Source organism: Prionailurus viverrinus, chromosome C1 (genome assembly GCF_022837055.1).
Source record: "Prionailurus viverrinus isolate Anna chromosome C1, UM_Priviv_1.0, whole genome shotgun sequence".
Taxonomy (NCBI): Eukaryota; Metazoa; Chordata; class Mammalia; order Carnivora; family Felidae; genus Prionailurus; species Prionailurus viverrinus.
The window spans coordinates 138093356-138381713 of NC_062568.1; the positions used below are offsets into that span (position 1 = coordinate 138093356).

The window sequence follows — 288358 nt, forward strand, 5'->3', positions numbered from 1 at the left end:
AAGATTCTGAGGTAATAAAAAGATTACTCAGACCACTTTATGGCATAAAAACAGTCTGAATTCAGAAATCAGAATGTCCAGTCCTTAAAAGTACCAAGCTGGTTTAATGGTAAGTCGGTAAATCGTCTCTGGGAGAGGGTTGCTGAAGACTGACAGTGTTTATAGAAAGACAGGCCTCATCCTCTGCCTCTTCCCAGACCATGTGCCTCCCAGTGCTCAGGATTCCTCCTCCCCCAGCTGTAATCACTAGGTTTCTCACCCTGCCAGAGGCGGTATGGAGGAGAGGTAAAGAGGGACCAGGAAGTTCTTGTTTTGACGGATTCTCTTTGGGGCCAGTTTCTTGCATTTGGAAAATTCTTTGCTTTGGGTGTTTAAAGATGATGCTTTCTAACAATTTCCTGAATTGTTCAAAGCCTCCTCTGCAAAAGACTTTTTTTAGTAATATTTGACTACATTTCTTCCTTTGTCAAAGGTAATGCATTTTACTCCGGCTGGCCACCTTCTTTGTCTCCAGCTGTCCTGGAGGGGAGCCTTCAGGTAGCAATCATGGGGAGGACTGAAAATGACCCGGCTGGTTCAGTCTCTCACATGATTCACCCAGACTCTGGGGGGACCTCCTTGTTCCCAGGATCAGAGCAGCCGTCTGACCTGTCTTTGCCTTTTGCCATTTCCAGGCAAGACTCAAAAAGGACTCGTGTTTCCCTCACTGCCAGAGACACACTATCTCCATGTAGTCCCTGTGAGCCCCTTCCTTGGCTCAAGCTGAAGGTAGAAGCACCCTCCCTGCCCCTCCTGGTAGGAGTGGGGGACTCCCAGCACAACTCTTTCAAAAGAAATTCTCCTCATCAAACCTTTACTGGTCTCTACTCTCTTGATCCTTCAATGTCCACAATGTAAGTGTTTTTGGTGGTGGTGGTTTTTGTTCGTTTTTTTCGGAATCAGGAAACTCATGGAAATGTCCATCTTTGGATGATATCTCAGATATTTTGTACTTATTGCATCTTGGCGCCTCTATCAAAACTTCCAATTTAAAATTCTGTTACATTATTTTTTGTTATTGTCATCAAAATATAAAGCAACTATCATACAGTAGGGTAATTGCTATAATACAAATAGAAACAAAGTGCCACAGGAAAATAGAGGACAGATAAACAAATCTTATCTAGGATTGGGAGAAGTCAGACATAGAAGGCTTCACGGAGGCAATGACATAGAAGTCCAGCCTTCGGGGACCCACTTCTTCACTTAACAAATTATTTATTGAGTTCCTATTATATTCTAAACAGTATTCTGGGTGCTGGGGATCTGTAAGTGACCAACAAAGATCCCTGCTCTCACAGAGTTTATATGCTACCTAGCAGGATAGGAGAACAGACAACAAACATAATAGATAAACTACCTAACTTGATAAAAAGAAATGAATTCTATGAGGGGAAAAAGAAAAAGTAGGGCAGGAAAAAGAAGCTGATGAAACAGAAAAGAGGAAGGACACGCCAAGGGGGAAAACAGTATGAACAAGGGCCTGGAGGTTTCAGGGGCACACGCAGTCAAAGAACTGAAGACAGTGTGACGTGACCCAGGTATGGAACCACATTGAAAGCATGAATGCCCGCCAGTCCCTGCTGGAGGCTCATCCCCGAACAGCCACTTGGCACTGAGCTGCACGCTGTCCCTATCTTACCCCGGGATCCCATAAACCTTTTGTACTTATTCCCATGGACAATGTCCGAAATCTGGAAAGAGAAGTACAAGTTTAAAAACTGGGGATAACAACCCTGTTTTTTAAGAGAAATTTTATTAAAAATCCCATTATGACATTGAAGTGAAAGGTTGTGGTGCCTATTCAACAAAATGATCAGGTACCTCTTCCGTAGCCCACCTGTGCCAGACACAGCAATATACAGGTAGATGTGGTCCTTGTGTGTGTAACAAAGCAGACCACAGAGAAGCAAGCCTGGGAGCACAGCCCCGGGGCCCCGAGTGACCTGCACGCTGCAGGTCGGCAGTAGGCCCCACTGTTCTGTGACCAGCGATGACATCACCTGCTGGAAGACAGCAGAGCAGAGCCCTAGGAACAGAAATGAGAAGCTTCTGTGCCCCTGCTTCGCAGTCTAGACAGTAGGTGGAGGCTGGGAGGTAAAATGACAGAGATTGGAAAGCACCAGGAGGGACGGCAGTGGGAAGATAGGTCAAAAGGCAAAGAAGTACGAGTTACCCTTGTAAATGTGGCTTCATTTCCCACCCTTATCCCAAGTCAACCTGACTTGAGGAAACCCAGACAATAGCAGCAACAAGGACTGTGGACTGTACTCACCATGACTATAACTGTAATAGTAAAGGTATCTCAAGAATGCGGCTCTGGCGGGCCTAATTTCTTTTCTTTAAATACCAAGCTAAAAATCCGCAATTCCAGTCCAACGCCAAGCCTTCTACTGAAATAGCATCAGGCCATCACCAGTAAATAAGTTCTTAACTCCTTTTCTTTAAAAGAAGTTGATACATTCAGCTTGGAGGCACGCTTGCCCAAAGTTAGCCTTCAGATCCGAATGCTGTACCCAAAGACAGAGATTTTGGAATCAAATTATGTTCTCCAACTTTTAAAAAGGGGATATGGTATCGTTAACAAAAAAAGATACAAGTTGCGGGAGGGGGTGGGGAGCAACGTTTCTTCTGAAGTTGTGGCCGGAATCGCCTTTGAAAAGTGGGACTCTGCTGCCCCCTGCCTTCCACTATAAAAACTGCAGAAGATAAAACAGGAAATCACTAACTCATTGAAGGACAGTATCTTTTTGTCACACACACACACACACACACACACACGTGCATATACCCCCTAAAAACTTAAGGGCTCCAAAAGCATCCTCTGTGATCTCAACCCAATTATTATCTAAACACTGGTCCCCTAGACACAGTGACAAACACATTGAGACCCCGCATGAATCTGCCCGTCTGTGCTCTTCCTGGAATAATCCTCTGACTTCAGCCATCATGTCCATGCTAAAGGGGAATCGCCAACTCTTACCACCCAAGCTTTACTCATACCTGGATATCCAACAATGCCTTCCAACTCCAAATGACCAAAACCAAACGGCATTTTCCCTCACAAACAAGCCGCTACGAGGACTTCCTTCAGTGAGCTTCATTTCTTTTAACGGCACTATTCGCTAGTCACTCAAGTCAAAAACTAGTATTCCTTCTTTGACTCCCCTCTCACTGGCCCCCTACTGAATCAAATGAATTGCAGGTACTCCACCCCACCCCACCCCCCACCCCCTCCCCCGCCACCACATTAACAGCTTCCAAACCCACTGCCTCCACTCCATTGTCAGCCTGGGTTAGGTGCTCATTGGGTCCCGGCTATTCCTGTCTGGAGTGTTACACTACCCTTCCAACTGCAATCCCCAGCTCACGCCAGCCTTTCCTCACTCCAGTACATCTTAAAATTGCTGGCAGATTTATCTCCCCGAAGTCCTGCTCTGCTCGTGTCACTCTACCGTCTCCCTCTTGCCTCAGAATAAAACCCATAACCCTTTACCCTGGCAGTCAAGACTTTCCACGATCCGTACCATCTGCCGCCAACCGCTGCTACCATGTCCACGCGCCTTACGCTGCAGCCCAATGGACGCACACGCTGCTCCCTGGAGACAGCGGGTGGCTTTCTTCTGCCTTGCTCCTGATACTTCTTCCTTGCCTCCTTTTCCTCCACCACCTCCACTATCCGTAGTTCTTTCCATCCAAATCATTTGCATCTTTCAAGCCCTAGGTCGAACGCCACTTTTTCCACAAAGCTTTCCCTAATTCCTTCAACCGGAGCAAATCTTTGTCTAAAGTCCAATCATATTCCATCTGTTCCTTTCTTCGTTTCAAATGAGCAAATATGTATAGAGTTCCTCTCGTATAGGAATATACTAGGCCTTTGCACATTGGGGCAAACAAAAAGACACGACCACACCCCCTTGTGTCTTACAGTCTAGTATTTACCACTTGCCAACTTGTGTTCTCTTTCTGAGAACATGAACACATGAGTAAGGCATCAGTGTTTCAGTGTTCCATCTTTTATGCCTCTCTCACACATAGTCTCTAGCAGAGTACATTGTGTTTGTTATTCAGTATTTGAATAAGTTAATAAAAGTATTAAATGGTCCTAGATGGCTGAATTTGAGTCATTAGTCACTTCCCAAGTTCTAGTAATTGATTAACCCTAAGTTTGAGAGTCTAACAACTTTTATGGATTCCCTGATTTAAAAATTATTCATCGTGTAGGGGTGCCTGGGTGGCTCGGTTGGTTAAGTGCCGACTTCAGCTCAGGTCATTATCTCACGGTTTGTGAGTTCGAGCCCCGCATCAGGCTCTGTGCTGACAGCTCAGAGCCTGGAGCCTGCTTTGGATTCTGTGTCTCCTTCTCTCTCTGCCCCTCCCCCACTTGTGCTCTGTCTCTATCAAAAATAAATAAATGTAAAAAAAAATGTTTTAAATAAAATAAAAATTATTCATCATGTATACCGTACTCATAACAGATTGAAGTCACAAGCTTTGGAATCAGAGGGAACTAGACATGAACTACAGATCTGCTCTGTCCCTGTTTAGCTGAGTGAACTGGGGTGTGATGGGCCCAGGGGCATTACTTAACCGCTCTGAGCTTCAGCATCCTTATCTGTGGTTGGGTGAGGATTAAGTACTAGAATAAATGCAAGGCAACTAGCACAATCTCTGATGTGTCCATGGCTGACAAATTGAGGTTATTATTACTGTTATTTACCACTACTGCTTTCCTCTAAATCAAAGCATAGCAAAACTGTTCCCCAGAGCTTGTTGGAAAACTGACTCAACCATCTTTGCCAACACTTTTCTTCCTTGCCATCTCCCACTACAGACAGCTAGGGATGGCTGTGACCCAGTTCTGGCCAAAGAGAGATAAGCAGAAGCCTGATGGAGAACTTCCAGGAAAATACTGGCTTTCCCAATAACACAGACAGATGTGCTTGGGGACTGCCTGCCCCTCCACCCCTTCTTCCTGCCTTAAATGCAGATATATTACTTGGGGCTGTAGCAGCATCTTGAGATGATGAGGGAAGGCCAGAAGAAGCAAGATGCTGACTCAGATGACACTGAGCAGCTGTACCAACATCAGCAGTTAGATCTGACCCCAAAATCCATGGTAGGTAGTGGATTTCCCTGCCCTTTGACTTTGGTCTTGGCCACATGTCTTGCTTTAATCAATGACATGTTTGAGAACATAACAAAAGCAGAAGTTTGAAATATGCTAGCATGATTGGGCTTGCCTTTTTGCACATCTGCTTTTCATCATGAACATGATTCAGGCAGTCACTGATCTAAAGAAAGTGAGAATTTGGAACAGACCTGATCAAATCTGCAGTTTGATCTCAAACCTTGCCAAGCCCAACTAAAATCATCAGCCCAATCCCAGCAAAACTGCAGGTGCACAATTGAGAAAAAACAAACAAATATACATATATAGCTATATGCCACTGAGATTATGCAGCATTAATATAAAAATGGCCAAAACTGTATCTCCAAAACTCTGTAAGAAACAGGTGCACAAGTTTCCCTGCTTTGGATCTCTCTAAAAAGTGGTTTCCAACTGGAAGTGATTTTGCCCTTAGGCAAACATGTCTAGAGACATTTCTGGTTGTCTTAAATTGGGGAGGGGAATTACTGGCATCTAGTGGGCAGAGGCCAGGGATGCTGCTAAACATCCTGCAGTTCACAGAACCGACCCCAACAACAATGAGTTATCCTGTCCAAAATGACAATGATGTCAAAGTTGAGAAATTTTGTCCTAATACAATATGATATAAATAGGAGTATCTGGGTGGCTATCAGTTGAACGGCTGACTTCAGCTCAGGTTCTGATCTCATGGTTTGAGTTCAAGCCCCACATTGGGCTCACTGCTGTCAGTGCAAAGCCTGCTTCGGATCCTCTATCCCCCACCCCTCCCCCCTCATGCTCTCTCTCAACAAATAAACATTAAAAATGAAAAATGTTTTTTAAAAATATTAGATAAATAAGGATATTTTTCCCCTTTTGCCACATACCTCTGCTCAGCCATTTATCACATCGATTGATTGATTAATTAGGTCAGTAAGTATTTACTGAGTGCCCACCACCACTCCATGCACCAAGGATCCAGTGCTGAATTAAAAGAAAATATTCCTGTTCTCACAGGGCTTCTATTCTAGTAAAGGAGACCAGTGATAAACAGATAAATACAATGATTTTAGATGGGGTGGGTAGTAAAAGAGTAATACAGCATAGAGAATGACTACGTGGGAAGTCATGTCTGAGAAAGTTGCACTTTAATGTAGCTGAATGATGGAAGAGACCCAGCCACACAGCAGTTTGGGAAAAGAACATTCTGGGCACACAGACAGAAGCAAGTATAATGTACGAGAGGAGCAGAAAGAAGGCCGTTCTACCTGTGGCATAACGAGTAAAGGAGGAGATAAGGTCAAAAGATATTTGCAGGATCACATATGGTAATCTTGGTATGGTACCAACTGTAGACTCAAGTGAAGTTTTTAGAGATGTCACGCAGGAGGGGACGTCAGCGTCTGGCAGAGACCACATGCAGTGCGAGCAAATATTCATGAACACATGTGAGACACTCCTTAGTGCATGTGGGAAGCTGGAGTGGGGAGGGTGGGAAACTACAGGAAAACTAAGAATAAGTTAGTGAGCAGATTTGAACTATTTTTGTTACTATGTCCCATCAGCACCTACAGAGACAGCTGACTGATCCTAATCAAATGTAGGGATACATTTGTAACTAGAGGAGAAAGAAAGCTATTCAACACTTTTTTTTCCCCCACTCAAAATCTTGTGCTTTCTTGGAATGTTGCCTCTCTAGGCACCTGGCAGGAGACCAGGAAAAGGTTTGTTAGGAAGACACCCGTTGAAAACCAGCATTGCCTCATTACTTCCTAATGATAATCCCACCACAGTTGACCCCAAATTTCCCCCTCTGGTGTTCTAGAACATGGGAAAAGCTATAAAGCAGAATTTAGGCTCTCTGAATCAGAAGGGGGAGCCCGGCAGCCTACAGGCCATGATCCCACTGTGCCATGTATCTACAGGAGGTTTCCAGGCCCCACATAATTTTGACCTGAATGAGCAAGTCATTCCTGGATCATAACTGTCCCTTAACCATCTGTAAGACTCCAAAGGGCAAGGATCCTGTCTGTTTTGTTCATAACTGTATCCTCAGCTCCTAGTGTCTGGCACATAGTAAGCCCTCAATAAATATTAGGTGAATAAATAATGATTCATGAAAATAAAGTCTCACAGGCTTGGAACAATCAAAGAGATAACACAAAGCAAAACAAAATAGCTAGACACATCTATTTTTTTCTTAAAGGTCTGTCATTTTATAGATATATACTTCCAAGAGAAAAATAACTATAACATCCATTCATCCACTCAGTTCATTTTTTGGGCATCTAACATGTGCCATCCACTGTGCTAGAAGCTGGAGGTAGGAAAAAAAGAGGAAGATACAGACCTTTCTGGAAGCAAAGGCCTATGGCATAAAGTGGAGAAAGAAACACCTACAGCACATTTTACTGGTGAAGAGAGGGGAAAAAAGTCAAGAAAGCCCAGAAATACTTCCTAAAACAGTCGAATTGAAGGCAGCTTTTTTTTTTTTTTTAATCCTAATATTATCAAGCAGATCATTTAGAGTTCAAATTCCACACCCAACTGCTTTTAATATATGTAGACTAGTGGTTTTCAACTGAGGGAGATTTTGCCTCTCAGGGACATTTGCCAATGTCTAGAAACATTCTAGAAGAATTAGGAAGAGCCATGCAAATAAATACACGAGTACAGCTGACCCTTGAACAACACAGGGATTAGTTAGGACTGCCAATCCCAGGGCACCTGGGTGGCTCAGTCAGTTGAGCGTCCGACTTCGGCTCAGGTCACGATCTCGCAGTCCGTGAGTTTGAGCCCCGCGTTGGGCTCTGGGCTGATGGCTCAGAGCCTGGAGCCTGCTTCAGATTCTGTGTCTCCCTCTCTCTCTGCCCCTCCCCTGTTCATGCTCTGTCTCTCTCTGTCTCAAAAATAAATAAATGTTTAAAAAAAAAAAAAAAAAGGACTGCCAATCCCCCATGCAGTTGAAACTCTGCATAACTTTTGATGCCCCCCCCCAATTAACTATGATAGTCTATGGCTGACCAGTCAATTAACACAAATTGACACAGTCAACTAACATGTATGTTGTATGTTATATTATATACCGTATTCTTATAGTAAAGTAAGCTACAGAAAAAAAAAAATGTTGACAAAGTAATAGGGAAAATACATTCACAATACCGTAAAAAGTCTGTAAGTGGACCCGCACAATTCAAACCCGTGTTGTTCAAGTTCAGCTGTGTACCATTTAGGCAAGTTTTTTCTAATGCAATTAAAATCATAAGAATCATTTAATTGCTGCCTCAACGGTAGGTCAACAAAGTACAAATAGTAATACAATCAATTTTTGTGATGACTATGAATAAAAACCTTAACTCTGATGCACAAAGGTGTATATTAATCAGTCATATTCTTAGCATTACAGATCAGATGCAGGGTCTCAGCAACACACTGCCTCATTAGAATTCCAAATTGAAGAATGGCGTACTTACATAGGAATTTGGTTTCTTTTATAGTTTTTAGCTCTAGGATAGAAAAGGCTTAGCCCATTCCCTTTCAGTTTAAAATTACAGTCATATGTTCAGCATCCTTTAGCTGGATACGTTTGTTCCCTATAGGAAGTTTATAACTTGTAAAAGGAGTTTTATGCAGAATACAAATTGGGAGTATTACATGACGACCTCTTGAGGACACTGAGTTGTGCAAACAACATCACTTTATCTGACGTAGCAGCTTGGGATTGGTCTATCTGCCCACCCTTGGGCTGTCTGGAATTATAGATCAGGGACATCACTGTCATACCCCAGCTGCTGCAGAAAGCTACTGGAAGAAAGGAGATTTATGAGTATTTTGGTTGTACTGAACCAAGGATACAGGAGCTATACAACAGGGAGCCTGGTGGCTCTAAATTGTAGGCATTACGCAAAAAGAAAATGCAGACTTTGGTGTCAAGGGAGTCCTCCAGGAGCAATAGGACATCTTTGTAAAATCTCTAAAGAATAAATTTAACAGTTATTAAAGAACACCACCCTGTTGTTGCAGACACTGAACTTTATATGACAAGAAGAGATATGAGGGATTTTCAGGAAAACATCTGTCATTTAACAGTGATAGTGACCTCGGCACTGACAAGCAATTCAAATCCCAGTTGAGGAGAGTTATTTACCTCTTTACAATGGCTGAGTTCGGAGCTCTTATATTAGCAGGTTATTTAATATCCTGGTCAGTTAAGCACCTCTGATGCTGAAGGAGAAAGTTGTTTGGGATAACCATGACTATTAGTTCTGTATATGAGACACTCATGAATTACTTCCCTTCAATTATATTAAATTATCAAGTGATTTTGTTAATTTTGACCAAAGGCCTGTACAAACCTATGGAGAAGCATAGATGTAATCTTCAAAACACATCATGAAAGATCAAAACTATGTTAAAATGAATGTGGAAAAAAAAAACCCAAAATTTCTGTATTAATTTTGCCATGGACTTACCCAGCCAGTACTTCCACTTCTCTTTTATCTCTACTTAAAAATAAATAAGTGTGCAGTGATATTTAGGTAACAATAAGAAAAATAAAACTTCAATGCTGAGAGCTAACTAAGCGCTCCAGACAATGTAGGTGTTTTACTTATATTCATTCGATTTTTACAACAGTCATGAAGGTAACAAACATTACCTTCATTTTATAGATGAGAAAACAGAAGCTTTTTTTCATTTAAATGTTTTTCCCTGAAATGGACAAATGGACTGAACTAGAAAAATGATACAGTGGGGGTAAGGGGAGGGCAACAGCAGGAGAGGAAGATCTATTGAATTCCAGGGCTAAAAAGCTGTGTTACACTATGCTGCCACAAGAAATGACATTTTTATTTGTGTCAGACACATGAATATTAAAACCCATCACTTGAAACAGAAAGCATTAATACTCTAAGTTGATCATTGAGCTCCCCTGGCCCCCATACCCATATATCCAGTTGCTTGCTTGATATCACCGTATCAGTGCCCTACAGGCAATGCCAACTAAACATGCCCCCACACTGACTTACCTAAAACCTGACATTCCTGTTTCTCTTACCTCAAGGAACAGTGTCAACAACTACGGAGTTGCAACGAAAAATGGAATAGAAAGAAATACACAAAAACTGCTAATGGTACTATTACTTGGATGGTCGTATTCTAGGTGTTTTTTATTTTATTCTTTATACTTCCCTGGGTTTTCCAGATTCTTCTTAAACATTTACATTATAAACGTGACACACAATTACATCCTTGTTTAAAAATCAAAGGAAGAAAACAGAAATAAGCAGTTAAAAAAACACATCACATTCCCAGTGCAACTTCCCTCCTCACATGTAAACACTATGTATCATTTCCCACTTTTCTTCTATGTAAATATATTAGTTTTATTTTTATGCATTTCTCTACAAATATATAGTTTGGGACTTATATAGTTCCTCCAAGTAAAATTCTAATGCATATATTATAACTCTTTTTTTCTTTTGAGCAATATATCTTGATGTCAAAACATACAGATCTCTCTTACTGTTTCCAATGGCCAGAGTATTCGATTGTCGTAACAATCAACCTTTACCACGTTTTATTCATTCCCTTATTGCTGAATATTTAGGTTCCCAATCTCTCATCATTACAAATAATGCTGCAAAGACCATTCTTTTAGATACACTGTTTCAGCATTTCTTAGACACACTCTCCCCACCCCCCACCCCCATTTTATCATCTCTCAGGCTAGAATGCATCTTACAGTCGATGGCATCTTACCATTGCTATCAGCCAGGTGGTATTTGTTGTGTTAAAAACCCTTCCTGACACCTTCTGGTAAAAGCAAAAAAGTTATTAGCCTCAATACATTTTAGATAAGGTGAAATGTTATCTTGGAACTCAAGCACATTTCAGGCATTTGTGATTTCAGGCAAATGAAGAGCTATTTATAGGTTGGATGGCTGGATCAAATAGTATGTGCATTTTAAATTTTGCTAGTTACTTCCCAATTGCCCTCCAAATAAGATGAAACAGTTTATGCAGCCATCAATCATATGAAAAAGGGACTTTTTTTTTTTCACCAATAGTGGCTATTGTTAGGTCTCTGAATGTCTATTAACATGATTGATAAATTGGATCTCTTTATTGATTGACCTAATCTTTGGTCTCTTGTACATATTGCAAACATTTTCTCCCCTTCAACCACTCTTCTTTCAACTTGAGTGTCTTTCACCCTATGGTAGTTTATGTACCATATTTGTCAATATTTCCCCTATGTCTGCTGGAAGTTGTAACTTACTGAGAAAAAATTGTGTCCAAAATTACAAATAAGTTTCTTAGATTTTAATACATGTGGAGGGGGTTTTACCTTTATCTCTTTAATCCACTTGAAATTTACTTTTGTGCATAGTGTGACTTAGGTAGGTCTTTTCCCAGTGTAACTATTCTGTCTCCAAATCATTCATAGGCTACTTTATCTTTTACCCATGATTCAAAATTATACCTTTATCTGTACTATATCTACATAATGTTCACGGTTTCTTCAATGTTTTACTTATCTACTCATATTTGATATATTGTTTTGTTACGCATTTCTAGTAAGAAACATAAGCTAAATTTTCGTTGTTTTTTAAATATTTTTCTTATTTGCATATGAACTTCTCAATCAGTTTAAATGGCATATACTGCTAGTAGCACCCTAATATCCATTATCCCCTTTCCCCAAATAGAACCCCTGCTTTTTAGCTGGAAAGATGGCCACATAGAATAAATACAATTCCCTGCCTTCTTGGCAGGTACGTTCCCACGACTGTTGTAAGCAATGGAAATAATGTAGAAACGTAAGGGCCATCTTCTGGTACCTCTTCCTAATGAGAAGTTGTGTCACTTTCTTCTCTTCTTCCTCTCCACTGACTGAAATATAGACAGGAAGACTGGAGATGAGGTGTTTTGAAGATGGTGGACTATACAGGGAGGCTCAGTTTCTGATACCTGGAAGGGTACCACCAACCCTGCATTACTTACCTGAACTTTTATATGAAAGACTTCAATCCTAAGTGGCTGTTATTATTTTTTAATTTTTTTTTAAATTTTTTATTTTTGAGAGGCAGAGAGAGACAGAGCATGAGCAGGGATGGGAGAGAGAGAGAGGGAGATACAGTATCCAAAGCAGGCTCCAGGCTCTGAGCTGTCAAGCCCAATGCGGGGCTTGAAACCATGAACGAACTGAAGTTGGCTGCTTAAGTGACTGAGCCACCCAGGCACCCCAATTGCTGTTATTTTTAACTTTCTCTTACAGGCGACATTAATTCTAAGTAACACAATCCTATTGGAATTTTAATTAATTTGATGAATTTGTTTGAGGATAATTAACATCTGGACAATGTTAAGTTTTTACAAACAGGAATATAGAATGCTTACTATTTATTCAGGCATTTTATGCCCTTTATTAAAATGTGTAGTTTTCCTCATATAGATCTTATACTTTTCCCACTAAGGTTTATACCTAGATAATAGTTCAGATTTTTATTGCAAATAAGGGGTTTTTTTTTAACATCTTATTTTATTTTTTGAGAAACAGAAAGAGACAGATCGCAAGCAGGGGAGGGGCAGAGAGAGGAGACACAGAATTTGAAGCAGGCTCCAGACTCTGAGCTGTCAGCACAGAGCCCAACACGGGGCTCAAACGCACAAACGCAAGATCATGAGCTGAGCCGCAGTTGGCAGCTCAACCCACTAAGCCACCCAGGCACCCCACAAATAAGGTTTTTCAAAATTACATTTCAAATTGGCCATACTAGTCTATAGAAAGCTACAGGTTTTTATATGTTGACTATTAAAGTACATTATTTGTAAGTTTTTCAATTAATCCTCTTCAATTAATCCACTATCTCCACATCACATTGCCTGAAATAATGACTGTGTTCTCTCTCCCTGGTATTTCTATTTCTTGTCAGTAAGTGATTGTACAGCCAGTAGGCTTGATCCTGTCTCAAATGTGGATATTTGATGAAGGCTTCTGTTGATGTCCTCAGCCAAGTTAAAAAGTTTTCTATTCCTAGCCTGACAAGATTTAAATCTGGATTGAGCGTTAAATTTCAGGAAATGTTTTTCCAGCATCTGTTGAGATTATGTGACTTCTTCTCGTTTCATCTGCCTTTTTTTTTTTTTTAAAGTTACAATAATAGACTTCCTAATGTATTGAGTTACATTAATAGATGATGCTCTATGCTTTGGATAAACCCTACTTTGCCATGACACATTTTCTTGGATTTAATTTGCTAATGTTTTTTCAATGATTCTATTTTCTCCTAAGTGAGATTGGTCTATAGTTATCTTTGCTGGACATTATGGAATAAGCGTTCTGCCAGTCTCAGAGACCAAATCGAGAGGTATTTCAGATTTCTGTATAATCTGGAAAGGCGTAAAGAAATTCTTCCTTAAAGTTTTGTATGGTTTTGTTTCATTTTAAATGCAAGCATTTGGAGGACCATGTGTTCTGACTAGATTTTATTAATTGACTGCTATCCATAATTTCTAGCTTATTGCACTGTGATAGCAGGACAGAGCCTGTACATAATTTCTTGTGGCCTGCTTCATGGTCATTTCTCACAGTATTTGAAAAGAAGTTCTCTGTAACTATTGAGGTTTCCGAATTATATAGTTCAAAACCTGTGTCCTCAATTTTAAACTCTTCAGTCAGTAATTTCTAAAAGAGTTGTGTTCAAATACCTCGTTCTAATTGCAAATTTGTCAGTTTCTCATCAACAGTTTTTCATTATAATTTGAAATCATGTTGTTGTGCATAGTTTTATGAGTTAATTTCTGAATCCTTCCATGTTCTTGATTTTTTTTAAATGTCTTTATTGTGCCCTCTCTCTTAAAATGACAGTTTAGCTCAAGATAGAATTCTAAATTCAAAGTAATTTTCCCACACAACTTTAATGTTTATTTTTGAGAGGGGGGAGGAGCAGAGAAAGAGGGAGACACAGAATCTGAAGCAGGCTCCAGGCTCTGTACTGTCAGCACAGAGCCCAATGCAGGGCCTGAACTCACAAACTGCAAAATCATGACCTGAACCAAAGTCGGATGCTTAACCAATTGAGCCACCCAGGACCCCATTCCCACACAATTTTAAAAATTAACAGTTGTCTTCTAGCACGCCAACATACAGATGACAAATCTGAGACCAATGTGATCCTTTCCCTTTATAGGTATATTGTTTCTCTTTAGAAATTTTGAGATTGTTCTCATAATCCTAGGATTACACAAATTTAGTCGGAATATGTTTTAAGTGTTCATCTCCTTTTTAATTATTTTTCCTCAGTACTTAGAACTTTTAATATATGGCCAGTCTTTTATCAGAAAAACATTTTTTTCCTATTATTTCTTTTCTTTACTTTTTCTGTTATCGACTTCTGAAACTCCTATACATATACATCTATTCAATCATTCAAAAGTATTTACTGAGCATTTCATGCACCTGGTACTGTGATAACATGCAGGATTTTCAATGCTAAACTTCCTACACATATGGCTCCAGACCTCATGAAGTTTCATTTTATCTTTTTTAAACATTTATTTATTTTGAGAGAGACAGCACACATGCAAGTGGAGGAGGGGCAGAGAGAGGGAGAGAGAATCCCAAGCAGGCTCCTTGCTGTCAGCACAAAGCCCAGTGTAGAACTTGACCCCAGGAACTGTGACACCATGGCCTGAGCCAAAATCAAGAGTCAGACACTCAACCGTGTGAGACCCACAGGTGCCCCCGTGAAATTTCATTTTAAATGGATGGTGTTTATCTGAATCTTCTACATCTCAACTTTTCTCATAATTTCCACCTATTTGACCTATTCTTATATGAGTCTGGAAGTATCCCTCAGCTTAAAATTCTAGCTCAGTAATTTGATTTTCAGCCATGTTTATTCAACTACTTGGCCTAAAATAGATTTTTATTTCAGCAGTTATTTTTTATTTCCAAGATATTTCTTTCTCATAGCAGTTTGCATTTTTTTAAACTAGTGCAATAACCTCTAAAATTTCTTTGGAGAGTATAATGATATGTAACACTGTATCTAAGAATTATATAGAAAACTTATACTTATTGCTATTTTTACATATAATACTAAATTTGCTTTAGTATGTACTAAAATATTTTAAAGTTTTGTTTTCCCTGAATTGTATCCTCAGGATTATTTCTGCTTATTAAGTATACTACCTATTTTTCATGTTGCTTTCTTCCTTAAACGTCTGTTGCTTCTGTGTTGTCTATTATTGATAAATGAGAAACAAGGGGTCAGCAAACTTTTCTGTAAAGGGCCAGTTAATAGTATTTTAGGCTTTTAAGGCCGTATTAGATGTCTGTCACATATTGTTTCCACAACCCTTTAAAAATGTAAAATCCACACAACAACGGGCGGTAGGAGGCTTACAGATGGTAGTCTGTGAAACTACTAGATTTTTCAGTTTTAATACCTGGAGTTTATTCTCTCAATTCGAGTGAAATACCCTGGCAGATTTTGATTACAAGTAACCTGGCATTTTAATTGTATGAGAGAGGAGGGAGGGGCAGTCAGTAAGAAAATGGGAAATGGACAGCCACCAAGTTTTTCTGTTTGCCTGTTTTCTAAGTATGAGGAACCAGAGCTCTTTGTGGGATCCACAAAACACCTAGGGCACTACCACACTTTGATGGCTGCTGTATATATGCTCTGGGAGTCTACTACATCAGAAGTTACACTCTGATGGGCAAACAGCAAGCTGTGCTATGACTTTATCTTGGAAGAATATCATAGACTAAGACTTCTGAGCCAGGGACTAGCATAACTATTCAAGTCCTTTAATAACATGGCTTACCATGTTACAGCCAGCCACTCTCACAGCTACCTCTAAAACATGGAGGCACTTCCTTAACTTTCATCTCAATGTGACTGTGCCTCTCTGTTTCACCAAGATCTGGTTCCTTCTTTTATATCTTGTAGAAATGCTTCGCAGCAACCTTGTCTTTCCATTGTGGTTATGAATTTACTGTTATTACTTGCATTTTTAATCATTGTCTGTTCTGTGATTTTAATAGAACTTCAGAAGATAATGACTTGATTCCAGTATGCCATTTTAATCTGGACCTCTCCCCAAATTCATAAATTATATTCCTCTAATAACTAAGCAGCTTATAGTTGTTCCCTTACACACTCTTAGTCACCAAGAAAGCCATCTCTTATCACCATCAGCTCTGCCTCACCCCTACCTCTAACACAGTCTTTTAAAAAAATTTTTTCTAAGGCAATCCCTATCAAAATAATGCCAGCATTCTTCACAGAGCTAGAACAAACAATCCTAAATTTGTATGGAGTCAAAAAAAAAGAAAAAGAAAAAAAACCCGAATAGCCAAAGCAGTCTTAAAAAAGAAAACCAAAGCAGGAGGCATCACAATCCCAGACTTCAAGCTATACTACAAAGCTGTAATCATCAAGACAGTATGGTACTGGCACAAGAACAGACACTCAGATCAATGGCACAGAATAGAGAACCCAGAAATGGACCCCCAAGTGTATGGCCAACTAATCTTTGACAAAGCAGGAAACAATATCCAATGGAATAAAGACCGTCTCTTCAGCAAATGGTGCTGGGAAAACTGGACAGCGACATGCAGAAAGATGAACCTGGACCATACACAGGTTCTTATACCATACACAAAAATAAACTCAAAATGGATGAAAGACCTAAATGTAAGACAGGAAGCCATCAAAATCCTAAAGGAGAAAGCAGGCAAAAACCTCTTTCACTGCAGCTGCAACAACTTCTTACTCAACACATCTCCGGAGGCAAGGGAAACAAAAGCAAAATTGAACTATTGGGACCTCATCAAAATAAAAAGTCTGCATAGCAAATGAAACAATCGGAAAAACTAAAAGGCAGCCAACGGAATGGGAAAAGATATTTGCAAATGACAGATAAAGGGTTAGTATCTAAAATTTATAAAGAACTTACCAAACTCAAGACCCAAAAAATCCAGTGAAGAAATGGGCAAAAGACATGAAGACACTTCTTCAAAGAAGACATCCAGATGGCCAACCAACACATGAAAAAATGCTCAACATCTCTCATCATCAGGAAAATACAAATCAAAACCACAATGAGATACCACCTCACACCTGTCAGAATGGCTAACATTAACAACTCAGGAAACAACAGATGCCGAGGATGTGGAGAGAAAGAGGAACCCTCACGCACTGCCAGTGGGAATGCAAACTGATGCAGCCACGCTGGAAAACAGCATGGAGGTTCCTCAAAAAATTAAAAATAGAGGGGCAACTGGGTGGCTCAGTCGGTTGAGCATCTGACTTCAGCTCAGGTCATGATCTCACGGTGTGTGAGTTTGAGCCCCGCGTTGAGCTCTGTGCTGACAGCTCAGAGCCTGGAGCCTGCTTCGGACTCTGTGTCCCCCTCTCTCCATCCCACCCCTGCTTATGCTCTCTTTCAAAAATGAATAAACATAAAAAAAAATTAAAAATAGAACTACCCTACAATCCAGCAACTGCACTACAAGGTATTTATCCAAAGGATACAGGTGAGCTGTTTGGAAGGGGCACTTGCAGCCCAATGTTTATAGCAGCGCTATTGACAATAGTCAAAGTATGGAAAGAACCCAAATGTCCATCAATGGATGAATGGATAAAGAAGATGTGGTATATATATGTATGTGGTGTATATATATATATATACAATGGAGTATTTCTCGGCCAATCAAAAGGAATGAAATCTTGCCATGTGCAACAATGTGGATAGAACCAGAGTGTATTATGCTAAGCAAAATTAGTAAGAGAAAGACAAATATCATATGACTCACTCATATAAGGAATTTAAGATACAAAACAGATGAACATAAGGGAAGGAAAGCAAAAATAATATAAAAACAGGGAGGGGGCAAAACATAAGAGACTCTTAAATACGGAGAACAAACAGGATTGCTGGAGGGGTTGTGGGAGGGGGAATGAGCTAAATGGGTAGGGGGCATTAAGGAATCTACTCCTGAAATCATTGTTGCACTGTATGCTAATTTGGATGTAAATTAAAAAATAAATTTAAAAAATAAATAATAAACATTTGAAAATAATAATTAAAAAAATTTTTTTAATTTAAGAAAAATTAGGAAAATCAGATGGGGAAAGGAAGGCAGAAAGAGACTACCATAACTGCTTCTGAGGAGGTCCAAATTGATGGCAGCAGGGACTGAATTAACCACACCCAAGGGTCTGCCCTCCAGCCTTGCAGTCCCCCTTGATTTTATTTGCGTATCAAATAGAGAAGTTATCAGGGTAAGGACTATCTACCAAATAAAGTCACATTGTTAATTTATAATATGAACTATTAACTGTCTCATGAGCTAAAATACTTCTGGTCGGCATGACTACTCCATTTTCTGTCCATCAGCAGAACTACAAGGGATTCCAAATGTCAATCAAAAGTTTGTTGGGGGACCTGGGTAGCTCAGTGGGTTAGGCATCTAGCTCTTGATTGCATGGGATCAAGCCCCGAGTTGGGCTCTGTGCTTACCGTGTGGAGACTGCTTAGGATTCTCTCCCACTCTTTCTTACCCCTCCCCACTTGTGCGCTCACCCATGCTCTCTCAAAATACACGTTTCTTTTAAAAAGTTTGTCAATGGGGTGCCTGGGTGGCTCAGTCGGTTAAGTGTCTGACTTCGACTCAGATCATGATCTCCTGGTCTGTGAGTTCGAGTCCCGCCTGGAGCTCTGTGCTGACAGCTCAGAGCCTGGAGCCTGATTCCAATTCTGTCTCCTTCTCTGCCTCTCCTCCACTAACACTCAGTCTCTCTCTCAAAAATAATTAAACATTAATAAATATTTTTTTTAAATAGTTTGTCATTAAAGCCTCTGAAATGTACACTCAAAAATGGTTGAAAGTGATAAGTTTTAAGTTTTGTGCATTTTAAATACATGTAAAGTTTGTATTCACAGTAAGGACAATTTGGTAGGCAAAGTAAATGTCAAATAATATAAGCCTGATAATAAGATAACCTGATACTATGTATCTCTAAATAAGAACAACCTTGCCAATAAAAAGTGAATTCTCAGATACTTTTTAACATGCATAACCAACATTTGCCTTTGTAGTTCTTTTTTCTGTATGTCCATGATTTTTGGTACACAAATTTCTGCAGATATTTTATTTTCACCTCATTCTTCGGATTAATGCTTTTTTTTAAGATATATTACATAATATACTATTATAAAATATAATACATATATTTGAAAATATAAGTATATTTTATAATAAGCTATAGTATTACAAAATATAAATATAACATCTAGATGTTATAACACAGATTGTAGTTAAATCTTGGCAATTCTAGGATCCACTGCCTCCTGATGCAGGATCATAAATTCAAATGTTTACAGGCACAGGCAGTTAATATAAGTAAATTAAGACTGACATACAAGGTTGGAAAAGCAGGCAAGGTACAAAACATATAGAACCACAGACATCACACTAAAAGGATCTCTGGATGTTACACTGACATGTATAAAAAGCCACTGAAGGATTTCAAGTAGGGGAATGATGCAACAGAGAGCTGCTTGTTATATGGAAAAACTGTTAGTCCTACTATTAGAATTTTTTTTTTCCTCCTATTAGAATTTCATGGGGGCACCTGGGTGGCTCAATTGGTTAAGCATCTGACTTTGGCTTCGTTGGTTCGTGAGTTTGAGCCCCGCATCGGGCTGTCTGCTGTCAGCACAAAGCCCGCTTAGGATCTTGTGTCTCCCTCTGCCTTTCCCTTGCTCACTCATTTTCTCTCTCTCTCTCTCTCAAAAATAAACAAACATTAAAAAAAAAAAAAAAAACAAAACAAAAAAAAAAAACAACCTTCACATACTTGTAAGAATTACATAATCCAATGGGAGAAAAAAACAAAAACAAGAACAAGACCCAGTTTTCTCACTCCTAGAGATTGAATCAGGCCATTCTAATGCTTTTGTAAAATATTATAGAGAGAGGTGCCTGCGTGGCTCAATCCATTAAGTGCTGGACTCTTGGTTTTGGTTCAGGTCATTATCTCATGGTTCGTGGGGTCAAGCCCCACATTCAGCTCCACCTGACAGCACTGAGCCTGCTTGGGATTCTCTCTCTCCCCCTCCCTGTGCCCCTCTCCCACTTATGCTCTCTTGTTCAAAATAAATTTTTAAAAATGAATTTTTTTAAACAGAAGACAACCGTGGCTGGAGAGAAGAATAGCATGATATAAAGCAGGAATGCTAGGCCAGGCCTGATTGCTATAAGGAGTTTAAATTGTACAGATACAAAAAGAAGGAGGAGACTAGTATTACCTGAATTCTATTTTTAGAAAATTACACTTGTGTGTGGAAAACTGAATCTAGCAGGGCAAGAGTAGAAATGAGATTAGTTAATAAACTATTTTAATAATCCAGGTAAGAGATGACGGGGACTTGAACTGGGAATGGTAGTAGCAGATGTGGAAGCAGACAGATAAAATTTGGAAGTAGAAAACTCAGACTTTCCAGTAGCCTGGAGGTAGGAGGTGATAAAAAGGGAAGAATATAGGCCGATCCCTAGGCATCTGGCTTAACCAACTGTGTAAATCATATATAAATTTCTTTGGCTACTGTAATTACATGCTTTCTTTTTCTTTAATGTTTATTTATTTTCAGAGAGAGCATGTGCATTCACATGAGTGGGGGAGGTCTCATGACCTGAGCTAAAATCAAGAGTCCAACACTTAAACAACTGAGCCACCCAGGCGCCCCATGTTTTGTTTTTTAATAAACACACAAGTAACACTTGGATAACAGAAGTTGAAAGTTAAAAGATATCATACAAATCCTTATCAGAAAAGTATTGAAAATATAAACTTTAAGGATCACAAAAATTAATCTGCCAGCAAATTAAATTGCCTAACTACAGGGGTGCCTGAGTGGCTCAGTCGGTTAAGGTCCCACTTCAGCTCAGGTCATGATCTTGCGATCCAGGAGTTCGAGCCCCACATTGGGCTCTGTGCTAATAGCTCAGAGCCTGGAGCCTGCTTCAGATTCTGTGTCCCCCCTTCTCTCTGCCCTTCTCCCACTCACACTCTGTCTCTGTCTCAAAAATAAACATTAAAAACATTTAAAAAATGAAACAAATTGCCTAACTACAAATTACCTAACAGGATATACATAAATTTGAATTTCTAAATTAAGTACAATTAAGAAAATATACTTTATTAATAATACTTTGCAAATAAGCTAGTCTGAATGAAGGTTTTTGTATGTTTCCCACAAGTATTGCTACCCACATGTTCTTTCTCTCTTACTCTACAACATTTATAGGTGACTTGGCTGGCTCAGTAGGTGGAGCAGGCTACTCTTGACCTCAGGGATCGAGCCCTACACTGGGTGTAGAGATTACTTTAAAATCTTTAAAAAACAAATAAAACTGGGGCACCTGGGTAGCTCAGTTGGTTAAGTGTCTAACTGTTGATTTTGGCACAGGTCCTGATGTCATGGTTTGTGGGATTGAGCCCCGAGTAGGATTCTTCACTGACAGTATGGTATATGCTTGAGATTCTCTCTCCCTTTATGCCCTTCCTGCACACACATGCACACTCTCTAAATAAATAAACATTTTTAAGAATTAATAAAATTAAACTTAAATTAAAATAAAATAAAACATTTACTTAGAAGTTGTTATACAGATTCTTGTTATTCAGGATTCTTTCCAAATGTTTAAAACCTCAAATTGCTAGGGACATTCTTTTTTTAAAAAAACACCCACTTAGTGCCAAGAGAACCCACTAATTATACCTCAAAGGGATCTGTTCTCTTTTTACCTTACCCTTCCACAGTATTTTTAAATAAAGTAGAAACTAAATAAATGAGAAACAGAAGGTCGATCAAGTCCTATTATCCTTAAAATTTTAACTCCTGAGCGCAAAAGCTTTCTTAAGCCTATTTAGGTAAATACAGACTCTTAGATAGGATCCCAATTTTCTCCAGTCGTATTTGGCTCTAAATCCCTGTAAATGGATACAAATGACTTAAAGCTTAAAGATAAGCAAATCTAGCCCACAACACAGCCTCCAAAAATGTAATTTTAAAAGTTTTGTTGTATGCAAAAAAGTGAAATTCTACAAATGCCTATATATTCACACACTCAATGCCTTAAGATTACTTAATATTCCTATATATTCATCCATTCAATGCCTCAGTATTTTGAGAAGCTATTTTATTTCATTGAGTCCCCCTCCAGAGTAAAGATTCAAAGAAATAAGAGCACTATTTTTCAGTGACATAGATGGTCATTTGAAAATAGGCCATCTGGGTGGCTCAGTCGGTTGAGCTTCCAACTTCGGCTCAGGTTATGAGTTCGAGCCCCACGTGGGCTCTGTGCTGACAGCTCAGAGCCTGGAACCTGATTCAGATTCTGTGTCTCCCTCTCTCTCTGCTCCTCCCCTGCCCTCACTCTGTCTCTCAAAATAAATAAACATTAAAAAAAAAAAAAAGTTAAAGAAAATAGACCATCTGTCAGTCTCATCTCTTTTTCAGTATGTAAGCTCAAAGAAGTTTTTTTAAACTATAAAAAGTTTTTTTTAAAAAGGAGAGAAATATTCAGGAAAGAAATACTTGTTTTTTAGAAAAGTGATTACTTTTGCTTCTTGGTTCTTCAGCTACAAACAGACATGACAAAAGAACTAACACAACTATAAAAAATTACTTGTATTCAAATGTATTTTCAAGATTTCAAGATCTGACATAGGCACAAAGAAAAGAAAGGAATTAAAACAAGTATAAACAAGTCAGTTATGGACTGACCTCAACTTGAAATATGTGAAAAAATATTTTAGTAGTACTTTTAAAATGATGGAAGTAAATTTCTTCAACTCTTCTCAATCATCTCGAAATATCCGTGAGCTAAACTCCTACATTAAGGCAAAATCTCATTTTAAATACTAATTTAATTGATGAATCATTTCATTTAAAATTGCTAATCCAGGGAAAGAGTTTTTGTAAAAAACGTTTTATTGCTACAAAGGGAAACATGGTCACAAAAAGCCTTTAAGCGTATCTTAACGCAAATTACTATTCAATGTCCAATGCAGTAAAAAAATACACAGTCAGAGCACAAAATACTTGCCCAATTTATCTCTTCTAGGGTAAGTATTGAAAACATTAATGCACACTTGAATATATACTCCCAACAGCAGCATTTAAGTTCAAATGATTAGAATAGATATACTAACAATACACATCTGTTATCCTTAACACCAATTAAAGTAATAAAAATTAAGCTTAAAAATTATACAAACAATTTATCTAATCTAAGTTGGTAACTATAAAAACTAAACTAAAATAGTCTTACCCTCATTTTATTAAACAAATGCCAAACATTTAGAAATTATATAAAACAAATCTGAATGTGTGGAATGCATGCAACATGGGTGTTAACTCTCATATTTTAAACTATTAAAATTCTTACCCTTTTCCACATTACGAGAGAAATTTAAAGCTTCTTTTAAATCTGACTAATACCCTCTATTTAATTTTCTTCAGGTTGGTCAACAGGGAAGTCAACAGGCTTTTCCTTTGCTGCTGCTTCCTCTACTTCCTCTCCTTCCCCCATTCCTCCCTCCCCCACTGCTTCTCCCTCCACGGCTGCCTCTCCTTCCCCCACTGCCTCCTGGTCCCCTGCTTCCTCTGTGTCTCCCACTCCCTCCACTCCTCCTCCTTCTCCCACTTCCTCTGCTTCCTCCACTTCTTCTACTTCCTCTACTTCCCCCACTTCCTCCACTTCCTCCTCCTCCTCCTCCTCTTCTTCAATAGGTTCATCAATCTTTTCTTCCTCCTCCTCATCTCCTTCTATTTGTTGATCTTGAGAATGATCTTGAATTTCAAAAGGATTCTCACCCTAAAAACATGAGGAAAAACAGCTTTTAAAATCAGCATATTCATTTTTGTTACCAGTGCAATTTTTATTTGCTGTAACATCAAAAATAAATACAATCTGAAGCTTTTTAATTTACGACAAATCATGACATCTTTGTTCAGTACCTATTTCATACCAAAGTGGATAAATTACTGAAGTCATTTCTTTATATTCCATAAAATGGAACGCTTAAAGGCCACATTTTCGTAACCTAATTTCTAAAATCATATGCATATGACAAAAGCAAATATGTGGGTTCTGGTAGAAACAGATAGAGATTTATGTCCTACTTAATTACACCAGGATTCAATGTACTTCTGTGGTAGGATCTCTGAAAACAGGTTAAGAGTGGAAAAGCTTTGGGGCGTCTGGGTGGCTCAGTCACTTAAGTGTCTGACTTCGGCTCAGGTCATGATCTCACAGTTCATGGGTTCGAGCCCCCACGTCAGGCTCTGTGCTGACAGCTCAGAGCCTGGAGCCTGCTTCGGATTCTGTGTCTCCCTCTCTCTCTGCCCCTGCCCTGCTCATGCTCTCTCTCTCTCTGTATCAAAAATAAGTAAACATTCAAAAAAATTTTTAAAGAAAAAAAGTGGAAAAGCTTTGAAACAGTCACTGTAGGAAGCACATTACATCGGTTGGTAATGCGCAAAATTACTGTGAACTGCAGCGAAAATCTGGCAAACACAGCAATGGTACAATTCCATGATACTTGCAGTGAGACAGTCTAACCACAGAGGGCATAGTGCTGGGAATTGGTAAATGGTGGAAGAATGAGTGAGGACTTTTGGAATGGCAGCACTGCATTGTTGGAAGGACTGACCATGAGTATCCAGGCAAGGGGGTGAAGGTAGAAACAGTTGAAGAAATGTGATAAATTGATGAACTGATTATATCTTCATAGGACAAAGATTTAAAAAGATATTCTGTCAGACTGAGAGCACTTAAAAGTTGAAACAGTTTTTAAGACATGACCAGAGCTGACCATGGGCAGAGGATGTTCTGGGGAATAACATCAGGGAACACAGCAGACAGGAAAGCTGAACAAAGGGATACCATTGAGTAACGCGACACCAGTGCTTCTTGAATTTTAATATGTTTCTGAATCAATTGGGATCTTGCTCAAATGCAACTCTCCATTTCTAATGAACTCCCAGGAAATACCAATATTGCTGGTCCATGGATCACATTCATAGTAAAAAATTCTAGAAGAGTTCTCCTTAGTTTAGGTACTTTCTACATAATATGCACATGTGGTAAGCTAAGGAAGCCTACTGCTGTCTAGCTGAACCAGTTAACAGAAGCTGGGGAGATAAAAGTTTATCTAATTTGGAAGTGAAATACAGGGTGCACCTGGGTGACTGAGTCAGTTAAGCGTCTGATTCTTGGTTTCGGCTCAGGTCATGATCTCACAGTTAGTGGATTTGAGCCCCATTCATTATCAGGCTCCACAGCTGGCAACTCGGAGCCTTCTTGGGATGCTCTCTCTCTCCCTCTCCGCCCCTCCCCCACTCACACCAGCTCTCTCTCTCTCTCAAGATAAAATAAACTTAAGGTCCACAGTAACTACACATGTTAAGACATATCCCTCAAGTCCTCCTTTGTTTAAAAATCAAGAATAAAGCTAACATTATGATCTGCTATGAGACTGCTGAATCTCTCTCAAATGATCCACGGTGAGAAAGAAATGAGAGAGGAATGACTTATTGTTCCCTCTCCCAACAAATCCCAACAATTAGGAAAAACAATGTTTTTACCTATATGCAAGATATTAAGTAAAAGTCTTCCTAATGTTGCACTATATTTAAATATCAGTTACTATGTCACCATTTGATTATAAAGATACTACAATGTAACCTAAAAAGGTTTTGCCCTAAAGTCTTACCTTAACAAAACGTTCATATCGCGCCTTCACTATTGGATTATTTAAAATGCTTGTAGCAGTCAAGACACTCTCTCTTTTTATTTGTTCTTTATAAGCCTATGAAAAATAGAACACAGTGAGGTACCTGAAAACCATGCCATGAAAATATTTCTATAATTAAAACAACATTGTATGCTCAAATTGCTACATTTAAATTATTTCTCTACTGGCAAATTAAGCTATAAAGCAACAACTACTGTGACCACAACCTAAACCATCCATGATTAACATAATGAAGATTCAATAAGCCAATCAGACTCATTCACTCAGTTACTACACATGACACATCTAGGTCTACTAAACAGTTGCTCTCCTTTCTACTATACGTGCACTTTCCCCCACCCTAACTATTCTAACTACTAATTTTCATGCTATCAAAAGAGAAAGAACAATTTTTCATACTGCTAGAATAGTCTTCCTGTGGGCTGTAGTTAGTCTAAGACTGTATTATACAAAGGAGGACAGGTTAATATGAAATGTCTAGTTGCCAGGGCGCCTGGGTGGCTCACTCAGTTAAGCATCCGACTTCAGCTCAGGTCATGATCTTGTGTTCCATGAGTTCAAGCCCCACGTCAGGCTCTGTGCTGACAGCTCAGAGCCTGGAGCCTGTTTTAGATTCTGTGTCTCCCTCTCTCTGACCCTCCCCTGTTCATGCTCTGTCTCTCCCTGTCTCAAAAATAAATAAAACGTTAAAAAAAAAAATGTCTAGTTGCCAAAAAAGTGTCAAAGGAATGCCAAAAGAGAAGAGAAAGGACGAAGATTTTTAAAAGATTATATGTGCTCAAAGTGACTAACCAAGTCTAAGTTAAATGAAAATCACATCAATACAAAATATGAATTTAAGACTCAGGTGTGCTCTATTTAAAACTTAAGCCTTTAATATTTGAATTTTTAAGTTTGCTTCTCAAACAAGCTAGTTTCTCACAATATAAACATTTATTTGAAATAAACTGGACTAAATAAAACCAACCAATTTAGAAGCAGAAATATGCCAATCAAAAAGAAAACAGTACATTTTTCCTAGAATATTTTAGTAAATTCTACTCCAAAATGTAACAATAGATAGTAACTGGTAATGCTAGTTTTTTTTTATTTTTCCCAGCCATCAGAAAAATGTAGGTTATGATTAAATCTTTCCGTTTTGTTCTAAAACACACACACACTCTCATAAAACTGTTTTGAACCAACTTAAAAAAGTGTTAATGAAAAAAACAGTTCAATAGCTATGATTTCCTGAATGCTTACACTATGTGTCAGGCACTATTTTAAGTGTCTTTTCTATTGTAACTAACTTAATCTTTAAACAGTCATGCAAGAGTAGAATGATTATCTATCCTCATTTTACAAGTAAGGAAACTTGGACAAAGAAAAGCTAATTTACTTGCTTAACACATCATGTACTGGACCAGGATTCAACCCAGGACTTCTTGCTCCAGAGCCCAATCTTAACCACCATGCTTAACTTAACTACTAGGCTACACTGCCTCTCTAGTTATCTTTACAGTTTTTCACACATAAGATTAATAGGACTGTATGTAAGCAGGTAGGTGTGAAACAACAGCCTTAAAGGACAATAAAGGATTAATGAACACTTCAATGACTTCATCAAGACAGGTCAAAACTTACCTGCTTCCCTTTGATATGATCAGGAGATTTTAAGTGCTGCTGCACTGAACTATGCAAAGCAGGGATATACACACTGCATGCACTGCAGTGAACAGTCTCCACTTTCATCATGTGATCATCTGCAGTAACACCTACAAAAGAAAGCCAGTTATTAATAAGTAATGATTCATATATTCTTATTTTTGACAAAATGAGTTTTTATTTCGTTTCTATGGTTATTCATACCCCCTTCTTCCAAAAAGAAGATCAAGATATGTAGGTTATGTTGAATTTTTTCTACTATGTTTCATAAATCTGCATATATAGATTAAAACTATGGATAACAGATTAAAATTATAAAGCAGAATTACATTATATTTCCTTGCATATTCTACAATCCTGCTCTGAGTCCCAGGGGTCTGTCCCCCAAATATATAATATAAAAGAAGACAAATGTTGATTTTTGTACTAAAAAAAAGAATTTCCATAATAATGAATATGGGTAGGCAAGGATAGGGAAAAAGAGGTCAAAATTGGGATTCACAAAAAAACAAAATATATGTTGGACCTTGAAAACTGTGATCAAGATTTATTACAAGTGAAGTTATAATGTATGCAAGGGAAAGGTGAGCGAAAATGGCACTTTGTGGGAGTTCCAAGTAATTCAATATAGCTGGGGCACTGAGAATAAAGAAGGGACAAAAGAGACAAAAAGAGCAGGGCCTATATCATGGAGAACTTTGCATGCCAGGCATAGGAATTTGAAGTTTATCCTATAGAGGATGGAGACCCAGTTAAACTTCTTGAAGTACTACAATCATGTAGTAGACTTAAGAGATAAGACTGAAAGTAAGGGCACTAGTTAGGAAAATAATATAACTGCCAAGAGAACGATAAAGACTTGAACAGATGCAATATTTAAAGAGGTAAAGAAGCAGACTTGGAAGATATTTAAAAGACAGAACCAATAAGATACAATGTTATAGATATAATAAAGTAAAATTACTTAGGACTAACTTTATACTTGTGGCTTAGATGGTGGGGCTACCTTCCAAGGAAAATGAAAGACCAGTCTTCTGAGTTTTTGTTTCCTTAATGGGGTGGAATTAAGCCCAAAGAGCACACAAAATTTTTTTTGATACATTCCTTTTGTAAGACTGCTGAAGAGAAAGGCCAATAAGCATCTCGATGTTCAAGAGAAGAGTTCAGAAGATAGATCTGTGTTAGAGACAGAAGTATGTAAGTAATCAACACAGAGGAGATAGTTTAAGCTCTGAGATTAGATGAATCATAAGGAAGGAATATAAAAAGAGAAGATCATGGAACTGAAAACAGAATACTGGGAAATATCAACTTCTAAAAGCTTCACAGAGAGGGGCACCTGGGTGCCTCAGTTGGTTGAGCATCTGATTTTTTATTTCAGCTCAGTTCATGATCTCAGTTCAAGCCAAGTCAGACTCGGTGTGGAAAGCACAGAGCCTGCTGGGGATTCTCTCTTCGCCCCTCCCCTGCTTGCTCTCTCTCTCTCTCTCAAAAATAAATAAATTCTTAAAAAAATAATAAAAATAAAATAAAATAAAATAAAATAAAATAAAATAAAATAAAATAAAATAAAAAATAAAATAAAATAAAATAAAAACACAATAAGAAAAAGAATAAAGAACCTCAGGACAGTGAGATACCACAGAAACCAGGGGTGGAAACAGATTCACAAAAAATAGTGGAAAATGTAAGAGAAGCAAAATAATGATTCAGAAGAACCTACTGAATCACCCTACTGGTATCGGGAATCTCTGTCAGAGCAGTTTTGGTAGACCACTGGTAACATAAAGTGGTCTACTGTGGCGAAGTAGTAATGGGTAGTGAAGACACAGATCAGTATGGACTATGTTTTAAAGAATGGTTGTTTAATAGGAAAGCAAGTTTTAGGGGAACTAGTATCTGTTTTTCTTTTCTTTTTTAAAGATGGAGATTTTTGGGGGCACCTGGGTGGCTCAGTCAGTTGAGCGTCTGACTTCAGCTCAGATCATGATCTTGCAGTTGATGAGTTTGAGCCTTGTGTCTGGCTCAGTGCTGACAGCTGGGAACCTGATGCCTGGAGCCTGCTTCGGACTCTGTGTGTGTGTCTCTCTCTCTACCCCACCCCCGCTCGTGCCCTGTCTGTCTCTGTCTCTGTCTCTGTCTCTGTCTAAAATAAAATAAAATAAAATAAAATAAAATAAAATAAAATAAAATAAAATAAAATAAAATAAAATAAAAATAAATAAAATAAAATAAAATAAAATAAAATAAAATAAAATAAAATAAAATAAAATAAAATAAAATAAATTTTTTTAAAAGATGTAGTTTTTTTTTTCTTTTTTAAAGATGAAAGCATAGGCTTCAGGGACAGAATCAAGAGAAATAAAAAGACAGAAAAACAGAAGAGTTCACTATTTGAGCAAAAGTCCTTAAAGAGATGAGAAGTGAGAAGACAGAATGTAAGAATTCACTTCCACCTAGAGGAAAAGCTGATTTTTCTTGTAAAACTGAAGTGAGAAACATAATGGTAGGTAGTGATAAATTTGTAAACATGAGAAGAGGAAAAGGAGGTCACCTCTGATGACCTACTCACGGCTACCACATATGACTCGATCACACTAGTGGGCAGCATCTACACTGAAATAGATTATGGTAAGTAAAATATATGTGTTAATTTCTAATACACTTTGTTTAAATACTTACCTTCCATAACATCTTTTTCAATTATTTTAACTACTTCTGTTTGATTATTTGTCTGCTGTTTACGAATAGATGTTTTCTTGAATTTATTCACCATACATTCCTATAAAACAAAATAGGAAGAAACACAAAAAGTTTTCACTGAGCTTAGCATCAAACTCAGCCTATGGAAGATAACATCTGTTATATAAGAACTAATATCTGTCCTCAAGGAGTTTACAGTTTAGTTGAAAAAGACTATCATTAAATACAAATACAAATAAATTACTGGGATACTTACAAAAAATATTCACTTTCAAAGTGTATTTTAGGCATAAAGAACAAGAGAAATCAAACAGAGCTGGAAGAGTTAAGAGGTCTTCTCAGGGCAGGTGGTACATTAAAGTCCTAAATGACAGGAACCAGTTAAGGAATGAAATGAACAGAAAGAAATTTCTGTAAAGGTACACAATTCTGCATGGATGGGGAAGAATGAATGATCACTGTATTTCTAACCTCCTAACAATTCCATGTCTTTTGCCCAAAGTCACTATATGTACAATCAGCAGTCCAGCTCTAGCCTCTTCCTTAAACATCCCTGGCCCCAACTATCCTCACCTTTTCCAAACCCCCCTGCCTACACCCTCACTCCTGGCCCTCCGATTTAACTGTGTCATCTGTGTATAAATGAGTGTGTTCTTTCCAATTACTGTGAGTTCACTAAGGGTGGTATCTGTGTCTTCAGTCCTTGCATAACACCTTTTGTTAAATAGTCAAGAAAAACTGTTGAACTAGTGACCACACACTGATAATAGAAAGGACACTAAACAGACATCAGCTCTCTAGCTCTGAATTCAGACTGCCAGTTAACTAGAAGAGTCACTACACTGCTCTGAGCATGATCTTTCATGATAAAAAAGAACTGCGATGACGCTCAAATGAAATAATGAATGAAAGTACCCAGCACAACACTAGGTACACAGCAGACTCTCAACTTATGATAGCTGATTCTGCATCAATAATCAGGTGTTAAAGGAATTCTTTTTCCTGACATCTCTGCCATAAACTACTGTAAAAACATAAAATAGTCTCTCAAATTACAAATCTAAAATCTTTACAGAGGAATTCACATCTAGTTTTTAAAAAAAAAAAAACTCTCTAAGTGACTCTTAAAAACTGAGAACTGAGGGTTGACGGGGGTGGGAAGGAGGGTAGGGTAGGGTAGGTGATGGGCATTGAAGAGGGCATCTTTTGGGATGAGCACTGGGTGTTGTTTGGAAACCAATTTGACAATAAATTTCATATATTAAAAAAAACTCTCTAAGTAAGTAGTCAATTAAATTTTTAGAAACTTGGAAGAGAGGTGGGAAACTGAAAAACTAAGAAATTAAAATACAAATAAAGTGCCTCTTGATTTAAAAACAGCTACTTACATGCAAAAACTCCATAACTACTTTATCAAATTTGGTTTGTTTCTGAATATGATCCAATGTTTCCTGGTGTGAAGAACTTTCCAGATGTAGCTCAATATCTTTTTCTTCAAACGTTCGGAATTTACAAAATGAACATGTGAATGCCATTCTATAAAGAAAAAAAAGTTTTCCTTAAATATTGCCTTATTTACTGAGAGTTCATAAGACCATGCCAATAAAACTAATTTTACCAAAATAAATGATTTCCTTTATACCATCTTATGGTTGATCTAAATTTAGCTGAAGTCAGAAAAAACAGTATTTCTTTAAATATTTGGCCAACACTGCTAGTATATACCACTTTGCAAATAATGGAATCAGTGGATCTATTTAATCTAGTCCTAAGCTATCCACTTCAAATTTAGAATTATAAAGCCAAAGCAAACTTCCAAAAATACCAAGTTCTGAAGTTCCACTACTTATTTTTATACTCTGTTCCACTCTCAAGCTTGCAGTCCACCGAGGTAATAACCAACAAAGCCAGGTGAACATCAGACAACCATAATTCACTCCTTTGGAGCTGTTGGGTGACCAAAAACCCTACCTTCTAAGGACCACTTCAGGATGACTGACAAGCCTAGATAAATTTAGAAGCTCAGAAGCCACTCCAATATGAATTTCCCTCTTTTCTCCTATAAAGTGTTCCTACCTTATGTATTCTTTTTATTTCCTTTTCATTGAATTATAACAATAGTTTCTTCATTGGTTTGTCTCTAGTCTCCATTTTCCAATTAATTCTTTTTTTTCTTAATGTTTGTTTATTTTTGAGAGAGAGCGAGTGCACACAAAAGCCAGGGAGGGGCAGACAGACGGAGACACAGAATCTGAAGCAAGCTCCAGGCTCTGAACTGTCAGCACAGAGCCCAATGCGGGGCTCAAACTCACCAACCGCGAGATCATGACCTGAGCTGAAGTCAGATGCTTAACCAACTGAGCCACCCAGGTGCCCCTCTAATTAATTCCTTATATCGCTATTATATTAATTTTCCTAGTTAAAACTTTGGGATCTGGAGCCTACTGCTGGGTTTATATCAGAGCCCCCTTTTGAGACACTGGGCAAATTACTTGACTTCTCTGGATCACAGTTTTCTTATCTTAATGCAATGAGAACCCTTATAGAAGTATCATTGAGGATGGAAAAAAAAAAGTATATAAAGCCCTTAGAACAGTTCCCGCCACACAGTAATAATTCAATTAATTAGTCACTTCCTAAAAGAGACAACAGCACTTTACTGGCTTCACTGACTTAAGCATCATAAAACAAAGTCAAAACACTTTTAGCTGCCCTTAAAAAAAGTTTTTAATCTCTCCTATATCTTGTTGGCTTTACCCACTAAATACTTTTATTTTTTTTTAAGTTATTTATTTTGAGAGAGAGAGAGAACACAAGCGAGCACAAGAAAGGAAGGGCAGAGAGAGAGGGAAGGAAAATCCCAAGCAGGCTCCACACTGTCAACACAGAGCCTAAAGTGGGACTCGATCTCACAAACCGTGAGATCATGACCTGAGCCAAAATCAAGAGTCAGACATTTAACCAACTGAGCCACCCAGGTGCCCCCTACTAAATATTTATAAAGAAAATTTTTTTAAGGTTTATTTACCTTTGAGAGAGATGAAGAGACAGAGGGGCAGAGAAAGAGGGACACACAGAATCCGAAGCAGGCTCCAGGCTCTGAGCTGCCAGCACAGAGACCGATGCGGGGCTCCAACTCACAAACCAAGAGATCACAACCTAAGCCGAGGTTGGACACTCAACCAACTGGGCCACCCAGGCGCCCCATCCCCCTACTGAATGCTTTTAACAGTATCTGGCACACCGTATGTCTTCATTAAATGTTCAAATTAAATCACACTTGCCAACCCCCACTAGAGCCCTGTTCAATCTACACAGCTTTCCATATCCAGAATATGAATGAAAGGTCCCGGTTTCCTTGCTGTAACCTCAAGCCACGCCCTCTACCAGGGCTGCCTAACAGCTCCTACCATTTATTTTATTTATCCTACCATTCCCAAGTCAGTTCAAATACTGCCTCCATCCATTTCCCTGATTTTCCTGCACTTCTACTGAGAAGTCACCTCCTGTAAGATCACTTTGTACTTCTCTTCTGGCACTCTTCCCTTTATACTATTGTTTGTTTATAGCTCTCACACCCCTGTCCCCTCCCCCCGGCTCCCTCTACTCTTATTATACTGAAAGCATTCAAATATCCAAAAAGAATGTATCGCAAGAATAGTTATTTATTGTCAGTCTCTTACCTTCCTAACTCAAAGCAAAACTGCTCTGATAAATTATAATAATTTTAGACTATTGTAAAGGATTCTTATTCTAAAATGACAACTTAATTAAATTGACACACTTTACCTTATATGAGATTTATATTTACAGCTAAATGAAAGTTCAGTTCTTTCATTTTCTCCAATTCACACATGTATATTAACACAGATATATCATATCCAAAGCTTTAGTTTTTTTAAACTTTTTTTAATGTTTATTTTTAAAAAAAAATTTTTTTTTTCAACGTTTATTTATTTTGGGGACAGAGAGAGAGACAGAGCATGAACAGGCGAGGGGCAGAGAGAGAGGGAGACACAGAATCGGAAACAGGCTCCAGGCTCTGAGCCATCAGCCCAGAGCCCGACGCGGGGCTCGAACTCCCGGACCGCGAGATCGTGACCTGGCTGAAGTCGGACGCTTAACCGACTGCGCCACCCAGACGCCCCTTAATGTTTATTTTTGACAGAGAGAGAGGGAGCACATGCGCGTGTGCGCGTGTGCGCGTGTGCAGCGGAGGGTCAGAAAGAAGGGAAACAGAGGATCTGAGGCGGGCTGTGCACTGACAGCACCGAAGCCTAATTAACGTGGGGCTCAAACCCACAGCGAGATCAAGACCTGAGCCAAAGTCAGACATTTAACCAACTGAGGCACCCAGGAGCCCCCAAAGCTATAATTTTTAAAGGGGAAAGTATTCAGGGGTAAATAGCAAAATTAATCTCATAATGTAAAATCAGCTTCAGATTCCTATACACTTGAAACAAAGAGTTCATTTCACTGTTTTCACTAATCCCGTCACCCGTCAAAAGAAGGAATTCTATCCACAGTGGCAGGGATACTGTCAAAGAACAAAACTACCTGCCTCTTAACACTAGAACTTCTTTTCATGGGTTAATTCTTAAGAAGCTTAATCCTATTGTTTCTCAGGTGGCAACAAATTAGGAGTAACATATCAGAAAGAGCACAGGAAAAGGTTATTAAAGCTGGACAGAGATTACAGAAATACAGCTTAAACAAAAGGGGTTTGAACTGCACAAGTGCCTTATACACAGATTTTTTATAGTATAGTTCTGTAAATGTATTTTCTCTTCATTAGGAAAACCAAGTGGCTCGGTTGGTTAGGCGTCTTGACTCTTGATTCTGGCTCAGGTCATGATCTCACAGTTCTTGAGCTCCAGCCCCAGGTCTGGCTCTACAATGACAGCACAGAGACTGCTTGGGATTCTCTCTCTCTCTCTCTCTCTCTCTCTCTCTCTCTCTCTGCCCCTTCCCCGTTCACGTGTGCTCTCTCTCTCTCAAAATAAACTTTAAAACATATATATTTTTTCTTTTCCCTAGCTTACTTTATTATAAGAATACAGTATATAATACAAATAACATACAGAATATGTTTATCAACTGTTTAAGTTCTCAGTAAGGCTTCCAGTCATCGGGTGGCTATAAGAAGTGTTGGAGGGGGCGCCTGGGTTGCGCAGTCGGTTAAGCGTCCTACTTCAGCCAGGTCACGATCTCGCGGTCTGTGAGTTTGAGCCCCGCGTCAGGCTCTGGGCTGATGGCTCAGAGCCTGGAGCCTGTTTCCGATTCTGTGTCTCCCTCTCTCTCTGCCCCTCCCCTGTTCATGCTCTGTCTCTCTCTGTCCCAAAAATAAATACAAAAAGTTGAAAAAAAAAAAAAAAAAAAAAAAGAAGTGTTGGAGGAATCCAAAGTTACAGATTTGTAACTCTGGAGAATTAGCACCCTGAACCCCCCATGTGGTTTATGGGCCAAATGCAATACCTATCTCACTAAAATCAAAGGCAGTCTAAGCAAACAAAAAAATCTGGGGATTCAGATAAAACTGAATTTTCTTTTACCACATTTTACATAAATAAAATCAATGTATATGTTAAAACCAAATAGTAACAAAGAATATCCTGTTTAATATGAAAAAAAACGGACAACGTAAACATATCTCCATGGAAAGGTCTGCAGATGCTGCTCTCAAAATATTATTTTCTGAACTAAGATAAAGTTTTAGACATATAGAAAATTCACTTACATGTAATATTTCATTCCCCTCATGCTACACAAATTAACTTTTCAAGAGCAAAACTATGTTCTAAGCAAAACATACACTGAATTTACTTTTTAAATTTTATAATCTTTATTTTCCTAGCATAAGCAGCAATTTCAGAGAAAGATGATGAAAGAAGTATCAAATACTGTCCTTTTGAGAAATTTTCTTAGACGTTTTCATGCACAACTTTACACGTTATATATATTTTTTTTTTCTATTTTGCCTGCATTTTCTCCATGTTACTACAGGCTTTATAGACTTCATTTTCAACAATGGCCTAAGACCCCATAGAGGGATGTGTCAAAATTTACACATATTTGACTACTCTCTTTCACTGATATTTGTTTCATGTCTGGAGCTATTATAAATAATGCTGTGAAGGGCAGCTTTTTAGATTAAACTCTTCTACTTTTACATTATCTTCCTGGAGAGATCATGGACTATAAAAAAAATTCAAGACATTTTTAAGGACTGTTAAACTGCTTCCCAGTAGTTAAAACCATATTATTTGGTTACCAGCAATTATAAGTGTATGCTTTGATTGTATCCATGTTAGTAAATCAATGTTTCTTTTCTCCTAATAAAATGCCATGCTATTATTTAAATTCCCAGTTTATCTTACAATGAGTTTCAGCGTTTCCCCTAAAACTATGAACTAGCTATTATTCCTTCACCCAATCATATATTAGGCATCTTGTTTTTACTTTTTAAAAAATACTGGTTGGGTGATATTTACCTTAGATATTAATCATTCTTGTGTTTATAATATTTTCCAAGTCTGTCTGTTTTCAAGGTGTAAAGTTTTATTGAAACTAATGTGGTCATTATTTCCTTTGTAATTTAATCTACCACTTTTAAATTTTTTTTTTTTTCAACGTTTTATTTATTTTTGGGACAGAGAGAGACAGAGCATGAACGGGGGAGGGGCAGAGAGAGAGAGAAACACAGAATCAGAAACAGGCTCCAGGCTCTGAGCCATCAGCCCAGAGCCCGACGCGGGGCTCGAACTCACGGACCGCGAGATCGTGACCTGGCTGAAGTCGGACGCTTAACCGACTGTGCCACCCAGGCGCCCCGAATCTACCACTTTTAAGCCTAGAAAAAAGACTTCTGCAGCAATTAAAATATTCTATTTTATTTTCCTGTTATTTTCCATTTTGTAGGTTCTTTAATCCAATGGATTCATCTTCACTGGTGTAAGAAGAGGATCTCAACTATTTTTCTTATTGTTCAGTTGTTCAAGCAACCCCCCCCACTTTTAAGCAATTCTCCTTTTGTTTGCAACATTTGTATTATATATTACATTCTTACATATAACACATGTATTTAGAAGTTAATAATCCTATTATACTAATAGCCTTTTTTTAGTGCCACATATTTTTAACTATTACAGCTTTCAACTGTTTCGATTATCTAGAAAAGCTAGTACCTACTCATCTACTCTTCTTTTACAGAATCTTCTTTGGAATCAAGATTGACGACATTTGTTACATTTCTACTATTTAGTTTTTCTATCCAAGAATATCACTATGTCTCCATGTAGTCAAATCTCAAGACTTTGTGGTTTTCTTCATGTCATGACATGTATTTCTTTTTTAAGAATACTGTATTTCTAGGTATTTTTTATTTTTAAATTACCATTAGGGATGGAACTCTTTTTTCTTATTTTTCTCAGTGTGACTGCACATAAATACCAAGAATCAAAAATATTCCTATATATCTTTGATCAAGCCTTTTCATTTGACCCCATGAATTTTCTCACATTCCAACTGATGTATTTGCATTTCCTAGGAAACTGTTTTTTAATAAGACCAATTTTCAGACTCTACTAAGCACAAACCTGTATCCATCTCCATATTTCTCACTGTTTTTTTCTCTTCTGCGCCTTTGTTTTTCTCGCCGAGCCTCAATACGTCGCTTTTCTTCTTCTTCATTTTTAGGATCAGTTTTTGCTAGGATATCAACAAGAGTCAAAATTAAATATCATTTTTCCATCCTCCCTTTTCAGTTCCCACTTCATAAAGCATTAAACATTGCAAGGTATATTTGGTGATCACAATCTAAATTGAACTCACCAGAAAAATCAGTTTGAGATTAACCAGTATTTCTTAAACTTCATTCATTTGATTATCATTACCATGGCTTCAGTGTTTTGTTTTTTTTTTTTAATTTTTTTAATGTTTGTTTATTTTTGAGCGAGAGAGAGAGAGAGAGACAGAGCCCAAGCTGGGGAGGGGCAGAGAGAGAAAGATGAAGACACAGAATCTGAAGCAGGTTCCAGGCTCCGAGCTGTCAGCACAGAGGCCGACGTGGGTTCAAGAGCCATTAGACCATGACCTGAGCCGAAGTCGGACGCTTAACCGACTGAGCCACCCAGGCACCCCTATGGCTTCAGTGCTTTTAAATAAGTTTCTCATGTTCATGACAAACTGCATAGTAATTACAACTGTAGAAATTAGATCCTTTGAATCACCTAGTGTAGTCACTAATCACTCATAAACATCAAAATTACCCAGAGACACTTTTTAAAAATGCACATGCCCTGGTCTACCCCTCTTCCCTAAATCCTTATTTAGGATGGAGTCAGATCATCCGTATGTTTTAAATGGCTTCTCACATGATTTTGATTCAAAGTTTTGCTTTGCATATTACATTTATTTTTGGAAGGTACTGTTGAGGATGTAGTATTATCATATTACACAGAATCCCCTTTATGAGGACAAAGGGAAGAAATTTTTCATGATTTTTGGTACCAGGAAAAGGTGTATTTCTTCTGGAAATTTAATTTGCTTTTAATCTGGTGGACTGACGATTAGAGACAGTCACATTTTCCATCTGTACATTGTTAAAAAATTGAGAGGCAAACTGAAAATGAAATTAAGAAAACCATTTCATTCATATTAGCATCAACAAAACTAAACAGGAATAAATTTAACAAAGGAAATGTAAAACTTACACAGTACTTAAAAACTACAAAACAGGGGTCCCCAGCTGACTCAGTTGGAAGAACATGAGACTCTTGATCTCAGAGTTGTGAGTTTGAGCCCATGTTGTGTGTAGAGATTATATAAATAAGAAGATAGGTAGGTAGACATATAGGATGAACTTACAAAAAAAAAAAAAAAAAAAAAAAAACCACCACAAAACATTGTTGAAAAGAGGTTAAAGAAGATGGAAATAAATGGTTCAGAGATTAGAAGACTTAATGTTAAGATGGTTGTACTCCCCAAACTGATCTACAGATTTAATGCAATCCCTATCAGAATTCTAACTGATTTCATTACAAACATTGACAAGTTGATTCTAAAGCTCATAAGGAAGGGATCTAAAGTAGTGACAACAATCCTAAAAAGAAAAACAAAATAAAAAGACTCACCCTTCATGATTTCCAAACTTACTACAAAGCTACGATAATCAAGATACTGTGTTACTGGCACAAGGACAGACCTATAGATTAGCAGAACAGAATTGGGAGTCCAGAAATAAACTCATAAAACTTTGGTCAACTGGTTTTTAGCAAGGATGCCAAAATTATTCTGTTGGGAGAGAACAGTCTTTGCAACAAATGGTGCTGGGCAACTGGACAGCCACATGCAAATGCTAAAATACAAGACCTAAATGCAAGTACTATAGCTAGAAAACTCTTCCAAGAAAACATAGGAGTATATCTTTATGACTTTGGAATTTGGCAAGGAATTCTTAGATATACACCCAAAAGAACTGGGCAGCCAAAGAAAAATAGATAAATTAGACTTTATCAAAATTAAAAGCTTTTGTGCTTCCACACCCCTCCTCCCCCAACCTTTCTTTTAATGGAGGAAAGACGAAGAATATGGCAGATCTTACTCTAGACTCTCAATGTCTTCTATAACTTACCTGGACCTAATATTCAGCAAAATAGTGACTGTTGAGAATGAATTTGGGAAAATACAAAGACAGAATTAGATGGTCAGAGTTTAGATTGTCTAAGCAGAATTAGGGACTTAGAAACTATTTCTGGTCTTCCAGAGAACACACATTCCTAGTTATTCAGTATTTTTATCTTAAGGACATGTCTATGTCTAGTTCTTTTTCTCTTAAGTAAGTAATGCACTGCACCATCAGCGCAGAGCCTGACGCAGGGCTTGAACTCACAAACCATGAGATCATGACCTGAACCGAAATTAAGAGATGCTTAACCAACTGAGCCACACAGGTGCCCCACATAATATTTATTATTTGAATTTGCTTTTGTTGTCACATGTACAATAAAACAAGGTGTTATTCTGTCATTGAAACTTTTTGAAATTAAATTGTATACTATTTTACCTTGTAAATTTTTACTTTTGATTGTCATGTCTGTGATTTATATTGTTTATATCTGTCACTGAAGTTGGCATTTCCTGATTTTAAACTTTTATAGAAATATTTTGAAGTAGCTTTGGCAGTTCGACCTCTTGTTTCTAAAGTGCTTTCAGGGGCGACTGGGTGGCTCAGTCAGTTAAGCGTCCGACTTCAGCTCAGGTCACGATCACACGGTCTGTGAGTTCGAGCCCCACGTCAGTCTCTGGGCTGATGGCTCAGAGCCTGGAGCCTGTTTCCGTTTCTGTGTCTCCCTCTCTCTCTGCCCCTCCCCTGTTCATGCTCTGTCTCTCTCTGTCTCAAAAATAAATAAACGTTAAAAAAAAAAATTAAAGGGGCGCCTGGGTGGCGCAGTCGGTTAAGCGTCCGACTTCAGCCAGGTCACGATCTCGCGGTCTGTGAGTTCGAGCCCCGCGTCGGGCTCTGGGCTGATGGCTCAGAGCCTGGAGCCTGTTTCCGATTCTGTCTCCCTCTCTCTCTGCCCCTCCCCCGTTCATGCTCTGTCTCTCTCTGTCCCAAAAATAAATGTTGAAAAAAAAAATTAAAAAAAAAAAAAATTTTACTTAAAAAAAAAAAAAATAAAAAAAAAAATAATAAAGTGCTTTCAAAGAGATCATTTTTAATAAATACTAGTTAAGGGGCAGCTGGGTGGCTCAGTCAAATGAGCATCTGACCCTTGGTTTTGGCCCAGGGCATGGTCCCAGGGTCGTGGGATCAAGCCACACATCAGGCTCTGAGCCGAGCATGGAGCCTGCTTGGGGTATTCATTCTTTCTTTCCTTTCTTTTTCCTTCCTTCTTCCTATCGATATTTTTTCCCTCTCTCTCTCTCTGCCTCGCACTCCCTCTCCCATTGCCCCTCTCCCCCACACACATGCTCTCTCTCACAAGAAAACAACAAAAACTAGGTGAGTAAATGAGCTAAATCCTTTTTTCAACATTGCATATGTTATAATTTTCTTAAAGCAAAAGTTTATTAAAATTCATCATCAATGATCAAAACAAACAGAATTAAATCAGAGTACCTGACAATAGCCTGACAGTATTTAATTTTATCCTTTTTGTTCTTATTGTCTAAGTTTTAAATTTTTGTTTCATGTAAAGGTTGACTGGGTTTTTTTGTTTTGTTTTTTTTTGAAATATGAAATTTATTGTCAAATTGGTTTGCAAGCAACACCCAGTGATCATCCCAACAGGTGCCCTCCTCAATGCCCATCACCCACTTTCCCCTCTCTCCCACTGCCCCATCAATAAAGGTTGAATGTTTAAGTCTGTGTTTTTATCTCTATAAGTAAGATAGAGATGGCTAGAATATATAAAGAATATTTTCAACTCAATAAAAAGACAAATAGCCCAACTAATAAGTGAGCAAAACATCTAAACGTGCATTTTTCCAAGAAAGGTATATGAAGAGCCAATAAGCACAAGAAAAAATGCCCACTCATTAGTTATTAGGGAAATGTAAATCAAGACCACAATGAGATACCATTGCATACTATCTGGATGGTTTGAATCAAATAGATAACAAGCCATAGCAAGGATATAGAAAAATCAGAACTCTCATCTACTGCTAGTGGGAATGTAAAATGGTACAGATGCTTTGGAAAACAGGTGGTTCCTGAAATGATTATACTATATGATCCAGCACTTCTCCTAGATATATATCTAAGAGAAATGAAAACATATGCTCACACAAAAACTTATACACAGATGTTTACAGCACTATTCATAGTCCCCAAAAGGTAGATACAACCCAAATACCCATCAGTGAATGAATAAAGAAAATTTGATTTGTTCATACAGTGGAATATTTCCAGCCATAAAATGGAATGAAGTACTAATACCTGCTGTAACTTGAATGAACCCTGAAAAGATTATGCTAAGTGAAAGGAGCCCATTACAGAAGTCCACATTTTATACAATTTTTTTTTTCATATGTAAGTTTAGAATACAGGTATCTATAAAGATAGAAAGTAAGTTAGTAGTTGCTCTGGTCTGTGGGGTTTGTTGGGGGTAATGCCTAAAGGCTACCAGGTCTCTGAGAGGAGATGAAAATGTTCTCAAATAGATTAGTGATATTTGCACGTATCTGTGAATATACTAAAAACCAATGATTGGAACACTTTAAATGGATGAATTATAAGGTGTGTGAATTATATCTCAATAAAGCTTTTTCATTAAAAAAAAAAGTTCAGAGCCAAATTACTGTTACTTATCTATGCTGTTTTATTTTATTTTTTAACTTTGTAACATATCTCTACACGAAATCAAGTACACTTGACTAAACTAGATGACAGTCAAGGATGTACCTAAATAAAAGCTAACAAAAGGTCTTCTTCAGACTTCTTTGTGAAAACACATAACAGCAAAATAATATACACCAAATATTTTGTCTATTTTTACATGTACACTGAATTACTTTTTGTTTTTTTATATTTATTTTTGCCTTGATGACTGAGAAGTGTTGAGTCTTTCTAAGTAAGGTGAAGTGTAAGTCTTTCTATTTTGTTTCACTTTTTTAGGACTGTTTTCACTATTTTAGATCCCTTGCAACTCCTTATGAGCTTTAGAATCAACTTGTCAATTTTTGCAAAGAAGTCAGGTGGAATTCTAACAGGGACTGTGCTAATAAATCTGTAGATCAGTTTGGGGAATATAACCATCTTAACATTAAATCTCATGATCTTTGAACCATTTATTTAGTTTTTCCATTTATTTAGATCTTCTTAAACTTCTTTCAACAATGTTTTGTAGGTTTTGAATACTGTTTTAAGTTTTATACTACTTTTGCTAAATTTACCTGAGTATTTAGTCTTCTTGATGCTAATATGAATGAAATGGTTTTCTTCATTTCATTTTCAGATTGGCTCTCAATTTTTTAACAATGTACAGATGGAAAATGTGACTGTCTCGAAGAGTCGTCAGTCCACAAAATTAAAAGCAAATTAAATTTCCAGAAGAAACACACCTTTTCCTGGTACCAAGAACCATGAAAAATTTCTTCCCTTTGTCCTCATAAAGGGGATTCTGTATAATGTGAGAATAATACATCCTCAGCAGTACCTTCCAACAACAAATATAACACCCAAGACAAAACTTTGAATCAAAATCATGTGAGAAGCCTTTTAACACATATAGATGGTCTGACTCCATCCTAAATAAGGACTCAGGGAAGAGGGGTGGACCAGGGCATGTGCATTTTTAAAAAGTGTCTCTGGGTAATTTTGATGTGTATGAGTGATTAGTGACTACACTAGGTGATTCAATGGATCTAATTTCTACAGTTGAAACTACTATGCAGTTTGTCATATGAACATGAAAAAATTATCTAAAGCATTAAATTTTTTAAAAACTAGAAGTACCATAAGCCATAGCAATTATGTTTTCTCACTTACTGGGTGATTTGCTGAGGCTCATCTTCTCCACAGGCTTTGCTAGCTTGGGTTTCTTGATAAAGGTTCCACCAGGCTTATTAAATGGTTGCATCATTTTTCTCTTTATTCCTCTTGCAGCAGCAACTGTCACATTGGTGGGTTTGTTTTGATAGTCAACAACAATTCCAGGTCTATGAATGCTTCCAAAATCACTCATATGCTGCAAATTTGTGAAATCAAGAAATATTAGCATAATATCTAAAGATAAAGTATGAATTCACACAAATTTTACCTGTTATCTATCTAATAATTTTCACCTGAAAATTACCCAGAACTGAACTAAATTTTACATGTCCGCTCTGAATAAACACATGGAAAACCTTTGTAAATTATTACATGAACTCAAATCCAGTGAATTAGTATTTTTATTTCCAGTAAAACAAATATGGATATTTCCTACCTATTTTTTTTAATTTTTACAATTCAAAATTGAGATCATAAACAGCAAATGTGCCTGTCAGAATATTACCACTTGTACAACTCTCTGACAACTCCTCTTCAGAGTTCCTAATTGATGTTTTCCCATGAAAAGACCTAAAAAGACATCTTTATTTCACTAAAACCTGGCTTAAAACTAAGATGCATAAAGAAGACCATATATGAAGTTTGAAGTAAAAAAGATCCAGAAATCATTTAGGATTTCTCCCTGTTGAAAAAGGGAATGAGAAGGCGAGATGGAACATTAGTATGAAATAGGAGAGTTAAAGCATAACCATGCATCAACTTCCAGGACACACTTCAGATAAAGAATTACATCTGACGTTCCATTCACATTCTTACCTAGAGAAACATATTCTGACCCAGAAGCCCAAGAAGCAAAAGTTTACAGACGAAGAGTCATGCAACCAAACGACTCTTGTGTCCCTTTCTCTTCTCTTATAACAAAATCCACTACACCAAGAGGCTACATGTCCATAGAAATTTATTCTGCTAACCTTACTTTTAGAAGATAAAGACTGAGGAGTAATCTGAAGAGAAGGATCCAATGGGAATTGTACAAGTGAAGATTAAAAAAGAAAAGTCCTGTTGATTCATCTACTTCATTAACAGGAGGAAAGAAAGAAAAGTCCATTCAGACTAGAATGGTGAACACAAAGAACAGGAATACCTGTTTTTCTATTGTGAAAACAAAATTGATATTTGAAGTCTCATTAAGAAAAAAATCATTTGCCTAAAGTAATATACAGCATGAAAAATGTTAAGTGTTTTCCAAATTTTCAAACTGGAATCGATTTTCAATTTCAAAACCCAAAGCCTACTAACCCCAACAATTTTCAATTAACCTATAGTCATTAATTATGGTGGAAGAGCAACGTATCAGTTGCTTACATTTATATATATGCTTAGGAATCCCTATCTACCCTAGTAAACTTGAATAGTTTAGTGTTTCCAGGTAACTTATAGAGTCACATTAGAAATATCTTCATTAATTATCCATTAAAGGTGCAATGCATTTTACATCAGTAAAGGGTAACTGTTATCAATGCAAAATTTCTACACAAAAAGGACAAACTGCACTGATGTACCAAAAGCCAATGAAGAGACAAAAACATGTGCCCTACTACATTTTTTATCAGAAGTACTTTCCTCTGCAAAGAGAATATTAAGAGTAACTGACTTAATTAAACCATTTCTTACATTAAGGCAAAAATACAATATCTTTCATATGACCAAACTATATAACTCCACAATCTACATACACTTACTAGTAAAATTTCATGTCAGTCAAGTTACCTAAGAACATTAGTCATTCTCTTTATACTATGTCCTGAAATAAAACACTTGAAGACTGGTATATTTACTCATGTAAGCAATAATTTACAAAAGATTACTTCCTAGGAAGGAGCCAGAGACATGTCTGTACAAGTAGGAGCTTATTTCTCAATAGTAAAAACTAGTGACACAAGGGAAAACGAAACACCCAGCAACAGGACATATTGCAAGAGAGTAAGTTAGTAATTATATTGACCACAAATCATTCTACAACCTATTAGACATATCAACTTCTTCACCATGTAAACATAGCTAAGCTACCCTCATCTATTATTACCGACTTTTAGTCCCTTGTGTTATATGTGAAATATGGAGCTCTGAAGAAATTCTATGTGCTAGAGTTAGCAGCAAAGTATAAACATTTTATCATACATTGCACCTTTAACCTACTCAAAAACTCCAAAGGGTTGGTTACCTTTTACAATAATCCAAGAACTGTCCCACCAGCAAAACTGCTAGTGTTTTACAAGGAAAAATGCAACTCCTTTTAACCCCTTTTAGACCAAAACCTAATATCCTCACCTTTTTAATAAAGGGAGATTTGGCAAAACTATGAACAATCATCTCACACTGCCACTTGTTTTCTGAAGTGCTGGAAAAACTTTTACAGGCAACCTAAAAATTAGCTTATGATTCAGCTTTGCTTCAAAATACACTGGGATGAACAGTGTTTACTCTAGTTGAAAACCGTGGTCTTGAAAGGGTTTAAAAGAGTGACTAGTGAAAAGAATCTGAAAAGATTCTGTTGTACTTACTCCTCGGCCTCGGCCTCTGCCTGTTGATGGTCCTCCAAAAGCATCATAGTTTCTGCTTCCAAACGTACTTTCAGGATAAGCAGGCGTTCCTCTCCCCCGAGAGCCTACAGGTGCAGGCTTCATATGGGGTGAAGAAAAACTGCTGTAGGAAGAGTAATTCTCTCTTCCTCTGTCCTCCATAAACCCAGGCCTCAATTTTGAACGGGAGTAAGGTGCTTCCCAGCTAGACCCGCCCTGGTTTCTACCTCCGAAAGAGTCAAGGCTATTCCGGTAGGAGCTCTCAAATCGACCACCATAACTACCTCCGAAGCGGCTTTGTTCGGGTTCATTAAAACCATAGCCAGATCTGTACAGATCTCGCCCACCCAGAGAAGACCTGGAGTCGTAAGACTCATAAGGTCCAAACCTGGAAAAGTTGCACAGTGAGGGAAAAAACAAAAGTAAGCTTACTAATGTTAGACAATTCAAAAGACAAATTATCAGATGACATTTATCAACTAAAATTCATTTATACCATACTGGTTTGCACAGTTCTACTTTTATTCACACCCTGATTAGGGCTGGGCAGTTCAACATGAGACCAGATAGAAAGCTATCTGAGTCAGTTTTTAAATATGAATTGAGTTAAGTAAACCTTAGCTTAAAAATCTGCTTTGTGGCAGCTTTTCTATTTTATTAAAAAGATTTGTCTGTCAGTATTTAAGCCCAGCCCTAGTCTTGGAAAAAGTCATTTGCTAAAGTTCACAAACTACTCAAACTTTCTTTGAATCCATCCCTAGTACTGGAAAATACCAAATATTTACAATATTTTGGCTTTCAATAGGGACATAAATTGAAGACTATACCAATATAGGCTATTTGTGACACAGAAGAGATCCTCTTTGCACCCCTAATAATCTATGTAACAAAACTGCTTGTGTCTGTAGCAGTCAAAATTTGGAGAATTATCTCTGCTTACAAAATTTGATATCCTGCCCAACTTTGGGTAAGGTCAATAATCAATCCTCAGTCACTTTCTACTTGTAGACTAGCAAATCTAACAAATCTAGAAGAATAAGCACATAAAATAGAACATAAAAGTAAAAGACCACGAACATATATCCTCTGCATATGAATTTTCAAGGCAGATGAGAAAGAGTACATTTTATATCTTCAATTATTTAAAAAATTATTTCCTGGTAGGAAATTATCACATAAAACTACTCTAAAAAAGGGAGCACACCGTCTCCTCAAGGTTTTAATAGAATCAACAGAAGAAACAAATCATCTTACTTCTCACAAATCCAAAGCATGGATTACAAAAGTTGCTTCATAGCTTACAACATAGTTTTATAAAGGCCCACAATTACACATGAGATAAACGATAACATCTACATAGTTTATCCACATCACATTTACAATGCAATAGGGCAGTAACGGATATATTAAAACAGTTAAATGTGTTACATTACTTCAATTATTTACAGATCACTAAATAGAATGTACTATTTATTTCTGAATCCTGGTAACCGTATAAAAATTATTCCTCTTTCCAGCTCTTTTTAAAACATCTATCACATAAGCAAAATTGTTGTATCTGTTCATTTTCTTGATTTTCCTCTACTATTAAACCATAGTGGCACACTTGAAGCAGAAAGAAGGAAAGTAAAGCATCATTCAGTCCATCCTTAAGGAATCCGGATCCTTCATTTTATGAAGAAGGAGGATAGTTTCAAATGTTACCTAACTAGTTATACTTAGTAGAAATATCTGTGCCTTAAAAGGTATACACTCTTTGCCTGAAATGTGGTCAACCCTACGGCCTGAGTAGTTCAACTAGTGTTAAGCTTTACACAGTATCAACAGTAAAATATAAAAACAATCTAAACTCTAGTGCATTAAAATAAGCAAAGGTATAGTATTCATGGCTTTAATACAATGCTCCTAGCTTAGAGCACAAGTGTTTTTGGTCTAAGTAGTATCTGCCAATAAATAACCTAGATATGGACTTAAAGAACATTTTATTATTACAATTTGCTCCTACAACTTACTCTAAAATTAAAAGAATAACTACCTTAAATGTTTCTCAGAAAACTGAATGTTGCTAGACTGGTTCAGTTAAACCCATTCCAGCCAAAGACTGCTTTGCTGCTTTATAGAACACCCCACATCAGAAAAGACACTTTTAAAAATCATAAAGAAAAAGGTTCACAGATAATATTTCCAATAACATTTTTATATCATTTGTTCAGAACATTCTGACTGATGAGGAGTTAAAAGTAAAGGAAGTTAAAAAAAAAAAAAAAGAGTTCACTACTAAAAGACAGAAAAGCCTACTCTATTATAGTGAAATGAAAATAGCTACTTGAAGTTTTCCTAAAATAATGTCTGCCAGTAATCCTGAGGTAATTTTTATAACCATTAATTAACACCTCTAAACATTTAAAGTGATTATTCAATACCAAATAGTGAAATTCAAGCATCATAACATGCCTAAGGAATACTTAAATTAAAATATCCAGAATCTTATAGTCATCTAATCATTTGGCCAAGTGATTAAGCAATTTACCTGCTACCCCCACCACCACCACTGTGATTGTCCATGCCATATGACTGGTTTAGGTAGGAGTCCATGGATCTTTGACCCCCATAGGATCCATGGCCATAGTCACGGTCCATCCCTATAAAGAGTTTAAAAAGAAAAAAATTAAATGATGCTCACCTTTACTGGCACTCAAAAGAAGAATTTTTAGATAAATATCCTTGAATGTCAGACCTCCATAAGATCCGGGGCCATAATCACGATCCATTCCTAAAACAGAGTCAGTAAAAAAGGTCAGTAAGATATACCATCCTCTTCAGGAATCTTTGCATAAAACACAAGATATTCCTATCAATGATCTGAGATAATAATTCATCATTAACATTTAAGCTAAACTCACAGTAGACATGGAAGGAAAAAACCTCACAAATGATAATCTACTGAATAATCAGATTTGCTAATAAAACCTATTTTTCAAAAAAACATTATCAACTAAGAAAGTTCTATATTAGAATTATTTTTAATTTAATCAACATCTATTTGACTAGGGTGCTACTTTAAGGTTCTGTATTAGCTTATTCCATAGTACATAATTAATAATAATTCCTACTCTCAAAAAAAATCATTTATTAATGTCAAGAAGAAAAACTTTGTTCTAAGTATACTTTTTTGCATCTAGCTGCTCTCAAAAGATCTAAAAACTCAGAAGCAGCCACATTTTCAATTAGCCTAATTTAAATTTGTTCATATACTAACCGAAATAGACATTTTTAAAAAGTAAAAATCATGGAGTAGGGGACCAACCTGTGGTATTACACCTATAAATAACAACTCAACAAATATTTAAATCCTCAAATACTCTGAATAGGGAATGAATGTGAACTCTAGCAATACAAAACACACACAAAACAAATTCTAATACATTAAGGGTACTAAGTATGTCTTATTACACTGCAATTCCATCTATATCCCAACCTCTGATGTAAAAAATACAACGAAAGAGGTAATAAAATAAATTTACTATGATTATAAAAATGGTATTTTTAAATCATTTAGAATGTGTCTTATAAAGTCCTTTAAATCCTTTATTGTCACCCTCCTCAAATTTTATACACTAATAAATACAACAATATACAAAGAGCAAATACCTTAATTTACATTTTTTAAAACACTAAATTTTAATTACAACCACTTAAATATTTCTGGTCCTAATAACAATGACAACAGCAACAACTTCACAAAAATATCACTCAGAATTTTGTGACTTTAAAGCTGGAAGCAACCTAAATGATAAAATTCAATCTTCTTGCTTTACAGATTAGGGAACTACAGTCCAAAGAGATGACATTATTTTCTCTTTTTTTTTTTTTTTAAACTTTTTTTTTTTTTTAACGTTTATTTTTATTTTTGGGACAGAGAGAGACAGAGCATGAACGGGGGAGGGGCAGAGAGAGAGGGAGACACAGAATCGGAAACAGGTTCCAGGCTCTGAGCCATCAGCCCAGAGCCCGACGCGGGGCTCGAACTCGCAGACCTCGAACTCGCAGACCGTGAGATCGTGACCTGGCTGAAGTCGGACGCTTAACCGACTGCGCCACCCAGGCGCCCCGACATTATTTTCTCAAAGTCCAATATGTATCCACCCTTCTAGCTTTATGCTGTTGCTTCTATGTGAAACACTCCCAGCTAACACCCCAAATATCTGCTTCTTAAAATATTCTCACTTTTAAGGGTGCCTGGGTGGCTCAGTCAGTTAAGTGACCGACTTCGGCTCAGGTTATGATCTCACGGTTTGTGGGTTCGAGCCCAGTGTCGAGCTCTGTGCTAAACACTTGCTCTGAGCCTGGGACCTGCTTCAGATTCTGTGTCTCCTTCTCTCTCTGCCCCTCCCCCGCTTGTGCTCTGTCTCACTCTGTCTCTCAAATATAAATAAATATAATAAAAAACGATTTTTTTTAAATCTTCTCATCTTTTAAAAGTCCATTTCAAATACTAACCCTTTTAAGATCAAATTTAATGATACCATCTCAGTTGATTATCGTCTCTTTCTTCTAAATACCTAAAAGTCTATAGCTCTTATACGGTGCTTAGGATACTCTGCCTTATGTTCTGCTATTTGTGGCCTCATCCTAAATGTACACTCATCTTGTGGGCAGGGTCTGATTTCTACTAATTTTGTATATGCCCCAGAACCATGGTTCTCAAAGAATAGTCTCCTCACCACTGCGAGTTGCTAGGACCTTTTCAGGGATCCACAAGATCAAACTATTTTCATAAATAACACTGCAACATTATTTGCCTTTTTCACAGTGCTGACATTTGCACTGAAGATGCAAAAGCACTGGTGGGTAAAACTGCAGGTCCCTCACCACAAATCAAGGCAATGGCACCAAAGGATATTAGCAGTCATTGTAGTCCTTAATACTGCACACTTGCAGTAAAAAAATAATAAAAAGAGCCATCTCTACTTAAAAATGTCCTTGATGAAACAGTTAAGAATTATCAATTTTATTAAACCATGACTTTTCAGTACAATTTCTTTCTGGTAGTGTCTGTAGCACAAAAAGCAATTTTGCTGCATACCAAAGTATCACGGTTTTTGCCAGGAAAAGCCATTGTGCAAGTGCTTGGTTGTGAAATGAAATTAGCCACTTTTACAAACAATACTATTTTTACTAGACAGACAGACTGAGCATTTGGCATTTTCTCAAAAATGAACAAAGTAAAACTGTCACTTAAAGGAAAACAACTAACAGCATTTGCTGCCAATGATAAAACTTGAGCTTTTCAGTGAAATTTAGAATTATATAAAACTTGTAAGTACCAATAAGCATAACAAACACAGTAAGTTTATTAATACATTTTTCATACTAAGACTTCAAATGGGGTGCATTATTTACATTTATAGCTCATCTAAAATCCAACTGTCCACATTCAAGTGTGCAGTCACATGCAGCTCATGGCTACCATATTAGACAACACAATTCTAGATTAATAAAATAGTCATTTATCGTTTTTTTGTTTTTTTGTTTTTTTTGAGAGAGAGAGAGAGCACAAGTGGGGGAGAAGGGTATTGGGGTGGGGGGAGAATTTTAAGTGGGCTCCATGCTCAGCAGAGAGCCCGATGTCAATTATCTGTCTTTAGAGTTGGTAATTTATTCTTATATTATCTCAGATAGAGGGCAATTTTGAAATTAAAATAAAAATTTCAAAATAAAAAGCCTTCCTCTAAACCTCATGTTAAAAAATACTCTTAGAGCTAAGTTCAGTTAGATAAACAAAGCAAAAAGTTTCATATTGTTATTTCTGCAAGTTTCAATTTTGAGCTCGCAGAGGCTGCCTTCAGATACTAAATCTTTTAGTTTTTTATTCTGTGTTTTTATTTCACTATGGAGTCATAAATTACTACTATTTATTGAACACCCACCTTATGCCAGGCACTGTAGAGTACACAAAAATTAAGAAAACTACATAGCAATGATTTTGGCTTATTATTCATAGTATGGTTACTATTCAGTTAATTAAAAAGGAAAAAAGGAAAAGTCTTTATACTGTATGTAATCAGTATGATTATAGGGATATAAATTCTATAAGATGACTGCTTCTGTATAAACAACATTCTTCCAGGTTACCAAATGAACTTAGAAATCACTTTAAAAATAAAACTGGAACAAGGCGCCTGGGTGGTTCAGTCGGTTGAGCCTCCGACTTCAGCTCAGGTCATGATCTCGCGGTCCATGAATTCGAGCCCCACGTCAGGCTCTGGGCTGACAGCTCAAAGCCTGGAGTCTGCTTCAGATTCTACGTCTCCCTCTCTCTCTGCACCTCCCCTGCTCGCACTCTGTCTCTCTCTCTCTCTCTCAAAAATAAACATCAAAATATTTTTTAAATAAATAAATAAAACTAGAAGAATATAACATGTCTTTATTATTATTATAAAATGAAAGTAATTCACTCAAAAACCGACCTCATGTTTTAAATCAAATCTATTCTATTGCTTTGATCACTCTATAAGTTCAACAAATGTTAAAACTCAGTTACAATTAAATCATAAGGAGCTGAGGAGTAACAGGAAAAAACAAATGACTTATCAAAATAATTAACAAGCTGTGTCACACCAACTCTTGAAATAGGACCTCTGTTCACCACCTCCACACTACTAGCATTTTGATACAGGCCACCAGCATCTCAAATGTACGTTACTACAACAGCCTCCTAACTAGTTTTCCTGCTTTCACTTTTGCTTCCTTTCTGTTTATTCTGAAGAAAACAGCCAGAATAAATCTGTTAAAATGTGAATTTAAATCATGTTCAGGGTACTTGGCTGGCTCAGCTGGAAGAGCATGCCAACTTTTGATCTCGGGGTCGTGAGTTCAAGCCCCACACTGGCTGTGGAGATTACTTAAATAAATAAACTTAAATAAATAAAGTTCAATGCTCAGTAACTTCCAATGGCTTCCCGTTTTGCCTGAAGTAAAAGCCAAACCCTTAAATAATCCGTAAGGCCCTATACCAGTGGCTTTGAACCAAGGACAATTTTGCCTTCCAGAGGACATCTGACAATCTCTGAAAGCACTTTTGGTTTTCACAACCAAAGGGCAGGTGCTGTTCACATCTAGTGCACAGAGGCCAAAGATGTCACTGAACAGTCTACAATGCACAAGATATCCCCCCACAAAGAATTATCTAGTCCAAAATGTCAATACTTGTAGGGCACCTGGGTGGCTCACTTGGTTCAGTGTCCGACTCTTGATTTTGGCTCAGGTCATGATCTCACGGTTTGTGGGATTGAGCTCCACATCAGGCTCTGTGCTGACAGCGTGGAGCCTGCTTGGGATTCTCTCCCTCTTTCTCTGCCCCTTTCCCAGCTCATGCTCGCTCACTCACTTGCTCTCAAAATAAATAAATAAACATTAAAAAAGAAGGCAACTGCTATATCTGACAAATTCTACCCTGTATGATTTACCTATCACTTCTTAACTTCATCATCTACCATTCCTCCCGTTATCGCTCCACTCTAGGTATACTAGACCCTCAGCTGTTCCTAGAACACAGTATGCACACACCCATTTTTGCACCTGCTGCTCCCTCTGCCTGGAATGTTCTTTCTCTGTATCTGCACTGCTCAATCCCTCCACTCTTTCAGGTCTTTATTTTCTATTGTCTCTTAGATATAAACAAGTTATCTTTGATTTTCAATGCCTCTGGCTACACCTCGCCACTCTAACTCTGTCTTAAGACTCCTTAGCAAAAATCATCAGCTCTAGTCAAAACGTTCTTAAGTCTCTCTGAAGCACAATGTACTCAGCTGTACCTTTATTCCTGCTTTCCTCTATCTCGAATGCTCTCCTTTTTTTCTCTGCTGTTTATATAAAAAGAGTTATTGTGAGGCAGGAAGGAAACATGGAATCATTGAAAATACAACTTCCTTCCAAGAAATGGTGTGGAGGAAATTTGGTACTTGACATATTTTCCAGTACCTTCTACTTCATTTCAGTCGCTGGAAAAGACAATGCTAACAATGAATTGTATTGTTGGCTTCATTTGGCTTTGTATTTGCTAAAGCCTACAGCATTCTCCCTTTAGATAGCCATGGCTTGCATCCGTACCTTCTCAAATCTGTGCTCAAAGGTCACCTTATCAAGTCCTTCCCCAACAGACAGACACACACACACACACACACACCACCACCACCACCACCACCACCACCGCCAACATCCTCTGTGGCCTTTTTCTTCTAAGCAATTGTTACCATCTAATATACAATATGTGTTACTTCTTTATCTTGCGTATTCTCCAATTCATCCCACTAGATTGTACTCCCTACAAGGGCAAGAATATTTTCCATTTTGCTCATTGCTATATTGCCAGTTCCTAGAATAGTATCTAATACACAGCAGTCACTCAAGAAATATTTTGTTAAATGAATAAAGTCAAATTACATCTCTGAAATTAAGTTCCTCATTTATGAAGTGTAGATAACCTAGACCTCAAAGTGTTGTCAAATAATGATCTTTAACCAGCAATGCATTCCAAAGTCATTCACAGCACTTTTTCATCACATGCACAACCAGGGATCCCTTATTTAAAACTAAGATTCAAGAGGACTAGAGTATGACCTAAACAGATAAACTTTGGAAAAGCTCCCAGGGGAATCTAACAATCACTATCAGATGAAAACCACTGTTGGAACTAAAATTAAGAGAAAAAATAAAGTTCACAACATTGGTAAAACATTAATCCAAAAGGATATATGCACCCCATGTTCGCTGCAGCTTTATTTATATAATAGGAGAGGTACAGAAACAACTTAAGTGTCCACTAAAGGATGAACGGATAAAAAAGATGGGGTACACATATACGAGGAACAGGACTCAGCCATAAAAAGGAATGAAATCTTGCCATTTGCAACAACATGGATGGACCCTGAGGGCATTATGCTAAGTGAAATAAGTTACAAAGCAAGACAAATACTATTACGTGGAATCTAAACAAAACAAAACAAAACAAAAAAGCCAAGCTCAGAGATACAGAGAACAGGTTAGTGGTTTCTAGAGGGGAGAGAGTGCAGGTGGGCAAAGGGAATCAAAAGGTACAAAAGTCCAGTTAAAAAAAAATAAGTCATGAGGGGAAAAAATAAGTCACAGGATATAATGTATAGCATGATGACTTAACTGTTAAGAGATTAAATCTTAAAAGTTCTCATTATAAGAAAAAAAATTTCATTATATATGGTGATGGATGGTAACTAGAATTATTGCAGTAATCATTTTCCCAATGTCTACAGTGAATCATCATGCTGTACCCCTGAAATTAATGTAATGTTGTATGTCAATTATACTTCAATAAAAAATAAAGTGCATCTCTTAAACAAAAAGTCATCACTGTGATAGAAATTGCTAAAGTTCTTTTTGCATCACTGTACATTAAGAAAATAAACTTCTGGCCTGGTATGACTCTACATGTCAAAGTCCTACATTTAGACATTAAATCCAAATCTCTGGTAAACACTACTAGAAATTGAAGCCTTTTATCATTCCAAATGTCTCTCTTTGGTGAATGTGTTAGTCCTACTCACTCCAGTTTAAAATCTTGGACTCGTTTTTATTCATCCTTCTCAATTTTCTACTCATTACTAGTCAGTCAGCCTGCAAGTTCTGTTAATTTTCTCTAGAAACATCTTACTATTTTCAAAATTACTACTGTCTTCTCCCAAGTTCAGGATCTTTAAATCCTAACACCTAAATTTATTAAATGGCTTTTTAGCTTATTTTCCAGTTTTTTCTTTTCTTTTCCTCTTTTAAGATTTTATTTTTAAGAAATCTCTACATCCAGCATGGGGCTTGAACTTACAACCCCAAGAGCAAGAGTCACATACTCTTCCAACTGAGCCAGCCAGGCACTCCTAAGTTTCCAGTTTTCAATCTACCTAAATGTGGATACAAATTAAAGTTCCTCTGGTAGTTTTATTATGACATTCTCCTGTTCAAAACTGTGTTCTTCAAGGGCAACTAGCTGGATCAGTTAGTACAGCATGCAACTCTTGATCTTGGGGTTGTAAGTTTGAGCCCCAGGTTGGGTATAGTGATTACTCAAAAATACATTAAGAAAACAACAACAACAATCACAACAACAACCAGAGGCACGTGGATAGCTCAGTCAGTGAAGCATCCAACTCTTGATTTCAGCTCAGGTCACAATCTCAGTTTGTGAGATCAAGCCCTGCATCCAGCTCTGGGCTGACAATTCAGAGCCTGCTTGGGATTCTCTCTCTCCCTCTCTCTCTGCCCTTCTGCTCATGCTCTCTCTCTCAAAATAAATAAACTTTAAAAAAAGGTATTCTTCAGCACTCAATATATACTACTTCCTACACATTGAGCTTTTTTAGCCCACATCAAATACAAAGTTTCTCTAAATTCTTAAAGATGATACACAGAAATTAATTGGACAGCAATTATTCTCATAAAATGGCACATAGTTTTATTTAGTACACCTGCTTCAGTTTTATTTTGTGAATATATTATATTCTGTACACAGCTGAATTTTCCTTTTCTCTGGCAATCAATATGTGTACTTCCACTCTATGGGGGTCCTTTTTTACCTCACTGAATTCTTCCATGTTCTTTTTTGTGTTATCATCCTGTCTGGCAGAACTTTAATCTATCAAAATAACATCCAACTGTACTCTGCCTACCTCTTATGATTTTATCTAGCTCTATAGTCACAACTCTAACGTCATGCTTAAGTCAATGAACAATCAGGCTTAGGGACTCCTGGGTGGCTCAGTCGGTTGGGTGTCCAACTTCAGCTCAGGTCAAGATATCACAGTTCATGGGTTTGAGTCCCACAATGGGCTCTGTGCTGACAGCTCGGAGCCTGGAGCCTGCTTCATATTCCGTGTCTCCCTCTCTCTGCCCCTCCCCTGCTCATGCTCTGTCTCCCTCTCTCAAAAAGTAAACATTAAAAAAAATATTTAAAAAAATAAAATAAACAATCAGGCTTCTTCATGTGCTCCTCTAGACAGCTCTTTATATACAAACACATTTAGACACTAAAGCAAATGACCTCAAAAACAAGGTCAAAATGTATTACAATAAAAGCGATATAAAACCAAGACAATAATCCACTTAATCTACATTATTCAATACCAAAGCTTCTCAGTCAGCAAAAAGAACTCGACTAGTTTCTTGTAACTCATCACTCAGAATGTAGTCAAGGCCTTTTGGAATAAATTAAGGGAATCATAATTCAAACAAAACAAAAGAGTCAAACTATACTGAATAGCCCTGACTTTTTCTGATTCCCAAATTCCTTAATTAAAAAACTATACATAGTGTGACAACATTAACACTGAGCAGTGATACATTAAGAGACAAAACAACGACTGAAACAAGGTAGAACTGGCTTTTTACATTGTTACTTTATGTGCACGTAGAGAAAAACTGAAACGCATTCCTTTAACATTATTTAAGAAAAAACAAAAGAGGATACTCACCATTAAAGCCCTGATAAGTATTTCTGCAAGCAGAGTGTGTATAATCTATGAAGACACATTTAACAGAAAGAAATTAGTGCAATATTAGCAAAAATCTGAAATTACATACTCATCTATTCAAATCAAACCAAATTTCTTAAAATGCCATTAACTCTATTATCTACAAAAATGGAGTGTAAATAATTACAAACATTAAATATGGAAAAACATGTATCTCTCTTCATTATCTCCCCAAGAGGCAAATCATCCAAATTACTAAAATGTAAAAACTCGCTTTAACACCTGATATACAATAATTGCCAAAAAAGGGAATCCACTACTGATTTATACAGGGAAACAAAAGGAAGGCAGATAGATTAAATTATGTATCAAAAATTGCAAAAAGGGCCATGTGAGAACTGATTGTATGTAATATGTAATTGTTTCAAAGTTAATATATTTCTTTTACCTACTCGCTCTCTAAAGTTTTCAAGATCTTATTTGAGAATGCATATACACAAACATGTATGTTTGCCTTCACTGTATCTATCCAGGATGTGACATCACCAAAAACCATATTGGCAATTTCCGTTAAAACGGATTTGGCAATTGTTAAGTCCTTTAATTAATTTTACTAATAAATACTAAAAGAAAGAAAGCTGATACAGTGATCCCTTGAATGCCACAGAATCCAGCTACACTGCATAGGATTAGATTCAGATGTATTGTTAGTCAAATTCCACTCCCAAATATAGCAGTAAAGGAGAAAAGGAAGCAAGAGAGAGGAGGAGTGTTTACTCACTGACACTGTTTATAATTTTATTACTAACGCTGGAATTGTAGGCACATGGTGACAATAAAAAGTAAGCAAACTAAGTTTTATTGTTTTTCAACTCTCTACAGAAAATGGATTCCCTTGGGGGGGGTGGGGGGGGTGGAACCACTCCCATTGTTCCCTCCCCCCACCTGGGTAGCTTCTGCTGTACCCTGAGTGTTGGTACTATCATCAAACTTCGGTATGAAAACATAGCAATATATTTTTAACTTTCATTCCCAGCTTCGCTACTTCACATAAACATAGTTTTAAGGTATCTGTATCAAAATGAGTCAAAGTCCAACCAAAATAAACAAAAACACCAGAGTGTGCTACTCGTAACAGCTGGACTTCCTATTTCAAACTAATTGAAAAGGCTCCACCAAAGCGTTATCCCAGGGGCGCCTGGGTGGCTTAGCTGGTTAAGAGCCCTACTCTTGATTTCCGCTCAGGTCACGAGGTCAGGCTTCGTGAGATCAAGCCCCACATCTGGCGCTGCACCGACAGCTTGGGATTTTCTCTCTCTCTCTCTCTCTCTCTCTCTCTCAAAATAAATAAATAAACTTTTTTTAAACATGGGTTCTTTCAGCCCCCTTTCATATACTTAGATTTGGCAGCTTTAATTCTTTTTGGCATGAAATCAAATCAAAGATCAAAAGATCGTTTAGTCAGACTCACGCTGAGATCACAGTACGTTCAATGTTTCATATAATTGTTTCGGTTGGGTGAGGGGCTTACAACTGGTTAGCGAGCCGGTTTTAATTAGACACGTCTGGTTACTCAGGATTAAGACCGCTTTAACCACTGAAACCCTTTTCCACGTCTCCCTAACCGACTCATTTTATCTTGACACCCATTCCTATAAAAGTTGGGCAAGATTTGAAGACAAGGTGAAAACCAAATTAATTTTACTCTGGGAGCCTGTGAAAATGGTTTCAAGAACTAGCCGTGAGAGACAGCTGAAAGGTATTGCTGGAATACGGTTTACTTAAACGTTAAGTCCGACGCAGGCGGCTGGGCACGGAGCTGAATTTGAAGGGCATGTGATGCCGTGCCAGAATTCTAACTTAAGTCCCATCCATACACAATCCAGAGGAAAAAAATGCTTAGGTTCACGCAGCTATTTGAAATTAGGGATTAACGACCGGGTTAATCTTGGTGGATAAACAGCCCAGTTTGCTAACCAGTAATAGCTTAGGTTTCCATTCGGCACAGAGATCTACCTATACTTGTCACTTACGGACGCCCTTTAAACTCGTCTTCAAACTAAGACGAGAAACATCACCGTGAACAAGCCTCTGGAAATTGTATCTGTTAAGAAGCAACCTGGTTGGGGATCTACTACACTGACGAGCTGGGTCGCCGCCCTGTGAGGCGAACGCGACGCGAGGCCGGGGAGGCCCCACCCGCCCCTCTGCCCGAGACCGGGGAGTTGGGAGGCGTCGGGGCAATTTCCACGCACCGGGGCCGGGGCGAGTCCGGAGCGCGAGTCCGGGGCCCGAGACCGGAGGCCGTGGCGCTCTGGGCGCGCCCTTCCCCTCACCGAGGCCGGCACGGAACTCCCAGGTCCCCGGCGGCAGCGGGCGCCGGGCGGGCGCGACACGGCGCGCGGGTTCCCACACAGGCCGATTCCGGGCACTGGGCCCGCGGCGGGCGGGCGGCCTCCGGGCCCGCAGAACAAAGCCCACACGGCCATCTTGAGACCGTAAACAGACCCCCGGGGCGGCCACCCCGCCTCCCGCCCGCCGTGGCGACCAGCCAGAGGCGCCGCTTACCGTCTTCGAAGTCCATGGCGGAGGCTCGGGGCTCACAGCCTCGGCGACGCTGGGCTGAGCTGTGGCAGGCGGCGAGCGCCCGCGACCCGCGGTTCCACACCACCCGTCCTCGCGACCGACAGCGGCGCTACCGGCCCGGGAGCCGCAGGCCACAGCGAGGCTGAGGGGCGGGGCCGGCCGGCGCTGCCAGCCGCCGCAGCGCGGCCTGCGATTGGCTGGCGCGGGCTGGTGGGCGGGCCCTCGAGTGGGGGCGGGAAGGAGGCCCGCTGTCGCGCTCCCGAGTGCTGACCCTCTGGGAGCGGCTGAGGAGGAAGGAAGGTGGAAAGAGGAGCGTCGAAGACTGACTAGGGTCACGGGAAAGCGAACTGGGTGTTCGGGAAATTCTGGCTGCGGCCCGCCATGTTTGATCCTGGCAAGAGCGAAAGGATCTAGTTGGAATACCTCCCTCCTGCCCAAACTAATAAACCACGTGCCGACCTTTTGCTTTTTATTGGCTGGGGATGACTGTACCGAAAATGTTAACATGTTTCTGGACTTTTTGCTGTGGAGACGCTGAAGTCCCAGACGATTTTCACTCTGTGAGCAGAGAACAGATTGCAAAATAGGAAATAATTGTGGAAATGATCCAAAACAAGCTATTACCAATTTCTGAATGTTAAGGTCCAAAATGAAAGTGCTGTAAAAGTTCAAAACCAGGGATGATTTGTGGCAGAAGTCCTCCAGAACCTGACGAATGACCATGCACAAATATCCACACACCTTGGCGTTGTATTATCACTACTTTGGAAGTAGTGTTGGGGAAGTGGGCAAAATTATTCATCCCACAGGTCAATATGGAAAAAGACAACTATTCATTCTGACCTGGAGGAGCTTGAGCTCCAGGTTTAATTTTTTTTTTTTTTTTCCTGTTAGTAGAGGAAATAGTGTCAACAACGAGTTGATCGCAGGATAGGAAACCATGAATCAAAACCATTTGCTCTTCTTTGAGGTCCAACCAGTTTCTGGAACCAGTTCCAAGAAGGCAGCTTGTGGAAATAGGGCTGGGGGAAAAACTCACAGATATACTATGTGTATTACCATAGCCCCAAACCTGGACAGGGCATTGTTTCTCCTTCATCACTTTCCTTCTCCACCCTGATTGATTCACCCATTCTCCACCCTTGTTTTCTTTTTTTCCCCCATCCTATACATGTTTCCTAGTCACCTGAGCTGAACATGTTGAAAACTGAACTCATAATTTCCCTCCTCAAACCTGCTCATCCTCCTTTATTCTTTCATCTCTGTTAGTGGTGTCGTCAGCAACCACCCACTAATCCTAGCCGGAAGCCTGCCCCATTCATCTAGTCAAGGCACAGCCCTCTCCCACTCTCTCACGCCAGTTCATACTGAAGTCTTTCATCTGCTTATTACCTCTTAAAGTTTCTTAAACTTGTTCCCTTCTCTCCATTCCCACCGCACTACCTGCAGTACCTAACTACTCTCATTCTCTCTCTCCCAAACTGTTGCTGTATCTTCCTAAATAATTTCTCTGCCCTTTGGCCTTGATTTCTCAGGCTTCTCAGGGCTGCGGTGTTCTAAACACTAATCCAAACATCTCATCATGCGTCTCTATCATGGATTAGATCAAGGCAAAGCTACGTAACCTAGAGCACGTGCGTCCGGATCTGGCCACTGCCTGACCTGCCATCTTCCTACATTTCTCCCTCCCCCTCTCTCCTACACTCTCTCCCTTTTGTGGATCAATTTTAAGCCGCTTCCCAAATCATCCCTATGCTTCTTCGTGCCACTAAGCTTTTACTTATGCTTTTGTCTCTGCTTGTGATACCACCCAGTTAACCCTACCCATTCTCAAAACATAGCTCAGGATTTACTTCCTCTAAGAAACACACCCACATCCCATCCCGGCACCCTAGGCCAGTACTTCTCAAATATTAATGTATATATGATTCGCCTAGCAATCTCATTAAAACTCACATGCACACTCAGTCAGACTGGGTTGGAGCCAGAGTCTGCATTCCTCACAGGTTTCCAGAAGATGCTGCTGCTGCTGCTGCTGCTGCTGCTGCTGCTGCTGAAACCATACTTGGAGTAGCAAGGCCCTGAGCTAACCTGTTACCACACTATCTCCCCTGCAGTAAATACTCTGTTTGGCTTTATGTCTACCCACATTCGAAGCCCTTTGAGATTAGAATCAAGACTTCTTTGTATCCTAAGTGCTGAGCACATATATTTGCTAAGTAAAACTGAACTCTCTTTTTTTTTTTTTTTAAGGATAGACTTAATATTTTATTGCCACTTATATAATCAGATGGCAATTGGGTATACAGTCTTCATACTTGATCTTTCCTTTTGGTAAATAAAAAAATTTACAAGTTTTCAACAGCCAATGGCTGGTTATGTTTTCAAAAAACATAATTAGATTAATTCATTAATGGTAGCTTCAAGTTTTTCCTTACTAGCTCCAGAAAGTTCACCCACCTTTTGTCCTTTTTTAAAAAACTGGAAGGTTGGCATGCATTTTGACTTCACGCTCTGAAGCAACATCCCAACAGTCATCCACATCTGCTTCAAGGAACGCCATGTTGGAATACTTGTCAGAGAAGGAATGAAAGAAAGGTTTAATCGTTTTGCAAGGCCCACACCACATGGCTGAAAAGTCAACTACTACAAGTTTTTCCCCTGCACTGTTCAAGGCTTCCTGAAAAGCATACTTGCTCTCAATCTGCTTCACCATTTTGGCGGTTAGGGTCTGACAAGCGGCTGTGAGGACCATGTAAGTGGATCCTAAGTGCTGGACAGAGCTCTCTCTTGACATTTTTAACTTTTTATTTTTCTTGGTATCATGGCAAAGGAATGGTTTGTAACCCGTGGTACTCAGGCATGAGTGTAAGGAAATACGTATTGGGTCACACACACACACACACACACGCCCTTCTTTCTCTCCTAAAAGAGAAAATTACCAATCATGGAACTCCTAACTCAAGAAGAAAACTGGCCTCAGCACAAATGCCTGGAGAGCCAGAATACATAGATATCTTCTCCCTTTCCTTCCTCTTTCCCAAGGCAGAAGCAGGTGGCCATACCTAGATACCCCACAATACCTGAGAGGCCTTGCAATACCTGAGAGTCCCTCAAGCCATCCCTTAATTCCTTTACCAAACAAATATTGATTGAGCACCAACTATGTGCCAAACATGGTTTTCTTCCTTCACTGTCATCTCTTTCCAGTCCCCCAGAAACTGGCCAGGCAACCGGGCCTGTTCCCACTTGTTTAGGCTTAGATTTTTACCCTGAGGGGCCAAGGTTTTGTACAAAGTCTTAGACTATTTCATTCTCCATTTATTTTGCAGTAGGTGGCAGGTTAGTAAATGCCAGAACAGCTAAGCCTATTGGAAAACAGAAGAGAATATGTTTTATTAAGTGCAGAAGTTAAAAGGATGATGTGCTGATGCCAAGAGAAGTCTGCAGGGAGAAGGAGGAAATGGGGAGCTACATCTAAGACCTGATCCTGAGGGAGCCGTCAAAGAAGCCCTACCATTGCCCTCCCCAGAACCTGAGAAGAGCGAGGTGCATGGGCTCCCTGAGGACCCAGGGACCTCTGTTCCTCATCTCCTGACCCTCCACATACATACCTTCTGCTCCAACAACACAGGACCATCTGCTGTTCCCCAAACAAGCTGTGTATTTTCACAAGCTTTTGCTCACCCTGTTCTCTCTGCTTCTATTGTGTTTCCTTTCCTCCTCTGCCATTCTTCAAGGTTCAATATTCATGTTGCCTCTTTTTTTTTTTTTTTTTCAACGTTTATTTATTTTGGGGACAGAGAGACAGAGCATGAACAGGGGAGGGGCAGAGAGGGAGGGAGACACAGAATCTGAAACAGGCTCCAGGCTCTGAGCCATCAGCCCAGAGCCCGACGCGGGGCTCGAACTCACAGACCGCGAGATCATGACCTGGCTGAAGTCGGACGCTCAACCGACTGCGCCACCCAGGCGCCCCATCATGTCGCCTCTTTTTAAACCTCTCCCTAAGCTCTTAGTCAGAATCCCCTTCCCTCTGTGTCACCTTAATAGTGGTTAGCACAGTTGGATTCTTGTTGTAGTAAGTTATTTAGTTGTATTCCTTGTCTAGCTCTTTGTTCATACTCTTTGGGAATGGAGACCCTTCTCTGTACCCCTTTTATATGGCCTATAGGTAGCACAGTGGCGCTGTATGTTAAGGAGGAAAAGCAAAATCACCACTGAAGAAAAGACTGCATCTGACTGAAAGTGAGTGCCCAGAGCTTCCTCTGCACAAAACCACAGCATCCGACAATTATTTTGGAGAATAAGTGACAGTAGGGTTACGAAGGGGAGTTCTGATTTCACAATGCCTTCCCAATTGGCTCCAAATAATTCTTCTTCTCCATGTTCTTTAGGGAGTTCATAAATACTTAGAGAGGGAGGTCAAGTACTAAAAATGACTGTCTTAAGGCAGAGCAGCCAAACTTAACATAAGCAAAGTAATTCCTACTGAGGGTTCTGAGGACTTATCAAAGGAGAGCTGGTTACAGAACCACAGCAATAGAAATCGGCTGAAAACAGCTGGTGTTAACAGCACTGAATGGATGTATTTTATACATATGAGAAGATGTCTCTCTCCAATTTTAATTTACAACTTGAAAAAGACACAGGTGTCTCTAAAAGCTAAAAGAAATAGCAATTAAAATAATAATTAGCTTTTATTAAGCCCTATATATTAATAAATGTTCCAAAGAACTTTACATGTATTAACTCCTTTTATCTGCTTAAGAGTCCTATGATGTAGGGGCACCTGGGTGGCTCAGTTGGTTGAGCATCCGACTTTGGTTCAGGTCATGATCTTGAGGCTCGTGGATTTAAGCCCTACATCAGACTCTATGCTGACACCTTGGAGCCTGGAGCCTGCTTCAGATTCTGTGTCTCCCTCTCTCTCTGCTCCTCCCCACTTGCACACACATGTTCTCTCTCTCTCCCTCTCTCTCTCTCTCGAAAATAAATAAACATTTTTTAAATTAAAAAAAAAAAATCCTATGATGTAGGTAGTACTATTGCCCCTACTTTACTGCTAAGGAAACTGAGACCCATAAAGGTAAAGTTACTTGCCCAAGGGCACACTGTTAAAAAAAAATAAAATAAAAAAAATAAAAAAAAAATAAAGAATAGAGCCAAGATTCAAACCCAAGCAGCCTGGCTACAGAGCCCATATGTGCATCTCTATCATTCTGAAGTGCCTACTGTGCTCTACCGAGCAGCTCTTGCCTGCCAAGGATTTTGATGGACTCTATATGCCTTACTTGTATCCTCACAATAAGATAGGTTATATCCTTTCTGCATGAGGTAAATTAAAGAGAAAGTTAGGTTACTTGTCCAAGACTGCACAATGAGAAATTACTGGTTCCATATACATGACAAATATTATATAATCATGGTCTATTGCTGTTTGGAGCCAACCTTGGAGACTCAATATCATCACCAAAGTTCTCAGGTTAAAAAAAAAAAAAAAAAAAAAAAAAAAAAAAAAAGGAGAGGGGCGCCTGGGTAGCTCAGTCGGTTGAGCATCCAACTTCGGCTGAGGTCATGATCTCGAGGTCTGTGAGCTCAAGCCCCGCGTCAGGCTCTGTGCTGACAGCTCAAAGCCTCGAGCCTGCTTTGAATTCTGTGTCTCCCTGTCTCTCTGCCCCTCCCCCACTCATGCTCTGTCTGTCTCTCTCTCTCTGTCAAAAATAAACATTAAAAAAAAGGAGAGAGATTTTGCCAATCTCCCAATCTTGCATAATTGTACTAATGCAGTCAAAGAGAGTTATGTAGGAAAAGAAGTGATCATGAATGCTTTGGAGATTCCCCACCTCATCCTGTGCTTTTAGGCCTTCCTCAGATTAGAAAAACTCAATTAGTTTCATGTGCATTCCCTTCCCCAAAAAGCAAGGTGAAATTCCAAACGCAGAAGTGCTTTCCTTAGGTATAAATTATATAAAGTATACATTTCTAGAAAATGAGGTTTATTCCCTATTAGGGTCTCAGTTAAACCTCTGAATTATCGCCTCTCATTTCATCTTCTTAATGTGTTTAGTCCATCATAAATTTTAATCTTCTAAGTAAATTGAGAGCAAGCTGTCTGTGACATCTGTCAACCCCACTGATTGCCAGAATTGATTTGGTAGATCTGCCCTGCTGGAAAGGTGTCCCCTTTCTTCCTGGCTCTGCCACATGTGTCTCTCCCAAAGTTGCACGCTTCATTGAAGAGGATGGTTTTCCTAGAGAGGGGAGGACAAGGATCCACAAGGAGTCAAGTTCTCCTGTGGGACTATCCAGGCCTTGGATAGTAGGGTCTCTGCCACTAGACAATGAGCCACTTGAAGGTGGAGATCTCATCTTTGTGTCTCCAGCCTGCTAGAACCATGCCTGGCACATGGTAGACTCTAAAGTGTCTGTTGAATGAATAAGAAGGAAACAGACCCATAGTCAGCTTCTGTATCTAAATAGCTTCAATTCTACGTTAGGGAAACAAATGTAAATAAAAATACAAACATACAAAATTCAAACATGCACACATACAATCTAACCCCCATCTTGAGAGTCAACCCAACACATAGAGTTTACAAACAGAAAAAGGGCACAGTCCTAGGAGACCCAGTAGAGGGCACCACACACCAAATATAGTCAAGGTTTGGCTACAGAAATGGAGCACGTGTCTATCTAGTTCCTGCTGGCCTAAGGTGTTGTGAAAGGACATGGAGCAGAAAATATTCCTATGGGCCTGTGCTCTAAATGTACCTGAATTTCTATTTTGGTTCAATTGTGGGTATAAATTTCCCTGTTTGCCTCATTTCAGTAGATTTTGTTTTTAGAGATGATCTTTTAAAGCACGGAACAATGGAAAACACTGTAGTGGTAAATTTGAAAAACAAGATACAACATTGTATGTGAAATCTGATAATAGCAATACCAATAATTTTTTTAAAAGACAAAGCATAAAGATAAGATGGAAAGAAAAATTGTAAAACATGAACTGTGATTCTTTTTCATGATGACTTTTTATGTACTCACAGGCATCCATACTTAGTCTTCTATATTCTCCAAATTTCTTTCGTACTTTTATAATGTAATACATATATGTGTGTGTGTATATATATATATATATATATACAATATATATGTAATATATATATATATATATATTTGATACAAAACAAAATGTAACATGTATTAACAATTAGTTCTCCTTAGCCAAATGTTGTATTTCATTCTCTTTGTAGATATTGTTGGGAACAGAGGAAGGAGCCTCTCTCTATTGGTCATTTAAGTCAGTGGTTCTCAAGTCTGGCTCTACTCTAGAATCATTCAGGCACTTTTAATAAATGCCAGTATTTAGGCTTCACTTTGGAGATTCTTATTTAATGATAAACCTAAAACTGTTACCAGTGCTGATTTTCGAGACACTTGCAAGACAAGGTATTGGAATAAGTTCTCTTCTGTTTCAGTAACTTGTACTTATTGAGAAAATGTCAAGTCTAAAAAAGGAACTTTAGAGATTGAATAACCACACATTAACCAATCGATCCATGTGTGGGAAATGGTGTAACAACTACACTCTGAATTGGGGCTAGTATAGACACTTGTACATCTTACAGCTCTAAAAGCTGGCTTGGTTCCAGTATTCGCCGTAACTACCCTGCAGCCCTTGGGAGGTAATTAACTAATGACAGTAAAGGGCTTTTAAACTGAAACATGCTGTATAAATGCTAAACACAGGAAACACACAGAGGATTTCCACTGACTGCCAATACTTTTGAACCAGAGAGTTGATGCATCTTTCAGCCAATTTCCCCTTTGCAACTAAAATCTTCCTAATCCTAAATAAATAAATAAATAAATAAATAAATAAAATCTCCCTAATCCTTATTTCAAGGGAAACAAAAGGAGTTTTTTTCTTAAATGTCTTTCCCACCAATCAAAGACCTAAGATTACCCCTTTACTTTCTCAGAAGTAAGTTTCTGCCTCAACAAAACGTTGCATGGTAGTGTGGTTTGTGAGAATGGCTGGTTGGATTGGATCACTGAAGGTAGGTTCTACACAAAAGGAGTCATATTAAGTGGTCTAATATGAGTCCTGGCACCACCCTTCACATCATCTTTGTTTTTAAAGCAAAAGATTTGTGCAAATGGTAATAAATGAAATACTATAAAAGGACTTCCGGTGAAAAGCAACAGTATTTCCTCTTCTCCTTGTTTAACTCTGTTCCCCTCTAGAGATGAAAACTCTGGTTTCATCTTGTGGTAGGTTCCCCTCCCTAAGGAGAGAGAAAAAAAAAGGGAGAGAAAACTTCAAGGTAACCTGGCTATGCACCTACATGATACCATCCCTCATGACCTTGTAAACTGAGACTGCTTAATCAAACTACATGTTTGTGTGTGTTACCATATATGGGAGACAAAGAAATAGAAAATAGATTTTAAAAACTATGCCATGTGACGTTCAGTGCTCAATTCTTCAAGTACAAACCCAACTGAGCAGTACCGGGAGGAATAAAGTTGCTTCCTGGAAATTAAAAAGCCTCAGTGTCATGACTGTGTAAGAATCCTGCTACAATCTGAGGTGAGATCATTTGGTGTTTCCTTTCACTGCACTCTGTATCTCTCTTCTTAGATTACCAACGTCAGTCAATATCAATTGATTCCACAGTATGAAAATGAGCATGTATCTCATAGTACCCTTCTCTTCCTAATATTTAATGGCAATGACAGTTTTTTATTTCCTCTATTAGAACTAATCACTTATGTTTCTAAATAAAGACTCAAATGCTATTTCTTTTTAATAGAGTATCTGTGCATTTCTTCCTCTATAAAATGAAGGCATTGGCCCCTTCCCATTGCTCTACTTCTCTTCTCCCTTTCATTTTCATCAGCAGCCCTGTACCACCAACAGAATTCTTACTGTTTACATTCTTCGCTGCAACCATAAAAAAGTCTTTTCTACTTTGCCTATAGGTTGACTTTAGAAGTTAAAAAGACTATATACTTTTTTCCAAAGAGTACAGTGTGAGTGAGAGAGCAGGTAACCTGGCCAACGCAACCTCAGCCAGGTTATCAAGTTCAACAAGAGTGTTAATTTGATATGTCATGTTGATAGCATGTGCCCTTGGTTTGATGTGACAAAATGGCACTTGACCTTTGTGGTCTTCCCTGAAAAACCCATAACCCCAATCTAATCATAAGAAAAACATTAGACAAATATCAAATGATGGACATTCTAGACCTGTGCTCCTCAAACCTATCAAGGTCTTCAAAAACAAGGAAAGTATGAGAAACTATTACAGCCAAGAGAAGCCAAACGAGACAGGATGACTAAATGTAATGGAAATAGAAGACATTAGGGAAAAACTAAAGAAATCTGATAAAGTATGAACTTTAGTTAATGACAATGTATCAATATTCATTCATTCATTATAGCGAATGGCTAATACTTGCATAAGATGTTAATAATAGTTGATCTGTCTACTGTATTTACATTTTTCTATAAATCAAAAACTTGTTAAAAATAAAGCTTATTAAAATACAAAATAATGGAAACAAGTCAATATGCCACATATACTTTATTATTGATATAGACATTATTCAATATCAATATGCTAGGATGACATTTTCCATGAACCCAGTGTTATAACCCCTGGGTCTCTCAAATGAGGCTATTTCTAACATCAAGGTCAAATTGATTGCCTTTTCTCTGCACTCTTTTCACTGCTTATATTCATGCCCGAATGTAGTTTGCTTCATGTGTGGTCTGTGACTCTGTTGTTCAGAATTTGCTTTTTCTCAAATTTCTAATTGTCATTTTATCTTGTATATTCTAGCCTGTGACACTTTCTCCTTAATTCAACCATTAATCCTTCCCTTTCACTTTTTATCTTTCAGACATTTTTTGAAATCTCCACTCCATTGGCTTCCACCCTTTCCCCTCACACACTTTTTCCCCCATGTTTGTTTACTTTTATTCCAGTGGAGTCTTAGCAAGGAGGTTAAGTGCACATAGGCTCATGCTCCTGTCTTGAAAAAGAAGCTTACTTTGCCTTTCATAAGGCAAAGTACGGTTTCATACTCAGTCCTGACACAGAGTGAGCCAGCTAAGATCCGGCTCAAAGAAAGGAAAGTACTTTCTTCTCTGAGAAAATACCCAATGGCAGATGTTGCCCGTGCTGTGGAAGGGTCCAGGAGGGCCCTGGGGCCCTGGCTGCAGTGGCTTCCACAGAGGCTTGGGCAGCTGCAGCTGTCACCTTGGTCAAGGCCAGGCCAAAGACAGAGAGTAGAATCTGGTCACCAAGATGGGGTCACCTGATCAAGGACATGAAGATCAAATCCCTGGAAGAGTTCTGTCCCTCTCCTTGCCCATCAAGGAAACTGAGATCATTGACTTTTTCCTCGGGACATCCCTCAAGGATAAGGTTTTGAAGATTATGCCTGTGCAAAAGCAGATCCATGCTGGCCAGGGGATCAGGTTCAAGGCATTTGTTGCCAACAGAGTTTACAATAGAGATGTTGGTCTGGATGTTAAGTGCTCCAAGGAGGTAGCCTCTACCATCCATGGAGTCATCATCCTGGCCAAGCTTTCCATCATTTCCATGTAGCAAGGCTACTGGGGGAAACACTCAGCAAGCCCCACAGTGTCCCATGCAAGCTGGCCAGACGCTGTGGCTCTGTGCCGATGTGCCTTATCCCTGCCCCCAGAGGCACTAGCATTGTCTCAGCCAAGAAACTACCGATGATGGCCAGTACTGACGACTGCTACACTTTGGCTGCACTGGACAACTTCGCCAAGGCCCCTTTTGATGCCATTTCCAAGACCTACAGCTAACTCACCACTGACCTCCAGAAAGAGACCGTGTTCACCAAGTCTCCCTATCAGGATTCACTGACTATCTATAAAGGCCCACACCAGAGTTTCATGGAGAGGACCCAGGCTCCAGCTCTGGCCACCACATGGTTTTATACAAGAAAAATGAAGTGAATTAAAGGCTGCGAAAGAAAGAAAGAAAGAAAGAAAGAAAGAAAGAAAGAAAGAAAAGAAAGAAAGGGAGAGGAAGGAAGGAAGGAAGGAAGGAAAGAAAGAGAAAGAAAGAAAGAAAAGAAGGAAAGAAAGAAAGAAAGAAAGGGAAAGAGAGGAAGGAAGGAAGGAAGGAAGAGAAAGAGAAAGAAAGAAAGAAAGAAAGAGAGGAAGGAAGAAAGAAAGAGAGGAAGGAAGGAAGGAAGAGAAAGAAAAAGAAAGAAAAAGTATATGGAGTAGTACTCTGACCAATATGTAGTCCTTAAGGGGAAACAAGTAGTGCATTTGATCAATCAGTGGCCTTCCTATTACCAGATACTTCTGGAAGCACATTCTAACCAATCAGTCCTCATACTTGTTTTCAAAGAAACACATGAGTATAGGAAAATGAGTTGTTTACTTTTTATTTTTTTAATGTTTATTTATTTTTGAGAGAGAGAGAGAGAGAGAGTACAAGGAGGGAAGGGGCAGAGAGAGAGAGGGGGACAGAGGATCTGAAGCAGTGTCCGTGCGGACAGCACAGAGCCCAATATGGGGCTCGAATATGCAAACCGCATGATTGTGATCTGAGCCGAAGTCCATCATTTAACCAACTGAGCTACCCAAGTGTCCCAGAAAATGAGACGTTTTAAAAAAGAAGGTGACTGGGCACACCTGGGAGGTACAGACAGCTGAATGTCCACCTCCAGCTCAGGTCATGATCTCACAGTTTGTGGGTTCAAGCCCCGCATTGGGCTCTCTGCTGTCAGCGTGGAGCCCGCTTCAGATTCTCTGTCTCCCTCTCTCTCTGCCCCTCCCCTGTGAGCTCTCTCTCCCTCAAAAATAAACTTTTTTGTTTTCTAAAGGCAGGTGCCTGGATCTTTTTACACAGACCCCTACAAAAAGCACATGCTGTTTCGCCTTGTCTTGGATGAAGCAAGTGTAAACAGTACCAAAGAATTACAGAAGAGAGTCCTAGCGGTCAAGTCTTAAAAGGCATTTGAAGATCATCTAGCTCTAATCCAAATGTTTGACTTTTCAGATGAGGTCAAGGGGGTACTTCTCCAAGGTCACTTAACTAACAGGTGGAACCAATAAGACTAGAAAATGAGTAAGGTTAACCCAAGGAGCTTTCTGACACACACCTCATGCTGAGTCTTGAAGAGCTGTTTTCCACTTGCTTCTCTACAATTTCCTCCCCTCCAACCACATCCTTTCAGGAACTCTAAAAAGAGGTCTGGAGAGAAGGGCAGGATGGAGTAGGAGGATAAGAGGGCTATAGCTGAGAAGGGGTCTGTCTCATTTTTTTTTTCCAGGGATCTATTTGCCCTGGCTGGGATCGGGGACAAAATTAGTAACTCTGGGGATTCACCCTTCTTCCTTCTCTCCTTCTCTTACTCCAAACCTGCCTGGGAGAGGTAGAACGCAGATGGCATGGTTTGGCTCTACCTGTTTGACAAAATAAGTGTTCTGGCCCTAGAAATTGATGATGCTCTTACAGAAGGTAGCAATGTCCTATGTACATAGGACACCATTCTCCCAAAAGTTGTTTTACGACCTAAATAGTCCCACTGACACAAATCATTAAAGGAAGAAAGGTCATAATTTTATGACGTTGAGTTCAGTAATTAATACAAGCAAGACAAAGGCATTTTTCCCCCATACCATTTAATTTCTTTATTGTTTTTTGCTTCAGGAAACTGAAGAAGAGGGAAAAAAATGTTCACAGTACACTTTACTTAATTTCTAAAGCTCAGAGTAACAAGGAAGAGGTCCTACCACATGTCCTACAATTGTCCTCTGTAACCCTACTCAGACATTTCCCCCCAGGACAACCATTAGAATACCTGTGGAGGATATAACTACAGAATCTAATAACAAAGCCACATTCAATCACCAAAAATCATGATGCTAATGTGCCAATGTGCGATACCATGTTGAAAACGTAGCACCCCTTCCTAGATGTCAGCTCTGTGATGCACGGAGATCTCACCTCTGCATGCCTCCACTAATTCTCATTAATTTTTCTGGAAATGAAGAAGGATAGTTGTGACTCAGCAACTTTTCTTATTTATGAGGGACAACCTTCGTCTCCCTTAGCAGCTTCTCTCTAGCCTTCCAGATTCATGTCTTTTGAGCTGTACCTTGCCAGAGAGTGAGAAGGTTCGATACTAGAATTTTCTAATTTTTTACTTAAGAATATTGGCAAGTGTGGGTTCAGTTTTGTTCATGTTTATCTACTTTTGAGAGAAAGAGAGAGCGTGAGTAAGGGAGGGGCAGAGAGACAGGGAGACACAGAATCTGAAGCAGGCTCCAGGCTCTGAGCTGTCAGCACAGAGCCCAATACGGGGCTTGAACCCACGAACCGCGAGATCATGACCTGAGCTGAAAGAAGTTGGACGCTCAACGATCCGACTTCAGCCAGGTCACGATCTCGCGGTCCGGGAGTTCGAGCCCCGCATCAGGCTCTGGGCTGATGGCTCAGAGCCTGGAGCCTGTTTCCAATTCTGTGTCTCCCTCTCTCTCTGCCCCTCCCCCATTCATGCTCTGTCTCTCTCTGTCCCAAAAATAAATAAACGTTGAAAAAAAAATTAAAAAAAAAAAAAATGAAGTGTCTACATTGAAAAAATGTATTGTGAGGCTGAAATTAAATATTCAAAAATCTCAAAAAGATCCACCCTCAAACCCAACAAATGCCTATTTAAGGATGATAAGACAGCCATATAAAAGCTATTTGAAAACAAAAATATATGGTTGAGATATAATAGCTGGTTATTATAGGTATATTAATGGTATAAAACATGCTATTTAATATGGGTTAAATATTGGTGTTGAGAAATATGGGGAGGTATGTTGGGAAATCAGAGTACAGATTGGATGGTAAATAATCTTAGGGTGCAACAATTTAGTTACATTGCTAAGTTAACTGTATGATTGACATATAATACATATCTTTTAATGCACCAAAGAAAACTCACAGAATGAGTAAAGTGTGGCTGGCAGTTGAAGCATATAGGCACTTTTATAGCTGGGGTTTGATCCTAGCTCTGCTTTCAGTTCAGTGAACTTGAAAAGTTTCTTTATCTATAAAGCAGAAATAACAATGGCAACCAATTTGTAGAGTCATTATTGTAAGGATTAAGTGAAAGAATCCATTTAGCACAGTGCCTGACACATAGTAAGCACTCGATATTTGCTTTTATTATTACTCTTGGCAGACTTTTACAGATTACTCATTTAGGGAAAAAGTATTCTGGTATAAATGATCAGCAGAGATCTGATGTATTCCTTTTTCTCTACATTGCCCAATTAAGTTACTTTAAAAGGGAAAAGAAGCTTAAGATGACATATAAATTTCAGAGTCACTGCATGAGGGTACATATAGATAGCAAATTCTGTTATCCAAGACAATAAGAAAAAGGGGTGTTTTGATTAATCCAATATTCTAATTAACACACAGTTGACAATTTCCAAGGAATTGAAATATTGTATGCACTCAGAGCAAAAACTACTCTAACCACTATTTAATCTCTCTCTCTCTCTCTCTCTCTCTCTCTCTCAATCTCTCTTTGATGTTGCAAAAGAATAAATCATGGACTTTATTAAAATTTAAATATTTTGCTCTTTGGAAAACACCATTAGAAAAGAAAAAGGCAAGCCACCGATTGGGAAAAAAATACTTGCAATGCCCACATCTGACAAAGGAGTTGTATCTAGAATAAATAAGAAGTAATAAGCAATAAGAAAATAACCTAATTTTTGCAAATGGGCAACATATTTCAACAGGTGCCTCATAAAGATATACAAATGGCCAAAAGCTTATGAAAAGATGCTCAACACTATTTGTCACCAGGAAAATACAAATTAAAGTGATGAAGATGATGTGCTATTGTGCATCGAATACAATGGCTCTAATTAGAAAGACTAAGTCAAATATTGAAAAAATACAGAGTAGCTGGAACTTTGCCACACTGCCGGTAGGAATGTAAACAACTCCTTTGGAAAACAGTTTGGCAGTTTCTTATAAAGTTCATACGCAATAGAAACAAAAACATATGTCTACATAATGACTTCTGCACAGATTTTCATAGCAACTTTATTCATAATAGCTACAAATTGGAAACAGTCCACATTTTCGTCAGCAATTGAATGGATACAGTGTGGCATACCCATACAATGGAATAGTACTTGGCAATACAAAGAAAGGACCTACTGACGCAGTCGATTATGTGGATGAATTTCAAAAACATTATGTCAAGTAGAAGAAGCCAGACTCAAAAGCGCACATACTATATAATTCCAGTTATGTGAAATTATAGAAAATGTAAACTAATCTATAGTGATAGAAAAGAAAACAACAGTTACTTGGGGCCAGGAGGGGGTGGCTGTTAATGAGCACGAGGAAATTGTCGAGGTGAGGGAACTGTAGACCTTAAGTGTGGTATCGGTTACATGGGTGTGTACTTTTGTCAGAACTCATGGAACTATATACACTTTTAATGGGTTCAGTTTATTTGTTTAAACAATATTTCAATTAAGTTAATTTTTTAAAAGGAATAATACAGTTAATCTTTTTTAATAATACAGTCTAGCTTTAAAAAATAGTCAGAGAACTGCTAAAATGTCATTGCAGAAGTAGTTTCAATAGCAAAGAAAAGGAACCAATCTAAGTATTCACTAATAGATACACAGTAATCAGTTATGATGAGTCTATATTACTAAATACGGTGCAACCATTAAAAAGACTGAAGTAGTTCTATATGTTTGATATAGATGTTTATGACCTATAAAGTGGAAAGCTAGGATACACAACACTATGTATAGTATGATAAATACTCATTTGCAAAAATATATTCTATGTACGTGTGTATATTTATATACATGAAAACTTCCAAAGGATCTATACTAGTTTTACAGACTTTATTTACCTTGAGGGCTAATCATGGGATGAGACATTTACAAAAGGATTTTTCACTTTCCCATTTTTCAACATTGAATCTTTACAGGAAGCCAATTTTACATGTATAATCGGCAGAAACAGTAGTGATATTTCCAAACGGGAAAAACGAAAGGCAGTTGGAACCTTCCAGGAACCTTCCAGGTATCATTATGAACACCAATCTTTTTGTCCTCTCCAAGTGGGGAAATGTTGAATAACAGAGATTTCTAATTAACTAGATACCAATAAGGATGGATTTACCGTATGTTGCGAAGGAAAACATTCCGCTCCATTCTTCCACCAATAGGCTGAAGAGTCATTGAATTCGTGGAAGGGAAAATATGAGATCAAACCTGGCAAGGTGGGAGTTTTCCATCCTAATCACTTGACCTATCTCTCCAAGAGAATCAGTCAATGTCTTCTAGTCTGGGCAACAAACTGAGAGCACCTGCCTATACCACACCTTATGATGACACTCTCTGAGGGTAAAACTGATAAAGGTCAGAGTACTACAAGCACAGCTTTTTCTGCAGATCCTTGGAATCTTCCTGAGAAAATGAAAATTTTGATAACCCTAAATGCTCAGACAGAACATTCAAGAGTCCCCTTTTAAAAAAAAAATTCTTTTTAATCTTTATTTATTTTTGAGAGAGAGGGAGAGACAGAGCTCAAGCAGGGGAGGGGCAGAGAAAGAGGGAGACACAGAATCTGAAGCAGGCTCCAGGCTCTGAGCTGTCAGCACAGAGGTCAACGCAAGGCTCGAATTCATGAACCGCAAGATCATGACCTGAGCTGAAGTCGGACATTTAACCCACTGAGCCACCCAGGCGCCCCCAAGAGTCTCCTTATGTAACCGGCAATGTCAGGGCAATCCCAAGAAATACAGATCAGAGCAGCATTGTTCTCAGAAGAGACTTTCAAAATACTGTCGTCTACATGTGTCTTCTCAACTCTGCAATTAAATATTCACTTACTGCTTCCCATAGTTCCCCAAGTCTAGACACTATAATTATCATGACAATTTCTCCAATGTCCTAATTAACAGAGAACGAAAAGCCTGGGAGAAGAAAACAAGGACCCCAGGACTTCGATTCAGCAGTCAGATCTGCCAATGCCAATGAGGGAATTAGCCAAATATAGAGGAGAATGATTCATCTCTTTCTTCACTTCCCTATCTCCTCTTGTTTGCCCTTCCTGTATGCTTCTCAAAGGAACATATCAAAACTTTGCTTCTACTTTTCCTGGTCCCCTAGTTAATCTTCCTGGCCCATGAGGCCCTGCGCAGGCCCATCTCAGTCAGCAGAATTCAGTAGGTAGTCTGCTGGACCAAGACATTAGAGCTTGCAGTGTGTTTGGAGAGCTTTGTTTCTATGAATACATTTTGAATGTTGCCTATACACTTCAGTATATTTTTGCATGACAATTCGAATGTGAGCAACCTGAGCCTCCTCAAGCAGGGCCCAGGGTTCCCATCCAGGAGACCTGCTGAGAAGGACCTCAGTAGGCTGTTCTCCCTACCTTTTCTCCTGTGTTTTAAGGAGGGTCCCAGTGAGTTCAGCCGCAAGGCCACTGCACTTATCAGTACCACACCCTCATTCAGCTACCTCAGCAGTGAGTCAAGGAGTTCCAGGGGTGCCCAGATGCTGCTCTGCCCAAGGTCAGGGCCACTTTTCATACAATGGGCTTGATACTTACTGGCATCTACAGGATGTTTAGTTATGAGCCAGAATTCCCCCACAGTTTAGTTCTGTGGGCTGAACCTCCCAGCCCTTCTGGGGAACTCACACTCGGTATCATGTGACTTCTGCCTATTCACTGTCACCTCTCTCTTTTCAACTCTGAAATTTTAATTTCCTGTTTGCTTTTCTGCTGGTCTTTAAAGAAATTTGGAGAGGTTAATGGCAAAAAGGGAAGCATTGAGGGGGGCCTGGCTAGCTCAGTTGGTGGAGCGTGTGACTCTTGATTTTGGAATTGGGAGCTTGAGCCCCACATTGGGTGTAGAGATTACTTAAAAATAAAACATCTTGGGGCACCTGGGTGGCTCAGTCGGTTGAGTGTCCGACTTCGGCTCAGGTTGCCATCTCTTGGTTAGTGAGTTTGAGCCACACATCAGCTCGCTGCTGTCAGCATGGAGCCTGCTTCGGATCCTCTGTCCCCCTCCCTCTCTACCCCTCCCCTGCTCATGCTCTCTGTCTCAAAATTAAATTAAATTAAAATATTTTTTAAAAGAGAGGGGGAACTTCAGTAAAGGGGAAGAGAGGCTCTGAAGATATAGAAGAAGGTTCTCTGTTCTCTGCCAATCGTTTTGCAGATACACACACACACACACACACACACACACACACCTACTCACAAGCACACGTATACCAAGCACCCAGAGCCTTGTGAGACCCTGAGGACCAGGACTGTGGCTAGCTAACCCTGGACACCCCTTAACTCACAGTGGCAGAGGATTTCTGCCCACCTGCTCCCAGCAGTCCCCACTCCTTATTTCCTGTCAACTGTTCTCTTTCTACAAGAACCATTAACCTTTCTGAGAAGCCAAAATGGCTCACAATGTCTTCAGGTTATCTCTTTCTGGTAACAATGCCATGAGTATGATATTTAACAATTTACAAAGCCCTTTCACCTATATACACTATCCTGTTTAAGTTTCACCACAATCCTGTGAAATAGGTTAAATTATTACCCCCTATTTACAGAAAAGGAAATCTGAGTCTCAATCTGGTCCAGCAAAGCAGGCATATGACGGCACTGGGTCTTGGTCTAAATGTAAGTCCCAGAAACTGTGTTATCTGACACCTGCTTCTAGCGTAAACTGCCCCGTCCGCAGCCCCCTGGATCAGGAAAGTCAGATCAGGCTGATGTCTGTGCATCAGTGATCACTGAGTGGACTAGAGGTGGACACCTGGCCTGAGGCAGCCTGTCCATCAGCTGGCTAATGGCTCATGAGGATGCCTGGGGCAAAGAGCTCTACCCCAAAGGAACAATGTGATTAAGCCCAGCCATTTGGACTAGCTCTTTTTGGCATTTAGATTGAAGAATTGGCCCATTAATAAGTAGAGGAAAATAGGGCATACATATCTTAGAAGAAAGGCAGAGAGATCACAAGAGGGAGAAGGCACATACCATGGGAGAGACAAAGGGGGAAGCCAGTCCCTCATGCTGCCTTGACCCCTGATCAGCTTTCTGGTTCCAGTTTTATTACTGTGATAAATCTTTCCTAGGCGGGCTCAATGTTTCTCTGCTCCTTGAAACCAAGGGAGACTTTCCACTTTCCACCTTGCAGCGTTCTTTGCTGACTTAGCCCAAAGCACTAGCCCCTGTCAGGTACCTGAAAGGAAAAGTGGGGCAAATGGGTCTCTCAAACCTCGGTAGGAGAGGTGGATGGTCTTATTTCTAGATTTTCTGCTACTCTCCTTTGCCTCTGCCCACAAGGCAACCAGCTAGTCGGGTCAATAAACACAGTTCATTGCAGTCTCCCCAGTTCAACTGGTGAGACCAACAACACACAGAATACACCCCTGAGTCCAGGTGGCTAGTCTGGTTCTTTGAAGACCAACTTCACAAAGATCAAAACTTCTGAATCAGAGAAAGTCAACTACGATAAGGTAAACATGTAGTTTTGATTTACAACTCTGAGGCTGTGTTCCAAGGGGAAAGATTCTTTTTTTTTTTTTTAATTTTTTTTTTTTTTTTTTTTTTTTTTTACGTTTATTTTTGAGACAGAGAGAGACAGAGCATGAACGCGGGAGGGGCAGACAGAGAGGGAGACACAGAATCGGAAGCAGGCTCCAGGCTCTGAGCCATCAGCCCAGAGCCTGACGCGGGGCTCGAACTCACCGTCTGTGAGATCATGACCTGAGCTGAAGTCGGATGCCCAACCGACCGAGCCACCCAGGCGCCCCGGAAAGATTCTTATAAACAAAAGGGCAGGGGGTTTTTTTCATTAAGAAAAATGCTTTTGAAATTATACTGCAGAGCAGTGTGATTGCTTTAGAAAATCTGTTCTGTAAATACTTCCCTATAACTAAAAGATGTAGCATTTGGAGGAAGGGAGGTGTCCGGAGGAATTTTCTACCCCAAGGAAAGACTTTCTTTGGGATAATATATTTCCACTCATCTAGATCTCACAAAAGGGAAGATAATCTGATCTACTACCCAACACTAGTCTTTATACTCTTGCCTTTTTTTTTCCTCTCTCTTCAATTTTTCCTTTTCTATTTTTCCTTCAGCTATAACTTTTTGCGCAGTTAATGTGCATCATTTTTATTGTGTTCAGACTTTGGAGAGGAGCCACTCCCTAAATACTTCTTACCTGTTTTAACACGAAGCACGAGAATACAAGTGCCCAGGTGTTTAAAATCAGTGAATTTCAGAAGGCAGCTGGCTCTGCCATCCAGAATCCAGGTGTCAAAACACCATGTGATCAGCTTGAATTTCTGGCAGTACCTAGAACTTCCCAACCAGGTATATCCTGACATGAAGCAGAAGGTAGAAAATATCTACAAGCCTTCAAAGCTAAGGTAGAAACATCCAAGCCCCTATTTTTTGTTACCAGGGAGAAAGGGCAGTGGGTAAATCAGTTAGGGATGTGTTTATGCAGCAAATAAGAACAACAGTGGGGGAAACCACCTAAAACACTGAAGAAGGGAAGATTCAGTAGCCTCTCAAACAGTGAAGTCAGGGCATAAATAGGGCCTTTCTTTACAATTCAACATCCTTAGCAAGTGTCTTTCCTGCTCTGATCACAAGGTGGCTATTGCACTTCTAGTTCAGGTGAATCTGTCCCTTTAAAAAAGTTCTTCCCTGGGGTGCCTGGGTGGCTCAGTCAGTTAAGCCTCTGACTTGGCTCAGGATCTGATCTTATGGGGGCTCCTGGGAGTTCCTGGGTTTGAGCCCCACATCCGGCTCTGTGCTGGCAGCTCAGAGCCTGGAATCTGCTTCAGATTCTGTGTCTCTGTCTCTCTCAGCCCCTCCCCCCCCCTCTCTCTCTCTCTCTCTCAAAAATAAATAAATAAACATTAAAAAAAAAATTTCTTCCCTTAGGGCACCTGACTAGATCATGTGACTCTTGATCTTGGGGTTGTAAATTTGAGCCCATGTTGGGGAGATTACTTAAAAGTAAAGATTACTTAAACATAAAATCTTTAAAAGAAAGAAAGAAAGAAAGAAAGAAAAGAAAAGAAAAAGGAATTAAAAAGTTCTTCCTAAAAGCTTACCCAGTAATTTCTGCTTATTGGCTAGAACTGGCCCACATAACCAAACATTCCAGCAAGGGAGTCTGGGTAAATAAATATATTCATTTTCTGGCTTGTATAGCAGAGGGCAACAGGCAAAAGGCTTTCAGTAAGCCAACCACCAGTGTCTGCCACAGAAGGAATAGTAGAGGAAAGGAAGTGCCCTAAAGTTACCCACTGAGATGGGAAGTTCTTAGAGTTACTCCCACAGGTGAATGTCCCTTTCTAGACAAGACTGTGTAAATAGCTCTTGGTTACTGCCCAATGTTCTATGTGAACAACTTGTATATGATCAGGCAGAGAAAAGATGCCTTCTGAGAAAGTCTATGGGGAGAAAAGTACTATCTGAACTGGAGATGGTCCGACTGGAAAAAGTTTTGCATGCCTCTGCTTGGCTAACTGCTACCTGATTCTTCGTTCCAGTAAGTATAGCAATTCCTCCAGAAGCCCACCTTGATTTCTTATACTGAATGATATGCTTTCGCTATGCCCCCAGGTAACCTTGAAGTCATCTCTCATAACATCTCTCTCTCTCTCTCTCTCATTTGTAAGGCTGATTTAATGTCTTCTTTTCCCACTAGACGTGGAAGTTCTAAGAGGATAGAATCCATATCTGTCATTTTCACTGATACTCCCCAAGCACTTAGCACAACATCTGGCATATGATAGATGCTCAGTAAATTTTTATTAAATGGAATTAAACTGATCTGGCTCTCCTACTGTGTTGTGCTCCTTTGTAAGTTGTCGCATTTATAATGACATAGTTATTTGTGTGATTATCTTTTGAAGTAAACTCTATCTCCAACTCATAACTGAGGGCTCGAACTCATAACCCTGAGATCAATGCTCTACCAACTGAGCCAGCCAGCCCCCCACCCCATGTGATTATTCGTTTAAAATCTGTTTTCCCACTAACCTATTAGCCCTTTGAGAACAAGGAGTAAGTCAATTTGATTCACTGATGTATCTCCAGCCTCTTTCATATTGCCTGGTATATAGGTAGGGGTATATATATGTTCCATGAATACCTGTTGAATGAATGAATGAATGAATGATTACTTTAGTAAAGATGTGCACCCTCTCTGACCCTCAGTTTCCTAATCTGTAATAACAACTTGCAAGTTATCATGATTAAGTACCTGGCATGTGTAGAACTCAAAAATATTAATTCCTTTCCTCCCCATTGTGACCACAGACTGAATCTCCAGGGTTTGCCATAAGGATGAAAGAAAAGAGAACAGGGAATTCAAGGAATTTATCTGGGATTTGGAACAAGGAACTTTAATCTGTGAAAGGAGGAAGGGGGTGTGACAGTCTGCTAGGGCTGTCTACCATGGACTGGGTTGGCTTAAAGACAGAAATTTAGGGGCGCCTGGGTGGCGCAGTCGGTTGGGCGTCCGACTTCAGCCAGGTCACGATCTCGCGGTCCGGGAGTTCGAGCCCCGCATCAGGCTCTGGGCTGATGGCTCAGAGCCTGGAGCCTGTTTCCAATTCTGTGTCTCCCTCTCTCTCTGCCCCTCCCCCGTTCATGCTCTGTCTCTTTCTGTCCCAAAAATAAATAAACGTTGAAAAAAAAATTAAAAAAAAAAAAAGACAGAAATTTATTCCCTTACAGTTCTAGAGGCTAGAAGTCTAAGATCAAGGTGTCAGCAGCACTGATTTCGTTTGAGGCTTCTCTCCTTGGCTTGGAGATGGCTAAAAGTCTTCTCCCTGTGTCTTCACATGGTCTTCTCTCTGTGCACGTCTGTGTCCTAACCCCCCCTTCTTATAAGGACACCAGTCACATGGGATTAAGGTCCATCCCTGTGACCTCATTTAACCCAAATTACCACTTCAAAGACCCTACCTACACAGAACAGTCCCATTCAGAGGTCCTAGGGTTGGGGCTTCAACATGTGAATTTGGGGAGGACACAATTCAGCCCATAACAGGGAGCACTGGAAAATCTGTTGCTACTTTCTCTCATTTCTAAAAATAGCTCATACACAATCCTCCAGTGGTGGTAAATAAGCTTTAAAATGCAGGCAACCTTCACCTTAATATGAATCGCTTCATCAAGTGGAATGCTCTCCAACTAACCGTGTGCAATCAGTGACACAGGTGGGAGACGAGGTGCAAGAATGAGAAATAAGTAAATTGGCTCACAGGTTGCTACTGGGAAGGGCAGAGGTAGGTAGCCCAAGGGATAATAATAAACAGAACTTATTAGACATTTTCTATGTGTCATGCTAAGAATGAATGACATTAGTCCTCCTATTTATTCCTAACATTAACTCGATGCAGCAGATATATTACCATCATCCTCATTTTACAGTGGAGGAAGCTGAAACACAGAGTGATCGGGTCAGAGCAGAGATCTAAATCAAAGTTTGTCTGAGGCCAGAGCCCACGGTGCTGCTGTCTGGGGACAGTTTTCAACATGAGGACATAGACAGCACAAGAACAGGAGTGTCAAAAAGAGGTACGAGGGCCGGAAAAAACAAACTTCTGCTCTACGATTTTCCAAAAATAAAAATTATAATTGTGTGCATTAATTTCGACATGCATGCTGGAGGCTGCCGTGCAAGGAATAGAGCTGCCAAATGCCCTGGGATGTACCACCCCACCCCAACACACTAGCCCCGCTGTGGGGGTGCAACTCTTATCTAGGCAGGAAGGGCTGGACTCAGCCCTGGGTGTTCCCCATTCTGGACAGCCTGTGGAAACAGATCCTGTCCTTAAACTCCGCCATGACTCAGGGCTTTCTCTAGGGCATGGTTCTCCACCCCGCCAGACCTAATACTCCTTTCTTACAACAGATATTTTGTAACACTTCCTTTGCCATCATGGAATTAAATCCTTAGATAATAGAACCTACCCACACATAATTTCAGGGAAAAAAAATAACACTACCTAGGGTGACCAACAGTCCTGGTTTACCTGGGACTGGAGAACTTCCAGGGACAGTGGATTTTCAGCACTAATTCTTTATTATAATATATGGAAGAAATAAAGTAATTTAAAATGACATGTATTAGAAGCCTTTGCTTGGGGCACATTACATTAGAATAGCCACTGAGGTAGTCAGTTGACTTATCATGAATAAGTTAAGAAATAAGAATGCATTTTATGCCTCTCTGCTAACAAAAAAGTTGGATTTTAAGTCTTAGAAAGGTTTAATTTTAACTTAATTGCAAGAAGCATCAGGTCTTCTGTGTTACATATTTGCACATGACAGTTACAAATGCAGGCTGATACAGTTGTGTCATTCTGGTGACTCAAATGCCATGACCAGCACTGCAGCAGGTAGTGTGATTTTCTGCAATGGTGAACATTTCTTGATAAAGTTCCGAATAAAATAAGTATGATCTTCCCTTCATTCAGTTGGTGACTGAATTCCTAAACACTTGTCTGACGCCAATCAGTTCTCCAAATGACACCTGGTTATCCTGCAATTCTGACACTGACTGAAGTTAGCACAGACCTCACAGGTTAAGGGCTCAGTCCCACAACACCCACCCCACCCCACCCCACCCCCGCCACCCTGAGATGCCAGTCACAAGCTGTAGGTCCCCAGGTTACCTGTACTTCTGTCTGAGTTGACGGCAAATCAGAGGTGCACCAGGAACCCCTCCTTGGATTAGATCATTTTCCAGAACAGCTCACAGAACTCAGAGAAACACTTACTTATGTTTACTAGTTTATTATGTAATTAAGGACATGATAAAGCATATCAATGAATAGCCAGTTGAAGAGATACACAAGGTAATGTATGTGGGAAGGGGTGTGGAGTTTCAGTGTCTTCTCATAGCACACCACTCCACATGGCGCCTCCATGGGTTCACCTGGAAGCTCCCCAAACCTTGTACTTCTGGAATTTTTATGGAGGCATCATCACATAGGCATGATCAATCATTAACTGAATCTCTAGGCCCTCTTCCTTTACCAGAAGACAAGGAATGTAGCTGAAAGTTCCAAGCTCCTAGTCATGTGTGATCAGCCCCCATCCTAAAGCTATCCAGGAACCCACCAAGAGTCACCTCATTAGAACAAAAGACACTCCTATCACCTAAGAAATCCCACGGAATTTGGGAGTTCTGTGTGAGAAACCAAGGTCAAAGACCAAATATTAGAACAAAAGATGTTCCTAGTGCTTTTCCCAGTTAAGAGATTGCCTTGATCTGTTGGTATATTTGAGAATCAGGTGTAAAGAGGGACAATTCTTTGTTGTGTGAGACGTCTTACTTATTGAAACAGGTGTCTTCCTCCCCGGTCACCGCCTACTAAATGCTAGCTAAATTCAAGAGCCCAGTCTTGAATTTTCAAATAGCCCCAATTGAGATCCACTTCTCTAGGGTGCCATCATGGAGGTGAGGAAACCCCTGGTGCCAACAGAACTAAGGATTCACCTAGACTGGAGATAACAGCTACCTTGTGGGGTATTGTGATGAATTAAAATGAGATACTATGGAAATGCATAGCACAGTGCCTGCGGCCATAGTAACCACTCAATGAATGGTAATCATCCCAGCTTTACTCTATTTCTTAAACATCCCAAACTTACTCCAGTCTGAGAGCCTTAGAATTTTTACTCCCTCTACTTGAAGTATTCTTTCCCAGTCCGGCTCCTAATCATTTACATCTTAGCTCAGAAGGTCATGTATCAGAGAACTTTTCATAGCCATCTATCTAAAGTAACAAACTTAAAAAGTAAATAAATAAATAAAGTAACAAACTTTATCCCTTCATATACCTGATCACATTACCTTGTTTATTTCATTCACAGCAATGGTCACAATCTGAAATTACCAGGTTCACTTGTCTACTTGTTTATTGTCTCTTTCTTCCCAGGCACCTTGTCTGTCTCACTCACTGGTCGTCACCAGCCTCTAGAGGAGAACCAGGCACTGAGTAAGGTCCTCAGTAAACACTGACTCAACGAGTGACTAGTGTGATTGTTAAACCAACGCATATGTGGCTTCAACTTAAAACTGATCTAGTTTATATGGACCTTAGAACTAGAAGGTCAACCATGAGATATTCCAGTCCAGCCTCTGGCATCTCCCCTTGCTACAGCTAAGGCAGGGAAAGGAGAACCTTTCATAGCATGGACAAGTTAAGACCAGCTCAGTCGGTTAAGCGTCTGACTTCAGCTTAGGTCATGATCTCATGGTTTATGAGTTCAAGCCCTGCATCAGGCTCTGTGCTTGTAGCACAGAGCCCGCTTCAGATCTTCTGTCACCCTCTCTCTTTGCCCCTCCCCCTGTGCAAGTACATGCTCTTTCAAAAATAAATAAACATTAAAAAAAAAAAAAGATGTGGGGGTAAATAACTCCTCACATACTTAGCCTCGAATACCAGGAACCTATGTCTTTTCATTCCCCAGAGGGACCTGAACAATTAATTTTTGAAGCAGTGAAACAGGAGGAGAGCTGGAGCCAAAGGCCAAGAAGTTGGTTACCTAGTCCGTGGCAGTCCAAAGAAGTGTTATTAAAAATGTTAAAAAGGAAAATGCAGAGGCCAAAAATGCCCATCTGGAGGACCAGCCAAGTACCCATGCCTGCCTTGAAGCTAGAAGCTATGGAGGCTGTGTTTGTCTACCACGGGCATTGAGAAGCCCCTAGAGAATTCAAGTTTATAAATAAATAGACACTGGGCACTTTCTACATGCAAATCAAAGAATGGAAATTAAATGACCATTTCCAGGGGTGCCTGGTTGGCTTACTCAGATAAGCGTCCGACTTTGGCTCATGTCATGGTCTCTTGGTTCATGAGTTCAAGCCCCGCATCGGGCTCTGTGCTGACAGCTCAGAGCCTGGAGCCTGCTTCCGATTCTGTGTCTCCCTCTCTCTCTGCCCCTCCCCCACTTACACTGTGTGTGCCTCTCTCAAGAATAAATAAACATTAAAAAAATTTTGAGAAATGCCCATTTCCAGCTGCTCTTGTTCCTGAACTTTTCTCCAAGGAGATCGGAGGGTCCTGTTTTCTCATGATGATTGGATCTCTGGATCTTTGTAGACTCTGGGCGACCAAAGGCCTAATTCTTGAGAGAAAAGCCCAAAGAGGCTGCAGGGTGTCTTAATCCAACTTTGTTTTTATCTTTCCCCCATAAGGATTTAGATGCAGGGAATAGCATTGTGGGAACAGACACTGGAAACAGCAAGAGGTTTGGAGTCAGGTGGACACAGGCTTGAAATCCACCCACCAATGATTATTAACTAAGACCTTAGATGATTTACATAACTTGCCTGTGCTTCAGTTTCCTGTTTTTAAAATAAAGTCAATAATACTTTTGCTACAGGGTTCCTATATGGACAAAGTAAAATTGCAATATGCACAAAATGTTTGGTATACCTTTGGGGGGCTGCATGCCGAGTATTTATTTCCTCACCACTAAGGGGGAGGGGGACAATGACCTCAAACTGGGGGAGCATGATGAGGATTTGTGTAGAAAATAGAAAAGCAGAGACAAGAAGGAGGAAGCAAAAGTGACTAATGCAGGAAGAGGTCATAGCTGAGTTATCATGTAGGCTAAAATTACTTTAGTTCATAATCAGTAATAGGAGGCCCCAGTACACTTCAGTGATTCTGCTTAGGTTTTAGCTTCAGAAAACCTGGCTTCTTGTCCCAGCTCTGCTGCTTGCCAGGGAGCTGGGGCAAGCCATGTCACTTCTCAGGCTCCTTACAGGTAAAATGGGGTTATTAAGACCTGGCTTATTGTGAAAATATACTGAGACACAGGATGGAAGGCACCTGACTCCCAGCAAGACTCATACTCTTAGTGGCTCTCCTTAACCAGTGAAGAGCTGCTGAGCCAGCACCTGACGGTACAAGAACAATGAACGTGAGCTTCACTTACTTATTAGCATTTCAGCGGGCATAGTCTAGATTATGCTGTGGTTACAAGTAACCCTAAAATTTCAGTGACTTAACTATGAAGATTTCTTTTTTTTTTTCCTTTAGTTTTTAAGTAGGCTCCCAACATGGGGCTTGAACTCATGACCCTGAGATCAAGAGTCACATGCTCTACAGACTGAGCCAGCAGACACCCTGAAGATCTGTTTCTGATTCACCCTGCTTTCTGGCATGGTCAGCCGGGGGCTCTATGCCACACCACTGTCATCCTCACTCCAGGCCCCAGGTTGACAGAGCAGCCACTAGCAGGAACAGTGCTGGTTGCCATGACAAGGAAAAGATAAGATGGTGAAGCATCCTGACTTTCAAAGCTTCCACTCACATTTCACTGGCCAAAGCAAGGCACATACCTTCGAGTGGGTGAGAAAGTACAGCCCACCATATGTCAGGAAAGAAAGAGAATGAGAATATTTGTGAGCAGCCTTAATGACTACTGTAGTTAGGGAGCAGAGACTTCAGAGCGATTTAATTATCTCTTTTCCCAAAGAAAGACTTGCCATGGATTAGCTTGTTGAGAACTGGCACGTTACCAAGGATATGTTTCTCTTTTCTTGATGAAAATAAATTATTAGCAAATAATCTTGCTGAGCTGTTGCACTTTTTGCAATATTTTTGTGTTGCTATGCCCACCGCTGGGTTTCAGTACACTAAATTAATTTCTGTAGGCTTCTTTATTGTAGTCGAGAAGATCTTCCTTTCTCCCGTGTCGTAAATGTGGACCTCCTTTATATGCTGCCTAATCACATTTTGAAACCCCAATTTCTGATGGCATCAGATGCATTGAACATTCTATCAAAAACCATGGATTTGAAATGGCCTGTGTTTGTATGTGTGTTTCCTACTAGAAGTTGGTTCTCTTGACCAGAATGCTTCCTTCTCACTTCGTAAAATGCACGTGTTTTCCAGATCCTTCTTTTGTAGGAAGACTTCCTAAAACTCAGGAGGTGTATTGGTTATCTACTGCTGCATAACAAATTAGCCCAATACTTAGTGGGGTAAAAGAACAATAAACATTCGTATTTCCCACAATTTCTGTGGGTCATAAATTCCAGCAGAGCTGGAAGTTTTGAGTCAAAGCCTGCTGTGAAGTTGCAGTTAAGATACCAGCCAGGGCTGCAGTCACCTGAAGACTTCTCAGAGGCTAAAGGTCTGCTTCCGAGACACAGCCAAAGAGCCACTTCCAAGTGACCTTCCAAGAATCACTCACATGGCTGAGAAGTAAGTGTTCGCTGTTGACAGGAGGTCTCATTCCTCCCTACATGTGGCCTCTCCACAGAACTGTTTGGGGTCCTTTCCCCTGTGCAAGTGAGCTGAGAGAGGCAAAGACAGAGGCTGCAATGTTTTTCATGACTGAAACTCAGAGTCACACACTGTCACTTCCACAGCGTTCTAGCACACATTCAGCATAGGATACCACAGGAGGGCATTATACATGGTGTGAATATCAGGAGGCAAGGATTATTGGAGGCTGGCTTTCACAGGAAGTAATGCAAGAATTCTTTCAACTGACTTGAAGTCCACTCCAAATATAAAAAATAAAAACTACAAGATAAATTCTGTGAAGGCAAAGACTTTTCTCTTCTGTTTGTGGTGCTTACCTTTGGACATGACCTAACATAATCGATTCTCAATAAATATTGGTGTAATGAATAGGTAAGATGAAAAATCAGGAAAGCTTTTTTTGAAAAGCTCTCAATAAAACATTCTAAGTACTATATATTTTTAAGTTCCAAGTAGATACCAAATAAACATTGAGAATATAAGACAAAGTCCACTCCAAGTTGGTCCAAACTCATCAACTTTTAGTAGTAGCAGGATTTCATCAGGAAGGCAATGTAGCACAGTTTGTAGATTCTGGGTTAAAATCAGGAGAACTCAGCGATGCCTGGATGGCTCCGTCGGTCAAGCCTCCGACTTCAGCTCAGGTCATGATCTCACGATTCGTGGGTTTGAGCCCCACGTTGGGCTCTGTGTTGACAGCTCAGAGCCTGGAGCCTGCTTCAGATTCTGTGTCTCCCTCTCTCTCTGCCCCTCCCCTGTTCATGCTCTGTCTCTCTCTCTCTCAAAAACAAATAAATGTTAAAAATAAAAATTTAAAGAAATCAGGAGAACTCAGATGAGAACAAGCCATTTAACGTCTCTGGGCCTCAATCCCCCTACCTACAACAGTAGAGGTTTGGACTACATGATATCAAAGGTACTTCCAGCAAGAACATTCTAACATTATTTGAATGTCACCATACATTTGAAACTAAGCTTATGAGAAAATATTTCTGATCAACTTTATTGATTAGACAGTTCTTCCATATGTGCTAGGTTTGAGGCTAATATGTGTACATAGGTCTGGGTTTGTTTAAGGTTTGCAGGGTGGATTATTAAGTCTATTTGAATAAAAATTCTAGAATTTCTTTCTGGGAAAGAATTTACTTTAATGGAAGTGAGAGGTTCGTTCAAAAACAATTTCTTAAAAATTATATGTATGGGGCATGTGGGTGGCTCAGTCGGTTAAGTGTCCAACTCTTGCTTTCAGCTCAGGTCATGATCTCACAGCTTGTGGGTTTGAGCCCAGCATCGGGTTCTGTGCTGATAGAGCAGAGTCTGCTTGGGATTCTTTCTGTCTCCCTCTCTCTCTGTTCCTCCCCCACTTGCGCTCTCTCTCTCTCTCTCAAAATAAAAAAAAATAGACTTAAAAAAAATTGGGACAGGTGATTTTAGAAACAGCCCATGTCTACCTATCGAATTATCTAATTTCATAGCACCCATTTGCTCATGTCTGCTACCCAAGAGATGGGCTGAAAATAAAATGGGTGCATTAAAATTTGGGGCACCTGGGTGGCTCAGTCAGTTAGGTGCCCGACTCTTGATTTCAGCTCTAGTTAAGATCTCGTAGTTCGTGAGTCCACACTGACAGTGCAGAGTCTGATTGGGATTCTCTCTCTCTCTCCCTCTCTCTCTCTAAGTAAATAAATAAACTTGAAACAATTTAAAAAACAACAACAAAAAAACAATGGATGCTTTAAACGCTGCAGCAGTTTCTTCACACGTCACCTAGAGCTGAACACAGTACTTCCAAGTGTGCTCTGACCAGAAAGGAAGAGAATGCAAACATTCCCTTATCTGGGGCTTCAGAATGTTAGAATTTTATTCAGGGGGTGTGCAGTTCTGAACTCTTTTGATTCACAGTGAGTTGGCAATAATGAAAACTTCACCTGGACTTTTATTAAACCACATCTTCACCTGGACTTTGTATTAAACAGTCTCTTGTTGGAACCACCCCGTTGTTCTTAGTCTAGGTGTCCTCGGATCCTGCTTTATGCCACATATGCATCGGTGGTGTTTTGGTTAACATCCCCAAATTCCTCCTTCCCCTCCCTTCCATTCCATCTCCTGCTGGATCAACCATGAGCCACAGGAGCCCACTGGCCTAGTTCACACAAATCAGCCTCCACGGAGAGCTGGGTGGACCGTGGAGACTGGATCTGGAGGAACAAGGGCAAGATATTCAGCACAGGTGGTCTTTTCTGGGTCATTAATGAAAATGTGGGACATTCAGGACCATGAATGGAAATCTTCTGCATAGCCGCTAGAAATTTTTCATTTGATAGTCATCTATTACACACAGACTCTCTGGTATAATAGAACAAGGAATATTCTTTTTTGTATATGTTAAAATTTTCATTTTAAGTAGACTCCACACCCAACGTGGGGCTTGAACTCACGACCCAGAGATCAAGAGTCACATGCTCCACCCACTGTGCCAGCCAGGCGCCCCTGACAAGGAAAATTCTTAACATCCTAATACCTCCTTCTAGTACTGTTCTTTTTTTTCTTTAGTTTTATTAAGATATAATTCACATCATACAATTCACCCATTTAGTGTATAAATCGATGGATTTTGGTATATTCACAGAGTTACACAACCATCACAACAATCGATTTTAGAACATTTTCATCTCCTCAAAAGAAACTCCATATCCATTCTCGTTCACCCTTCATTCCTCCTCAAACACCCCGAGTCCCTGGCAACCACTAATCTACTTTCTGTCTCTACAGATTTTGCCTATTCTGGAGATTTCACATAAATAGAATTATATGAAATATGATCTTTTTGTGTTTGGCTTCCTTCACTAAGCATAATGTTCTCAAGGCTCATGCACATTACAGTGTATACCAGTGCTTCATTTATTTTTATTTTAATATTTATTTATTTTTGAGAGAGAGAGTACAAGTGAGCAGGGGCAGAGAGAGAGGGGGGAGAAGGGGACGGAGGATCCAAAGCGGGCTCTGCTCTGACAGCAGAGAGCCCGCTTCAGGGCTCAAACTCACGAACCGTGAGATCATGACCTGAGCTGAAGTTGGACACTTAACCAACTGAGCCACCCAGGTGCCCCCATTTCATTTTATTGCCAAGTGATACTTCACTGTATAGATAGACCACATTTCCTTTACCCACTCACCAGTTGATGGACATTTGGGTTGTTTGGGGCTTTTTGGCTGTGCTGTATAATACAGCTACGAATGTCCGTGTGCAAGTTTTTGTGTGCACACAATTTTCATTTTTCTCGGGTATATGCTCAGAAGAAGAATTGCTCTACTCACACAGGCCATATGGTAACTCTATGTTTAACCTTGTCAGGAACTGCCAGACTGTTTTCCAAGGGGGCCACACCATTTTACATTTCTACAAGCAGTGGGCGGTGTTTCCATTTCTCCACTCCCTTGCCAACACTTGGTACTTGTCATTTTCGTGACAGCCATAGGGTAAGTGAAGTAGTGTCTCCTTGTACTTGTGGTTTGCATTTCTCTGATTGGTAAAGATGCCAAGCATTTCCATGTGCTCATGTGCCACGGGCATGTCCTCTTTAAAGAAATGTCCATTCAGGTCTGCTGCCCGTTTTGGAAAATTAAGTTGTGTGGTTTTTATTATTGAATTGTAGGGGTTCTTTATATATTTTAGATATGTCTCTTATTATATATACAGTTTGCAAAACTTATCTCCCATGGTGTGTGGGGGGTGTCATTTTACTTTGTTGATGATGTCCTTTGAAGCACAAAGCTTTTGGGGCGCCTGGGTGGCTCAGTCGGTTAGGCATCCAACTTCAGCCCAGGTCACGATCTCGCGGTCCGGGAGTTCGAGCCCCGCGTCGGGCTCTGGGCTGATGGCTCAGAACCTGGAGCCTGCTTCTGATTCTGTGTCTCCCTCTCTCTCTGCCCCTCCCCCGTTCATGCTCTGTCTCAAAAATAAATAAATGTTAAAAAAAAAAAAAAGATTTATGAAGCACAAAGCTTTTAATTTTGGTGACGTCCAATTTATCTATTTTTTCTTTTGTTGCGTGTGCTTTTGGAGTTATATTCTAGTGCTGTTTTGAGAGCTACTTTTTCTTAGCTTCCTGTTCAGGTTTAGAAAAATAGTTCTGATTTCCCTTTCCTGCGCCAAATGACTTAGAATAGTAGAAGCTAATATTTACTAAGCACTTACTATGTGCCAGGTTTTTAGCTAAGAGTTGAGACAGCTTGGGTAAACCAGCCCAGGGCCCCAGGGTTAGGGGGATTAATCCAATCCGATTCTGGAGCCCATACTTCACTGTCCTACTGAACGTGTATCTTCCTCATCTTGACATTTGTTTCATTTTTGCAGGAGGAAAACAGTGTATCTGCTGTTAGTGTTGGACAAGTTACTCTGTCCATGTTCTTTGTTTCCTTCCCTTCCCTGAGGTGAGTCCTCTGCCCCACCCTTTCTAGAACTGCCAGAATCTACACAGTCTCCAACACACACACACACTTGTCCAAAAGGGCAAAACAACAGCCTCGTTCATGACACAGAATAAATACCAAGTCCCTGATGCCACAACTGAAGCTGCCCTATCCCAGAGGTGCTGAGTCTTTGATCATGACAGTCTAGGGACTGACAGGCAGGAGCAGCTCTGACACCCCTCGAAAGGGAATTCCGAGCTGGGGTTGCCCTGGAACTCACACCGAAAGCCCCAAATTTAAAACACTTTGCCTGTCAATTCAGTCAAGTCGAATCATGTGGGGCGATAAATGACAGAAGCTGGTCAGAGGAGCTTCTCAGTTCTTCCTTTGACTTGGACAATATTGACGTTTAAATTTCAACTTTAGTTTCTCTAAGTACACGAGGTCAGAATTATGTAACAGGAGCCCACAAGCTCCTTCCCCCCACCCTCTGCCCCCTTTCCCACTGTGTCCAGCTGCCTAACGCAGCCATTTGGAATTCCTTCAGAATGTCTCTCAGACTCAGTTTCCCTCTCTAGTTCATCCTTCTTGCCGCTGCACCTGCTCAGGTCCTTCTCATCTCTTGGGTGAACCAACTGGACTTATTTCATAGTCTCCTCTTCAATCCAATTGAGTTGAAACAAATGATCCCATCATGGTTATCTTCCTCAATCGATTATGAGATCTTTAAGGTCAGAGACCAAAAAGAATTAATTTCCCCAGAACTAAGCTTGGATTCTGCCATCTCTAGGCATTTAATTAGCATTTGTGGAAGGATTGCTCAGTGCCAGAATGTGCCCACCACCTGCAATAACAATTAAATGTCACGTGAACCGGGTGTTCCAGGAACCCCTCTCCTGTCCTGCTGTCGTGTGCATGGACTTGGCTAGCATTCGAAGGGGGAGGTCAAGGCAAAGTAGGTATCTTGTCTCATACAACTTGGGAGGGGGGAGGTCATCTGCTGGCCTGTAAATTCCTCTTTATCTTAGTGATGGGAAAGAGTCTGGCCTGTGTCCCTCCTAGACCCATGTCTACCCAGGCCCACCAAGTGACCAGGAAGCTTGTTGTATTTCCTAGATACAACCACACCTAATTTCCTGAGCCTAAACACCCTTGAACACCGACGAAGGAGTAACCCCAAAAGTTAGGTAAGCATTGAAAATCATTCCTAGTAGCACAGATAGTGATATCCTGTCTTAGTAACCTGCTCCCTGTGACCTTGTGGGGAAAGGTGGAGGTGAGCAGACAGGACAAGGGATCAATCACATCGAGCTTTCAGGAGCTACACCAAATGGATGTTCCAGTTGCTCTCTACTTCTCTCTCCCCAGGCCTCTGTCACCCTACTCACATCCTGTCTCTAAGTTTCCTAGGTAGCATCCCCATCCCTTAGCCACAGAAAGCTGCCCCATTCCTCACAAGAGGAAGCCGTCCTAAGTTGTCGCTGTCTCTTCTTAAGTGCAAAAATTAATGCCTTGGACTTCAGCTGGATGTTAATGGAAGATTTCCTCTGCCCAGCCTGCTGCTTGCTCTCAAGTAGGAGGAACGTGGGCTGGTCCTGTAGTGGAACACAGTGTGCACGTTCAGTGCCTTTCCCTCTCAGGCCGTGAGGGTGGCCAGCAGAGGCCAGTTTCCTCCTGAATTACCTAAGGACAGATGTCCACCCCCACCCCCACCCCGCGGTCAGTATTACTCATCTGCCAAAGAGAATGCAGGCCAGTAACACAGAGGCAAAGTACTTTTCAGCCATTAGCGTGTTTTTCACCTAGCCCTATGATGAAAACTTTGGCATTATTGTGGTAAAGTCGTTTTTGTTTCCTTCCTGGATCCATGTCATTACAAAGGTCCCTGTAAGTTGAGAATGTTTGTTTACTTCCTATGATAGAATTTGTTGATCCCCACATCTCTCCCCAGATGGAGCGGGGGTGGGAAGGATCTTTGCTTATCCTACCACAGCAGTAAAGAAAAAACTTAGAAGTTTGCCTGTAGAAAGAATTAGCAAGATAATTGCAAAGGGGATGTTTATGGATTCAGGGCCTTGATCTATAAAGTGTCCTTAAGAAACTGGCATCTTCAATTTCAAAGGAAATGGTGAGATTCCTAACCCACATGTGTCCTTTTGCCCAGGGGCCAGACTCTCAACTTGTCCTCCTTGGCTTCCTGCTCACTATCTGTAAGATGAAAGGAACTGATCTAAGATTTCTAGCAGATTCTTAGAATTCAATGTAATTCAATTAACATCTACTGAGTATCTGCTATGTGCGGTTTTGGGTGGTGAAAATGCAACTTTGTATCATTCAGGTAGAAATTCCCAGGAATCCTATAACCTGCTTTGAGAAATTGTTCTAGAACAAAGGTCGACACAAACAGTATTATTTCTTTTGCCTCGTCAACCTAACAGCAAAGGAAGAAAACATTTTCCCAAAATGATTTACCCTAAAAACCCTGAGATCTACTGGGGATTCTTGAGATAGGTCACTGGGGTTTATGGTTTTCCAAATTCCTTCTGCTTTTTCCTTCAGGAGTGACTTCACTTAACCTTGACAGTGACAAAGAAACTTCTTCAAGGAAAAATAACTTTGAAAGGAAAAAAAAATGGATTTGAATAATCATTCAGATCTTAACCATTCTTCCAACAGGAAATATGAGCATATTAATGGTACCAGAAAAATGTGTCAAAAGAGGCTCAACTGGAAAAAGGTAACTTTTTCTTAAACTCTTTCCAGTAATGGAAATTATTCATGGGAATCCAACAGGGAGAAATCTCTGAGGGTAAAACACTGCTATTTTACTGGTGGGTCTTTAGAAATACCCTAACTTTCCATCCATCCCCATTCTAAGAAATCAACTTCCATTGGAAAATTCCAGCCTCAGGCAAAAAAAAGTCTACTTAATTTACATTATAATGTAAAACTCTGTTTGTCAGACAACTTCCATCACTCATCAGGGTAGCACTGTTTCTCTCTCTTTTTTGTAATGATACGTTACCGAATGATTCTAAACTCGCAGACGCAAGACTATACTTTCACGCATCATTTTTATAGTTTGTTTACTAGAGAAGTTTCTATGAACATGTAGAGCACTGGAAACCATGAGGGAGAGAGGCAGTGTTGTCTCCTGGAGTGAAACTGGCCCTAAGTTTGCTTCTGCAAAGGCCATTTGTCACTGATGATCTATCTTTCTTCTCTTTCTTTGTGACCGGGAGAGGGAGGGTGGATTTGTGAGAAAGAGCCCCCTGAATGGCTTTCTAATCAATTAATTAATCAAGGAATTCTCAGATGCATTTGCCTTCCTACCTTGATTCTAATGTCAGATTCTAAATGAAATTTGCAGCAGCACACATACAAACAGAGGCTTTAGTTGTAAGAGTCACTCTGGATGATATTCCCTTCCCACTTACCAAAAAAGGTAAGTTTTTTGTTTTTGGTTTTTGTTTTATTTATTTATTTACTTACTTATTTACTTTTGGTTTTTGCTTTGGTTTTACATCTCAGGACACGGTGTCACCTGCTATTTGCTGATCAAAACGTAAATCCAGTTGACATCCTTAATGTCTCTTTCCTATCTCCTCTATATCTCATCCATGCACTTGTCCTGCTGGTTCTGCTCCCAGCTCACCATCCAAGCCTTCCGCTGCTCTCGCTCTCCCCTGCTGCCATCCGGGTCCGAGCCGCCGACATCTCACATAAGGAGTGCCACTCTGGTTTCCTAAACTCTCTTCTCCTCCTACTCTTGCTCCCCTAAAATTCATTTTATCGCTTGGTTTTCAGGTTGATCTTCAAGAGCTTCAATCTGACCGTGTTCCTCTTTGTCCCCTTGACATCTTCCAATGTCTTCCACTACCCTGAAATAAAAGGAAACCTTCTGGCCTTGAAGGCTCTGTGTGATTTGGCCCACTTTGAACTTGCTGCGTAGTCCTCATCTCCTACTCACCACTCCTAGCTTCTCTCTACAAAACGGTATTTCTCGAACCCAAACATCAACCTCCTTCTCACCTCAGCATCCATGCAATTGCTGTTTTCTCTCTCTGGAGTTCTCTTTAGATTCTTCTCACTGGACTTTCTTCCCCACAAGTGCTCCACGAACAAACACCATAGTGATCACATGGGACCTTGTAAGAAATGCAGAAACTGGCACACAACCCCTCACCTACTAAATCATAACAGGCCTTATACAAGATCACCACGTGATTCATATGCAAATTGTAGGTTGAGAAGGTCTAGCTTAGGTCTCAGTGCAGTTGTTACCTCCTCTGACAGGCTTAACTGACCCTCAATCCAAATTAGCTTCCCAAATCAAAAAACCATGTATTTGATTTTTTTCCGATGGCCGTTAACTTTAGATGAAAGTACCTTATTTGTTAACTAATATATTTATTTTTTTCCCCACTAGAGTGTAAGCTCTATGAAAGCAGGAGGCATGTTTACATTGCCCACTACTGTTTTACCACCTAGCCTATGTCATCAATACATATTTGACAGATAAATGAATAATCACATATGACTTTAATCTTAATGATCAGAGAGACGGTGAAATAGAATAAGTTTTTGACCTGTATTTATCTGGCTTTATCTGACCTAATAACCAACTGGAAAAAAATATGAATCGAATCAATTGTTTTGGCATAAATCACCTGCTGTACTCCAGTGGAATTTAAGGAAGGAAGGAAGGAAGGAAGGAAGGAAGGAAGGAAGGAAGGAAGTGGGGAGGGAGTGGGTAGAGAAAGATGGTTGGCCTTGGAAGATGTCAGGGTAATAAATGAAATGACATTGCAAAGGATTCACAGGATAGGACTACAGAGATAAGTAAGAGATTATGGCAGGCTCCCCAACATGGTGTAAATTATGCTATTATTGGTATTTCTCACCTAGAGCTTGTAAAACATTGAAGACTGAAGCTTTATATTTTGTATTGTATTCCCAGGAACATGTCACTAACTAGTAGCCCTTAAGAAGGAGAAAGTATGTTAGCAATATGTGTGGGGTGAAAACCCTCAGTACTGTGTTTCTCCTTTATTCTCACAGAACTACCACACTCATAACACGTCTGACACCAGATGTGCAAAAATTTTTTTTCCCACATCAAGCAATTCTGTGACACCAGCTTGGCGTCCTGCAAATGAACTCAATTCTGACATCTACCTGGAGATGGGATCAGATCAGGTTAAGGGCTCAGTCCCAAGAGACCGTCTCCCATTTCAGATGCCAATTTTAAGTAGTAGGTCTCCAGGTAACCCACAACTTCTGTTCAACTTGGGTAAAATCAGAGGTTCTCGGGGCGCCTGGCTGGCTTAGTCAGTGAAGCATGTGACTCTTGATCTCAGGTTGTGAGTTCAAGCCCCACACTGGATGTAGATATTACTTAAAAAAAAAAAAAAGTCTTTTTAAAAAAAAATCAGAGGTTCCCATGACCTCCTCTCCTGTGGATTTGATTATTTGCTAGAACAGCTTATAGAACTCAAGGAAATACAGAGAGTTACCAGTTTATGAAAACATGATAAAGGATACCCATGAACAGCCAGATGAAGGTCTACATAGGATAAGGTTGGGAGGGTTCCAAAGGCTTCATCCTCCCAATACGCAGTGTTCACCAACATGGAAAACTTTCCAAACCCCATACTGTTGAGATTTTATGGACACTTCCTCATGATCAATTGTTAACTCCATTTCTATTGAGATCAAATTGGATAATTAAACATCAGGAGTTTGTGCTTTGCAAACAGGAGGGAATCAATACCTATGTGCTGAATGAATTAAGAAAAGAATGGCTCCCTTTCCTGATCTTTCGGGATGGGTAACTCCATAAACAAATATTAACCCTCTCCTCACCAAAGGTGGAGATTGTATGGTAAGAACAACAGCACAGTCGGAAGGGTGTGTGTTACAGCTCCTCGAGCAGACCGTCCTTCCCCATGGTGTACACAGAGCAAGGAGCGAGGCCTGCTTTAAGAGCGTAAGAGATGAGGGGCCTGGCTGGGTCAGTCGGTAGAGCGTATGCCTCTTGGTCTTAGGGTTGTAAGTCTGAGCCCCATGTTGAGTGTAGGGATCGCTTAAAAATAAAGTCTTTAAAAAACAAAAAGAATGCAAGAGCCGTATACTCACACCACACCTGTTTGAACGCTCTATTGCCGAGATTTTTAATAATTTTATCTTTGTATTGGATTTTTACACTACATTGATGGGAGCATGTGTGCAAGTAAAGACAGGTATAATATGAGTATCTACTCTTCCTTGTTGTTCCATTTGCATGTGACATTCTTGATGTCCCATGAGTGCAGAATTACTATGGATCCCCATGATGTCGGGGAGTTCAGTGTTACTCAAGGCAGACACAAAGTAAGTGAGTTCCATCTATAACAGAGGGCGGCAGGCACACAGAGCCCTGAGAGGACTTGCTTTCTGCTTGACCCAGAACTTGATTTGAATGCAGAAAGAAAGTAATGGTGCTCTAAATATAAATAATGTTGGGGCGCCTGGGTGGCTCAGTTGGTGAAGCATCTGACTTCAGTTCAGGTCACACGATCTCACAGTTCGTGAGTTCCAGCCCCGCGTGGGGCTCTGTGCTGACAGCTCGGAGCCTGGAGCCTGCTTTGGATTCTGTGTCTCCCTCTCTCTGCCCCTCCCCAGCTTGCGCTCTATTTCTGTCTCTCTCAAAAATAAATAAACATTAAAAAAATTTTTTAATATAAATAATGTTAGTTATTTAACAAATGACGAAAGAATCCCATCATATCCTTATTCATGTACTTCCCTGAATTAGCCAACCATGTTTGCAAAATATGATAACATACAAAGAAAGGGAAAGATGGAAACTCAAAGTTCCTCCTCTTTTCAAGTTTTTACTTATTCCTCAGTAAACCAGAGGTAGAGTGTTGGTAGAATGTCATCATGTGGTGAAATAAAAACAGTTGAATTGGTTTTGTCTGGCACTTCCACTGTCCTGGTAGGAACCAAATCCACATGCATGTGTGAGAAACAAAATATAGATTGTGTAACTTTACTATTCTGCACATAAGTTTAATAGTACTCTTATACTGGCATTTAAAACACACGTTGAGGGGCGCCTGGGTGGCTCAGTCGGTTGAGCGTCCGACTTCGGCTCAGGTCATGATCTCACGGTCCATGAGTTTGAGCCCCGCGTCGGGCTCTGTACTGACAGCTCAGAGCCTGGAGCCTGCTTCCGATTTTGTGTCTCCCTCTTTCTCTGGCCCTCCCCCGTTCATGCTCTGTCTGTCTCCGTCTCAAAAATAAATAAACGTTAAAAAAAAAACACACACACGTTGAAGGGGTGGGGGGTAGGCAAAATGGGTGAAGGGGAGTGGGAGACATAGGTTGCCAGTTATGGAATGGATAAGTCACAGCACAGGGAAGAGAGTCGGTGGTAGTGTAACAGCATTGCAAGGTGACAGATGGTAGCTACACTCGTGGTGAGCACAGCATAATGTATGGAGGAGCTGAATCACTGTGTTTTACACCTGAAACTAAGGTAACGTGTGTCGACTACACTTCAATTTTAAAAAGTGGAAAAAAGGACATTACATAATATAAAGATGAATGCTAAATGTTATACCAATCTAAAATTTTAATTTTTACTTAGAATGACATTAAGTCGCAAATGAAAAATACCATCACAAATCAACAGAATGAGGCAGAAAAGAGCAAACTTTCTACATTACTTATTTATTAAATATTTATTTTTGAGAGAGAGAGAGCACAAGAGCAGGGTAGGGGCAGACTGAGAAGGAGACAGAGGATCCAAAGTGGGCTCTGTGGGGCTTGAACTCACAAACTGTGAGATCATAATCTGAGCTGAAGTCTACGGCTTAACTGACTGAGACACCCAGGTGCCCCTATCTAGCTAGCTAGCTATGTTTTAAGTAGGCTTTACTCCTAGCACAGAGCCCAACCCAGGGCTTGAAGTCACAACCTCGAAATCAAGACATTGAGATCAAGACCTGAGCTGACATCAAGAGTTAGATGCTTAACCAACTGAGCCAGGTGCCCCGAAAACTTTCTTTCTTTCTTTTTTTAAAAATTTAACATTTATTTTTGAGAGACAGAGACTGAGTGTGAGCAGGGGTGGGGTAGAGAGAGGGGAAGACACAGAATCCAAAGCAGGCTCCAGGCTCCGAGCTGTCAGCACAGAGCCCCATGTGGGACTTGAATTCACTAATGGTGAGATCATGACCTGAGCTGAAGTCAGACGCTTAATCGACTGAGCCACCCAGACACCCCGTCAAAAACTTTCTATTTTAAAAATGACTGCTTTTAGAGTGCCTGGGTGGTTCGGTTGGTTGAGCAAGTGGCTCTTGATTTTGGCCCAGGCCACAAGCTCGCAGTGGTGAGATTGGCCTCACGTCCGGCTCCACACTGAGCTGAGTGCAGAGCCTGTTTGAGATCCTCTCTCTATTTTTGCCCCTCTCCCCTGCTCACTCACCATCTCTCTCTCTAAAATAAAATAAGCATGAAAATGACTGCTTTTACAATAACCTCAAACTTGCTTCTAGCTAACAATCTGCAAGCTATCTCTCAAGGGGCTTTTCTTAAAGGAGACAAACCTTCCTCTCCACCCCCTAAAAGCACCACAAAACATTTCAAAATGTACCGACTTGAGTACTTTCTCCATCTGGTGCCATTTCCCTTTGATATGAACATACACTCATTCACTAGACATTCTCTGAGTGGAATAGCAGCTCAAAGCTTGAGAGGAACGTGGGTTCTGTTCCCTCTGGGCTAAAGCAAGGCTCATCCAGACCAGAATGACCTGGCAACCACCGGTTATACACGCGGATTTAAGGTTTAACTTTACACCAACAGTGCAGTGCAGTCCAGGGCAAGGTCCACAGAGATAGATCCTGACACCCTTACCTTTTAGTGTCTTCATGTCTCTGGGTCATTGAGACCTTTAGGTTTTGGCCTCCACAGGAAGACTTCAAAGAGATAATGCTGCTTCTGGCCTGTAGACCCCATGGCCTGTAGCCAGTTGGAAAACTGAAACTATTTACCCAACAGAGCTTCTCAAGCCCAAAGCCCTGGGAAGGGAAATACAGGAGGCAGAGGGTGCATTTCTGAATGCCCCCAGGAAGGTTGCACCATAGCTGGTAGAAAGCCTGGCCTGCCAAGTCAGAAGCTCTCTTCTTATCAGCCATGTGACCTCAGGCAAGCAACTCTCCATTGTCTAGGCCTCTCTCTCCTCATCTATAAAGTGGGAGCAATGAGGGGCACCTGGGTGGCTCAGTTGGTTGAGCGTCCGACTTCGGCTCAGGTCATGATCTCACGGTTTGTGGTTTGAGCCCCATGTTGGGCTCGGTGCTGACAGCTCAGAGCCTGGAGCCTGCTTCGGATTCTCTGTCTCTCTCTCTCTGCCCCTCCCCAACTCATACTCTCTCTCTCTCTCAAAAATAAATAAACACTAAAAAAAAATTATAAAGTGGGAGCAATGATACTTTCACTGTCTGCTTCAGGAGGTTGTTGTGAAAAGTCAAATGGGATACTTTTATGGGAAAGTTCATTTTCAAATTAATGTTTTCAAATTAATATTTATTAAGCATTCACCATTGGTCAGGTTCTATTCTGGGTGATAGAGATATATCCGTGAACAAAACCAGGGAAATACCGTGTAAAGTTTGTCATTTGTTCACCAGGGATAACAACTATAAAAAAGGTACAAGTAGGTGCATCTGGGTGGCTCAGTCGGTTAAGCATCCGACTTTGGCTCAGGTCATGATCTCAAGGCTAGTGAGTTCAAGCCCTGAGTCGGGCTCTGTGCCGACAGCTTGGAGCCTGGAGCCTGCTTCAGATTCTGTGTCTCCCTCTCTCTGCTCCTCCCTTGCTTGCACTCTGTCTCTCAAAAAAAAGGAAAAAGAAAAAAGAAAAGAAGAAAGAAAAAAGTATGAGCGGAGTAGCAACTTAAAGTAGGATCACGTGGCAGATCGTTATAGGCATGGCACCTGACAAGTCATACTGTTGAGTGTCCACATCCCTTTGTGATGGACTCTGCTATTCCTGACTTGTTCATCAGGAACCCAGGCCCTTAGGAGCCCTGAAGCCTCCATTCTTGACTTTTTGAAGCATTCATGCTGGACTAGACTGTAAAAGAATGAGATTTCTCTGAAGAGATAGACTCTTTAACAGCAGCACTGAGGTCCAGGCAGGTGGGTAAGGCAACCCCACACCCTTTGGTCTCAGTCAGATGACTGCAGCTCTTGGATGACCCCAGTGACCCCAGCTGACCCATGGAATTGTGAAAAATAATCAATCTGTGTGTTGTTTTTTCTAAATATTTATCTATCTATCTATCTATCTATCTATCTATCTATCTATCTAGAGATAGAGAACATATGAGTGAGGGAAGAGTGGAGAGAAAGAATCCCAAGCAGGCTCTGCACTGCCAGCACAGAGCCCGTCGTGGGGCTCCATCCCACGAACCGTGAGATCGGGACCCCAGCTGAAATCTAGGGTTGGACACTTAACCAACTGAGCCACCCAGGTGCCCCTAAATCTGTTTTCTTAAGAGCAGGCCACAGAAGGCCTCTGATAAGGTGATGTGTAAACAGGAATGGAAGAAGGAAGTTGTTACGGATTGAATGTTTGTGTCTTCCCAAAATTCATGTGGGGAAGCCCTCTCCCCCACTGTGGCTATGTTTGAAGATGGGACTTCTAAGGAAGTAGCTAAAGTTAAATGAGGTTGTGAGCATGTGCCAAGGAAAGGCCAGGTAAGGACATAGCGAGCCAGGAAGACAATTCTCACTAGAAACCATATTGGCTGCAACCTTGATCTTGTACTTAAATCCTCCAGAACTGTGAGAAAATCCATTTCTGTTGTTGAAGCCACCCAGTCTGTGGTATTTTGTTATGGCAGCGCAAGCTGATAAGACAGAGCCATGTAGGTATGTTGGGGAGAGCACTGCAGCAAAAGGAGGGGCTGGTGCAAAGGTCCTGGAGTGCAGGCAAGCTGAATGCGGTAATGCTGGAGCACAGTAAAGAGGGCCAGATGAAGGATAAAGGGTCAGAGAGGGGAAGACGCATGCAAATCAGAGGGCTATTGAAAGACTTTGACTATTACTTGAAGTTTAAAGGAAAGTCTGCAGTTTGGAGGGACGGAGTGATATGTTTTCAGAGGACATGCATTTCTGTCATATTTGACTTTTATGTAACAATGAACATGTGCTAACTTTTGTAGTCAGAAAAAAAGACTTCAGGACATTTAGAAGACTACATAAGAAAGAGCTAACAAGTACAAGCTGCGTCCTTTAATGCCAACATGTGGGTACAGGGGAAAGCAGGGAGGGGCAGCAAGAAATGAAAGGGTGGGGGAGACTGCAGCTGATGAGAAGGCCTTGGCTTCTTTGAGGACTTGTCCTGTTCTTTGGGAGCTGCACCTCTGTGGGACGGTGCAGGGCAAACATGGGGGCAGACGGTGGGGCAAGAACAGAGAATAAAGTGTGGGCTGAATTCTTTTTTTTAATTTATTAGTTTTTTAAATGCTTATTTATTTTTGAGAGAGATCGAGCGTGAGAGGGAGAGGGGCACAGAGGGAGACAGAGGATCTGAAGTGGCCTCTGTGCCAACAGCAGAGAGCCTAACGTGACACTCGGACTCAAACTGTGAGCCCATGGCCTGAGCGAAAGTCAGACACTAAACTGACTGAGCCACCCAGGCGGCCTTTTTTTTTTTTTTATGTTTATTTTTGAAAGAGAGAGAGAGAGAGGAGGGGCAGAGAGAAGCAGCGGACAAAGGATCCAAAGTGAGCTCTGTGCTGACAGTATTGGTCCTGAGCCCACTTCAGGGCTCGAACAGGGCTCAAACGGGGCTCAAACTCAGGAACCATAAGATCATGACCTGAGCTGAAGTCAGGTGCTCAACCAACTGAGCCACTCAGGTGCCCCTGAATTCTTTATTGATAGGGATCAACTACATCTGATTTGCCCCAGAACTTAAGCCCAGCTTCTATAGGGCAAGAGCTGGATTATTTCTTACAGAAACAGATGACCTGGCCTAAGCAGTTATTGTGTACCCCACCCCCCATTCTCACCCCTATTCTTTGTTAGTATAGCCGAAGTTTAAAGGGGATCTTTAAATCCCTTTAGTGTAGTAGAGGGCAGATCTTTGGCATAATGAAAGGGTTAAAAGTCCACTGGATTAAGCCCTGCATACCTTGTGATTGGTTTCTAGTCTTTCAAATGTAAGAAATTGGGGCACCTGGGTGGCTCAGTGGTTGAGCTTCTGACTCTTGGTTTTGGCTCAGGCCATGATCTCTTGGTTCATGAGTTCAAGCCTGTGATGGGCTCTGCACTGACAGCCTGGAGCATTCTCTCTCTCTGCCCCTCCCCATGCTCTCTCTCAAAAATAAATAAATGTAACAAATTGAGCTGAATCTTCAAGTAAGGCTGAGATCTCACAGGTTCTCAGATAACACTTCACACCTCATCATCATGGGCTGGGACTAGCAGAGTTAAAAAAGCAACGGAAACACTGCCTTTTGTGTTTTCTTGTAAAACCTCCATTCACTTTGTTTTATTCTTTAGTTGGCAGAGGAGTAGATGAATAGACAAAGATGCTCAATGCAAGCCTGGACAGAGAGTACTTTTTAAATGAGCATTCTGTTTAAAGTGCAAATGTGCTTTGCTATCAGCAACAGATGCATTTTCTAAACATTACATATAACCCATTTCTTTTTCTGAGTTCCAGAGGCGCTAACTCTGATGAACAGAAGGAAAGATTCTTTGTGTTTTGTGAATGATCACCCCCTTAGTCATCTGTTCTGTAAATCTGGCATTTCATGGATCAGGTATTTTAAAAATCCTTTGAAGGAAGCATCGGCCAACTATTTCTGATGATAATTTTTTTAAATGTTTATTTATTTTTGAGAGAGATAGAGAGAGAGAGAGGGAAAGAGAGAGAGAGTGTATGAATGGGGGAGGAGCAGACAGAGAGGGAGACAGAGAACTCAAAGTGGGCTCCAGGCTCTACGCTCTCAGCACAGAGCCTGACATAGGGCTTGAACCCACAAACTATGAGATATTGACCTGAGCCAAAGTTGGACGCATAACCAACTGAGCCACCCAGGAACCCCTGTGATCATAATTTTTTATCTTCTTGAATAGATTATAAAAATTTGAACATGTTTAGCCCCAATGACCAGTCTTAATGAAAGTTTCAAGTTAATGAAAAAGAAATACAGAATGATGATCAGCACAGTGAAGGGTACTAGAATATGCCATCCTCAAATATGCCACTTTGGCATAAGGATAATTTTGAGCTGAAGGCAACTGAGAAGAAAAAGATACAAAAAAAGCTCTCTGCCCACCCCTATTTGCCTAAAAGTAGGATGTAAATTTGCAAAGGTGTCCCGTCTCTTTTCTCTACCAGGAGGACAGAAGTTCACCACTGGAGATGACCCTAGACCTTATCAGCTCAGAGACAGCACCAGAGAAATCTACAAAACAATTTTTGCTAAAACTAGCCTTTATCTACCATTAATTTCCCCATATATTTGCCTTCCTACAATTTGTCACTCCTAGAAACTCGAAGCCCTTTTTTTTTCTTAAGATTTCACTAAACATGTATTGTTCTTTTGCTAAAATGCTATGCAACTAACAAAACAAAGACAACCTACTGAATGGGAGATGATATTTGCAAATGACAGACATATCCAATAAGGGGTTAATATTCCAAAATATATAAAGAGCTCATACAACACACACCAAAGAAACCCAAATAATATAATTTAAAAATGAGCAGAAGACATGAGCATACATTTCTCTAAAGAAGACACACAGATGGCCAATAGACACATGAAAAGATGCTCTATATCACTCATTATCAGGGAAATGCAAATCAAGACCACAGTGAGATATCACCTCATACCTGTCAGAATGGCTAAAATAAAAAACTCAAGAAATGATAAGTATTGGAGAGGATGTGGAAAAAAAGGAACACTTGTGCACTCTTGGTGGGAGCCAATTGTGGAAAACAATATGGAAGTTTCTCAAAAAATTAAAAATTATTGTATGATCCAGTAATTCCACTACTGGGTATTTACCCAAAGAATACAAAAACACTAATTTGAAAAGATATATGCACTCCTATGTTTATTGCAGCATTATTTACAACAGCCAAACTATGGAAGCAACCCACGTGTACATCAATAGATGAATGGATAAAGAAGTTGTGCCGTGTGTGTGTGTGTGTGTGTGTGTGTGTGTGTGTGTGTGTGTGTATGTATGGAATATTACTCAGCCATAAAAAAAGAATGAAATCTTACCATTTACAACAATGTGGATAGACCTAGAGGATATAATGCTAAGTGAAATAAGTCAGAGAGAAATAAGTACCATGTGATTTCAGTCATATGTGGAATTTAAGAAACAAAACAAATGAACAAAAGAGACACAGTGGGGCAGTTGATTGAGTGTCCAACTCTTGATCTCAACTAGGGTCTTGATCTTAGGGTTGTGGGTTCAAGCCCTGCGTTGGGTGCCATGCTGGGCATGGGGCCTACTTAAAAAAATAATAAAAAAACAAGGCTTTATATATAAAAGGAAAAAGAGAGACAAAGGGGCAGCTGGCTGGCTCAGTTGGTAGAACATGCAACTCTTGATCATGAGTCATGAGTTCAAACCCCACATTGGGTATATAGCTTACGTTAAAACAACAACAACAACAACAACAACAACAACAACAACCCCACAAAAGATTCTAAAGTATAGAGAACTGATGGTTACCAGATGGGAGGGGAGTGGGGGGATGGGTGAAATAGGTGATGGGGATTAAGAGTATGCATATCATGATGAGTACCGAGCAACATATGGAATTGCTGAATCACTATATTGTACACCTGAAACTAACCTAACATTGTAGGTAGAATTGTAAAAAATGCTATACCACGCGTTTGAATGACTCCTCTCTGGGTGCTCCCTTGTATATGCATCATGCACTTGTTAATAAACTTCTGTTTGATTTCCTCTTGCTAATGTCTTTTGTCAGTCTAATTTACAGGGCTGGGTCTGTGAACCTAAGATGGGTAGAGGAAAAACAATTTTTTTTCCTCCCTTATATCAGCAACCAATTCCTTATCCTTATGTAACTAAAATAGTCAGCATTCCTTATTGAGGACCCAAAAAACTAGCTCAAGACACAGTCCTTTATTGCCGTTCTTCAGAAATTTGTCTTCCGGCCTTTGGTCAGATGGGTCACAGGGTCTGACCCAAGTTTAGAGAACTACTTAGAAACATTCATAACCAACCAAAGAGGGTTCCTAATGATACAGAGTCTGGTTACTCTGATTTGCTGAGCAAAATAAACAAGTGAATAAATGTATGAAAAGCTGCTTGTAAGACATTAAGTACCCTGTGACTTGTCTTTGCTGGCTTTTGAAAGGAGAGAAAGACACAATTCGTTCGTAATTGGTCAGTGTCCATTTTCCTAGCTCTACTATAATATTACATTATAGCTTTATTTTCCAGAGGTTTTTTTTTGTTTTTTTTTTTTTGGCTTATGGATATATCCTCCAAATGTTTTAGAAACTTTATTAATGAAAAGCATTAAAATGTATGAAGCCCTCAACATGCTTAGTCCTGTTCTAGGTGCTTCATACGTGTTAACTTACTGAATCCACACAATGCCACGAAGGAAATACTATCATTAACCCCATTTCACAGATGAGAAAGCAAAAGCACACCCATGTTAAGTGACTTGTCTGTTAGGTTGCAGGCTGGAACCCTGGCCACCACACTGCATTCCCTCAGTTCCAGTGACAAAGAGCAAGTGGCTGAACTATTGGCAGAAGGCTCTATTTACAAACAGGGACTTACGTCTGAGGCCACGAATTAATTTAATTTCATACAACCAGGAAAGCAACTAAGTTCTAGCAACTAAGAACTCAGTACGAGTAGTTAACTTACTACCTCTTGCAATCTTCCCCAAAGCGACTACACGGGGCCTGATTCATGGCAACCGAGCACACGTGTTATTTACCCCGTCTTCAGCTCCGTCTGGTGGAAGAACTGAGGCCATACTTAGAATGTGTCATTGGGCTAATTTTATTCTGTAAATAATAGAATAACTGTTGACAATATTTTAAAACATCCCCACCTATTTCCGCCTCCTCTGACCTCCTTCTTATTGCTCCATCTGCATACTTTCTTGGTCACTCCCGACCAAGAAAATTTTAGTCTAATTGAGATTAATTTTAGTCGTGGTGAATGACAAGATTTTTCTGCTTATATTGTCTGTGTATTACTTGTGTTATATTGTAAAAGTTCTACTCACTTTTACAAGGAGTCAGAGATACACGACACACATAAGTGTTTTTCAAATGACAATTCACATTTTGGTTAAAATTAACTCCGGGGGCACCTGGGTGGCTCAGTAGGTTAAGCGTCCCACTTAGGCTCAGGTCACGATCTCATGGTTGGTGAGTTCGAGCCTGCATGGGGCTCTGTGTTGACAGCACAGAGCCTGCTTGGGATTCTCTCTCTCTCTCTCTCTCTCTCTCTCTCTCAATCTCTCTCTGCCCCTACCCTGCTTATTTTGTCTCTCTCAAAATACCTAAGTCAACTTAAAAAAAAAAATTTACTCCCAGGAAACTGGGCTCACCTTAGGTAAGATATTAGAACAAATTACAATGGATAAGGAACAATCACAAAGGATAAGAAATGCCAAAAACAAAACCCAAAAAAACCAAAAAAAACCCAAATCAAAACATTCTGGAGGCTTTGAAATGTAAATCTGAAGCGGGGTGGGTTACAAAGGTACCAGCAGGGGTGGGAATGTTAGTTTCCTCAACTTTATACATTCTTTCTTTCTTCTAAACAGTTTCTTCCAGTAAAACTGGTTCTTTCTCCCCAGGGACCACAAATATCTGATTCTTGTCCTAGCCCAGATGGTGGAGTGCAGGGACCGTCAACAGAAGAAGAAAGAGATCCAGTAAAAATAAAGGTCAGGACAACGCAGGCGCCGGTGCCGCCCGGGTTGGTAACAGCTTGAGAATCTGTCTCAAATGCCATGCTGGAAAGAAAAGTCACATCTGCCTGGAGGGCCCAGCAAATGTTACAGTGTTTTCCTGCACCCACCTGTCTGGACCTGTTGAATGTCACTCTTCACCACATTTACTCTGCATCAAATAGTCCAGACAGAGCTTTCTCATTTCGGAGTAAACGACCATGAGTAAAGACGGCCATGCCTTGAACATTTAGTGAGGGGAAAATAATTACATTACCTTGGGTGGATTGCCTTTTCATGACTGTCAGACAGCCTACCAGAGGAAACAAGTCGTAACGCTAAGGACAGATGCTGAGACACATCAAAAACTCCTATTACTAAAGAATGAAGAAAAGCCTTGGCTTGGGGCAGATTTATACAACCAGTTGTCAACACAGCTTTCACAACCTCTTTCTGAATTGCTGACAGAGCACCAGACATCTGCCATGTCGTTTGGTGGGAGAGCATGACTCTGGTTGTAGACACACTTGAGTCTGCGGCTAGTGTCTGCTACCTACAATGTGGAACCAGAGACAGGTTAGCTTGCCTGAATCTGTTTTCTCATCACTGGGGACAATGCTTTTCTCTTCCTGGTCTGGTGAGGATTGAACGAGATAAGCTAGGCGCATCCTCTGATTTAACAGTGCCCTGGTCTCCTGTTGGCTAGGTGGCCTCAGGCAGATCGTCTAACTCACAGTTCCCTCATCTGTCACACCACCCAGGTTTGCTGGAACAAGTCAGTCAGTCAAGTGCCCATCTAGTATACAGTCTGAGCTGCTATTGCTACTTATATTGCTCAATCCACGTTCAAAGGTGTTCTTTCACCTTCAGAAATGGAAACCTGAAACACATAATCCCCTAGATAATAGCAGTTACATAGAACTGATAAGTGGAAGGCGTCATCTTGAATATGCATCAGCTACTTCTTGGGCAGGAATGAAAAAATGGACTTGGGCTAAATTGTTTGCCTAGTGTGATGATAAATTAATAGCAGGCTGTGTTTGCTCACCGTTTATCTCCAGGGAGCTCTGAGCACCATGCTGACATAATCTTCAAAACATCCTGGCGAAAAGGAGCTGATGAGTGATTGAATCACCATCTTCAAGACGATGAAGGATTGTCGTCTGGATGGTGACCAGCTGTTCCCACCACAACCAAAGCAGATAAAGAGCCGGCAGGCCTAAGTCATAGGAAAGATTAGGGTTAAACCCTGGGAGATACATCTTGAAGAGGTTTCCATCCAGGCAGTATTTCATTTCAAAGTACTGAATTATGTGGCTACTATTGAATTATAGCTTCCCACTGGCAAATTGAAAACACAGATTTCTCTACCGTATACACACAACTTGGCTTAACACCTGGGTGATTCCTTTGGGCGGGTCTTCCCCTGAAATGACTCCAGCCAATTTGCATGCCAGGCTATTTGGCAGTTTCCCAGGGACATTCTGGAAAGGCTCAAATGAGCAGGTTATCCCACGGTTGAGTGAGCTTTAAGCAGCTAACCCAGACGCAGTCTGAAGGTGAAACAATGGAATGGGGTTGTTTAGCCACCTGGGCTTGTGAAGAGTGTCCATGGCCTGAACATGGACACATAGGTCATTAGAGCAGTTATAGGACCTTCAAAACTTCAGACTCCTCCACCATCTCTTCAAGCAGTCAACAACAGTAGGACTACACACTGCCTTCCTATGGTTGCCATAGTGATAGGAATGGTATGGTTGCCAGCAGGAGCAAAGGGGAAGCATGGAAGTTGGCATCAGCCACAAGTAGCAGCCCAACTCTGGTTTCCTCCCCAGTGAGAGCCCAGCGATGGGCTGAAGGGAGAGGCAGAGCCCAATGGTGGAAAAAACACTAGTCACCGGCACCAACCTCTTCCCAGCTCCTGGTGATGGCCAGCCAACTTGTTTTTGATAGGTGTGCTACTTCGGACAATGCTTCTCAAGTTTTGACATGCCTATAAATCACCTGGATATTACTTTGTTAAAATACAGATTTTGATTCCATTGGTCTGGGTAAGGATCTGAGATTCAGCATTTCTGAGAAGCTCCCTGCACAGCAGCTTGAGCAGCAAAGGCTCTGGGACTTGCATGTATGAGAGCCCCCTAATGCACAGAGGCCTCCACAAGACAGAATTTACTCCTCCTTTATGTAATCCTGCTCTCTGAATTTGTCAGGCCCACCCAGTCTTCTGTTGCAGGCCCATGCCTGCTTTGTTTCCCTGGGTCTGCAGTCTACACTGGACTCCCTTCTAAAATCTGCAGTTTAACCAGAAGCAATGGGGAAAGGGATGGCAGGCCCTTCCCTTAAAGGGCTCAATCCAGAAAGTGCACATTCCCTTTCCACTCCCACTCTTTTGGCTAGAATTTAGTCACACGGCCACAGCCAGCCCCAAGTAAGGTTGGGAAATATTTTATTTTGTACATATTTTATGCTGTGTTCCCGGTGTCCACTGAAAATTCCATACCAAGGAAGGGAAGGAGAGAATGCGTATTAGGGGACACTAACAGTCTTTTGTGACGGTTGGGGATAAAAATAATGGTAATGATGCAGTTTTGGGGGTGACGGCGGGGTTTGTAGCTGATGGCCAAGAAAGAATTCTTGAAGACGTCTTTGGTGCAAAAGGTGACAAAAGCTTTGGTGCAAAAGCACAGGGACAGGACCCGAGGGCAGGAAGAGCTGTAAGGCAAGGGTGGGGGTGGAGTGGGGGCTGGTGACCGGTTTAAGGAGTTGGGAGAGATAAAGTCTAGAGGGAGTTTCCAAAGAGGCTTTCACATGCTAAAGACTTACTGGAGGCCTAGCTATTGTCAAGCTAAGGTTGTTTTTCCCTCTAGCAAAGAATTAAGACAGTAGGGAGTTCCTGGACTTTAGGCCATTGACGGGATTGTCTTGTTCTTGTAAACTGGTAGAGACTCCTATTTATTTTTTTGTTCTTTCCTGTTTTTGGGTAGTGGGAGTGTATATATGGAATATCATACAAGGTAGGGGGGGTGCTGTTAGCCTGTACTTTGCCCTCAGCTTGCCCCATGCTCCTCCATCAGTAACAGTAATCGTTATTGAGTACTTACTATCTGGCAGGCACAGCACCTTAAACGAATCACCTCATTCAGTCTTTACAAAAAGCACCGTTGGGAGGCAGTATTATTATTCCCATTTACAGATAAAGAAATTGAGGCTTAGAGAGGTTAAGTAGCCTGCTGCGGTCATACAGCTGAGGCAGAGTCAGGATTCAAATCCAGACACTGTCAATCCAGAGCCTGGAATCTTAGTAGTAGGGAAAGGACTGATTATAGGAACAGCAGGGGGGGGGCTAGGCCATTTCAACCCTCAGAGGTGCGGGTGTGGGTCCTGAGTCTGAGACGAAAACCTGCAAAAAATTGACTGCAAAAAATCTTGTGCATTCCACGAGAAAGACTATGCTTACCTGCGACAATGTATACGTTGTTATTCTTTGGAGTTTGAAGATTTGTGAACCAAGGAGCTTATTATTCCCCTGATAGCTGCGACAGGGTGGTCACCTGAGGCTATACCAGACTTGAAAGGCGATGGTCTGTGGCCCTGCTGTTGTCTCCCCGCCCACCAAGCCCCCCAAGCAGACACTACTCCGAATACCTGGTAGGGTGGTCCTGGGAGAGCCACAGCTGGCCAGGACCAGATGGGACCACTTCTTGTGTCAGTCACAAGTTAGAGGACATTTGAAAACTGTTTTCCAAAGTTCACCCCCTCCTTCTTCTTTCCATGAAAAGGGCTTTTTGTTAGTTCAGGCTTTGTTTGGGGATTCAGTCGATAAAGAGACCATTTTATTGTAATGAATTACTGGCCAAGTGGTGCCAGAAATCCTAGTGAGAGGCCAGCACTCTGGCTTTTATTCAGCAAGGTGAATGGAAACAGCTACTGGGCGTGGGTATCAAGGGCACTTTGGAGTTCACTGCCATCAGCAACTTCGGGTTTAGTTGTTGGCTGCCTCTGAGTTCAGAGGGGGCAGTCAGAGAAAGTGCTAGCAATAAAATGTAAGACTTTTCCCTTTATCTATGAAAAATGTCAAATGGGCAGGAACTGTGGGCCAGGACTTTTACAGAATGAACTCTTTCTACCTATTATTAAATTGCTAAATCTCCACTACAAAGACTGAGGTCCCTGTAACAATTTCAGCTCATTCTGAATCTCCAAAAAAGCCAGTTTTCTCCGTTGAGCCAACTGAAAGTGGGGGGAGGGGGGGTCAAACAGGCACTAGTAAACCTCAGACTTTGTGGGACTCACACAGACATGGAATATTTAAAGTTTCTTTAAATGAATTCTCTCCAAATGGTGCTCAAGGGGCTTAGGAAAAATAAATGAAAATACTGGTAAGCCAAAAGTCGTACATTCTAACTTGTTTTTCTCCCATGTCTGGTACATGTGGTGGCAACGTAAATTTGTGAAGACACATGGACTGACAGTATATTTCATCATCTCATTTGTTGTTTTGTTGAGACTCCAAGACCCTGTATATTTAAAGTTTGCAAGATGAATCAGCATTTCTTGGGAAACCTCTCTTAAAATACTGCTACATGCAAACGGTGGCAAGGAATGAGGCACTTAAATCAATGGACCATGAACTCTTCAGAGTTCAAGGAAATCATTAAGGGCTGATAAAGTCAATAGAAGTTTGGGTATGTTTGAAGGCATGTAACACCAATCAGTTCTAAGCGACTGAACCTCAAGTATTGATTAGGAAACGGGTACCCACAGGCCAGGGCCAGCTGTCAAGCTTGGGAGTGTCACACAGACTGGTTCCTACAGAAGACCTCTCTGCAGAGCACGGTGACCAGGGGGTGTCTTGCCATTTATGCCCTTCAAAATAACATACACTTGTTTTAAGAAAGGAAAGCAAGTTTCCTAGTCCATAAAGCAAGGATCGTTGAGATCTGGCCTGTTCACCTCACAAGCAAGATTATGAGGCATCCTTCTAAAAATGCTGTGCCCATAGTCTGCTGGTGGCATTACTATGCAGGGAGAATAGTGCCCTATGTGGCCGGTGGGAAGGAAACGTCTGTTTACAGGCAGAGTTGATGGGTACAAAACCTCCCTGAAGCTCCTCTTTAAGTGTTACCTCTCCCAGCCGTAATTCATTCACGTAGATTCTGCACACCTTCTAGATTACAATTATAATTAATCAGTTTGTATAACTGGCATTATTAGTATTCTCTTCCTTTGCTAAAAAGCTGCAGTAGCCAGGGACTTTGACTCGTTCCAGCAGTGAATTCCCAGTTCCCTGGACTGGCTAGGCGCATAGTAGAGAAATCAAAGGTGCGTATATGGAAGACAAATGGCTTATATATCCCAAATTTGCCCTTGTCCTTTGATTTTCTGAACCTGGGATTTTATACACTTGTCTTTTAGGAAGAGAGAGAGTGGCTGGGATGCTGGAGATAGGGTCAGTTCCTAAGGCAGCCAGAGAGGACAAGGCTTTCTCTATTAGTGGTTAACACTTCCCAGAGTATTTATAAGTCTACAGCCAACAAAGATTCATCACCACTTGCAACGGGCCAGTTCTCTGAGACCAGTTTGGGGAGGAAAAGCAAGGATGTGAGTCCCTATTTTCACATTCTCTGCAAAATCCTTCAATTCACGCTAAAGTGTGACAAGAGAATGTCCAGTTTCTTTTTAAGTTCATTTATTTTTAGTTATCTCTATATCCAAAGTGGGGCTTGAACTCACGACCTCGAGATCAAGAGTCACATGCTCTTCTGTCTGAGCCAGCCAGGCCCCTCCAGTATCTTACTAGATGAGTCCAGTCTTGTCTAGAGAGGACATTATTTTGTCATCAGGAATGTCAAACAGTCCTCTTCTCTTGAAAAAACACCCCTGTACAAAGGCTGAGAAACACCTGCTGACCAATACTTAAACAGATGGCAGCGAATTTCTGTACACTTTGTAGGTTAAAGAAGGAAAACCATCATCCAAAAAGTACATTCTGCCAGCATTTCCTTGGAAATGACCCCTCCTAGGTGCAGACAAACACAGGAAATACAGCTTGTCACTTAAATCAATAGCGAAAGTCAGTTTTCCAATTTAATGAACTTTAAGTCCCGTTTTCCCCCGCAACAGTGAAAAGGGCAAGAAATTAATGATCCTTGATTTTGTGTTATCGTCCAAATATTCATACATTGCAAAGTTTTTTTTTTCAAGATTAAAAATAATGTTTATTTATTTTGAGATTCAGGGGAGAGGGACATAGAGAGAGAGAGGGAGAGAGAATCCTAAGCAGCCTCTGTGCTGTCAGTGTGGAGCCCAATGTGAGCTTGACTCTAAGAACCGTGAGATCATGACCTGAGCTAAAATCAAGAGTCTGACGTTCAACCAACTGTGCCACCCAGGTGCTCCTGATATACTGAAAAGTATTAATCATTAAGCCATTATAATTTTTGTCCCGGTTGTAATTAATTTTTACAAAAATCATTTTCTATTCATTGGCAACCTTATAGTATTGGTAGAAAAATGTATCTCATAATCCAAACTCCAGACTATAGAAAAATAGCCATTAGTAAGGGGGATGTTATTTACTTTCCCTTGTTATTTTTTTTTTAAATAATCCCCCCCCCGCCCCGCAAACTGAAAGTCTACACACCTTTATCGTGTTCCAGGCCTCCAAGAGTATAAAATCTATAAAATGGGATTCTCAGAAGCAGTAGCCCTAGCCCAGTATTATAAGAAGTGCTTATCTGAGGCACTTTAAATTAAAACAGGAAGGAAATCAATATTTCAGCAAAGCTACATTTACAAGTTGGGACCCGATGTGTCTTTAAGTGGTCTGAGTTAAAGCAATATTGCACCGGTCAAGCAAAGTAAATCAAGACACCTCCCAAAAGGTGGTAGAGTAAGAAAAATGCCAATTTAATCATTTACTTTAGCAGGCAAGCAATTTGTAAACATTCAGTAGCGGCAGCATCCAAGTTACAAACAATTTAAAAAGAAACCAAGATTAGTGATTATAATCGTTCCTTCCCTTTCCCCAAAAGAAAAAAAGAAAAGAGAAAAGATCTGGAAAGGAATGCCTGAAAACACTACAAACATGGAACATTCAGTTATGTCTTCTATCAGCCTTCTATGCGTCCTCTCTGTGTTTTATTTTTAAAGATGTATCTACTCCTAAAATGCATTATCTTGCAATAACTTGTACGTGAGTGTTTGCAATCTAGGAAGTGGTTCCTGCACACGGATGTGCACGTATCACCTCAGTTCAGATCCCATTCGCGAAGGGAATATTTATGTCTTGATTCAATGCTTCTTTGACTTCGAGTGGCAGGGTGTCAAAAAGATGGTCTTCCACAACAAGCCCGCTTTTCTTGAGCAGGCGACACTGGCCCAGCTGGGCTGGCAGGCGGTCCAAGCAGTTGCCCTTCAGCTCCAGCTGAGTGAGCTGGGAGAGCTGACCAATCTTCTCGGGGAGGAAGGTGATGCAGTTTTGCCCCAGATTCAAAGTCCTCAACTTCACGCATTTGAACAACTGTTTTGGCAGAATGTCCACTTTGTTCCCGGTGATATGCAAATGCTGCAGGTTCTGAAGCAATCCTATTTCTATGGGAATCGCCGAAATGTTGTTGTAGCTCACGTCTAAGCATCTGAGTTTCTGTAAACTGAACACTGCCACCGGTAAGGATTCGAGCTTGTTGTTAGAGAAATAAAGTGACTCCAAGTTTTTGACGTGGGTGATGGAGGGAGGAATGGTGGCAATCTTATTATGCCATAATTTTAAACACGTCAGTCGTTTTAAATGCTGGAAACTGATGATCTCCTCAATTGTGCGTATGTTATTCGATTTTAAATCCAGTTCCTGCAAATTTGAGAGGCTGAAAATAGCATGGGGAATTCTCTCCAGCTCACAGTTCTGAAGTTCAAGCTCGGCGACATTCATCATTTTCTTAAGGCTGTTCAGTACCAAGAGTTTAGTGCCGTCATTGTGAATGACTAACTTTGTAAGATGCGGAGCCACATCTGTAATGTTGGAGGGAACTTTGGTCAAGTTACTCTTCACGTGGAGAATCTTAAGGTGCCGCAACTCTCGGAGAGATTCAAGTCCGATCATCTTATTGTTTTCAGAGTTCAAATTGCCTATCAAGTACAACTCTCGAAGGTTTTTGAGCAAATATACCCAGGCAGGAATTTCTGCTACATCGGTGAACTTCACGTGAAGGCATCTCAAGTGATCTCGGAGAAAGCTAAAAGCAGTCTGTTCCACTTTTGCAGGGCAGTGGCAGAGGTGAAGCTCTTGGAGGTTAGTCATCTGAGAAATCTTAGCGGGAATTTTAGCTTCCGGAATCAGTTCAAGTTTGAGCACATCCAGGTCTGTGAGGTCAAAGACAGCATCGGGCACGCCTGACAGCATAAACAGATGCAGCTCCTGCTTGTCCTGGGCGTTGCGGGACACGTGCTGCCTGAGTTTTTCAAACGTCCACTCGTGGTTCAAACTGATTTCCCTAAGTTTATTTTCACTGACTTCCGACAAGAACACACCAAAGCGCTTCGAATAGAGCTGGTCATATTGGTCTACCATGTGTAGAAGGAACGCAAAATCATTCTTGACATCTGGAATGTCACTGAAGCTGCTCTCTTCTCTGACTTTTTCAAAAGAATATTCCTTTAAAGGTATCCTGAATAACCAGAAGAGAGTGTAGAGGCAGATAAAACCATAAACACAAATAATGGATATGTAACTGATGAGAAGCTTTTTCAGCATGTAAGCCATATTGTGGGTGCACTCAAATACCTCGTAACCAGTCAGGTGCTCCACTTTGGGCTTGCAGACGTGTTCAAAGCTGATTGCGTTGACAAAGTTTGCGGTATAGCAGAGGATAAAAATGAATTTGGCTGTTTTGATAAATGTTTGGACCACGTAGAGCTTATAGATCAAGTCACTGTCTTCCACGTGAGCACGGAACTTCCTTACTTTCTCGAACAGGGCTTTGGCCTGCTCCCCATCTTTTTTATCAAGGATGGTCATGCTGGGGACTTCGATCACAGGCTTCTCGGCTGAAAATTTGAAGCCTGTTTTGTTGATCATCGGGGTACTGGCACTGGGGCTCCCTTCATCACTGCTGGTAGACACATGCTTTGGTAGAGTCTGGGCACCTGTTATTCTCTGCTTGTTTTCCTCTGAGTCTTCGCACGCTGTCTCAGACAACGCTTTAGTAGTCCACGGAGACTCAAAGCACTTTCCTAATATTGAAACAAAATGTTCTACTTTTGAGCATGTTTTTGGATATTTGAACCAAAAGTTGCTACTGACCATGAGAATAATAGTATGTATAAGAGCAAGGTATGGAAAGTACTTAGAATACCACGGAAGGGCCAGATGGTAACACATCTGATTAATAAATACGTATTGCTGAAAATCCAAGTTTGTTTTTCGGCCTGTTGGATCCTTCTTCTCTTTCTTTGTCTCCTGATTTGAAACTGTCGAATCTGTGTGAGGGTATGTGGCTCTGAGAGGTATGTCAGGTGTCACAGCAGATGTGCCAAAGGAAATGTCACTTGTCGTCCGCCCATCTTGGTCTTGGTCAGTGGCTGCTTCCATCTTGGGGATATTGGTGGTAACGTCGGCATTTCCCGGTGGGGTGTGTGCCTTTGAATTTACAGGAGATGGCAATACCGGCAAGCAGACCACCTGATCTTTGGTAAGTTGCATGGTTCCCGCAAAGATGGCTACCATCAACATAACGACAGCCAGGTAATCCATAAACACGTCCCACCATGGTTTCAGGATTCGGTAAGTTGGTTGAATGTCATTAAGTGAAGCAACTTCCGCAAGGGTAAACATTCCTAGAAAACAAGGAAACGAAAGACTTTATTACAAAGATACAAGTGAAAACATTAAGTAGAAAACAAAACAAGACAAAACCCAACACTTTACTTGCACCAAAGTAAAGTTTTCTCATCCACATCCTAGCTTTTTATCCAAGATAGGTATAGTAGTAAATAAACTAAAAGGAACGAACACATATGAGAAAAATCGCGGTCTGTTGTAGCTTTTCTCTCCTAGCCCAAGAGAAGAGAAAAAAATGGGAGAGGAATAATAAGAATGCCTACTAGGTAAGAAATTACAACACTTTGCTGAATGTCTACAAGGGTTAGAGTAGAAATGGAGGCAGGAGCGGGGGCAGTTTGAGAACTATTTTAGGGACAGAACTGAAACGTCTTGTAACTTCCTGGACCATGAAGAAGGATATGAGAACAAGATGGTATTTGCTGTGGACTGGACTGATTTAAGGTTAAGACTGGAGTTTTAGGGAGAGGAGTGAGATGACTTCTATTTTGTTCAAGCCAAAATGGAATGGTCCGTGTACACTATTAAATTCTAGATAGCCTGTGTACCAGACTCAGGCTTACTGTTTATGAATGGTGAATGGTGTGCTTCTCCAAGCCTGGGGATGTTTACTTCTAAGGGTTATTCGGAAAGCTTAGATTAAGTAAGGACTATAAAGCTCTTATCACTCTGGTGGAAATGCGCCACAGACAGTTGAAATTAAGGGTCCAGACTTTAAGAGGAGTCTTATTATACATACTTGGGATTTATCAATATATGTAAACTGAAACTATGGCCTTGGATACAGCACCTGTGGAAAGCATGTGGAAGGAGAAGAGGGTCAAAGACACAGGTGGAATGATCAGTGACATGACACCAAATAGGTCAGGCCCTGTAAGACCTTTGATCTCTACCAATACGGGTGAGCCCAGAAGCAATGAAGGGAATTCCAGCACCAGGACACCTGAAAATGTGGTCACCATTCACTGACAGCTGGCAGCTTTACAGTCTTGAAACTATACAAAGAGTCAAAGTACCAAGGACAATCATCCTAGAAATAACCAAGAAAAACACAATGTTTATAGGGTAAGTAGTAGGAATGGGTTTCTGTAATCATATATGTGAAACAGGTGTTTATCTTCTTGAATTTGAAGTTTCAACTTCTTTATTTTATTTCTTATTATTTTAGAGAGAGGGAGGGAGGGGCAAAGACAGAGGGAGAGAGAGAATCTTAAAAGCAGGCTCCACGCTCAGTTCAGAGCTCAACTTGGAGCTTGAGCTCATGACCCTGAGCCGATGACCTGAGCCGAAATCAAGAGTCAGACGCTTAATCGACTGAGCCACCCAGGCACTGCTGGAAGTTGAAACTTCTTGAAAAGGAACTTTACTATATTCTACTTTCTCGAGATGCTCTCAGGTTCCAACGTTCATATATAAAATGACTTATTTCTTTGAAAAGCTAGTAAAAAACAAAAAGATAAAAGGCCAGGTGAATATCTAAAGTTCTGGGAATACATTATACATTATTTTTTTAAATAAAGGAAGAAAAATTTTTATCTTACAAAAGTTTCCTGGTATGCTGTATTGAAAAGGATTCTGAGGCTGACTCTGACTGTGGCAGGAAATACTGTTACATGACAGGTTACTAGTGTCTCCCTTGGATGATATCAGTACTTTGATTCTGCTTGTTCTCTCTGTTGTAGAGTAAATCTCTGAGAGTTAGGATGGACCATACCTTATTTTTTCTCTCCACATATCTGGTACTGTACAGAGGAGTCACATAATTTTTCTCAATAAAATACAATGAATATCTATTCAATTGTAACAGCAATTCTCATATTTGGAGTTGTTGCGGTTTTTTGGTTTGTTTTAAAATTATTTTTTAACATTTATTTTTGAGAGACAGAGCATGAGTGGGACAGGAGCAGAGGGTGAGGGAGACACCAAATTGGAAGCAGGTTCCAGGCTCTGAGCTGTCAGCACAAAGCCTGATGTGGGGCTTGATCCCACAAACTGTGAGATTGTGACCTGAGCCAAAGTCAGATGCTTAACCAACTGAACCACTCAGGTGCCCCTTGTTTGTTTAAAAGTACATGCACACAAGCAAGAATGGGGCGGGGGGGGGGGGGGGGGGAGGGAGAGAGAGAGAGAGAGAGAGAGAGAGAATATCTCTTAATAAGGCTCCAAGCTCAGTGCAGAACCTGATTCGGAGCTCGATTCCATGACCCTGGGACCACAACCTGAACAGTAATTGACAGCCAGATGCTCAACTGACTGAGCCACCCAGATACCCCTGCAGTTTTGTTTTGTTTTTTTAAAGTGAAATGTCTCGGGGCGCCTGGGTGGCGCAGTCGGTTAAGCGTCCGACTTCAGCCAGGTCACGATCTTGCGGTCCGTGAGTTCGAGCCCCACGTCGGGCTCTGGGCTGATGGCTCAGAGCCTGGAGCCTGTTTCCGATTCTGTGTCTCCCTCTCTCTGCCCCTCGCCCGTTCATGCTCTGTATCTCTCTGTCCCAAAAATAAATAAACGTTGAAAAAAAAATTAAAAAAAAAAATAAAGTGAAATGTCTTTTATTTAATCAGGTAAGCATAAGCCCAAGAACTCCAAATACAGTCAGACTATTTACTTTTATTTTGTGAAAATTGGTAGAAATCACATTTCTAGATTTCAAGGGCTTAAGTATGAAATGTCTGGCACCCAGTCTTTATTAAAAAAATGATCAAGTAAGTGGGAGACAACATCCCACTGGAATCCTTTTATTCTGAACTCTTGTATCTTGTGTGTGTCTACAGTTTTGTGAGTGGCTGGGAATTTAAGCAAAAAGCAAGATTATTGCAATGCACAGTGGGCCACACTAAATGAGAAACTGTTCACCCACGTGTCACATTGAGCTCTCTGGTCCCTGTAGAGGATGCACAAAACACAGCACCGAGCCACAGGCTACGGAGCAGCTCTTACTTCACATACAGAGACTGCAGAACACAGCTCACAAAGTTTCTTCCTGGCAAAGAACATCATATGGTCACACCCAGGGACGATGTTTTTTTTTTTAAAATTTTTTTTTCAACATTTATTTATTTTTGGGACAGAGAGAGACAGAGCATGAACGGGGGAGGGGCAGAGAGAGAGGGAGACAGAATCGGAAACAGGCTCCAGGCTCTGAGCCATCAGCCCAGAGCCCGACGCGGGGCTCGAACTCCCAGACCGCGAGATCGTGACCTGGCTGAAGTCGGACGCCCAACCGACTGCGCCACCCAGGCGCCCCAAGGGACGATGGTTTTAAAGGGCCATCAGTATAACTAATAGAAAAAAAAAAATATATATATATATATATTTTTTTTTTTTTTTTCTGCACAAAACACTTCTTTCTAGTAAGATTTTTCTTTACTCTTCAAATAGCTGTATTGGGCTCTAAAAGAGTCAGGATGTTTGGGTTGGAGGATGGAGGGGAGAAGGGAATTTTGAAAGTCATCCTGCTGAGACTACTGGTTACTTCTCTGCCTCCAGTCTTTTATCTACTTATTATTTAATTATTGTTACAGAAGTAGAGTTGACACTAAATGCTCTATTAGTTTCAGGCGTATAAGATAGGGAGTCAACAATTACATACATTACGAAATGTTCACCATGGTTAAGTGTAGTTACTATCTGTCACCAGACAATGCTATTACAATATTATTGTGGGTTTTTTTTTTAATGTTTATTTATTTTGAGAGAGAGAGAGAGCGTGAGCAGGGGAGGGGCGGAGAGAGATAGAGAGGAAGAGCATCCCAAACAGACTCTGTGCCATCAGCATGGAGCCCAACGTGGGGCTCAATCCCATGAAACATGAGATCATGTCCTGAGCCCAAATCAAGAGTTGGACACTTAACCGACTGAGCCACCCAGGTGCCCCAGCTATTACAATATTATTGACTATATTTCCTACATTGTATTTTTCATCCCTGTGACTTATTTTATAAGTTGAAGTTATACTCCCTAATCTCCTTCACCTATTTCAGTCATCCCTGCCCAGCCACTCCCCTCTGGCAATCATCTATTTGTTCTTGCATTTCTGAGTCTATTTTTCTGTTTTTCGTTTTGTTTTTTAGTTTCCACATATAAATGAAATCATATGATGTTTGTCTTTTTCTATCTGCCTCCATTATTATTATTTTTTTTTAATTTGAGAGAGACAGAGAGAGAGAAAGAGAGAGAGAGAGAGCGAGCAGGGAACAGGGCCAAAGGGAGAGGGAGACAGGGAATCCAAAGCAGGACCCATGTTCAGAGTAGAGTCTGACATGGCATAATCCTACGACCCCAGGATCATGATCTGGGCTGAGTGAGCCACCCAGGCGCCCCCGTGTGCCTCCATTCTTGACTTCCTTCAATCCACCTCCCACCTGCTGCTCGCCCTTCAGTTAAAACTCCTCTTCTCCCAACATTCTCTATGCCCTAGGTTGGTAACGTCTTCCAGTTTCTCCAAACAGCCGTTCTTCCCTGTATGTAGGTCCTCCCACGCATTATTACCTCTACTTCCTTCCAACTTCCCTTCATGAGGCTATCAGGTTTCTGTTACCTTTTCTAGGAAGCCCTCCCTGACCTCTAGTCTTCTCTGATGTGTCCCACAGGACTCTGTACCTCTACCCATAATAGCCCTTATCACACTGTGGTGGGCTGATTACTTGTTTGATCTCATACTAGATTTAAAATACAGCGGGGCCAGGTACCATGTCCAGCCTCCTTATTCCCGTACAGCCAATTCCTGCCACCTAGTAGGTGCTTAATCAAGGAAAGACTGTATGGCTCTTGATGGTCATCTTCAGCATCCTCCTCCTCCTCCTCAAAATTCCTCAAGGACATTTATTAACTATCTACACATGGTATTGGCAGAAGAGCATTTTATTAAACTTAACTGCCACATTGCAACTTAGGCCTACAAGAATAGAAACTACAAGTCAGGCTTCCACATAAAAATAAATAGCTAAAAACACAAAGTAAAGAAACTATGGGATCCTTGTAACCAGTGATATTCTGTAGCTGTTAAAGCTTCATCCGTGGTTTTAAAGCACCTGGGGCTCAGACTCAGGACAGGAGTCCCGAGAGAGAAGAGGAAGTCGATCACTTTCTCAAGAGGAGGAAGAAAAAGCTAAAAGGAGAAGACAGAGCATTAGAGTGCTATAACTTCACAATGACCCCGAATGGTCACTAGCTCAGCCCCCACATCACCCCAGGGTGATGACATCGGAACAACTGAGATTGGGCATGCAAGGGTGGGCTCTCATCCTCCAGCATGCTGTCTTCTCTGCCACTGCCCACCAAGGGTTCTGGGGCTCTGCCATTTCCTCCAGCCCACCTCCCTTTTTCCTGTCTGTTGAACTCCTATTCTTCAAGTTCCAACTCAAACTTTCCCTAAACTCCTGTCACATGGTCTAATAATAATCTGTTTCTAATGTTTGTCTCTTCATCCAGATGTTGAGCTCCTTATGGGTACAGACTGTGCCTTATTATTCACCCTTGATCCACTGTGACCTGTTCTCTCCCCTCTAAAGAACAGAGAAGGCATTTGGTGATGACAATGATGAGGATGAGAGTAATAATGGCAGCTGTCATGTTGCCATCTTCCTTCCACACACCAAACACTGTACTGGGGGCTGTGTATCTGGTATAATTCCCTGCTTTTGTGCAGGATGCATTCCTGAAAATGAATGTATGAAAGTTTAGAGTTTTAAGTTCTGGAGGATGAGGGAACAGTTCTACTTCCAAAATGCTACCTAGTATCATAAAATCCACCAGAATTTCTAAAATTAAACTGACAGATAATACCAAACGCTGGTGAGGATGTGGAACACTCAGAACCCTTCAACACTGCTGTCAGGGGTGTAAATGGGCATAACCACACCGGGAAACTTTTGAGTGAATATCTACAAAAATGGGACATATGCATACTCTATGACCCAGCAATTCCACTGTGAATTACATACCTATGAGAAACACAGATCTTCATCATAAGACATGTACAAGGCCATTCCCAGCGGCACTCTCTGCAATAGCCCTAACGTGGACGCCAGCTAAACGTCCACCACCGGTAGAACGAAAAAGTGAAATGTGGTAGAGTCACAAAGTGAAGTATCAGGCATCAATGCGAATGAATGGTCTGGTTACATGGGTCTGGCCAGTTTATAAAATGCGATCTGTACACTTAGGCCATATGCCTTTTCAGGTATGTATGTTTTAACGTCAATAAAAAGTTTCAAGAAGAAACAGGAAAAGAAGCTGCAGCACAAACCCCTGCCCCACGGATGTGCAGTGACAGCGGACGGAGGCTTCACTTTATTCCCACCCCAAGGCACACACCTGCTGGCTGGCGTCACAGGCCAGGGAAGCCCGTAACCTTCTGGCAGCCTCCCTTCACTGACTATCCTGCCTGGCCTGGGAGAAGTACTCCTCTCCCTGGAGTACAAAAGACCGAATCTGCTACGGAGAAGAGGGTGCGCAAAATGCACGAAATGTGCGAAAGCTGGGGTTGGGAACAGTCGAACGCGCACAGATGGAACACGAGCGGAACACTGCCTGAATTCCATCTAACCTTCACAACGTTACTCTCATCTGCTCAAGTGTTGTTATTTTCCCCTGACAGACAGAGGAATAGGCTTGCAGGAGTGACGCTGTGGAAGTCAAATAATAAGCGGTGGAGTCTGGATTGAAAAATCTCATCTAGGGCCAAACCGCATGTTCCTTCTAGCAGACTATCCTGCCTCTCTTCCTTACTTCGCGTGTTTGCAGTTTGCAAACTACTTCTCTATAAAGTTCCTTGGCTGATTTTCACAGTAACTCCCAGTGAATTAGGCACTGCTGTTGCCCAACAGTATGTGGAAACCTGAGGCACAAAAAGCTTAAATGACCTCCCTGGGCTGATTAAGTGACAGAGCTAACAGAATCTTTCATCTCCAAATCTCATTCTCCATCACCCAGTCCTCCAATGGCTGTGCTATTGGCTAACGGCTGGCTGCTGAAGGAGGGAGCCAACCACTGTCTTTGGCTTTGAGGAGACAGAGGAATGAAATTATGTAATCATAACCTTCCTTAAGGTAACCTTTCATGACATTCACTCAGAATTCAAGAAAACCATGAGCCAGGCACAGCGAAGGGGAATACAGAGATAACGTATGTAACTCAGTCTGTGCCCCCAAGGAGTTCCCAGTCAAATGGGGATGAGAAGCATTAAGTGTGCTATTACAACACTGTAAGAAAACTGCTCTGACTGGGTTAATACAAAATACAGGAGGAACAGCACAGGACAAACCCATGTCTGCATCTGATAACTGGGATAACTGGGAGGGTTCCACAGAGAGGTGGTTTCTAACTTGAGATCAGAAGGAGGGGGACCATCATGCGGTGGTGGGGAGGGGAGGAAATATAATTTTGACAGAAGAAACAGTGCAAAGGTGTGGAGATATTGGGAATTATCTGTTACAGAAACTACAAAGTAACTACAAATAATTCTAATGTTATCCCATTATTAGTCTAGTATGCTCCTGTACAGGTATCACATTTTACGGGTAAGTCATGAGATAGAAACTAACCAAGGCATGGATGGTTTAAACGCAGTCTTAAGGAAGTGCCTGGACCATAGGGCAGGAAACCAGTACTTTCCTGCAATGTCAGCCTCTTGATAGCTCTTATCTCAAGCACAGGGCTTCAATAAATGCATCTGTTATCCTATTTTACCCATCAAAAACTTAGTAAAAACTTCCTACCTCCCAGGGAGTGTTTCAACCATTAACTGCCCCAGAACGCAGTTAGCACTTTGAAAACAGAAGTTGCTTTTCATATACACGAGTGCACACAAAGTATATGAAATACATACTCATATAATATAGCGTATTAAGTACATGATGATCTTCAAGGACTTTCTCATGTGAAAGTCAAGTCAATGAGAAGATCGGTATGTAACTTCTGTATCTTTGATCTCTTTAGTGAATCAAGACTCAAAATGGATATACACAGGGGTGTCTGCGTGGCTCAGTCACTTAAGCATCTGACTCTTGATTTTGGCTCAGGTCATGGTCTCAAGGTTCATGAGACTGAGCCCCGCATTGTGCTCTGTGCTGACAGAGCCCACCTGGGATTCTCTCTCATCCTCTCTGCCCCTCCTCACCTCGTGTGCACTCTCTATCTCTCAAAATAAATAAATAAATTTTAAAATAAAGAATGGGTATACATGGTTATCAGCAGATATTTTTTTAACCCAAGGAAGGCACATTTAGTAAGTAAGTACATTCTTTGGGCTCTCCTTTATAATATGTCTTGTAAAGGACTTAAAGAATTACATTACGAGGATGAGGATTTCACATTCCAAGGCTTCTCTGTTTATGGTACATGTGAAAATCAGCTTAACATTCCTGTAAGCACACATTTCTCATGGAAATTGAGAAAGCTCTTGTACTAGAAGTGAAAGAGGGAAGTTAATGGATTTGGCTGAACAAAGACGAATCAGAAAAGATTCAGTCTAAATTCTTTTCCGATACACAATTCTATTTTCTTACCTGAAAGTATGACCAATAACAACGGAATAAACCAATGACCAATAGCCAGGTTCAAAAATCAGAAGCTATGATGATTGGATAACCCTGTGAATATACTAACACTGAACTGTATACTTAACTGGGTGAATGGTATGGTATATGAATTATATCTCAGTAGAGCTGTTACAACTGAGAAGCCAGACCTCAATCTTTGTTTATTTTACTGCCTCAACTGCCTTTCAACAGAAACAGGATAGTGAAAGTAGATAGGGTTGTAGCCTAACTGTAGGTATTCAAGCTAGGCTGCATTCTAGGTTCAAATATGTTCTAAAATGATTGCTATTCCATTTGATTACATTGAACTGGTTCTGGAGAAAAATCTTTAGGACTTTCCTTATCCTCACTGAGCATCCACGTCTCATCTATTAAATCTTGGCAACAATACCTATCTCTTAGGGGCATGTATTGGAAACAACTCAGTTTTTAGGGTCTGACACAAAGGAAGCCCCAAAGATGTCTGCTGAATCTGAGTGCAGAAAAAGGATCACAAAGGGGAAAAGCAAGTCCATTTTAATTAGTCTTTAAGTGAAGATGATCAGGTAAATTTCTTGAATTTTGAATAAGCATATAGCACTATATACAAGACAATACAACTTTGTACTCAACTTCACTTCTTTCAAAAACATTTCAATTAAAATTACTTATTTTTTCTTAAGATTTTATTTCTTTTTTTCAAAAAAAATTTTTTTTTTCAACGTTTATTTATTTTTGGGACAGAGAGAGAGAGACAGAGCATGAATGGGGGAGGGGCAGAGAGAGAGAGGGAGACACAGAATCGGAAACAGGCTCCAGGCTCTGAGCCATCAGCCCAGAGCCTGACGTGGGGCTCGAACTCACGGACCACGAGATCGTGACCTGGCTGAAGTCGGACGCTTAACCGACTGCGCCACCCAGGCGCCCCTTAAGATTTTATTTCTAAGTAATCCCTACACCCAACGTGGGGCTCAAACTTACAGCCCTGAGATCAAGAGTCACATGCTTCACCGACCGTGCCAGTCAGGTGCCCTACAATGGAAATTACTTGTATTATGCAGTGGCAAATTATACTAGAAAGAGCGTAACTTTGATGCCAAAGACAGCGGGATTCAAATGTTGCTTTTTGTTCATGTTTATTACCAGTATAAACATGGGTAACTTAGGGTCTATTGGAAAACTTACATTAATGGGATTATTATTAACATATAGCAAAATCCCAGCATCAAAACAGAAAAAAAAAAAAGGTCACCTAACTTAGAACTTTAAAAATTAATCCCATTTGCACCAGGAGGAGGCCTTCAACACCCCTATTAAAAGGAATACAAATGGTTCTCAAATGTTATTTAATGTAGAGTGTAGAGTAGGAAGAAGCATAAGAGCTTAATTAATTAACCTAATATATATATTTTTCACAGAGGAAGGAGTTTCCTGTCCAATCAGATACTAATTTTCATTTTCTTTCTACTGTGTTCTATGAAAACCCAGTCAGTTTTCTTGGCCAAAGTGGGCAAATGGGAGAACACTCAGACTGTTGAGGATCAAATTCTCAAATCCTTCAGTGAAATAACTCAAAGCAGAACAAATTAAAGTTCATAAAGAGGTAATAAACTATCATCACTACAAGTAACCCTTCCTCAATATCCAGTGTGCATGTAAACACAGACGTGTATGTATACACGCATGCACATGCATGCCACACCCAATTCAGACATCAAAATTCACATGATCAAAGAAAATAAATGGTTCAGATGCATAACAAGAGAGTAAGAATGTTTTAGTTTTTTCAGAGGTCTGTATCCCTGGTATTATGTAAGTATTAACTGTTACAGATGTTACATGGTATTAACAAATATTAAGGGTTTGGTATTATAATTATGCAAGACACTCTATAGCTGATGTAATTCCATATACAAATACGACTTACTTAGTGTTACTTCCTCTTAAAAGACTACGATAAGAAATTTTCTTTTAAAAATTGTTTTCTTTTGGGGTGCCTGGCTGGTTCAGTTGGTAGAGCATGGGATACTTGATTTTGGGGGTTGTGAATTCGAGCCCCATGTCGGGTGTAGCAATTACTTAAAAATAAAATCTTTAGGGGCACCTGGGTGCCTTAGTGGGTTGAGCGCGCCTGACTCTTGATTTTGGCTCAGGATCAAGCCCCATGTTGGGCTGAGCATGGAGCCTGTTTAAGGTTCTTTCTCTCTCCTTCTGCCCCTTCCAGGCTTGTGCACGCTCTCAAAAAAGAGAGACAGAGAGAGAGAAATTAAAAAAAAAAAAAAAATTTTTTTTTAAACATTTATTTGTTTTTGAGAGGCAGAGTGAGACAGAGCACAAGTGCGGGAGGGGCAGAAATAGAGGGGGGCAGGACACAGAATTCTAAGCAGGCTCCAGGCTCTGATCTGTCAGCACAGAGCCCAACACGGGGCTCGAACTCACGGACCTTGAGATCCTGACTGAGCTGAAGTCAGATGCTTAACTGACTAAGCCACCCAGGCACCCTGGGAGAGAGAAATTTTTAAGAAAAGAATTAAAAAAAGAGTTTTCTCCTAACACGACTTTGGTCTAGATACCTCAAAAATAATTGAAAGAAAAAAAATGTTTAGGGACCCCCATCCCTTGATTTTACAAACCTCTTGCCATACAAAACTTACTAAAATCAAATTTCACATGGGGCAAAATTCACCCATTTTGCTAATCTCCAAAGACTTTTAATAAATCCATTTAACACCTGAAAGAAGAGGACTTTAGAAAATTCAGAACTTCTGAGCTACAAATACAAACTTACACAAAAGTATATTTTAGTACTTATTTGGAGTTTCTCTCTACAGTACTGCTATTCACAGAGAAAATCTACTTCAAAGGTAAGGAATATAACTAAATACATTTTAGTAGACCCAAGGCAAAATATCTTAGGAATTAACAAAAAATGTGCCAATACACTGTTGTGTATTTTCTTGCTTTTTCTTCCAGCTCTTAATAATAAAAGTCATGGCCCATGTTTTAAAGCTAGAAAATGAGATCTTATTTGTGGAACAAAAGAATCTTGAAATCAAAGGTTCCCACACTTCATTTTAGGCAACATCAGAGTTTCTTTCACAATTTATCACTAGCATTGCTTGACCAGGAACTCAAGCCACCAGAATTTCACAAATCCTTTAGTACCTACATACCTCGCTTAGTGTACCCTCTACTAGAAACTTCATTTCATTCAACAAATATTTACAAGGTATCTATATGCTAGGTACAGGTGCTGGGGATAAAAAGGGAAATAAAAGTAGGGAAAAATTAGTAGCTGTCCTTACTGAAAAAGCAGCTGAGAGGAAACACCAACAGAGAAAGAGGTATGGTAATGGCTTGATTAGCCCCTAAAAAGAGAGCCAACAGCTAACGGACCTCAATAAAGGTCCACAGAAAGCCATCCCACTCAACGACAAGTGTTTGGTCAAATGCTTTTAATACTAACTTCATCCAGTTTGTGAGGCAGCCAGTGGGATTTCTGAGGGGAGTTCTGTTTGCATTTCTAAATTCTTCCCACCTGTAAGATAGTCATCTTAGCCCAAACTGACCATTTTCTTTTTTCTTTTTTTTAATTTTCATTTTTTAATGTTTATTTATTTTGAGAGAGAGGGAGACAGAGTGCAAGCAGCAGAGGGGCAGAGACAGAGGGAGACAGAGTCTGAAGCAGGCTTCAGGCTCTGAGCTGTGTCAGCACAGAGCCCGATGCGAGTCTTGAGCCCAATGTGGGTCTTGAACCCATGAACCGTGAGAGCATGATCTGAGCCGAAATCAGATGCTTAACTGACTGAGCCACCTAGGTGCCCCTGACCATTTTCTTTTTAAGTTTACTCACCTTTAATATTGCCTCTCCAGAGTTATGACTGGCACATGCCTGGAACTGACTGAAGGAGAGTAAACTATCAAGGAGTTCCCTGATCCCCTTGGTACCTTTCCATGGTCCTGGGAAGTCTTGCCACATTCTGTTCCAGTTACCTTTAGGACAGAAAGCCCTTCTCACCACAAACCCACGGACATCTGCTCTGGATATAGACAGCTGGGAGCCTACTAGTCCTTATTCCTGATTTAGTCACAACTGCTAGAAAGCACCTGAGTACCTTGCCTAGTGCTCATCTTACTAACCCTGAGAGAACTTCTCAAAGTTAGTAACAGATACTCAGGTATAGCTACACTATTAAAAGGCTACTTGGCAGTTTATTAGGAGACCCCAGCCATCAGGACTAAAAATGAACACAGAGTTAGACAACTGTTGCTCATGATTGTGGCTGAACTGTAACTTTCATCTGTCTCTCTCCTTTTCTTCCTCCACTTGCATCTGAAGTCCTAACCTAAAGAGGAGAATTTCTTTTACCTGCATGTCCCCAGGCATGACACGGGAAAAAATTTAATAAAAGATGGAATCCTGGTGACCTATAACAGCATTCTAGGAGTGGGCACAGAAGGCACCGAACCTATGAGCCAAATACTGTTAATGACAGTGACATATAATCATGCCGAAGTCAACATAATCAGCTTTGACAGGAGTTCTTCAAAGTCCAAATGGACAACACTATACAACTCTTTTCAACGGGTTATTCTGAAGGTAACTTGTTTTGATAGACCATGCAGTTTGGCTCATGATTAAACATTCTGCAGAAAAACAAGAAGACAAAGGTAGGTTTGGGCACGCCCTCACCAGGAGATAAGACCAAGGTCTGATTCTTGAAGGAGGGCAGGTGATAAGCCAGTGTGAACTTTGGGACAGAGGCAAAGAGGCACCATTTTAGCACATAGCTAGGTGATATAAAGGCCACGCGGGAATGGGCCTGAGAGAGGCAGACTCCCTGAGACAATGAAGCTGCCAAAACCTGACTGTCCTTCTCCCTGTCCTCCTGAGGTTTTCTGCCCTTCCGACCATGTACTGGATGCAGATGTTCTGCCCATATCTGTGTGCGCAGTTTGCCGGAGTCAAGAAACATTTCAGTCAGAATACATGTCAAAGTGCTGAATAAGTACCTAGCACATGGTAAGTGCTCAGTGAGAGCTGCTGCTATTATTCACCGTGTTGAATAAGGCATTTTGGATAAAGGACCCTATAAACATTCTTTACTACTAGGTAATGAGAAGTTTGTCTTTCATGATGTGCCCATGTAAAAGCAATGGAATCCAGATGTTCTCCACTTAGCTGTGGCTTCCAAGAAATTCAGCTAAATTTTATATAGGCGTTATAACCATTAACCCTTGGCCTGAATCTTTGTTTATGTATTCACTCCCTCATCCCTCCATCCATGAAAGAGGTCTGTGTACTCAAGCGTTAACATGATGTAAGTTCCTGGAGAAACTCTGGTGAGCACATCCGGACAGATTTCCTTTCTCATAGAGCGCACAGTGTAGGAGAGACAACTATTCATGGAATTGAAGATACAAAATGGTCAACCGAGAGGAGCTACCCAGCAGAGGACCAGACAGGCAGATTTGCCCTGCAGGGAGAGAAGAGTAAGCTTTGTGACCCCTTGCTTTAACAGGCCCCTTTCAAGGTCCTGCACCTACTTTTCCATCTCTAACTCTGTGTTCTTTTCCTTAAAGACAGCTCCCCAATGTCAGATAACAGAAGATCCTGACCTTCCCCTGCTTGCATGGCATCATGAAGGTGGATAATAGGGGCTTTTCCTCCAGCTGGCAAGGTCAAGGAAGAAGTCCTGAGTGGAGCCAGGTGTGGACAGAGTGCGGGGGTGCTAGGCCAGATGAGGAAAGAGCCTCTGAGGAACTGAGGTGTCGGCAGCCAGCAGGCAGCCTGCAGTAAGCCATAGGGAAGTTTCTGATGTTATCAAACTAAGGGCAGCAGGGAGCCACTGATGTGTTCTGAGCTGGAGATGGGAGGTGGGTGAAAATCGGGATTGTGTCTTTTCAAAGATTGCTGTGGGCCTCAGGGAAAGGCTAGTGATGGAAGACATGAGATTAGGAATGCAGCTACTGATTACTCTGGGCAACAGATGACAGTGAAGACTGGACTGTGGGTGGACAAGGGGCGGAGACGGTAGCCTGGATGACTTATGAGCCAACAAGCTGAAGAAGTAACAATTGGACTTAATGGACTGGGTGAGGAAGGCAAAGGAGAGAAAGATGTCAGGGATGACCCCCAGATTTCTTTCAATTCTCTACTTCATTGTTTCATATGCTTGTTCTTTTAGATCCATTTACAGGATTTCATGTTTTCCTAAACCCTTCAAATCTTCTTTTTCCCCTCCACGCATCTTCCAGAATCCTTTATTTCTTTTTTTTTTTTTTCCAAATCCTTTTTAAAAGTAAGCAGATTATATATAAGTGAAAAGAAATATAAGCCCTCACATGCTAGGGCATGAAATCTATAAGCAATGTTTGAAAAACACTGCTTTAGTGCTATCAACATACAGATGATTGGGAACTATGTTTTTACTGTACTTCTGGGTTGAAGCACAATTTCAAAACCAAAAATAGTTCTGCCTTCATCTATATTTAGAGAACACATACATATAATGCACTGCACTCTACAACACTATATGCAATATAATCAAGAGACAGCCAGTATATAATACTGTAAGAATCCTATAGTCAAAGCTTGTGATTTTTTGTGCTAATAAAACCTGTTTTCTGTAATAAACTAAAATAGGAACTAGTAAAAAAAACAAACAGGGGCACCTGGGTGGCTCAGTCAGTTGAGCGTCCAACTCTTTTTTTTTTTAATTTTTAAAAATTTTAATGTTTATTTACTTTTGAGAGAGACAGAGACAGAATGCGAATGGGTTAGGGGCAGAGAGAGAGACACACACAGATCCGAAGCAGGCTCCAATCTCCGAGCTGTCAGCACAGAGCCTGACGCAGGGCTCAAACTCATAAACTGTGAGATCATGACCTGAGCTGAAGTCGGCTGCTCAACCAACTGAGCCACCCAGGCACCCCGAGTGTCCAACTCTTAAAAAATTTTTTTAAATGTTTTTATTTATTTTTGAAGGACAGAGAGAGAGAGAGACAGAGACAGAGACAGAGCATGAGTGGGGGTGGAGTAGATCATGAGATCATGACTTGAGCTGAAGTCAGATGCTCAATCAGCTGAGCCACCCAGGTGCCCTATCCCAAGCGTCCAACTCTTGATGTCAGCTCTGGTCATGATCTCAGAGGTGTGGGATCAAGCCCCATGTTGGGCTCTGCGCAGAGTGTGGAGTCTGCTTAGGATTCTCTCTCTCCCTCTGCCCCTCCCCAACTCACACACATGTGTGCGCTCTCCTTCCATCTCTAAAAAACAAACAACCCCCCCCCCCCCAAATACCTTCATTAGACCTTTCACAGGAGATACAGAAAGGCAGCAGAGTTTCATTCTGTACTGTTTTCTTTAGGTTAATATTAAAATGAGTTTATATCTCATAAGTAAATAATAGCCAGGGAGTCCAATGGCTGTGAAGATGGGGCAAAGATATAAGGGGGAATAGTATGAGAACACAACCAAATACTTTAAACCTATACAAAAATATTCAAATGGCATAATTTATGAACAAATAATCTAGAGTCTCTTTTTACTGAACTAATAATTAAAAAAAAAATTTCAATTCCTGTAAGGTGGTAAGCATAATGGAGAAGAATGTGGCTTCAGGAGGTAGCCTGCCTGAGTTTTCATCCCAACTCTACCTCTCACCGCTTCATCTGTAAAACAGACATACAATTAATGTCTCACCCATCATTAGTGGTGTAAACCTGGGCCTTCATTTTCTTTTTCAATGAAGTGGGGATAAAATACCACTGTGGCAAGAGAGACAAAACATCCAGTATAATCTTGAACACACAGTAGGCATGCTAACTGAATGTTCCCACACACACCACTCTCCAAACCTGGCTCTAGATGTCCAGAAAAAAATTAAGGAAGGTTGGAGCCCCTGAAGAAAGCCCTGAGAGAAAAAAGGACCATGAAGGATTTGAGGGAGAAGAAAAAAACAAATGAAGAAAAAAGAATAGGGGAAAAAAAATCAACAACAACCCAAGATAAGAAGGAGGGGACTTCAAGATAATAATAAAGGTGTAAATCAAATACCGTAAAGGTTAAAAACTATCAAAATTCCTGGGGCGCCTAAGTAGTTCAGTTGGTTGAGTGTCCGACTTCGGCTCAGGACATGATCTCATGGTTCGTGAGTTTGAGCCCCGCATCTGGCTCTCTGCTGTCAGAGCAGAGCCCGCTTTGGATCCTCTGTCACCCTCTCTCTGCCCCTGCTTTGTTCATGTTCTCTCAAAAATAATAAATAAACATTAAAAAAAAACCTATCAAAACTCTTAAGAATCATTAATGACCTTTGACAATCTCTATTACAGTGGAATTCATTACTGACATTCAAAACCATCTTATTAGGTTTAACAAAAAAAAATTCTCCCAAAGGTCAGCCTTCTAAAGTAATGAATATAAAACTTTATTTCCGAATTAGTGATAAACTGGTAAACTTGGCTGAATATAACTTTTGTCCTATTTCAAAGGGTTTGATAAAACAATGTTTTATTCAGATTCAATTTACTTAATCTTATTTCTAAGTGCTTAACATCTATTTGTGTTGCTCTTGTAAAAATTACAAATCATCTCTAGAAAAGCAGATCTGATAGGATACTTAACTGGTAGCCCTTCACTTGCTATAGTGTGTATGGAATTAATGGTCTTTTCCTTTTCCCAAATTATGATGAATTAGTGGAGTTTTCATAGAAAGCCACAATCATGATGATATAATTTATAACATTCCCCCTAGTTATAAAGAATTAGTGAAGCTGTAAAGCCAAATCACAATTGAATAGTCCATAGTTTGTAAAAAGTTCTGAAACTTTTCATATTGGGAAGGTACAATGACCTTACCTATACGTACAGTTACCTTAAGTATAAACAAGCATAATTTTTAATTTAGTACACTGCTACTTATCTTAGATGAGTTGCTTCTTTAAAGATTACGTGAAATTACGGACCTTAAAAAATTTGGGGTATTTACTTTCTGAAAAAGCATGACATCTATTCAACTCTGAAAAAATGGCTCAAGATAACATTTTTGAAAAAAAGTGTTACATACTCAAGTACCAACGTATTTATTGAAGCATCTGCTGTTTTAATTGTAGAGATCATAAACAGTGTTCCTCAATCGATTTCATGTCATGGCCCACAGAGAAAAGGACATTTTTGCACGCCCTTGGGTAAACTGAAGAGGGTAAACACAATCAAGGCCGTGGGCTTCAGGCTCCACCCAAATGAGTGGATATTTCAACCATCTGGTACCCATTCCTGGCACAGATTGGGAACTGCAGACTAAAGTATATATAAGATATTTGATGTAAATTAAGGTCTAAAATCTTCCAAGTGATAGAATTTACCCATCTGAAGTGTGATAATTTTTGGAATGATTAAATGTTATTTTCCATTCTTCCTCATAAGAGCCAAACCCCAGTAAAAACAGATCATTATAGCCAAGAAACAATTTGCTCATTTATCTAATTTTACATGCGACACTTTAGAACTACAATAATGTGTAGTGTCTTGATGGACCAATATCATTAGGTAGAGGCCTGCTAATGCTAAAATGGAGGATGGCTGTTCAATCGCTCATGGACTCAGCATCAAGCACTGTATGTTGCGTGAAAGTATTAAGGATTTGAGGTTGAAGTTAACTTACCTGGCCTATCACAGACTTCAGGAAACCTTTGTTGTCATTAAGCCCTCGAGCTCCTATCACTACATGTTATCAACAAATACTTGGCTTAAGTAATGTGATAGGTGCTGAGAATATGTATATACTAGAGCAAGACACATACAGTCCTTGACCTCCCAGAGCTTAAAGATCTGCCCATGCTTACTTTAAGTATGTATACTGGAAAACAGGAAGCATGAACCACTACCACCATTCTGCCCAGAATTATTTAGGGTCAACGGTCCTAACACATCCTGATCTAAAACGGCAACAAAGTAAGTGTATGGCTGTCAAGAAGCCTGTCAGAGCTGAGACCAGTACTATGCAATAAAAGTGAAAATATAGTTTGCTTTCTGAAATGGAAAATGTTTGAGTGACAAATGCTAAACACAAGAGGATGCCAGGAGAAGGTATAACTGGGACTAGCTCAGGAAAACCATGAGTTGTCACCTTTACAGGCCACCTGAGCTAGAAATATCTGAGGCTGTTATGCGAGGCTGATGTATCAATACGAGTCCAGATTTTTTTTTTTTAATTTTTTTTTCAACGTTTATTTATTTTTTGGGGGACAGAGAGAGACAGAGCATGAACGGGGCAGAGAGAGAGGGAGACACAGAATCGGAAATAGGCTCCAGGCTCTGAGCCATCAGCCCAGAGCCTGACATGGGGCTCGAACTCACGGACCGCGAGATCGTGACCTGGCTGATGTCGGACGCTTAACCGACTGCGCCACCCAGGCGCCCCGAGTCCAGATTTTTGTTAGGCAAATAATCTGTAGACACATCGTATCTTAAATATTTCATCCTATAGCAGTTGATTGAAAGTAGTTGGTATGTCAAGACAGTCTTTACAACTTTATGAATGGGGACTGACCTTCTATCATGGTAGTATGTTGCGTATTATAATTATTTTCCAGCAAGAAATCTAAAATGTTTACAAAGATGAAATAGATATAAACCATCTAAACAGTATCTCCTATCCATTAGGAAATGTGCAGAGAATGTACAGAATAGTTGTCCTATACGAAGCAGAAGGCCGCTGAAGCTGCTCGTAGCTTGGAGTGCCCTGCAAGGTGGGCTGAGAGCATCCGTATTTTGGCAAACACGTACGTAATTGTGCTATTAGTGTGCCACACCACACCAGCTGAGAAACTGACCCAAATTATGCAATACATTGATGGATGATGTTTGTTTAGTCATTTGACAGTGAAGAATACAGGAGGGCAGGATGAATGATAATTTCTCTTAGGAAGAGAATATATCAATATTATCTTTCAGAAAACGCTCTGTAGACGGTGATGAAAGGCTACCTGGAGTTGTACTGAGTGTGAAAATATAAGTGCCGAGACAAAAAGCCTGGAGGGAAGTTCCATGCTGTGTATGCTTATGTGTCTGGTGTCACCAATTTTTACCACAAATCCATTAGTTGAGGAAGAGCTATAAACTGCCCTTTCCATGTTTATGCTCTTAACCGTGGATGGCACACCTTCTGGAAAGGGAAGGAAAAAAGTAAGAGGTGTTGAATCCCATTATTACCTACATATGGCAACTGCTACATCTTCCAGAGTAGGTCCAGATGGGGGAGAAAAAAAATCCCAAACACTCATTTTCTCCCAGTTTGACTCCCCTCCCCCACAGTTTGACTTTTAATCGACATAGTTCTTTGTTCCTGTGGTAGAGACAACTGACTATCCTCCAGAAACCATTCTCCCTTCCTACTTTTTGGTAACAGACACCTGCTACCGTCACCACTCAGTTGAGCCACATGTACTGTCCAGGTAGAGATCATATTTTCTAGTCTTATTTGCAACCGGGTATGGCCATGTAACTGAGCTGGGGAAACAGAATGTGAGAGGTGCCCGTTCACTTCCTGGTAAGCTCCATAAAGACAAGGCTACTTGATTCAGCCTTCCTTTTTCCTTTTTCCTGCTGGCTGGAAAAGGGAAGCAGGCACAACCTTAGAAGCCATGGGTAAGGCACAGCAGAGCTGTGTGCCAGCCGCAGGCTGCTCGCATCTGGACGGAGCCATTCTATTTAAGATGCAGCTGTTACAGTTTAACTGGTACCATAATTAATAAAATTTCAAACTACTCCAAAATGCCTCTTAAATACGAGGGTCCAGAAACAGAAAGATTTGGATGATCTCATTTGTGAGTACTTCTTTGTGGTTTCCCAGAACACAGAAGAGTGGAGGCTTTCCCAAAAGTAGGGTTCAGGGAAAGCATGACACTGTCAGATCCAAATTATTAAAAGGGCAATAAGGAACCCCTGGAAGGGCCTGAACGAGGAGGAGGGCGATGAGATCACTGCCCTGATTTAGAAAGAATTCTGCCCAGAGTATGGAAGTAGGACTTGAGGTAGGAAAGACTGGAAGGGGGGAAGTGAGTGTGAAAGTCATACTAAGTTGAGGTGACTTCCAGGTAAATTTAGTTTTTTAGCTTGAATAGCTAGGACTGGTGTAATACACTAAGTAGAGATTACTAGAAGTCACTTGACTTAAATCTCAGGGGAAGGATCCAGGATGGAATTATTCATTTGTGACTAATCAGTATATGAAAGATGAGAGGACGCAAGGGGAGTACAAATGGAGAAAAAGATCAAAGAATCCTGGGGATCACTACCATTTAGGGAACAGGTGGGAGAAAAGGATTCCGTGAAGGAGGAGAAGGGGGTCAGAGAAAGAGAAAGAGAACTGTGTTCTGGAAGCCCAAGGGGGCAAGTCAAGGATGTTAAGGAGTAAAGAGTGACTGGTGGGTCGGCAGTCAAGGTCACTTGAGACCTGAGCCCAAGCACTGTTGGCAAAGAAGTCCAGCTCACTGAGTGTAAGGATATTAGTGGGAATGGGAATGTTTGCTTCTGGAACGTGGGCTGGGAAGAAAAACAAAAGGCTGGAACAATAGCAAGAAAGGGAAGCAGGTTTGATGGAAGGGTATACTTTTTAGGATGGGAAAGGAGTGGGGAGTTGGAAGTTAAAAATAACAGGGTGCAAAAGAACAGAGATGTTTTTATATGGCTGTTTGTTACCTGGAACATAAAGTTAAAAGATAGTGCAGTAAACCCATTTCTACAAGAAGCTTCAGCTCAAGGATGCAACATGCTGTTCTGACTAAGTTAAGGTAAAGGGATACAGAATTCATAGTTCTAAAGAAATTCTTTAACTGAGTTTGGATATATATTGTTTGCTTTTTCTCTTCAGTAAGTCGGTAAACATTAATCTCGCTATCCACTATATTACTTACCCAGTTGTAAAACTTTAAAGGGTCCTTTGTGGGGAACGTTGAAAGAAAAAAAGAATTCCACAACTCCTCTCACTTTGAAAAGAAAACACCACACACAGACCTGTGAGTTAACAGCTCTGTGTACGTTCAAGTAATCTAAACAGCATCAGGAGCTCTCACCCCCTGAAACTGTTAAGGTCGAGCATTAAAAGAACTCAAGTCAGATTACACTGAAAAGAAGAAGGTGGTCAAAGAACTATCTATCATTGCTAAGGAGAGTGTTAGTGACCTAAAGCAGCTTAATTTACTTCTCGTTTCCTCAGCCACAGCATGGAGGGGAAGACGGGGTGAGGAGGAGGTAGTGTATGATGCTGGCATCTGTCAGTGACAATCTTTCTGTTTTTACTTGAGAGAGAGAGGGAGGGTGAGACAGAGAGAGACTCCACTGATGTGTAACCTTAACTGACCGAGCCACCCAGATGCCCCTGTGAGTGACTATCTTGGCTGTGAGATACCATCACATAACAAGGAGACCGCTGAACATTCACAGGAGACAGGAGGAAAACTGCCCCCACCGAGGAATCAACACACACCCAAGCTCATGAAACTGTCACATCCCCCTGAGCAGTTTTAATGCCTGTTCTAGTTTTATTGAGAAAAAAAAATGAGATTTAGAAAGCGTGAATTACCAAGATCACACAGCTAACAAACAAACAAACAAACAAACAAACAAACCAGGATTCAAAGCCCCATCTGACTCTACCAAGCCCATTCCTATCCCCTTGACCTTGTTTTAAATTGGAAATCTGGGGTGTCTGGGTGACTCAGTGGGTTAAGTGTCCGACTTTGCCTCAGGTCATGATCTCACAGTTGGTGGGTTCGAGCTCTGCGTTGGGCTCTGTGCTGACAGCTCGTTGGGCTCTGTGCTGACAGCTCGGAGCCTGGAGCCTGCTTCAGAGTCTGTGTTTCTCTCTCTGCCCCTCCCCCAGATTGTGCTCGCTCTCTCTCTCTCTCTCTCTCTCTCAAAAATAAAATAAACATTAAAAAAAGTGTTTTTTTTAAAAATTGGAGATTGGCTCCAATTAAATTAAAAAATGTCCCCCTATTTATGAATTATTAGAAGGAATGCTTAAGTAAAGGAGACATAACCCTGGTGTTCAAAGGCTGCCTCAGGACACAAGGAGCAAAGTCTAAAAAGTGAAATGACCATTTACAATCCCACTGCCATTTCATAACAGGATTACCTAACACCTTTATCATCATCTCAGCTTTTAAAAGCACTTACGTGGATTCCAACTAATCTGATCCTTACAAACCCCTGGGAGACAAAGAAATAGTGTCAACGTCACTTTTTTAGCCAAGAAATTGTTGCAACAAGGCAGTGGCCCAGCTGATACTGGAAGCCGAGAGCTCTGTAATGTCAAACAGTGTACTTACTAGAATAGATGGTCTCACAGTTTTACCTAATCTTCAGGAGTAGTTAGTGAAGTCAGACCAAATACTCACTAGAAACTCTTCTTGCACTGCAGCTTATGAAGCTTTCCTTTTTATTCTGAATTCATTTACTATAAACTGTAACTGTAATTCTTAAAGAGTAAATAACTCACTTGGGCCTGCCAGCTCTTGGTGCAAAATATGTACTGACTGCCCAGGGTGAACAGAGTACTGCTGTAGCTATGACTGTAGGAATCCTACAGGAAGGTTAAGAGACTTCAATCAGTGCTAAGAATGTTAGTCAGTGGTGGGACTGCCTGCATTTACTACATTCTTATAATTCTACCTTGACAAATCAATTTCCTTCAGTGCTTCTGAAAAGATGCACCTTTGGCTCAGTCTCTGAGAATGAAAAATACTGGTATTAGGGAAAATAGTTCTACCTATTATTTTTAATTCAATGGTTACACAATCAAGCCCATCAAGTTACATCCTAATAATCTATACCTAATGGCTACTTTCCATAAAGTATAGTATGTGAGCAGGTAGTGTGTTTCTCAAGTAACTTGGGTCTTTATTCACTAATAACATAATCACAAGGAGAAGAAAACCAGACCTGAATTGCAAAAGCGTCGCTGAAAGATGGTAATACCACCAATACAAATTACAGTCCTCCTATAAATCAGAGACCATCCTCAATCTCACAGAGAGCTTCCTGCCCAGTAAAATCTGCCTTGACTGGTTTTCTTTCTGTTGTTGCTGTTGAAAAACCGACAGAGACAGGTGCCTGGGTGGCTCAGTTGGTTAAGCGTCAGGACTTCAGCCTAGGTCATGATGTCGCCATTCCTGAGTTTGAGCCCCGTGTCAGGCTTTGTGCTGACAGCTCAGAGCCTGGAGCCTGTTTCAGATTCTGTGTCTCCGTCTGTCTCTCTCTGTCTCTGTCTCTGCCCTACCCCCACTTAGGCTCTGTCTCTCAAAAATAAACACTTAAAAAAGAAAAAAAAAGAAAGAGTGAGCCAGCCCAGGCAGCATCATGAGAATTTCACACACACACACACACACACACACACACACACACACACACACACACACCCCAAGCAGCAACATGGGAATTTCAGGCACACACACACATACCGTTTAAAGCCCAAGTGAGTGCATCTAGTTTTTAAGGAAATACTAACAACAAGAAACAGGTTGAGGGTATTTTCCACTGGTTTAAAAATAAAGCGTTCTACCCTTTAAAAAAAAAAAAAGAATCTTAGAATTATAGCAACAGGAAGCAGCAGCTGGATTTATCATCCTTCATTTCCTCTCAGAGTTGTAGTAAGGAACTCCCCATTGAGACAAAAGCAATGGAGGGGTAGCCTACTCCTGCTTGGACCCAGAGCCACATGCTGCTGTGCACTGGCTGGCCACTTGAAAATCAGCCCACTCACTTTGTCTTCCAAAGCTTTCCGTGACCAGGTCCTAGGCTTTGACAGAATGAGAAATCTGACCAGAAGTTAAACACACATAATGTAATAGCCCAGGGTCTAGGAAAGCCCAGGAACAACCCCCCTGCCCCAGATCTCTCTCCGGGGCTCCAGCAGGAGAGCTGGGCTTGGCTTCCTTCAGCCACTTGTGCATAGCACAAGTTCTTTATTTCTCTTGGCCTTGGTTCCCTCATCTGTGAAGTGGCAACAGGACCGCCTATTTCACAAGGTTGTACACGGGCAACGAGACAATGAATGTCAAAACACCCTGCAAGTCCCCCGTCAATAATAACACCCCAGAGTAACAGCAATACATACCCTTGTAGAAGGGGTTTTACCAGTTCCAAAGCTTGCACAAATATTATCTTTCCCTTTGACCCTCAAAATGATTCAGTAGCTTAGGTGGTGGCGGCTGCATCATCATCACCACCAACACTGTTATTAGTAGTGTTTTATAAATGAGCTGGTCTAGAAGAACATCATAGGAAAACTGCGTCTTCACTCCCTAGCAAGCATCCAGATCATTGGAATATACTTCTGGCAGCACATGAGAGGTAAGTACGAGGCTGGGAGTTATGAAAGCTGTGCACAATTCAGGTCTGCTACTCTGGGCAAGTCCCTTTAACCTCTGCAGGCGATATGATTCATCCATCTGTCATCGGGCTGGTGGGAGACAAAAATAAAATTAGACCTGGTTCCAGCTCTTGAAGAGCTCACTTGCAGGCGAGAGTGGGGGATGGAAAGAAGTGACATATAAACAGGATTAATTACAAAATGGTATTTGCTTAAAAGATGGAGTTGAACAAAATGCCTTGGGATCACAAAGCAGGAAATGACTAACTTTGGGGAACTCATGGAAGAATTCCTTTCATTTGTCAACTGGGAAAAGAAGGAAATCAGACCACACATTTATCAATGTCTCTCCGAGCTAAACCTCTGAGAAAACTAGGCTTAGAGAGGCTGTCAGCAATATTGATACACAGTACAAGTCTTCCTGGACACCTGTGCACAGCTGATACTGCATTTAAAACGATGCAGGTAGGGCACCTGGGTGGCTCAGTCGGTTAAGCGTCTGACTTTGGCTCAGGTCATGATCTCACTGTCCGTGAGTTCGAGCCCCACGTCAGGCTCTGTGCTGACTGCTCAGAGCCTGGAGCCTGTTTCAGATTCTGTGTCTCCCTCTCTCTCTGCTCCTCCCCCGTTCATGCTCTGTCTCTCTCTGTCTCAAAAATAAATAAACGTTAAAAAAATAAAAATAAAAAAAATAAAAAATAAAAAAATAAAATGATGCAGGTATCTTAAGCAGTAGAAAAGTGTACTTTAGAAACCTCTGAGGGGCATCTGGGTGGCTCAGTGGGTTGAGCATCCAACTTCGGCTCAGGTCATGATCTCGTAGTCCTTGAGTTCGAGCCCTGCATCGGGCTCTGTGCTGACAGCTCAGAGCCTGTAGCCTGTTTCAGATTCTGTGTCTCCCTCTCTCTGACCCTCCCCCATTCACGCTCTGTCTCTCTCTGTCTCAAAAATAAATAAACGTTAAAAAAATTAAAAAAAAAAAATCTCTGAGCAACAAGATTTTTCAGAATATTACTCAAATACAAATCATACTTGCAAGTCTGTAGAAGTCTGTGGGAGCTGGGTCTATAGTTAGCCCTATTTGTAGTAGTTATAAGACTTAGATCCTAGAGCCAGACTGTCTGGGTTAAACTCTGGACTCTACCTGTTCTCTAGCTGTGTAACTAGCTAAGCTACTTGACCTCTCTGTGCTTCAGATGAAATGCTGGTGGTGGTGGCAGGAGCAGGGGAGGAGGAAGAGGAGTAGTAACACCACCACCTACACCTACCTCACAAATTTGTTGTGAGGACTGAAAGAACTACTATAGGGCTGCCTAGGTGGCTCAGTTGGTTAAGTGTCTGGCTCTTGATTTCAGCTCAGGTCACGATTTCAAGGTTCATGGCATTGAGCCCTGTGTGGGCTTTGTGATGGCAGTGTGGAGCCCGCTTGGGATTCTCTCTCTCCCCATCTCTCTGCTCCTCCCCCTGTCGTGTGTGTGTGTGTGTGTGTGTGTGTGTGTGTGTGTGTGCGCGCGCGCGCGCGCGCGCACATGCACGCACTCTCTCTCTCTCTCAAAATAAATAAACATAAAAAAAAGAACTACTATATACACATACTTAGAGCAATTCTTGGCACATGATAAAGGCTGAGTTAGCTAGTATCATGATTTTCAGAAGTATAAGAATTGGCATTTTTTGGATTGCACTTCTACAGATACTCTCTTAAGTCTGAAAGTTTCCAATTTGGTCTCAATCCACAATTTTCATTTTTCAGAAACTTATCAAAAGTTCAATTAATCAAGAATGAAATAGGGGTGCCTGGATGGCTCAGCTGGCTAAGCGTCTGACTGCTTTAGGTCATGATCTCACAGTTTGAGTTCAAGCCCCACATCGGGCTCTGTGCTGACAGCTCAGAGCCTGGAGCCTGCTTCAGATTCTGTGTCTCCCTCTCTCTCTGCCCCTTCCCTGGTTGCACTCTGTCTCTGTCTCTTTCTCTCTCTCTCAAAAATAAAGATTTAAAAAAATTTAAAAGAAAGAATGAAATATAGGTTATCTGCTTCAGAAATACATACCCCCAAATTCTGCTTAAGTGAAACACACTAAGTATGATTTAAAAAACTGATTTCCAGGGACAGATCTGAAAGTAACATAGGCAATACAGGTTTATGGTGATAGAAATGCTTGCACTTTAGAAAACCAGATGCCTTTAAAGGGACTATACCAGAGTTTTGAATGATACTTTGGAATTATAAAAAAGCTGAAAATGAAAGAGGGAGAACGCCCATATTCTCACAAAATTTTTTTTTAATTTAGTTTTATGTTTAAAACATTTTAATACTTTAAAATAAATATTCAAGGAATATTAAATATGCAAATGTAGCTACCCACTGAAAAATATAAGCGTTTAAACAACAAAGCTCTTTTCACTTTTCTCACTGAATTCACGCAGAATTTCAGGAAATTACTTGGGCTGCTAACAGTATTCATCATTTTTATGTAGTAGCCATCATGTGAAATGGATTGTATCCAGATAAAATTAAACTTCTGTAAATCAAACTGCCATATTTTAATTGGTAGCATTAGCAACACTCACCAAACCAGAAGATTCTGCATTTAATATTTAATATATTAAACATCATCATCCCATTGGCTCTCAACCAAAATCAATACTTGCAGACTCTTGGGGCCTGTGGTTTTCATCTTAGTCAATAATGCTTAGCTTCAGGCCTCAAAATTAATCATTAAAATCTGCTGCTGCAAAAAATGTTCACTAGAACCCCACAAAAATAAAGAGAGGCAGGATATTTATCAGTCTTATGTTCTAGAAAGAATGGGATACTTTTTCTCAATACAAAACAGGTTTGTTTTGTGATTCTACTTAATGCTTTATAATGTATCCATAGGAAATGAAGCAAAATAATTCAAGCTATAATTTACTTAGATTCAAGTACATGCTAGACACATTTGAGGAGGGGTTTTACAGAAGTCCGTTTAATTGGCACAACACTTTGAGACAAATTATTTCCCTAATTTTACAGGTGAAAAAAAAAAAGCTTATAAATGTTAGGTAATATCCTCATAAAGTCACAGAGCTAAAAACTGAAAGACTGGGAAGCAAAACTAACCCTAAATACACACACACACACACACACACACACACACACACACACTTGCTTGTAGGTTATCCAGGTAATCATTTCAGAGACAGATAAAGAAGACTAAAAATGTTTCTTAATGAGGGAATTAGATGAGTCTACTTCATTTTGCTAATTAAGAATTACAAATGATATAAAACGAACCTAAAAGTGCTCTGTGGACATACGGTCAAAAATTTAGGAATAAACCTTATGAGAACAGAAATTTTAGGTGCCCCTGTAAGGTCAAAAGGCCATTTTCTCAACTAACCAATCCTTATAATCAAAGTTAATTAAAACCAAAAAGTATAGTGATATTTTAATAATTTTATAGAAAAGGTTTACTTAAAATAGGGCTCAACATTCAAACAATTCAGTGCCATTAAGTTTCATTGATGTACATTGAGAATGTTCATTGAGTTCATTGAGTCATTGGTGTTCACTGAGTATGCTCAGAAAATAGAGGAATAAGATTCTTTCACGCTTTTATCTGCTTAATTATATTGTGTGACGTCCTGCTATATTTGGTGCAATGATTTATAACTCCTAGAGTACCTGAGGGCCATAAACTCTTCCTATTAGCAGGTTTCCAGACTGTCCTGCCTTTTACTGTTTTATAATAAAATACTAAAATAATGTAACTAGTTTATGCATCAGGACAGCTGTTACTTTAGGCTCATACAAAAGAGAATTTAATAGTTAATCAACCCATCTAGGACAGCTTTATGATAAACATGACTCTAAAAACACTAGGTTGTTCTAGGAGAAACTATGCAAAGTTGATCGCATATTCCCAGAATAATGCATTCTTTGGGTACCCCAAGTTCTACTTCTAGAAGCAACAGCAAAGTGCTAGTAGAACTCTAGTTCTCGCCCTGACTAGCTATTGGATCCTAGCAATCTCTAGGTCTTAGGTTCTCTATCTGTAAAACAGATAAGACTGTATTAGATTATCTCTTCCTTCCTGACATTAAATTTTAAGATTCAGTTCACACTTAAAATCCAAACTCTAATATATCCTTCAAAGAGAGCCATCTGCCTCCCTTCCTCACCCGGAGGCACAGTCAGCTGCTCAGAGTAGCTGAGTCCCCACACTGCTTTATTCACAGTTCATTAGGGTAATCATTAGGATATAATTATTTGTTTACCCAACAGAGTATAAGTGTTTCCAGAGGAGAAACTGTGCCTTACTGATCTTCGTGTATGTCATATAAGACTGAGATTCTAATTGCTTGGTATATAAAAAATATGCAACAGATGTTTTAAAAATAAATTCTTTGAACTACCCTATGAAGCAGGCATTCATTTGGTACCTCCTTTGTATGGGCTCTAGGCCACATTCTGGAGATGAACCAAAGTTCCTGCCCATAAAGCACTTGCAATTTAGAAACAGGGCAATCATGTGTGATGATGAATAATAATACAAGTTTAGTACGTTTTAAGTCATAAGTTTTAAGTGAGTTTTATAGAAAAAAACATGCTCTTGGAGTTTAATATATCTAAGATCTTTTGATGCTTTAACATTGTGTGAGTGACCTTGCAAAGGCTTACCATTTCCCCTCTTCCAACTATTCTCCATATTATGGGTATGACTCTGTAGCATGCTCTTTTTTAAAAAAAAATTTGTTAATGTTTATTTATTTTTGAGAAAGAGACAGAGCACAAGTGGGGTAGGGTCAGAGAGAAAGGGAGACACAGAATCCAAAGCAGGCTCCAGGCTCTGAGCTGTCAGCAGAAAGCCCCAAGTGGGCCTCGAACTCACAAACCACAAGATCATGACCTGAGCTGAAGTCAAACGCTTAACTGCCTGAGCCACCTAGGTGCCCCTGTATCATGCTCATTTTTATTATTTTTTAATTAAAAAAAAATGTTTAATGTTTATTTTTGAGAGAGAGAGAGAGAGAGCGAGAGAGCGAGAGAGAGAGCGAGAGAGCACGCGCAGGGAAGGGGCAGAGAGAGAGAGGGAGACGCAGAATCTGAAGCAGGCTCCAGGCTCAGAGCTGTCAGCACAGAGCTCAACGCAGGGCTCAAACTCACGGACTACAAGATCATGACCTGAGCCAAAGTCAGACACTCTACCCACTGAGCCACCCAGGCACCCTTCATACTCATTTTTTAATGATTCAATTGTTCAGAAGACAAAGTGATCTTGATCTCAAAAGAGCAGAGACTGATTCAGAGTGGACAAAGACTTAGATACTTGAAGATAAACAAAAGAAAAAACATTTAGGGAAGACTAATACAAATTTGTAATGGGAGGTGTAAGTTAAATGTGAAGTTACCTCACGCTGGAGCACGGAAAAGAAAAGGAGTAAAAAGGTATGTTTTTTAGTCTGGAAGTGTTTAGCTTTCAAGTTCCAAAACATCATTTTGTGTAGTACTCGTCTGTTTTCTGGTATTTATTTCTCTTGTTCATGCACATCCCCGGCGGTTAGCAACAAAAGGGAGTAAAGGCTGATAGCACTGGTACATAAAGGCACCATGGAAGACAGGAAGCCCAGCACCTGAAGGATGGCCAAGAAGCCCTTCAGACCCTTTGCTGACAACTCATAATAGGCTCTCTGCATGAATACATGCTGACACATTTGCATGGAGGAGACTGAGGGGAACCGCTCTTTGCATTTCTTAAGTAGCACCTGAATTGAGATGAGCCGGGGTGCACATTGCAAACCCAGATTTCTGGGCTCTGCTCAGACGTCTCCCTTTCTACATGAGTCGCACCACGCAGTAAAGCAAACTAAACGTAGCTTGGGAACTCTGGCCAGCAAGGCTGAGGTGAGATGACTCAGCCGGTTAGAGCTGTGACCCTTTACTTCTGGACTCATTATTCTGGTTCTTATCCCATGGCTGCTACAAATGCACAAGCACGGACTGGTCTGACTCCAGAGCCCACCTGAGAACATGGAGTGGCTAACACAGCTTGGCACGACACATGGGCAGGTTTTCCCGAAGAAAGCCCCAGTTCCTGGTTGACAACCAGCTCCCAAGGGTTTGGCCGAGAACACTAACAAAAAGGTCACTGTCCTCCTTAAACTGTACAATTCTATTATTTAGAAAAGGCACAGAAGTTAGGGAAAGTAGAAAAGTTGGGTGGGAGGTGGGATTGTGGGATTCTGTCAGCTAAGTACTATAAATCAATTTCCAAAGCTATGAAATTTATCATGGTAATAATAATAAAATTTCTTTCAATGAGACTCTACTTTTTTCTATTCTTCAGGAACTGCAATGCATTTGCTTCTGTCTGAGCTGAGTGTTGCCACACAGGGTTCTCTGTATGTTGCTTATTCACCTGGGCTAAGTTATATATGCCACCAGATCACCAGGAAAAAAATGTGGCAGCCACATAAATCATGTGTTTCTACTCTACATCTGAAGCTTTAGCTAAAGGGCAGAGAAGGGCAAAGAAGGGCAATCTCAGGTTCAATCACACTGACAGATGCCGTATCTCCCTTCCATATCTCCCTTCCTCGCTAAATGTCCCTGGTGAGCAGGGCCAGGGTTGGCCTACTTTTGAATACAAGAACAGGTGTTGCAAGAGGACTTTCATTTACCCTCCCCATGTTATCACCCAGACAAAATTCCCCATAATAATAGACCTGGTCTCTCTCTCTGCCTTCCCCTTCCTCTTTCTTCTCTTTGGGACCTGCCTGCCTGCAGAGATGGTGCATTCCGGACTCCTCTCTTGTTGAGTGTTAGAATGCTTTACCTGCTGGCTGCCAGCTTCCGCTGTCCTGCTATGTTGGGGAAAAAGCGGGTAGTCTATCTAATTCAAGGATGAAATTTCAGAAGACGCACTTGGCTGCAGACCCAAAGCCACGTTCTCCAAAAAGTACTTTCAGTAATAAAGATGGCATTTTGCTGCCCATCAGCCTGACTCCTTTATCTTTCTCAGTGGCTTTTTAATTTGGGCAATGGAGGAGTTATTTTTGGCCCCCCTCAAACCTCAAGAGTGGGTAGGCCACTTGGCCTTACAGTTCGTGGCAATTATTTACTGAAGATATATGTACACTACACAATGTGGCGGAAAGAAATGAAAATAATCTGTCTGGTCTAATCTGTTCATGGGTGGCTGTGACCATATCCCATCCCACCAGCTTCTCGGGAAGGTAGTCCAAAACATGGTATCCAATTTGTGTGAAATTTAGAGGGAAACAATTCATCTAAAATATATTCGAAAGAGAAACAACTCTATCAAAAATATTATCGATGACTTAGCCCACGGAAATAGGTTTTTGACCTATGAGAAGCATGAACCACCTGGAAACTTTCTTCCAAATACTTTACAAGCCAAATGATACAAGTAAAAAGTTTATTACCCTTAGTATGATTTGTATGTTCTGAAGGGCACCACGAAATGTCTTCAAGTTCTTCCTTGTTTCTAACAGGTGAATATTTTACACTCTCAATCCTTTATAAAAGCATTATTAAAAGCCTTCAAAATGAAGTGTTTCTGTGTAAAAGTTCTACAGCTAGCCATTTGCTTGCAACTGAAAAAGCCAGTCATGGGTAGAATCGTAACAAGCAGAGACACTAGACAGCTAACAAAGTGACTTCAATATGTGTCATTATTATAATTCATCTCCACAAGTACTCTGTGAACTAAGTACTACCATCAACCTTAAGTGAGGGGAGAAAATGGTGTTCAAGTGGTTTACCACTCCGCCCAAGATTACTCAGGTAATTAACATTGGCAGCAGGGAGACTCAAACCCAGGTCTTCTGATGGTAAAACGTAAGTGCTTTCTATGAAGTCATGATGCTGGAATTAGGATGCTAAGGTGCCTACACCCTCCCTCCAGTTTTCCAGAGACCTGGGCAGCAACAACCAAAAGAAGTAATCTGAAGCAGACAGAAGAGCAAGCTAGCTCACTGAGTTCAGATTCCCCTGACCTTCTGTATTCTTTCTCAGCCCTTTTAAGGAAGAAAAGTGAGTGAACTCATTTCATTTAATTTCCTTCCTTCCCTTCCCCATGCCTGACCCGCAAAGACACAGCCCGGGAACCAGACCAGTGGGGAGCTGAGATCTCTAAAAACAGTTTCACATCTGTTAAACTATAGGATGCTCTGCTAACTCCAAAGGGAAGCTGAGGGTCCAGCTTTCTTGAATTCCCCAGTGGTCAGATGGTCAGTACAGCTGTGATGAAAACCGCAGCTGAGCCTGGGGGCTCTTTAAGGAGCCAAGCTAAGGGTGAAAAGCCTTTGGCTTTGAAGGGAGGGGGTGGGGGGAGGCTAAGAGAGCTCCTCCAGAATGCTCCCAATGACATCTCTATTGTAAAGTTTTCATCCTGTCCCCTCACTTATTTTCTAGACCCCACCTTCTCTGGTTTGTCCTTGGAAAAACAGCAACAGGCTTGAGTCTTGAGAAGGGGGAAGTTGGGTGGTCTCAGGCTAATTCCATGGGAATTCCATGATCACAGTTCTTCCTGGGGGCAAAAACAATGATGGACTGGAGCCACTCAAGCCACTAAATAAATAAATGACTAGTGAATGTTAAAATACCAGAGTTATTAAGATAATCTTAAAAGTATACTTATAGAAGGCACCTGGGTAGCTCAGTCGGTTAAGCATCCGACTTCAGCTCAGGTCATGATCATGTGCTTTGTGGGTTCGAGCCCAGCGTCAGGCTCTGTGCTAACAACTCAGAGCCCGGAGCCTGCTTCAGATTCTGTCTCCCTCTCACTCTGCCCCTCCCCCGCTTGCGCTGTCTCCCCAAAATAAATAAACGTTAAAAAAAATTTAAAAAAAGTATACTTGTATTTTGGAAGAAATCAATTCAAAGCCAACTATAAAATTTCTGGGCTCAATTTGAGGCATCAAATTAGTCTTAAGAACTCCATTCAAGGGAAGTAGCAGACTGAAGTATTCATAAAATAAGAGACTCTTTTTTATGAGTCATGGTTATCACCACTATTACGAATGCCAGCAAATAACCTCAAAAGTCAATGGTGGTAAAGCACCAGAGAAAACAGTGAACTTTTAGAAGGTAACCCTCCTTTTTCTTTCTTTCTTTTCTTTTCCTCTTTTTTAAATAGGCTTCACGCCCAGTGCAAAGCCCGATGCAGGGCTTGAACTCACAACCCTGAGATCGAGACCTGAGCTGAGATCAAGAGTCCGATGCTTAACTAACTGAGCCCCCCAGGTGGCCCGGAAACCCTCCTATTTAGAACAAATCAATCAACAACACCAGAATGCTAAAAAAGCACATTTCAATGTGTGTAATTGTGCTCACTTGAAGAGAGGTAAGATACCTAAAACCAGCCTTTCTGGCTAATCCTGCCATTTCTCTCAGCGGTGAGAACAGTGTCACCTGAGTGGAAATTACACTTGGCAATGTGATACTGTGTACCTCACTGAAAAGGCATCCCCATCAGACAACTTTTATTTTGATCAAATACAGGGTAGAAAAACAGGAGGAGGAGAATGAAAAAAAGATGGCACTGCAGAGAAAAGACATTACCTAATATATTTAAGAGGAAGCACTTCCTGGAACTTCTTGTCAACAATTCACACCACCTTCATCTCGATGAGAATAAATCCAAAATCAGTTCTTCCTCTCCTCAAACAGAAAGCACTGCCACTTTCCCTGTGCTGTTCCCAGCCCACCAAACCTCCCAACTCTTCTTCCTTTGAACACATAGTAAGCGGAATGGTTAAGAGCAGGGTTCAGAAATCCCATCACTAGAGTAAAAATACTGGCTCTGCCATGTATTAGCTGTTTGACCTTCAGGTTGGTTACTTAACATCTCCGTCCCTCCCTTTCCTTATCAGTAAGATGGAAAAAAATAGCACTCATCTGAGGCTGTGGTGAGGACTGAATGAATCCGTACATGTACTGCGCTTACACAGTGCCTGGCACACGATAAGCACTCTATACATTTAACTTTGATGATGGTGGTGATGATGGCAATGACAAGGACAGGGGCTTAACCAGACTGTGGTGCAAACAAGGACCTGGAGATCACATAGTTCCCCCAAGCAAGCACACAACCCACTAGAAAAAAGCCTTCTTATTCTGTGGACCCAGGGGACTCAAAGTGATTCTTCTCAGTGGCTACAGCAGCTTATCAGAAGGGTCAGGCTCAAAGGACCAAAGCCAGGGCAGGAGAGATACAGAGGAACAGAGACAGAGTGCTTGAGTCTGGGAGAAACTCGTTTGGGGCAGTTCTGAGAAGTGGTAGCAGCCAACAGTTCACAATCATGGGATTTAGAACTTAGAAAGAAAGTAACAGGCCAGTCAGATATGCACGTTTTGTTAATATGGCCAAACTCTCCACCACCCTTCCCTCAAGGTCCATCTTCCAGAAACTGCTCGAAGTTCCTAGAGCACTTTTTCACACTTTCATGGTTACCTTTGGCATGTAATCATTCTGGGGAATAACTGATGTCTCAATTCAATTATAAATTCTGAAAGGAGGTATGTGTGTGCCTTATACTCTCACATCTCTCTTCCTGGCCTATCCCAGCACCTAACTCCCACGATGGACATATTCAAATGGGAAGTACACAATGTAAAGGCTCTGAGTGAGCCAGTGCTATAGAGATACATGGTATTATATTAAAATAAGCACACACATGGCTAGTACAGAGAAAAAGACACAGAGCAGCAAGCCTGCCCCTTCCTTTTTGAGGCTTCAGTGAAAACGCTGAGTCCCTAAAGTTTAGAGGTAGAACATTAAGCTGTCAGTAAAACTACTGAAAAGATTCAGTTCCAAGGAGAATTTGAATTAAATAACAAACCATAAAGTAATAAGGAAGTCCAACAAAACTCTGCTCTCCACCACCCCACCCACCCCTCCGCCGCCATGATGGCCACTTTGATTGTTTTTAAAACAGTTAACATCAAATTCTTTTAAAAATTTTCTAGTGGTACCTTTGCTTTGCAGGTGCCCTAAATGCACGTTTAACCTATCTGGTAATCTAGTCCTACTTGGGCACCAAAGGATTCCCTGCGGACACTGAGAGGCAGGCGTGGAAGAATGGAGTCGGGCAAGAGTCAGCAGGTGGAGAGGGAGGAGTGAAGACAGCAGGAACCAAAGCAGAGGGGCAGAGATGGCAGCTAGAAATCGGGCAACGATGCAGTCAGAGTGAGGTTCGTGAGTTCAATTCCTGCCAGCTTCAATCTAGAGAGAACTGCAATCTTCTCCTTTTACTGGCCAGAAGTGACAACCCACTGATGATGACTTACTCAACGCCAAAGGTGCCAGTGTAGGGTGGAGCAGGGACTGGAATCTGGGTCTCCCAATGCCTCCTTGGAGCCCTACCTCCTGGGCATGTGCCCCTTCTGGACACTCACAGGGCACGAGGGATCAGGGCTCAGAACTCAAGCAGCCACGAAAAAGCTCCCCAGTCTCCCCTGCCTCAGTGCCACATGTTGAAAGAGCCAAGAGAAGAGGCGAGAGAGATTAGGCTCCCGGTTATCCACTGTTTTGATGAAGCCATCTGCCCTTCTGATCAGATTTGCTGGATTAGAGATGTATGGGCACAATGTTTCCCAGCCAGGAGGACGTCTGGCTGGATCAGGCCCAGGCTTGACAACTGATGGCGTGAAAGCACACGGCACAAGAAGTACGCACCATTTTCATTCCCAGTGCCCCTACTGCCTCCACTGGCAGAAGAAATGAAATCACCACTGGATGCATGGCTTTGTGGTTTCTTGATTCCTAAGAGTACAACTGTGAAGAACACAGGGTGAGTATAGGACATGTAAACCAACAGAGGAAGCTGCTTTAAGAACAGTCTTGAAAGGGATACTGTTGTGGTTTTACTGGCTATAAAATTAGGGCAGACACAGAAAATGACTGTGAGGCTCAACAGATGCTCCTGGTAAGTGCTCTGCGTGGCTTGTGGACCATCTCTCAGTTTAATTACAATCCGGACCTCCTGAGCTATAAAAGCCATCTTTATAAGATCCAGCCTCCTTCCTCTGAGAGCAACTTTCTCCAAGTATCACTATGCTTCAATGCCCACTGCAAGTGTTAAACACATATATGGTACCTGACCTGGACACAGTGTTCTTTTTAATCTTGGGATTTTGACGATGTACATAAATCACTCAGTCTCATTCCTGTTCCCTATTCCAAACACCTACACAAAATCAGGCAAATGAAGAGGAAAATAGATGACTCCATCTCTTGCCTTCTTTCTCCTTTGACAGCTCTCAAAGGCACCCTACTTAATAAAAAGGTCATTTCTCCGGAGGGAAAGCAAGTGAGACTTGAATAAAAAGCTTGTCATCATTAGCATCACAATGTCCCCCTTCTTGATCCTCACCTACAAGCCTCTGCCACTCCTTCCCTCTGCCAAGTATATCCAGAGAACATCCAGCTTTCCTGCCCTCACCTTGACTTCCCCTTTGTCACCCATCAGTGCCTGTGGGAAGCCTTCCCCCAAATCTCTATGCCAGTAACCTACTCCTTCTAATTCCTTCTGTGAGGCTCTCAGAGTATCCTGTGCATTTTGGCACCTCCACACCCTTTTACAATTACCTGGCTTTGAGTCTGTCTTCCTCACTGAACTGTAGGCTTCTCCAGGGCAGGGATCACTACTTATTCATGTTTGTTTTCCCGAGGATGAGTAATGGCACCTGGCACACAGCAAGAGCGCAACACTTACACGGTTGTAAGCCAGTGTCACACACATTCTTTTTTTTTTTTTTGTAAGTTTATTCATTTATTTTGTGTGTGTGTGTGAGAGACAGAATCCCAAGCAGACTCTGCATCATCAGCGTAGAGCCTGACGTGGGGCTTGAACTCATAAACTGCGAGATCATAACATGAGCCAAAGCCGGATGCTTAACTGACTGAGCCACCCAGCCCTCCTGCCCCCATTCTTTAACTGGATTCTTCTTCTTTTTTTTAATGTTTATTTTGAGAGAGAGAGAGCAAGTGGGAGAGGGGCAGAGAGAGAGGGAGACAGAATTCAAAGGCTCCCGACGCGGGGCTCCAACCCACGAACCGTGAGATCATGACCTGAGCTGAAGTTGGACACTTAACCGACTGAGCCACCCAGGCGCCCCTCTTTAACTGGATTCTTAAAGTGACACTTAGGAATTGTTGGTCTCACTTTACAAAGAAACTGAGGTTCAGAAAGGTTTTATAGGCTCCCAAGGCCACCAGTTCTGGCACCTTCTGGCTCCAGGCTTGATTTTCACTGGACCCCATTACCATCAGTTACCTATACAAGTTCTATATAGAGGATGAAAGAGAAAGCTCAGATCCTCTGATGTAAGCATATATGCAGTGACCTGCTTATCTGAAGAAATAACACAGAACCTTCAAATGTGGATAAAATCATTGCTCTGAAGGGAGGAACACTGATCCGATCTGGAGATGGAATTTACACTCATTCTTTTCTCAAGCACCTTTCCATCCTAAAGCTCTGCAGAAATGTCTGGTGGATGTGAGTTAAAGACAAACAAAAGTTCATCTGATTAAAAGGTCACGAGACAAACTGTCTCTGGTTAAACTGCCAACACTGCCTCAGACTTCTTGAACGAGCTGGAGGTAGGGCCGCAGCAGCTGCCAAGCTAGAAGTCACCTGGGTGTGGCTGATTCACCATTAATGCTCTGAGAAGCAACAACCTGTAGGAACTGTGGCTGCTTGGCAGGACGGGGCTGGTTTGGTCTTTGACCCTTCATGACTCTGTTAAGTGCAGCTGAACTTCTCCTCAGCTGAGGAAAGCAGTTTTCAGCACAGCTGTACCCTAGAATAATGTGAGGGAGCCTCTGAAGTGTGGCCAAGCCAGGCCCCAGCCACAGAGGTGCTGACTTAGCTGCGCCTGGGGTGTGGCTTTCATATCTGTATCAGAAGTGTTTAAAAGCTCCTCTGTGGGGCACCTGGGTGGCTCAGCTGGCAGAGCGTCTGATTGCTTTCGGCCCAGGTCATGATCTCGTGGTTTGTAGATAGAGCCTCATGTCGGGCACCGTGCTCACAGTGCAGAACCTGCTTGGGATTCCCTCTCTCCCTCTCTGCCCCATACTCCCACGCCCCCTTCCCACCATATGTACTCGCTCTGTCTCTCTCTCTCTCTCAAAATAAAAATAAACATTAAAAACAAATAAAAGCTCCTTTACAATTCTAGCGCACAGCCAAAGTTAAGATGATAAACGCAACCGAAATGTCTTCTGGGCCCTTCCTTTCTCATGTGTCCATCAAAGTTTAAAACACTGAAGCGAATGGCTGCCAGCACTCTGGAGGTGTTGAAACCACTCTTTCATTACTTAAACTTTTCTAGAGATGGAAGCAGAACATTCCTCTATGATATCCTTGACTGGGAGATTTTCCAGCCTCTTCTAGTCAAACATTTCCAATGACAGGGAACTCGCTACCTTTTGAAAAGGCACTTTGGAATTGTATGCTTGTAACAGGTGACCGTTACAGCATGTAAATTACAGGTCTTCCTCAATCCAGGATGGTGTTGAGTTCTGACACACCCACCATTAAGTTGAAAATATCGTCTGTCAAAAATGCATTTAATATACCTAACACACCAAACATCATAGCTTAGCCTAGCCTACCTTACATGTGCTCAGAGCACTTACATTAGCTTGTATTTGAGCAAAATCACCTAACACAAAGCCTACCTTATAACGAAGTGTTGAATGTCACATGTAATTTATTCAATACTGTACTGAAAGTGAATGGCTGTGTGGCACAGCACGGTAGTCAGTGTATTAGTTGTGTGCCCTCGTGATCCTGTGGCTGACTGGGAGCTGCGGCCAGCTGTCTGGCATCATTAGAGACTACTGAACCAAGTACTGCTAGCCCGGGAAAAGATCTAAATTCACAATCTGAAGCACGTTTTCTACTGAATGTGTATCACTTCATACCACTGTAAAGTCAAAAAATCATTAAGTTGAACCATCATAAATCAGGGGTTGTCTGTATATCTCAGTAAAGCTGTGTGTGTGTGTGTAAGTAGTCCACAGTAAATGATCTCTCTCTAAGCATCAATTTCCTGATCCATATAGAGTGACAGTATTTCCTTTGTAGGACTTGTGAGGATTGGAAAGCACCTAGTAGCTGGGACATTGTAAGATGCTCAATGAATAAAGCTTCCCTTCCTCTCTCTATAAAGGTGGAATGGAAGTCTTCCCCCAAAGTCCTTTTTCAGGCTAAACACTGCTCATGTTTACAATCCACAGATAGTTAATGACTCACCTGGCTGTGGTTTTTCCATTCCTCATCCTCTCAGTTCTCCTGCTCTGAATTCTTAGATTTGGTTTTGTTTTTTTAAGTGAGCTCTACACCCAACGTGGGGCTTGAATTCATGATCCCAAGATCTGAATTCTCACGATCTACCGTCTGAGCTCAGCCAGACCCCCGTGAAATGCTAAGCTGTGACAACTGTTTGTGGTGGCATCGCTTCCAGAGCATCAGTGGGTTCCAGTACAGTGATGGTGGCATAACATCAACTGCGGACTGGTTCACGCTAAGTATTTTACAAGTTTTAGGAGCTCTAGATTCCCCCCACCTCCCACCCATATACTTGGTATCAGTTGCCAATGGGCACTAAACCATATGTGCAGGTTCAGTGACATTTTGGAGGGATGATGAGTCCTCTTTATTTAGCTCCTCAGGAGTAAGTACAGGGATTAGGTGGGAATTCTTCCCATTGTCTGCTGTGCCTTTCTTGTCTATAATTCTGGCTTGGCAACATAAAACTGCAGAAACCAAACAGATATGGCTAAGACAGACAAGTTCAAATCATGGCACTCTCTCTCAAAGCAAGCCATGTAACTCTGAATATCAGCACACTTCTCTGAAAATGGAAACACAGCACCTTTCTACCAGGGTTACTATGGAAATTAAGTGATATGTTACAATAAAACACACAGCACAGTGCCTAGTACTTAACAGGTATCCAAAAAACTAGAAGAGTAATTATTATCAACACTGTGGTATGGCAATTTCCCATTTTTACACTAGACTGACCTGAATGTTAATCTGTTTGGCTAGGGTCCTGACCTCTCTGCTTAGTTCTTGCCATCTCTGTCCTCTGGGGCAGGTAAAATCTGGTCCTCACACGGGAGCTTCCCCTGCCCTCTGCCCTTCTTCACAGCCCTCTCTCCCCACAAGCCCCAGAATGTGGACTTCTTGGCTCCTATCAGCACCTGCTGGTGTATAAATTGAACTGGAGTCGGGAGACCTGGATCCTAGGTCCTGCTCAGCCACTAGCTATGTGACCTTGGGCCAGCCACACGGACTCTTGGATCTCTGTTTCCCCTTCTGTAAGACGATGGCATCACACAACATGATCTCCAAGGCCTCTTCCTGATCCAAAGGTTTATGACCCCCTTCCTCTCCCCCCGCACCCCCACCTCCGGGCCCCCTCCCAGCTATCCTTGATCATTCCCAATGCACTCCTCTGCCTTCCCACCCACCAAAGGGAAGTTCATGAGTACTGACCCCCTCCCCACACTCTGACTTCTGCCCAAGCCCTGGAAACACACTATTAGTGGCAAAGAATTTATAATAAGCCACTTAAGACATAGATTTCTGGAGGCTGGTCTGGAAACTAAAACTCACGTATTACATTATGTTTATTAGAGAATGTATTCATAAACCATTTTGAGATTGTATTAAGATGATAATCTCCACTAATGATTCCAACTACTGCCTGTTAGAATAATATAGAATATATACACACACACACACACACACACACACACACACACACACATACATACTGTGGAAATGTTTCATAAACATTTTCTGGCACACCTTTTTTTTCCTTGTGTTTCCCATGCAAACACTGCCCCTCCCAGGGCTGGAGAGGATACTGAGGAGTTTCAAACTCAGACATTCTATCCTCATCTCACAGATTGTACACAGAGATGTAAACTGCTTTTAAAAATATGATAAAGACATCACTAAGATCACAGAAACATTTAGAGATGATTATTCTTTTTAAAGAGCTCTTGGAGTGCCTAGGGGGCTCAGTGGTTAAGTGTCAAACTCATGATCTTGGCTCAGGTCTTGATCTCACAGTCATGAGTTTGAGCCCCATGTTGGGCTCTGGGCTGGGTGTGAAGCCTACTTTAAAAAAGAAAAAAAAAAGAGCTCTTTTAGGACATCTAAAAAGAATTTCCCTTAAAAATTTTTTTTTAATGTTTATTTATTTTTCAGAGAGAGAGACAGAGAGAGAGGCTGAATGTGAGTAGGGAAGGGGCAGAGAGAAAGGGAGACACAGAATCCAAAGCAGGTCCAAGCTCTGAGCTGTTGGCTCACAGCCCAACACCGGGCTTGAACTCAGCAACCACAAGATCATGACCTGAGCTGAAGTCGGATGCTTAACCGACTGAGCCACCCAGGTGCCCCAAAAGAATTTCCCTTTTAAAAGTTCAAAGCCTCAACAACTTTTAAGAAGCTCAACTGAATTGCTATATAAAATGAAACAGATCATGTATGAATAGAAACCTGCGGATACAAAGATATTTTATATAATTTAAAAAATTACATAAGTCAAACCTGTTCACACAGAAAATTAGAAATGAAGATAAACCAGAAAAAGAATGAACAGATACACCTTTATATATGAGTTTTTAAAATCAACATAGATGTCACCTAGAAGATACATGTACTACATGGAAAATTTCACTACACACATATTTATATAGTTTTCTGACTCAAGTGGCCTTTGAAATTTCAGCAGATATTTCAGATACAACTATCTCGCTGTGAATTTCTCTAAGCTATTTGCTTATTTACAATGATAGCTGAAAAAAACATACCAAGTCTGCCAAATCTGTAAATACACAGAGATTTAAAATGTTCATCAAATAAGAGAAACAAACACATTTAAATGCCATCTAACAGATGTTTAAAATATATTCCATGAATATGGCAGGCTTATCTTTTTGGGGAAGTAACATAAAAGCCCTGCATATGTTCCTAGTACACTCAGTTATATATTTAGGAACATGTAACAATTGTGCTTCTCAAAAATTTTCACTATATTATCATACATGTTGTTACTCATCATCCAGCATACCTATCTGTTCTCAGACAAGCAGAGGAGTTAGTCAATACTGCTCACTGGAGCACCCGTCTGTTTCCTGAGTGATGGAGGGGAGGGTGGAGGACACGCCCCGGTCCTGAGGAGAACAATGAAAGAACATGAGCAGGTTGCTGGGAACACAGCTTTTCCCTTTGGCAACTGCATGGTTCTTTCTGAACTTGACAGAACTTTCCATAACATGTAAGCCAAGAGCTTCCTCACCTATATGGGAGAGCTTGCATCCTGACGAAAGCAAGGAGACAATTCTTTAAGTGGTTATTTATCTTGTCTTTATGTGTTTTTGTTTTTAAGTAGACTTTATACCAGTGAGGAGCCGATCTTTAGGCTTGAACTCACAATCCTGAGATCAAGACCTGAGCTGAGATTAAGTATTGGGCACTCAACCCACTGAACCACCCAGGCACCCCATCTTGCCTTTATGAAAATATACTTATGTCACTCACATACAAATAAGGATAAGTACAGATTATTTTCCTACACTTCAGCTTACTTAATATTGTGCTCCTTTTGCACACAAACTCTGTTAGCATTATACATAAAATAAGAATAAGCAGGTCGTAAAAAAGACCCTGAGGTATTCTCCTATGCCAACCTATGAAAAGACCTTGAATGCCAGTGCACAGGGCTCTCTGTCCTGTTCCTGTCTGGTCCCACGTTTTATTTTTTAAAAATGTTTATTTATTGTGTGTGTGAGAGAGAGATAGAGTACAAGCAGGGGATGGGAAAGAGAGAGAGAGGGAGACAGAGAATACCAAGCAGGCTCCATGCTATCAGTGCAGAGCCCAATGCTGGGCTCGAACTCATGAACCTTGAGATCATGATCTGAGATGAAATCAAGAGTTGGACACTTAATTGACTGAGCCACCCAGGTGCTTCCAGTCCCACATTTTAAATTGGTGATATTGCTGCAAAAAAAGTTTTGATTGCACAAAGCTTAAGAGGAGAGCAAAAGAGGGGCGCCTGGGTGGCTCAGTCAGTAAGGCATCGGACTCTTGAATTTGGTTTGCTCAGGTCATGATCCCAGGGTCGTGGTTTAGAGTCCATGTTGGGTTCTGCACTGGATATGGAGCCTGTTTAAGATTCTCTCTCTCAAAAAAAAAAAAAAAAAAAAAAAAGAGAGAGAATTAAAAAAGAAAGAGAATTAGCAATTAAAACACCTCAAAAAGGCTGAAAGATGGGCCAAATCAAAATAGATTATAGTTAGAAGGAATCAAGTTAAATAATTTAATCCAAAAGATTTCAAGAGCACAGATCAGGGTGAAAGAAAGAACTGGCTTACCAGTTAGTATATCTATGAGAAAGATGTTGATGTTTTCACAGATTGGGACCTTAATACGAGCCAAAGAGGAGACCGGCCACCAAACAAACATTACCAGGTAGACAATGGCTGGGACAGGAGAGGAAGTGGTCCCACTAATCTTTCTGCTTCTCAGATCAAGCCTGCCCTTCTGTGTTCAGTTCAGTTCTGGGTATAAGTCCACATGTGACATAGCTAGTAGGTGAACCAGGGTTGTGTAGAGTCTTGAAAAATTAACTCGAAAGCATTTCGGTGCGTACTGTGATTTGTGCAAGGTACTATAAAGTGTGCTAGTACCCAGGGATGATAATGAATGAAAATGATAACAATGCAAATAACTAGCATATATCCTAAGCATTGCTCAAAGAACTTTCTATGTATTCATTCATTTAACCCAGCAGCTTACTTTGCTTCTTGGTCATCTTCTAGATACCTGAGGTTTCCCCACTTCTGCCCAAGTGAACCATCCCTACATTCAACAGGTTGTATTTAATCACTTATTCTTCCACATTTTGTAACATGTTTCCCCCTACTTTTCTTTTGTTAAAAATAAAACTCTGGGGTGCCTGGGTGGCTCAGTCAGTTGAACGTCCAACTTCAGCTCTGGTCATGATCTCACAGCTCCTGAGTTCGAGCCCTGTGTCAGGCTCTGTGCTGACAGCTCAGAACCTGGAGACTGCTTCGGATTCTGTGTCTCCCTCTCTCTCTGTCCCTCCCCCTCTCGTGCTGTCTCTCTCTCTCAAAATAAACATTAAATTTTAAAAATTAAAAATAAAATAAAATTCTAATAAGCACCAAACTGGGGCATCTGAATGGTTCAGCTGGTTGAGCATCCAACTCTTGATTTCAACTCAGGTCATGATCCCAGAGTTGTGGGATCAAGCCCGGAGTCAGGCTCTGTGCTGAGTGTGGAGCCTGCTTGGGATTCTCTCTAGACTCTCTCCATCTGCCCCTCTCCCTCACTCATGCTCTAAAAAAAAAAACAATTAAAAACAAGCAAACACACACCAAACTGGTATATATCCATCATCATTTGACTTTTTAAAAGTGACTTTATTATAAAGGTGATAAACACTGAAAGAAAAACTGGAGAACACAGACACATGGAGAGAAGTAAGAGAAAAACAAATCAGATGATTTTCTGACCACTGTTACCATTTGTGGAGTTCCCCTCCACTTTTTGCTGTGAATACATTTGTGGCTTCCACTTTACATTGAAGTCATCATACTGCACATGCATATTTGCTATTTGACCTGGTGAAATTGAGTAGCATTTTTCTCTTTTACTAAATAGGCTGTTACCATCAATTTGTGGGGCTGTGAATGTACCATATGTTTTGAGATAAAAACCAAGGAAAATGTTTCCTCCTCCGTGCCCCCCACTTTAAATCGCTCATTACTGAGGGCTTTAAGGCCTCTGAAAAGATGTCCTTGTCCTTGCAAATCAATGCTAATAGAAAAAGAGAAGTAGTCTCTTAATTGCTGCTGTGATTTAATGAGCACTTGTTAGATGAGAAATCTTACTGAGTGAGCTAGACTATAAGAGCTGCTAGATCCTTTTTCCACTACTTAAACTTCTAAGAAGAAACTTGGGTTAAAAAAAAAAAAAAAAAAAAAAGAAAATCCTACATGTGACTGCTATCTCTTAGGCAGTTATAAATCACTACTCCTCCTTGTCCTAAGGCAGTCTCTCCTACTCTTAAATGAACTGGCAAAAAGAGAAATCTTTGGATATTGAAGTTCCTGCTACCTGCTGCGGATGAGGTACTATACTTAAGAAAATGGGAGACAGAACTTCAAAGATTGATGAAATTCATCATGGATGAGGTGTGACAGGGAACAGATCCTCTCATTAATATCCCTCTCTCTTCCCTCACCTCTTCTTACGGAGATAAAGGGACAGAAGGAAAAATGCAAGCCAGTCTACATGTCCAAAAAGATATCTGGTTAACACCTAAAGCCAAGTGATGGGAGGGAACCTGGGGAGTGAACTGAAGTGACTTTGTGACTATTCTGCCTCCACAGCTTGAGATCTGAGGCCTGGCACTCTTCCCATGCGGGGCTCCACACACAAGTTCTTCACTAATGCCTAAGTGTGATGTGCTTATTCCATCTAAGTAAAAGGTTAAGCCATGGCAGTAAATCTAGCAGTAGCAAAATAAGGATTCTCTGGAAGGTTGAGGAAACTGTTTCTTAGTGCCATAAACTGCAAACTTATTACTACCTTCTTGTTCTTTACAAATCCCCTAAATCAAAAACACCTTCCTCTGGGCAGTTTAATACTCTGGTACTGTCCTCACTAGGATGTACTGATGTCAGTATGAAGGTAACATATCCCAAAAGTGTCAGAAAATTAATTATCGAGGCAGAAACAAAATGAAAAGCAGAGGGCTATGTGTCAAGATATTAAGCTCCTCATCATTTTTGAGAAGAAGATAGATGTCTGTGTTGACTGGAGCACAGCATTTGTACTGAGTAATAAGAAATGAAGTCAAAGGGTTAAGGTTTAGCTAGATTCCAGAGTATACTGAAATCCAAGAGAGTTTGGTTTTATTTAGTAGGGCAACAGAGAGACTGTGCAAATTCACAATAACATGAAACAGCTTTGGAAAGCCTAGTCACGTCATGATATATGAGATACAAGGTAGAGGGTAGCAGCCATGCAGGGGGCGTTGAGAGACACTGGAGACTGGCTGGGATTGTTGTCATTATTTAGTTGGAGAGGTCATATATGGTATCAATGGGACTGAGAAAGAAAGAGCAGGTCACAAGAAACACAGGTGAGAACTGTAATCGTGTGGCCACGGGGAACAGAGGGGAGGACAGTTCAGTGACGCAAACATCTGAAAGCATACCGGCAAGCAAGCCACATCCCAGTTAGGGATTATCAGCCACCGCACACTTCTGGTTCAGGTCATGTCCTACAAGATTTATGGACCTCATTTCTTCCCATTGTCACACCAACTCTGAGAGGAATTATCACCCCACTTTACAACGAGGAAGCTTGGACCCAAAGACATTGAGGCCACTGGCTGGAAGAGTTGGGATGTGAACCCATGTCTGTCTAATGCTGTGGCTCTTATTCACTCTGTTGCTTCCCCACTGTCAAGGCTTCAAGAAATAGAAGCAGCCCGCTCTTCACAAGTCCCGACCTAACGCAGCAGCCTCCTATACACCCAAAAGCTACAATTATTTTGCCTTCACCAGCTCACAGTATAATATCAAATACACGATTTCTGATATTTCGTTGTGAATATATATGGCACCTGGGGGTCTCTAAAGTGCCGAACAGATGTTAGGTATTATTTTTATTATTATGTGGGCGTTTTCCTATGGTGACTAATGTCAGGAAATAGAAAGGGCTCCATTACAGAGTGTGTTTTACCTACAGCCCAGCCCAAAGATGAACTTATTAAGGCTTACTTTGTGAGGTCATTTTCCTTTATACCAAGATAGACAGAACAAATGAAGCATCTGTGTCCACGTGCTTGGGATTCTTACAGAAAGGCCCATCTGCAATTTTGGGTACAGGCTGTAGCACGACCAGATGCTGTGCAAACAACATGCCCTACTTTCTTTAACAATGACAAAGAGAAAAAAGGTTAAAGTGAAACACTCTCAACTAGCTGGTTTGTTTTCCTATAAACTCTACCTACAAAGTATTAGCAATGAGTAAGCACGAAGTGGATCAAAGTAGCCACGTTGTGCCAGGTTCAGATGCCCTCCCCCACCCCAGCCTTGCCCGGTGCTGGCAGATGGTGTCTGGCTGGGCTTTCAGAAGGCACCCAGCTTTTCTAAAGTCCCTTATGTCTCCAATGACAGACTCATAGGCTGCTGGGGCTGAACAGGATCTGAAGAGTTATTTGACAAAGAAGGTAATTAAGGTCCCAAGAGATGAATGCACAACGTTCTGCATTTTCTGCCCAATGGTCAATCTCCCAATTACACCCACTGAACAACATGCTGGAGGCTACAGAACATGGAAGGGCTGGAGAATTCACCTCTTCCTTCTTCCTTCCTTCCTTGTTCCCCTGCCCAGCTGAAACCCCATGGTCAGACATCTTATGAAGACCTCAGAGGCTCAGAGTCTGCAGCCTGGGCCAGCCCCTCTAAGAGCATCTCTTTCCAGTGGGGCTTTGCCAAGCGGTCTCGGACGGGCCTTCCAAAGGCATGCTGCTCATCTTACCCTCTCTCAGCATGTCAGAGGGATCCTGAACCTTAGAAAACGCGCCTCGGTCTCCCCCGACCCTAAAAAATAAGACCCTATTTTGATTCTGCAACTCCTCCAATTTACCCATCGAACTGCCACCAATGGTAGTTTCTGGAAGTACTCTCTGGAGCAACCCTTTAAAAACGCTGTAGGCTATTAAAGCCTAAACTCACTTGCCGGGCAGTCGATGTCCCACCATTACCTGCCCCCATCCTTTCTCGTCTCTCCACATTTTCCCATATGCCCTGTGCTCATCACCAAACAGAACCCCTGTTGTTTCCTGGGCGTAATGAGTGGCTCATGCCACTTCTGATGTCCGGAATACGCTTCGGGGCACCTCCTCTCTTCTCATGTGGAGCTGCCCACCTATTTTCCCAGGCCTGGCTCAAATGTCACTCTTCCTAAAAGAATGGCTCTCTATTACAGCAACAAGCTAATTTCTGTCTTGCAAAGAATACTCATTTATTCTTTATACATTAATTCAACCAATGCTTATTAGTAAAGCACTTGGGCACCAGGTACCCTGCTGGGCATACAAAGACACTTGGAATCAGAAATCATACAAATGATCAACTAGTAGTTATGTGATTCTGGAGGTACTGTGGCTTCCCTTCTTCCAAGCAGACCATACACTCCCTGATGACAGGGAATGAGCCCTCTTCTTCAGTATCTCCCACAGCACTTAATGCCATCTGTGGACCCGTAAAAACTCTCAAGCTCTCTCAGTCACAGAGTGTAAATGTACCGTAACTTATGTGCTTATCCTTGAGCAGACTGACATTACTTTTTTTAATATTCCCAATAGCCATTCTGATGCATGCCATGTAGCAGTCTCTCAGTAATTCTGAGGAATGAATGAAGAGAAGGAGGCAAGAAGCAAGCCACCGTGACAACAGGGATGTCTGTCTTGTTCACATCTATGTCCCTGGGGTCCAGTACAGGGTTTGGCCCATATGGGAAATAACAAACATTTAGCAAATAACCATAGCCGCTGCCCTGGAAGAACTTGTCTCTTTACCTACGGTCACGTTTCCAGTCTCCTCTCTCAGCACATGGCCAGAGGAAGCTCTTAGGCAAGATTATAAGGAGAAACAGAAGCCCTGGGCCCAATTCCCAGGGGCGCAAGGTCTTAGCTTCATGACTCCTTCCCTGGCAGCTGCTCTGTTGGGCAGGCCTTTAGCACCCGATCTTCCAGAGACATCACCTATGCAGAGGCACGGATGAACTGCTTCCAGACTGAGACCCATGAGCAGCTCACAGAAAGGCATAAAGTGACCAGCGCCAACTCCATCTCTTAGCTCCTGGCCAGTGGTACCCCCCCCCCCCCCCCCCATGGCCTTGCCACTCTGGGCCAATGCTTCTGCATTCAGTTATCAATTTGGAAATGAAAAGCAGAAGCTAAAAATAAAGTTCAGTGAAACTGTTCAAGGTTAATGGGATGGAAACCACAAAAGAATTCGTGCCTGAGGGCAAGGCCCATGGTTCTGGGAGATAGCACATAATCAGCACCACACTGGCCAGCGCTTTGTAACCTCTCATGGGCCCCTTCTCAGAACTGCTCTCGCTGTGTGGCCTGGACCACACAGCTCGGCACCCAGTTTGCCTCTACCTCATGTGGCTTCCAATTCTCTCTTTTTTAAAGCTTTTTTTTTTTTTTTTTAAACTACTTATTTATTTACTGAGAGAAAAACAGAGAAGGGAAAAAGGGGAGAGTGCCGGGAGGGGTAGAGAGGGAGGGAAATCCCAAGCAGGCTCTGCACTGTCAGCGCAGAGCCCGATGAAGGGCTCGAACTCACATACTGTGAGATCATGACCGAGCTGACATCAGACGCTCAACCGACTGAGCCACCCAGGCACCCCGCTTCAAATTCCTTCTTAAGGTGAAGTATAGATGCAGTTTCATGTATATAATAAATCTTTCTTTACTGGACAGACTGTTCTCAAGGGAAAAGGGGTCTGGGATCCAAATATAATTTACCATTGTATACTTAAGAAAAAAAAATGTAGTCAGCATTTATAAATTGAGAGATTGCACATTAAAAATCTGACTCTTGCTTTTAAAACTGGAAGATCTAGCAGTCTGGGATCCACTTACTCCACGGCAACAACCACCCCAGCTGAGCTGTCCCCTCTCAGAAGGACCACGTGTCTGCCAGTTGACAACAGTCCCAGATCACTCCTGTTTTCTGATACTCATATCTGCTTGGCCTGGTGAACACCTGAGTTTGGAAACCATATTTAACGTAGTCAACCCAAGCAAGCGCCTGAATATCATCTCTGACTTCACTCTTCTCCTCACTGTTAGAGCTAACTGATAGAAAACTCTACTCATCTTTTAAACATTTCTGAAACTCTTAATTTTCCAATTCGCTCCCTCTAGTACTCAGTCTAATAATCTGTTAATGCCACTGGGACTAAATTCCACGGATCCTATACTTCCTAGCTGTCACTCAGCCTCCTCTCTTTCCTGCCATTTTCAACCCTTCCTTCCACCTACCCCCCGCACCCCCACCTCTCTCTCCTTCTTCATCCCAGTGATCTGGCAGACCGTAACATAGCCTTGTTCTAAATGCAAGTCTCTGCTTGTTCTGCACATGTTCCAAAGCTGCTGACTCTGGCTGGAGAAAAACACATAATCATGGTAACTGACAAGTTCTATTTTTTTAAAAAATGTTTATTTGTGTGTGTGTGTGTGTGTGTGTGTGTGTGTGAGAGAGAGAGAGAGAGACAGAGAGACAGAGAGAGAGACAGAGAGAGCTCAAGGAGAGACAGAGAGAGAGGGAGACAGATAATCCCAAGCAGGCTCTGCACTGTCAGTGCAGAGCCGGACTCAGGGCTCGAGCTCACAATCCATGAGATCATGACCTGAGCCACCCAGGCGCCACTCGACAAGTTCTATTTTAAATTCATGACCACTGATCTCTGCAGGGTCCTTAGTTTAGCCTCTGCAACCTGACCACCTTTTCCTCCCTCCATGACTCTTCCTCTCTCCTAGGTGACTATTTTGCCATTTCTCCTCTCTTTATAGAAATCTCCTCCCTACCCGTGGCTGCAAAACTGTGCACTCCGTGTTCCACTGAGCAAAGAAACAACAGAAGGAGAATATCTCCACACTCCTGTTTCCATCTTTACCAACTTTCCTGCATTTAGACATACATTCCATAGTCTGCCATATCTAAAGCAAGTCCTGCCCTTCTAGATACCCCAACAACTTCTCTGACTTCATCAATCTTCCAGCAACATTCTCTCTCTTAAGTCACCGGATTTTCCCCTCGCCACTGGGTCGGACCTGTCTGGAAACCTCATGCTGCCATTTTCTCCATCTTTAAAACCTCTCCCCATCACCTCATATCCTCTTCCAGGTTCTCTTTTACTCGTCTGCTCCCCTTTAAAGGGAAACTCCTCAAGAGATGCCCACACTCATTCTCTTTAAAAGACAGAACAAGGCTTTCGTCCCTCACTCTGCCAGAACACTCTACACCAGCTATCCAGGCTCCTCACTGAGCCTCAGACGGGCCAAGCATTGTTCTGTGTTGGAGCCTCTGCCCAGGATGCCCTTCTGCCTGACACACTCTTCCCGGAGATATCTCCACACAGTTCCTACCATCACCTCCCCCAGGCTTCCCTGCCTGCCACCTTCTCACACACACACCTTCACAGTGCCTAGTCCCCTTCCTGTGTTTTATTTTTCCCCACTGTCCTTACTGCCACATGGCATATTCTAAATAAATTTGGTTCTTACCCATCTCTCTCCCCTCTCATTGGCTGTCTCATTATTAAAATTTTAAATACGATAACGTGTGTGGCTTCTGTTCTGTACGACCTGTGGATGTTTCCAAGATCACAGAATGCTCCCTGTATTATCATTTGAAGCATATAATTTGCACTCTCTAGCAGTTTCCCTTCTGTGGGGAGACCCGTCTGCAACTCTTGGATGAGTGTCTGGGAAGGCTGCTAGGAAGCACTCAAGGGGTGTCATTCGACATGGTCGACACCCACAGTTGAGTGCAAGTCTTCAGACATCTTGCACTGACGGATTACACATAAACTTGCCACTTACTAAGTCACATGAATAACAAAACTCTATTCAATCAGATGCTTGCCAACAATGTCTTCAAGGTTATTTCCTTTTAAATATTTTTTAAAATGTTTTTATTCTTGAGAGACAGAGCACAAGTGGGGGAGGGGCAGAGAGAGAGGGAGACACAGAATCTGAAGCAGGCTCCAGGTTTGAGCAGTCAGCATAGAGCCCGACATGGGGCTTGAACTCATGGACCACGAGATCACGACCTGAGCCAAAGTGGGACACTTAACCGACTGAGCCATCCAGGTCCACCAGAGTTCAAAGTTATTTCTTAATCACTCAAATGCTAAAGTCACTTGGCAGACACAGACATAAAATTTCTTTTTACCAAATCACTCAAAGGTGTGGTGAATTGTAATACATTCAAACTACTGTTTGGGTAAAATGGTGCCACCATTTCTTCATCAATTGTCCAGGGAGGGGATAAGTAAAACAAATCCTGTGTTTTGGGGGGAAAAAATGGTTCTATCAAATGGTTCTGCTGTTATTTTTAACATTAGAAAGAGAAGAATAGTCATTTTGTAAACCTCACCTAAGGAAATATGCCCAAATCTAGGAAAAACTACAAGCACAAGATACCCAGCATCACAGGTTAGAGCATTTTGCATGACAGTGAAACACATGATCTTCCCACCACAGTAAAATGATGTGTGCCACTAATGGAATATTGTATAACAATGATGGTTAAATATTGATATGGGGGGCACCGGGGTGGCTCAGTCAGTTAAGCATCCAACTTCAGCTCAGGTCATGATCTCATAGGTCGTGAGTTTGAGCCCCACATTGGGCTCTGAGCAGACAGTGAGGAGCCTGCTTAGGATATTCTCTCTCATTCTCTCTCTCTCTCTCTCTCTCCCCCCCCAACTCACACTGTCTCTATCTCTCTCAAAATAAATAAAGAAACTTTAAAAAAATATATCACTATGGAAAAATGTAGTATCCCAAATGTTCTGCATACTACAGAACAACTTTACATTTTTAGAGACACAGAAAGAGGTCAAGATTTATTGTAATAATTATGTGAGGCTATTTTTTTCTTTTCTCTATGTGCCAAAATTTAGCATATTGCTTTTATAATTTAAATGCAGGGGCGCCTGGGTGGCTCAGTCAGTCAAGCATCCAACTTCAGCTCAGGTCATAATCTCGTGCTTTGTGAGTTCGAGCCCCACGTTGGGCTCTGTGTCGACAGCTCAGAGTCTGGAGCCTGCTTCAGATTCTGTGTCTCCCTCTCTGTCTCTGCCCCTCCCCTGCTCGTGCTCTGTCTCTCAAAAATAAATAACGTTAAAAACATTTTTAAAACAAGTATATCTAAATTTTAAAATTAAGGAAAGGCAATTTTGACACATACACGAAACGGCTCAACTGCACGTGCTGTTTTGTGAACTAGTGGGTCTTGAGACTTGACTCCACATCCTGTACCAAGTCCCCACTCATTGCTGACTTCCTCTTTCCATAGTTTCAGATAATCTTCTCTACATGGTAACGTGGTTTTAATTCCCAACTAGTTTAGATTTCTATAAAAGTTACAACTTAAAAATATATACCGAAAAACACAGATACCGAAGGTACAGACACCTGAATCTGTTGCCTCTCTCAGCAGACTGAATTACGTACAAATACCTACCAAAATCGCTTTCTGTGTGAAGAGTCCAAAGAATAGCTATTTCTTTTACTGGCCCATCATGTTTTTAATTATAAAGGAATGATGTACTCATTTTGTAAATGCAAAGACTGACAGTGAGTGTTCACTGTTTCACTAAAAATTCCTCAGTGTATCCAGAGTTATACAAGAAATTGGAATATTTTTGTTTAACTTAAATTCAACCATTTATTCAACAAAATTTACACATCACTAATGAAGATGCCTAGTGCTATACGGAAATGTGTAATAAATACAGAGTTCTAGTCCTCAGGGAGCTTGCGGTCTGGAGGAGGGGTAAGATGTTTACACCTGCAAATATCACTCAGTGATTCAAATGGGGATGTGACTCTTATCTTATTTACCTGTGTGTCTTCACCACCAGAGTTTATGACTCATATCAGATGCTCAATAAATGTTGGCTGAATAGATAATTGAGGGGAAAATGTCACAGGCTATAAAGTGCAACAAAGGAAGGAGAAATTAGTTTGGACTTGGGGCTTGAGAAATAGAAATGGAAATGAAAATGAGAAAAGGCCAAAGACAGGTGGGCGAGAAGGAGAGATTAATGCTGGAATAGTTGGAACCAGTCGGTAAGAACCTGTTTTTCATTCTGTGGGAGATGAAATGCCATTGCAGATCTTTGAACAGGGCAATAAAGTGATACAGGTTATACCTGAAAAAATTAGTCTGACAGTCTGCATTTAGGAGAGCAAGTGTGGAAATTGGTTCAGAGACTTTTGCAATAGTCTGTGCAAGAGGAAATCAGGTGCTAAACACAAGAGGTTGAAAGGGGATAGAAAGGAAAATATATTCAGGGTATCTAGCTGACTGGGCAAGAGCTGCTGTTTTATTTTTAAATTTTTTTTTAACGTTTTTATTTATTTTTGAGACAGGGAGAGACAGAACATGAACAGGGGAGGGTCAGAGAGAGGGAGACAGAATCTGAAACAGGCTCCAGGGCTCTGAGCTGTCAGCACAGAGCCCGACGCGGGGCTCGAACTCATGGACCACGAGATCATAACCTGAGCCGAAGTCGGCCGCCTAACCGACTGAGCCACCCAGGCACCCCAAGAGCTGCTGCTTTAAATCCCATTTTCTGATTTAGATTCAACCGATATTCTATTAACTCCTTCAGAGATATGCATATATGACACCAAGCTTAGACCCATCACATGCTCATGGAGCAGTATTATTGCCCCTCACATTATGGATGGAGACAAAGTTTCTGCAGCACGCTCTGCAAGAAATTGGGGGGAGGGTATCAAGCCCTGGTCTCCTGGGTATTCTTTCCGGTCATGACACATGTTCAACCCAATGAGATTTCTCTGCATTCCAGGCTAGAACTGGAATCTAAAGTTCATCATTCCAATGTCAATATATTCTGCAGGAAACACTTTGCTTGTGATGGTCCTAGAAGTCGACTCTGGAAAGTCAACTTTTTCATTTGGATTAGATAATATGCCTCCAATACACCTCTTTCCCTTGTCTTACCCAGTTCTGTGTCTCTACAAACCCTGTGTTCAGCCACGCTAGGCTCTTAACATTCCTTGCCTCACATATCCGGACCACATTTTCCTTTACACAACTGCTTTTCTGATCTGTAGAATGAAGAAGACACTACCAAACATCACAGAGACATACAAAACACACACAAAAAAGTCTCACACGCAGTAGATACCAAACCAATGTGAATTATTACATCTGCACCCCCCCCCAAACATATTTGTTTTTATTTATTTTTGAGAGAGTGAAAGAGAGAGAACAGACACACACACAAGTGAGGGAGAGGGGCTGAGGGAGAGGGAGGGGGAGAGAATCTCAAGCAAGCCCCATGCTCAGTGTGGAGCCCGATCGATGTGAGGCCCAATCCCACGACCCTGGGATCACGACCCAAGCTGAAATCAAGAGTAGGACGCTCAACTGACTGAACCACCTCAGTGGAGCCTCCTCTTATTTGTCTTTTAAAGTTCAGTCCGCATCGACTCCATGGATTGATCCAGGAAGAATTAAATGGCTTCCTCTGTTTGCAATTGGATTTTAGTTTAGTTTTTTTTTTTTTTTTTTTTATAGTCTCCTTTATGTTCTGGCTAAAATGCTCATGTCTACTTCTCCAATTAGAAAACTAAGGCACTATCTCATTTACATTTTTATCTTCAACGAGGCTGGTATAGTGTGAAGGATACAGTAGGTCCCAAATAAACAGGTGCTGAATCCATCCATGTATACTTTCATTAGTAAACTGCTGATTAATCTTAAAATGGATTTGTCGGGAAGATGATTAGACAACACACATCACTGGAACAAATGTACCTACTAATGCGTCACATTTAGTAAGTCAGTCTCATTCACATACAATTTATCTAAAAAGAAATAATTCCTTCTACAAGACACTTTAAGGTAACATCACAGATTTCACAGGAAAATATTCGTTTGTGTTCTAGTATCTTTGAAGTGTGCAGTATCACAGCAAACACCGCCATCTCGTCCAGCTTCCTATCCATTCCCTCATCCCTAACAGAATGGTCTGATTGAGCTCATCCAAGGTCTATGAATAGCAGATTGCTGGCCAGCACTGGTGCTTAACAAATGTTTCCTTATACTGAGCTTACGTCTGTAACTTCTACACGTTAATTCTAGCTCTGCAATTTATATTACTAAGGTTTCCACCCCAAGAAAACTTATAATTGGAACCACAGTCTTCTAAGCTGCATCCTCACTCCACAGTTCACACAAAAAGAGAGGGGAAGTACTGAATTTAGAGCAGAAGAAAAGTTTTTATTGCTTACTCTCTTTCAATTCAAGTGATGCAAATGGGTGTCAATGGGCTGTAGATAAATGTGCTGGAAAAGCAGTAGATAGAGTTGAACAGGCACGTGCAATGGGGTGATACGGAGCAGGGAGGTGTAGACAAGTGCATGTAAAAACCGAGCAAGTCCAACAGCTGTGCTCATTGTACAGCCTAATCCCTTAAGGGCCACATCGCATCGGAGACTTTGATACTTCGATATCCTCCCTCCCTAAGATGACTAAAGTTTCAGACCACACATGATTTTAAGCTAGAGGATATTAATAGTTGACTATTTTCTCATTCTTTCTGCTCTATGTCAAATGGGCCATGAAAACTTTCAGCAGGTTCACTGTATTTCAGATATATGCAAACACAATCTAGAATTTGCAAACGGAAAACAAACAGCACGCGATGGCCTAAAGATGGGATCACTACTTGCAGAATGAAACAGTGCCTACCATCTGGGCAAGGTTTTCTCCTTATATTGTTTGCTTATCGACGAGTGTTGCAACATGGTCTTACTGATCAAAAAGGCAGCCTTGGAGAGCAACTGCTGAGCACAGAATATCTGCTGAACACTGATGTTCCAGCCTTGGAGAACAGATCTAAGGGCTAAAAAGTACTGTCATATCATCACCATCTCAGAAAGCCTAAAAGTAGATTTTTTAAGAGGCCACATTCATTGGCTTCTGGGAAGTCTTTAAAAGTGGTATTGTTTAGCCATGGCAAGTATATATATAGCACTGGATTATTTATTAGTAGACACTACTGAAGATGAGAAAGTTACCAAAGAGTCAGTTAAAAAAAAAAAAAAAAAACTCAAAGTGATCTTATTCTGAATTTTTTTTCACTTTTGGATTTCTACTACTATTATCATTTACAAACAATTGCCAACTCCCCCCTCCCAGCAGGTTCCTGCTGGTTCTGCTCACGGTTCTCTAACAGGGAAGACCATGGTAGGAGATTCTGACGTGTCTCAAGATAAAATAGAAACATACCTCCTTTCAAATGTTACGAGGATTTCTTCAACTTAGTCACTAAGAAATGTTCTGCTTCTAATTAAACATACCTAGTTCATTTGCGAAGAGTTTCTGGAAAACAATCTGGCCATCTATCTATCATCAGTGATAGATATATCTATCACCTATCATCTGTCTGCAGTGACCCATCAGTAAAACTCTGACAATACCTTGCTGCCTATGTCACATGCTGGATCCATCTGGGTTAACCGTAATGAACCTACTGAAGCACAGCTGGTCTCCAAATTAGAAACAAACTACATTAGTCACATTAGTGTGCAAGTTATCCTGGAATTCAGAATCCACTTTCCTTTAAAAAAAAAAAAAGGAGGGGTGCCCGGGTGGTTCAGTCAGTTAAGCATCCAACTTTGGCTCAGGTCAGGATCTCGAGGTTCATGGGTTCGAGCCCCATGTCGGGTTCTGTGCTGACTGCTCAGAGCCTGGAGCCTACTTCCAATTCTGTGTCTCCCTCTCTCTCTGCCCCACCTTTGGTTATGCCCTGTCTCTTGCTCTCAAAAGTGAATGAACATAAAAAAAAAAAAAAAAAGGAGAGGGGTAAATAATAAGGATTATCTTCCTAACCTAGGCCACAAAAAAACTTATGAAATAATGATAAGGGCTGCAAACACAAAGATTTTACTATGTGCAAGATGCTGTTTAAGCACTTTAACTTCATAACAGTCTTTGAAGGTAGGTACTATCACTATCTCTTTTACAGGTGAGAAAATTGAGGCAAAGAGAAACTAGGTAACCTAACCAAGGTCAAAAAGCTGATTAAGTGGTACAGAGGTAGATCCTGACACAAGTAACTCCTTAAAAATCACAATGGAAAAAGTGAAAAGGTATAAAATGCATCCTTTCTAGACTTCTTTCCCTGGTCTCCCTCTTCCCAGTGGCCTGAAGGAAACTCTTGCCAGTATTTAACTGACACCTCAAAGCCAATCCCAATCTGAAACCTTTGCTCTAGTCCTGCACAGTCTGATACTGTCGCCACCAGTGAAAGGTGGCTATTTAAATTTAAATTAACTTTTTAAAATCAAATTAATTAAAACCAGATAAAACAAAAATTCCAGTTACTCGATCATATCGCTCACTCTTCAAGTGCTCAGTGCCCAAAAGGCAAGTGTTGCTGGCTAGCAGAGCAAATATTTCCACCTTGACAGAAAGTGCTACTAGGTAGCTCAGCTGTCTGACAAAGTTTCCTATAATGGGCCAAATAGTAAATATTTTAGGCTTTGCAGGCTGTACGGTCTTTGCAGCAATTACTCAACTCTGCCATTGTAGTGCAAAACAGCTGTAGACAATGCATGAAGAATGAATGTGGCTATGCTCCAGAAATGCAGCCAGCTGTGCCACAGGCCACGGTTTACTATGGTTACTACAGGTCACTTTGCCACAGGTTTGCCCTCAAGGTTTGATTTTCTACCATCCTGCAACTTCTCTTAATTAGCAGAGAAAAAACTGCAGCAAGATTCCCCTGCACTCCGTGGAGGGAAGCTTGGGTCACATAACTCTCTTTTCTTATCTCATCTCTCTCCCCTCACAAGAGCAAGGGGGCACATCTTCTAACACAGTAGCTCTTAAGAAGCCTAAAATACAGATTTTGGGGCCCCATCTGCAAAGCAGGCTTTATTGGGTCTGAGGTGGGGCCCAGGAAGGTGCATGTTAAATGAGCCCCACGGATGGGGGGGGGGGGGGGAGTTACTCTGTGCAACACAGCATGAAAAATGCTAAGCCTTTGAAACACCAGGGGGGAGAAGGGAGGGAGGGTTAGGAGGTAAATTCCCCTCTAGAAGGTGTAATCCCCAAGCCAAGCAGAGAGAAGCTAGCACTTACACCCAACAGCCCCAGTAAAGTGTAAATGTCAACTGAGGAGATGAGGCACCAAACAGGCCAGCAGGAAAGACCTCTGGACAGGAGCGAGAGGGGAGAGTGCAGTTGGTCTGGCAGGGACGGCAGGGGACAAAGCAGCCTTCCAAAAGGACCTCAGGAGTGGACATACTCCCCAGCACGTGGACTCCCACCCTGTCTGCTGTTCCTGGAACCCAGCAGCAGCACAAAGAATTTTCAACTCTTTCTTTACATTATTTTTTTCCTTTATAAATGGATTCATTCAATATTAGCTGTGACCTTGTGCGAATCCCTCAGCTTCCCCCTAAAATGAAACAAAGTATACAGAGGGTTCTTGTGAAAATGAAATCAGTGAGTATGTGCAATGCACTTAGAGCACGCGCTCAGAGTTAAGTGCTCTAGAGGCATTTGTTAAATGAAAAAATGCCATTTAACATTTAATGATCGCCTCCTGCCCGTCAGGTACAGTGTTAGATGCAAAACACAGAAACAAAGAGAACCTCAAATGGAAACACTGCTGGATATGCTCTATGTATAAATAAGGGAGTGCTGTGGGAACACAAGAGACACAATTCTAGAAGTGTGTCGCACCACAATGTGCATATAAACAGAACTGCACTGTTCACTGAAAAATGGTTAAGATGGGAAGTTTTAAATTACCTGTTTTTTTTTTTTTTAACCACCATAAAAAAAGATCACAAATGAAAATTAAAAGGAGGGCGTGAGGAGAAAGGGGAAGAAAAGTTGATGGGGGTAATTTGGGACTGGACAAAAGCAGGAGGGATGCAGAGAGGATGTAAGGGTAGACCCAGTTCCTAAATGGAAGAGTGCATTCCTGGATACATTGGGGATGCAGCTCAGAGGTGTCACATGGGAAGCATAGGGGTTAGACTAGTTGTTTGAAATGGCATCTTAGTTTGTTCATCATTAAATCTCCAGCAATTACAAGAAACCAAAATACAAAAAAACAAAACAAAACAAAAAGCCCCCAACCCCCTGAATGTTATTTATTGGGACTTAATATTATCAATCAGAAAATGGGGTTGTTGTTTTTTTTAAAGGACATCAAGTACCTGACTCTCCTGTTACAAACTAGTCATTTTGCTTCCAAGAGACTACATTCCACGAAGACTCTTTAGTCATGACTTCCACTGTGGATTTCTGTGGTGGTGTTTTATGACATGTGGTATTATCTTCCTAGGTAAGAATGTGTCATCTTATTGAAAAATAAACACTGTATCGTTACTCCAAAAAACAAAGACACAACAACAAAAGCTCAAATGATGAGCGTGTATGGTAGCCCAGAAGACCCCGGCGGATCCGCTCACCTCCTGAATCCTCCTCAGAACGGTCTCCTCTGCTCCGCCCCCATCGCTAGCCCTGCCCTGCCAGGGTGCCGTCCTCCACCCCACAGTTGCCAGAGGCTTCCGTACTTGGGTTTCCTCTGCCTGGAACGTTCGTTCTCCTGATACCCTATCTGGCACATACCTTCACTTCCTCCAGGTCTCTGCTCATGTCTACTGACTAACACCCCCTTCTCCCATTGCTCTGTCTCTTATCCTGCTCTATTTTTCTTATTAGCACTTGCTATAGGATAGATAACTCTTATCAGCTCCATCCACTACATGGTCTCCTTGAGGATAAAAACTCTGTGATGGGGGCGCCTGGGTGGCGCAGTCGGTTAAGCGTCTGACTTCAGCCAGGTCACGATCTCGCGGTCCGTGAGTTCGAGCCCCGCGTCGGGCTCTGGGCTGATGGCTCAGAGCCTGGAGCCTGTTTCCGATTCTTGTCTCCCTCTCTCTCTGCCCCTCCCCTGTTCATGCTCTGTCTCTCTCTGTCCCAAAAATAAATAAACGTTGAAAAAAAAAATTAAAAAAAAAACCTCTGTGATGTTCCCTACTGTATCTCTAGCTCCTAAAACATTGCCTGCTGTAGAGTAAATGATCAAAAACTATTTATGACCTGAATTGGAGTGTGTATGAAGAACACTTGACAAATCCTTATTGTATTACGGTATTTTGTAAGGGCCAAGTAGTCAAATATTTTGGAGTGTCTCACCTTTAATCACATGCATATTTTTAAACTTTTTTTTAAACTTAAAAAAATTTTGAACATAAAGACTTATTTAAAAATTTTTTTTAAATAGTAAAGCCAGGGGCGCCTGGGTGGCTCAGTCAGCGAAGCGTCTGACTTCGACTCAGGTCATGATCTCACAGTCCGTGAGTTCGAGCCCCACGTCAGGCTCTGTGTTGACAGCTCGGAGCCTGGAGCCTGCTTCGGATTCTGTGTCTCCCTCACTCTCTGCCCCTACTCTGCTCACGCTCTTTCTCGCTCTCAAAAATAAATAAACATTAAAAATTAAAAAAAAAATGGTAAACTCTCCGATATTAAAAAAAATCAAATTGCAAGATCAAAAGGATGTTTGTATTTTGCACAAGTCCAAAGATTCTACTTGTCTATTTAACATATAAATCAACATTGTTTATACCTTTATTCAGGTCTCTTGTTTATCCTCATAATGTTCTCGAGGGGTAGGGATGGGACAGATATTTCCCCCTACTTAACAATGAGAAAATAGTCCAGAGAAATTTCCTTGTCCACACACACCCAGATCAGCAACAAAGTTGGCAACATGGACACCCTTCCTCTCTCACAAGTTCTACTGAATCATTAGGGACAACTGATTCCAGTTCCACTTATGAGATATTCCTGCTATAGAAACTGCTGAAATGACAGACAAAGCAGTCTTGGAGCTAAGAATTAAATGGATCTATGAATAAACATGATCACCAACCAGTTCAGCCCCAGCCTCCTCTTCTACCAACCTCCTCACATCTTTGAACTACTACTTAAGGCACTGTCCTTACCTTTATCTAGGAATGGCAATTATACTCTTCAAATGCCACCTTTTGACTACTAAATTAAACATCTATAATTCAGATTATTGCATACTTTGTCACTACTAGATTCTATGGACACCCCATTGTCAATATATACTGAGTGGAGAAGAAAGCAGGATCCACTGACAAATGGCTACAATGTGACCCCAGTCCTTAGTGAATTTTTTGTCAGGTGATAAAGTCATTGCAGTATAACAATGATCCTTATTACTCTGAAATAATGAGAAACATCCAGGTATAATATCTCTCATTAAAAAAAATAGTTTATAGGAAAACAGATTCATTACTCAGGAGTCACAGAGTCCAATTCTATCTTGTTACAGATGAGAAAACGGAGACAAATAGTTTCAAAGACTTGTTCAAAGCCACACTACTAGTTTTGGCAAGAGCCAGAGCTAAAACCCTTGTCTCCTGCCTCCCACTTCAGAGTTCTGCATTTACAAGCTTGACAATCCACATACAGTGGGATCTTTTCCTCCTAGTTTTTCCTTTTAATGATCTTTTCAGTTTTGTGTAGAGGAAAATTAGTCATTAAACAAAGTACCCACAGACCTTTTGATCGTTAAATGCCCCATAAATATTTGAGTGAACTGAACCGAATCTGGATATGACTTATCCCCGTAAGAAGCAGAATGCTTAATGCTTAAGACCATCCATTTGTGATTTTTGGTTTCCATAGAGATACATAACATTTACTGCTACATGTGGTCTGGCTTACATCTATGAACAAGCATTTCCTGATGAATGGCAACTCCCACAAGATATAATTTCCCAAATATTTTAGACAGCTGATGAAGAAAAAGCATTCCCCATAGAAAAGATTAACAACCTATTACGTCATTCAGCACTGAAAGGCACTCCAAGTTTGCTATGATATAGCTGAAGCCCTTAGAGATTTGTTTTAGGCACATAAGGGTAGACATCTAGGCTTTATTAACCAGTTTAACAGATGGGATTATAAAATTCAGGACTGAAAAACCATACCATCGATTTGATGCAACAGTCTAAATCAAGATAGTTTCCAATCCTACACAATGACAAGGAGGTCTTTGGTATTTCATTCTTCAATGATTAGTGTTAGCTTTACAGAAGGGCCCTATTTTATATGATGGTGAGTCCCCTCCTCTACTGTATCCAGCATATCTGCAACATAACAATGCTGTCAGTTCATTCTGGGCATAAACATGAGAAGCCATGGGAAAGAGCCATGAGCTTCAATAACCGCCTGGCTCTTCATTGCTTCCAGCTACTTGCCGTGGGGCAGGGCAGTGGGGGTGGGGGGTGGGTGTTGGAGTTCAGTGTTTCTGTTAAGAACTAAACTTATCAAAAATGTTCCAGGTTAGGTCATTAAAAATACAAGAGCAACCTAAGAATGGCTTATATGAAACGATACATTTAGAAATACATATATTTTCTCCTAGCATCCTCTTCCCAGAAAGCTGTAACACAGAAACTGGTTTTGATCTCTTTCCTATTTTGGAACTTTGTATCAACAACTTTGAGGAGTTGTTGAGTTAGAGCAAAGGGGTCAAATATTTTTCAAAAAGGACAGGTTGAGTCAGTATCTTGATGTTCCCTAGATCTCTCTCTCTCTCCCCTGTATGATTACAGAAGCCTGCACACATTGTTTCTAAGAACATTTCAACAAAATTGCCTTTAGTGAGAACAAAACAACTGTTCACAGTCTGGACAGAATAACTAAATCATTTGTACTAGATGCCTGGTTGTAATGTGGCTTACAAAAGCCATCTTTATTCCTCTTAGGTTATTAACTATTCCCACCTAAATTCCCAAGACTTTATCCTGATTTCAACTCTAACCCTCTCCCAAACTTACGGAAATTAGGCAAAATAATTAAGAGTTAAATCTCTTAAAAGTAGTCATTCATACAAGTTTGAACAAACACCATAAGCGCTTATTATATACCTGGCACGGTGCAGGAGGCAGAGTAGGGCACACTGTAAAGTCACTTCCTGAAAGGGAAAGGGCTGAGTTGGGGAAGGGAACAAAAAACACACCAACACCAACTTCAGGGAAATGCAGTTGTATTGAGTAAGCAGATAGAACACACAGCAAAGTTAAAACAGTGAAATACAGACACTGCTTGGTTTCTCCAAAGGACCGCCTAGAGGTAGCCCTTCGCCATCAATAGGATGGACTTTTCATGACAGCTATCATGGTAATTCTCTCAGAGATGCGGAATGAAGAAACAGAAGCTGGGGGAAGCAGAATAGACTGCGAATGTCTTTGTACAGAATATGACTAGGTTGGTTCATGTCTTGCTTCCTCTGTGACAAACAGGAGAATTAAGTCCTGGTCACCAGAGTAGAAGAACCCCCATAGAGACTAAGGAAAGCATCGACAGCCACCTGCCTGCCTCCACTCCCCCACCCACCCCTCACTGGGCAGGTTCAGAACTCGTGTCTTGGCAATGAAGTGTTGCAACCTTGAATGGATATGCAACATCTCTGAAAGCTGCTAGAACACTCTCTACCTTGCATGCAGATAATAAGGCTGCCCTTCACGCACGCAGGGCAGCTCAACTCAACAGGCACTTACCATGGCAGTTCCATGTCGTTAACGCCATGCTAGTTTCTGTCAGTGGACAATTTACATTTATTATTATTATTTTTTTTAAATAATCTTTTTTTTTTTAACGTTTATTTATTTTTGAGACAGAGAGAGACAGAGCATGAATGGGGGAGGGGCAGAGAGAGAGTGAGACACAGAATCGGAAGCAGGCTCCAGGCTCTGAGCCATCAGCCCAGAGCCCGACGCGGGGCTCGAACTCACGGACTGCGAGATCGTGACCTGAGCTGAAGTCGGATGCTTAACCGACTGAGCCACCCAGGCGCCCCGACAATTTACATTTAAACTATAGTACTTGTCCCCAAAGAACTTGCACTTAAGTTGGAGACAGAATATACTCTCGGGAAAGCAAATATGTATAGACCTAAGCCATATTCAAATTTATAAATTCTAAGTTTGAAATTCTGCAGAATATTCCTAGGTAGTGAGGAAGAAATCATTCAAGGGACTGAGCTATATAAACCAGGTCAAGAGAAATAGAATGACCCCAATGATGAATGTAGGTAAAAGCCATAGGTGCCCAAAAGGAAAACTGGAGAAACATAAGATAGCATTTAAAAGCAAACAATCCGAAATGAAGACAAAACATAAAAACAACCCCACAATATTTTCAGTGAAGCTTTACTGTGGAAAAGAGTCACCAAAGGTACTGAAATAAATGTCTGCCACCTGTACCAAACCAAACCAGATAGGATAAGTCACCAACATCTTCCAACTGCAAATCACCAGAGCACTTTATAATGAAGGTGACTGACATAAATCATTAACTCTTGAGATGATACTTAAGGTATCTTGTTAGTGGTCCTCTAAGTAGCAGACAGAAACAAGTGTTAATGAAAAAACAAAAACAAAAACAAAAAATGGAACCCTACTGCTATCAGAGACCTAAGAGTAATTATGCCCTATGTAAATTAATGTAAATGCAAGCAGTCTAAAAACTCTAAGCGTTGAATTCTGTTCAAATGTATTTTAAGTCTAAGAGTAAATATATTTCTCATGAGGTGTAAGAGGATATCTTCTGAATATTTGAACCCTCAAAGACCGTTAGGTACAGGTACTTAGAAAAAAAGCACTTCTGTATGTTTTAATTAATCATTAATGAGGCTCCAAATACCAATTCAACCTCAGGTAATCATCTACCCACTTTCTTTAACAAAGTACAAAACAGAAGCTATGCTACACTGTATTACCCATGAGACTACGACCTTTAACCCTAGATATGGGTAAGATAACTCGACCCTGTAAATATAAGACAGCTGCAAGAAAAGGCCAAAGATACTCATCATGCTAACTGCTTGGGGCTCGTACCTTCTAGCAGTGGCAAATGAACTTTCCTTCACTAGCGTTTTATCTGTAAACAACTTACATAACTTTGCAACCTTGAGGCATGAATGAACCAACACAGGAAGTAACTTCACCATCCATTGCTTCAATGCTGTGTTTATGAAATATCTCATCTCAGGAACAGATTTTGAAGCAGAATTGTTAAAGCGCAGTTCTATGTCCAAATGGAAGGTATGGAGTGTCCTACGGAAATTATCTAGATTTAATTCTTCCCAGAAGAACAGAATAGTTCCGTTGAGAATACTACGCGTTTACTTCCAGATTATCAAACTGGACCAATGTTCATCAAGCTGAACTGGGAGGGGTACCCGGTCCCAGGCGGTCACTGCTCTGTCAGCTGTTCTTCCATTATAGCTTAGTCCTGAAGAATCGTACAGCCAAGGAGGGGGCGGATGCTGGGAGCTACAACCATGAAAGCACCTATGACATCAGATTGGATTCCTCTGGGGAGTGGCAGAATGCAAAATGCCTCTCATTTCCTGACAAAATGGTGTTTCTTGAGTTTCCCTTCTAAATGTCCATACCTAAAAGGAAGTTTTTTTTTTTTTAATGTTTTTATTTATTTTTGAGAGAGAGAGAGACAGAGCATGAGCAGGGGAGGGGCAGAGAAAGAGAGAGACACAGAATTTGAAGCAGGCTCCAGGCTCCGAGCTGTCACACAGAGCCCGACGAGGGGCTCGAACTCACGAACCGTGGGATCATGACCTGAGCCGAAGTCAGATGCTTAACCAGCTGAACCACCCAGGTGCCCCTGAGGGGTGTCTGGGTGGCTTGGCTGGTTAAGCATCTGACTCTTGATCTCAGCTCAGGTATTGATCTCAGGTTGTGAGTTCAAGCCCTACGTTGGGCTCCATGTTAGGAGTGGAGCTTACTAAAAAAAAAACTTCAGTGTACATCAATTTTCTAGAAAAACTAAAAGGCAAGCAAACACAATTTAACTGCTTTTATCTTCTAATTAAGTAGACTTAAGCACCCAACCAAGCTTAAGAGAACTACTACGGTTCTCAGACCATCAGAGCAGAGCTTGAACCTAAGTCTACCACTGGCTTTGGTATCCTTCACCCCGCTTCCTTCCCAATCCTTTAACTCTGCACTGATATGGCACCTACCCTACGTCCCCCAGCTAGAATTGTTGGAGTCCTCTTCAAGTCATCTGCCAACTCTCATATCCAGGAGGTTGCTGAGTCCTAACGGTTTTAGCTTAGAAACTGTTCACCCGGCCTTCTTCTCCCCACTGCCCAAATCCAGGCTTTAACCACAACCAAACTCCCTGCCACCTATTTCTATCTACTGCAGCCTACTGTCTTTAGAAAAGAAAATGGAAATCTAATCGTACTTTTCCCCTGCTGGTTCTGGGATCAAGTCCAACCTTCACAAGTGTGCACAAAGCTGCAACGACTACTTCAGGTGCACCATGATCACATACCCTGTGAGGTTCCTGCCACCCTCAACTGTACCTACAGTGAACAGGCCAAGAAAGCAATGACAAAATCCCCATCAAAATAATACGGTGGTGATATTTGCACCAGGTTCTTCTTCTACACCTTTCCCCAATTCCTGTTGCAAAGGCTCCGATGGGGGAGGACTTTTTTTGTACTGAGTACAGTGGCTGAGAGGACGGGCTGGAAGCCTGGACTCCTCCTGGCGTGCCCCTTGAGAACTGGTGTGATCCTGGACAAGTTACTTATTCGTGCTGAGCCTAAACTTCCTTTTCTGTAACACGGGACTAAGGAGGGCTGACCTCACCTCAAGTGTTGTGTCAATTAAGTGACACAGTGAGTGTCTGGGTATTGATGTGCTTTATATGGGGAGGAATGAAGTGAGGTATGTTTACATAAATAAACCTCACGGGCATCACAGAATTCACAAATACTCTTCAAGCACGTGTGATGGGGTGTGCAGCAGTTGTGGGCGAGATGACACAGATGTTTTTAAAGATACCCGTGTGATCTGAGGAGGCCTGTCAGCTTTTAAGGACTTGATCTAGGGATGCTTTACTTTGCAACCCCTTTTTATTTTTATTTTTTTATTTTATTTTTAATGTTTATTTATTTTTGAGACAGAGAGAGACAGAGCATGAACAGGGGAGGGGCAGAGAGAGAGGGAGACACAGAATCCGAAACAGGCTCCAGGCTCTGAGCCGTCAGCCCAGAGCCCGACTTGGGGCTCGAACTCACAGACCGTGAGATCATGACCTGAGCCGAAGTCGGACGCTCCACCGACTGAGCCACCCAGGCGCCCCATTGCAACCCCTTTTTAAATGATGTAAAGTTCCCTGGAAGAGATCAGTAGTTTCTGATTCTGACATTTTAGGATCTTAAACCCTTCTGATTTGTCTGCTTCATTACATCTTCTTCAAAACCAGGAATAAAAACTCTGTGCCACACACCAAGCAGAGTACTGGGGAATATAAAGTTGACTCTTATATTAGCCCACCATTAGAAGGCCATTCTTTGGCTTGGTTGTGCTGGTAAATTTAGTACCTTTAAAAGAAATCTCTTACATTTGGGTCCATTTTCCACCTTTTCGTGTTTCCTTTGCTTGCCACAGACAAGGATTCTACTTAATAGGTCTCTGAAAATGAGAGACTGCTCAACCCCTTCCACTTAAATTCTAACCCGTCAACAGGCAGTCCTTCCAGTCAGGGCAGCGATTTTCTCTCAACCTTCCAATCCCTGAAGTCACAGGGTCAAAATGTGGGTCATAATTTGTACCTTTTAAGAATTCCCAAAGCATGTATTTCTTAAATGTATTAGAATTCCCAAGAACTCCCAAGGAAATCTTCATTTTAAGGGAAAAAATTTTAGTTAAGTATCTTTACATGAAAAGATGTTCTATATCATTAGTCACTAGAGAAATATAAATCACAATGAGATACCACTACACCCCTACTGAGATGGCTATAATCAGGAAGACAGATAATAACAAGTGTTGGCCAGAATGTGGAGAAACTGAGACCTTCATGCACTGCTGCTGGCAATGCAAAATGATGCAGTTTATTTTATTTATTTTTAATATTTATTTATTTTTGAGACAGAGACAGAGCGTGAGTGGGGGAGGGGCACAGAAAGAGGGGGAGATACAGAATCGGAAGCAAGCTCCAGGCTCGGAGCTGTCAGCACAGACCCTGACATGGGGCTCGAACCCACAAACCGTGAGATCATGACCTGAGCTGAAGTTCGACGCTTAACCAACTGAGCTACCCAGGCGCCCCTAAATGCAAATGATGCAGTTTAAATGATTAAAGTCTGGCAGTTCCTCCGTATGTTAAATACAGAATTACTACAGGACATATCAATTCTACTCCCAGGTATATACTAAGAGAAAGGAAAATATAGGCCCCCACAAAAATGTGTACACAAATGTTCATAGCAACATTACACACAACAGCCCAAACGTGGGAAACAACCCAAATGTCTGTCAACCAAGAAGAATGGATAAAATTTGGTATATCATATCTAGTTTCAGTTTTGCAAGATGAGAAAGTTCTGAAAATCTGTTTCACCACAATGTGAACATAATACGGCTGAACTGACACTTAAGGCTTTTTTTTTTTTTTTTTTTTTTTTTTTTGCCATAGGGGAGCCTGGGTGGGTTCGGTCAGTTAAGCATCCAAGTCTTGATTTTGGATCAGGTCGTGATCCCAGGGTCATGGGATCAAGCCTCACACTGAGTGTGGAGCCTGCTTAAGATTCTCTCTCTCCCCTTATGCCCCTCTCCCCTGCTCTCTCTCTCTAAATAAAAAAATTTTTTGGCAAATCTAGACAATGGAACATTATTTGACAAAAAAAAAAATGAAATACTGACACTACAACATGGATGAACCTTGAAAACATTATGCTCAGGGAAAGAAACTAGTCACAAAGGTACCATACTATATGATTCTACTCATATTAAATGTTCAGAACAGGCAAATCTACAGAGACAGAAAGTAGATTAGTGGTTGCCAGGGGCTCGGGGAGAATGGAGAATGACTTGTAATGAATTTCTTTTCTTTTTTTTTTTTTTAGTTTTATTTATTTAAATAATCTCCACATTCAACATGGAGCCTGAACTCACAACCTGAGATCAAGACTCACATGCTCTTCTGACTGAGCCAGCCAGGTGTTCCAAGTCTTTTTTAGGTGATGAAATATTATAAAGTTGATTGTGGTGATGGTTGCACAATTCTGTGAAAGTACTAAACACCATTGTACACTTTAAATAGGCCAATCGTATGTCATGTGAACTATATCTTAATCAAGCTATCAAAAATATGTAAGCAAAAACAAAAACAAAGGACAATTAAGTGAATTACTTGGTCCTTAGGTTAAAGCCATGACATTCTGTTTAGCTTAATAAAAGGCCTTCAGCTATGCAGTCTATATCAGTAATATTTTTACCAATTTTTCTTTTCAGTGTTAAGTATAAGGATCTGATACACTTCAAGTCCTCACGGCCTTTCCTAGCTGCTTTGCTGTGTTCTTACTACACTCCCTCCTCAACAGGTGCTCCTGAGTGACAGGGCTTCAGGGTTACCTGGGTAACCACAGATCACCTACAGACAACAATAGAGAGCCTTGAGCCCTTCCTGAGACGAGAAAACAAGGTTTCTCGGGTGCCTGCGTGGCTCAGTTGATTAAAGCATCTGACTCTTGGAGTTGGTTCAGGTCATGATCTCACGGTTTTGTGGGTTCGAGTCCTGTTTCAGGGTCAGAATCTGCTTGGGATTCTCTGTCTCCCTCTCTCTATGCCCCTCCCCCATTTGTGCTGTCTCTCTCAAAATAAATAGAAACTTAAAAAACAAAAACAAAAAACAAGCCTCTCCATTCCTCTCACCAAGCAGAGGCTTTGTAAGATACAGATATAGTTTAGGAGGCTAGAGAGGTAGAGACCCAAGAGGATGACCCACTGGAGCCAAAACACCTTTGGAAATCCAATGATATGTTTGTGCTTGGTCTGCAGTATGTTATGCGTGCCATAAGCAAGTGTTCTGACATGGGGCTCTAAGGAGCTCTAGAGGACCAGAGACATTCAAGAGTCTGTGACTGCTCCAAAAGAATCTATTTTGTTTTCATTTCACTGTTAATCTAAAAGAAACTGATATAAATACACAACGGGCCATCTGAATTATTCCCCTTACCAATACAGTGCCCAGGTTTGCATTTATGATCACAGTGGTTCCGAGCGATCCCCATCACTAACAGCACTTATAAATACGGTAGCAAGCACACAGGGCAACGATAAAGGCCATTGTTAAGACACTGAACAAGACTTTAATTTCATGACACCATGAAATAACAAACAGTAGAGTATGGTAGTATATTAACTGCTATAGACTAATAAGGAAAGGACAGAGGTAGACTTGATACGTCAACGATGCAGTCACACTAAGTGAAAGCCAAATGATATTACATTAATGCTTTCATAATAATGCCTTCAAAATAGCATGAAAGTATTGTAAAACAAAGGGTTTGTTTTTAGTGGTTCAAAAATTACAAAGTGGAGGCAATTATAAGAAAAAGAGTTATGTTCAAGTTGTTTTCAAAATAGTGTGAATGAGTCATTTCTATTATCTATTGACTTCCTTCAACAGTCTGACGCTTAGCCACATGCTAAAACTTTAAAAATTTTCCACATCTATAAGAACTAAAATCGACAAACATATCCCTGTTCCTGGTTTTAGTAACAGTTGAAGTAGGTATATGCTTGATGTTGATTTCAGTAATTCTACAATGCTAACCTTATCTTTAAACGTACAAGAAATTTACAGCACTAGCAAGAAAATGAGAAATCGTTAAAATCATCAAAATTGCAATTCAAGGACTGCTCACTGACAGATGTGTTCTGATAAGGTCTCACAGTTCTGAGATAGTAAGCAAGGCCTTCAAGTGCATAATGGGCTTCTGAATAACAGATTATGCTACAAACAAGTATTCCCTGCATTACTATTATCAAAATCAAAAGACTTATATGCACTAATTATTAGGACCTAAGGAAAACAAGTTTATATTATTTTTTTTTTAAATCAACATAGGTGATTCAGTTTCAGAAAAAAAAGCACTCATCATATGAATATTTTTCATTTAAATTTTAATGGTTTTAAAATATTGTTTGCATTTGTTTGTGACTTTTCAAGTGTTTCAATAGTTGCCTGAGTGCTATCAGCATAAGGAGTATATATTTTGTGACTATACACATTTAGTGTAAGGAAAGAGAACTTAAATCATTAAGAGGAATTTACTAAAATCTCCTTGAAAGAAATTTACGCGTAAGCAATACTGTATGTAATAACGTGAGCGTGATTTGGAACATGTTCATTCATTCAAAGAACATAGCAGATCCTACTGTGTGCAAAGCACAAAGATACAGAGGGGGAAAAAAGACAGATCTATCTATGCTCACACGGAGCTTGGAATCTATCAAAAAAGGTAAATAAATGTAGTAAGCGAAATGTTAGGGAGGTACAAGGTACTGCAGAAACAAACATCAGAGGGACCTAATTTAGTGTAGGGGTTAAAGAGGACTTCTTGAAGCATATGACATTTAAGGTGAGACGAAAGGAAGAAACAGGAATTAGCTAGATAAAAGTGAAGCAGCAAAGGAAGGAGAGCATTCTAGGCATCAGACACATCGAGAAGGCTCACTGTCATGGAAGTGTAGCAGATTCAAGGCACAGAAAGACATTCTCGGGGCTGTGAACAGTGTGTCTGGAGTACAGTCAGGGGGAAGGGAAAGCAATACCATGACATGGAGACTTTCTCATGCAAGGTCTTAAAGTCTTCTTAAGGACTCTGGCTTTTAACTTCTTATGAAGAAGTTCTGAGGGCACTGAGAAGTCACTGGAAGATTTTATGCAAGCCACTTACATATTGTGTTTGGTCATGTAAAAGCCCCTAAGACAGCGAGTAGAGAGCACTAGAGGTCAGACACAGGGAGGGGGCTGGAGGTAGCTTCAGCAGTCCCAGCAAGACTGGGCAGTGGTCACTCTGGAGCTGTGTGTTGAAGAAGTATATGGGAGTTTCAAGGGACAGCAGGAAAAGATTAAGAATTTAAGTTTAAGATTGAATTGAGATTACTTGGCAACTCATCGCAAGTGGCAGGGAAGGAAGAAGGTTATACTAAGAGAAAGGGCCAAGTGGTAACTGGTGGACAGAGGTGTCTTTCCCAAGATGGAGGAAGAATTGCAAATCCTTAGGAGTTGAGGACCACCTGCATTCAAAGACTGCTTTGTACAAGTTGTCTTAAAAAAAAGTATTTTGTTTTTCTTGCAATTTCATACCTCTAAATCTATTATGAATAGTTTTTCTTTTTTTAAACAAAAATACTACTGACTTGCATAATCACTCACACCCAGGGGCGGCAATATTCAAAACAACTCTGTGTTCTTTTTGGGAAGTCTTGGTTCAAAGACAAAAATCAGAGAACAGACAAATCTTTTGATCCTTCCTACTGACACGGTGCTTCAATGCAAACCCCAAGCACTACTAAGACCTTTCTTTGATGGGACAAAGGGCAACAGCTCAACATAGGCACTTAGGTTTAAGAGGCTCACTCTACATTTTAAGCCACAGAAAAAGGATTTAAATATCAAAAGAGCTGGGAACTCAAGTTCAAATGACCAATGCACCTGGCAGAATTTAACCCAGCATTAAACCTCTCCATGCAAATTCACAATTTTCTAGGAACAAACAACTCTGGGAAAATTTTCCCATGACCCACCTCCTCATGAACATTTTTAATATTTCAAAAATGCTTAAAAGCCGGAACGAAGCAATTTTTAAATCTCAAAGGGTCAGAGCAACTGGAATTAGTTTAAGAATGCATTACACATGAAAGACACCAAGGCTCTATAAACAGGGCATCTTCTTCACACCAAAGCACAAGAAAACAAAGGAAGAATGAAACTAACACAGACCGCAGAAAATATCACATGAAAGGAAATCATGTCTGGCCGAGCCTACACCAGAAAAATCTCAAATAAACAGGTTTGGTTTTTATTGGCTTCCTAAAAGCAAGGAGTACAAAAAGAAGAATCACAACCATTTTGAACACCTCGCAAGTAGAATTTTATTAATATTCCTGGTTATTAGGATTACTAAGGAGACAAACAGAAGCAGAGGATCCAGGGCCACCCACCCTGCCTGGTTGTGCACAGGTTAGCCCCATTACCACTCACTGTAGTGCACAATCTTTTGGGTCTGTCTCTACCTCTTCCTCCAGGGGCCAGAAGTGGGAAGACTACAGATGCCCCTTGAACAACATGGGTTTGAACTTTGTAGATCCAGTTACACCCAATTGTTTTTCAGTAAGTACAGTACTATAAATGTACTTTCTCTTCTTTATGATTTTAATACTTTTTTCCTCTAGCTTACTTTATTGTAAGAATACAGTGTACAATACATCTATAACACAGAGAATATGTGTTAATTGACTATGTTGTCAGTAAGGCTTCCGGTCAAGAGTAGGCTATTAGTAGCTAAGTTGTGGGAAAGTCAACAGTTACACATGGATTTTTTTTAACGTTTATTTATTTATTTATTTATTTAATATTTATTTATTTTTGAGAGAGAGAGACAGACAGACAGAATCGGAAACAGGCTCCAGACTGTCAGCACAGAGCCCAATGTAGGGCTCGAACTCACAAACCATGAGATCATGACCTGAACAGAAGTCGGATTCTTAACTGACTGAGCCAAGCAGGCACCCCATCAGTTACACATGGATCTTTGACCACATAGGGGCTTGTTAAGCCCTTAACCTCCATGTTATTCAACGATCAACTGTATTTTCATGGGTGATCATTTATTTTATTTAATCAACACTTGTGTATTTACTACGTGCCACACACTGTTCTAAATGCTTCACAAATAAGAACCTAGTTAGTCCTCATTAGAACCATATGAGAGAGGCACTATGATTATTCCTGTTTTCCATGCAGAGAAATGAGGCAGGGAGAGGTGATAAAATTTGCCAAAAGTCAAAGTGCTAGTAAGTGATACCTCTGAGATATGAACCCAGTCTTAATCATCAGACTGTAGAGCTACAAAGGTTATTTTAATTTTCTCCTATAGTTCCTATATTTTCTTTAAATGAGGATTTACTGCTTTTATAATAAGGAAAAGCTAAAAGATCATTTCTACTTTGAAATACAAAACAAAAAATAAATACATACATACATACATACAAACAAGGCCTCAAATACCTCTTCTATGAAATCACAGGAATAAACACCTCATCTGCTGGAAACCAAGGGGTTGGGCCAGATGATCTTCTTTGGATTACCTGCCACAGATCTTCAATTCCACACTCTGCTCCCCCATTACACAGGCAGCACAGGGAACAGAGAGTGTAAAGAAGAGTACCAATTAAGAACATGTTGTCTGGAAAACTGACCTGGATCTAGTTCCTGCCTACAAGCTGTATAAACCTAGAACAAGTGGCTTAAGCCCTATAAGCCTCAATTTTCTGGCCTGTGCAGCTACACTTGTCTCCTAGAATTAACTGACATGAAACACTTAAAAACAGAAGAGTGCCTAGTATAGAGTAAGAGGTCAAAAAACTATTGAACATAGAGCCAAACTCTCATATTTGCCTATTTAGATCATTCCTGGGCCAGGGCAATCAAATCAACCAAAGATCTCATGAAATAATTAAACATGGGCACAAGAAAGAATCTGAGTAGGAACCAGAAAGGTTTTCATCCATGCCTTACTTAGCTGTCAGCAACAGGACTAACAGGGTAGAGATCATCTCTGAGCCACAAAGAAATGACTTCTAGGTCTACAGGCTACGGTTATGGTGCTGCGTTGGAATGTATGAAATAACTACAACGTTAGGTACCAGGTCTCCAATTTGCCTTTTTCTAATACGAAGAGTTAAGTTTCAAGGAACAAGTTACTTCACCTGATTCTCCATTTCATTGCTTATAAAAGAAAACTGAATTGAGTGGCCCCAAAGATTCCTTCCAGCTCTAACAATCTGTATTTCTTTGATGGTATAAACCTGATATCACTCTTTTAGTCATGAAGTCTGTACTGATGAGATCTATCAAATTTCTAAGTGATACCACTCTGTCAAGCAAGTAGATCTTCAAATAGCTTGTAATGAATAAATTTTTTATGTTGCCGGTTTAGTTATCTACAGAGATTCCGCAGTTATCTTGAAAATGTTCTCTTAAAATAATGCTTCTGGCCCTTCTGGACCTATTCTTCTTCTCTCTCAAATACAATATCTGCAATTAGGAGCCTGGCTCCAAAAAAAGAAACTTAGAGGAAAAATTAAATGTTACCAATACAGATTTCTACATTCATAAGCCTTTGTATAGTGAGATTTTTCTCTATCCATATCCAACTGCCATTTAGTGCTTTCGTGACCTTAATGATGAAGCAGAAAAAGCTCACAGGAAAGCTAAAGTAGTAATGGATCTTGGCTTCATCAAGGGTTTTATGACTGTCCCTTGTGCCAAATCCAAAGGACACAGAGGATCCGTAGCTGTTCACTCACTGACTTGCCCAGGTATCAGACATTGATGGCAATGTTACCCAAGGAGCTCAGGGCATCCCTGGGTACACTGGTGGACCCCAAGGCATAGGTATAGAGAGTAGGATGAGAAAGGAAGAGAAAAGAATTAAAAGCTCTACAAAATTTAACAGGAGGCCAGAAATGGAAGAGAGAGAAAGGAAAAGGGACACAGAATGAAAAGCTATAGAATCATATTCATTTGGAAGGAATAACTACACCAAAGTACTTTAGGTACATTAAATTCACATGACAAGCCTCACATCACCTTATCCTCATTTTATCCTCATTCTAAAGACAAGCAAACGGAACCTTAGAGATTTTAATTTAAGACTGAATGGTATGTGTGCACGTTGTGACCTCAGAGAACTCACTTTGTGCCCATGGGAGGCGTTGGTCTCTCTGCAGCCATGACTGAGGATGGACAGCCTCTCTGAGGTGCCCTCAGCGCTGGGACCCTGGATAGGACAGGGTAGCTCAGTCCAGTTCGGCATAGCTTTGGAGATTTGTTTTTCATATGAAGCCAAAGTCTGTTGCCCTGCAACTTTGACCTGCCTTTATCCCAGGAAATCAACACATTAGCAGCTATAAGGTTTCCTGTCAAAGCCCCCATCAGTAACTAAAATTTTCTAAATGTCAGAAATTTTTCAAGGAAAATCTCAAAAAACCATATATATATATATATATATATATATATATATATATATATTTTTTTTTTTTTTTTTTTTTTAAATAAGACCTGTAAGGTAAGAGTTAAGAGCCTTGGGATTTGCAAACTTACTATAGGAAGGTTGAACATGGGTCTATCTTTGATTAGGTACTTCATAGAGGATGATATACATCTATTTCTATTAAGAAAGGAATCAGAGTTGCCTTAAGTTTTAATGTAAAAGATTTAGTTTAAAATATTACTGACTTGAGATCAGCGAGTACAGAGATTTTATCTCTTCCAGAAAAGCTTACATCGTACATTTCCTTTATCCTGGAATGGTTCAGATAAAAGCCTCCCTTAAGTATGAGATTTGTAAGCTTTCTTTCCCAGTACTGATGAAAGCTTACTTAAAAATGAAAAGCTCATCTAATGTGTGACCTTCAACTTAAACTGCCTGGCATTTAAGTTCCATCCATAAAGTGGGAATACTACTTGGTACACTGTATTTTAGGACTGTTGTAAAAATGTTGCCTTTTGGTCTGTTACTGCCCCCTAAAATATACAAATTACTCATCTAGAATTAAATGCTAAAATAAGCAGGGAAACTTAAACAAATATAGAAAAGATTTCATGTATTTATATATTATATGTATATATGTATATATTAATTTGGCAACTATATATTTTAATGCTCAGTATTTGTAAAAGGTACTGACAAAATCATTGTTTCAATTTTTGAATTTTCACTTCGCCGTTTGTAACCACCTCCTGAAGGCACAAAGTGGGAGTTCGCCTCTTTGTGAGAACACTGCTTTAACGTCTCCATCTCATACTGGGCATTTGTGGCACCACGGATCACAAGCTCACACTTCCTTCAAAGAGCAAGTGATCAGGAAACACATAGGGGAATAGTCATGAAATAAATGGGTGGTAAGGCAGACCAAAATTAGTGCCTACTGACTCTTCCCTGAGGGTACTTATTAAAGCATTATGGTTTACATTTAGAAAGGCAAAGATAACCTATTATGCTATCAGTTCTTTTGGGGGTAAAAGCTCAGGGTTGCAGATAATCCTCTTTCCCCATATTTAAAATAATGAGGGGATTATTTCTTTCTTCCATTCAGTTCTTAGCCCCAAACCATTTCTCACTTAAGTAATTTTCACAGCGGTACCTGAGAAGCAAAAAAGGCAGATAGAATGTCACAGTGTAGACAGTGACAAATTAAAAACTGAAGGAACCAATGGCAACTCAGGTCAAAGGCAGCAAAGCCAACACAGGTAAGGTTTAAATCAATGGGCAACATAGAAACAAACACTAGAATTCTCACCATTGTTTCTCCATTAACATTTCCATGTATCAAGTCTCTCACTCAGAAATGAGTTTATTTATTTAAAAAAAAAATTTTTTTTTTAACGTTTATTTATTTTTGAGACAGAGACAAAGCATGAACGGGGGAGGGTCAGAAAGAAGGAGACACAGAATCTGAAACAAGCTTCAGGCTCTGAGCTGTCAGCACAGAGCCTGATGCGGGGCTCGAACTCACGGACCACGAGATCATGACCTGAGCCGAAGTCAGCCGCTTAACCGACTGAGCCACCCAGGCGCCCCAGAAATGAGTTTAAAAAAAGAATCAAATTACTTATCCTTAATCCCACACCTAACTGAAGGGTTTACTAATATGGTTTATACTGCAAATGTCAATTCATTTCAAGCTTATCTTAATAAGCATCACAAATCAGAAACTTGACTTCTGACCTCTCTACTTCTTATAAAATACCAAACATCAAAATAATATACAGGAAATGTATTCAATTCTATCCAGAATCCCTTCAACAGCGATATTTATATTTTTGTATTTCCTTCGAAATCTGTATGTATCTCAGCACAGTTGCAATAATCAATGTGCTCTGAATGAATTCTTTTTTACACTTATTTCATAATTTTTCCAACTGTCTTTGTTGGATTCTATTAGCTTTAAACAGAATATGACAACTAGTTCATTTCTTACCTTAAGTGAAATTTCCCAACTCTATTAATAGACTATATTAGAATGGAGACCTATAATTTTCACCTGGAAATACAGACAAAACTGGTTTGCTTTTTTAAAATTCTCTTCTTTCAGAAGACACAAAAAGCCTCACTGGTCTTTTGCTTACTTGGATGCAGCAGGCAAGCAGCAAGAGATAATGATCCCAATTTTAGAGGCTAATGAACTACTACAGTACTTATAAAATTTATGGCTTTCTTGAAAACACCTGGCAGATTAGTTGGTACTAAAACCATTTTTTATTTTATACATATATATTTTTAAGTTTATTTATTTATTTGGGGGGGGGGGAGCAGAGAGAGAGGGACAGAGACAGAATTCCAAGCAGGCTCTGCATTGTCAGTGCAGAACCCGACACAGGGCTCAATCTCATGAACCCTAAAATCATGACCTGAGCCAAAACCAAGAGTCGGATGCTTAACCAAATGAGCCACCCTAGAACCATTTTTTAAACAAATCTACATTTTATCTGTTTACACTGAGCCATGCAATTTTTAAGTTTTAATGTGGGTTTGATTTACATGCAAATCCAAATAGATTGAGAAGATATAATCAACACCGAAAAAAACAATGGTTATTTTCTCTACTATGGCAATGAGGGGGAGTTTTCTGAAATAGAGACAGCAATAGCCTCACATTAGTTACAAGCTCTTCACCTACTACTAGAGGTACTACCTCTAACAGTCTCTCCCCACCCTGCCCAACACAGGTTTCATACCAGGAAACCAAAGAAAGATTACAAGTTTTACAAGGAAAGCTCCACTTCAAACTGCTTTTCAAGTGTTCTTACACTGCTCATTATTTTGTGAAAGACACTTAAGAGGCATAAGGACATTCCATGCAGAGGAAAACTTAATTATGCAGAAACAGAGAAGTATGCTTAACTCTGTATTAAGTGAAAACCTTTTTTTACATCAAACCACATGGTGGATTGATCCCTAAGTCATTCTCACTGTGCAGGCAGAGAAGGTACAGGGCAGGAGTGACAACCTTCCCAGCGCAAGGGGAGCAGCAGCAGACCCCTTCCCTTGTTCCTACCAGTGCAGTGATGGGGCTGTGAGGCAGTGTGGTGGTCTCAAGCTGGAAGACAAGAGAGGGTAAAGCATAGAATAGGAAATTTTCAGCTTATTTTGCTGTCATTTGCCCTCTCCTCTCCCTTCGAAAGGAAAAGAGCCTTTTTTCTTTCTGATTATAAAAGCAATACCTACTTGCCATGAAAAGAATCAGATAATACAGAAAACTATAGAAAAGAAAATAAAGGGGGACCTGATTGGCTCAGTCAGTTGAGCATCCAACTCTCGATTTCAGCTTGGGTCATGATCCCAGGGTGCTGAGATCAAGACCTAAATCAGGCTCCACACTGAGTGTGGTGCCTGCTTGAGATTCTCCTTCTGTCCCTCTGCCGCTCTCTCCTGCTCACATACACTCTTTCTCTCTCTCAAATAAAAAAAAAGAGGGGCATCTGGATGGCTCAGCTAAGTGTCTGACTCCTGATTTTGGTTCAGGTCATCATCTCACAGATTGTGAGTTCGAGCCCCACGTTGGGCTCTGTGCTAACAGCAACAAGCCTGCTTGGGATTCTCTCTCACCATCTCTCTCCCTGCCCCTCCCTCATTCATGCTCTCTGTGTCTCTCAAATAAATAAGTAAATAAATAAACATCAAAAAATACTTTAAAAAAGTAAATACTACCTATAATTCTTCTACCCAAAGATTAACTACTCTTAATGTCTTAGTATATATAATCTTCCAATTTTTTTCTATGCATATGCACACAAACATGTTTTTGCTTTTAAAAAAAAATTTAGAAAGTGAAATCAATTGTAAACTCTACAGTGATCACCAAAAAAAAAAAAAAAAAAAAATTCGTAAAGTATAATTGACATGCTTAAAGAGGAGATAAAATAGAATCATATAAAATGTTCGCTTAAAAACCACAGAAGAAAATGGAGAAAAAGGAAACAAATAGCCACTGCAACAAATAGAAAACAGTTACCAACATGGTAGACATTAAGTCCACTAGATCAATAATCACCTTAAATGTGAATCATGTAAATACACCAATTAAATGATACAACTTGGGGTGCCTGGGTGGCTCAGCCAGTTAAATGTCTGACTTCAGCTCAGGTCATGATCTCGCGGTTCATTAGTTAGAGCCCCGTGTTGGTCCGTGCTGACAGCTTGGAGCCTGAAGCCTGCTTCGGATTCTGTGTCTCCCTCTCTCTCTGCCCTCCCCCACTCGCACTTTGTCTCTGTCTCTCTCAAAAATAAATGAACATTAAAAATTTTTTTTAAAAGATACAACTTAACAGATTTTATTTTTAAAAAATAAACCCAAATATATACGGTCTATAAGACACCCAGTGTCAACACAGACCTAGGTTAAAAACAGAGCAAGAGGGGCGCCTGGGTGGCTTGGTTGGTTGTGTCCGACTTCGGCTCAGGTCATGATCTCACTGTCCGTGAGTTTGAGCCCCGCGTCGGGCTCTGGGCTGACAGCTCAGAGCCTGGAGCCTGTTTCAGATTCTGTGTCTCCCTCTCTCTCTCTGCTCCTCCCCTGTTCATGCTCTGTCTCTCTCTGTCTCAAAAATAAATAAACATTAAAAAAAAAAATTAAAAAAAAAAGAGCAAGAAAGAGATCAAAGCTGTATGGAGCTTTGAGATCTGTTCTATCTTTTCTTGAAAGACAAGTGCAGAAAAAACTGGTCTATCGAGAAATTCTGTAAAGTTCTCAATGTTTAAGTCATTTTCCCAGTATACATAAGTATTATCCAATATTTCAATTTATTGACCTATTTTATAGGTCTGACCAAATATTGACCTATTTTATAGGATCTGAGGAATACAGAATTGCATATTATTTGAACCCACAAATTAATGGTAAATAAATACTTAACACACTTATTTCTCCCTAATCTTGCTTGTATCTAACAAAAATCTGCCAACCATAACACAACTGATGCCCTTCCTTAAAGATCAGCTCTCATTCCTTGTTTCTGGAAGTAGAGAAATATTAACAAATGTTCTTACTGCTACTTGAGAATGTGTGTGTGTATAATTCTGTAGATTCCTTCTTCCATGCAGTTTCATGACCAATGTGAGCTGCTAAGCTTTTATTACTAGCTGAGCTCTGAAATAATTCACTGATCTAGCATGTTTAAGTTCAAGTTTAGACTCTATATGTTTGCAGAAAACTCAGTGGGTTTTTCTCTGATCTTCCTGAATTGAATGCCCAAAAAAGGACATTTTCATTGCTGCATCTCTAGCATGGCCCACACTGACCAAACACACGTTGTAACTGGACTCTGCTAAACTAGGAAGTGGTCCGGTGATGACAATTTCACATATGCCAATGGAAGTTTCTGAATTCCACATACATATCCTGGTTCCGCATGTTAAAAGGGGAAAAAAGGCAGCATTCAATTTGATTTTCTGAGGTTGGAAAAAAATAACTGAAACTTTCCCATTGTGTGATGATGCTGGAATCTTTGATCTCCACTACTCTAAGTTCACAGTCAGGCTACTTAGTTTATTTTGAGAAAGCAAACCTTTCCTGTTGTTTCTCAGGAAATGGAAGAACACATTTATAGACTATGTTTTAACTTCACGTTTAGACGGTTTTAATTTTTTTTAACTATGTTTCACTTAGATGAATATTTAATTATGTGGCGAAATTAAGACTTTCAGAAAGAAACTAGAACAGTTGCCTGGAGGGAGAATAGTATTCTCAGACTTAAGCTAAAAGGGTGAATTAAAAAAAAAAAAAAAAAAAAAGTCTCATGCAAACTGTTACACCCTGTTTCTTCCTGTGAAGAATTTTCCAAGCATTAAGTTGTGTAATAGCTTAATGAAGAAAAAAGGAAATGCCCAAGTTTCTCTCAAATATGTAATAGCATAGAGAAAGATTAGAGAATTAATTTTAAAAAGAGTGTCCCATTACCTGTTTAGGCCTGTTAAATTATTACAGTAAGCTCTGGAGGTACTCACCTGATCTGGATTCACTTTTATTTTTATTTTTATTTTTTTAATGTCTATTTGTTTTTGAGAGACAGAGACAGTATGCAAGCTGGGGAGGGGCAGAGAGAGAGGGAAATACAGAAACTGAAGCAGCTCCTGCTGCTCCTGAAGCAGGCTCTGTCAGCACAGAGTCCGACGCGGGACTTGAACTCACCAGCCATGAGATCATGACCTGAACTGAAGTCGGACGCTTAACCGACTGAGCCACCCAGGCACCCCATCACCTTTTTTTTTATCTTTTAAAAAACTTTTTTTTAATGTTTATTTATTTTTGAGAGAGAGAGAGAGAGAGCGCGAGCAGGGGAGGGGCAGTGAGAGAGGGAGACACTGAATCCAAGCAGACTCCAGGCTCTGAGCTGTCAGCGCAGAGCCCGACATGGGGCTTGAACTCACAAACTGTGAGATCATGACCCAAGCTGAATTTGGACGCTAAACCAACTGAGCCACCCAGGTGCCCTGATCTGGATTCACTTTTTCTTTTTAATCTTAAAAAAATTTTTTTAATGTTTATTTATTTTTGAGAGAGAGAGCACGAGCAGGGGAGGGACAGTGAGAGAGGGAAACACAGAATCCAAGCAGGCTCCAGGCTCTGAGCTGTCAGCACAGAGCTGGATGTAAGGCTCGAACTCACAAACCATGAGATCATGACCCACGCTGAAGTTGGACGCTCAACCAACTGAGCCATCCAGGCACCTTGATCTCGATTCACTTTTTAATGTTAGCTGAACTCTAGGGCTTTAAGATGTCATCCCTGTTTGTTTGTTTAAGATTTTATTTTTAAGTAATCTCTATGACCCAATGTAGGGCTTGAACTTACAACCCCAAGATCAAGAGTCACATACTCCCCTGAATGAGCCAGCCAGGCACCCTGTCATCCCTGTGCTTAACAGGAATCAGACAGTTTAAACAGCTTTGAAAAGTAAATGTTCATCCAGGGGAAGAACATTCCCAACTGAGCCTTCAGTGATGAAATGCTTCAAACTATTTCTGGTTTCTCTACTAGCAAAAAAATCAAGGTGTAGTGAAGGAGATGGGAAGGAGAAAAGTCTTTTGAGGCAAGAAGATGCTCACCCTTCTTCGACTGTTGAATTCTCTTCCACAATGCTATCTTTTTTTTTTTTTTTTTAATTTTTTTTTTTCAACGTTTATTTATTTTTGGGACAGAGAGAGACAGAGCATGAACGGGGGAGGGGCAGAGAGAGAGGGAGACACAGAATCGGAAACTGGCTCCAGGCTCTGAGCCATCAGCCCAGAGCCTGACGCGGGGCTCGAACTCCCGGACCGCGAGATCGTGACCTGGCTGAAGTCGGACGCTTAACCGACTGCGCCACCCAGGCGCCCCCACAATGCTATCTTTTTGATGAGGAGGGAGAAATACACCCAGTGAAAATAAAATGCAATCATACGAGGGAAAGAAATACCACAGATGACGAATGCAAAGACCTCCTACTGCCTTTACAAAGCGCCCTGTGAGGTCTTGGGGGAGCCAAGGCACACACACGCAGCAAACCTACCCTGTCATCGCCCTGCACCACTCACAGCCCCATGCTTCTCTCCTTCCCTGCCGAGCTCCTGGGTGCGGGCCGGCAGTGGATCCGGGGCATGCTATCCAACAGCTGGCCTGGCCTCTTGCTGTCAACTCCCCAAAGGCACTGGCGAGGGCTGATATCAGAGGGACTCCTGAATGATAAATGATAGGAACCTAGCTTCTCTTACTCTTCTGGCCACTCATTTTTGTCTAATAATGAACAGGTCTCTCAGATGCTCTGGGACCTACGGGAGACTCGAGGGGACATGAATTGTAATTTTCTCCCCCGAAAGGTGAGGACGGCGAGGCTCAGCGAGATTAGTGGACTTCCCCAAGGCCGTTGCCTGTTGATGGGAGAACTCAGACCCCAACTCAGGCTCCCTAACGTCCAACCTCTTAGCTCCTTCTGTGCTCCTTTTCCTTCCTTCCCCCTCATCCTTAGGTTCCTCAAATCACCATCTAAACCTAACGTTTCAGGCAAGGCTTTTGGGTTTTATTTTAAAAGGTCAGTCATGGTATTTATCTTACTGTATGAACCAGAAGAAAACCCCACCATCAGCACCTAATGCCAGCTGACAAAACACCAACTGATACACTTACTCATCCTAAATCCGTGAGCTCCTTTCTCCAAGTTTATTGTTACCAAGTCTCAACTATCATCCCCAGGCCCCCTCACTCCCAGATTTCATCGGCTCCTACTTTACTAAGAAAACCCAAGCCATCAGGAACGAACTTTCTCAGCTTCCTCCTCTTCCACTAGCACTCATCTATAGTTACACGTATCTTCTTCTTCTTTTTTTTTTATGTTTATTTATTTTTGAGAGAGAGAGAATGTGTGCATGAGTCGGGGAGGAGCAGAGAGAGAGGAAGAGAGAGAATTTCAAGCAGGCTCCATGCTGACAGAAACCTCCCTCCCTACTTAGGGCTTGATCTCATGAACTGAGATCATGACCTGAGCTGAAATCAAGAGTCAAGTCACTTAACTGAGCCACCCAGGTGCCCCCACAGTCAGATGTATCTTCTCTTCCTCTCCCGTCCCAAAGGAATGACTGTCCCTGTTCCCTCTCACGATACCTCCTTTGATCGTGCATACACTCCAGATCATATCTTTTCTGAAGCCTTACTCCACCACTCATTCTCTCTTCTTCTACTTTTGGTTACTCTCTCCGCTTATTCTCAAACAAAATACAAGCTCTGGTCACAATTACACCTGAAAAATATTCCTTTATGGACAAACGTGTGCACACATGCTCCAATTGGTGCCTCCCCCTCAGTCCTTCCTCACCCTTGACTTAAGAACTCTTCCGACTACCGAATACCAATTGAATTTCTCATGGCCAAATCCAGGCTCCCACTTTCAGTCTTTGCTCTACCTGGCCTTCCCGGGGCCTCCCAGAGACCTGAGAGCTTTTCCCTATTTACTACCCGGGTGCTTTGGCCAGTTCCTTACCAGAGCTTCAGAGAACTTATCTCTAAAAGCCAGTAACAGGGCTACCCGGGGGGCTCAGTCGGTTGAGCGTCTGACTTCAGCTCAGGTCATGATCTCACGGTTGGTGAGTTCGAGCCCCACGTCGGGCTTTGTGCTGACAGTTCAGAGCCTGGAGCCTGCTTCGGATTCTGTGTCTCCTGTTCTCTCTGCCCCTCCCCTGCTCGCACTCTGTCTCTCTCTCCCCAAAATAAATAAACATTAAAAAATATATTTTTTAAATAAGGTAAATGAAAGCCAGTAACATTAATGATTTCAGGGGGTTTTATTCAAAGGACCATATGACAACAGAGAGAAACAAGACAAAAACCCTAGTGCTCAAGCTTCCCATCGGTTTTGTTTGTACCATTTCCTGATCTTGTTTCGTTCTCCCCTTTTGTCTGTTGGTCTCTGGTCATAGGGCCATCCATCAGTGATCTCAGCTACATTCACAGCTACAGTCATCAGTTCCAGTCACTCCCCAAAGCACATCTCTGGCTGTGACTTCTCTCTAGGGCAAGGCCTCTCAAGATCAACTGAACGTCCCAGGAGCACCCCAACTTGACTCCAAACTGAAGTCACTACTCTCTCTCCAAACTTGCTCCTCTCATACTTTCCATTCTGACTAATGACACCATCAGCGAATTTTCCCAACCAGAAACATCAGGGGCCATCTTTCTTTTCCCTCCCCTCTCACTTTCCATTCAATCAGTAACCAATTCTCTCTCCTAAATGAGTTTCAAACCCATCCTCTCCTTTCCTTTCCCACCATGCTCAACATAATTCTGGTCCTCACTACTTCCACCTGGGTTGTTTTAATAGTCACTGGACTTCTCCCTGCTTCCTTTTCATGTACCTTAAGACCGTGACTTAAGCATTTATTTCATCTCTGGTCGGGAAAAAACACCACTACCAGAAATAACATGTGTAGCCCTGGACATGGCTGGATCAAGAATCGAGGCCAAGATGTACGTCCAGCCCCCTTTCCCCTGCACCATGACCTCTCTGCTCCAGTCACTCATACTCTGTGGTCCTCGCACATTGAGCTCATCGGGGCTCCGAACCTGGACTATTTCTTTCATTTTTTTCCCTTCTCTACAGCCTGGTAAGTAATCTTATCCCTCTAATAATTGGCACCAAAATCACCTCCTTCATGAATTCTTCCCTCACAAATAAGAAAGGATAAATCACTGCCTCCTTTGTGCCCGATTCTATTATTATTTATCACAACGTACTGTGGTAAAGTGCCTCACTTTCTAAGTTCCAGTTAATGATTTATGTGTCTATCTTCTGAGGTCGGGCACTGTGTCATATTCACACTATATCTTCAACATTTAGCACAATGACTGGCACACAGCAGGTAGGAGGAAGAGAGAGAAGGGAAACTAAGATCTAGTAGTCTGGAGCTCAGCAAATGTCTGCTGAATGGATGAAGTAGCTTTGCTGTCAGTTATATTAGAATAATTGAATAAGAGAGGAGGCTGGTAAGACAGGTGGATCTGACAGCTGGTGAGGTGAGCATAAAGGAACCTGAATGAGAAATGGGAAATGTCAGCACAGATGAAGACCTCTCCTGAGTATGTAAGTTCAATCAGGTCAGTAGCTGGGGTTGTTATCATCAAACTTAGGTGAATACCTAATGAATCCTGTTTAAAGCACACTGGGAGAACAACTCCAACAGCCCAAGGGCATGGTCTTATCTGTCTAAGCAGGTTTTAGACTCTAGAACATTCTATATTATAACTTTATTGGACTTTGTGCAAGCTTAGTAAATTTCAGTAGACTGCAACCCTACATCCACAAAGCACCTATAAATAACTCCAAACAAAAGAAGAATAAAACATAGCCTATCACCCATATAATGCTAGACCCGATGGCCAAGAAGAATATCTTTGGTCCAGGCAACCATGCTATGCAGTATCTATTCTGAGACCAAAATTTGTCCCCCACAGTAATTTCACATTTACTTACAATAATATAAGCCATGTTATATACAACATGGTTTCATGCCATTTCATCAACTAAGGAAAAAGGACACTATTCTGCACAGGCATGCAAATGCTGGTTTATCAAATCAAGTGATCCAGCATTCAGGGTGACATGTATTAGAGCCTGGAAGAGGGATGAGACCAAGTGATCTGAGAAGAGTGTGGAGCAAAGTAAACTTGGGGAAAACCAAGTCAAAACTGGCAATGTTTTCCCAATAATAAACAGACATCTATAATCAACAGGTTTTCAAGAGTTTTCAGCCATGTATTACAGCATCACAAACGTTCACTCAAAAGCCATACTAGGAATGCACATCCCAGATCTATAAGTACATGCAAAGCACTAAAGAGGAAAGAGAAGCCTTTGAAGTGAGACCCCCCTGCCCTACATAGATAACCAAGTGTGGAAGGGAGCTATGTTGCTAAAAAAATAAAACTGAGAAAGAAATGTAAGGTAAGGAATGTTAAATTACGTTACTAAATAATGCTCCCAGTGAAGTAAACACATTTCTAGAAGACGTCTGCAGGTGTTAAGAGTTAACACCCACAGAAATAACAGCAAGAAATCTACCTAAAATAATGTATTTTTGAACTTTATTTTTTTAATGTTTGAGAGAGACAGAGAGAGCGCGTGCATGCGTGTGCACAAACATGAGCAGAGGGGCAGAGAGAGAGGGGGAGAGAGCAGGCTCTGTGATGTCAGTGCAGAGCCCAACGCAGGGCTCAACCCCACAAACCATGAGATCATGACCTGAGCCACCCAGGTGCTGCTATTTTTGAACTTTTAAATTTATATCAATCTTGGTAATATAAATGTACATGTAACAAGACATATTTGAAAGCCATAATAATTTTAAAAGGGTATCAATGACCCAGGAACACACAATTAAGTCACCTAAACAAATGAGAGATCTCAGAAAGAGATCTCTATCAATATACACTTATATGCTAGAGGCAGCACCAACTGTAGAGAAAGAGTAGCTTATTTCGGAAACAGTGTTGGTCAAATTGACTCACAACATGACCAGTTTTTAAAAAATAAAAATGCGGGGCGCCTGGGTGGTGCAGTCGGTTAAGCGTCCGACTTCAGCCAGGTCACGATCTCACGGTCCGTGAGTTCGAGCCCCGCGTCAGGCTCTGGGCTGATGGCTCGGAGCCTGGAGCCTGTTTCCGATTCTGTGTCTCCCTCTCTCTCTGCCCCTCCCCCGTTCATGCTCTGTCTCTCTCTGTCCCCCCCAAAAAATAAATAAACGTTGAAAAAAAAATAAAAATAAAAAAAAAATAAAAAATGCGCATGCTGGTGTGACTCAGTCGGTTCAGTGTCCGACTCTTGATTTTAGCTCAGGTCATGATCCCAGAGTCGTGAGATTGAGCCCTGAATCTGGCTCTACACTGGGCTTAAGATTCTCTGTCTTCCGGGGTGCCTGGGTGGCTCAGTCGGGTAAGTGTCCAGCTTCTGTGCTAACAGCTCAGAACCTGGAGCCTGCTTTAGATTCTGTGTCTCCCACTCTCCCTGTCCCTCCCCCACTCATGCTCTGTCTCTCTCTCAAAAATAAATAAACATTAAAAAAAAATTTTTTTTAAAGATTCTCTCTCTTCTTCTCCCTCTGCCCCTTCCCCACTTATGCTCTCTCTCATTCACAAATAAATAGTTCTACCTCATATATTAAATTCCAAATAGTTTAAAAACTCAAGAGTAAACCTATAAAACTTGAATAAAGTGAGGGAAGACTAAACCACGGTATGATCCTAGAACAGGGAAGGATTCCTGAAATGACTCAATCACAGACCACAATAACATTAAAAACGGATGGGTTCACCTACATTAAAATTAAAGATTTTTGTTGTTGCTAATGAAAGTCACCCTACACAGTTATCAGGCGAGTGACATACTGGGAGAAAGTGTCCACAATACCCAAAGCAGAGAAGGGATTCGTTTCTAGAATATACAGGAATGCTAGAAGAATTCTTTCAAAGAACTTATCAGAAAAGGGCAAGAGACCTGATTCACAGAAAAGGGAAATTAAATCAAGCAAAAGGAAGGGATGCTCAACCTCACTTGTAGTCATAAAAAGGCAAAATTAAACTATGAGGTACAAATAACATCTATCAGATTGGCCAACATCAGGAAATTTGTTAATAAAAAAAGAAATCATCATGCAGTATTGGTGGCGATACAAACCTGCCAACAAACTGCAGAGTTCCCAGTAAAACCAATACGCTTACAGCCTAACATCCAGCTGGGCTGCTTGTGGCCAATATTGCCTCAAGACACTCTCACCAACAGAGTCAATATATCTAGGCTTTTTAGGGAAAAAATGAATACATACTGTGTGAAAGCCAAAAATATTCATAAAAACCTTAACTCTTCCACGTCCCTAATTTCCTAATGCCTTTATATGCTCTGTGGCTGTAACTTAACCTCTGCTGAGAGGGCAAAGTTAAACTTAAGACTAAACGAAGTGTGATCATTTCTCTTCACTAGGGAGGTTAAGGACAGAAAGAAGCAGATATAAAGGAGGGACAGTTTTAGCATGGGGAATCAGAAATCTGGATCCCAGTCCAGGGCTTCACTTGTTTCTGTGAATGGGTAAGCTATAATTTCTGCCTGCCTCAGTTTCCTTACCTATAAAACAGGGAGATTATCCACTGTGCACAACACCAGGAGGATTAGAGACAATCCATGTAAAGGTCTAGCACACATGAAGTGTTCATTAAGTAGGAAGTGATTTTTGTTGTTGTTGTTTAATCAGAAAAAAAGACATTATGCACTAACCTTAATAAGTTTTGGTGCTCGGCCTATCCTGTCTTTAACAGAACACCAAAAGCACAGAAACAGGCATGGAAACCAACGAGACGGATTCAGTAGGAACTTATGTGTCCATTTTTTCCACCAGGAAATAAGGATAAGTAATATCTCTTTCCAGGTACTTATCAAAAACTGTAAAGGTTAAGGTTGAGAGGAAGCTTCTTTTAGCTTCTGGTAAATGAAAATAAGGCTGCTGCTGGTGGTACTTAAGCCAGTGGCGATTATGCAACTGGTGTCAGAGTCCTGACTATATTAACGTAAGGAAAGGATATTCACAGAAGTAATGCAGGGAAAATGGTCTTTCAAGAATTCCAGTTATCCCTAACTGAGTACTTCTAACACCTCAAAGTTGACCATGAAAAACAATTAACCTGGAAACAAAATCAGATTCAAAGTCAGGACTTTACACATCATCTATTTAATATACAAGAAAGACGGAGATCGGCATCTTGATAATCTGACGGCTAAGAGACTGTACATTTAAATCACCATTTCGCCATCCCTAGCCGGGAGCAGTTGTTTTACTTTGGTCCTGATTTTCCAGCCCATGGACTTCAAGGTGCTGGCAGATTTCAGTGCACTGAACCCATGTCTCACATAGATATACACTCCTACTGTGTAAGTACAAGAAGATGTTATAGGCATTATTTACACTATATATTCAGCTGAATGATACATAGTACCTCTGTCACTCAATATTAGCAATCATCAGAAATAAGAAGTAAAACTCTAAGCAAATCAAAATCTTTGAAATCTTTAAGTATTAATAAAAGCTTCCCAATTTGCGTGAAGGGTTGAGAACCACTGCTTTAAAGCTTGCAATTTCCAATAGAAGACAATTTTTACTATATAATGGACATGAAAAAACCAGAGGGTTTTGAAAAAATGAAAATGCTAACACAATCAATCTCTACTCTAGCCCTCTCTTGGTCATAAACTTCTCCTTGGCATTTAACATCAAAGCTAGTATGCTTTCATTCCTATTCACAAGCTATTGGAACTGTCCCAGACAGACAGAAATGGCAGTACATTGTTTATTAAGAAAAAATACATATTTCATTCCTCATTTATAAAAGAAAGACCACTTCCTTTATCTCTTTCCTCTCCCACCTTCTCCCCTTCTGATACTTGGTACAATTCTAAGGAACAGAAATAGATCACTACAGATACTCTGTTGAAGACAAAATAAATATTGCATGCAGCATTTCCCAGTAAAAACGTACTCTCAATTTTATGTTCTTCTTAATGCCGCATAAAATATTAGCTAAAGAAAACCTTAACTTTAAGCATCACAAAGATAAGAAGAAATAAACGTATTTCCATCTGGAGAATACTACAAAATTACTTAACATAGAATTTAAAGCATACATGGATTTGCTATTGTTGTTCTGTAATATGACCTTTTCTTTCTTTTTTATAATCTCTATGCTCAACATAAGGCTCAAACTCACAACCCCAAGATCATGCTCTACTGACTGAGCCAGCCAGTCACCCCTGTGATATGACCTTTACTGTGGGTATCCTGAACTGGGGTGGGGAGTTGCAGGGCTATATATGGTGGTAGTACGTTATGTATGGCAGTGGGCTGTAGAGACAGTCCCACACATCGTTTCATAATTTATTATTTCTTTTCTGGGACATAAAGTGTTCTAGGGTTAAACCAGAAGTACAGCTTTTCTGTTCTAAAAAACAATCTGACCCTTCAAAAAGAGACAGTTTACTAAGACTTGACATAAAATATCTGTATATTAAAATATGCCATTAGAATTCTGGCAGCAGAAAACAGATCAGATTGATACAAACACAGCTATATCTAGTGACTAACACAGAGGAAGTGTAAATGTCAGATGTGGGAACAAAACAAAACAAAACAAAAACCCCTCAGCTCTGGGTAGAGGTTATGGGAAAAGATCCAAAGACGTAGGTAAGGCTAGTCTGGAGTCGGTCATTACCAGCTTGCTGGGAATAGCGAAAGACCACCTGAATCAGCATGGACATCCCTTTCTCAGGCAGCAACTTTCCAGATTACAGATGTGCCAAGGATGTGTTCATCAAAAGACGTCCTGGCATCTCCATTTACGTAGTCCCATTTTACAAGTCCCATTTCCACAGCCTCAGTTTCCTCTCTCCACAAAACAGAGTGAACAAGACCTGTTTCACCAGACTATGAAAGGGAGTGACAAATTCTAAATGCGATCTAGAAAATGTGCTTGTCAACAGAAAATGAAGAGCTCTTAAGATCAATTTTCATTATTTCTGGGTTATTACTTAATATTATTAAATTTTCCTAGGGTGGGAGCAAATCCTGTCTCTAAACAGGGTATGAGTTTGGAGAGTCACAAAGGCTGTTCTATTTTATCTTGAAGCAGAGCACCTGAAGCTGAAGATACTCCTCAAATAATGAACTGGAAAGCCAAGAGTATACTTGGGTATAAAAAGAGAGACAAAACAGTATGGTTGTACAGGTCTTTCAAGAGTCCCTCTCACTGACTTGTTTTAATCATGTCATGTATCTGGCAAAGAGAAGAGGCCTAAACACGGACATATCACAATGAAATTCAAATTTAAGACATCCAAGTCCATCTATCTAGAAAAAGATGAAATTAATTGCTCAGTTCTCACAGTGTATCTTGGCTATTTACTGCTAACGCAATTATGCCAATTACTGATACTATCGCAACACTCAAAGCAGCTGCTTTCTAAAAGGGATTAAAGTTCTGAGGGACTATTGGAATAATGGGATCACAGAATTAAAATCACTGATGACAGGCGTTAAAAAAGGGAGAGAGAGGGCGGTACAAATTTACCAGGCTACCTGACCACAAAAGATTTTCCTTTCAAAGCAAAATTAGTTATGTAGGGGAATATATTTTATTACAAAAGGTACAAATTAGAATAGCATAGCCAGCATATGACATCACGAATTAAATCTACAGCAAACGCTGCTCCCTGATGAAGCTTAGCCTCCCCATAAGGTGAAGGAGTTAATAAGTGCACCTGGTAGTGGGATTCTACACACTCCCTCCAGCGCTGTAGAAAGAGACCCTTCTTGACTTGCCTCCCCTCTAGTCCTCTGCTCACATCCCTTCCTCTAAGAGTAGGAAGATGCTACTGGCTTTAACACTGTTCAAACATTGCATGTGAGGCCAATCTCGCCATTAAACTGATTCTTCTCAACTATCCAACCTCCGTTAGTGGCTCTCCACCAGACTGGAGTTTCACCAGGTAGATAAATATAGGCGGAGAAACAAGGCCAGGCTTTCATTAGGGGAGAAGTCAATTTGACTTAGTCTGCAGAGACCGGAGCTGCCAGGGAAATGAAGAAGCACTAAGCCTGCGCATGAAACCACCCTCTTCTCGAGCAGTTTTTGCTCTCCGCCTGGGAACATCCGAGATGCAGCAAGACACAGATGTGAAATTATAAACTACTTGGTGAATGCGAGAAGTCATTCTCCATTTTCCTTTGGTGGAAAATGGAATATAATGAATAAAGACGTCTGGCTCATACCTTTAAGAGTACCTTCTGTCTGAGCGAGGGAGCCTGGTTGAGAGAAACCACAACTGGAGTTAAGCAGCCAGACACCAGACTAAGCACCTCAGAAGTAGCTGTCCCTCATTCCTGGTCGCTACCTTTCCAGTGCATGTCTACATCACTAATTCCCTCTGTTCTGAAAGCCTGGCTCCAACCCCCCCCCCAACCCCCCCCCCCAAAAAAAACAGAAACAAAACAAAACAAACAAACCCACCAACAGACAGCAAGGCTCCGCTGAGGAGGTGGGCTTTCGGAAGCCGCGCACCAAGACTCTTGCTCCCCTTTCCACCTTACACCTTGCTCACCCTCTCTCTCTCCCTAGGTCCCCACTTCTCACACGCTACCCTTCCTAACATCCAAGCCTCCCAGAGACTTCGGAGCAACAGAGCGCCCCGCTTCGGGCAGCAGTGGCGGGAGGAGGCGGCGGCGAGGGCGGAGAGGGCAGCTGGGGACTCAGGGAAGCCTCCGGGCAAAGGCAGCCCCGCCTGGAAAGCGCCTGCCTAGGCTAAGTAAGCCCGGGCAGGTCCCGCAGGCGTCAGGCAGCCCAAAGCCCTCCCGCCCTCCAGGGGCGGGGGACCAACACGCCCGGGGGAGCAGGCCACAGTTGGGCAGAGACCCCTGGGGACGAAGGCGGGCAGGGGGGTGCCACCAGGCTACCGCGGCACGCACGCGAGTGAGGCTGCGGCGCGGAGCTGGAGAGCAGGCTCGGCGGCACCCAGGGGCGGCGGCCAGTGACAGCCCAGCGCCCGGCCCGCGCGGGCTCCCCGACCCGGCCCCACGCACCTGGACCAGGCGGCCACCCTGCTCCCTCAGGGCGCTCTCCGGGGACTTGGCTTCCGGGGGGAGGGGGGCGCTCCGCAGGCTGGCACCAGCGGCGACAGAGACTTCACTCCTCCATCCTGGGACCCGGCACGTTACAGACAGCCGTGCACTTCCTGTTTGAAAACACAGGGGAGAGAAAGAGCGAGAGATCCGAGTGTTGGCAGAGTGGAGGGAGGGGCGCAGACCCGCGCGAGGGAGGGCACAGGGGGGCTGCGGGTTGCATAACTACCGCCGCCCCCGCCCGCCTCGCCATGGTCCCTCCGGGCGCTGTCCTCTGACCCGCTACACCGGCTTCTGGCGAGGTGGCTCCCCGAGGCCCGGGCCTCCCCCTGCCGGAGGCCTCGCGGCCGGAGCGCTCGCAGCCCTTCCGTTTCCAGCCCCTGCCTCGGTTCTCCCCTCCCCACAAGTACCGAGTCAATGGACTGCACGCTTCCTCCCGAGCGCGCAGAGCGCGGTGCCGCGTGTAGTCTGCCTCCGTTTTCCTCCTTTCCTTTCCTCTCCTCCCCGCCCCCGCCGGTGGAACAAAATCGCCTAGGGGAAGGTGTAAAGACGGGACCCAGCCTTTCCAGGGAGTGGAGGATGGATTTATGCAAAATTGTAAAGCGCATAGCCACATCCCAGTATATTCACTCCAGCTCAGCAACTGAAAGACCCGAGGATGGGAGGAAATTACTTGTCTTGCGCCTGGCTGAGTCAAGAGAGCGTGCACACTGCCGCGAACTTGGGGTGGAGGGGCGGGGAGAGCATTCCAGGGGGGCTACGGTCTCTAGGCGCACCAACCTCAAGCTCACAATCCCCTAACATGACAGATACCAATCCCACACAGAAGATAGTGGTATAGTGCGTTCTTTCAATGAACAACTAAGGATTTCTCTGTGCTTATGAAATCAGAAAGCAGTTCCAAAATTCTGAGTTTGGGTTGATTGTGCTACCCTCTGACTTTGGTGAACTTCGGGGTAATGTTTAAAAATTAATAAACAGATGGTTTAAGAATCTGCTATATGCAGAGCATGCCAGCCCTAGGAGTTTGTATGTGCGTTTAGTGCCTGGTTTCTGGACTTCCAGATGTGGATGGCTTCATCTGTACCCTCTCTGTCCTTGCACACAAATCTCTTGGGTTACAAGGTACTTACAGGCCTGTCTTGGATAAACAGCTCCTTTTGTCACAAGCTGATGGCTTAAATAAAATTTATTCATGTTTCAAAACTCAACATGGAGAGTAGGACAATTATTCTATATAAAAAGCCAAATTTTGACTGAAGTAGAAATTGATGGACATTAAGTTCCTACTCTTGGCTAGACAGCATCTCATTTTAATCAGCTCTTAGTTTCAACATTTCCCAACAGATCTATGAATGTCCTATTCTCCTATTCCCAACTGAGGAAATAGGGTCAGAGAAGTTAAGTAACTGTCCTGATGTCTCAGCTAGAAAGTGGTCAAATGGAGAGCTGAATAAGGGTCTTTCCTAAGTATAAAATCTGGGCCATTTCCTCTACACTCTGCTAATTCTCAAAACAATAGTGAATCCTGGGAGACAAATCAAGCCCAGTGACCATCTGTGATCCATTTCTTCATCTCTAAATGATTCTGCAATTTACATGCTATAACCCTGTTCGACTACCTAGGGTCCTTACCCACCTCAATAATATGTACCTTTATTACCCAAGCAGAGGACACGGTGCTCTTCCCCCAGTGCCTACGACTGGCTCTTTCAGCCTTTTCAGAATTACTCAATGGCAAAAGTTCAAAAGGTTCTAGGATAGCCACACTTATGCCAAGGTACAAAGTCTGTGCAAGTTCAGAACCTAATCAGCTGACTAGTATTTGTTCCCTGAATTCTTTTTCTCTAACTGGGATTTTTTTAAGAGGGAAAATAAAACAACATACACATGACCTCAGCTTTGAGTGAAACTGTTGAAATTCTCTCCTTTTCTATTCCTCTCTGCTTCAGCGCTTCACTCACACTCACCTGTAATAGCATGCTATTGCCCTCCTGACAAGCCAAGAAATAGAGCACATATAGAAAGGCGATTAAGAATCTTGGCAATGGCAAGACCCCAGGCACCTGCAGGGAGTGAAGGAGAAAGTTTATCCTGTCTCCAGATGAACTGCATCTCACCTGCCCTTGCCTGCCCCCTCCCTAAGGAGCACACTCGGCAGTAGGAGCGTGCTCGGCAAGAGCAGTTCAAGAGGGGCAGTGGGGGCTGGGTGGGGGCAGAGATACATCCCCATCCTTCAGGCATGCCCAGTCTAATGAGGGCTTGTCACTACAAACTTCTGAGGGGTCTCAGCATCCTTTTAGGGTCCCGCTGGGCCCTGGCTGCCATCTTTTCCTTCTCCCAGTCCTTTGCCTCCCTAGACTTGTCAATTCTTCATCTCTTTTCAGATCTCTTCATGTCTTTCATCCTTTTTCCCAAAGCACTACCATATCCCCCCCTCCATAAAGTACACGGTGGGAAGGCAACAGAAAGGAAGGCACGTAGCTCAGAACTGTTCTCACTTCTCTCTCATTTAAAAAAAAACTGTCAATGTTACCATGTTTTTGAGGACACAATTCTATTTTAAAATACATTTTTGGGGGCTCCTGGGTGGCTCAGTCAGTTAAGCACAACTTTGACCGAGGTCATGATCTCAGGGTTCATGATTTCGAGCCCCATGAGGGTGTCTCTGCTGTCAGTGCAGAGCCTGCTTCAAATCTTCTGTCTCTTCTCTGTCCCTCTCCCACTCATGTGTGTGTATTCTCTCTCAAAAATAAACATCAAAATAAAATAAAATAGATACAATACAATACAATACAATACAATACAATACAATACAATACAATACAATACATTTTGGTAACCCTGCCTTCATTTGTTACTCATTAGGACTCCAAGAGCCTAGAAGGAAAACCTCTGAAGAAAAAGTGAATTCCTAAGAAAATCCAAAGGAAACATGCTTAAATTAACTTGCATGGATCCCAAAGTTTACAGTTTGGATAATACATACAACACTCCTATGACTGCATCAGTCCCACACATGCTTCCTAAGAGCCACAAGGTCTAAGTACCATATCATACTTTCCCATTGTTCAGCTATTCTCCTACACCTTCTGTGTTTCTGTGTTTCATGGAGAAGTGTTTCTACCTTATACCTGTTGAGAAATAAATACACACACACACACACATATAGATTATGTATATCACAACCTCCTAGGAAGAGAAAAAATATGCTCCCCGGTAGGTACAAATCATGCCACAAGAGATAAAATTGATTTTGGAAGGATATTGGAAGTTCATTTTGAGTGTCTCCACTCCCTAGGTATGACAGTCCATGGATGAAGATGGCAACATTGTGAAAGCCATTTTGGAAGCTCCAAAGTAAGTGACGAGAGACAGCTTCTCTGAGGACTAAGAGGTGTGGAGGAGGAGATGATAAACTCATGTCTCAAATGATGCTGCTTATCTTCCTTCATCATAAAAAAGAAAGACAAAGACCTTACTTTGGTGGTTAAAAATGTTTGCCACAGATCTCTTTGTACGAGGACTCTTGGTCATTATTACAGCTGGATTTTGCAAACAAGAAAAAGAAAACTGACAAGCTGTCTGGTCACCTAAGTGACAGTCTCTCTCTGTACTCGCAGCCTTCAGTTAGTGTCCTTGTCTGTCTGCACTTCCAGGATGGCACCTGGAACAGGCTTTTCGGTGAAGGAGGTCTCTGGCACTCACACTCACCTTCCAGCCTTTGCAGAACCTGGGCCATGGCTTTCAAGGAAGACGTCCTCAGAGCCAACTGGCTGGCTAGACTGGCATCTACCCACAGAGGGGTATGAGCCATTTTCCAGGAGCCAGAGTGTCATTTCCCACAGCAGAAATGTAGTAAAGGGGTACACACCATTTTAAAAAATTCTGCCTGCACAATGGTTTAGGGTCCCTTCTGGGCACAGGGGTTTCCTGGCTTTGAAGGAGCTGAGAAGGAAAGCACTGCTTGGAGCACCCCATGGCAGGACTTCGAAAAGCCAGCCACAGAGGAGAAACACAGGGCCAGGGTGACTATAGACCTGGGCTGGTAGACCTCTCAGCCCAGTGCCCCAGGGTCACAGGCTTCCAATCACACATAGGAACTCACCCAGGCTGCACAGAATTAGGAACTTGACCTGGGGGCCCACACATGCCCTGCCTCACTGAATTTGCAGAACTGCCTTTACAGGGAAGGGTCGCTAACCCTATGTGAGAAGAAGCAGTGGGGCTCACAGATGTTAAGTCATTTTCTCAAAGCAGCAGGTAATGGAGCTAAAACTCACCCTGGGTCTGAACTTCCTCCTTTTAATTAAAGAGAAACGAGTGGGTGCCTTTTTGGCTGTGGAGTTATAGTTCTGTGCTACACAACTTTTACTCAGAAGACTCTTACTTACTTTTCAAACCCAACTTGTAATGTTCTCTTAGCTGCATCATGTGGCTTCATCACCTTGCCAAATTTTTGTAAAGTGTAAATTGTAAATGTGTATTTTCCAACAGGCCAACTCATTTTAAACCCTGGCAATGCAAATCCATACAAATTAGGTTACATATACTCTTGGGCTGTGGCTGAATATTACTTCATGAAATAATAAAGAAGACAGATCTACAGGTCAAACCGTGATGATCAAAATTTCAATACATTTTTTTCCTAGTCTCTCTCTCATTCTTCAGTTAGTATGGAAATATATAATAAAGTAGGCCATCCTGGCTGATGGGCAGTCACTTAAAGAGCGTAAGTATGAAAGAATAGCAAGAAACGACATAAGTTTGACTAAATGCAAATACCTGTACACAAGTTAAGAGTATTCAAAATGGTTCTGGCACAAACTGTTAGCCGTGGACAGCCGTGGGTTATTTACTGACTGCTGACTGTGATGTGTATTGTGTAGACTAAACACTGCCCTATAAGACATTTTTCTTTGGAAGGCACGTTTTGTCTATTCATCTTCTGTAGTGAGTATTTCTGCTTCCTTATTAAAAAAAATATTTAGGGGCGCCTGGCTGGCTCAGCCAGGCCAGCATGTGACTCTTGATCTTGAGGTTATAAGTCTGAGCCCCACGTTGAGTGTAGAGCTTAGTTAAAAACAAAGTCTTAAAAAAATTTAATTCTCTTTGTGCATCCATTTAAAAACTAATATATGAAAAATCCAACAACTTAAAAGGATTGCTCCTAACAAGTCAAACAAATAAAACTTACACTACCAACAAAATCGTGTTCTTAAAAAGGATTTAAAAAATACATAAACATCATAAACATCTGTACACATCTGAAGGTACCAAATTATAGGAGCTGAGAGGGAATAATTCACACACATCACTGTTCTAGTGAATATATCAATTCTCAATTATCTATTATAAAGAAATCCTTTTTAATGGGGCGCCTGGTTGGCTCAGTCGGTTACGCTTTAGACTTCAGCTCAGGTCATGATCTCACAGTCTATGAGTTCGAGCCCTGAATTGGGTTCTGTGCTGACAGCTCAGAGCCTGGAGCCTGCTTCAGATTCTGTGTCTCTCTCTCTGCCCCTCCCCTGCTCAGGCTCCGTCTCTCTCTCAAAAATAAAAACATAAAAAAAATTTTTTTAATGTTTTTAATGTTTATTTTTGAGAGAGACAGAGCACCAGCAGGGGAGGGGCAAAGAGAGAGGAAGACACAGAATCTGAAGCAGGCTCCAGGCTTTGAGCTGTCAGCATTGAGCCTGATGTGGCTCATGACCTGAGCTGAAGTCGGAAGCTTAACTGAGCCACCCAGGTGCCCCTATTATAATGGAATCTTAAAGGAAAAAAAGCAATTTATGGATAACCCTAAGGTGGCAAAATCGGATAGTTTGATTTAATTTTCTTTCCTTTACTTGTAATGGAATGGCTAAGGCAAACAGCACAAAAGAGTAACAAAATACCTAGAAAACCCAGAAACGTTATTATAAACTTCTGAAAGATTATTCACCAATGTTTAAACTAAACCTAACTAAACAAATTTTAGCCACTTTACATACACTGACTCAATTATTCCTGATAACAACCCTATGAGGTAGGAATTACCACTACCTCTGTATTACAGATCAGGAAACAGACAAAAAGATAACAATTTGTCCGAAGTAACACCGTTAGCAAATAGCAGAACTTGGGCAGCCTGGCTGGCCACAGAGTCTACTTTTAACCAACACATTTTACTACCAATAAGGTACAATTAGATGGGGCTTGTTGTTTCCAGAATGAAAGTTCGTGGGGAGAATAGTCCCATGGGTATGGCACATGAAAGGCTCAGAGTTTTTCCTTTTTGCAGCAAAAAGTGGTTGAAGGGGCTCAGAGATACACAGCCCACTACATGTTGCTAAATGAATGAATACAGGAAAGGAAAGGATATCTGCAGAATGGAATAGCCAGGGAGAAGAGCTGCTTCCTCGCCTTGAGCAGAATCCTGGACTGCAAGGCTCCAGGACTGCCTGGCTACAGCACAAGTGAGTTAGCAACGGAAGGGAATCCAAGGATCCCTGTGTACTTTGATCTTTCTGAAGCATTTGATACAGTGTGCCATGAAATCAGGATCACTAAATCAACTGAAACTTATGTGGCAACAAGAACCACCCAGGAGTTAAGCAGCTAGAAAGAAAAACACTGGCCGGATCTACTGGTATGGTGAAGAAAAGAACCGTAAGGAACAGTTTTCAAAAGCAACTCAGAAATTACTCACACCGTTATAATCAAATGCACACATAACATTAATTTGGGAGGTGTAAAAAGGGCAAATGAGGGCGAGCCAATGGAGTCCGTTAAATTAACCGAGGGGTGAAGAAAAACAAGGAATTCAGTTTCATTTTTGTGCTCCTTTTAATTTTCAGGGAGGGGCTGGGATGTTCGATGGGCGCTAACCACCTCTAGACCTGAAATGCCAACACTGAGCTAAGTATAAAGTAAGCAACAGCCAATTGGAGAGGTTTAGGATTTGGGGGCCTTAGGTCTGAACTTTAAAAAGCATGCTCCTATTATTCCACACACCATCAATACAGTTCCATGAGAAATAATATTCCTTTCAACAAGAAGACTTTGTTAGCAAAATTCAAAGAAACGAAGGGGCTCAAAAGCTGAATTTGGAGGTCGGATGAAAAAGTCAGTCAGTGGTGTATGTATAATCTGGCCCCACTACAAATATGCCACACAGGCAGGAGGTCATGAGAATGGTTTGCAGACACCCGGCAGGATAAAGAACAGTAGAGAAGGAAGAGAGAGGAGAGCTAAAACTTGGACTAACATTATTTTTTTAAGCATAAATTATAATTTCAAATTTCTTTAATCTTGAGAAATCGCTTCTCCCTTGGTAGAACTGTTTGCGTTCCCAGCAGAAACTAAACTTTAAACGTCAATAGTTGATTTAGAACTCAAGAAAGGGGAGGAAGGGAGATCTGCAACATTTGGAAAAAAAGGCTTCGGTTCAGGCTGGGTCCCAGGAAATGGACAAGTGAGCAGCATTTCGGCCAACTCCTAAGAGACTGAAGTGAACTGTGAGCACTGAGCCACCCTGCCTGAGGCAGTGGACTTCAGAACTCACATCCTGAGAGACTGCACTGTTGAACAGTCACCGAGAAAATCCTACATATTCCATTTCCCTCTAAATAAAAGAAAAAGGGCAAATAGAACACACAGGCATAAAGATTAGAGCCATACTACATTCTAGACACGAATGGGAAAATTTATGTGGAAATGACCCTGTTCTGAGATTATTATTTAAGATTTATAGAGCATATAAGACAGATCTTTTCCAAGGTTTGATTACTGGCCCCCTCGCGTCGTTTCAAAATTATCCACACAATGACTGTTGGGCTCAGTCCAGCCCCAGTCGCCGATGTTCTAATGCCCACAGGACCTATTCCTGGATCTGGCTGCACTCAGAAGCACCTTTCGAATATAATCCTCCAGGCCAGGCCCCACCCCAGATTTACACCATCAGCATCACTGCTGGGGGTGAGTGCGCCATTCTGTTCATTTAAGGAACTCCCAGTGACCTAAGGTGCAGCCCAGTTGGGGAATCCCTGCTGCAGACATTTACTCCTCTCTTCACGCTACCATCGATGAAGTCAGAGACTAGAGCAAATAAAGTCCCTTCTCGTGAACCTTTAGTGGAATAACCTTCAAAGGCAATGGAACGAAGTCCAAATTCTGTAGAAGGACACTCCAGGCCCTCAGTAACCTGTCCCAAACTGCTTTTCTGCTCTCCTTTTCTCCCACATCTCTCACTCTGTCACAGCATCAATTCCCCCAAACACGCTGCATACTTTCTTTTTCATTTCCATACTTCACCACACCCACCCTGACCGTCCCAGTCTATTGCATCCTTCAAGGTCCTTTCTGAAACCATTCTTCTGTGTGTATGAAATCTTCGCTGGTCTTTACAGTCTCGGGGCACCTGGGTGGCTCACTCAGTTAAGCGTCTGACTCTTGGTTTTGACTCAAGTCATGATCTCACAGTTAGTGAGTTCGAGCCCCACATCAGGCTCTGTGCTGACAGGGCGGAGCCTGCTTGGGATTCTCTCTCTCTCTCTCTCTCTCTCTCTCTCAAAATAAGTAAATAAATAAACTTAAAAAAAAATCAGTCTCTCTTTCCTCTAAGCAAATGTCCAAAAACTTTAGCTCATGCAGGGGTTACGGCATATACTGCATGCACACTATGCTCAATTATACTACACTGTTCACACGCCAGTCTCCTCCCTGAAAGCAGGAGGGAAATGTAACTCATGTTTTATTCTGTGGATGAGAGACAGATCCAGGTTCAAGGTTTAGTTCCTCCAGGTACTTACTAGCACTGTAACCCTTGGTATGTTATTTAATCTTTATTTACTTTTGAGAGAGAGACAGAGAGACAGAGCATGAGCAGGGAGGGGCAGAGACACGGAGACACAGAATCCGAAGCAGGTTTCAGGCTCTGAGTTGTCAGCATGGAGCCCAAAGTGGGGCTTGAACTCACAGACTGTGAGATCATAACCTGAGCCAAAATCGGACGCTGAACTGACTGAGCCACCCAGGTGCCCAGACCCTTGCTAGGTTATTTAAACAGAGTGAGCCTCAATTTTGTAATCTTTGAAATGGAACAACAACAACAAATGATACCTGTCTCCATGACTGAAGTGAGGATAAAACATGAAAAATGTTTGGCTCAATATGGACCACCTAAAAATTCACCAAAATGACACCTGTTTTTATTATTTTTTATTATTAATTTTTGTTTGTATCCTACTAGAATGTACCACAAGACACACTGCTCAAAAAGCATTTGCTTTCACCAAAAAAAAAAAAAAAAAAAAAAAAGCATTTGCTTTCAGAGTAATAGGCAGTGATTTCCTAAAGGCCTCTTTTCCTCACCCAATTCCATTCCGTTAGGAAGAGCATTTCATAACGTTCCTAGTGACAAGTCATGTCTTATCCCCTTTCTTTCCTTCAAAAACCAATGTACGAAATTCTAATGCACAAGCCCCGTCAGTGTCCCTCCTACTCCAGCCTGGCTTTTTGCTTTGAACTACAGTAACTGCCTGCAGCCACAGTGTCGCTGCCCAGAATCGCCCGCTTCACCCTCACAACAAACAGTACTTTGTAGGCAAACTGGAGGCGAGCCCAAAGTAGGAGGGGGAAAAGCCAAGGAAATGGAGTTTGGGCCAGAAACTGAGTCCACACCCACACTATCGTCCACACTAGAACACAGGTAAGGGAAGAACAGGAAAGGGAAGAAGTTCAGATCAACACAAACCTTCCCAAGTACTCCCAAGCATCCACCTCACCACTCACCCATAGAAAATGACTTCCACGGCTCACAAAGGACACACTGGTCCAGTCACTGCCTAACACACACAACTACTGTTGTTGATAAACTACCGTCCTGTATAATAGCACCTTACCCTCACGAAACCAGTCATATTGCCACTATTCACCCCCATCACTCCCAAGGGGATGAAATCCAAGTCCTGTGAAATCCAAGGTCACATGGTCAGTAGAAGAAAGGGCGAGGACCAGAACTCAAGTCCCTAAGCTCCAGATTCATGGACCTCCCACTGCCTTACATTAAGTGTGAAAAATGATTTTTTTTTTTAGGGTTCTCAGAAGCATTCCAAACCCACTAGTTGTAAAGGTAAACGTAAAACAGCTTTCATGCTCTTAAAAACGATTCTGGTGCCAAGAGTGAGGGTTGTGACAGCAGCAAGGCCCCAACGGCAGCCCTGAGGATGAGCGGTCCAAGATGCTAGCACATGGTTCCAGGAAGATCTTCAGCTTTCTGTTCCTGGATGGAAACAGCTCCTGACAACTCTGTTCATTCTGTTTGTGGAGGAGCAATTAGGGAAGAAGTATAATACTCATTCTTTTTTAAAATCCCACCTTGATCCTGAGTTTAAAGCTGAGGTAATGTGGAAAGCAAAAGAGTTTCTAACGCCAATCTGAGGTCCTTGCCGGGAGAGAGGGCAAGAGGCAGTAATGCAATCCTTGAAAGGACGGATCCTGAAGCAGCAAGGGCTTCGGTTCCCATCACTGCCCTGCTACTACCGCCAATACACGCCCAAGCTCCTTGACTGCTGCCCACGGTCACGGGGAAGTGCGTCCACACTGGGGCACTCTGTCTGTCGTGAGGGGCAAATGAGCTACTACATGCAAAGTGCTCCAAACAGTGCCAGGTGCGTGTAAGTACTTCATAGATGTTTCCTATTATTATTTCCAGAAGAGAATCGCTAAGATTGTGTTCTTTTCAAAGTGTATTTCATAAGAAGTTTCAAGAAGACTTCTTGTCCCATTTGTTGATCCATGATGCCCCACACCAGCACAAAGATTATTTACGAGTTTCACTTCCTGATAGGATCTTTCTGGGTTCCCATCTGTGGACTGGAGGCACTGGAAGAACAAACGGTGGAATTTGAAGAACTGTTCTTTTTCCCAGCAATAGTGCAAGGAAATCTGCACCCATTCTCTCAATACTACAAACTGGCTTCCATAAGGAGAAAAAACCCCAAAGACCTTCACTGCATTACCCTGATGCAAGGGCACATTTTTAAAATGCGTCTTCTATTCTGAAAGCAACCAAAGTGTTAAAAATTTAAAGTTTCACCAGCTGAGAAGGACATGGTTCAGCTCACCCAGGGATGACAGTCCTAAGGACTGGAATAGAACCTGCTGATGAATCAAAAGAGTTCTTTCCCAGAAAATGCTGAAATTCCAGGAACAATGTGCTATGCTCGGGATGATTAAGAGAACAATGCTTTTAAAAATCCCCCTCTCAGGCTAGGAGTCTAGCCTCCACTACCAACAGAGATCGGCTAAAGTGTCACCTCTCTGAACCTCTCCACTTTCAGAGAGGGCATTTGTTCGACCTATTCTAGGTGAACGACTGAAGGCTTCCCCCCAGAAGAGCAGATAAACCAGGCGGCAGCGTTAGTGGGGGTCACAGTGCTGGTCTGAGGTCGTGTCCTGCATGGAGGCACCCAGCCGGGGAGAAGGGGCGGCAAGTCAGCCTCCACTGTTCCCCAGCAGCAAGCCCCGACTGGGCAGATGCAGTCGTGCTGTCGCTAACTTCACACGCGGGGGCGTGGGGGCTGCCGCAAGCCACGCTGAGCACGCAAGCCCTCCACAAGCAAAACAAGCTGGAGACCCGGGGAGCCGCGTGCGAGCTGGGGGGCCACCTCGTTCTGGATCCCAACACAGCCAACTTTCTGCAATGCAAACGCTTTCCCGGTTTCCTTTTTGGTACTGGCTGCTGCGCAGTGTCCTCTTCTGCTTCCACATTCTCCCTTCTCACATGAACCCTTCACCTTCCTTCTCACTCCGGTTCTCCTTTTGCAGAAGCCACAACACAAATTAATGCGCACACACTAGCAATGGCGAAAGAATGGCACTCTGCCCACCCACAGAGATCCCACACTACTTCGCAGTAGGTATCAGGTCATGATTTTCCCTTTCTTGGGTAAGGACTCTCCTAACCCTGTCTTCCCTATCACGCCCAAATCAATTTTGAGATATAAATAAATGTTCCTCTTCCCTTATCTTTGGGGGGTAGATGATCTCTTTCTTCACTTCCCAAGTGGTACTCACCCCTCATTCTCTGCTCTTCGGCCCACCTGCCCCCTCAGCCCCCAGCTCTGAATCACTTTTGCCTAGCTCCTTCCCTCCCAAACTACACCGTTCTCCCTGTATCTGTTACTCCTCAAGCAAGACAACCCTTCAAATGCATTCACTTCAAACATACCAAATTTAAAGGGCAGAAACTGTTACCATCATTGAAAGTATGCGGCTTTTGAGTTTTTCTGCTTTATGTGTACATGGCCAGGGCGAGGGGGTGGCGGCAGGGGGGGGGGGTGCGAAGCACAAAGCAATGAAATCAAGTTTTGATTTGTTTCCACTTAAACTGATTTGCCAAGTGTGCTGTGGTTTTATTCACATCCTATGCTTCTGTTTACCTGGCACCTTAGGGCTATCCATCTCTAAGGGCCTAAGGTTGCAGGCTGTATCTCAGCCCACAAAGCCATTTTGTTTGGTCGGCTGGAAGTTCTTATTTAAAATGTTGAGTTAGCTGATCTTTTAAAATCAGGAGATTTTAAAGTAATAATCCAGATTTTCTGGCTTACGGTGAAAAATCAGAAGATCTGGCAAGACTTGCCCACATTCCCATATGGCCAACAATTGGCTGCTGAACAGATCAGCTAAACAGAGCCCCTTCAGGCAGACCTGCATTTTCTAGTTCAGCCCAGGTCCAGCCCCCTCCCTCCTGACCACCCTACCCTGAGGCTGAAGACCAGCTGCTGCACATCATCTTCCCTGAGGCCTGCTGCAGGCAGTGCTTAGTATTTGCCTGAGACCCGAGGCAGAGCCACCATCCATTCTAATGCTCCCTCTAGTTAGTGCAGAAACTACAGATGCAATTACCCAGTTTTGGCTCCATACAGATTTTGCCAGGTACAAATAACTTATAAGGAAAAGAACTTAGAACCAAGAGAAATGGGAAATGCCCCATAATAGAAAAATATTTGAAAAGAACTAGGCTAGAGAGAAAAGTGTCCCTCCCTCTGCCTTTCCCTCCCTCTCTGTACCTGTGTGTATAGGAAGGGGTGCATTTGTGAAATCTGTGTTAACGCTGCAGACCATTTCCTAATTTGTACTTTCTTAGTGGTCAAATGCTAGTATGAAAAAACCGTGAAAGGAGAGATTCTAGCAGGATGAATTCACTCCGCTGAAATACTTATACTTGATCATAATAAATCTATATTAAGACAATATAAATACAGGATATAGATATTTGGATATTGATTCATGGTCTATTTAGAGGAATACAGATATGATTATTTTTTGAATTGCATATATTTGTGATAGCAGTTGTTCAGCGAGCACTTGGGTATAACACCTTAATAAATATCAGCTACATCTTGACATATTTGTGTCCAGCTGTTACTGTAAGGCTGATCTCTTTAGGAGAAGGGCGCTTCATGTGTATGTACTATTACAAGTGGCATTCCATCACCAACACTGGTGACAAAACAGAATAGGGCTAGAGAAGTCACCAAAACAAGTGCTTTTAAATTACCCTCTCAATTCTAGGGTAAAGTTTCACTCAAATGGTATTATTTTGGTTGCTATTTTCTAAAACCCTGTGTGCTGGCGAGAACACTGTCCTAGAAACCAGAAGATGCAGGTGTCACTGGGGCTCAACTCTCTACGGCCTCTGTCCCCACGTTTCAGATCTGACCCCAGATCTGTCCATGACCTGGACAAGCTGCGAGGTCCCTCTAGACCTCAAAATCCCATTCTCTTTCTTGGCGTTTTTTGTTTTTTGTTTTTGGCAAGAATATGAATAGGTATTATAAAATGAATACAAAGAATACAAGAGTAATGAGAACAGTAGATAAGAGAACGGGCTTTGAAATAACAAGGCTAATTTCAAATTCCACTTCCACCATTTCCGTGTGATTTTTTTTACAAATCACATAACCTCTGAAGCCCCAGTTACCTCATCTGTAAGGTAGGATGTAAGTCTACCTTCCACTCAGGATTGCTTCGAGGATGGCATGAGAATGCATGTAAATTTCAGGGCATACATTTGGACAATCAGAAAATGCCCAATTAACAGTTGTTAGTGTTAATTTGGCGTAGTCCACACATTGTCCAATTACTTCTTGACCAGTTAAGTTAAAAAAACAAAACAAAACAAAACTAGTTACATCTGATAATAAATTGATTTTAAAAGCTTATTTAGTGGGGTGCATCATGGAGACAATTTCCAAACAATTTCAATTTTTAAATATCCCTTAGAACTAAGCTTGGAACAATCAGTAAAGAGGATTTTGACTGATGGTATTTCATACACAGTGGGATGGCATGAATGTGTCCTGTCTCCACTGCATGAGATCTGGAGATCTGGTGCTTTCTGGTGATCAACATCCTTCAGAGGGGAGGGTGGTCTTGCGCTTCCTTTCTTCTCCCTCCTTTGTAGAATTTATTGCAGTGTTGGTGATCTGTTGACGCTAAGATTTAGCAATGGAATTTATGGGTTGCTGGGGAAGTGAAGCCTTCCTTGGCAGTGTTCCTAACTATTACCAGCAAGCAGAAGAGGAAAGTAAAAAAGGGTTTTAAGAAATGTTCATAATGGCATCTAACATGGATATCTGTGAGCCTTCACAACAGCAGGTGTCAACAGGAGGATAGGGACATGTTGAAAACCTCAGCAGTAGTAGTTCCCACACTTGATTTCATAGACCAGTAGAATCTTACAGGAAGGCTGTCATAAAACTGCCAGGGTTTGGGTGACCAAGAGATGACCTCAAAAAAGCAATCATCGCCATCCTTCACAAGAGGAAACAAAATTAACACCTCAAAGTAGGAAGTACCCAAGAATTTTTAAAAAGACCTTTGAAATTGAATAAACAGCATTAAAATCAAAACTCAAAAGCTTGACGCATTGCTTTTACTCTTTTACCCCACAGGCTGGTGCAACTGTCACCATGGAACCTGGAAACAACTGCTCAGGAACAGACTTCAAGTTGGCTCATTATGCCATCCAGTCTGGGGATGCAGCACCTCATGAAAACACCACGGGCCACCCTGTGAACCATCCACTGCCTTGGTCATCACCTTCCAAGGACACAGATGTATCCTTAAAGTTCTTTGTCTTAGTAACTAACTGTGAGCCTGTCAGCCACGAATGTTTCAAAACCTTTTGTCTCCAGTGGGTACCCAGACTTCTGTGTACAAAAGACAGTGAGTGGTTCTGTCTTGGCTCTACACATGGAATCACTTGGGGGGTGGAGGAGAGCTCGTTTCAACACGAAACTCCCCCCGCCCCCACTCCCTGGAGATTTTGATTCGATAGATGGGGCTTGAGTAACTTTAAAAATATTCCCCAGACTGACTCTGATGATAGCCAGGGTTGAGAAAAACTGGTGCCATATTTTTTTGCCTTCATCCTGAACTTGCATATTATAAAGCTTTAACGTATACCTCTTCATGCATTCCTTCTGGCAACAGATATGAACAGAGGACCTGCCATGCATGAGGCACTAGGAAATCAGTGCAGAACAATACAGATATCTCCCCGCCCTTGCCACACTGACAAGTACTGGACCATGGAGACAAGGAAGCAGGCAACTGAAATACCACATTCAGGTTTGCTGGGATTAGGGGAACAATCAGGTTCTTCTATCCTTATCCTAACGGTTTCATGGGTTTCAATAATATCTCCTTGCAGTCTTCTTTCCAGATACTGAAAATCCCATTATTTTTTATTTTATTAAATCCCAATATTTTTATCAAAAAACAGACGGGGAAGGCCCTGTCCTCCTGGAGCTTCCATTCTAGCAGGAATGTCTACATTTTTTAGGTACCATTACATTGGTCGTTCCAGCTCCAGGGTCTTTCCTAAAGACCGGTGCCCATGCTTTGAACAAAGCACAGTGGAAAATCAAATAAGATTTTCTGTTTCGTTTCCAAAATCTTTTGTATGAAGCTTAGCATTTCCTGCCTTTTTTAACCTGCAAGAGCAAGTTGGGACAACACTGTGAAAGTGTTTTTGAAGTCCTTTCCTGGGTTTTGCCAGCAAAACACCCACCCTATGACAGTTCCATAATTTCTAAGTACCTGACCTCATACTGCCCACAGAGAAACTCACCTGCAAATCTGCTGATGACTCATATATCCTAATACGGTTTCCCTGGAGTAAATCCCCATTGGTTACTTATTTCATAATTCAGAAGAGCTTGCTGTCATCTGTAAACTTAGAAATTCCACTGTGTGCTCCTTCTTCTGGATCAATTATGTAAATAAGGCCCGAGGGACCCACTGTTTACACACCTTCAAGCAGAGGAGAAATCTTTATCCTTAGCCTTTATTTGTGGTCTTTAAGGCAGATGAATTCTAATGCCTGCTCTGTCACCTCCTGGGTAAGCTACAGCTAATCACATCACCTCCCTGGGCCTGGATTTCCTCGATTTTATGGATACAAAATTCAAGTGTTGATACCTTCCATCTACAAAATTCTACCTTTCTACTCAAAATGATACTTCACATCTTTAATTCCAAGGTGGCTTCAAGTTCGGTATAGCCTTTGAAAGTCTACAAGGACAATACCTAAGGGCTTTCAAATATTTCCCCTCTCAAGAAATCTCATACCTTCACAAAACATCCCTTCTGCTCTCAGGAATATCTCTCACCTCCAGAGGACATGGAGAGGTTTCCCATGTGGACCAGAACAGAAGTGAGAGCGAACAGACCATCTGGACAGACAACACACCAGCAGGGGATCAGGGCATGATGGATATTCATAACAAAGAGGCTGTACTTGTTAGCTACAAGATCTGGAATTTTGTTCTAACACTCTCAAAACTGTTGGATGGCTACCATCCCAACCAAATCATTTGTTTAAATCTAGTTTATTGGATAGATCCAGAACATTTGAAGAACTTGGCACTAAGTTACTTATGCTTTCTGAACTGCCTGCTTCAAAAGACATCTGAGCGTGGTAATTTCCTAATGTCATTTCAGTGAAGACACGTGAAATCTGGTAAGTATGAAATTACACCAATGACAAGCTAAACCCTAATTCTGGGAAAAGGGCTTGTTTCTAAGCCTTAATCCTCTCTCCTGCCCCAAATGTAAACCTGTCACTAATTAAGTATTTAGAGCATACTAGCAAAAAGAAAAGGAAAAAAAGCTTAGACCGAGTGGGAACCACGTTCATACGTGGTTTTTTCAATACCAGTTATCCTATTTATGTCCACACAAATTTCAAAAGCAACTCTGATCTGGTAAGCTTCAGATTTGCACAGAACATTAGAAATTCTCTTCCAGATGTCTAAACAGAATTACAAAGACCCTAGAGGATGGAGTACAGATTTCAGAAGCTTGCAACTGACTCAAATAATTTCAAAAGGGCACCTCAGGTGCAAACATCTGCAAAAGCTAAATGCAATGTAGTCTGACCACAAACATAGATTCCTTAGAAGCCCCTGACCTAAGGGCCAATCAACCCCTAGAATTTACCTCCATCACTAAACACCTCAGCTCTCAAATAGGACCAGCAGTGCCAAACTACTGGGTTTCGTGCAGTATTACCACAAGTGACTATAAAGCTTTTGGCAAAGTCATCCTCTACTCCTCTCTCATAGGATTAGAAGGCAGAATCAAGACTTTAAAATCTCAAAAGGCCTGAGATTGGACCAAAATAAATAGGATACCACTGAACAGGGACAAAAACTAAAAACCGTCCACTCAATCTCACCTACACATACAAAAATCTGCCCAATGAATAGGGTCGCAGCAGCTCAACACCATATCTGGATGTTCTGACAGTTTGACTGGACAGCACCTACAGGTGAATCTGTGCTAGGTGCTGTTTTTTAAAAAAGGCAGTTTTGGGGATGCCTGGGTGGCTCAATCGGTTGAGCGTCCAACTATGGCTCATGTCATGATCCCACGGTTCGTGAGTTCAAGCCCCACATCAGGCTCTATGCTGACAGCTCAGAGCCTGGAGCCTGCTTCAGATTCTGTGTCTCCCTCTCTCTCTCCCCCTCCCCCGCTCACACTCTCTCAAAAATAAATAAACGTTAAAAAAAAAAAGGCAGTTTTGTGGGGCACGTGGGTAGCTCAGTCAGTTAAGCATTCCACTCTTGATTTTGGATCAGGTCATAATCTCACGGCTCATGAGATCAAGATCGAGCCCTGCGTTGGGCTCTGGGCTGACAGCGCAGAGACTGCTTGGGATTCTCTTCCTTACTCTCTGTTCCTCCTCTGTGTGTGCACTCTCTGTCTCTCTCAAAATAAAATAAAAACTTTAAAAAAAAAAGACAGTTGTTTAAATTGCAGTAAGTAGATGTTTATGCCTTGGTCTTAGGAAAAAGCTGTCCTACTATACTCTCTGTTGACCAGGCACACCTCAATTACCGTATTTAATTCCAGATACCATTACTCTCCATGAGAGACGCTGACAAACTAAAAAGACATCTAGAAACCATGTCCCACACAGGATTGTGAGAAGAGGTTGGCTATTTTGCATTGAGAAATGGGGAGAGAGACATCATACCGTCTTTGTGAATTCAAGGGGCTGTCCTCTGGATATGGGAAGTTCCAGAGGCACAGAATCAACAGAACAGTTTCGAGGAGGCAGCCTTCAGCTCAAATAAAAATCACACATGGAATCCAAAGATATAATGACATGTCTTCCTAACTACAGGGTTCCCTGTACTTTCTAGGGGTTATTTAAAAAAAATTTTTTTTTAATGTTTATTTATTTTTGAGAGAGAGAGCTAGTGTGAGCAGGGGAGGGGCAGAGAGAGAGAGAGAGAGAGAGAGAGAGAGAGGGAGAGGGAGGGAAACACAGAAGCTGAAGCAGGCTCCAGGCTCTGAGCTATCAGCACAGAGCCTGACAAGGGGCTCCAACTCACAAACCATGAGATCATGACCTGAGCGGAAGTCGGTTGCTTAACCGACTGGCTTTCCTCTAGGGGTGTTTAAACAGAGGCTGTCTAGCAAGTGTAAGAATTTACTAAAGCAGTTAGACCAGGACCTCTCTAAAATTCCAGTTCTGACTCCAAGATTCCCCACCTACCCAGTATTATACTGCCCTGCTAACTGATCTGCCATGATTTCTCAAAAATGCCCTTTTCTTCTGATTAGGCTTTGCCCAGATCCTACTCACTTCAGGCCGAGCAGAGCACAGGTCTCCTAGATTGGCTTCCCAAACTTGACGTCCTCGCTCACCGGTCAAGAACCACCTCCTTCAAGGCCCATTCTGAGATGTAACTTTCCTTCACGGTGACCTTAACGTTTGCTGTCTCGAGCAGGGTTTCTCAACCCTGGCACTACTGACATTTCAGCTGGGATAGTTCTTTGTTGTGGGGGCTGTCCTGAGCATTGCAGGATGGATGTGCAGCAGGATCCCTGGCCTCTTTCCACTAGATGTCAGTAGCACCTGCCTCCTGGCTATGACAAAAAAAAAAAAAAAAAAAAAAAAAAGTTTCCAGACATTGCCAAATGTTTGCTGGGAGGCAAAGTCACCCCTTGTTGAGAACCACTCTTCTTGAGGCAAATGATTAGCATCACTGACCTGTGTTTCACGTTTTCCACTAACTAGATCTCCCCTAACTCCATCAGTCTTGTTCTCTCTGCTCCAGCCAGGCAAACCTATTTACTATATTTGACTTGGGACAAAGCTCACTGCTTCCCCTAAAACATGCTCCTTCCCCCTTCCCCAAAGCACACAATCTCCAAACACCCTTTCCATTTCAGTATTCCTTGACCTCCTAAAAAATGCAATCCTTTGCTTCTGGTGGTGTCCTCACTTGTATCTGTCTTACCTGCCCTCTATTTGTGCAAGAATCTTCTCCTTCCTTGTTAGGGAACCACAACACCCACTCTGGTTTTCCGCTTGCTGCTGGCACTCAATAAAGTGACTGGTGTTTCTTAGAATGTCAAGTATCAGCTCCAATTATGTATGAAAAGTACGTGAAATCCCTTACCAACTACCATTTCAAGAGCATGTGTGATCATGAGTACACAGTTTGAACAAAACTTTTGACTTCTTCACAGATAGTGCCAATTTACCTGTGTTACTGAGATTGAACCAAGTCTAACTTCCATCATACAGCTACCAAAACAGTTTAGCTACCAAGACATGACAAACACATCAACATTTTGTGAAATTAATTTTAAAAAGCTCATCACAGTATAAAAGCCAAGGGAAAACGGCAAAGTGTTGATCAAGTTTTTGAATTCTGTAAACCCTGGCAAGGAGAAAAAGATATGAATATGGCTCAATACTTTAACTGTTGCATCATACACTACTCAACGTGGTAACAGAAGAGACTGGGGGACTGGGTCACCTAAGGACACTTTCCTCTGCAAACTTCTAACGTGTTGAGTTTTAATCAACAAAGTACACACTCACACACCGTCAATAAAAACGAGACAAACCTAAGATAAAATGTTCAAATATGTAAGTAAACCATGCCAATTCAAGATTTGCATTTTCTTTCAGCTCCGTGGATTACCTAATCATTTTACAGGAGACTCCCTAAATAACCTACGGAGACCAAACACTCCAAATCAACTGTGCTGGATCCTTATTTTAACTCATCTCAGGATCTTTCCTCTCTTGCTTTTGCACTTTAACAGGATTTTAATCAACTGATGTGGAATACAAGAGAAGTGACAACTCTAACCCTTTCCTAGCTGATGGCAGGGGTTTGGCCAGTATTTATGGACAGTAAAATGAAATGCTGTCTACGGACCTCCTTTACTAGCCATGGATTCTTCCCACAGGTCTGTAAAGAGCAGCGGGGGGGGGGGGGGGGGGGGGGGGGGGGTCCCAGAAGCTTTGGTGGGGAAGGTCTGAATCACTGTCATTCTTGGCACTTGGAAGTGCCCTTTGGTTGTTTATGAGGCAAACAGCCGTCACCATTACTGCAGTGTGTCCTCGCCTGTCCAGACTCTTCCAAAGTCCAGCATGGAACACAAAATAGGTGCTCAATAAGAGCGGCCTGAATGGAATTTTATTTTCAAAGCTCAGGAAAGTTTCCAGAAGCCTGCTCTCTTTTTACTCAGTTATCTTTCAAAATATATCCTCACAGATTTGCCCAACAAGAAATATTTTTGAAATTCAAGGAAGAAAAAGGAGGAAATTTGCGAAGCAGAAGGAGCCATGTATGAGCCCAAGTAGCTCAAGTTGGGCCCCACAATTGACTAGGACTCCCCAGTACTATTCCCCATCTCTCGGCCTACCTCTTGAGCGATCGCTCCCTCACACCTTTGCGTTGTTTCTGTCCTGAAGCCTCACCTCCCCACCTTCTGCCACACAACCCCCAGCTGCGTACCCACTGGGACCGCAAATCCCACCTCTTCCTCTCCAGCAGGGACCTACCTCTCCTCCCTCGACCTGCGGCAGCTCTCCTTCACTGCGGCTGGCTTTTTAAGAAACACAACACAGAAAACAAAACAAAACAAAACAAACAAAAAAAAAAAACAAAACAAAACCAGCCCTCCAAAAAACCCAAAAGCCTAATTTGTTTATCCCCACGGGAGACCCCAAATGAGGGGGGACATTAGGAGGAAGGCCTCTATCAACCCTCCAGTAAGCAACTTCCCCCAATCCTCCTTCCCAAGCCCCTGGCCAGGATTCGAGCAGAAGTCCAGTTCCCAAGTGCCCACGCCTTCAAACAAGCTAGAAGCGGATTATACCGGTACCCAACCCGGAGATGGCCCGCGGCGGGCAGGGTGCACCTGCGGGCCCCCGGCTCCCTCCCTCCGGCGCGGGGGGCGGGGCGCGGCCCTCATTCCCCGCCCAGCCCACCCGCGCGGGAAGCAGGCGAGGGGGAGGCGTTTCACGAGAAGTTAAAGGGCTCACCTTCTGGGCTCCCGGCCAGCAAGGCCAGACACCAAACACCCACCTCCGGGAGGAATCAGCGGAGCCGAAACCGGGACTCCCCGCCCTCCCGACTGCGCGGACGGGGGCGAGGGGAGGGAGCGCGCGCGAGGGGGAGCTGGAGGGAGGCAGTCCACACTCTCCTCTCTCAGGGCCCACCGCCGGCGGCCGAGGCTTCGGCGGCGCCCGCCGCTCCAGTTGCCCAGAGCGGCGCAATCTTCCGGGCCCGGGCGGTCGCAGACGGGAACCCAGCGCGGCCCCGCGCGCCGCCCGCGCCCCCTTTCCCCCCCCCCCCCCGCCCCTGCCCCTGCCCCCTCGCTGCCAGTTCCCGGCCGCGGGGCAGGACGCCTGCGCCGGGGGCGCGCGCTTCGGCTCCGGGGCGGCTCCCACCTGCGCGGCCCCGGCCCCGGCGAGGCTAGCACTAACCTTGGGGGCAGTCGGGGCAGCTTGGCCGCCGAGCCACGGCTTATGCTGAGGCGGGAGGTGGCGGCATCACCTGCGGCGGGCGGCGGCTGCACCGGGACGCGCCGGGGCGGCGAAGGCGCGCGGCGCCCTGGACCCTGCTCCCGAGGCCCCGCCCGCGGCTGCCACCTCGAAGCGCGGCGGAGGAGCCGGGGCACCACGGGCGGCGGCAGCGGCGACGACGGGAGCAGCAGCACATGACTCTGTAACGGGGGGAATTAGACAAAGCGTAACATGGACTCCGGGCCCGTGCAGGCGCTGCAGCTCCGGGACCAACCGCAGCCAGCGAGCGCCGCGACTGGCTCGGCCACAGCCAATGGGGCGGGCCGGGGCCTCCATGTGACGGCGAGCACTTTCCCCTGGCCGCCCTGCCGCGCCCGCGGAGGGTCGGGGCGCTTCCGCAGCGGGCCGAGCTCACCGGAGGGGGCTAGCGGCCAGTTAGGTGGCCCGGGGTCGGGGATTGGTGGCGGGAGGCTGCTGGCCGCCGAACAGGTGCATGGGGCGGGGAAGATCGCTGTCGCCTGAAGACTTACCTGTCAAACGCCTACCTGAGCAGGGCGCGGAGCCAGGCAGACGCTGTCGCCTGGAGGGAGCGGGGCAAGGTCAGCAACCTTCGCCCTTCCTGGGTCTGTCCTTTTGACTAAAACTCTGATATTAAGACATGGGGAGAAATGCAGTGACATGGTAGGGGGGAACTGGCGTAAAAGTCGTTTAAGCAGGCTCTAGTCTAAGGAGCTAAGTACTTGCCTCGGATTCGGGGCACTCACAACTTTATGTTGGCACGAATAGCTTCTCGACTTCATTTGTTCCGTCTCTGCTATTAAAGATATACTGGAGAGTCGGTTCTTGTTTTAATCCGAGTCTACTCTCTTTTCCCCATTCCTTTTTACCAAACTTATCTTGTGCCTGAAGCAGGCAGGTGAACGGCTGCCCTCTGCTAAGGACTGTCCTGCTAAGGCTGTCCTCTGTTCCTCAGCCTGATAGTTTTCCCTCTTGTTTTTGTTGTAAGATTGAAATGTGTTTCCCCTGTTTCTCGTGGGGAGAAGCAGGGATAAACAAGTAAAGCCAGGAGGGATGTTTGGAATTGGTGCTTTATAACAAGTCAAGTGGCTTCAGCCCAATACTTCAATATCTCCTTTTATCCGAATCCACCCATTTCTGTGAACAACGGAAAGTCTCATCTCTGTTAAGGTCTCTCCATGTCAGTGAATGTTCAGTCACCATTAACTCCGCGTCTCCATGTTTTTTGTAAACATGTGAAACAAAATGTGACAGGTACTTGGGTGGGTGTGTGTTTAGATATAGGATATAGGCAGGCCTTAGAAAGAGTGGTTTTCTAGAGTTTCAGGAAAGGCTTCCGAGAGAAGAGAGTGATTAGAACCGACCCTGGAAAGGGATCCCTTGTTGATCAGGCCCTGGAAGCGAAGAAGACCAGCCGTGGCAGGGAGGAGCATGAACAGAGGTCCAGAGCACACTCAAGGGACTGTCCTAGATGAATTACCACATGACACTAGATTTTGAACCCTTCTGACCTTCTCTTGCTTTCTCACTTTCCTTGCCCTGTCCCTCATACCAGCAGCCTCTCCTATTCCACACACCCAGCTGAGAAGGAGGTATGTGGGCAGGGGCTGTGCACTAAGCGATTTAATCACAGAACCAGATTTGCTCTTCTGGACGTTAGAACAGTTTTAAAACTGTTAACGTCTAGTGGTGTAATAGTTTGATTGAAAACACCCCACTATTGTAACTGGTTTGGAATGTTTTGCTGTTTGTAAAAACACTTTGTTCCATGTTTTGATCTTCCTGGGGCTTTAAACTATGATTTGAGATTTGAGAGAAATAGGATTTCAAGATTGGTATAAACTAAGAAAAAAAAAGTAATACTTAGAACACAGTTAAATGTGGAGAAGCAGGCATTCACATACACTTATGAGTACAAATTGGGTAAATCCTTTTGGAGGGCAATTTGGCAATTTTGGAAAAAATACGTATGTGTGTTCTTTTTGACCAGATAAGTCCACCTCTAGGAGTTTATACTTCAGGCTTATATATGCAAAAAATATATATTTCAGAAATATTTATACATGTGTCTAAAAATACATGTACAGGTGTTTATTGCATTGTATGTAATAACAAAAACATGTAATGGTGTACAAGTCTAACAAGCCAGTAGGAAACTTTAAGCAAACTATACTAGATCTGTAAAAGGAAACCAAGTAGCCACTAATATAAAAAAGATAGATCTATTTGTACATGGAAGAACATTCAAAATCTATAAGTGAAAAAAGCAAAGTGCAGAACAGTATGGATGCTATGATCTCATTTTTATTTGCATTTTTTCTTGTCTCTAACCATACATGCTATTAAATGTATGCTTAGTGGAAATCTGGAAGCATGTGTAACAAGCAGTTAGCAGTGGTTATCTCTGGCTGTGGGATCACGATTGCCATTCGCTTTCTCTTACAAAGTTCTGTGCGTTTGCATTGTTTTTATGTTGAGCACATATTACTTAGATAACAAGAAAAATAATAAAAACATTTTTAAAGGTAAAATTGGTAAGAACTCTCCCAATAACAAACAATGAAAAATCACTGTGATGGTCCGGGATGTAAAAGGATGTCAGCTTCCTTTATTCCCCAAGGAAAACAAATGGGAAGGAGATGAAGGACAATAATTGATGTAACATTGGATTCAAAGTTAAGGAGTATGACAGAAAAGGAACCTGGGGCTACTCTAGGCATGTCTACAGGGATGAGGTGGGGGAAACAGACTTCAAGAAGTTCTGTTCAACAAGAACTTACAGAGCCGTTACTATCCTTTGCTGAGTTGTTACAGTCAGGAATCCGGTAGCCGTTCAGGCACACGGTAAATCTGTATCTCGCTAATAACAACAAGTGCAGTGCTTATGATGGGCCAGGCACTGCCCTAAGTACTGTACATATATTTGCTTAGTCCTTACAGCAACCCTAGGAGATAGATACTATTCATAGCCTCATTTTTTAAGACTGGAAGCAAAGGCCTGAGGAGGTTATGAAATTAGCTCAAGTTCACGCAGCCTTTAAGTGGCTCTAGAGGTAAGCACTTACCATATTGTCTAAAAGGACCTTTTAAGATAAAGGCCATTATACATTATTACCTGAGCATCTGTTTTTAGCAAGTATTGTAATTCTTGGTTGATTTGTGCTTACCTAAACTATAGTGTTTGGCATGGCCCTGAGGCACTCAGTAATACCGAATGAATGAATGAATAATTGACTTTCCTATGGAGAAGCAGCTGAGCTCCTGGGAGGAGCGAGTTTGCATTGTTCCCCTTTTTATCACCTAGTAGAATGCCCAACATGTGGTAAGCAATATGAATTCCGATAATCTGTAAACATGTTTTTGAAATATTGTACGGGAGTCAAGTTTTATAAATTGATCCTAAATACACTGGGGTAGCTTATGAATATAATAGCATGATGAATTCCTTGTAACATGAAGAAGAACCGTGGGGCACAGGGCTAAATCTGGATACACCTGCATAACCATACATAAATAAATATAGACTATATTTGCTTGGAAAGTGGCAGTAATGCCAAAGAGTGGAAGGGATACAAAATTGCACATTATTTGAGCCTCTTTTTCTCTCATCTCTCTTGGTTTCTGAAATGGGGAGGAAGATACATACCTCAAGTTATTGTGAGGCCCAGGACTAAATGACATGTGGAAAGGGCTTAGCTAAGTGCCTTAGAACATAGGCATTGCTAAGTAAATGTTACCTATTATAAGTGTGTCCATTTATTATAAATGTGACCCGATTTCCAAATCTATTGTGACTATAAACTCTACAGCTAACACAGTGGGCAATGTGGGGGAGCTCATATGCATATCGTGCTTTGAAATGGTAGAGTAGGGGCTCAGTCAAAGCAAATGGACACTCAGTAGTCTCCTTTTCTTCTGTCCCACTTCCACTTTTCCTCTTCTTTTTATTATTTTACATGGGTTAAACCCATTTCACATAGACTTACTTAAACTCTCAACCTAGGAGGTAGAAAGCAAATTGTCCTCTTTCCTCACAGCTGAGGAAATTGAAATGCTGGAGACTAGATTAGAAATGAGCAGGTCAAGGAAGGAGAACAGTGAGGGGTGGAGGAACAGAACTGGGTGGGTGTGTGGGGTAACTCTCCGTAAGAATTGACATAATACAAGGTCCAAAGAGGAAGGGAATTTGCCAGGCTGTTATAATTAGAAATAAGACAGTGAAATCGAAACTAGGAAAACTAAGGGTACATGTCTTACCCACAATGAGGAGAAGTGGACCTATCCCTTCTAAGATAGATTCATAGAGAAAAAAAATTAGGGTTGCCTATCTAGGCACGCCAGTGCTCTTTGGTAGCCCTAGACTGTGTTTTCTTCACTGAGGAAAAAAATTTTTTTTGAAGCATTAAAAAAAACCACCAAATTTAACTAGGTGAGGATTGGTACCCATATCTTCTGCTTTCCTGCCAGCCACCACTAGGGATGGACTCTTCATGTTCTTAGCGAAAGGCAGTTTTTCCGCTCTTGAACCCCATCTCAAATGATAATTCCAGCAAGTCTCCTATATTACTAATTTACCCCTCTCTGCTGGACTATTGCCATCAACATTTTTTAATTTTAATTGTTTTTTTTAACGTTTATTTATTTTTGAGAGAGAGATCAGGGGAGGGGCAGAGAAGGGGACAGAAGATCAGAAGCCTGCTCCACACTGACAGTAGAGAGCCCGATGCGATGCTTGATCCCACAAACCTTCAAACTATGACCTGAGCTGAAGTTGGAGGCTTAGCCGACTGAGCCACCCAGGCGTCTGACATTTTAAAAAATATTATTTCTTCCATCTTAAGGAATAAACTGTCTCTTGACCCTACTATCCCTGCTCCATTTCTCATCTCTCCGTTGCATCTAAACATATTGTTTCCAATTCCTTTCTTCCCATTATCTTTTCCACTCAATCTAATTAGGGTTTTACTCCTAAAGCATCACAGAAACTGATCTGACCAAGATAACCGACAACTTCTACTTCACTAAATATAGCAGCGAATCCTTAACTGACCTCTCAGCTGCATTAGACTGCTCCCTCCTCTTTGGTAAACTACCTTGTCTGGACTTCCAGGATACCACACTCACTCCCTCCAAGGAGATCATCCACTCTTATGGCTTTGAGTTCCCTTTCTACGGCCAACAACCTCACATATGTGTCTCCAGCATATTTCTCTCTCCTGAGATCCAATTTGCATTTCTTAAAAATTTTTAAATGTTTATTTATTTTGAGAGAGAGAGAGAGAGAGTGTGCCAGTGTGAGTGGGGGAGGGGCAGAGAGAGAGAGAGAGAGAGAGAGAGAGAGAGAATCTCAAACAGCCTCCAAGCTGAGTACAGAGCCCAACACTGAACCAACTGAGCTACCCAGGTGCCCCCCATTTGCATTTTGAACTACTTTTTTGGTTTTCGCACTTAGACTTCTAACAGATATCCCAACCTTAACAATTTCCAAACCAAACTCCTGATTTCCCCCCAAAACCTGTGCAACCCACACAGCTTTCTCCCTTTCAGTAAATGGCAGCTCTGTCCTTCCAATTGCTTGGGTTAAAAGCCTTGGAGTCGGTCATCCTTGGCTCTTCTGTCTTTCTCTCATAACTTATGTTGAAACTGTCCGGAAATCCTTCCAAACATGCACCATATTGTTACGCCTTGGTTCCATCCACCATCATCTCTCTCCTGTATTAACTCATAAGCCACTTAACTAGTCTATGTGCTTCCACTCATGCCCCATCCCTCCCCACAGTTGGTTCTCAACAGCAGCCAAAGTGAGCCTTTTAACACATAAGACTAATCAACTCATTCCTTTGCCCAAACCCTGTGATAGCTCCGTTTTTCATCCAGAGTAAAGGCTTAGTCCTTACGGTGGCTTACAAGGTCCTTGCACAATCTGTATCCCTCCCTCCCAACATCACTTACTCAGGGAAGCATACCCTGACAACCATATCTAGACTGAAATTTCATGCCTACCCATTCCTCTCACCTTTATTATTTTCCTCTTTTAAAAAAAAAAAATTTTTTTTTTAATGTTTATTTATTTTTGAGAGAGACAGAGACAGAATGCAAGTGGGTTAGGGGCAGAGAGAGAGGGAGACACAGAATCCGAAGCAGGCTCCGAGCTGCCAGCACAGAGCCCAATGCGGGGCTTGAACTCATGAGCTGTGAGATCATGACCTGAGCCGAAGTCAGACGCTCAACCGACTGAGCCACCCAGGCGCCCCTAGAATATAAGCCCTTTAAAGACAGGAAATTTTATGTCTTGATTACAGATGTATTCCATGCATTTAGAATAGTGTCTGGCACATAGTAGGTTGTCAATAATTATGTTTTAATGAATGAATGAATGTAGTCCAGATTTCTAATCAGTATAAAGTCAGTAAAACTTTTCCTAGGGAGAGATTTTATTTGTATCGTGCCGTTCTCGAAGTATTTGTTAACGAGAAAAGGCATTCATATTCAGTCTCTAAATCTGGACCTTTTACTAAAATAGCACCTGGCACCTACCTAGGAGCTTGTGTGGCAAAAGAAAAACTTAATGGAAAATATTACCTTTTTTTCTAGTCTCCTAGCAAAAAGGGAAAAGGAAAACAATCTGCCCTGAGTTGACAAACAAAATTGTGAAATAAGAATTCCAAAGTTGTCAATCATATTCTTATTAATGAAAATATGTAAGCAACATAACACAACAATGAAAAGAATAAGTAAGGACGAATGATACATTCACTTCCTCGTAACTTACTACTTAACCTTAAGACTATCTTAATGTGTAGTAAAGTTGTTATGAACTCCAATCTGGCTAAAAGAAAAGGTTTAAATGAAGTGGAGGAACCTAGATGGGACATAAAATAGCAAGCGGGACTCTTAATTATAACTTTGCCATTTGAAAGTTGAAATGACACAAAAATCAGGAGGAAAAGCACCGTAAAAAGGAATTGGGCAATACTTTAAAACTAAACAAAACAAAACCGGCTCCCAAAGCAAACTGATTTGTGTGGCCCTTTGAAAAGAGGAAGGAGGAGTAATGGCTGTTTCCAAATGGTGAGTTGAATGTTTAAAAATCCACATGGAACTCACTCTGTTAGGTTGTCTCCTGAAAGCTGTCTTCCTTGGGAAGAGAAGACGAGCACAACCAGAAACCTTAAATGTCAAGCTGAGGCTGAGCAGTGCTTGAGCCGAGGAGAGGAATGCCGAGGACAGGGAGACAAGCCAGCTGTGGGGTTTTCTTACTCATGGGTGAAATCCTAGCATTCTGGGGTTGAAAGAGTAATATGTCTGGGTACTGTCTGAAACTTCATCCAACAGTTCTCCAAAACAGTGTGGTCTAGAGATGATTGGAAAGTAAAGGTGAGCCCGAGAGGTTGGAATCATGGAACTAAAAGGCAGTGTTGCCCTAATGCAAGCCACTTCTTGGGCGCTGCAGACGCATGGAGGAGACAGCAGCCCCGTTTCCTGTTCCTGGGCCTTTGCCCAGCCTAGACATAGCTCCCCGGCCAAAGGGGAGCCCAGGCCATGTGTCTGGATTTATATCTAAATCTAAATACATGAGACTAGGAGATCTTAGACGTCTCAGATTCTGTGATATCCCCTGGAAGTTTATCTCCAGTGCACTAATGAATAGTTCCTCTTGCCACTTTCCTCATTAATGTTTGCCTCCTCTCCCTGAATCTCTATTCTTTTCTCACTTTTGAAATGAGTAATGTTTTCTGCATTAACTGTGTGAGTCTCTTCTCTTTTTGTGCAACAATTGGGTGACAACCTGTAAACCCAAAGCCTACGGATGTGTTGTAACTGCATAGAGTTTTCTTGAAAAAATTTTAATTAGATGCCAATATTCAATAACTGGGAAATGTCACAAAACTACCCAGATTTCCAGCAGTTTGAACAACCAGACTATCTAGCAAACCTGGAGTAATTCCTGTATAGCAAAATCCTGTGAGGGCTGAGAAGTTGCTGCTTCAGCTGGTTCTCATTCTGCAGGTCACAAGTGGCCCAGCCACTCCTATGGTTCCGGGTTCTGAGGCAAAGAGGAGCAATTGTCCTTTGTCGTTTTGTGTACACTATTGTGTTTTCTATAACAGAGACATACTTCTTTCCACCATGTTTTAATATTTCCTACAAATGTGCTTCACATTTTCCAGACCCAACCCACATTTTAACTGCCTGTCTGGTGACTTTACGCATTTGAGTCTGTGATCCATGGTTTGTATTATCGGGCTGGCCTCCCTGGTTTTCAACAACAGCAACAACAAAACTTCTAAACAGTGTTCAAAATGAAGTGTTAAGAGCCCTGAACAACCCAAGACATTATATAATTGATATAATTATCAGGTGGTTAAGACTGAGGAGAAACTTCTAACCAAGACTCTGATAATCATACTTCATAAATCATTGTAAATAATTTTCATGGAAATTTAGTCCTTAAGCAATTCTGCTAGGTATGTATCATTCCCTCCATTTTTACAAATGCAAAAACTGAGGTGCAGAGAGAAGTGAAGGAATTTGCCCACAGCCACCCAGCTAATATAAATGCCTAGCCTAGGAACAAGCCCAGAGTTTTCAGGCCAACCGCAGTGCTCCTTATGGCACATTGTAGCTGTTGCATATTGTCCTTGAAAGCCAATGTGCTGTGATTCTGAGAAATCTTTAGAAAGTCCTCTGCCGTCAACTCAATAACATGTTTCAATGCTTTACAGCCCAGTTATTTAGGAGAAATATTGAAATCACCTTTGACTTATATTCCTCCAACCCCAACTCTAATTGGGTGGATGGTCTTGTCTGTTTTTCCTTTAAAACAACTATTCTACCCAAATGTTTGTCTCCATTCCCTGTACACAATCTTCACCCCAAATCCACTGACTCACTCTTGGATTAAGGTAATGGGCTCCAGCTGAGGCCCTTACACAGCACTCTGTGTCCCTCCAGACCGTATTTACAGGCAAAGAAAGTGGCTTTGTAATAGAGCTTCCCGGTTACATTGTCTGTCTCAGAAAGTAGTAGTGGTCTTCTAAACAATAGCTATCAACTACTGGATCTGGTGTTCAAGGTCCATCCTTCTCTTAGCTACAATACTGCTCCCAGTATCTGCTGTCCTTCTCTATAGGAGAATTATACCTCCCACCCAGTGACCTCAGACTTGGCCATATGACTTGTTTGAACTAATGAAATATAAGTGAAAGTGACAGGTACCACTTCTGAGAAAGAGTTTTAAGAGTCACTGTGGGTTCTCATCTTTTCTCTTTTCCCTCTTCCTTGAAAATGGCAAGGTGCTGGATTAGAACTGCCTCTTCAGCTTGAATCTTGGAATGAAGAAACTGTGGAACAGAGTCCCAATGAACATGGGGACTGATCCTCGGGCAATGCGGACTTACAGGAGGAGACGGTCCCATCTCCTATTCGTATGAGATGACTTATGACATGAGCAAGAAATCAACTTTTGCTGTCGTAGCTACTGAGAGTCTGGCGCTGTTTGTCATGGGGATGACCCAGAGAAAGCTGACTGATACAACCTCCACAAGCCATCTGTTTCCTTCAGGCCACACGCTGTGCTCTTTTTTTCAGGGCTCTGTACTGGGGTATATGCTGTCCACAGCTTTTCTAGTCCTGCTGAATTAGAGCCGCTTGGACTTATCATTTTGCTTGGTATCAACTAATCCTCAAAGATGTGCTCAGTTAGAGATTGATGGCTCTGCTTATGGTTCTCTAGGTTATGGCGACAGTAAACCTAGAGGCTCGTACATTTTCTGTTAGTACACACAACAGAAGGACCAAACAATCTGCCCCTTACTACAAGTGGCTGGGGTACTAATCAAACAGCAGTGCCCTTAAATGTCCAACCATTCAGGATTACATACGGGGTTGCAGGCTTCAAAACCTACAACTTCTTTCTTAGAGAGGTATAAATAATGTAAGCTGTGATTTGCCCAAGTTAGACATTTTCTATGGCTCTGCCCTGGAGGCTCTTTTGAACACTATGGTATCCCCAACCTAGATAGTGGCATTGGCAGTGGCACTGGTTTGGCCCCAGGATGAGACCCTCAGAAGACTGATCCAAAGGTCCCCATCTCGCCAAGATCCTGTCTTCTTCATTCCCATTTTTTTGCTGTTCTCACTACCTGCCAACATTTGCTATTCACCCTTCTGCATCTGACCCAGTCTTTAAGACCCACCTTTCTCGTGAAGCCTGGCACTTTTTAGGACACCAGGAGGGAGGGTGGGAGAGTGCCCAGGGAAAGTGATATGTAGCAATGCAGGGGCCTGGTTAAACCCCAAGACAGCTGTCTTGGACTGGTCCTTACCAAGGAGGCAAGGGGATGCTCAGAAATTCCAGACGCCAATTAGGATCAGAAGCCAGGGAGAATGGAATTGGGCATCTGGAAGGCAACACTACATGAAGCTGTAGACAGCAGGCAGAATCCTTGCTGAGAGCCAGTGTACATGGGTGAGTGTCAACAGTTGGGATGTCAAGTCTGCAAACTCTGGGCTTGGGCTTCTTTTTTTTTTTTTATCTTAAAAAATTTTTTTTAATGTTTATTTATTTTTGAGATAGAGACAGAGTGTGAACAGGGGAGGTGCAGAGAGAGAAGGAGACACAGAATCCAAAGCAGGCTCCAGGCTCCGAGCTGTCAGCACAGAGCCTGACGCAGGGCTCAAACTAATGGACCATGAGATCATGACCTGGGCTGAAGTCGGACGCTCAACCGACTGGGCCACCCAGGCGCCCCTGGGCTTGGGCTTCTTTATGTGGAGCCTAGAAGGGATGGTGTTGTGAAGCAACACTTCCTTCAGGATCTTCCATAACTACTTTGGTCTCTCAGAGAACACCTCCAGTGTCAAGGAAAGGGAGAACCCCAGGCCACTGGGCCAGACCCTCCAGGTCTGCCCTCGCTCCTGAGCAAGGGTTCTGAGGTCATGACAGGGAAGGTTCCTGCTGGGTGTCAGTCTGAGCAGGGGCAACCAGGAAGGAGGAGGGAAGTCCCAGGCTAGGAGTTGGTGAGGGGACTCTGGGCTGGAGGAGTAGGGAATTCAAGGGAAAAAGTAGGAAGGGGTGTGAGGGATTGGGGGAGATGAGAAAGGGGGTCCTCTGTTGAGAGTACAGGCAAAGTAGAACAAGGTGGGTGCAAAATGAGGTCAGGAACACTCTAGAAAAGAGATCTGACTTGACTTTTAAACATTGCTTTGGGATAATTCTCTTGTATGTGTGTATTGGAGGGGGTGGGTAAGAACTCACAGTGCTGAGCTGATTCCCACTTCCTGCTACTCTGAACCATTAACTGTATCACATACTGTTTTGTGTTTCCCCTGCTATTTCATGTGTGTTTCATTTGACTCTTCCAACCAGGACCTAAACTCTGTCTTATGCTTCTTCACTGTCTCTCACTGCCTTGCCCAGTGATGAGCTGATTGATGGTTATTAATTTATGAATTAATACCTATCACCAACTCTTTTCATTATTTGTTCTCCTGCCATTGCCATACATGCATGCATTCAACAAGAATTTCTTTCTTGAATTTTTAAAGTTTAAAAAAAAGTTTATTTATTTGTTTTGAGAGAGGTAGAGACAGCATGAGTGGGGGAGAGGCAGAGAGAGAGAGAGAGAGAGAGAGAGAGAGAGAGAATCCCAAGCAGACACCATGCTGCTAGTGTGGGGCTGACATGGGGCTCACAAATCCGTGCGATCATGACCCAAGCCAAAACTAAGTCGGACGCTCAACCAACTGAGCCACGCAGGCACCCTAACAAGAATTTATTTCTACACATAACACATAATAACAACATTTACTGAGTACTTATTAACTGTGAGCCAAGCATTGTGTGGGGTGCTGAAACACATTCATCAGTAAAGCCTAATCCCAGTACCTGGAGGGAAGGGCAGAGATGCAAATAGAAAAATGATACCCTTCCAGGTGTATCAGGGGAGGCTTCATGGAAGAGGTGATCATTTTGCTGGGTCCCAGAGGATGAATAAGGGTTCACTTAGGAGGGCAGGGAAAGTCCCACAGACAACGGGAACGGTATGAGCACAAATGCAGAGCTTAATTCTCCACCTCCATCCGCCCTTGTAATCACAGAAGAAGGGACAAGCCCTCTTCTACCCTAAATTTGATGAGTCCTCGAATGAGGATAAATACACAATTTCTGTTCATATTGTGTATAAACTGAAAGTATTGGCTTTATTCTTTTGCCTTGCTAGCAACCATGTACGTAAAGGCCTCAGCCAATTGCTTTTTAGATGGGGCTTTGCTGAGTTTTAGAGTTCTTGTCAAGAGTCTAACCATGAGATTCTTTGCCTTTTTCATTATGAGCACTAGATTTGAGTGTCAACTCAAAAGACCTTCTCTTTTCATCTTGTCTGCTTTTGATTAATTAACTGAAGTTGTATATATCATGAATAAGTACCTCACATTCGTTTTGACTGCAAATAACTTCTTTTTTTTACAATAACAAATTTTAAAAAGATTCTTGGTATTTACAAATTTCCCTTTTACTTCCCAGCAACCTAAAAATCTTTTCATTTAGCCAAGATGGTCCAACAGTACTTTATCCAGCTCTGAGTAAGCATTTTTATCTTGTGAGTTACCATGGAATGCTTGAAATAACATGGATTCTGAAGAATGGTGCATTATAACACTAACACAGCTCAAAACGTGGGCTATGCCTGGCTCAGTCAGAAGAGTATCTGACTCTTGATCTCGGGGTTGTAAGTTTGATACCCACATTGGTGTATAGATTACTTTTTAAAAAATCTTAAAAAGAGAGAAAGCAGGGTGGGGGGGTGGCTATTTACCAGAAGGAAGTTTTTCCTCCGATGAAGTATAAGTATCTCCCTCTCATCTACAAGACCTTAGACCACTAGCAGCAGTTACAAAGACCAAATTTATGTGCCTCTAACTGCATGCAGAAACTTTGGGCCACAGAGAGCATTTGTGCTGAGTCTGTTAAGTGAAGGCATGGCCGAGCCCCAGTGAAGAATGCAAGTGCTATGCCTGGGAAGGTCATCTGCAGACTTTGGAACAAACGCATGGCTGGGTGTGAGCATCAAGGGGAGTGAGGCTGTACTTTCACCCCTGGAAAGGCCTCCGTCATGTTTTACCTTAAAAGTCCAGAAGGCCAATGGCCATGTCCTGACAGCTTTGACCCTGCTGGGGGCAGTCAGTGCTATAATTTGTGACTTGGACCTGTTGCCCTGCAGAACAGCTGAGAACCTTTCCTAGAATCAACTTTGACCCAGGGGGACCCTGGGGTTTGGGTGGATGGACAGTGGACACGTTTATTGCCATCATTTCATATGCCCTGCAAGAACACTAGAGCTCTTTTATTGTTTGTTCTGTGGTTGTTGGTAGGGTGGTGGCGGTGGCAGCAGTGGGGTATGTGTATATGTGTGTGTCAGTTTGATGTGACAATGAACACAAATCTGAAATCTCACTCCTTCTCCCACTTGCTTCCTATCTGAGGCACAGCTGGCTGGCTGGAAGCACAGAACGGCAGGTGAGAAAACTGAAGGCAGCTTTGGGCAGCCAGGACCATGCAAGGAACTCTTCCCCTCTCCCTCCACTCCCTCCGCCCCCCCCCCCCCCCCCCCCGCCCCACCGCACCTCTGGGTTCTTTTTCTGAACCTCTCATCTAACTCTCTACCTTCTGTTGAGTTCACCAGAACCCCCAGTATGGCATGTTTGTGATGTGGTGCGGAGGCTGCTGTCCCAAAATAAACCCTTGTACCGAGGAGGGAAAGCTGGTTTTAAGAGGCGTGCTAGCCAGCCAAGGCACTTAGCAGTACTTACTGGTTAATGTCTGAAAATTTTCTTTTTCTACAAAAAGCTAAATGGGGCTCATTAAGCTCCTCTGGTGTAATTTTTTTTTTTTTTTTTTTTTTTTAAAGAAAGGACAAGTTAAAAATAGCCTGAGCACAAGTCTTGGAGACAATGAAAGCTTTGGTTGTTAGGAAGAACTGGTGATGAGGTCCAGGGAGGGTTTCTGCAGCTGAAATTCAAAGCCCAGCAGGAGCTGTGGGACCCCAGCAGGAGGGGGTGGCTGGGGGGTCCTTGACAAAGGCTGTGGGGGGCAAAGCTCCTGTTCCAGTAGGGACTCACATTCAGAGTCAGCGTGATGTTGCTTTTATCAAGCACCTATCAACATATAACACATAAGCTATCAAGTGGTTATAACATAAATTCCCGACTCACATCTGCTTGGGATGTCAGGGTCCTGGTACAATTTCATGAGACACTTGGGGCTGAAAAACCCAAAGGGCTGCTCCAGCTTGAGGCAGCAGATCTTTGAAGAAGACAGCTGTGCTGACTCATCAGGGGGATGATAAGGCCTTGCCTGCTGTGTGCCTAGAGAAAAGAGAAGGCAAGACAGACAGGTACCCAAGTGTGAATACTGCAGGAAGTGGAATTTTATCCACTGGTCCTTCACTAACCATCCCTTGTGCTGAGAGCCAAACCAGGAGGGTTCTGGAGGCAGCAAATTAAGCCCCCGACACCTCCCTCCCCAGGTTTTCAAGTTGGCAAAAGGAAAAGCGAGGGGAGCCATGGAGATGGAAATTAGTCATCAATGAACAGTCTGTAGCCCAGAGCTTTAACAAGGGCCCGTGCCAGCCGGGGACGTGTTGCTTCTGGACTCGGCGGGTGCATTTGTATGTTCCGGGCTCTGAACGCAGGAGCGCTGAGCCAGTTCTTCTCCTCCGACAGCTCCTCCAGGCACCCAGCGATGGTGCCCCGGCCACCAGGTCCCCGTGACTTGGGCCCCTTCTGCCTGCACCAAGGTTAATTTGGATTCACCTTTCCTGCCTTCCCTGTCTCCCAGAGGGAGGAGTGGAGCAGCAGTGGGAAGGAATGTCTAATTCTCTAGGAGGGAGGGAAGATCTCCAGTCTCTCCCAAGGTTATGTCCCTCACTGCAGGCGTACCATGTGCACAACATACAGGGTTGACTTAAAAGGTCTTGAGAGTGTTGTCCAGCGGTGACTTTTGGGGCTCAGGCTCTATCCCCTGCCCTCACTGTGGGAGAGCACTAACGAGGTGCTGTGAATAGGGTGGGTAAAGTGGGCATGGACATTTAGGCAGAGACAGCCACTTGGCAGGGATGTGGTTGGGGCATGCATACAACAGATCGGGACCCTGACTGGGTGATCTGTGAGTTCGTTGTAACCCCAAGATGTTCTGGCTCCCCAGGTCTGAGGTCTGGGGGTGATGGCTCCTGAGTCTGGGAAGCACAGTGTGGGAGGAGTTGCAAAAGCACTGAAGCTCCTTTCCTGCCTGTGGCTTATGTCACCAACCCAGGAACCCAGCCCTCCTCCCTATCCGCTGCACTGTCCTCCTAGTGACTCACCTCAACAGCAATCCTTCTGTGGGTCCCACTTCTTGAGTACAATTACAATAAGAATATTAGACACCATGTATTGAAGACTTATTATCTGCCAGGCATCTTGCATTATCTCATCTCTTCATCAATCGGCCAGTCCCAGGTTCAAATCCTGGCTGGGCCATTTATTACCAGGTCACTTTAGGCAAATCACTTAACCTCTCTGAGCCAGTTTCCCCAAGTAGTAAAATGTGGATAATAAAACACTTATCCTGGATAGCTGAGAGGAGCAAGTAAATTAATACATGGTAAGGGCTTAGCAGAGTGCCTGGCACAGTGCTCACTACTGTTAACCACTGCTATTCCATGCCAGGAATATTAGTACTATTGTCATGCCTATGTTACACATAGACCCCAGTCTCCCTGCGGCCCTGGTGTTCCAGCCTGGGTTCATGGGGCGTTAAAGCCTGGCTCTTTTCCGTTATGCTGCACTGCTCTTTAAGACTTCTCTTACATTATGTGGCAATTACAAGACTCAGTCATTTGAACTCTCCTGAGAGTGGAATAATGTCATCTCTTGTTTCCTATTAATAGTTACACACACTGGCATATAGATCACAAAATGGTTTTGCTTTAAATATCCCGTCTACAAGTTCAGGCGCCGTGTCTAGCAGAGTACCTGTCACATCTAAGGCACCACTGCATCTGTATTGAGTTGAATTGACTTGCATCCATAGGGAAAATGAAGCTGGTAAAGTAACCAGGGCTTCACGGCTCCCCTTGGCCATCTCCTAGGTGCCCCATTTGACTCCCAAGTCATTGCCTCCATGCATCCCAGCCCACTGTGAGTTAAGATGCTTTTTAAAGTTTCTTTTCTCTCTTAGTCATTCTTCTCAGTTTGTTCATGCACTTACCCTACAAATGATCATAAATGCTTACTCTGCAAATGAGCATTAGCCTTCTATGCATCAGACCCTGTGCTAGATGCTGACATCCAATCACGAACCAGAAAACCAAAGTTCCTGCTCTCACAAAGGGATACAGCAAGTATCCAACAGATGAGGTTGGGCTATAGTCACTAAGGAAATACAGAATGATGCGCGCACGAGACAGAAAGGTGTGTGTCCCATGTGCCATGCTCTGGTGGGAGAGGTGTGGGGTGCCATGGGAACACATCATAGGAACGTCGCACCCAGACTCTGGCAGCAAGATCATAAGGAGCAGCCTAAACTGAGTGATGGAGGGGAGTGGGAGCTACACGGGTAAGGGCTAGAGGGAGGAAGTTATATTTTAGGCAGAGAGAAGCTCTGGAAAAGTGCTAACCCAATAGGAACCTACTGGGTATGGGGGAGGCAGAGAATAGGGCTTCTGCTCTTGAGAAACAAAATGTATAGAAATGAGGTAACTTGAGAAGCACCTGGGTGTTTCAGTCCGTTAAGCATCTGACTCTTGATTTCAGCTCAGGTCATGATCTCACGGTTCATGGGATAGAGCTCCGCATTGGGCACTATGCTGACAGTGCAGAGCCTGCTTGGGATTTTCTCTCTCCCTCTCTCTCTCTGCCCCCTCCCCACTCTATCTCTCTAAAACTAAATAAATAAACATTTAAAAAAAAGAAATGAGGTAACTTGAGAAAATGTCTGAAGTAACAGCGGCAAATGGCAAATCACATCAGGATGATGTGATATATGAGTGTGAATATATTCAGAGTATTTTGTCAAAATGAAATTCATGAATGATGTACATCAGCGTCACTCAGGATGCTTGTTAAATATGCAAGGACACTATCTCCAATCTCAAGTATCATAACGTCTGGAGGGAGGGCCTGGACATTTGCAAGTTCATCAATCACCCTGGGTGACTCTGGTGCCTTTAAAGGTTTGAGAACCACTGTGAACCAGTATTTATTTATTCAGTACCCATCAAGTCTCAACAAGCCCTAACAATCAGGATGGAAGAGAAATGGCCTAAGGCCCAGATACAGCCTCACAGACTCTGGGGCATGAAGGCATGGTGGTCTCAGAGGTGGATGAAGAAAAGCAAGGATGTTTCTAGCAGGTGAGATTGGAATAATCATAGGGAGTCCAAAAAGACGTGTGCATGGAACAGCAAAAATATTGGACTGGCTGGAGTAGAAGGGCAAGGTTGTGCAATTACAGAGTTTTAGCTAAAAAAAATTCTAAGAAAGTCTGCAAATGAAGGGCATTTAATTAGACAGGAGGACATTACATGGTATCCAACAGAAAAAGCCCCAGTGCAATAGAAATACCATTGGAAGGATGGTATCTTAAGAGTAAGGTACTTTTGCATTGCATATCTAACTTTGCATTGTCCATGATTGAACGCCTCACTTAATTTCACTGAATGTCAATTTCTTCATCTATAAAGGGGAGATAATAATATCTACTTTTCAGAGTTGTGAAGATTGAATGGTATGTATGCGAAAAATCAGTCCTATTCTGGACCAAGTTTATATTAAAACAATAACAAAAGCTAAAACCGAACATGCAGACACACACACACACACACACACACACACACACACACACACACACCTTTCCACAACCCATCATGTGGTTTGTGATGTCTGGCCCCATGATAATTGCTGAACCTGCTTACCATTTATTTCCCTTCTTTTTTTCGCCTCTGCCTGTCTCTAGCTGCTCAGGTGGCTTCCTGGGAGTCTGTGTAGCCAGCCTTCTCCTAGCGCGCCCTCTAGTGCTGGATGCTATAATGACTCAGTCTCCGAAAGGAGGATAACGTTTTCTGATCTTACAAGAAACTGTTCTTTAAAGCTAATATAGCCTGCATAAAAATAACATTTTTAGTAGGAATCTACCAATCGTCATCAAGGGAAAATTACTTTGTAATATGTAGCTCTCACAAATGACTGGTTCATAATTTTCTTCTCTAAACAGAATCTTTCAGGAAATACTTTGGGGTTGAAGATAGAACCAAAGACACGAAGGTTCTCCATCCTGAGTCTTCTCCTTCCATGCTTCCAAAGCAACTGAAGAAGTGCTTCCTTCAAATGTTTTTTATTGATTGTTTCACTTAAAGTTTCTTTTGAAAAAGTAGAACTGTCATTACATTGGGAACATTAGCAGTCTGATTTTTGGTGCCAGTTCTGTTGTTGGCTAATTGGGTGACTTTGGCTAAGTAACACTCCTTCTCTGCATCTTGGTTTCTGCAAGAGTAAAGTGAGAGCCAAACTTTCTGTGGTCACTCAGCTCTCTTCTAGCACATGGGCTCTTTGCCTAAATAGAGACTGTGAAGGGAGGACATATCATTCCGGAGAGGCGTCAGAAGACCTACATCCTCATTCCTGTTCCAGTATCTACCACTTCTGGGACTGTGGCCAGCCATTTAACCTGTCCGGACCTTACTTTCCTCATCTGAAAAGTGGGAGAAAGAACTGCTCTGCCTTATTTACAGTTCTTATAAAACACACAAAAAAGAGCTGTTCACAAAATACATTGGATACTGTAAAATTCAAGTTTCTAAAATACGGACCCCTTTCTAGTCATCTCTTGTAAACAACGCATGGCAGTTAATAACTTTAAGGACAAACACGTCTGAGTTTCAAAGTCACTGGTTAGTAGCTCCTGTAACTTTAGGTAAATCTCAACCTCAATTTTATAAACTATAAAGAAAGAGAGGCCAATATTATTGTGGTCATTAAATAAGAAATCTATGAAAGGGCTGAGTCCTTCCTCTGACCTGCTTCCCCTGGCCTTTGAGGAGAATGATACCACCCTCGTGCGGATTTTGCGCTCAATAGCTCGGAGGCTCCCAGGCAGACTACAAACTGTGACAAATGGTGTGGAGTGTCTCATCTATACAGACTGGATGTGTCACAAATTTACCAACTCAAGAATTGCAGACAGCGTGTTTCAGCCTTTACCTGCAGATCACGAAAAATATGGTGGGGATCCACAGCACCCTCGTAAACTGCATATTGTTACCAGAGTGAAAAGTACAAAAAGATGTCCATATTGGGAAAAAGATAGAACGAAGATGCGTGGATTAGAAAAAGCCCATACTTCTCAAGTTCCACAAGAATATTCCTTCAGTGAATGCAAAACTGAAAGTGGTTAAACATTTTTTTTTAAATTTTTTTTCAACATTTTTTATTTATTTTTGGGACAGAGAGAGACATAGCATGAATGGGAGAGGGGCAGAGAGAGAGGGAGACACAGAATCGGAAACAGGCTCCAGGCTCCGAGCCATCAGCCCAGAGCCTGACGCGGGGCTCGAACTCATGGACCGCGAGATCGTGACCTGGCTGAAGTCGGACGCTTAACTGACTGCGCCACCCAGGCGCCCCGAAAGTGGTTAAACATTTAAAAAAAATGTTTATTTTTTTGAGAGAGAGGGAGGGGAGGGACAGAGAGAGAGCGAGGGAGAGAGAGAGAATCCCAAGCAGGCTCCACACTGTCAGCACAGAGCCTGACACGGGGCTCGATCTTACAGACCATGTGATCATGACTAGAGCCAAAATTGAGAGTTGGATGCTTAACGAACTGAGCCACCCGGTGGCTCTCATTCTCTCTCTCTCTCTCTCAAAAAAAAAAGTAGTAGGAAAGTGTTCTCATGAAAATATATTTTAATACTTTTTCACTGGAAAAAAAAAGAAATATATGAAAGGGCTGAACATAATAAGTGCTTGCTCTTCTTTTTCTCTAATCAATTTCATTATAGCATTTAATGGGTAAAGAAGCTAAGAAAGAAAAGTTACATTATTTTTCAGAAGTAGTCAAAGATTTTATTCTGAGGCCATTGAATGGAATTCTTTTTGACCTGGTACATGCTGTACATCTTGAATTCTAGGAACATGTTAACAGGAAAATCATCAGAAGGGCTCAGACTGTAGGAATACAGTTAAGGTGTGTGCTTGGCTGTGAAACTATTCTGGCAATCAACGTGAACAGCCAACTCAGAAACTCAGTATCCTGATGGATTCCAGAAGGCCAGGGATACATGAATGAGATGATTATACAAAATGCTCTCAATCTCTGGATTCTCTGGGCTTGAGACATCTCTACCCAGCTCGACCATGCCGCTCCCAGAGCCGTCACCCGCGCGCCCCGAGTAGGCTTCTACATTCTGCCTACTTAAAGGCAAAACATTAGGACGAGTGGCAGGACAGACACTCCTTATCGCTGGGTCCTTGACCTATATTCTGGTCACCATATTGTGTTCTTCAAAAAATAAAACCAAAGACAAAACGGGAAGCCCAATTAAAGACCACAAACCCCTGTCAGAGCAAACAGCTGTGGGCTCTGGGAGGTATTCCTGGGGCCCAGTTATGATGCCGAAAGTAGGCTTGCTGCCTTTGATTTCCACAACCGTCCCTCCCATCATGGGTAAAGAAGGCTTGCATAAACAGCTGAGGAAAATGCCCCACAGGAGCTGGCTGGCCTTATCTGCCGACAGTATTTGGAGAACTGAAGGAAGTGGTACCCACCACATCGATGAGCCAACGTCACGTCAGCATTATTTTCCCTGGATTTTGAAAAACAATTTTGTTTTCAGGCCGTGTGACTGCAAGGGGAGAGCCCAGGTTGCACAACAAAACTGATGAAAGAGGCTCTGTGCCTCCCTCCCCTTCCTTCCCAGCCCAGGTGCCCGGAGGACAGGGGAGTCCCGCGAGGAGGGCAGTGCAGGCACGTGGGCAGACAGGTGTGACAGTCCTGGAGTGGGGAGGCCAGCCGGCTCATTCCTCCCACGTTTCTCTTGTTTTAAAAATTAAGACTCCTGCCAGGGATATATTTAGTTCGATGAGCTTTCATCTTAGAATCAGAGTGACCAGATGGTGGTGTTTTACAGCCACGCAGCTATAAAGTCACCTGGGGGGTAGGTGAGCCGAAAGCAACGGCTACGTCTCCCTGAGCGGTCCCCTCCACGAAGGAAATCGGGGCTTCTCTGCACATTCTCCCAGATAAGTCAATCCAAGTAGGCATGTCTGCTTTCTGTGGTGCCTCTTGCTCTGATTGCAGTGTCCCCTGAGATGTGTTGCCGAGGATGGAGAAAGGCGATTGCCACTGAAAAGGCCCTCGTTCTGCGTTTCAGACTCCCTTGTGCATATCATTAGGAAATCAAACACGTTACAACACTTCAAGGCCCACTAAACTCTTATATCTATGGAATAAGAAAGATGCCCCTTCATGAAACAGCCCATCTTTTTCTGCAGAGGCCGACTCAAGTGAGAAAATCTAGATTAAAATCCCAACTTGGGGCACCAGGGTGGCTCGGTGGGTTGAACATCCGACTTCAGCTCAAGTCATGATCTCACGGTTCGTGAGTTCGAGCCCCTCATCAGGCTTGCTGCTGTCAGCGCAGAGCCCACTTTGGATCCTCTGCCTCCCTCACTCTCTCCCCCTCCCCCATTCAACACATATGCTCTCTCTCTCTCTCAAAAATAAATATAACACTAAAAATATAGAATATCCTATTTAAAAAAAAAAAAACCCAGCTCCTTCACTTATTAGCTCTGTGATTTGGGGCAAATCCTGAAGGCCTGTGAATAGAGAAAGTATAGCCTATGTTCCTTATGGACCTGAAAGGGTGGTTATAAGAATAAAACTTAAAACATGATAGGCTTTGTGCAAAGGCTCTGGAAACTAGAAGGGGACCTTAGGAGTGCCTGCCTGGCCCCTGGTTTGCAGCCAGCAAATATTTGTGGAATTGGCTGCTGGAGGGAGATATGTGGGATGTCAGGCACGAAGCAAGCAAAGCCGATGAAGAGATATTTGGAGCTTTATCTTTGCTTACTCTCTTCAATTATTTACTCTGTCCAGACATGAAACTGGCTTCAGTTCCCTTCAGCCACACTGTCCCCACCTAACAGCCATCCACAAAGGGTACACAGACCAGATTCCGTGGCACCATCACGGCAGCCTAGGCCCATCCACCTGCGAGTGACTCTGTACCTCCTAACATGTATTTCCATACAATTGGAGGCCATTGCAACAGCCCTTTGTAAACCTAAAGGAAAAAGAATATCCGGATACATGTGAAAACCTCAGGTGCCACTTCTGGGCCGTAGTTGGGTTACGTTTGTCATAATCTAGAATTCAACTTTAACATGCATAGCACCAACTAGGGATCTTGTAAAATGTGAATCGGATGCAGACAGCCTCGAGCAGGGTCTGACACGCAGCTCTAGGGTGGGGCCGCTGCTGGTGGTTCTCAGAGCACACGGAATGGTGAGGCTGTGCTGAATCACCTCTGCGTCACATCCCCGTTGTCACCGGGTGACCCACGGGTGTAAGCCCCACCCCATGATTTCACCCACAACAAATTCGGTGCTCCCTCTCCTCCGGCTGTTTCCCACTCACTTCCTCTCTCCCAAGCCCTTCTGGAGATCCATCTGGACCACTTATCTTCTTAACTCTTGCTCACATGTGTGGAACCCTGTCTCTCTGAGGTTGCGGCAGATTCCTGTCTGCTCTTCCTCACTCACTCCTCACTATGGTCATAGCCCCTCTGTCTCAAGTCCTGCCATCATTCTGGATGGTGTTCACATCTCCTGGGTGGCCCCAGCCCCTGGCTTCCTTGGTTCTTCGTCTTTATCTTACCTTCCTCTTCACTTAGCCCAGGCACTACTTCCTATGACCACACTCAGGTTCCGGAAGCCACCCCAAACTATTCCATCTCTCATAAGAGTATTTCAGAAAGGCCACTCTGACCTTAATTCCTACACCTCTCCTCCTTTACTCTTCACCTCTCCTTTCACTGTGGCTCTGAACTTTCAAGCTTCCCCAGCCTGAGCCCTGTCTGTTCTTTCTGTGCTCTCTCACCTCCTCCCTTCTTAGGTCAGACCCCTGCTGAAGGCACTCCCGCACAAGTCTCTCCTTCAGAATGTAACTGAAAGCGTAGGAATTAAAGAGCTAATCACAAAGCACACTTATTTCCCTCCCTCTCACACACACAATGATTGCCCTTGTAAATCGCCCTGAGGGGAGAGTTTCCCTCGGATGAGACCCTTGGTGGGGCCCACAGCTTACTGATCCCTCACAGACCATGAAAAGTGCTCTGGTCACTTTGGGATCTCAGTCTCAGTTAGGCATAATCATGCGCAACCCAGAGGGATAATACAAACGGGATTAAAGCTGGCCCATTGAGGATAGGAAGCCTACAGTGGGAGAGGGGGGTGTGGGCAGGTTCTTTATGATGCCAGTGCCCCCCTCCCTCCACCAGGTGCAGTCTCTGACCCCTCCAGGATTAGAGGGGAAAGTAGACAGAGGGGGCCAGAAAGGTTCTACTGACTAGTTGACGAAGGGCAGTGGTTGATGCTGTCTGGAATGGGCAAGTGTCCAAAGCGGGTCCTTGGTCCTAGGGGCTGCTCTGTGATTCTTCAGAGACCCAGTGCCCGGGACTCTTTCATGTATATGAAAGAGTATGTATATACTTGAGACTCCCCCCTTTAGCCTCTGGTCACGGGGGTGTTCGACTCTGCCTGTGGGAGGACCTTCAGGAATGGCCCTTTGGGGCAAAGTCCCTTTACGGAGGTTCCAGGCCAATTCCCAGCATCCCCTCCCATGTCTGTGCTCTTGTTTCACAGAAACACGCACCTTTGACCTGCTGTCAGTGGAGAGAACTTACTTCCTGAATCGCACCTTCTACACTGTTGCCACAGGCGGCTTCAGTCACATTCCTGCCCTTTGGATTTCTTAGGCAGGAGGCAGACACCAGATAAGCCTCACCTTCAGGGACGCATGTCAATGCTCCAGAAAGTCTCCCTGCAGGCCTCCCACCTCTCCTGCATCGTGGATATTTAGGGTGACCCACATACCATGCACCCACCCCACCCTCCTCCTGCAGGTCCTGGCCTTGCTCTCAGACTCCCCAGCCTCTTTCACAGGTTGGGGCCCCATAGCCAGCTTAGGTCTACAGACCAGTTCTTAGCCTCCCCCTTTGCATGTCCTGCACAGCTGAGCTAGCCAACTCCCTCTGGAACCTGAGAGCACTGGCCACCCATTTTCTTGTCAACAGCAGAATCAAAACCCCACGTTAACACCCCTGACAGCAGTGCCTCTTGTGGTAGCAATGCCACATTTATTCTGTAATTAGTATTTTCTGCCCTTCTAAAAGATGATCTCCACAAAGTCTGAGGCCGTGTCTGTGGCATATACAACACCCGCCACATCATCAAGGGGTTCTGTGAGCAGAGCGTATCGAAGGGCTTCTCTGCAACCCCACCTTCTTGAGCCTCCGCCTGCCCTCCTCTCCCCAGTCAAAGGCCTGCCTGTGCTCACTCTCAGGGTCACCTTTCCTAACTTTCTGCCATGAAGAAGGAAGGGCATGGGCTTCCCCAGGAGCTCAGGGCGGTGGTAGTTGACAGCTAAGTGGAGGCCCGGGGCTCAGTCTACACCCGCCACAGCCTGGGCCCCACATCAGCTGGCTGCTCCCCAGGCTCGTGACCACTGTCCCCCCTCCTCTTCGTACTTGTTCCTTAGTCTTCCATTAGTTTCACGCAGTTGAGGCAGACTTTCTACGGGAAGGACCTCACCAAGCCTGATCCATCGACTGACACCTGGGCCTCAGGCAAGGGGCCCTTCTGCTAGGGCAACAAAGTCTCACAAACTGGGGGGGGGGAGGGGGCAGGAATTTATTCTCTCAGTTCTGGAATCTAGCAGGCAGACATCAAGGTGTCAGCAGCACATGCTCCCTCTGAAAGTCCAGGGAAGAATCCTTCCTTGCCTCCTCCTAGCTTTTGGTGGCTGCCGGTGGCCCTGGGCGTCCTTTGGCTTCACTCTAATCTCTGCCTCTGCCATCATATGACCTTCTCTGTGCATGCTCCTGTGCCGTCACACGGCCTTCTTTTAAGAATACTAGTTATTGGATTTAGGCCCATTCTCCTCTGATATGACAACATCATAACTAATTAAATCCACAAAGACCCTATTTTCAAAGAAGGTCTATTCTCAGGCCCTGGTGGATATAGGTTTTGTGGGATACTGTTCCACAGAGCGCAGTGAGTATTGGAGCACTAGGACAATCTGATGAGGTAGGGAATATTCTCCTCAGACAAAACAATGGGAGGTCTTTCCCCCCTCAACAGCCTCATCCCCCTTCCAGAGTGGATCTAAGTAATACATATCTTTATTTTAGTTTGCTTTATCTCAGCAGGCAAATACTCTATGAAGAAAAGAAGGTGTATTTGTAACCAGTAGGAGACCCTGTGGCTTCATCGGCTTTGAAGCTTAACTTGTCATCTGAGCATGTCCCAGCCATCCACTGCATGGCATACAGGTCTCCTGAGACCAGCCCAAGACTCTCTCTGACTGTGGCCTTACATACTGTCATAGTCAGAGAAGGAGTGTTTGGGCCACTGAAACATTGTTTTTGACACAGAATGAAAATGTAGCTCTTGCTCCCTAAGCTCCTTTGGTGTTTGAAAAAATATCTGCCTAGATCAAGTTCTTTTCCAGTTATTTGACATAGTAGAGGGTAACACCCCCATCATCCAACTGAGCCTGCCATTCTGACCACCCCCTGCTCCAACTGTCCACAGAGTCCCCACTCTGGGAGGTGAAGGGAGAGCACAGGCTGGGTGCCTATCTCTACTTTCCAGCTTGTGGTGGAGGTGAGAGAGACGTTGATGGAGCCCTGGGGGGCATGGGTGGTAGCTCTGAAAGTTAGACTGTAAGAGCCCCAAGGGCAGCAACTGGGCCTGTCTTCCTCATGGCGTCTAGTGGCCAGTCTGGCACATAGTGGACACTCATGGAATATCTGGGGAATGAATGATTGGTCACTGGGATGCTGGCTGTCAGTTCAGCCTGTTTCTCTGTGATGATGGTCCTTCCAAGGTCCTGGACTTTGTGAAACACCCACCACTGCTTCCATTGTATTCCGCTGATCAGAGACCAACCCTGATACAATGTGGGAGGGGACTACACAGGGCGTAAATACTGGGGAGCTGGCAACCACAGAGATTAGTTTCCTCTTGTGATCCCTCAATAATAGTGTCATTATTTAGAAATACAAATGAAATGCCATTTTTTCTTATGTTCAGCAGTATTGTTTTTATTTCCCTTACTCTCTCACCCTGTAGGCTTTTATCTGAGTATAGTATGTTATTTTTGTTAGGTTCAGCCTGAATTTCTGCACCAAGAAGACCTCAAACTATAGTAGCTTAGACAAGAGGGGGTAGGGCAACGCAGGATGACCTTGCTCTTTGAGGGCACCGGGAACTCAGGTTCTTTCTATTTATGCTTTTGCCCTTAGGGTGCTGACTTCAACTGCATGGTTAAAGCTGGCTCACAAGTAAAAAGAGGGTAGGGAGAGGATGTGGAGAGGTGAAAGCATTCCATGTAAGAATGTGACCTGGATGGCATACATTAATTCTTGTGCCATTGCTTAAGTCCAGTTGGCCAAAGTCACATGGCCATGCCCATGTGCAAGAAAGGCCGGGAAATACAGTCTCCATCTGGCTGCCCACGTGCTCAGCTCAAACTTTTAGGACCGAGAGGATGAATCATGGGAGATAGTGTTCTCTGTCACCTACGTGACTAGACAGCAAATAAGCAGAGGCCTCATGACGTAACTCCACCACTAACTAGTGACGAGACCAGATACGAGGTACTTATTGCCTCTCTAGACCTCGGTTTGTATTGTCTGTAAAATGAGCATACGGCACTAAATCAGCAATTTCCAACATACAGGCTTTGTACTAAGAGGGAGCTGTGGTGTGAATACAAATAATTTTAGAAAATATTTGAGAATCAAGCATTTTCTATCACTGGAAGAAATAACATGACACATCTTTACATATACTACCAATTTTCAAATGTAGGTGCTGTCATAATGATTAAAATGTGGTATTTAAAATTTTACTATGTTTGCAGTTAATTTGATTTCATCAGGTACTTTTCTTCCGTAAATATCTAGAATCCCAATTACTGTCAAATGGAAGACTGTGAGTTTTTTTAATATTAAGAAAGAATTTTTGGGGGCGCCTGGGTGGCTTAGTCGGTTACACGTCTGACTTTGGCTCAGTCACGAACTTGCGGTTTGTGAGTTCGAGCCCCGCGTGGGGCTCTGTGCTGACAGCTCAGAGCCTGGAGCCTGCTTCAGATTCTGTGTCTCCCTCTCTCTCTGTTCCTCCCCCACTCACACTCTGTCCTCTCTCTCTTTCTCTGTCTCAAAAATAAATATAAAAAAGATTAAAAAATTAAAAAAAAAAAGGAAAGAATTTTTGTATTTGAGTTCCTGGAACATAATAGATGTTCAGTAAACATTTGTTGTTTGGATTTAATAGATTGCAGGGCACCACTGAATGAGATGAGCTCTTTCATCTCTGCCTACTCTAGAATCTTAAGAATTCTTTACTCTAACTCTGAGGCAATTTTCCAGTTTGAGTTTTACTGTAACCAATCACTTCTACATAATTAAAACCAGTGCTGGTCCACTGCATCAGTTGCCAAATACTGGGAGACTTTTCCATTTCACATACATATAATAGCCCTGCTTACTTAGTATTCACGTCTTCAAAATCTCTTCCTGGAAATAACCTTCCCCTGTTGTAAAAATGAAGAAGGTGGAACTTACACGTCACCCTTTAAAGGCCCTGCGTTACAAATTCATTCAGAAACACAGATTATGTCTGCTTGTAAGGGTGACACCGGGAGATGAATGTGATGCATCTTCAATAGGAGCTTCAGTAGACTCAGTAGGGATTTCCACGGCTTTCGCCTACCCTGCAAAATTTATTATTTTATGCTGTATGATGTTATTAAGTTCTAAAATGTTTACATCACAAATATAAAATATTGGCTTGTAGGCAAAGGAAGCTCTCGGTGTTCCCTCCTCTACCTCTGAGGTCAATCCCAGGAGGAGAGATGTTTGTATTGATTGGTCCTGTTCCAATCCAATATGCGGGGATATTCTTGGGCCATGCTTTCCACAGTGGGGCACTGGACGTGGAGCTTAAATAAGACTTCTGTCCTTGAGGATGGTTTTCTTCTGGAGGGAGAAAGAAGAGGGAGAGTCCTGACTACTTTGTTTCATTCCCTTCTTTCTTCTTTCCCATTTGTCTGGGTGAGTCGAAAGGGCAGAGCTGAACTGAGTTCAGCTGAGTGCTGGGGCTGACTGACTGCCCAGAGTGGCTCTGCCCTGGGCATCAGTACACCCGCGGGCTCGTGTTCTCTTCTTGGCTCTCGTTCCTGATTTCCATTGGATTGGTCTTGCCTTACCACCAAGTGTGGGTTTGAGGGGGTGACATTCAGGGGGTTAGACAGGAGGGTCAGTTGGGTGATTGGTGTTATTGCCAAGTTCCGGGCCACTTTACTTGGCTCAGCCTTGCCTGCCAGAGTCCAGTGGTATTTGAAACCAAAGCCCAGGTTTCAAAGCTTTTGTTGTCTCAACACAATTCATACATATGTAGCTTCTGAAGGGTTAGGGACAACCGCAGAGTTAGGGACTGAAAGGCTCTGATCTTCTCTGCAGGTCATGCGTTTTTCTGCTTTTGCAACAATATATCATAAGAGAAGGATTTTATGTAGAGAACGTGGAGAATGCACATTAATTCGGACAGTCCTGTGTTCGAGTTCATAATACACAGAATTGTTTTGAAATGTAACAGACTACAAATTCAAAGTTAGAAGACTAGGGGGCACCTGACTGGCTCAGTCAGTAGAGCATGTGACTCCTGACTTCATGGTTGTGGGTTTGAGACCTATGTTGACTGTAGAGATTTTTTTTTGAAACAGTAGAACAAAAAATAAAGTTAGAAGGCTGGGGTTCAAATCCCACTAAGTATGTGATATTGGCTAAGATATGTAGCCTCTGGTTTCTTGGAAGTGTGTGTGTGTGCGCACACGTGTGCACGTGTGTGTGCATGCGTGTGTGTGTGTGTGATCGTATACATTTTATCAGAGTTAGGAGTAAACGAGCTATAATATCTATCTTATACAAATAGTAATAGGTACTTGGTGAAAATTTACTGAATTTCTATGGTAGTTCAAACATGTTTTACTGGATTTAAGCTTTTGAAATGATTTCTCCTGAGCATTTTCAAAGACTTACTTGTTAAATTCATAGCATTCTTTTAGCTTCAAATCAAGGGATTAAAAAACTCACATTCCTCAATATGCAGTCTACTATAGGAACCAAAAATTACTTCTTTTATATTCAAAGACTTGTATGGCTATGACATACAACTACTTTAAACTGTGGCTTCTGTCATTTAATTAGTCTCATTTAGTTTATTAGAATATGTTAATGCTAGTTAGGTATACTTTACCTAAAGGGATTAAAAACATGTCACAACAAATATTTTACCCATTTTTTTGTGCTTTCATTCTGCAAATATATATTAGTTATCCTGATCTAGGTTTTTTCTATTATTCTAATTGAGGGAGATTTTGTTACACAGCATCAACTTAGTATGTAATCAATTTTTTTTTTAACAACTTGGCATTTTACTTTGTTCTTGCAATAATGTAATGGCAACATTAAGGGACAGTTAGCCATTTTATCATGGCTCTTGGATGGTTAATGTAAGCTTTTTAAAAGTGTCATATCTGCCCAAAGAAAACTCTAGTAATTGTGAAGTGTGATGTAGTGAAGTTCTGGTGTTTTGTTTTTAACAGCAATTTAATCCCTGCTTCAACTTGGGAAACAGAGAAGGACAGACATGAATGCCTGAGCTTGGAGAAAGATGGCTGTGGTCATTTGTGGTGACCTATCTTCCTCAAAAAAAAGCTGCACTGGACTCAAGACCCACGAACTTTTCTTGGGCAGGGCTGCTGCAGTAAGCCTCTATTCGTGTTAGGTAGGGACTTCCAGAGATAAGCAGGTGTCTGTTGAACACAAGTTCTAAAAAAAAAATAAAGTGGGTATTTCTTAGGAGAGGTTCATTTGCTGCATTTTTTTTTTAAGGTCCATTGTCAGAACTCAAAGAGGAGGACGCTGGTCCCTGACTGCCTCCTAGTGCCACAGGGAGACCAAAGGACTTCACAGTTCTGACACCTTTTCCCAGTGGATTTCAAATGAAAGGATCAACATGTATGGCAAAGCCTCATTCTGCACTCCTGCACCCCTCCAGCCAGGGTGAAATGGTCCAGCTCACCTGGTCTTGATCCTTAATAAAACTCACAGTTACTCAGAAAAACCATGAGCCATGCTAAGCACACTATATAGGTGATCTCATTTAATCTTCAAAACACATCTAAGGGGTAGGCTTTGCTTATTTTCTTTTAAGTTTATTTATTTACTTGGGGCGGGGAGGGGAAGAGAGAGGGAGAGAGAGAGAATCCCAAGCAGACTCTGCACTTTCAATGCAGAACCCGATGCAAGGATTGAACTCACAAACCATGAGATCACGACCTGAGCTGAAATCTAGAGTTGGACACTTAACTCGACTGAGCCATTCAGGTGCTCTGGCTTTGCTTATTATCTGAATTTCAAGTGTGAGAAAACTGAATCTTAGATTTTGTGATTTGCCCAGGGGCACACAGTTATTGAGTGGGAAAAAGACAATAGCCAAATCTGGGCAGCTGACTTTAGAGCCTGAACTCTGACCGGCACACCGCCCAGATCACGTTGCCCGGTGATCACCATGTATCCAGACTGTCTTCAACAGTCCTGGCTTCAAGTATTCTGTCCCTTTGGTCTATGAAGATGCTCTAACTTGTCCACTTGTTTATCCCATTTTCTGGTAATATTTCAAACATAGGTAGCAAGTAAGTACCTACTGAATAGGTACTTACTTTGTTCTTACTAGTCTAAATGCCCTTTTGAAATCAATTCTTGTCTCAACTGTATAAAATATGTATTACTATATCATCTCCATTTTATACAATGGGAAATAGAAGAACAGAGAGGTTAAGTAACTTGACTGAGGTTGAAGAGCGAATAAATCGTAAATGGCAGTGTTGGGATTCAAACCCAGGACACCTGGCTAGTAACCATTATGCCACATTACCCCTACATTCATGGCATTAATCACTGGGACATGTATCCAATGCTCAGCACTCAATTAAAGGAAATATAGACATGGACTCTGCTCTTCAGTTGCACACAGTTGCTATCATAAATAGCTGCTCAGAGAAGGGTAAAGTTCAAACAGGCCAGACCTAGCTCTGAAGGGGTGGCAGACACTGCTGATTGCCCATCTCATCTTTCGTTTCTTCCTCTTGCTTTCTAACCAGATGCCAGTTTTGTTTAGGACAGCATTGAGCCCATTAAGAGGCGGCCATGCAGTCAGGTTCTACCCAGTAAGATGAGCCCCAGTGGGGCTCCCTGGAAAGCTATTACTTTTCTGATACAAAGACACAGATTCAGCTGACATGGACCTTTGACCCTTTGTCCTTGCCCTTTCTTTCATCCTGGGACCTGGACACAATACCTGGGGTGCAGCAGCCATCTTACAACCATGAAGACCAAAGCCAGATGCTGAGGATGGCGGGCAAGGAAGTTAGAAGCAGCCCGGTCCTTGACGATTTCTTTAGGCAGCTGTAGCAGTCCTGGACCGCCTACATCTGGACTTCCTGATGTGTGTAGTGAAGCCTCTGGCACAAACAATGGAACAAAATCCTCACTTCTGCAAAAGCCTTCATGGAGGAGAGTTCGACAGCTTTGAAAGAGAAATATTCAGCTTCGCTGGGGGAAAAGAGAAGTGTCCGAGGTATGGAGTATGTCCTACCCAGTGACAGGGAAGCAAAACCAGGATGGTGGCTTCAGGGGAAGGTGGGGAACCAGAGGCTCTGGGCAGAGCATAGTTAACACATCTCCGTGGTGTCTAAAGAAGAGCTAGAAAAGTAAGAGAGCGGCATCTGAAACAGCACAGAAGGGGCCAAGGCTCGGTGAGAGATGAATCTTGAGCCATGTCATGGATTTGGAGCTAAGATTTGGACTTTATGAATATGGAGGTTGGAGGCACCGAAGAGCTTTGGGCAAGAATCCAATGTCAACCAGCCACCACACACGGGCGAGTGTTCTGTCTCTGCAACTGTATCTTCACACAGTCCTCACACAGTTTCGACCATTCTAATATGTGTCAGTCACTGTTCTCAGCTAGGTGAGAGGTCAAGATTCTGTAGATAAACTCAGTTTCTGGGCCCCTTAACAAATATTTCAGAGAAGGGCTCCCTTTATCTTGTTTTAAATGATAAAAAGTGAAGTGTTTTGAGAGGGACTGCTTGGACTCAAATTCTGGTGTTGTCTTTTGACATTTCCGTGCCTCAATTTTCTCGGCTGTATTATATAGCTAATAAAAGGACTTGCCACATAGTTTATTTATGAAGGTGAAATGAGACAGCACTGACTCAGTATCCCCTGTCTGATGAATAGCAGTCCTAGCTTTCCATTGTTCAGTCCCCAAATCATGGACTATTCTTGACCCCTCTTCTCTCAGCAGCAAATCCTGTTGGATCTAAGTTGGAAATACATACAGGATCTAATTGCTCTGTATCCCTTTCACTGCTGTCACCTGGTTGTGGCCACCTTCATTTTTGCAGTGGCTACTGGTGCCCATTTTTCCCAGATGTCCGCTTGAGGACAGATGTGCTCATCACCACCTGCTGGGACTATTGGTTGTTGAAGGCACACAGGTATTTTCCCCATGGGGACTGCCTTGGTTGAAGAGAATTACTTCATTCAAAACTTACATCATTTCCCAAGGGCAACCCCACCGAAGATGGGCTGATGCAAAGATACAAAGACCTGGCCACCTTGCCTGAATGGTCTCCATGTTTATACTCTTAACTCTCTGTAGCTCTTCTCCACATAGTAGACACAACAACTCTGTTAAAATGTAAATTCAATCAAGGGGTGCCTGGGTGGCTCAGTGGGCTGTGTCCAACTCTCAGCTCAGGATAGGATCTTGCACTTCATGAGTTTGAGCTCTGCATTGGGCTCTGCATTGATAGTGGGAAGTCTGCTTGGGATTCTCCCTCTCTCTGCCTCTCCCTGCTTGTGCTGTCCCTTTCTCTCTCAAAATAAATAAATAAACACTTCTAAAAAAACCCATAAATTACATCAAGACACTCCATAGCTTCCCCCCGCTGCATAAAGGTCAAATTCCCAACAGTGACTGAAAGGCTCCTTCATAATCTGCTTAATCACCTTGTCAACACCTCCTCTGCCTCACCTCCTATGATTCTACCCTTTGTTCACTCTACTCCAGTCACTCTGACATCCTTGCTGTTCTTGGACATGCCAGGCAAACTCCTGCCCCGGGACTATTTTTGTTTGTTTGTCTGTTTGTTTGTTTATTTAAATTTACATCCAAGTTCATTAGCATATAGTGCAATAATGATTTCAGGAGTAGAATCCAGTGATTCATCCCCTACATATAATGCCCAATGCTCATTCCAACAAGGGTCCTCCTTAATGCCCCTTGTCCATTTAGCCCATGCCCTCACCCTCAGCCCCTCTGGCAACCCTCAGTTTGTTCTCTGTATTTAAGAGTCTCTTATAGTTTGTCCCCCTCCCTGATTTTATATTACTTTTGCTTCCCTTCCTTTGTGTTCATCTGTTTTGTATCTTAAGTTCGACATATGTGTGAGGTCATATGATATTTGTCTTTCTCTGACTAATTTCGCTTAGTGTAATACCCTCTAGTTCCATCCATGTTGTTGCAAATCTGCCCTGGGGCTTTTATATTGACTCTTTCCTCTGCTTATAGGCTACCTTTCTAGTGGGGTCTCGCCCATTTTCTCTCCTTTTTTTTTTTTTTTTTAATTTTTTTTTTCAACGTTTATTTATTTTTGGGACAGAGAGAGACAGAGCATGAACGGGGGAGGGGCAGAGAGAGAGAGGGAGACACAGAATCGGAAACAGGCTCCAGGCTCCGAGCCATCAGCCCAGAGCCCGACGCGGGGCTCGAACTCACGAACCGCGAGATCGTGACCTGGCTGAAGTCGGACGCTTAACCGACTGCGCCACCCAGGCGCCCCCTCTCCTTTTTTTAAAAGTAGATATGTATGTATGTATGTATGTATGTATGTATTTATTTATTTTAATGTTCATTTATTTTTGAGAGAGAGAGAGAGAGTTGAGGAGAGGCAGAGAGAGAGGGAGACACAGAATCTGAAGCAGGCTCTAGGCCCTGAGCTGTCACCACAGAATCTGACCAGGGACCAGAACCCATGAACTGTGAGATCATGACCTGAGCTGAAGTCAGATGCTCAACTGACTGAGCCGCCCAGGAGCCCCCTGCCCACTTTCTTTAAAATAGCAATTACCACTTGTCCTACTCTGGTACTTCTCATTCCTCTTACTTGCACTGTTTTCTCTCCGGGCCTGTAACTTTCTAATATACTATATAATTAAAAAAAATTTTTTTTAAACGTTTATTTATTTTTGAGACAGAGAGAGACACAGCATGAATGGGGGAGGGGCAGAGAGAGAGGGAGACACAGAATCGGAAGCAGGCTCCAGGCTCTGAGCCATCAGCCCAGAGCCCGACGCGGGGCTCGAACTCACGGACCGCGAGATCGTGACCTGAGCTGAAGTCAGACGCCCAACCGACTGAGCCACCCAGACGCCCCAATATACTATATAATTTAATTATTTTGCTATTGTTTTTCTCCTATTAGACCATACCATCTAAAAAAGCACGTGTTTGGTTTGCCAGGACAGTGTCTGACAATAGTGGTCACTCAATAAATATTTGCTGAATGAATAAATGACTATGCATTTATACATAAATGTATTTAGAATGGTGTCTGGCACATCGTAAATGCTCAGTGAGTGTTAGCTAGTGTTTTTGCCAGTAGAGAAGGGCTCATGAGAATCTTGGAGTTTCAGAGGCTGGTTATACAGAGGTTGATCCTGTGATCCTGCAGGAAGAGGAAGACAAGTAGTATCACACACTGATTAGGACCTTAGTTCCCTTGCTTTTATGGGTGTGAGCCAACCCCTGCGATGAGCTAAATTCCCTTTAGAACAGATTAAAAGCACAAGTCTGAGTTTCTCACATGGATCCAGGAAGTGATCAAGGACATGAGAGGAGGGTGTGGGCTGGAGCTCTGTTTGGAACCACAATTTGAGTGCAAGGAACAGAGGTCAGATGTCTGCTCTGGCTCCAGGTGGGGCCTGATCCATCCTGGGGCCTCTCTGGGAAATGGTGAATGTCCAGCGGTTATACTGAGACAGAGTGGCTGGTGGGAGTTTATAGTGATTTTAAACTCTTCAGTTATTGGAAGGACTGCCCTGTTTAGATGGGACTCCTATTAAGGGAGAGCTCAGAGCTCTATCTATTTCCTTGTTCACGAGCCTTATCCTTTTCTGAACTGAGTGTGTGGTTAGCCCTGGGTACTAGCCAAATGTGAGATGCCTTCTTTTGGTGTGTTTTGGGGAAAGAGGCTCAGAAATGTACTTTGAAACGAGAAGGAGAAGTGTATGTGCATGTAAATGTGTAAGATATTCTGATTCCTGGGGAAATACACACTTGTCCTTAAAAAATACCTATTGAGGTGCCAAGGTGGTTCAGTTGGTTGAGTGTCCAACTCTTGATTTTGGCTTGAGTTGTGATCCCAGGGTCGTGGGATCAAGTCCTGTGTCGAGATCCACGCTGAGCGTGGCATCTTCTCTCTCCCTCTGCCTCTCTCCACCACTCACATGGTCTCTCTCTCACTCATTTTATTCAATATCAATATAGATTTGTATCTGACCATAGAGCAACATAGCCACTTCTGCCATCTGATGGTTGTGTGAGCACTTTGAAGAAAGAGCTCTTGTATGTGTGAGGTACTTGAAATTGTTCAGTCCTTGACTCCAAAAAGTACAGAATGCCTAAACTGTTAGGAATAGGAGGGGGTTGGTCTTATTTTAAAGATCTTTCAAGACACGCGCTCCGTCTTTTGCTGCTTGTGCAATCCAAAGTTAGACAATAGATTGGAATGTCTTAGTAGTGTTTAAGCCCAGTTCTGTTTTGATCCCTATTAATGTCGGCACCTCATCAGATCTGTTTACAACAACCCTGGAAATTACATACTTGAAGATTATGAAGTAACTCCTGTGATTTTTTTCCCCCCTCAAATAAGGTTGATCTCTAATGATTTAATAGTTCTTTTTAAGGAGATGGGTTGGGGGAATTTTCTGAAATCTGTGTGGTTATTTAAATCCTATCAAAGTGCCCCATGACTTCCATGCCTATTGCCATAGCACTTGCCTAATACAAGTAGAATTCCTAACTACTGTGCAATTTAACTATCAAAATAAAACTATTCCAAATAGTGAACAAAATGTGACATAGACAATAAAAGGCACACGGAGGATTGCTTTTAGTGCTTGCATACCATACGTCTTTCTTTGTCATACTTCTGTTAATGCATTCCAGTATCTTGAAAACTTTTGATGTGGCATGTGTTGATGCTGCATGTCTTTTCAGTCTTGTCTCAGGACCCAAGAGGGATTGGACCAGATATGCAGCCTCAGGCCCCTACCCTTCCTGTATGAATTTCATCTTGGCCTTGGTGGGCCATTTTATAAATCTCATGTTGAGTAACAGCCAGACTTTCTAAGGTGTGATAGTCCTGTCCAGTGTTGCCTGCTCATCTCACCTGCCCCTCAAACCTTACAGTCCAGGACTGCTCCTTTGATATGGACTGATAACTGATATTTCTACTTACCTAGGACCTCATATAAATGATTTTTAAAATTTAATTTCTCCAAAAAATTTAATTTCCTAAAACATCAGGTATTACAAGGTTATTTCCACATTTTCACATACTTTTCCGAGAGGAAAAGTCAGTGAACGAATTACAGCCACGTCCTATCATTTCATGCTTTCTCAATTTCACACCTGAATCTGTGTTAACATACGCATGTGTCAACTTGCACTTATGTTAAAAACAAACAAACAAACAAACAAACTGCTTTACTGCTCATTATCGTTTTGAATCCTGTTTCTTGGTATCTAAAGTATCTTAGCAACACCTTTGAGCAACAACCATAGTTCTTTCCAAATATTACACCATTCAAGTCATCCTACTTGGTTGCTCATTGATATTTTCCAGGGAACCTATTTTTATATTTTAGGAATATAACAGGAATCTAGAAGCTAATGACTTACTGACCATCTAACAACCCCTCAAGAAAACTCTTCCGGCCACGGGCACATTTCCAAGACTCCTAGACCATCGTAGGGAGCTTCTATTTGCTGCTGCTGCTCTATCAGCTATTGTTTTTGAGGTTTCCAGACAAGGCAGAGCCTTTTGGAGAGGTAGCTCAGCCCCTGTCCTGATGGGAAACATTACCAAGATCACTTACCAATATGAACACTGATTCTCACTATAAACCAGAGATTTAATTTTTTTTGATTGAGGGATAACGTAACAGTAAGGCGCACAAATCTGGCATAACCTTGACCATTATGCATACCCATGCCCCTGTGTAGCCACTGCCTAGATCAAGATATAAACTATTTCCAATATCTCAGAAGACTTTCTTGTCTCCTTGGGCCTCTTCCCAGTTAATACCTTACTCCAGGTGACCATGAAACGGACCTCTCTAACCCCGTGATAAATGGAGCCCTACGGTGTGTGCACTTTTGTGTCTGACTTCTTACTCTTCAGTGTGTCATTCAGAGTCATTCAGGTTTGTACCTATAGCAAGACTGCATTCTTTTCATCACTAGGTCTTCCTCCACGGGTCAATGTTCCACAGTTTTTGTATCCATTCTACTGCTGATGGACACTTGGACTATTTGCATTTTTAGACTATTGTGAATAAAACTAGTTAGAGAGTTTTACATATAAAAGAACACTTCGCTATATGTGACTTCTGCTATTTGGACAATCCTTTGTATGAGGACAGACACAGAGCGGAAAACCGAATAAAAAAGCCTCTGATGATTTTTGTGAGATATTCAGACAGAACCCTTCTGCCATCCAAGTTGAGATGAACTGTAAGAGCATAAGCAACAGCGAAAAAAAAAAAAAGGATAAATTGGACTTTATCAACTTCATGAACATTTGTGGATCAAAGGGTACTATCAAAGAAAGCAAAACGACAACTTATTGAATGGGAGAAAATATTTGCAAGTTATTTATCTGATAAGGGATTAATATCCAGAATACACAAGGACTTCTAAAATTCAACAACAAAAACTCAAGGGCAAAAATAAATAATTCAAAAAATGAATAAAGCACTTCAATAGATACTTCTCCAAAGAAGATATACAAAGGCCCATAAGCCCTTTTAAAAGATGTGCAATATCATTAGGGGTTAGGGAGATGAAAATCAAAACCACACTAAGATACCACTTCACAACTACTAGGATGGCTCTAACTTGATTTTACGAAAGAAAGAAGTGGAAGAGAAGTGTTGATGAGGATGAGGAGAGATTGGAACCCTCAGGCAGTGTTGGTGCGAATATGAAATGGTGAAGCTGCTATGGCAAACACTCTGCTGGTTTCTCAAAGGGTCGAGCACAGAACTGTCATATGATCCAGCAATTTCGCTCCTAGGTATATACCCCAAAGATCTAAAACCTAGGACTCGAACAGATACTTGTGCACCAATGTTCTTAGTGGCACTATTGACAATAGCCAAACACGGAAACAACACAAGTGTCTGTTGAGAGATGAATAGCTGAACAAAATGTGACATATGCATATGATGGAATATTATTCAGCCATAGAAAGGAATATATGTGTGTGTGTGTGTGTGTGTGTGTGTGTATATGATATATACTACCAAATGGATGAATCTTAAAAACATGCTTAGTGAAATAAGCCAGACATAGAAGGACATCTACTGTGCGATTCCACTTATGAGTTACTTAGAATAGACAAATCCATAGAGGCAGAGAGTATAATAGAGGTTAGCAGGGGGTGGGGATAGACAGAAAGGGGGAAGTTATTGTTTCATGAGTAGAGTAGGGAGAAGATGAAAAACTCTTGGGTATAGTTGGTGCTGATGGTTATACAACAGTGTAAATAGAGTTAGTAACACTGAGCTGTACATTTACAAATGGTAAACATAATATTATACTGTGTATATTTTATCACAATAAAAAAACCAACCATAGGTGTAAAACAGTAGTTCTTTGGTATTTACTCATTCAACACATGCTTATTGAATATCTGCAGAAAGCAAGGGCACTTATGGAAACGAAGAATCAAGCATAGTATTCGTTTTCTATTGCTGTGGTAACAAATTGCCACAAATTTATCGGCTTAAAACAACACAAATGTATTACCTTACAGTTCGGTAGATGGGGTGTTCAAAATGAGTCTCACTGGGATAAAATCAAGGTATGGCAGGACTGTGTTCCTTCTGAAGGCTCGAGGGGAGAACCTGTTTTCTTTCCTTTTCTGGCTTTTGGGGGCCGCCCCCATTCCTTGGCTCATGGCCGTCTTCCATCTTGAAAGACAAGCGGTTAAAACCCTCCTGACTTGCTTCTTTGTAATGTCTCCTCTACCTCCAACCACCCTCCCTTCTTTCACTCATAAGGACCCTTGTGATTACATTTGTCTCACCTGCATGATCCAGGTTAATCTTATCTCTACAGCTGATTAGCAACCTTAGTTCCATCTGCAACTTTAGCTCACTTTCTGTGTGGCCTATCACATTCACAGATTCCAGGGATTGGGACATTGTCATCTTTGGGGAGCCATTATTCCACTTACCATACTTAGCTTCCTGACTTCAAAGATAGGTGGAGAGGGACACCTGGGTGGCTCAGTCAGTTAAGCGTCTGATTTTAGCTCAGGCCATGATCTTGTGGTTCCTGAGTTCAAGCCCCACATTGGGCTCTGTGCTGACAGTTTGGACCCCGGAGCCTCCTTCAGATCCTGTGTCTCCCCCTCTCTCTCTGCCCCTCTCCTACTCATACTCTGTCTCTGTCTCTGTCTCTTAAGAATAAATAAACATTAGGGGCGCCTGGGTGGTGCAGTCGGTTAAGCGTCCGACTTCAGCCAGGTCACGATCTCGCGGTCCGTGAGTTCAAGCCCCGCGTCAGGCTCTGGGCTGATGGCTCAGAGCCTGGAGCCTGCTTCCGATTCTGTGTCTCCCTCTCTCTCTGCCCCTCCCCCGTTCATGCTCTGTCTCTCTGTCCCAAAAATAAATAAATGTTGAAAAAAAAAATTTTAAAAAAGAATAAATAAACATTAAAAAAAAAAAAAAGAGAGGCAGAGAGAAACAACAGAACTAAATTATGAATGGTGCAGCTGAAACATTCTGAGCTCAGGGTGAGAGTATTCGGGTAGAGAGAATCGAGAAATTCAGAGACTAACAAAACCAGTCAAAAAATATATATATAAGGGTGCCCTCTATGCCAAGAACTTTGGGAGTCTCGATGCTTCATAGTGTAAGTGAACTAGCTCTGTTCCACATCTGATGGTCAGGCAGGATCACAGAAAAGCAGCTGATCAGTGCATGTCAGAGGGTGATCCAGAGTGCCTGCCCAGTGGCATGATTCCAGCGGGTCAGCTGGGGACGGGACAGCTATGTTGCTGCTGTTTGACGAGGAAGGCTGCCAGGAGCATTAAGTCTCTGCGTGATCTATAGGCGATCTACACAGCACCTGCTAGCAAACTGGAAACCCAGAGAAATGTGAATTCTAGCATTAATTAGCATCAAAAGTGAATGTGAGAGACCTAGAAATGGCAGGCTGGCCCTGAAATTCTCTTACACATAGTGTGGCTACAATTTGGGCTACTTATTAGTGTTTGCATTTGCACTGCAATATCAATAAAATGATCTCGCAGGCTTTTTGATCTAAATGGTGCCTGATAAAAAGCAGCGAGACCCACTGTATTTTCCTTTTTTATTACTAAAATTTGTTTTCATGTTTATTTATTTATTTTGAGAGAGAGAGAGAATCCCAAGCAGGCTCTGCACTGTCAGCACAGAGCTCGATGTGGGCTCGGACTCACAAACTGTGAGATCATGACCTAAGCCAAAACCAAGAGTTCCATGCTTAGTGACTGAGCCCCCAGGCCCTCCTAGACCCACTGTATTTTCTGATGTAAAAAAATTCAAATAAAATTTTTTTAATGCTTATTATTTTTGAGAGACAGAGAGAGACAGAGTGTGAGTGGGGGAAGGTCAGAGAGAGAGGGAGACACAGAATCTGAAACAGGCTCCAGGCTCTGAGCTGTCAGAAGAGAGCCCGATGCAGGGCTCAAACTCGAACCCTGAGATCATGACCTGAGCCAAAGTTGGACGCTTAACCAACTGAGCCACCCAGGTGCCCCTGATGTAAAAATAAATTTAATGACATCTTTGTACCGTTGGTAGCACCAAAAAGCACTTTAGTCCCACAGGGAGCAGGCTGGGAAACACTGCTCTCCAGGTGTGGGACTGATGAGTTCTTTACATCCAACACACAACAGCATGGAACAGTCTACTACGTGTCTAGGGCATTCAGCAGTGGCCACTACCATATCCCTCCCCAACCTGTGTGATTTGGTTTTGTCCACCATATTTATCACTGAATAAATGAATCCACTGAAGATATAATATGTGCTCAATAAATGTTTAATAAGTGCAGGAAATAGGAATAAATAAATGACTTCAGGTACTTAAAATTCTTAACTTGGGCCTACACTGTGGTTCTGAGGGATCACACCTCTCTGATCCCATGTATTTCTTTGCAGTGACCTCATTGTGTGCACACATTTTTGCTTGGCCAATTTAACGGGCTTGCTTTCAGCCTATGTGAACTCTAACTAGAAAAATGTATTTAAGGATATTAGAAAAAATGTATTTAAAAATTGTCTTATAAAACAAGAGATATTTTCATTAGAATTTTTGCCTTGATCGAAGGAAAACGTTGTTGGACCCTTGCTTGGGTTCTGTCTCCAAGGACATATCCAACCACCAGATACAACTGCCTGCTGAGAGCCCAGAGGTTGGTGCTCCTTTCTCTCTAGTCTCTCTAGTCAGTGACATCAAGAAATAATAACCCCTTTCAGCTGTGTGACTCAAGGTCTGCAAGGTCCAAAGTATGTCACTGTTTACCCTGAGAGAATGTCCGGGAGAGCTGCTTGTGGGTCTCTAGACTCATCAAAGATGCCGCCCCAGACCAGTAATCCCCTTATAAATGGATATGTGAAGTCCTTAAGATACTAGGTGACCCTATCTTTGTGTAGGCCTTGTATAACCTTTTCTGACTCTCTTTTTTTCTTCTATCTCCTTCCTTCCTTCCCCCCTCCCTCCTTTCCTTCCTTCCTTCCTTCCTTCCTTCCTTCCACATATTTATTAATTCTACAAATATTGTTGAAACCTACAATGTGCAAGGGGCTGGTTAGGAACTGAGGATTCAGCTGGGACTAAGACCAAGCGGTCCTTGCTTTCGTGGAGTTTCCATACTAATGAGAGGGGGAGGTAATGAACAAGAGAACAAATTGATTAGTGAAATATCCTCAGATTATAAATCTTAGAAAGGCTGTGAATAGGGTGCTGTGAAAAAGAATATCATGGGGAAAGTATGTTCTTTCTTAATGCGCAGAAATCTAGGTGTCTGCATGTGTGTGAACGAATCTTTGGGGGGCAGCTCCAAGGGAGAAAGCTTGGCTCAATCTTTCTGGTAAAAGAGGGAAAAGAAAACCTAAAGTGATGGGGTAACCTATCTTGTGAGGAACTCAGGGAGTAAGGGACGTCCATCTTGCTTATCATAGCATGGCCAATGCATAGCACTGTGCTGGCATACAGAAAAAGCCCCTGAAGTAATTACTGATAGGAAAGTCACCTGATCCTGTAAAGCATACATTTATGGAACCCATTCTTTTTGTTTTTTTGTCCCATGTAGAAGAAAATCCAGCAGTCTTGAGTGATAGATAACCTTTCCATACATGGCCAACTTTGGTGGCTCGGGGCAGGACCTCCTGTGAAGGCACTTAGTAAGGGGTGGCAATGAGTTCAGGGATGCAAGGCAAACTTTCTTCATGGCCTCATACAGGAGGTCAGACTGTGGGAGGACACCCCTTGGAGGTATTAAGACATTGGTGCCAACTGATCGGGTATTTGAGAGAGGATTATCTCTTGGGGCCAGATAGCTATTTCCGAGAAGAAAATGAGCACTCTTGACCCACCCCGGAAGGGTTCATTAGGAAAACACAATACCCATTATAGCATTTACCCTCTAGTAATTTATTTCATTGTGCACACATCAGTTTCCTACTCCAATAGACCATAAGCTTCTCTTGCGGCAGCTTTAAAAATCTGATGGGAAGACGGGACTAAATCTGGTCTTGAAGCTGCATTTCCATTAGCTTATGTTTTGAGAATACAGGTTTAGACCCATCAAAACAGGCTTTGCACTCTGTTCATAAGATTTACTATCATCATCCTCATCCTGGTGTTAACTGGGTGGTTTTGGGGTGGCTGCTGAAGATTATGGGCAGGCCAAATTCCTCCACACACACCCCTCCCTAAAGACCCCTCCCCCCAGCCTCTTTCTTGTTGATTATTTTAGGACCCAATGTCCAGCACATAGTAAGCAACTGTGGTATTAAGTATAAAAAACACTAAAATAAAAGAAGTCATAAAAAAAAAAAAAAAGGAAGCTTGGAATACAAGTGTCAATGTTATCTCACAACACCTGGACTTTGAATGTGTTTCCCATCATTATTTTTAGCATTTCCAATGGGATATAGAACAAGCTGCAACAGCATAATAATACTTGATTCAAAAAATTCATTCTGGGGCGCCTGGGTGGCTCAAGAGGTTGAGCGCCCGACCCTCGATTTGGGCTCAGGTCAAGATCCCAGGGTTGTGGGATCGAGCCCTGCATGGGGTTCCATACTGACAGCACTCGAAGCCTACTTGGGGTCATCTCTCTCTCTCCTTCTGTCCCTCTCCCTCGACTCGTGCACCTTCTCTCTCTCTCAAAACAAAAAACAAAAAAAATCATTTTAATGCTTTCCCGAACAAGGTGTACTGGAGACCACAGAGGAGAGAGTACAGAGGCTTATTATCTTAGAATAGTTCATGTAGGGGCTCCTGGGTGGCTCAGCCAGTTAAGTGGCCTGCCTTGGCTCAGGTCATGATTTCGCTGTTCATGACTTCAAGCCTTATGTCGGGCTCTGTGCTGAGAGCTCAGAGCCTGGAGCCTGCTTCGGATTCTGTGTCTCCCTCTCTCTGCTCCTCCTCCGCTCATGCTCTGTCTCTGTCTCTCCCTCAAAAATAAATAAACATTAAAATAAATAAAAGAAAAAAGAATAGTGCATGTAAATGCGTGAACAGCAAAGATGTCCTTCGAGCTGGGTGCAGGTCAGACCTTTGTAACTGCTGCCCCATCCTGCCTCTCCCAACCCAAGTGCTTTGACCCCCAAAGCCTCCAAACCTTCTGTCAGGCCAGGTGCAAGAGGTAGAGACTAAAGAGGCCCTAGAGATAAAAGGCTGTCATGAAAGCCCCAATAAGCTTTTCTTCCCCAGGATATGGCATTAGAGAAGCCATCTGAGCTAAAACGATTATCGCTGGGCTGCTGCCAACAGAGAATATTCTATTCCCAGCTTAATAAAAAAAAAAAAAAAAAAAAAAAAAGAAAGAAAGAAAAGAAAATGTAAGTTGAATCCAAATGAAATATAATTCTATTTCCTTTTTATCCAAGTGATTTCAGTGGACAAAGGATAGGAACTCTGCTGAGAGCAAATTAAATAAGTCCTCTGATGCATCACAGTAGCTTTTAGGGCGGTGAGGCCAGTGGCCTGGAGAGGGAGGTAAAGCCACCTTCCCCCCTCAGAATGAAAAGAGAGGGAGGTGAGGGTGAATTAAACCTCCACCCTACTGATATCTCCTCTCCGCACCAGAGGAGTGTTCATCCTCTGAACAATCGTTGCTGTAAGCAGTAGGGAGTTACAGAGGGTTCTTGAGTAGGGGAGTGGCAAGACAGAGGTAGCATTTAGGAAGCTGAACTTGTCAGAGTCTCATTAAATATTTGTTGAATGAGTGATTCAGATTAAGAACAAGACAGAGATGTGGATTTGGCCATTTCTGTATATGGATTTCAGTAAAGCTCTCTGAAGAAAGGATTAGAAAATGATGTTCAATCAACGCCACAAGTATAGCTTTAGGTTATTTATAGTTTTCTATTTGCTATTCTTAAGTTAATGCAGCAAAAGTGTTGACCAGATTTGACTTACGGAACGTGATAAAACACAGCTTTACTTTTGTTCCTGCTGATCCGATGAAGTTTATTGTCTGTGGTAATCTTTCCCTGCCCTAGATAAATACGATTTACCCAGAGGCAATATACAGTCAGTCCTGTTGCCCTTTTAAGTCACAAACACACTCTAAGGCACCCATTAGAATACCCAGCCCTGGAAATAATTAAAATGATGAATTTTATATAATGTCAAACCTCCCTTTGTCAGACCATACCACTAGTAGCTCGTAGCCCACATTTTCCCTTTATTTCTCTTTTCTTGTTCCTCTTCATTCATTGGGCTCACCCCTAGGGCTGGAACAGAGACAAAGGGAAGACAGGAGCAGAAAACGGTCTTGCTTCTGTTGTATCTGCTATCACTTGGCTTTGTGCCGAGTTAGGCTTGTGTTTAAAGCTGATACTCTCTTGTGGCTCCGGGGTGGCTCAGTTGGTTAAGTGACCTGATTCCTGATTTCAGCTCAGGTCATGATCTCATGGTTCTTGAGATCAAGCCTCAAGTCGAGCTGTGCGCTGGGATTTTTTCTCTCCCTCTTTCTCTGTCCCTCCCTCACTCATGCTCTCTCTCTCAAAATAAATGAACTTAAGAAAAAAAAAAAGCCGATACTCTCTTGAGCACCCTTGTGGGGGTCCTCCTGGCAGTTTCTCTGGAGATGTGTTGATACCCCTTCTTTAGCTGGTTGCTCCCAGCCCTCTCGGAGGACCCACTCCCACACTGTTGGAACCCCACCCCCCTGTAGATGGTCTTCTAGGCAGACCCTAAATCAGCCTCGGGAGGGCAGTCCTTGATCCTGTGCACCGTTGTGTCCTGCTGCAGGGGGAGATGAGGTCATTTTCCACATGAAGCAGTTACTTGCCCTGACTCCATCACCCCCAATATCGCTCACCCCCTCCTCTTCTACCCTGCATATTTTCTGGGGCAGCTCGCCATTCCTCAAACTCCAGGCCACACATATCCGACTCTCAAAGTGGCCATGTTGAAGGGCCCCCGAGATTTGAGCGGGGAGGTTCAGACACCCGCCCCCCACATCTTATTTCCTCATGGGATATAGGACTTGAAGTTCTTAGCACAAATTTCCCCCATCCCATCTTTCCTCTTTCTTCCCACTGTCCAAAAACTTTTTATATTCTTGAGGTACAAAAGAAGTCCCTGGATAAATGTCCTGAATTTTTGAAGCTCAACCTCAGAATTTTTTTTTTTTTTCTTTTTAAGATTCCTCTAATGGCACTCTGTCTCAGATATGCTTTGGTAAGTGAGAGCTAGACTATCAGTCCCCCTGGAGAAACTGAAGAGAGAGTGTTCTATTTAACATCAGGTTACGTTCACTTAACAAATTCTATGTAGGGCATGCTACAAAGTAAGTTCAATTTTTCTCATTTAATTTTCTTGTCCTTTCAAAGCTTGAAGTTAAAAGAACTTCCAAAATACCCACACTGGTAAATAACATTTGCAGTCTTTACTAATCGCAGCAGTCGCTCTGGGTTGTATACATTTCACAGTTCAAGAAGACACTCTTTAAGGACATAAATGCAAAATTAAGAATACAGAATTGGTATAAAAACACATATTTAATTAGAATGAGAAAAAAAATTATAGCAAATCACAAATTTTGAAATGCTGGCTATACTGCAAACATCAAAAACCCAGCAAGATTACATAATGCGTTAGTGAATGAATGGTCTTAAATACATACCTCTGGAAGTTCTTTTGAATTTTGATATGGTTAGCAATTCTGGATGAATATAAAAGGTATCTGAAAATAAAAAATACAGAGGAGTAATTAAATTGCATTAAAAAACCCCTACATTGCATTAAGCTACTTGATCATGTAATCACATTATTCTTAACACTATACGTTGCTTTGTTTATAAATAGGTACAGTGATTTCATTCTTTTGTTGTGCTCCATTGATAGGTAATTTTTCATCCCATTTTGTTTAAAACTACTGTCCTCTTCAGGATGTGATCCAATATATTGGATTAAAACAAAAATTTTTTTTTAACATTTATTCATTTTTGAGAGACAGAGTGTGAGTGGGGGAGGGGCAGAGACACTGGCAGACAGAATCTGAGGCAGGCTCCAGGCTCTGAGCTGTCAGCACAGAGCTGGACACAGGGCTTGAACTCACAGACTGAGAGATCATGACCTGAGCCAAAGTCAGATGCTTAACCGACTGAGCCACCCAGGCACCCCCAATATATTGGATTTTCTAAATACATGACTAAACAAACATAGTCACCATAGAACTGATGTTGCTTTGTGCCCTACAAGCGCAGGAATGCCGATAAGTTCTATTTTGTGTGAGTTACATAAAAGAATACTGTGGGTTTATAACTGCATACAGTGCTTATTGAGTATACTCCAGGCAGGACAGAACTTTTGTTTTGAACGGGCATGTGTGAGAATCAAATCCTCTGCCTATAATTTTGCATATTTGAAGACTGGCAGAATTTTTCACAGACTAGCTTCTTGCTTCATTATTTTGGAAACTTGTTTCTTCTTCACTATCCACATACTTTCGATGCCCAGTGCAATAGGTCATGTTCATATTGCAATATGACCCCTGGCATTGCTGAAGTGGGCGGTGGGAAGAATGCCAGAAGCCATTCCTGCACCAGAATAGCTAGCAATAACTTAACTAGATGTGAAAGTAAACCACATAAAACTAACCTTCTTAACCTAAACTCCATGGATCTTCAACTCAACTTCCCCTTAGCTGAACCCCTAACACCCCATGGTCTCTCTAACACCAGCCTACAGAAGGGCAAGTGTAACAGAGGGTGGGTTGGAGAGGAAAGGGACAGAGGTCCTGATTGTGGCCAATATACTTCTAAGTTTTACAAAAACATATTACCATGTCAACACATTGCATGGGCCCTAAACAGGGCCTTGAAAGAGGTGTGGGCTCATGAGGGCCCTGGGATGTCATTAACTTATCTGCCCTGCTAAGCGCGAACGAGTCCTGTTTGGACACACCACCTATTCACAAGACATTTCCATTTACAGTGTTGGTGCACTGGGGTGCATGTGGGCAAATGCAGGTTAGTATGTGCTACCACCAGCATTTGGCAGTTGGCTACCCTCCAACAAATTCAGCAACTGAATAGAGTTTTCCTGTGTTTTAAGTTTCATTCCCTAGCCTCAAGGCATAAGGAACCTCACTGACCTCATTAGTATGTTCACATGCAATTGAAAGGTGTTTCCCTTAGAAAGTAGAGGCAGTTTAGTAAATTGGCACGGAGGAGACTCGTGGAAGGACAAGAAAGGGGTGGGTTGTGCTCAGACTTTGGGCAAATTAAAGAGAGCACGATAAGATGTCCGAATTATCAGTTTAAGCATTTTCTTTGTCACACGTGTAGTCTAGAAGGGG

The 288358-nt window shown here is 41.8% G+C and overlaps 2 protein-coding genes and 3 pseudogenes across 11 annotated transcripts; 2 read left to right on the plus strand and 3 right to left on the minus strand.

Moving 5' to 3' along the window:
• Positions 1 to 23167: 23167 nt before the first annotated feature.
• On the minus strand, positions 23168 to 60670 carry ZNF326 (zinc finger protein 326). 5 transcript variants are annotated; one of them, XM_047871233.1, is made up of 12 exons: positions 60501 to 60670; positions 57933 to 57977; positions 49172 to 49207; positions 48965 to 49076; positions 46417 to 46558; positions 43850 to 44048; positions 37956 to 38067; positions 31749 to 31896; positions 30340 to 30439; positions 27637 to 27767; positions 25972 to 26067; positions 23168 to 24071 (listed from the first exon to the last, which is right to left on the minus strand). In XM_047871233.1, the coding sequence occupies exons 1-12, from the start codon at positions 60514 to 60516 to the stop codon at positions 23703 to 23705; spliced, it is 1506 nt and encodes a 501-aa protein (XP_047727189.1). In that variant the 5' UTR covers positions 60517 to 60670; the 3' UTR covers positions 23168 to 23702. The 5 variants fall into 5 exon arrangements, with proteins under 5 accessions (XP_047727189.1, XP_047727188.1, XP_047727190.1 ...); XM_047871232.1 differs by having other exon boundaries at positions 46417 to 46822; XM_047871234.1 differs by lacking the exons at positions 46417 to 46558; positions 48965 to 49076 and having other exon boundaries at positions 49118 to 49207; positions 60501 to 60641.
• Positions 60671 to 62915: 2245 nt separating this feature from the next.
• On the minus strand, positions 62916 to 63234 carry LOC125173967 (thioredoxin-like; annotated as a pseudogene).
• A 7567-nt stretch (positions 63235 to 70801) lies between these two features.
• LOC125171722 (40S ribosomal protein S2-like) lies at positions 70802 to 71520 on the plus strand (annotated as a pseudogene).
• Positions 71521 to 97352: 25832 nt separating this feature from the next.
• LOC125174110 (uncharacterized) lies at positions 97353 to 97583 on the plus strand (annotated as a pseudogene).
• A 20590-nt stretch (positions 97584 to 118173) lies between these two features.
• LRRC8D (leucine rich repeat containing 8 VRAC subunit D) lies at positions 118174 to 239783 on the minus strand. 6 transcript variants are annotated; one of them, XM_047871508.1, is made up of 4 exons: positions 239528 to 239783; positions 217195 to 217346; positions 164123 to 164225; positions 118174 to 121119 (listed from the first exon to the last, which is right to left on the minus strand). In XM_047871508.1, exon 4 carries the CDS (start codon positions 121115 to 121117, stop codon positions 118541 to 118543), a length of 2577 nt encoding a protein of 858 aa, XP_047727464.1. In that variant the 5' UTR covers positions 121118 to 121119; positions 164123 to 164225; positions 217195 to 217346; positions 239528 to 239783; the 3' UTR covers positions 118174 to 118540. The 6 variants fall into 6 exon arrangements, with proteins under 6 accessions (XP_047727464.1, XP_047727461.1, XP_047727462.1 ...); XM_047871505.1 differs by lacking the exon at positions 164123 to 164225 and adding an exon at positions 236381 to 236664 and having other exon boundaries at positions 239528 to 239782; XM_047871506.1 differs by lacking the exons at positions 164123 to 164225; positions 239528 to 239783 and adding exons at positions 236381 to 236664; positions 238601 to 238905.
• Positions 239784 to 288358: the final 48575 nt, after the last annotated feature.

What these genes read in the sequence shown, in the direction of transcription:
- ZNF326 (XM_047871232.1), bottom strand. An exon ending in GGTGGTGGTGGGGGTAGCAG is followed by an intron (nt 46,823 to 48,964) that starts GTAAATTGCTTA and finishes CAACTTTTCCAG; the next exon opens with GTTTGGACCTTATGAGTCTT. An exon ending in GATATGAACGTTTTGTTAAG is followed by an intron (nt 24,072 to 25,971) that starts GTAAGACTTTAG and finishes TCATGTTTTTAG; the next exon opens with GGTGAGAATCCTTTTGAAAT.
- LRRC8D (XM_047871509.1), bottom strand. Translation starts at nt 121,117, where the DNA reads ATGTTTACCCTTGCGGAAGTTGCTTCACTTAATGACATTCAACCAACT.